At 36.0% G+C, this 243,793-nt stretch overlaps 13 protein-coding genes across 22 annotated transcripts; 7 read left to right on the top strand and 6 right to left on the bottom strand.

Moving 5' to 3' along the window:
* Nucleotides 1-11,009: 11,009 nt before the first annotated feature.
* Nucleotides 11,010-14,966, top strand: LOC105220945 (odorant receptor 63a-like). Its single transcript, XM_011197518.3, has 10 exons — nucleotides 11,010-11,270; nucleotides 11,360-11,456; nucleotides 11,534-11,672; nucleotides 11,731-11,922; nucleotides 13,837-13,941; nucleotides 14,012-14,177; nucleotides 14,235-14,340; nucleotides 14,441-14,542; nucleotides 14,618-14,773; nucleotides 14,842-14,966. Exons 1-10 carry the CDS (start codon nucleotides 11,143-11,145, stop codon nucleotides 14,896-14,898), a joined length of 1,248 nt encoding a protein of 415 aa, XP_011195820.2. The 5' UTR covers nucleotides 11,010-11,142; the 3' UTR covers nucleotides 14,899-14,966.
* A 2,022-nt stretch (nucleotides 14,967-16,988) lies between these two features.
* Nucleotides 16,989-20,046, top strand: LOC105220946 (odorant receptor 63a). Its single transcript, XM_029046047.2, has 10 exons — nucleotides 16,989-17,116; nucleotides 17,179-17,275; nucleotides 17,348-17,486; nucleotides 17,543-17,734; nucleotides 18,747-18,851; nucleotides 19,106-19,271; nucleotides 19,343-19,448; nucleotides 19,511-19,612; nucleotides 19,677-19,832; nucleotides 19,913-20,046. Exons 1-10 carry the CDS (start codon nucleotides 16,989-16,991, stop codon nucleotides 19,967-19,969), a joined length of 1,248 nt encoding a protein of 415 aa, XP_028901880.2. The 3' UTR covers nucleotides 19,970-20,046.
* Nucleotides 20,047-22,308: 2,262 nt separating this feature from the next.
* On the bottom strand, nucleotides 22,309-24,474 carry LOC105220909 (uncharacterized). The gene is made up of 6 exons (XM_011197474.3): nucleotides 24,297-24,474; nucleotides 23,457-24,238; nucleotides 23,155-23,393; nucleotides 22,884-23,098; nucleotides 22,561-22,823; nucleotides 22,309-22,498 (listed from the first exon to the last, which is right to left on the bottom strand). The coding sequence occupies exons 1-6, from the start codon at nucleotides 24,380-24,382 to the stop codon at nucleotides 22,443-22,445; spliced, it is 1,641 nt and encodes a 546-aa protein (XP_011195776.2). The 5' UTR covers nucleotides 24,383-24,474; the 3' UTR covers nucleotides 22,309-22,442.
* Nucleotides 24,475-30,812: 6,338 nt separating this feature from the next.
* LOC105220910 (mediator of RNA polymerase II transcription subunit 13) lies at nucleotides 30,813-62,784 on the bottom strand. Of its 10 annotated transcripts, none has more exons than XM_054230284.1 (14): nucleotides 62,500-62,784; nucleotides 57,630-59,382; nucleotides 54,805-55,114; nucleotides 43,190-43,283; nucleotides 43,050-43,133; nucleotides 42,281-42,747; nucleotides 41,310-42,198; nucleotides 39,880-40,542; nucleotides 38,272-38,455; nucleotides 37,509-38,173; nucleotides 32,536-37,234; nucleotides 32,337-32,463; nucleotides 32,153-32,268; nucleotides 30,813-32,088 (listed from the first exon to the last, which is right to left on the bottom strand). In XM_054230284.1, the coding sequence occupies exons 2-14, from the start codon at nucleotides 57,696-57,698 to the stop codon at nucleotides 31,705-31,707; spliced, it is 8,751 nt and encodes a 2,916-aa protein (XP_054086259.1). In that variant the 5' UTR covers nucleotides 57,699-59,382; nucleotides 62,500-62,784; the 3' UTR covers nucleotides 30,813-31,704. The 10 variants fall into 10 exon arrangements, with proteins under 10 accessions (XP_054086259.1, XP_054086262.1, XP_054086261.1 ...); XM_054230287.1 differs by having other exon boundaries at nucleotides 62,509-62,784; XM_054230286.1 differs by having other exon boundaries at nucleotides 62,539-62,784.
* A 54-nt stretch (nucleotides 62,785-62,838) lies between these two features.
* LOC105220912 (39S ribosomal protein L50, mitochondrial) lies at nucleotides 62,839-63,974 on the top strand. Its single transcript, XM_054230292.1, has 5 exons — nucleotides 62,839-62,980; nucleotides 63,081-63,166; nucleotides 63,226-63,332; nucleotides 63,390-63,592; nucleotides 63,657-63,974. Exons 2-5 carry the CDS (start codon nucleotides 63,125-63,127, stop codon nucleotides 63,890-63,892), a joined length of 588 nt encoding a protein of 195 aa, XP_054086267.1. The 5' UTR covers nucleotides 62,839-62,980; nucleotides 63,081-63,124; the 3' UTR covers nucleotides 63,893-63,974.
* Nucleotides 63,916-65,292, bottom strand: LOC105220911 (uncharacterized). Its single transcript, XM_011197479.3, has 2 exons — nucleotides 64,773-65,292; nucleotides 63,916-64,709 (listed from the first exon to the last, which is right to left on the bottom strand). Exons 1-2 carry the CDS (start codon nucleotides 65,213-65,215, stop codon nucleotides 63,977-63,979), a joined length of 1,176 nt encoding a protein of 391 aa, XP_011195781.1. The 5' UTR covers nucleotides 65,216-65,292; the 3' UTR covers nucleotides 63,916-63,976.
* Nucleotides 65,281-66,757, top strand: LOC105220913 (uncharacterized). The gene is made up of 2 exons (XM_011197482.3): nucleotides 65,281-65,905; nucleotides 65,988-66,757. The coding sequence occupies exons 1-2, from the start codon at nucleotides 65,577-65,579 to the stop codon at nucleotides 66,688-66,690; spliced, it is 1,032 nt and encodes a 343-aa protein (XP_011195784.1). The 5' UTR covers nucleotides 65,281-65,576; the 3' UTR covers nucleotides 66,691-66,757.
* Nucleotides 66,758-68,066: 1,309 nt separating this feature from the next.
* LOC105220914 (cell division cycle protein 27 homolog) lies at nucleotides 68,067-71,910 on the bottom strand. Its single transcript, XM_011197483.3, has 5 exons — nucleotides 71,365-71,910; nucleotides 71,186-71,298; nucleotides 71,043-71,118; nucleotides 69,779-70,981; nucleotides 68,067-69,710 (listed from the first exon to the last, which is right to left on the bottom strand). Exons 2-5 carry the CDS (start codon nucleotides 71,207-71,209, stop codon nucleotides 68,224-68,226), a joined length of 2,790 nt encoding a protein of 929 aa, XP_011195785.2. The 5' UTR covers nucleotides 71,210-71,298; nucleotides 71,365-71,910; the 3' UTR covers nucleotides 68,067-68,223.
* Nucleotides 71,911-72,298: 388 nt separating this feature from the next.
* LOC105220920 (protein hobbit) lies at nucleotides 72,299-81,234 on the top strand. The gene is made up of 17 exons (XM_011197488.3): nucleotides 72,299-72,469; nucleotides 72,541-72,667; nucleotides 72,729-72,962; nucleotides 73,088-73,249; nucleotides 73,314-73,451; nucleotides 73,514-73,801; nucleotides 73,871-74,014; nucleotides 74,089-74,350; nucleotides 74,413-75,599; nucleotides 75,694-75,837; nucleotides 75,899-76,344; nucleotides 76,504-76,984; nucleotides 77,046-78,081; nucleotides 78,157-78,599; nucleotides 79,073-79,789; nucleotides 79,859-80,779; nucleotides 80,851-81,234. Exons 1-17 carry the CDS (start codon nucleotides 72,417-72,419, stop codon nucleotides 80,905-80,907), a joined length of 6,840 nt encoding a protein of 2,279 aa, XP_011195790.1. The 5' UTR covers nucleotides 72,299-72,416; the 3' UTR covers nucleotides 80,908-81,234.
* Nucleotides 80,828-122,832, bottom strand: LOC105220918 (trafficking protein particle complex subunit 11). The gene is made up of 15 exons (XM_011197487.3): nucleotides 122,336-122,832; nucleotides 122,029-122,272; nucleotides 121,810-121,969; nucleotides 121,565-121,748; nucleotides 121,256-121,486; nucleotides 121,013-121,152; nucleotides 120,785-120,957; nucleotides 120,596-120,729; nucleotides 120,325-120,532; nucleotides 120,066-120,256; nucleotides 119,571-119,993; nucleotides 119,356-119,510; nucleotides 85,589-86,991; nucleotides 85,323-85,517; nucleotides 80,828-81,743 (listed from the first exon to the last, which is right to left on the bottom strand). Exons 1-15 carry the CDS (start codon nucleotides 122,476-122,478, stop codon nucleotides 81,717-81,719), a joined length of 4,011 nt encoding a protein of 1,336 aa, XP_011195789.2. The 5' UTR covers nucleotides 122,479-122,832; the 3' UTR covers nucleotides 80,828-81,716.
* Nucleotides 90,166-92,511, bottom strand: LOC128921300 (trypsin-like). The gene has a single exon (XM_054228407.1). The coding sequence runs from the start codon at nucleotides 91,050-91,052 to the stop codon at nucleotides 90,219-90,221; it is 834 nt and encodes a 277-aa protein (XP_054084382.1). The 5' UTR covers nucleotides 91,053-92,511; the 3' UTR covers nucleotides 90,166-90,218.
* On the top strand, nucleotides 93,523-94,439 carry LOC105220917 (seminase). The gene has a single exon (XM_011197486.3). The coding sequence runs from the start codon at nucleotides 93,541-93,543 to the stop codon at nucleotides 94,324-94,326; it is 786 nt and encodes a 261-aa protein (XP_011195788.2). The 5' UTR covers nucleotides 93,523-93,540; the 3' UTR covers nucleotides 94,327-94,439.
* On the top strand, nucleotides 118,156-118,989 carry LOC114805329 (seminase). Its single transcript, XM_029046073.2, has one exon. The coding sequence runs from the start codon at nucleotides 118,173-118,175 to the stop codon at nucleotides 118,941-118,943; it is 771 nt and encodes a 256-aa protein (XP_028901906.2). The 5' UTR covers nucleotides 118,156-118,172; the 3' UTR covers nucleotides 118,944-118,989.
* Nucleotides 122,833-243,793: the final 120,961 nt, after the last annotated feature.

Genomic DNA, 243,793 nt, shown 5'->3' with positions numbered 1-243,793 from the left:
ACGCCAGAAGCGATCTCTGCTTTAGGTAATTTTCTGTACCCAAAATAATTAATCAGATTAGATTAGATTACAGATTGAGGATTACACGGCGACCTAAGGTCTATTGTGTCCTCTTCAATTATCACAGCATACCATCTAAACCCGTCACGTTAAAAAACCTTAACCTTAACAGTGTTTCAGGCCTTGGGGGACGCGATACTATCTGCTTGGGGATACAGAGGCCCAATAACGTTTCACGCAATCGCCAGGCAGTCAAAGAGTAAGTGCTCAGGTGTCTCCGCTACTAGATCACAGAATTGGCAATGATCCGACGAGTAGATTTCCAGTTTGTGCAGGTGGCATCTTAGTCTGCAGTGGCCAGTATAGAGTGCTACTAGTTGTCTCAGTTTGTATCTAGGTTTGAATCTTTTCATGTTGTATCCTCCGAGGAACAGTTTGAAGTGGCGAAGACCATTCCTCTTCTTGTAGACGGCTTCTTAGAACATGCCGACCAACTGCAATGAAGGGCTCCGGCCCTACCGGTATAATAGCCGCGGCCTTTTTTGCCAGTTCATCCGCAAGTTTATTACCTTGTATACCGTCATGTCCTGGTACCCAGATCAAGTTTGTACTGTTGCTGTGATTCTGTTTAGTTTACCAATTCAGTACATAACCAGCCCCGAATCTACTTCAAAGTATGATATTGCCTAGGAAGTCGCTTGACTATCACTGATGATGGCTATGCGTTCACTGTGGTAGTTCCTGTCTAATATGACCATTATGCACATTTACAAAGATCTCAGCTTGGAAAATGTTGGGGAATTGTCCCATGGATACAGACAACTTGAGGCGTGGTCCCGTTAACTCGGTGCCTATGCCATCTGCAGCAAAATACCTAATAAATTAGGCTTATATTTTGAATAGACTGAGAAGACTTCGAAAAGATTTCTCTTATTCCTCGCAGTTAAAACTGATTGCTTTGAATCACACGAATATCAGTCTGCAGTTATATTCTAACTTTTTTCAAACCTGTAGCGTTTTTGAAAAAATTGAGGTTATGTCACTGATGTTTATGAGTATATGCTTTTCAGTATTTTCAAGAAACGTCTGGCATTTTCGTTCGTTATATATGTATGACTTAGACCTATGTATGTTATGTATTATATATGAATGGAAGTATAATTTTTTGAGAAACCAAATAGAGCATTTTATTACGGCAGACCAAAATTTTTTCAAATAAAAACAGAAAGGACCCGAAAAAAATTTTAACTATATTTGTTGTTGAAAATATAAGGATTCGTTTGCTTACTAATGTAATGCATAGCAAAATAATTTATAAGTTAACATAAGCTTAAATTACTCCTGAATTTAGAAGAAAATTTAAATTGAAAAATTACGAAAAATTTTGAATTGGAAGAAGTCAGTTTAAAAAAAATATATGTATATGTATACATAAATATGTAAAATAAAACATAAAAAACATACACGAAAGCAATATAAAATACATATGGATTAGAGAAATAGTGAAAGTTCAATTGAAAGTGTTGAGAAAAGCATGAGCACAAAAATTAAAGCTACTTATTTTACATTAAAATTTATTTTGTAAATAAACACCTACATACAAACTGATATTAAATTAAATATGCTGAACATTTTTAAAATCAAAATTTAACATTTACAAACAGTTAACTATTTTGATTTAATTATTTTTTATTGTAAGTGGCATTGCATTGAAAAACGTCATGTAGTCTGATTATGTTTAAACAAAAAAAAAGAAGCTTACGAATTTGTGTATTAACCTTAATGCCGCACATGATATTACTTAGTTATAAATATTATATATGTATTTGTATATTACATACACACACGCACACACACATACACAATTATATGTAAAATTTTTTGTAGCTTGTAAAGGCGACGTTATTATAGTTAGTTAAGAATGTAGAGAAATTGTTGAATGGCTTTTATCTGTGATTCATTATTTACAAATATTACCGTTATACACAACACAATGAGATGAGTACACTAAAAAAACAAGCGAATGTAGCACCATAAGTAATTGGAAGAATGCGAGAACACATTTATACAAATTGGATATTATTTATTTATTTATTATGGATAATAAATATTTTTCTTTAAAAGTATAATTTTTTATGAGAAATTGATGAGCTGCTTTTGTTGAGTTCTATAATTGATACATGTAACAGAAGCATTGTGAAACCTGATAATAAAAATATTACCACAAACAAAAATTTAGTTATTTATTTATTTTTACTTATAAATAAACCAGAAATTAATAAAATATAGTGTTCTTATTTTTTATTTATTAAATTTAAATATTAATATTTTCTATGTAAAAACTAAAGAACTCAAAAGTACTTAATTCGAAGATTAAATTAATTTTAAAAATAAAAGTAAACTCTATTTAAAAATGCTTACTTTAAATAACGTAAAGATTTGTTTTGTTTTACATTTCAATTATTTATTTTAATATTTTATTTTATTTTATTTTACTTTATTTTACTTTATTTTATTTTATTTTATTTTATTTTATTTTATGTTATTTTATTTTATTTTATTTTAATTTTATTTTAGTTTTATTTTATTTTATTTTATTTTATTTCATTTCATTTTATTTTATTTTATTTTATTTTATTTTATTTTATTTTATTTTATTTTATTTTATTTTATTTTATTTTATTTTATTTTATTTTATTTTATTTTATTTTATTTTATTTTATTTTATTTTATTTTATTTTAGTTTTATTTTATTTTATTTTATTTTATTTGAAAACAGCCACAGCGCAGTTTTATTTTATTTTATTTTATTTTATTTTATTTTATTTTATTTTATTTTATTTTATTTTAGTTTTATTTTATTTTATTTTATTTTATTTGAAAACAGCCACAGCGCAGTTTTATTTTATTTTATTTTATTTTATTTTATTTTATTTTATTTTATTTTATTTTATTTTATTTTATTTTATTTTATTTTATTTTATTTTATTTTATTTTATTTTATTTCATTTTATTTCATTTTATTTTATTTTATTTTATTTTATTTTTTATTTTATTTTATTTTTTATTTTATTTTATTTTATTTTATTTTTGTTTATTTTTTATTTTATTTTATTTTATTTTATTTTATTTATTTGATTTGATTTGACTTGATTTGATTTTATTTTATTTTATTTTATTTTATTTTATTTTATTTTATTTTATTTTATTTTAATTTTATTTTAGTTTTATTTTATTTTATTTTATTTTATTTCATTTCATTTTATTTTATTTTATTTTATTTTATTTTATTTTATTTTATTTTATTTTATTTTATTTTATTTTATTTTATTTTATTTTATTTTATTTTATTTTATTTTATTTTATTTTATTTTATTTTATTTTATTTTATTTTATTTTATTTTAGTTTTATTTTATTTTATTTTATTTTATTTGAAAACAGCCACAGCGCAGTTTTATTTTATTTTATTTTATTTTATTTTATTTTATTTTATTTTATTTTATTTTATTTTAGTTTTATTTTATTTTATTTTATTTTATTTGAAAACAGCCACAGCGCAGTTTTATTTTGTTTTATTTTATTTTATTTTATTTTATTTTATTTTATTTTATTTTATTTTATTTTATTTTATTTTATTTTATTTTATTTTATTTTATTTTATTTTATTTTATTTTATTTTATTTTATTTTATTTTATTTTATTTTATTTTATTTTATTTTATTTTTTATTTTATTTTATTTTATTTTATTTTATTTTATTTTATTTTATTTTATTTTATTTTATTTTATTTTATTTATTTTATTTTATTTTATTCAATTTTTTTATTTTATTTTATTTTATTTTATTTTATTTTATTTTATTTTATTTTATTTTATTTTATTTTATTTTATTTTATTTTATTTTATTTTATTTTATTTTCTTTTATTTTAAAACAGCCACAGCGCAGTTTTATTTTATTTTATTTTTTATTTTATTTTATTTTATTTTATTTTATTTTATTTTATTTTATTTTATTTTATTTTATTTTATTTTATTTTATTTTATTTTATTTTATTTTATTTTATTTTATTTTATTTTATTTTATTTTATTTTATTTTATTTTATTTTATTTTATTTTATTTTATTTTATTTTATTTTATTTTATTTTATTTTATTTTATTTTATTTTATTTTATTTTATTTTATTTTATTTTATTTTATTTTATTTTATTTTATTTTATTTTATTTTATTTTATTTTATTTTATTTTATTTTATTTTTATTTTATTTTATTATATTTTATTTTATTTCGCTTTGTTTTTTTCTTGTTTTCTGCATAACAAACCTATACAGTACCTTGAAAATGTGACAAATATGCAAAAAGCTTACATACCTACATACATAATATACAAAAGTATATTGCTGTACATACATAAATAGAATAAATGCTAGCACCTCTCATATTTACACCGCCGCTTTCATAAAAAGCTACACTTAGATAAATCAGCATAAGCAAATAAAAAAAATATATAAATCAATAAAAAATCTAAAAAAAAAATATTTATTGAGGAAAATATTTACCAAAATTTGTAAGCTTATTTACATAAAGAATATATATAAATATACATGCATAGGCAAATTTACAAAAAAGTACGTATGGATTCTAAAAACACTACAACAATTGCAGCCACAGCGCAGTTTTTTGCTTTCGAACTATTGCAACTAGTCAGCAACTAAGCAAAGGGGATAAAAGCAAAAAAAAAAAACAGAAACAAAAACAAAAAGCACAACAAATCAACACAGATAGCTGGACAGACAGACAGACATACAAACAAGCAGACAGACAAAATTGAATACAAATTAAACGCATTTATTACTAAAATATTGTCCAATAAATCGAAAAAACAAAAGAAAAATAAAAGTAACAAAAAAAACTTTGACTTTGGGAAAAAGCGAAAAAGTGGAGACATAAGTTGAAACACTAGAAATTTATATAAAGTTGTTAAAGTTTTTAAGATTAATTAAATATAAAACACACTCACACACACACACACAGACACACTCTAAATGATATATAAATATATAATACTTAAGCTCTTGTGTAATAAATTTATTAACTGCAATAAACCTGCATTAACATTAAAGACGAAACTACGGAAGATATTAAATAAAGAAAAGAGAAAATTAAAACTAAAAATAAAATTATTGTGTGTACAGTAAAAAAAGCCATTGAAAGCATGCGTTATTTAGCCTCTTAGAAACATATCAATGAAATGAACGAATAAAATTTATAAAATATGTTATTTAAATAATTGTGTGTCAAGTAAAGAAAAATACTGAATCAAACGCTACTCTAACACGCCAGCAATACATATATAAATACAAACATACATTAATATGTACATAAATACTTACTTAAACAGAACGCTGTGCGTCCTTTTTGGAGTAGATCCATCATTCTTCATTTCTTGTAGGGCTACATTTAATAAACTTTCGCATTCATTAATAAAATGACAATTTTAAATTATTTACACATATATAAATTTCAACTTTAATTAATTTTAATTTTAATTTTAATTTTTAATGCTAATTTTAATTTTGATTTTAATTTTAATTTTAATTTTAATTTTAATTTTAATTTTCATTTTAATTTTAATTTTTAATGTTAATTTTAATTTTCATTTTCATTTTCATTTTAATTTTCATTTTCATTTTCATTTTAATTTTCATTTTTAATGTTAATTTTAATTTTAATTTTAATTTTAATTTTAATTTTAATTTTCATTTTCATTTTCATTTTCATTTTCATTTTCATTTTCATTTTAATTTTAATTTTTAATGTTAATTTTAATTTTAATTTTAATTTTAATTTTAATTTTAATTTTAATTTTAATTTTAATTTTAATTTTAATTTTAATTTTAATTTTAATTTTAATTTTAATTTTAATTTTAATTTTAATTTTAATTTTAATTTTAATTTTAATTTTAATTTTAATTTTAATTTTAATTTTAGTTTTAGTTTTAGTTTTAATTTTAATTTTAATTTTAATTTTAATTTTAATTTTAATTTTAATTTTAATTTTAATTTTAATTTTAACTTTAATTTTAACTTTAATTTTAATTTTAATTTTAATATCAATTTAGGATTTAATAGGATTTAATTTAATATTAATTTTAATTTTAATTTTAATTTTAATTTTAATTTTAATTTTAATTTTAATTTTAATTTTAATTTTAATTTTAATTTTAATTTTATTTTATTTTATTTCGATCCCGAAATGTACTTTTTAATAGTGATCCGTAAAAATAGTCTTTATTGACTTCATGGGTAATATATAAGGAAAATAATTATTAAAATTAATCACTAACCGCCCTTTTAAAAATCCTACGAAATATAATATTACCAAATTTTCGGTACTGTCATTTCGGGATCCCGAAATTTAGCCTTTGTTCAATGAGCTTCATTGAGCACGATTCCTTTGTTGAGATCAATGACCTTTGGCGAAGTCAATGACTTAATAAATTAGAATATTTCTACAAATTTTTTAAATAATTAGAAAAACATTCCAGACACCATAAAATCGCAATCTACATACATACATACAATATTCACACGCACACACTTGTACAAATGAAGTAATAAGCCAATCGTTAATATTTTTCGAAATCTCAAAAAATTCTCAGTATTCAGTCACTTTGAACATAAATACATACAAATTTATCAATGCAAAATATTTTGCTCAGGTTCACACAAATTCAAATTCGACTACATATATAATAATACCAACTTACGTACATCCACAAATACACATACACACACACCCGCACACATTCGAGTACTAGCGATTAGGATATTTGTATATGTACTTTTAGAATATAGTCAAATTAACGCTTATTATGTTTCATTCAAGCTGATAAAGTTAAAGCAAAGTCGTTCGTTCAACTGTAATTGCATTAAATTCGTGGTATAGTAAAAAATACAAAAATACAAAAACAAAAAAACAAAAAACAACAACATTAAAACATTCAATTGTACGTATGTAGTTTGTATATTATATTGTCCTTATAAGCCATGTGCGAACCGTTAGCGTTTAAGTAACAAATGATCTGTTATTAAATAATCAATTAATATGAAATTGATAAAGTGAAATGTGAACAAATTATCAAATAAGCAAAAAGCAAAAAAAAAAAACAAATTAATTAAAATAAACCAAAAAATTAAAAGAAAACGAAAATGAATTGAAGAAAATAAAAAAAAAATATGAATCGAAATACTTTGTTGTTTTACTTTAACCTTAGAACCGTGACATGGCTATACAACTTAATCTCGTGACTTGGGCACTCAGTGCCCAGTAATGTATTTTGTTTGAAAATTTAGACATTAAGAGACTAAAGCCATGGGGATTCCCAATTAATGGAATCAAAATCTACGCTAAGTAATGGAAAAATACATTTTTAAAACCATGTGTATTTTAATAAAATCGTCGTTATAATAACGAACGCCATTTTATATAGTATCCAAGGTAATTTTTGACCGACTTCATTATACTACATATCCCTCACATACGGTATAAAGCCATGCGGAAGCTTGACAACCCTTATATTAAGAAAATGGAAGTTAGCGGAAGTATTAACCTAATTTTATGCATTTTTTTGGTACCAGTTCGCATTACTGGGCTATACCAGTGTGACATTTTCAAAAAATAGATTTTTTATTTTTTGCTTATCAAGGTCGTACCTTGACTAGTTTTTGAATGGCAATATTCTAAAGAGCGACCGCTCACAGGTATAAGCTGCTATAGTCGAAACTTTAAACGCGTTTTTCTCGAAACGACATTTCTCCAAATTGCTGACATCATAACTCATCGAGAAATTGACCGATCGACTTCAAATTTAAACTGAGTATTCTTGAATATATTTACTATGCAATGATCTACGATTTTTTAATTGGTTGATAATGGTCAATTTGGCATTTAAAAAACGATAATTTTTTACCTAAAAACGATTTTTTATCGAACTAAATTTGTTAATTTTTAGGTATAGGAAATACCTTCAAAGTTGAACCTCTTTGAATTTTTTTACTTGAGCTACTCGTTCGGCAGTTGGGGAACTTTTTTTTGTCATCTCCGAAGACAGCACATAACTCTGTTATTTTTAGATATTTTTGTAAAAAGAAATATTTAAAAATAGCTGGAAATATACTATATTATGTCCAAAAAACTTCGAAACATTCGTTCGAGTACTTTCATTAAAAAAAAATCACTTAGTTTTTCATGGGTCACACTAGTATAGCCCCTTAAGGGAAGAAGATGGATTTCATTAAGATGTTTCTGAAATATTGTTAAAACAATAAAATATTTAAAAACAAGCTAGTCCCGAAATTTCGCGATTGTAATTTTAGGATCACGAAGTGTGCTTTTCGACAGTGATCCAACAAAGTGTATATAAATATAAACAAAAATGTTTATTGACATTATCTTTAGTATTTAAATCAAATAATTATTGGAGATCGAATATAATAGGTTTTTGTTCTTAACACTGTTAAAACTATGAAATATGAACAAAAACGTTTTTACCGGAATTTCGGAATTATGTTTTCGTGATCCTGAATTATGCTTTTCGACAGTATACCGTAAAAATTCGTTTATTAAAGAAACATTAAAAAAGTGTAAATCCCGAAAATCACGATGAACAGCTATTTCTATACTGTCGCAAAATGTTGCAAAGAGAGTAATATAGTTTTGAGTTAGATATATGGGAAAAAGCACCAAAAGCTCCGTCAGGATCGGGAAGGACCTCTCCGAGCCGTTCGATACCAGACGAGGTTTCAGACAAGGTGACTCACTCTCGTGTGATTTCTTTAACCTGATGCTGGAGAAAATAATACGAGCCGCAGAGCTAAACAGAGAAGGTACAATCTTCTATAAGAGTGTACAGGTACCTGTCGTACGCCGATGATATCGATATCATTGGAAACAACACCCGCGCCGTTAGCGAGGACAAGACGAAATATCTCCTGTCGTCAAACAAACAGTCAGCGCATTCGCGTCTTGGCTCCCACGTCACTGTTGACAGTCATAACTTTGAAGTTGTAGATAATTTCGTCTACCTGGGAACCAGCATTAACAGCAATAACAATGTCAGCCTGGAAATCCAACGCAGAATCACTCTTGCCAACAGGTGCTACTATGGACTAAGTAGGCAATTGAAAAGTAAAGTCCTCTCTCGACGAACAAAAACCAAACTCTACAAGTCTCTCATCATTCCCGTCCTACTTTACGGTGCAGAAGCGTGGACGATGTCAACATCCGATGAGACGGCACTAGGAGTTTTCGAGAGAAAGGTTTTGCGGTCCCTTAAGAATTGGCAACGGCGAATACCGCAGACGATGGAACGATGAGCTGTATGTGTTATTCGACTACATAGATATAGTCCAGCGAATAAAAAAACAGCGGCTACGCTGGCTAGGTCATGTTGTTCGAATGGATGAAAGTGCTCCAGCTCTGAAAGTATTCGATGCAGTACCCGCTGGTGGAAGCCGAGGAAGAGGGAGACCTCCACTCCGATGGAAGGACCAGGTGGAGAGGGACCTGGCTTCGCTTGGAATAACCAATTGGCGCCAAACTGCCAGAAGGAGAGATACGTGGCGCGCTGTTTTGGACTCGGCTATAACCGCGTAAGCGGTGTCTACGCCAGTCAAGAAGAAGAAGATATGGGAAATTATACATACCAAAGAGATCAGTGTGACGAGCAGAGTTCAAATCCGTATATATGATCTGATAAAACTTGGTGTTCCTAAGCACCATAAGAAAATTACTTTCGTAGATGGGCAAAAACGAACAGAAATCTTAAATTTCAAGGTGAAGATGGTACAGAAGGGCTGCACTCAAATTTCTAGACAAAGGGCGTGTCCGCCATACCATATCTAAGAAACTGCTCGACCAATTTATACGAAATACGATTCGTAACATTTTCGTGTCAATACTACCTGTAGCCCCAGTATAGTCAAACTTCCAGTGGACTTTATACGATATATATCGGTTCATATGAATGTGAGATATTTTAGCAAAATTAAGTGAACATATAATCTTGGATATGCTGTAGATGGGTGGTGAAATTATGTAAAAAGGTCTAGGAGTTACCATAACCTCGTTATTCTAGTGGACTTTGTGTCGAATATATGGGTCGAATTATGTGTTATTATAATAACAATAAATAAATTACTTGCGAGAGTATAAAATGTTGGGTTATACACAAACTTAGCTCTTTCTTACGTGCTTTTAATCTGGTATTGTCTCACTTGCGAATCATCTATAGTTAATATTTGTGCAGCAGACATTACCTCTCATTATTTGAATATAATATCATATCATTAGCAACATTTGTACGATTCGCACATTCTCCAATTATTATTATTATCACATATATAATTTCATGTGCCACTTAATGCCAAATACTAAAAGCATGTAATAGAACAGAATCAATAAAAGATGAATCAGTTGGCATATCAAAGGAAAATAATAATGAAGTATCTTTGGACAACTTAGTTCGAAAGTAACCAAAACCTAAATAAATATTAGGTACTAGGTAGATTACTCTTTATATACGAATTAGGGAAAAAATATGAACCGAAGTCAACCATTTCTAGCATATCGACTGATTTAAGAGATTTAAAGTATAGAAATGATTAGTTGGAGATATTGGAGCTAGAGAAGAATATATAACAGTTTCATTACTTTTAGAAGAGAGTTGGCAAAGACAAAGAGTATTCTGCCCAAAAGGTACGAATCCTGTCCATATTCCAATATGGGAATTAATCCACTTATTGCAAGAATATTTAAAAAATTACTTTTATATTAAATAACACCGTTGGTCCCATATTTTACCACCCTACTAACTCTCATAAATTATAATTAATGTGACATGTACTGTTGTAACAAATTATAATAATCGAGTAGAAAACGTATAATCAAGTCAAAAGCGCTGAAACCGTATAAAAGAGGCAAGCCTACCTAAGAAAGAGTCCAAAAGTGTATACGAAAGACGTGACTACGCTTAGTCGATTTGAAAAGTTTTAAATTACGGTAAATTTGTATACCAAAATTTTTTTGAAAATTATAAGTTCTTTGAATAAAAGTTTGTGTTAATAAAATAGAATAGAAAGATGATTTTGGAGAAGCAAGAAGAAATATTTGAGCACAACTACAACCGCATCAAAGTGCTCTTTAGAGCCGCGTACTCAATTGGAGTAAACTTGATGGCGCCCAGTAAAATTAAGGATGCATTAAAAATGTAAGTACCGTTAAAGAAATGCAAAACAATTAACTCAAGCACACACTGAGTATTACTAAGATTTCGCTCTCTCTTTATTTGGTCAACAGTGTTCATGTTGGGTTGATAATGCTCGCCTTTTTATCTGTGTATACACAGTATTGTTATCTGATGCGAAATATCAACAGCATACCACTTATAGCCGAGGTTAGACGCATTGATTTCTAGTTTAGTATATTTTTTACATTCTATATATATATTTTTTGTTAAATTACAATTCGCAGTCGATTTACACCGCTTTGCAAGTGCTAAGTGGCACTTCTAAATTGATATATTTCTTCTTCACACATCGTACATTCTACCGCCTGCTGGACCAGACTTTGACACATGACATAATATACCAAATGGAAATATTCCAACATGGTTAGTTAATGGTACAGTTGAGCTTAAACAAATGTTACTGTATTCTTTATCAAAATAGATTTTCCTATAAACCAAATGTTGAAGCGAGAGATCGATGTCATAATGAATAGAGTTTGGCGTACTACTCGTTTTCTGGTTTTATTATTTTTCTATGCTTGTTTTACTGTTTTTGCCAATTATCTTGTTGCCGCCATCCTCATCAATCTCTATCATCAGCTGAAGGAAACACCCGATTATCAATTTATACTCCGTAAGTACTACATATTTCGTTCCAAATTACTCTTGAATTTAACTATTAGTGAAAGCGAGTATAACTTAAAAGAAAATAGTACAGAGTAGTAAATCGGAGTTCTCGCGCAACATTCAGTAAGATTTCGCAACACATTTCCGAAAAATACAGTCATCATTTATTGAAATATAGTTGTAACACTAATCGTTGAAAATTGTACACGAAATATTATTTGTATACTCTCGCAACAAAGTTGCTAAGAGAGTATAATAGTTTAGTTCACATAACAGTTGTTTGTAACACCTAAAACTAATCGAGTTAGATATGGAGTTATATATACCAAAGTGATGAGGGTGATGAGTAGATTTGAAATCCGGATGACTATCTGTCCGTCTGTGCAAGCGATAACTTGAATATATTGACAAAACTTATTACGCGTGTTTCTTGGTACCATAAGAAGTTTGGGCGAAATCGCACCACTGCCACGCCCAGAAAATGGCAAAAACCGAATCTTGACACCGTGATGACATGTGTGAAAAATGGATGAAATCGGTTCACAACGCCGACTACTTCCCATATAACTCAATTTTGAGTTCTATCTCAATCCTTCACATAATAATATGTACATAAGGAACCAATGAAGATCAAATACTGTATATGATCTGTGGAATCACTTGTCATTTTCGAAATCGGACTATAAATTTTCAATACCACGGATATCGAATATGAAGAACTCAGTGCCTTACGGTAATTTTTCACCGAAATTATCGGTAAATCTCTCAGATAACTTAATTTAATTCAGTGAAAATCTTTTTCTTCTAATAGTGTGTTTCTGTACCAGAAATGGTTAAAATCGGGTCATAACTTCCCTTAGCTCTCATATAGCTAATTATAGGATTTTCAAAAATACGATGGGCTTAGTAGCTTATAAATCGATTAATATGTGAAATATCTTAACCAAATTAAGTGAGCATATAATTCAGGATATAATGTGAATATTATTGGTGAAAATGAGTGAAATCGGTTCAAGAATTACCTCAGGCCTCATATACTATATATGTGACCTGGTCTACGGAAAGGGGGCTTAGGTGTCAAAAAATCAGTTTTCACTTTTTAGTTCATTTGGATGGAAGATGAGAGTTGTTTCCCAGAAAACTAGTTTTCGCACGTTAACTCCCTTTTCGTAGACCATTTCACATATGGCGATTTTCGTTATTCTATTAAACTTTAATAAAACTAATAGCAATAAATTGCGAGAGTATAAAATGTTCGGTTGCATACGAACTTAGTCTTTCCTTACTTATTATTTTTAACTTCCCATTATATTATGGGAGAATGAGGACAAGACGAAATATATCCTGTCATCAAGCAAGAAGTCGGCGCATTCGTGTCTTGGCTTCCACGTCACTGTTGACAGTCATAACTTCGAAGTCGTAAATAATTTCGTATACCTGGGAACCAGTATCAACAACACCAACAATGTCAGCCACGAAATCCAGCGCAGAATCACTCTTGCCAACAGGTACTACTTCGGCGAACATTGGCAACGGCGAATACCGCAGACGATGGAGCGATGAGCTGTGCGAGTTATACGACGACATTGACATAGTTCAGCGAATAAAAAGACAGCGGCTACGCTGGCTAGGTCATGTTATCCGAATGGACGAAAACACTCCAGCTCTGAAAGTGTTCGATGCAGTACCCGCCGAGGAATCCGAGGAAGGGGAAGGCCTCCACTCCGTTGGAGGGACCAGATGGACAGCGACCTGGTTACACTTAGGATCTCCAACTGGCGCCGACCTGCGAAGGAAAGAGAGGAGTGGCGCGCTATCATCGATTCGGCTATAACAGGCTAAACGGTTCAACGCCAATCACAAACATACATACATTATATTACTTGACATATCAATATATTTTTTCTCTACATCATTTTAGCTTTGCCTGCACTCTATACATTTTGGGAAAGCAAAGGCATGACATTCCCCTATTATCATATGCAAATGTTTATTACTACCGCCGCGATGCATGTTTCTGCGATGAGTGAGTATAAATAAATTGTATGATCCCATTTAGAATCAGAGAGTAGTAAATCAAAATTATTGAACCACAGCTGGGGCAAGTTTCGATGGTACCTTCGTGGTGCTATGTCAGCATGCTGCCGGATTGATGGAGGTTCACAATTTGTTGGTGCAACACGCCACTTCACCAGATATACCGCCTGAGAGGCGTGTTGAATATCTACGATATGTCATAAAGACATATCAGCGAGTAAATAAGTAATACGATTTTATACACATTTGATTTAAAGAGTTATATTAATTTCCATCGTTCAGTTTTATGCTGGAGATTCAAACAATTTACAGACACATCAGCCTGGCGCAGTTCTTGCTTAGCTTGATTTCTTTTGGATTTATGTTATTCGAGGCTAATTATGGCATAGTAAGTGAAATATTTACTTTGACTATAACATATATAGCAAAATTTAATTATACAATTCCTGTTGCATACATATTTATTTTGGAATCGCCCGAAACTTTAGAGACCCAACGTAAATAACTTAATTCGTATGATAATGTACATTATGGCGACAGGCACTCAAATCACCATATACTGTTACCACGGTCAGGCACTAACTAATGTGGTAAATAATTATTACCAAAAATAATTTAAATTATATTTTGGAAGAGAAAAATAATTTTTTTATTAACTTAAAAAGAATGAAGAAATTCCAGTAGTTTACTACAACTGTAACTGGTATGACGAGAACAAAACCTTCAAACACCTCATACGGATGATGATAATGCGCACAAATAAAGATTTCTATTTGGAAGTATCATGGTTTACGCTCATGAACTTCGCCACCTTGATTAGTGTAAGTCTGCCTTTTACAAATAATAATAAATTAGCATTTATTTAAGTAACTAACCTATATATTTACAGTTATTTCGTGCGAGTGGTTCCTACTATTTGATATTGAAGAATTTCCAAGAGGATTAATTTTGTCGTTTTGAATTCGATTATCACTTATAATTAATATTAATTTACACATATTTAAATAAAAGTAGAGTGCACTGGAAAAAAAGGTTTTTAGTATTATTATTATTCATCTGTAACGCTTTACAGTATAAAATCATGGAAAGTCGAATATTCAGAATAAACTCCACTTGATTGTGCTGTAATATGAATTCTAAATAAGCAGATACATTGTTTTTCGAAACTGGTACGATTGGTCAGTGAAGCTAAATAATTATTGGACGATCCCTCAATTTTTTTTTATCAATTACTATGCGTTCATTCTACTTTAATTATATGAGAATTTATTCATATTCAGCCTGGTCTCTGCTGCGATTCGTCGCAACTGTAGCTTGAGCCTTCTACACGATGTCATCGACCCACTTTCGCTTGTCACGCCGCACGCTCTTTTTATCTTGCGGGCTAGTGTTGAAAGCTGCCGTTGCAGCAGTGCTTTTATATAACGTGTTCTTGTGGAATTTAGATCTGCTTTCATGCATTTCCTATTGGCAATCACCGTCCATGATCTGTCTATAGCCACTCTTTCCACGAAGATAGGGATCTTTTCAAGGTATCTGAGTATTTCCGCGCTGGTTCATCCACTTTGAGTCTGCATATCTGGAATCTGTTTGACCTGAGGGGTGGTGTTTTGTTTACAGCCGTAATTTTTAGTTGCAATGTAGCTAAAAGTAGATGGTGATCGCTGTCAATATCTGCCCCCATTTGACGCTCACATCCAACAGACAGTGTCGCCATTTTTTTTTTTCATAAAAGACTTCTTTGACGGAGATGTCCGTAACGTCAGTGGGGGCGTTGCATTGTACGCAGATTATATTACGGGCGCGAGAACGAAAGCTGGCCGAGGTTATTCTGTCGTTATGCGGCTTCCATTCTATAAGAGTTTTGTGAGCAAAGTTCGACAGCAAAATACCTACATCAGTGCTTCAAGGTTGATTGCTTGGTTTGCCTGAATATAGATATGCATTCCCGCGGTCTTTACGCGGTCCAAACTCTGGCCATCTGGTTTCAGATAGGCCAAAGAACAATGATGTTGTATGCTTGGTTTTCCCTAATGACCTGATGTAGTCGTGTTCTAAGAGCGTACGTACATATGTTCCAGTCTTATCCGTGTTTTCATTGGAAATTTCGTCATCATTTTATGGGTATGATTTATATTGTTTCTTCTTGTGTTTTCTATAATGATTTGATATCATGATGGATGGGCCATCGCACCCGATTCTGGTGCTGGGTCTGCCAGCGAGCCTCCAGGCCAGCATGTGAGCAACAGAATTTCCTCTGTGCGAGTTGAAGGATATACCGCCTGTGTGCTCGGACGTCAGAGCCTCATTCGCGGTAACAAGGATCACCAAATCTTTACGGACAGGGGGTGAGGTTGTCATTTGGAAAGGAGAGGTTTCAGAATATAATTCACTTCACTCGCCCATTAGATCCCCAGGCACCAAATAATGTTATATAATTATTACCGATATCAATGCTCTAAAAGTATTCCATTAGAATAAGTAATTTATAATATGTATATGTATAGTCTGAAAATAAATTTTGACCGATTCTATGAAATGTGGTATTCAATGGTAGTGTGATAAATAATAATATTATAATTATTACCACTTACTGATTGTACGACCCTTATGTAAGAATATTTTCTATTTATTATTTAAATTTATTTTATATTGCAATCCACCTCAACCTCAAAGTGATCCAATCAATTTAAACTGAGTACATTACAAAATATCAAGGCAGGCAATTCTTTCACTAGTGTATGAAGTGCTTTCAGCTTGCGTCTGAGCAATTAAAAATTAAATGTCTTCACGCCCGTAAAGGGTTGGTATAGCACACGCACTAAGAGCCCATAAGATGACATATCAAATTCAATTGGTCAAAATCCATTGGGTGTGGACATTAATGAAATTTTAAATACTTATGCGACGCCCATTTGTTAAAGCAATAATTATACTATTTAAAGCAGGGACATGCTTGCTACTGGGCAAGCTTAGTATTTAAGTTGGATTAGATAGCAATTAAGTAGTCATTAAGTACTCAGTTGCATAAACAAAATGGTGTTCGAAGATGTGGAGGAGATCTATAAACGTAATTACAACTCCATTAAAGTGCTTTTTCAAGTATCCTTTGGTTTGGGTGTAAACTTGACTGCGCCGAGTAAAATTAAAGATGCCTTAAAGCTGTAAGTGTAATTGAAGAAAATTTTTGAAAAAATTTTATTAAAAATTATAATTTTTTTTATAGTTTCAATGTGATTCTGGTAGTGGCCAGCCTACTATCCATGTACGCACATTGGTGTTATCTCATACGACATTTTGAGAATATACCACTTTTAGCTGAGGTTTGTGGCATTATAAAAAAAAAAATAAAAATCATATTTATTAAATTATATTTCTTTTGAACAACTTCGCAGACCGTTTGCACCGCTTTACAAACTCTGATTTCCGCTTTCAAAATGATATATTTCCTCTTCAGACAACATAATTTCTATCGTCTACTGGATCAGGCTTTAAAACATGTGATAATACGCGAAATAGAAATATTTAAACATGGTTAGTAACTGGTAGTACTTAATTTATAATTTAGAGCTAAGTTCCCTTTACTACAGATTTTCCAATAAACCAACAGTTGAAGCGTGAGATCGATGAGATAATGAATGGTGTTTGGCAAAACGCGCGTCGCCAGATATTATTTTACTTTTGTTGTTGTGTGGGCATTGTTTGCAATTACTTTTTTGGCGCATTCCTGGTTAATCTCTATCATCAGCTGAAGAAAACACCCGATTATAAGTATGTATTACGTAAGTATTCCACATTAAGAAGCACCGCTTAAATACTTCTCGATACATAACCTTAAAAAGTTTACTCCGACTTTTATTTCCACAGCAGTGTAATACCATTTCAGAATGCTTTCTTAGGCTAACAGAGGTCGAACATGCTGACTTTGTCACTCATGAAATTACTCCAAATGTCAAGAATAAATCGCCTTTAAGGGGTTTGGTCGGTTTCAGAGGTTAAAAACAAGGGTATTTTTGCATTTTTTTAATATAAACAATTATATATTTCGTTTAAACAGTTCAGCGGGTCAAAGAAACATATTTAAACAGTGATTTGTAAAATTTTTATTTCAAATTTCCGAAAACTCAGCCATTGGCCCCTCATCTCCCTTGACATGTCCAAAAAAAGGTATTGCGTTGGACATCATAACTCATGATTGGTTCTTCTAAAAACATTAAACCAAAAATATTTCGATAATACATGGATAAATCTAGTTAATGAATGAAGAAAAAAAGAAAATATTGAAATTTGAATTTTTGACAGAATTGAAACCAAAAAAATAACTTTTTTTCATATTGGCATATTTTCTAATCAAAATAAAATACAATCCTTTATTCATTAACTAGATAATGTTATTCCAAAGATGTGTGAAAAATTTGAACAAAATCGCTTCATAACTTTTTAAGTTATCGTGTCCACCGACTTGGACACTGACGTGGCCTGATGGGCGGAACTACCAAAGGGTATATATCTTAGAATATTGCTCGGATTGCTCGGATATTGCACTATTCAATAACAAAAAAATATTTTCAATTTTGAAACCCACCTAACCCCTTAAGACATCGTTTCGTTTTGAAAATCTTAGTGTGGAAATAAAGCTCAGTATTCCACAAATATTTGTGATCATACAGCCTATTGCTTAGTCCAGACAGACAGTTGATGTCATGGTTCTGAAAAATCTACGACCTTACTTCCATAAACTCGTCTTATTATTTATTTTTACACAATTTATATTTAATACCTGCTTAATTTCAGCTTTTCCGGAACTGTATCCATTTTGGGAAGATAAAGGCATGACCTTCCCCTATTATCCAATACAAATGTTTATGAGTAGCAGTGCTGTCTACATAGCCGGCATGTGTGAGTATAACTTAATTTAAAATATATATAGACAATGTATAATATAGAGTTGAACTTCTATAATTCGAACTACTATAACTCGAAGTTCTCCATAACCCGAACTCTTGAATTGGCAATAGAAGTCAAATTTTATACAAATTACATTCCACAACTGGAAGTCTCTCTAAGTCGAAGTTTTTTTTATTTTTTATGGTGATTCGAGTTAGGGAAGTTCAACTGTATATGATTAAAAATTTAATCCCAAACACCCACAGGTGCTGTGAGTTTCGATGGTGTCTTTATAGTTCTATGCCAACATGCAGTGGGATTGGTGAGAGTCCACAATTTGTTGGTGCTGCGTTCCACCTCACCACTGATACCCATAGAGAGACGTGTTGAGTATCTGCGTTATACGATCATCACATATCAGCGAATATATACGTAATACCGTTATATATTCATTATAAAAAATATTTAAAAATAAAAAATTATAATTAATTCTCGGCACACAGGTATGTCCAGCAAATCCAAACAAGTTTCAAACACATCAGCCTGTCACAATTCGTACTCAGCTTGATTGTATTCGGTTTTGTGCTATTCGAAATGAGTTTCGGTTTAGTAAGTAATTGTGTGGACATTTTTGAAAACAATTTTTAATACTTTTCTCGAAAACTTTTTAGGAGTCCAGCATTATCATCTTCATTCGTATGATCATGTACATTTCAGCAGGCGGTACTCAAATTATTATCTACTGTTATAATGGACAGGCGCTAACTAGTGTGGTAATTAATGATTAATGAAAATATTTTTATTTCAAAAATATATATATTTTTTTTATTCAAAAAGAGCGAAGAAATTCCAATGGCTTTCTACAATTGTAATTGGTATGAGGAATGCGAGAAATTCAAACAACTTCTACGTATGATGATTATGCGGACGCACCGTTATTTTTACTTGGAGGTATCCTGGTTTACTCTAATGAATTTGGCCACCTTGATTGCAGTGAGCTAATAATACATTTCCAAATAATATATAATATATCGGTTATTCACTAACCGAAACTATTTTGTTTATTTTTTCAGTTATTCCGTATGAGTGGTTCCTACTTTTTGTTATTGCGTAACCTTCAGGAAAGTTAATCATTTAAAATAAATTATAAATGCGTTGTTAAATCAAAATAATTTCAAATAAACGCTAAAAAGAGCAATCACACCTGAGATAAATGTCTATCTGTTCGTCCGTGTAAGCCTCAAATCATGCTACAAAACCTGAACTAGAATCAAATACTAAACCGACTTGAACCATATGTTGTACTCTATGTTCCACCTCAAGGTCCTACTATAACTTTTCAAGGTCCGCAAATACCGAATTGAGATCCCTATAGGAGGATTTATATAGAAAATATCATCCAGTAGTAGATAAAATATAGTAAATAAACGCTAAAAAGAGCCATCACACCTGAGACAAATTGAATTCCGAATATCTATCTACCCACCCTTGTAAGCCTCAAATCATGTTACAAAACCTGAACTAGAATCGAATACTCAACTGTTTTTAATCAAATGCTTTACAAAATGTTCCCCCTCAAGGTGTACTATAATTTTTCAAGGTAAGCAGCTTTCGAACGTGGGACCTCAGTGCCTATAGCAGGATTTATATAGAAAATGTCATAAATTAGTACGGTTTTTGATAAAATTATGTGCGCATATTATCTAGAAAAATAAATTGAGAATATCGGCACAGTACTTCTTCTTGCTTAAGGGGTTACATGGGTTTCGCGAGTTCAAAAAATCGATTTTTGTTTTGTTTTTGCTTATATTTTCAAGTCGATCCGAATAATAGTTTCAGAGATACAGCCTTTGGAAGGTGTGCGCTCCAAGTCAGGTGTTTGTTACTCAAAACTTTAAACGAGTTGTTCTTGGAACCGTCTTTTCAAAGTCGGTTGTTAAATGTTCTCGTAAACTACTCAACCGATCTTGATGAAATTTTGCACAGGTGTTCGAGATACAGTTTACTCGTGCTTGAACGAAGGATTTTTTTCAATCACAACTATTTAAAAAAAAAATGTCAATGACCGAAATTTTCATTTTTTCGGAAAAATGTCTGCCAAAATTCCGATTTTTACTTATTTTGTCGTATCCTACTGATTTCCAAACTTCAGATTGAGTTTATACTATATTTACGCATGCGATTCTGTTATTTTTTCGATTCCAAACTGATTTTACGTTAAATGTGAATCAAATCGGTCCTGACCTGGGTCTAGCTGGATGGATATATAGTTGGATATGGATATACAGTTGAACTTCAATAACTCGAAGTTCTCCATTACTCGAGCTCTGGAATTGACTATAGAAGTTAAATTTCGTACAAATAACATTCCATAACTCTAAGTCTCTTTAACTCGATTTTTTGTGGATTATCGGGATTCGAGTTAGGGAAGTTTATTTGTATATATCTTTTTTTTATAAAAACTATATTCTAGTAAAAAAAAATTAGATTATTTATTTATAAAATTTATAAAGTAAAAAAATATTAATTTTATATATAATATATATTTTTTCAAATTAAAAATAGTAAATAAGTTCCAGGAAAAAATCCGGATTAATAATTTAATTTTAATTTATTTATTTACAATTCGATTAAATAAACAATTTTCTCCAACTTATTTGAATTTAAAAGAAAAACAAAATTAAAAAAAAAAACATATTGAATATAAAAATTAAATGATATGAAAAAAAATTTTACCAAAAAAGATTGCGGTCTGACCATATTGACCAGGCTGGTAGTGGCATTTCACTCCGGTACGCTATCCCACTACTGCCTACCACGGGAACTCTTGGCTGCTGGTTTTCACCCCTGGCCCGGTTCATCCCTCCTTAGCCAACCTGAATGTCGAGGACTCCTCCTTGACACCCATATTGATGGCAAGCTTAGTGCGGACGTTCCGTCAACATGAACTGGTCCACCACACAGGACTCCCGGCCTCAGGCCATCCCACAATCCGACCTCACAGAAGCGTGATTACAGAAGATGCCAACCTCCCAGTCGAAAACCACTGCATGAATTTACCTACTTGTGCGTACAATTCATTTCATGCTTGTGTACGTTGTGCTGCCTTGTCTGCTGGCAAACCAGTTTTGCTTTCTTCCGATGTCTATTTTTAGAGCGACAGCTGCGCTTGTTTGTGTGTATGTGAGCGAAAATGCGCATGTCAGAGATTTTGTAGTTAATTTTTTTTTTTAATATTTATTTCTAATATTTAATTTTAATTTTGAAGTATTTAAAATTTTATATTTTTTTGAATAAAAAAAAGAAAAAAAAAATGATTCAAAAAAAAATTAATCTGTCCGGAGTAGGTTTCGAACCTGCGCATACTCATGCTTTAACAACAACAACCAAAATTATTTTTGGAGTCTCACAAGTAAATTGGCTTCAAGAAAGCTTTAAAACATTTTTTTAAATTTATTTTTATTTTATTTAAAGTTAATTCCTTTTTTTCATACAAAACAATGTACTAAATCAACTTCAGGTGAAAAAGTGTCCACAGCATTTGACTAAATATAAATACAAATTATGTTATATTGATTGGTCCACATAACAACTAAAAAAATATTACTCCCATGGCAAACGCCCCAAAGGACAGATAGACCAATTATATAATTCGTCATCTGCAAAATATTTAAAAAAAAAATCTGTTCTTGATATTACAAAAACAATATAAAATACCTACTATGCTCCATTGTCCAAATGCCAAACTGGTCTTTATCGTTTACAACTGGTGCGGTGACTTCACAGTCCATTTTCTCCTGAACGCCGCACTGTTTTTCAAGCGCTGCCAATAATTCACTTGCTGTGTGTATGGTATCGTCTGCATCTGTCGGTTTGGCAGCATCTTTTTTTAAACCAACACGCTTGCCGAAATAAGCGTCTATAAGTAGCGAGATGCCTCTAATTTCTGAAGTAGTTAAGGCAGGTTCCACGAGCGGTAGAATGCTATATAAATAAATTCATTATTTTGTGTGTTAAGCAGCGTCTGATTTTGAATTAATATACCTCTTAATGATTGGTGCATTATATTGATTTATCTGCTGCAGTTTTTCATCCACAAAACTTCGTTCCACCACCCACACCCAAGGACGACGCATAGAGTCGCCAAAAATTGGTGTACACTTAATATCGACACCAGCATAAATTAAATGTCTTCGCATTTTCTTTGAAATATTCTCCAGGTTCAATGAGGTGAAATCAAAATCTTTGGTGTTGGGATTCTGAAAATAGTAAACAAATTGATTTTTGGGCAAATCTAATAAGTAATATCTCTTACCTCTTCCAATTCTGCTTTATACATTTGTTTACATTTTCTAAAAGCCACAAATCCAGCAGCTATACGTACTGCCCAAAAACTGGCACCATTTCGGCGTTGTTCCAATGCGTTTGTATTCTCTGCCAACGCTATGAAACTATAAAATACATCCTCTATGAAGCCATGTACTGCCAACATGCGGAAGAAACTGTGCGTTGCAGCAATTAGAAATTCAAGTGGTTCGCCAGCGCTATGAGACTCTTGATTTAGAAAATAAATTACAATTAATACCAATAAAGTTGTAATAAAAAATTTATATTTACCTCCAACAGTGAAAAAATATTTCATCTTGTATAAAGCTTCAATAAAAATTTCAGACATATCTTTAATGCCGATTTCACGTTTCACCAGTGAAATCAATTCTTTTACAATTAATTCCAGTGTGTCTTTTAAAGCAGTCAAATTATGTTCAGCATAATATGTTCGCAATTGCGCCAAACGCTTGCCACTAATGTGTCGCTTTCCACTTTTCATATTATGCCCACCTTTGCAATAGCATTCCAGTGCTGCATCGTAAATTACAAATAATTTTGTAATATTCTCTTCGAAAAGCGTTTTATCCTTGTGGCGTATTTTACTCGCTTGCACATCACACATTGACTCCAATTGTGGTGCCCAATAGTAATTTCGCAACCAATTTAAGCAGTAGCTTACCGAAGTACGCAGTATGTCAATGGGTGGTAGTACCTGCCCGTGCGCACAGATGTGTCGCAAATCCACTACAAACGAAGGCAGTCCCAGCATACGTGCGGTGTCATACATTGTACGCATATTATGTATTTGCATTGTCGATGACATAAAATTAAAGAAACGTGTAAATGCGCTGGCATACAATGTTTGCAAGACACTTTCAGCAACTGCCTGTGGCGCCTCGGCTTTATCTAAATGCTGCACTTCCAGAAGCGCTTTAGTTGCGAGCACACCCGCTGGACATTGTGTGCTACGTCGCAAACTCCATACATTAATTTGACTGAGTGCCTGTTTTTGTTGATCGACATTGGTGTTTTCATCAAATAAATATTCGTAGACGTTGCGAAATTCTTTACTGCAAGGAAATGTATTGCTGATTATTAGTAAATTTTATATTAGAAATATTAGCTTACACTTCTTTCCATGGACCAACTACGGTACGCCTTTTGGCCACGGGCACTTGTTCCATCGTTTCACCCAGCTGCCCACTGTTGTTCATTTTAAATTGCTTAAAACACTACAAAATATCCTACTAGCAGCAGCTGACACCGAGAAATGTTTCAAATGTCAATTTTTAAATTGTAAACAATTACTACACGTGCATATTTGATCATTCACAGTAGTGCGCCATGTTGATTGGTATTGCACACGATTATATCTATCGATAACCACGATAGCTGATTTTAGCTAATACTTGATGTGTAAATAAAGAAAAGTCTTTAAAAAAAATTTGAATTAATTATTAATAATAATTAATTAATCACCGTTTAGGCAGCTCTTAGTGTCCTACAAAGCACAAAGTGAGACACTGGCCATAAATTTGGATGTTGTTTTTTTTAATCTGCGCCGATAGCAACCACAGGAATAGGCTTGATCCTCTTATCAGACCAGGAAGAACCTCCAGTTCTCACTATGTAGTCCAATTTGGACCCTCAAATCATTTATCTCCGATTATTCGATTTATCCACTTAAAGATTAATTTTTACATCAATGTAGACGTGTTCCAAAACCTTATTTGAACACTACAATGTTGCGTTTCCACCTATTTGTCTACATAGTTGGCCAAAGATTGATAAAGGATCGGCAATATCACTCAATTTAGCAGTTGCCTACAACGATGGACACTAACTAAAACTTGAATCGTTGCCAAAATGCTGCAGAAGTATAAAAACAATAGTGAACTTAGCTAACTTTATAATTTTTTCCCTTAATGTTTAACACTAAACTTTTTGCAATTTTTTCCACAAAATTGTGCAACAATCAATGAAAAATTACTACATCACCTGTAAAACAATTTAAATTGCCGTAACATAAATAGAAAAAACAACAATCATACATATTTTATATTGAAAAATTGTATTTGCTTTCAAAAATGCCTAACTTAAACGCTAACTTATCATATAGTTATAATCATAATGTATATTCATTTAAACTGCACTTAATTGTAATTAAACTATAACTTATATTTAATATTATGGTATGTTTTGTTAATACAACACCACAAAGCATATCATTGCTTTTATGTATGTATGTATGTAAGTATGTGTATATAATTGTGTTTATTCATTTAGTTCATACCAATTTTTCGCTAAATATTATTATATGCTTGTATATATGTATGAATGTATGTATATATATAAATAATGCAATTGCTCTTCGATGCATTTGCCGGGTTAACGAGATTTCTTGCATATGCCTACTCGATCTATGTATGTACGTACGTATGTATGTCTGTATGTAATTCTATGCATTTGTTATTCATGACATGCACTTACATCTGTATTTTATAGAAAGCGGCAATTATGTGAAATAATTCAGTTTTTACACAGGGACTTTAAAAATAATTTGGCCTACTAGTTTTACTTGTAAATATTTGTAATATTTATATATGTATATGAAGATGTGTATAAGTATGATCGTAGTTATATATTTTTTTTTGTTCTGAGTTGCACATAACTGTGAATATTTGTATTACATACATTTTGTGTCGTTGCATGTGCATTGAATAAACTTAACTTTTAAGATTCAATAATTACAAATTAGCATATTTACAAAACATTTCAACTGAAAATAGTACATAGCTACATAATTGCTATTTAACAGTATCATGTATGTATGTAGATATACACATATAAACCTTTCGCTATCTCAAACAAACACATCTGTACATATATAGCACTATATTTACAATTCCTCAAACAAACGTATGTACAAAAGTGTTTTAAAACAGTGATATTTGTTAATACAAATGTTTAAAATGTATTTATGTACATGTATGTAAAGTATTATTAAATTTCTTTACAGCTGAATAAAAATTTAACAAAATTTCTGCACATTAAATAATAAAATATTTTAGTACATAGTAGTGTGTTAAAAATGTATTTATTTAATTTTTTGTTAATTTGTATATTCATATGTATGTAACCATAGTTATGTTCTATGCATGCTATGTCGTCACACTGCATCGTAAAAAAGCAATTTCTGCTACATGCACTCTTTTATGTATGTATGTATGTATATACTTAAATTTAACTTATCAATAATTTGTATATACATATGTATATATGTACATTTGTATTTACAGTTAGAGTCCCTATGCAAATTTTACTACTATTAGAAAGTCCTGCAATTTAACCTAACCTAATATAATATGTACATATGTATATATATATATATAAATATGCATTATAAAACGCATCGTTTTCCATCATACATACATACATTTATATATTGAACTTTGGAAGCAAAATTTAATCATGAAGCCTTGGTCCAACAAATATCATCACAATTAACCTTATATAAATCGTTTGCATATGCCATCGTGAAATTGAAACCATTTGTTAAACACATATAAAATTCCAAACCAGTCATAAAATGAAAAAAATATCATTGAGATTTTGACGCTACAAGCTACAGAAACTACTATGGATTTCGAAAAGCGCGACATTTAAAAATATTTTTTTTTCAAAAGTCTTTCAAATATTTAATTTCAATATAAATTTATTCGTATTCACCAAGAAATCTTCGAAAGTCAAAAAAGTGGTTTTTATTGAAAAATATTTTAAGAATTAAAAATATTGTTTTAAATTAAATATAAGGAAAATAATAAATTTAAACAAAATATTAAATAAAATTTTCAAATTTAAAAGAATAAAATTACGGCTGAACTTCTATAACTCGAACGTCTATAACTCGAAGTTCTCCTTAACTCTAACTCTTGAATTGACAATAGATTAAAATTTCATACAAATTACCTTCCGCAACTTGAACGTCTCTCTAACTTGACGTTTCGTTTGTGTATTATGGTGATTCGAGTTAGGGAAGTTCAACTGTATTTTTATTTAAAAGCAAATAAATAATTTTGTAATTTCAAATCATATATTTTGTATTAAACACAATTTTACTGAAAAACAGCTGTATTTTCTTTTGATTGTTATTAATATTTTATTTAAATAAAATTATTATCAACAAAATATTATGTATGCGAGAAATTAAAAAAAAATAAAAAAATTAATCTAACCTCAAATAACCACAACAAACACAATGCTAATTTCCTTAAAAAAAAAAAACAATTAAAATTTATTTAAAACACAAATTCAACTTCGAATTTTGTTTCTGTTTAAATTTAATAAAGAATTTAATTTAAATTATATTAAATTTCTTGCTGCAGGAAACGAAGTCTATAAGTTTAATACTTTCATAACATATTCTCGTGTTTTTGTTTTAATTTTGCTAAATCTCATACATAAACGTATCAATACACTCCACTAACTAACATTATTTATTCATTTTTTTTTATTAAAAATGAAACCAATAAAAATCATGCACAAATTTATGTGTGTTTAAAATATATATGCTGTATTTTTTGTTTTATAAATTTGTCCATGTTTAAAATACAAGTAATTCACATACAAAACAAAACGTTTACAATCCATAGCTATTTTCATAATCTTTTTTATAACAAACTTAAGTAATTGTATAATTTAAAATAAGAAACTAAACTAAATTAAATTAACTAAAAGAGTTGTTTTTTGGACCCGAATTTATGATATGCAAATAATATTACAAAACATATGCGCATTTTAAGTTGTAAGTTTAGTAGCTAAATACAAAATATAAAAATTCTTATGCAGAAATATAGTATGTGTATGTATGTATGTATATAAAGTTAAGCAATACGTCTTTAAATGATACTTGTTTATATGTATGTATGTATATGCATGCATGTTGCATAAGCTGTTTGTTATTTTAATAATAATTGTTGTAAAATAATATTGACTTATGTGTAAATTAATTAACCGATTTATTGCCGTAGACTGCAAACAAACGGTTGCGTGCATTTGCAATTCTATTGTAAATTTTAAATAATTTCATTACATATTTAGTATATTTTAATTGTAGTTGTTGTTGTATATAGTACTAACAGCATTAGTTGAATTGCTTGCTAGTTTTCATGATTTAGAATAGATTTTATGTTTTTCTGCGTTAGCTTATTGGCTGACATTTACAAAATATATAAATATATAATATTACGATATATTGCTGGACCGTTACAACAACAATAATGCTAGTAATTGTTTATAAACTTTATTTATTTAAACTACACTTTGTACATTTTCATAATTCACACCACACAGTTTTACATATACTCTAATGTAAAAAAAAAAAGATCGAAGAGTTGCATTTTTTAAATGAAATACAGCAAAGCTGCGAAATAGCCTTAAGAATTACAAGTACTTTTGCTTGTTGTTTGTTCGTTTACAAATACCACATGCATATTTACAAATATCAGAAGAGGGAAAGTGTGGTGAATCAAGTGTGAGCAGTTGGATGTGGCAGGATTGAAGAGAAGTGTTTTTTTATTTTGGTAAAAGTGGAATATAAGAAAGAATAAAATAAAGAAAGAAAATAAAAATTAATAAGAAAAATAATAAATAAAAAATAATAAGAAAATTAATAAAAAGTGGAAAATAAGAAAGAATAAAATGAAAAATAAAAATTAATAAAAAAATTAATAAAAAAATGAATAAAAAAAAATAAATAAAAGAAAATAAAAAAAGAAATAAAAATTAATAAGAAAATTAAAATAATTATTAATAAAAGAAATAAAAAATTAATAAAAAACATTACAAAAAAAAATAAAAAAATGATTAATAAAAAAATAAAAACTAATAAAAAATTAAAAAAAAATAATTAATAATAAAAAATAATTATTAATAAAAAAAATTAAAAGTTTATAAAAAAATTAAAAAAAAAATTACTAAAAAAAAATAAAAATTTATAAAAAATTAATAAAACATTAAAAATTAATAAAAAATTAAAATTATTATTAATAAAAAAATAGTATAAAAAAATTATTAATAAAAAAATAAAAATTATTAATAAAAAAATTAAAAAATGTATTAATAAAAAAAATATATTAATAAAAAAAATTGAATAAAAATAATTAAAATAAAAATTAACAAAAAATATATATAAACAAAAATATAAAAAATAATATTAAAAAAAATGTATAAAATTTAACGCTGTGCAATAACAATTGCTGAAAAATATTCAACCACTTTTTGTTTTTTTTGCTCAATCAAAAATATGAATAAAAATTCTTTATGTAGATCATTGCGTGCATTTAAAGAAGTTTTGTGCATAAGCATAATACATAATGTTGTCTTATAGCAATAATTTATATATATACAAATAACTGAATAAATAAGTGTGTTAACCAATTGTTATTGTAATATTTTAGTTTGAAATTTTATTTGTGTGGTTTTTTTGCTTTTTTACAAATTAATTGTTTATTAGTTTTGCATTTTTTTTACTATAACTCATACTCTACTTATTTATATAATTTACACACACACACACATTCACACATAATTAGTTTAAACTTTTCCACTAAAATTATATATAAACTATGCTACCAATGTTTTTTAACATACATAAACGCTCATACGTACATATGTATGTATATATAAAGATGCTTGATAACTGAACCGGCAATAACTACACGTGGTACGACAGTGTGAAATTTACTTAGTAAATATTAAATTGCTATTCTCTTTATGCACGCCTATGTATATATGTGTATGTATAGAAATATATTTCTATGCATATTTTTTATTATAGTTACAACTTGCCATACATTAATTAAATATGCTTAAATTTTATATAATTTCTTGTAATACTAATTATCAACTACATACATACATTGTATATTAAATTTCATGTTTTTGTTTTTAGTTCAGCATTTAAATTTACATACATATTGCTGTGCATTCTCATTATGTGAGGCTTGCAAACTTCATTTATGTATAAAATTATAATTTCATTATATCTACACTTAAATGAAATCGACTTATAAAATATTCCTCGCTACTAATTCTATATATATATATATATTTATGTTTATTTATATGTATGTGTGTGTTTCTTATAAGTTGTTAATTCGATTTTAAACATTGCGTGTAACTATATGTGTTAGCTTTGTTGACTTAAAAATTATGCAATTGTTACGCCTTGTTGCGAGACGCTCAAATGGTGGCCACGCGCGGCCAGCCGCCTCTCAACTTTAATAAAATGCTTCTATGAATTTGCGCATAATCGGTTTTTGTTTTGTTCATTAATCATTCTATATAATTTTAGTGGTTGGTTGGTTGGTTTCTTCGTTTAAGTCTACCTGCTGTTCAACTTACAATGCTATATTTATGTATATTTATTTACAAAAGTGTTAAAATTATAATTATAGTTAATATAAATACCAATAATGCTTAGTCATCTCATTATTGAAAACGGTTGTGTCATTGCTTTTACATTTTATTACTTTGTTTCATATTAATATTAACATTATTACTTTTTGTTTAATCTAAAATTTTGTGTGAAATATAAGGCAATTCATGTTTTTGTTTTTTTTTGCATTAAAACAGTAAAATTAGTAGTTGAATGGAAACGTTTTTATTCGCATGAAAAGACATTCCTCAAAATGTTTTTGTGTAGCCTTGCACTGGACATTGACACATTAAAAATTATCAATAAAATTTTTGCACTTTTAAGTGTCATCACTAGCTGTCAGAAAATTGAATATTTGCATAAACATAAGCAAAATTATTGCAAAGACAAGTTAGGTTATTTACTTCAAATTTGGACAAATTCTCAAACAAGAACTAGAAGAGAAAGCAACTTTCTTCAAAAGTATACACTACATGCGTTCAAATTTGTGTGCTTTTTAAATTGCTTGGCATAACTTGTTAAGCATTAAACTTGCTTGGACAATTGTAAAGCAAATAGGCGTCTGAAAGTTTGGCAAACGGAAGCGCACAAATGCTTGCAACGTTTCGAATATACGACGGATCAGTAACGAAAATCTTTTATTTGCATATTCAATGCACATTTGCTACATATGATTTGCTTTTATTCATTTTTGTGTTACATGTGTGTGTGCATATGGAAGTGTATGTAATGAAATTATTTGATTTTGGTTCTTAACCTCAACTTTCTATCACAAAAGCATAAACTATCAAACATTATAATAAATACGAAATACACAAAACTAGACACGAAAAACACACAATTGCAACGACAAATTTCTTTCCACTGCGTTATTTTTTGCTTTAATTTAAACTATTTTAAAATAACTAAAATTGCAACAATCATTGAATACGCATTATCGACATCCCGCACATTTATCGTATAAAAATACTGCACAGTATACACATTCGCTACATATATTATCTAGTTAAGTGCATATTTGACAATACACAATTGACGACACTTTTTTCACTTTATATACAAACTGGTTTTGGTTTTTGTTTTTCAAGTTTACAGCTTTTACATAATCGCTGCTGACAGATAGTACAGATCCATAAGCATTTGCACATTAATTGGCAAACACGAGAGACGATCGTGTGTGTTCGAGTCCAATGCCAACCATGACAGCGCATTGTAACCTTCCAACACGAAACGCAATACATCGGCAGTGAGTGAAGAGTCCAGCGGATGATCTATGGCTGACGAATGCGCATTTGTCGAGTTGAGTATATCATCAGCGGTCTGTATGTTTGGCACGTGCAGGTGTAATGCCGTTTTCAAAAACACCGGACAGACATCTTCCAAATGTGGGCAGGCTGCCCAAAACCAGGAAGGCATACGTCCAGTTGGCGCGGTAGAAACCATATAGCCCACGGCAAGCGGTTGCTGATTAATGGAGCCCACCTTGAAAGACATTAATAAACAATTAGTTTATACAAAAACAAATAAAAAACTATGGTGAAATTACCTCTTCAACATCTTGTTGCTGTGCCGAGTTGAAGTTATTGCCACCGGCGCTCGGCCAGCTGCGATTATCTTCCATGCGATCGGGACTGCAGTGATTTGACAGGCGACCAGGTTGAGCTAAAAAATAGTTAATTTATAAGTTTACTTCCCTTAATATATTAAAACAAAATAATAAAAATACTTACGATCCCAATCGAGCAGATCACCCATAAGCTCGGCATCAGTGAAACCGCCGTTCTCGTCATCATCATCAAATATGATATCGTTTTCTAAATCCACTTGTGGCTCATTTTGAAATTGACGTGTAAATGACTGTAAAGATACATGAAAACATATTTTATTTAAGACGAATTCTTAATGTATAGACGATAGACGCTGGCTTACCAAACAAACGGCACTTGTTGGGAACACTAGTATGTGTGTGCATGTTACATCTTGTGGTGTGGATAATGGGTTTTGCATGGAGATTTGCGAAAACCGCTCATCCGGCGTGAATTGATCGGGCATAACGCGCAGTTTCGAGTCAGGCTCCAGTGTTACCAAGCAGGCGCTCAGTATGGCAGGTGGATACATGAATGAACATTGCTTGCAGATATCCTTGAGTTGCTTGGAAGCCTTCTGTAGATTTTGTTTACTCAACAAAGAACTCCAAGACTTCAATTCACTGTGACCGATGCGTCCAATACGGCCTATCACCAACCGCCAATGATGTGCCGTCTGTGAGATCAAACCCATTATGAAGTCCATCAGTTTCTTGAGTCCAACACGTCGCGCCGGCGCCTTACGTCTGCGCGCACGGTTCGGTACATCAATATTGATAATGATCTTTTCGAACATCTCACCACGATCATCGGTCACGGTGGCCAGCAACCAACTCTGATCTTCACTCAAACAATAGTTGCAATACATAACGGAATACTTTTGCTCGTTCAGTGCGCGCATGCTGGACGATTGGCGGGAGAAGTCTGTCTTGTCGTTCTTCTCATGCATCGGCGCCAACACATACGGTGGTGTGTACATTTTATATGGTTGTCGATTCTTGTCGTCTTTGCTCTTGAGGAATGCTTCCATATTGGCTGCTGTGCCGAAGCCAGTCAGACTCTTCACGGCCTGCGTGTGCACCATATGACGACGACACTGCGAGAATATGTTCAATGCCAAGCAACGGATTTCGTCCGAGAAACGTTTTCGTGTACGCGATCGTCCCAATTCAACTATCGATTCCAACGATATGATTTGTATATTGATATTAGCACGTACCGAATCTGGTATGGACTTTAAGAGTTCGGCGTAGCAGCGCAGCAACGCTATACACGCTAAACGCTCCAGTTCGGGTGAGTCGGAACCGAATGTGAAGGGTTCAACTACGTACAACACGATTGCCGGTGGATTGATTTCTTCCATTGCTTCGCCCATACCTAAAGGATCGCTAAGCACTATTGGTGGTTTTGTATCAGATTTGATGTCTGGCTTCATGTCAACCGAGTCGGCAGAAGACTGCTGTTGTTGCTGCTGCTGTTGTTGTTGCTGTTGATGCTGCAGCTGCTGATGCTGGAGTTGCTGCTGCTGTTGATCCATGCTCTCCATCTTGGGCGGCGAGTTGTGCGTTTTGTCTTGTTCAACACCGCTCATCGAACTATGCATGGAACTCATGCTACCCATTGGACTGGTAGTGCCACGTTCGCGTCCGGCTCCCGGTTGGCAACTGCTATTTTCAGGTGGATTTAGTAAAGTCTTGTCGCCGGGCACACGATTTAGGTACGGCGCTATTTGATTATGAAACGCGCTCGCATAGAGACGTATTTTTTCGGCTAAAGCGGTATTATCTAAGGTGCGCAACCAATCGTCTAATGGCGTGTTATTTGGTGTTTTATCAGTGGGTGAGCGTGGACCCACCGTCAATAAACCATCCCAACCGCGTATGGGTGTATGACGACCCAACTTACACATTTCATATGTAGAACTCAATTCTCTGAAATATGTTCTCGTATTCTGCACCACAAATTCGGTTTCCGGACATACAACCAGATAAACAATGTCGCGCGCATACGCATAAGGCTCCAGCAGCAGTTTGTCCCAATAGTGTATGGCTAGTGGTGCCACTGAAACCCAATCCTTGTCATGTCCAACAATCACCGATGGTATAGGTTGTGGTTCGCATTGACCCGATGCACGTCCAGCCAAACGGTGGAACTGTCGCCAGGTCAATGGTCCGCTTACGGTGTAAGTAGCATCTTTGCTGCCCGCCGCACTACGCGATTTTGAATGGAATGCATTTTGCAACATTGGCTGTATGAAGTTCATGGTGCGCACAATCTCTTTGTTGCTGCGTGAGAAGCCCACAGGAATGTACGGCCATTTGTGTACTGTTAATCTGCTGCCGAAGAGTTGATGATGCCGTTTGGTGGCGCCAGGTCGGTTGGGATCGAAAGGTGAGAGTTGATTTTGGCTAGAAAACTCATTAACATCCATACGATTGCTTTCGAAAGCCAATCTCGCTTGCTCGAGCGCCAAGCACATCACATCATTCGCATCGACGAACTCTAGTACATTGGAGATCGCGGCCACCGATTGCGGTTGTCGGCTTTGTCGTGCTAAACGATGTCGGTGACGCTGTAAAGCTCGGTGCACAGAACTGCTAGACGTTTGAATAATCGAACATTGTTCAAGCAATAAATCGAAGATGATGTGTGCGTTTTGCAGTGACTGCGCATCGGGTTGCGCGTGATTAGCCTTATCTGCTTGTGCAGGTACCAATGCGTTGGCGCCCTTGATGGGTATGGAGGGCACCAATTTCGCAGCAGATGGTGTGAGCGCGGCTGCTAAATTTGCTATCAGCGAAGGTAATGACTGTTTCTTGTATCGGGCGGGATCTTCGGCAACACCCGTTATCTCCAATTCATCCTCGTAGAAGAGACCAGCTCGAAATGCAAGTCGTCTATTGACAACAGCGCTAAAACCACAGGTACAATCTACCGGATCGTCGTCTACGTACCCTGTAATGTGTTGATTGCTGGCAGGAGTATTGGAGGAGGAAGATGAACCTGATCCCGTATGTCCGGATGTACCTGGCAACGATGCTGGTGAATCCAAAGCACTACCACCAAAGGCACTTAACAAGCGCATATTTCCTCCGGCAGTTGCAGCACCACCAGCACTACCGCTATTTCCGCCGATACCGGCCACACCGGTGCTCCCGCTTGCAGTTGTAGAAGGCGGCAATGGATTAAAGCTGCCACCGGGCAGAGGCACATAAACACCCGAGTCGGCGCCACGTATGTTACCCACTTTCTGCGAATCCGCATTACACACACAAACAGTGCTGCTATCGAAATTGTGATCTCGAAACACGTTCAACGCCGTGTCGTACAGCAGAATATTCACGATCAGAGAGCTGACTTCGGGTAACTCACGCGCCACCACGGCACCAGTCGTTACACCAGTGGATGGCAGATTGCCAGCGGCGCTCAGCGGTCTAGGTAGATGTGTTGAAGGCATTCCCACGCTTTGTGGCGTTGGCGGATGCTCCTGTGAATGATACTGTTTATTCAAATACGAGGATGTTGAGGTGGCCGGACTGGCCACAGCCATTTCGTAAGGTGGCGGTGGATGCCGTTGCGGTTGCATCATCGGGAATGGAACAACCGAGGCGGGTGATGGCGATATCGGTGACATGCCAGCGCGTTGCATCATCTGCTGCATGCTCGTACTGCCGGGCGTATTTGTGAGTGCTGCCTGCGGACAGTTTAGCTGGTTCAGCAGTAGATTATTGCCGCCGCCGGCGCCACCACCACCACTGCTCAAGGGCGTGGGCACCGTATTGGAGTGCATTGGCGATGGTATGGGGCCCAAAGGTGTGCGTGGTTGTTGCAGCGGTGTACGCGGCGCTGCTGAGAGTAGTTCGTGAAGTTGCTGATGTTGTTGTTGCAGTTGCTGTTGCTGTTGTAATTGCTGTTGCTGCTGCTGTTGTGCGGCGGCAGCTTGAGCAGCGACCACAGCGCGTGACTTCTGTGTCGTCCAAGATGGTTTGTAAGTGCAATTCGCTGGCAACGCCAGTGGCGGAAGTGTTTGACTAGGTAGATTTGTTAGAGGCGCGTACTTTGATGAACCCACAAACTTGGCACGCTTCGGCGGACGATAAACATAAGACCAATCTTCGATTGGTTCCTCAACTGGGCTACCCAGTTCGGCAAAGTATTCTTGTTTGATTTTAATCATACCACCCATACCCGTCTCCAAGCTGCCCGACATTGTAGTTGAAGCAGTAATTACACTGAGATCCGTCATTTGTATGTCCATTTGACACGGACTGGAATTGGGATGGTGCTGTTCGTGTGATGGTGGTGTAGGAAACATCTTGGTCAGATCCTCCGCCTGTATCATACCGGGACCGCCGCTACCGCCACCATTACTGCTACCATTATTACCAATCGCATTAGTGGCATTCGGTGTATTTGAACAATTTTGCAATGCAGCAATCGCGACCGCACTGGCGTTGACGGCAGCAGCAACTGCGGTGCTACGCTTGAGATCATCAATTGTAGTCGTTGCAGTAGAGCCATTGGATGGGTTGTTCGAGTCGGGCGGTGTATGTATTTGCACGCTGCCGCAGCCATCGTTCGACGTCTCGAACAGCTGCTCCAGATCGTTCATGGTTGGGTTTAAGCCTTCAGCGGTGTAGAGATTACCACTCGCACTGCTCTTGCCATCCTTACAAGGTGAAGCTGTACCCTGTAGTGCATCTGTGGTTTGTATGTCCAGACCACGGAAGTAGCCGCCTGCGTTACCATTGCCATCACTACCCACATTTTCCTCCTTAATATTCGTGATATTGCCACAATGAGCGGCTATGCCCACCAAGCCGCCACTGCTACTTCCACCCACCGATGCTGCATTCATAGCAGCGCCAGAAAGCGAACTCAGGGAAGCATCTATAGAGAGCAGCTGCGAACCATATACTGAGCCCGGTGACGGCATAAGCGGTTTGGAGTGGGTATGACCTTCATAGAGATTTTTGGTACACATACTTCGATAAGGTTTGGTCACTTCGTTTTGCTTGAAACGTTTCATTGGATGATTCGCCCTGTAATAGGTAAATGGAAAGTTAATTGAAATTCAAGAATAACAAAAAAATAAAAAGTGATTGGAAATTGTAGTTTTTGTGTGCGTTTATCATTTATGCAATTCATATTCTCACAACTCGCTTGAATATAAAATTTGTTGGCGCAAATTCATAAGCACTGTGTTTTCTTCTTAGAGTCTAAAGATGGAAATATACATAAACTGAACTGCAATTTCCCCTATGTACTCTGTAATGTACGTGTAAAAGCAGTTAAAGCAGTTCGAAAAATACTCACCAAGCATTTTGAAACGTAAAATCATACAATACATTATATTTGGAGCAGTCGTCATTGGCGAAACTATCGATGTCCTTCACTTTGATTTCTGGCATCTTAAAGGACTTCCAATAATCGTTGATGGCATCTGCTGCCGACATGCCAGATGCCATCGAAACCACTGGCAGGCCATTTCGACTAACGCCACCCGCCAGGGGCGTTGGCGCATAACCGGGTTCAGTTTTGATTTGATCAGCACTTAGTGTTGACAAAGACGGTTGATGCACCTCAAATTTCTTAATGGTTATACTGCCACATTGAGGCGTAGTAGATCCGGTGTTACCCGATAATTGTGCTTGCGAACCTTGCTGTTGCTGTTGCTGCTGCTGACCGCCTATAGTCGGTGTGCAACGTCCCACACTGGGTGGTTGTGGCACGCTACCCGGCCCATTTGGTCCCACACCAGACACACCACCACCACCACCACCATTACCCGCCTCAACCGAGGGTGGCGGCTCAACGCTTGGCGTAGGCCGCACATAGGGCGATGTGGTGATGCTTTTATTATCATGCTGATCGGTGGGTGTAGGCGCCGGTGTATTCTTATCCAATAGATGATCGATCGGTGTTGGTGGTTGTTGCAAATTCGGTACGGATGGTGGTGCGCGTGGACTCATTGTTGATAACTGTACAATAAGAATATATAATTAATATATATTTGTGGGAAATTTAGAATGTAATGGAAAGGTTTGAAAAAGAACTAGTATAAACCTCAAGCACTCACTTGATCGGCCGGTGGTACGGATGTCGGCTGTGATAGCGTTGAATTCGGATGTGGCGATTGTGCGGGTGTGCCAGGTGAACCCACCGATGGCACAGGCAACAAGTCGCCCACAGAGTTGCGCGAATAGGTTGAAGCGCCGCCATGCGGGGTATCATGTGGTGTCATCGATGCGGGATTCAAAGTTCTGCAAACACAAATTGTATAAAGTCAAAAATAATTCAAAATCAATAGTTAATTATTGCAGGTAGCAAAATGTATGCTATTTATGTACATATGTATGTTGGTATGCTGTTATGCATTCAAACACCTTCCTAAATTCATTTTAAAGAGTTTCGTTGTACGATTATTATATATAATATATATATAGTATATGTAAATGTTCAACTACAGCAATAAATTTTCAAATATTCGATTTTTACTTATATAATACATTTATTAAAGTAGCATTTTGTTACCAAATTCTAACCATTTTATTATGTGCATTATGACTGTGTTGAATTCGAATCAAATTAATGTTCATTACTTAATGCACCACACCAAATGTTCTACAAAATATGTGTGTAATCCAAGAATGATAGAATTAGAGTTAATGATAATTTCGTTTCATTACTTTACTGAGTGAGTGTAGTTGAGAGAAAAATTTATTTTTTTGAAATGTCATGAAATGTCAAAGGTTTTTGTTTAAAAAAAATATAATTTATATATACACATCCGTGAAAAATATTTCAATTATATTTTATATGTAATAATATTCAATATGAAAAATTTCCATTAATGATTCATGAAAATAGTTTTCCATAACCATCACCCAACTGTTAGACTAGTAACCACTTTTTAATAAATTTTTCGAGTATTTAAATCTATTATATGTATAGGTAAATATAAAAATAAAATATAAGACGAAATCTAAAGTTAAGGTACGCCAAAACCGGTTTCAAAAAATGTGATCCATTTTTTTTAAGAATTTTGATTTAAAACTTATGTATATTCCTATTCTGTTTATTCCAATAACTTTAAATTTACAAAATACTCACTATATTTACATTTTTACAATCGTATAACCTCACAATATACTACTATAGGGTATAAACAACTTCAAAATCGTCTAAAACTATATTTGATATTAAACAGATACTAATTAATAAAAAAAATATATTTGTGACTCATCAACACCATAATACAGTTTACAGTTATTAAAAATTATATATTTATATTAAATATATTATATATGTACGACTGTCAAATTAGTTTTGTTATATTTTAGGATTAATGAACATGTTTCAACTTCACCACATTAGAATCATTTTTCATTTTTTTCGAATGTTTAAGTAAGTAGCATACTAATGAGTTGAATATGTGGAACCATATAGCAGGCAAGTAATTGTGTGTGGGAGTTTGCAGTTCATTTCCAACCAACCAACCGACCAACAAAAAAACACGGTTAATAATGATATGGTTCAGGATAAAGAGCAAGTGTATACATGTTTGGAAGAGTATAATAACAGCGAGTAAGAGCGTGAGGCGTAAAGAGAAAGTGAGACAGTGTTTGTGTGGGTGTGTGTGTGTGTGTGTGAGCGAGAGAAAGACAGTGAGAGCGACAACACAAACCTTTGCTTTGGTATGGTGTCTGAAGTTTGATAATGCATAGTAGTGATGCCATTGGAAGCAGCAGCTGCGGCAGCGTCTACTGTATCCACTGCACCGTCAACGACGTCAAAGCAAACGCCACCACTGCCACCGCCAACGCTTTCGCTACGACACCTCAATATCGAATTGCTCATATTCGCATACAAATGGTTACGGCCGCCACTAGTGTTGTTATCGGAGTTAAAGTCATATTGTTGACGCCGATGGAATGGTATACACATTGTTGTTGTTGTTGTTGTACGAGATGTGGTACTTTTTACATTGCTGTGGTATACAGACGAAGATGATGATGATGTTGCTGTTGTTGCCGTTGTTGGCGGCGAAAATAATGTTGTACGATATTGTTGTGATTGTTGTTGTTGTTGTTGCTGTTGGTGGCTATTGCTGGTGGTGCTGTTGGTGCTGCCGCTGCCGCATACCACCGAGCCGGTATGCATTTTACCACCCAATGCCATCATCATGCTGTTGCTCAGACGCACTGACGAAGCCGGCCCGGAAACACTATATATAGGGGATGTCATTGACAAAGAAGTAGTAGTAGAAGCTGCAGTCTTTTTGCTGCTAGAAGTAGTATGTGTGAGAAACGACAGTGTCGACGATGACGACGACGACGACGATGAAAGTCTGAAAATTGTTGGCCAATTTGTTTCTTTACACTAAATACATATATGTATGCTTTACTGTGCTCTCCTAACGGATTTCGTATTTATGTACGTTTCTTTTTTTTATTTCTATTATACTATATAGATTTATGTGTTGTTGTTTTTGTTAAGACAGCTACTGAATTAATTAAATGTGGCAATCAAAATGCCACCATAGTTTTATAGGAAAGCAGAATTCACATGACATTTCAATAACTAAACATTTCAAAATTTGAGGTTATCATAAATTATACTAATTAAAAGCAAATTAATATTGTTTGGGAAAGAGTAGTGTTTAAAATACAGAAGGTTTCATGCAGTACACACACATAGAAGATAAGCTAGACTTTGCAAACGAGATAAATACGAAACAGAAATACTTGCAATAAAAAAAAATCTAGAAAACTTGTTTACTATTTCATGAACTCTATGCATTGTACCAGAAATTACGTTAAACATTTTTTAAAGTAAAATATTGTAAAAAAAATATCAACTCGAACGTAATGAATTAAATTTTATAGACACTTCAACGTTTCACCTACTTTTAACTCTGAGTGCTTCATATTGCATACAACTAGTGAATTTTCTTGCCCTTCAATATAATTTTGCGTCACACTTATTTCTTCTACCGACTCAATACATACATACATATATAGTGACGAGTTTCTTGATCGAACTCACATATATTGAAAACGTTTAAACTCACAAATAAATAACTAAAATATTTTAATATCAGTAATTCAAACTTACTTTGTGCATGTACAGGGTGCTTTCTCCATTGGATCGACAAATCCCCAAAATTGCAGTTGCTGCATGCGCAGTTTGGCCTCCATTCCATTTGCATCACTAGGATTTGTGTTGGCATTTTGCGTGCTCATGGCACTACAAACGCCACTACCGACGCCACCACCGCCGCCGCCATTGTTATCGCTGTTGCCATTATTACCACCACTGGTGGAGCTGGTGGAATTACAGTCCTCGCCACCTACTGTACCACTACCGGTCGCAGTTGTGGCCGAAACTCCGCCGGTGGTTGTAGAGAGGGATGAACAAGTTATTTGCGCGCTGGTGGCGCCACTGCTCGTTGCTGTAGCAGCAACACTAGCCGCATATGTCACATGCAATGTATTTGTTATGCAATCCTGCCATACGCGCTCTGGCATCTCGGTAGCTGCCTGTGGTGAGGCATGAGTATTAGTTGTGTTGCCAGTAAAACTACTCGCCGTGGTGTCGTAGTAGGGTTGCGCTCTTGCTGTGAGTTCATGCAAATGTTGTTCAACCATTGCAATACTGCTATTGCTGCTGCTGCTGCTGCTGCTAATACCATTTGTGCCCCCACTGCTGCTGGCTTGGCTACTCGACGTGGCAACTGTCGTTACAGTCGTTACAGTGTGCAACTGCTGCTGCTGTTGTTGTTGTTGTTGTTGCAAAGTAGCGGGTTGATGCGACGGTGTCGGTTTGCGACTATTGCCCGTATATTCATTTGTATTCGCAGATGAAATAGCCGCCAATGCGGCAGCCTCCGCAGAAGATGTTGTGCCCAATGAGCCCTTCTGCAATGCAGCCGCTTCCATTTCCTCCATGTCATCCAAATCAGTGACTAGTACATAAATTGAGGGATGATACATTTTATGTCCGCCTAGACCACAAAGAAAACGATGAAAATTTTGAAAATTAATACTGAATTTTGGAGCAAACTAAAAAAATGTTTACACGCTTACCCGACACAACTTCAACCACCGGTGGCACATCGGAGTTTTCCTTATTGCACAAAGGGAAAAATGATGCCCAATCCTCTAAGATCTTCTCGGCCATTGGATCTGTAGCTTTAAAGCTATTACCTGTGAGTGTGGCTGCCATACCAAATGGCGCTAATATTACACGTCGCGGCTTGGGTGTGGAGGAGGCGTTCGTATTTGAGTTGTTGACACCTCCTTCTCCCGTTGCGCCGCCACTATTCGGATTGTGTGGACTCGCCACATCTTCTGGCAAATTCGTAGCAGCATTGCCATGTTCATGAGATTGAGACAGTGTTTGCGAATTGCTAGCGGCGGCAAAAGCGGCAGCCGCTTCCGTTAAATGCTCCTTGGATAAGGGACGCACCGCAGGGTGCTCACGCAAATCAATCGATGCGCATACCGTATCGCCGTGCACAAAGAACGTAAACGAGAATGAAAGGTGTTGAGAACTAGAAATTAAAAACAAATTTGTTAATTTATATGTAAACTGATTGAATTTAGTTATTCATTTATTAAACTATTAAATTATATGATAAATAATATAATTTAATATAGTATTTGTAACAAGTTGAACGATGATTAGTGTTGTAACTCAAAACAAAACCACAGAGAACTTGTTATAAATTTCCTCTAGGATTTCCAATGTAACTTAATGCCTTACAACTATACAGCACAGCAAGTTTTCATATTATTGGTTATCCACACAACCACTTTTTGTTATATACACACACTGAACTCTAGCGTAGCTTACCTTCGGCCAAAGAGTCGATCATTGGAGGTACACGGCTGCACAAACCATTTTCCAAAACGCACAATATCTTTGGTCAGCACGAACCTAAGGAAATAGTTTATATTAATATTTAATTGTTATTGCTTTATTATAATAAATACCGCTCCATTAAATTGTGCAAAGCTTTGAATAATAGCGACCGGCACTCGTATGTAAGACCCCGCTCCCATGTGCCATTCCAAAGTGCTTGGTTTGCTGGAATAAAAAAAAAATGTATATTAAAATCAATTTTATAAATCAATAATTGATAAGAAAATGTTTTCAAATTCTAAAATTTGCAAAATCATTGGACGATAGTTAAAAATTTGCAATTTAAGTCAGAAAAAATGCGAAAATGCGTTATAATTTTAACGCCAACGGCAGACTACCGAAGCTAGCTGTAATTTAAGTATATAAACGATTATTAGAAAATGCATTCCGTCTAAAGCAAATATGAAATGCAGCTAACGTTTCAAAATAGGGGATTCCACTGCATAACACAACAGGCAAAGAAATCTTGAATGTTCTAAATGCTCCCTATTGAATACATGTGTTTTCCAGTACAACTATAAAAATAATATCTACCTATATTCGTGTAGATATGTATGCATTTAAAAAGAAAAGCAGTTAAATTATTTCAATGTTCAACTATGAGGCTATTTAGCACGAAAAATGTAAGTAAACAACTGTCAAAAGTTTGCACATAAACTGACGCACATACACACATACATACATATCTAAATATATAAGACATAATATACAAATAAGAAATTAAAAATTGCAAAAATGTGCATCCGAAAACAAAAAAAAAATCGCACAGCAACATGTAAAACAATTTATAAAAGAGACTTAGTGGGTATGAATGTGGGTTGCACTGTGTTTATATACATTTTACAGTCTCTCTCTCTCTCTCTGCTCTTCGAGCATGCTCACTGCGAAGCAATTTTACTTTTTAAACACAATAATATTAAACGATAAGGCATTTTTTAGTGTGGAATTGCCGAGCAACTGCATTTTGTCAATGCCACTAGATAAAACAAAAACACACTTTCTGTGAAAAAATAATAAAAAAAAAAACAAAAAGTAATTTCCTCATTGTAAAATGACGACATAAAACCTTTTTTTTTTTGTTTGACAGTGGAAAATTAACACTTGAGCACGCGTGTTCTAAAGAAAGATAATTCCGTATGGAAAAGTGTACATCAATGTAAGTAAACTAAACTAGAATTGTATATAAACATGTTGATTTAAGACTACTGTCTCAAGCACATAACTCTTACAATGTATTTAACTAATCTCAATACAAACAAATAGATATGCCTATGAGCGCTATAAATTACAATTATAAGAACATCAAAGTTTAATGCGATTGTTGACAGAAAGATACTCGCAACTTTTACAAAAGCACGGCTATAAAAGCTAGTTTGAAAAATATATATATGGATGAGTATTGAGTAGCATTAAACGGTGAACACCGGGAGAGGCGGGGTGAAAATTTTTGCATATAAATATGTGCGTACTAGATATAACAAAGAGAAGTAGCACATCAAAGAAGAGAAAGTTGCGTATGGGTGTTTAAAATATTGTTTAAAAAATAGTTGAAAGCAAAATTTGCGTTATGGTATATTTAGTAAAAAGTGAAAATTGTTAGAACTTATTCTTTAAATTTTCTTCAGATTTTTTTATTTTATTTATAAAAAATGTATAAGCGTTTAATTTAATTTTTAAGGTATTTTTTATTAATTATATTTAAAGATTAATATAATTTATTTATTTAGTAATAAAATCTATTTATATTTAAATAAAAACTATATCAAGGATATTACCAGACCATAGATAGATATAAAATCTCTTCCGATTACAAAGGCCTCACAATGACTGGAAGAACATTGTCAATTCAATGTTATCCAAAGATTACAAAAAGCACGATCGGATAATAAAATTGTTAGAATTGGTTACAGTTCTACTAAGTCGGCATCTAAGGTCAGAGATTAGCCGGAGTATACGCAAACTTTTCAACCGTTCCGCATATAATCAGAAATGCAAAACATCATAGGCGTCGTCACGCAAAGAAAAACGACTCAATGATTAGCGTTCAGTTATTTTTCACTCGACTCAATGATTAGCGTTCAGTTATTTTTACTGATGAAAACCCTTATAATTGAAGTGACCCGATGGTTTTTAATACTATTTTCATGATTTACGCAAAGAAAAGTGTGTTTAAGCCGCCACCTCAAGTAGGTAATGGTGCGGAATGCCGTCACGTTTTATAGAACAATTTATTTTATTTTTATTGATCAGGAAACTAACGGTAAGCGCATCAAAACAATATGGGAGTCCGTTTTTCTATTATTAAAAGATCTCTGCTGATCTATCTCAAGGATTTTTAAATAAGCTAATGCTCCGATTCATAACGGTCGACTAGTTCGAGTTAAAATCTTAACGTAATTGAAAACGTTTGGAGCTGGTCTTCATGAAAAATGTATGTATACAGAGACTCCCTCTATCATTCAAGGACGGAGCGGATATATGAAGTTTTTGCAAACTCACTAAAAACTAAAGTTTTAAATAAGCTTTCCAAAATAATTTACTTTAAGTGCGTCTACTCTAGTGACCAAGAAAATATGGCCTTATTTTATATTGCTCTAAGAAAATGTTCAAAAAACACGATTTTGTAAATTTTTTTAAACTTTTGAATATTATTCGTGAAATGTCATTGAATAACCATGGCTTTTGCATATCAACTTTTATATAAATGAATCCACAATAAAAATTCTAAGCTGAATAATTTTATAAGTACCGGTGTGTCTAACTTATTGACGAGGAGCGTATTTTCTTCGGACATTTTAGAAGTTTGGATTATTTATGTAAAGGAAACGAGGCCCATATATCAGCATATTGAAAAAATTAAAAAAATAAAATAATAAATGGAGTAAAAATGCTCACATAGAAAAGTAAGCGCAAAATCAATGGATATTGTTCTTTATATCTCCAGCAGTATCTCTCTTATTAAAATTCAAGTAAAAAAAAATTATTATTTTTTTCAAACATTCCGTTACACACAAAAACGCAAAAGGTCACTTTTTCAAATGCAAATATTCTTTTACCGGCGCCAAAAAGTTTCTAAACAAATGCTGTCACAAAGCCTATCAAGCTAATTAAAGCCACTTGTAAAGGGTATACATATAGTACGAAACAAAAAGAGGCCAGTAAGTAAAGTAAAAAAATTCCAGCTGCGAATTTCGACTGAAATAAGTACAACGCATACATTATTAGGGAGAAGTGTGGGGTCATCATCATCATCATATTATGTATAGGAAAAATACATTGAATTTGCCATTATTTTCCGCTCTCGCGCAGTGTTGTGAATTTTACAATAACAATAATAATCAAAATAATAATAACATGCGACAGCGGTAGTAATAACAGCACGTTTTAAAAATAAACCTGTGAATAAACACAAGAAGAGATGTCAAAATACAAAACGAGAAATAAAATTAATGAATGAACGAATAAGAATAAGCTAATAAATAAACCAACCAATCTCAAATGGCAACAAGCAACAGCAGCAGCAGCAGGAGCAACGAATAAAGAATTCATACACAAAAGCGAGATGAGAAGGAAACGAAACGATGAGGCTGTGAGTAATCATAAATAATGCTGCAATGCCACCCTGACCGCTAGTGAGAGAGAGAGAGAGAGAGTAGCGAATGACAGACAAGCCAACAAAAAGAGCGGGTGTAGCGAGAGTTCAACTACGTAAGAAAAAGATGGCAATAATTCATTTTTACCTATAAGTATGCATAGAAGAATCGAGTGTAAGCAGTCGAGTAATATATATACATATATGTATAAGAAGAGCAATATATTTATATCTCACCTTCGTGCGAAGTAAGAGGTGAAGCAAATTGTAATAAAAGGTTGGTCGCAAAGAGCTGTTGATAAGGTAGCTCTATAGTGGCGCACTTTGGTGATGTTTACAAACGACAACAAATAAAGGAAAATGAAAGAAACAATAAGTAATGACGACAGCGGGATAATACAACACACACACACACAAACAATAGCAACAACTTAATTTTTGCGTGCATTAGATACATGCTCTTGCGTTCATGACTATATGCGGCAATATTTGTATTTCATACGAAGAAGTATGAGATATTATTCTATGGAAATTTGCTGTATTTGGTAATTATAAGGATTATTTTAGAGTATTTCACATAACCATCAAATATTTTTTGGTCGGTCACACACCACAGTTTTTTTTTAATTTTTTATTATTTTTATTTTTTTTATTATTTTTATTTTTTTTATTATTTTTATTATTTTTATTATTTTTTATTATTTTTTATTTTTATTTTTTTTATTATTTTTATTTTTTTTATTTTTTTTATTATTTTTATTTTTTTTTTTTATTTTTATTTTTTTTATTATTTTTATTTTTTTTATTATTTTTTTTTTTTTATTATTTTTATTTTTTTTATTATTTTTATTTTGTTTTAATTATTTTTTAAAATTATGAGGTCAACAACTTTGCTTCCGCCGTTTTCCAATAGATATGTCTAGGGTCAAGCACTGGTCTATTAAATCGATTTTTTTTATATCGATCTTGGACATTTATGTCCACATTAGGCTCATCGAATGCTTTCGGATACGTACGGTGAGGCTGTCCTAAGTGAAAAAGAGCCTTAAATTTACAAAATAAAAACGGCGGAAGCAAAGTTGTAGACCTAATTATTATTATTTTTTATTTTTTTATTATTTTTTTTTATTTTATTTTTTTAATTTTTTTATTATTTTTTTCTTAATTTTCTTTTTTATTCCTTTAATTTTTTTCATTATTTTTTAATTATTTTTTATTTTTTAATTTTTTTTTTTATTATTTTATTATTTTTTTAATTTTTTATTATTATTTCTTTAATTTTTTTATTATTATTTTATTATTAATTTTATTATTATTATTTTTTATTTTTTTTATTATTTTTTAATTTTTAAATTTTTTTTAATATTTCTTTAATTTTTTAAATTTTATATGTAATTTTGTTTATTTGTTTGTAAGCCTTCTGATATGATAGCGTATGCCATGGAAGACAATGTGTGACAAATAATCAGCATAGTTGAAAAATTGAAGCCGCAACATATTTGAAATATCGCTGATACAAAACTATACAAATTTAAAAATAAGCAAAACTATATAACAATCCACGAACGATTATCCAAAGCTTAAGCAAATACTATTGCACTGCCGTCGTGTAACCCCTGTATGCCACAGCACAGCCGTACCCACAATACGATTACGAAAATGAAATAATAAAATATTAAGTTCGTATGCACCGTTTTGCAAACAACCAACATAACTGGCTAACCGTACCAGCATTACAACGATAAGTCGATTGAAGCGTGATGAGATGCACCAACCGCACACCGTCGTCGACCAAATCCCCCTAACAACAACAACAACCAAGTTCACAAATACAACACATGCAACAACAACAATAGCAACATACACACACTCAGCCATTAAACAATAGGTTTGCGAACACATAATATAAACATATCTACATGCTGTATATACGTACAAACAACTGAATCTATCTATGTACATACATACATATGTAGGAAGGAAGTTACACAACAACAAAGCGCTGTTTATATTATTCAGCACGTGTACATTTTTATGCTGCTACAAGACGGCTGTTGTCGAGACTCATGTGAGGTAAAAATGTATGTATGTAAAAGCCAAACGTGCATTTGTATGTATATTTGCAGCGGGATATGTTACACACCCCAACTTGGTGAATTTGTAGCTCTCTTCTGCACGGTGGTCCAAAAATGCACAGCCACAATTGTTAACATTTCTACATACATTCATGAAAAACAAAGCACCAACAACCGATAACGCCGGCGTCATTAAGCATTGCGCTCTTTCTAGTTCCTCCCTTGAGAGTGTAGCAAAACACATAGTTGGTAGTGCTGCAGGCAGCATTACGCTCACGTTGCGTCTTACTACAAATCTGTTTTAGGGGTAAATTTTGACAAGTAATTGGTATATTGCAGTTGCAATGGAAATTTGTGAGTTCACACGCTTAAAAAAGTTTAATCCAACACGAAAAGGGGACTAATGCACTCAAACATTTAATGTATGGCGTATATAGTACTTCCAATTAGTGCAAATTACTAAATAAATGAGAAATTACACAAACAACGCCTACACACATACACGGCCATACGGTATGCGATACGTAAAAATTACTCACCAAAAGGTGAGTGCGCAACAACAAAAACGGCGAATACAAGTTTCGTATGGCATAACATTTGCCATTAACATATGAATAACAGTTATAACAGACAACAAATCTTAGCGGTAAATGCCTAATAAAGCACCGAAAAACATTTTCTTTTTGTTATATTATATGCCTAAGTAGGTGCGTGTGCATGTGCGCGTATCTAACAGATAAATTTTTGTGTTATTTTGCCTTAAATTTTTGCGCAAATATTCAATGTTTACGATTAGCAAAGAGCATGCTACAATATAACAGCCCCTCAGTAAACAGAAATGCTGTTGATTTCTTCTTCTCTTTCATATTTTAGCATAGCATAAATTTAGCTTTTGTCTCTGCTTCGGCGGCTTCGGCTACTGTCTTCATTTGCTGTTATTCACAATTGCTTCTTCATTGTCAGCAGGCGCACATCACAGGCCGACTGACTGACTGTTCGGTCTGCCTTACCTAAGCAGGTCTCGCCGGTCTGTGCCGTTTCAATTGTGTGTGTGTGCGTGTTGGCAGTACATAAATATATACATATCTACATATAGAGTCGGTCCATTCCGTCGTTAAGCAGTGCAATAACCCGTAAAATGAGACCAAAGCACGACACTGAAATAAGAAACTCGCACAAAAATATATATATAGATATACATATGTATGTAGTGCTGTATTACTACGGATGCGGGTAAATCAACGAAGTAAAATGCTACCAAACAGGCGTGCTTGCGAGTAGACACCGTTAATGAGAGCAAAGCAAAAACAGCAAATTTTGTTTTATCTTCAAGCAGAAATCCATAGTTGTGTTTGTGTTTTCAGCTCTTTGTTGTTGTTTTTTAAGCGTGCGCATACTGTGTGAGTGTGTGCGTGTATGTTCTTATGTATAAGTACTGCCAATGAGGGTCATTATAATCGCAAGTTAACACTGGCGAACGCTAACCTGAAAACATGCATGTAGTACATATATTTGCATGTGTGTGTGTGTACCAATATCACATACTAAATGTGTCACAACTAAACATTTTCTCGTAAACAAATTCTTAAGTACTTATTAAAAAAAATGGCATATTTCGGCTACTATTAGTGCTTAACAATGGCACTGACGACACAAAAACTAAATAAGGCTATATCACATTTTAATCTTCGAAGCGCTTATTTCACTCTTAACTTCGATACATATTTAGTATCTGCACATATGTATGTATGTATGTTAATATCACAAGGATGAATTCTTTGTATAATGGAATATAAAATAAAGTGGAATGACCGGCGTGGGAAAACGAATTGATCCGAGAATGTTTAAATTTTGCGGCATTATTATTTTCTGACATTTTTCCAAATAAAATTAGCACAATTTTCAATTACTAATAAATAAAAATAAAAAAATATTTCATTTATATTTTATATTTTTTTTTATTTTTTTTTTATTATTTATTTTTTAATTTTTTTTTATAATTTTTATTTTTTATTTTTTTTTTAATTTTTTAATTTTTTTATATTTTTAGGTTTTTTTTAATTTTTTATTTTTTTTTATTTTTTAAATTACATATAAACTTCAAAAAGATTTTAATAAAAAAAAAATAAAAATTATGTCAGTTATTTATGCCTAAATTTATAAATTTATTTATTAATACAATAATTAAATCCAAATATTTGCAATAATTATTAAAAATTATAGTTTGTTTACAAATTGAGAAAACAAATGTCAACAAATTCGCCGGGATTCGTTTATGTTCGATTTTCGCTTTATTAAATATTCAAAACAATCTATAGTCAAGAATGATAGAAATAGAAATTCCTTTACATTTTTTGGGAGTACTTGACATAAAAAATACATTATCGTCAATCATGTCTTAAGCGTACATAATTTGTAGACTTTATGATCTTCAGTCAGGCCGATTTGTAAACAAATATGCGAAGTTGTGAACAAATAGTTCGAAATAATTTACGTAAATTAATTGTTATTTAGTAATAACTTTTGGAATAAATATACTAACGGCAAAAGTTGGGGTTTTTAGCTTACTATTACGATATTGTGGAATTTATGTAACTGAAATTTCATTTAATGACAGATACAGTATACTCTCGAAAAGTAAATCGATTGGTATTTTGGGTAATTTACATTTTCGAATAATTTACTTTTCCAAATATATACATAAATTATCTGTTTTTATAGTATTAAATGCATTTTTAAACTTAAAAAATTCATTCATTTATTTGCTTCAATAAAACATATGGGTTTACATGAAAAACATATTTACATTTACATACATACATATGTATTTACTATGAAGAGAAAAAATCTTGAATATTCTTATGTTTTTTTTTTCTTTTGCAATATATTTTCTGACCATTTTTGTACGACAATTCAAAAAATCTGACACCTGATTTGCATCGTTTTCATTTTTAAACCAGTGGATCAAGTAGGAGAGTTTATTTACTAAAAAGACGCGATAAACAAGAGAGTAAGTGTTTTTGCAACATCGTAAAAAACGCTGCTTGCTTCGTTTCGAATTGTTTATAACACTCTCTGAAAAGTAAATTAAAAAATTTACTTTAATTTAAATTAAAAAATTTACTTTTTCGAGGTGCATGTGTAATCTTAAAGGTGATTAACTTTTCCGCGATTATTTACTTTCTGAGAATTTACTTTTCGAGAGTATACTGTATAAAGGACATTAAAATATTCGAAACGTCAATTCGAAATTGAAGTAGGCATACGGAGACACTTTATATTAAAATACAGTTCTACTTCCCAGTCAGTTCAACTCGAATAATCATAATCGACAAAAAACTTTCGAGTTAGAGAGAGAATTTAAGTTATGGAAGGTAATTTGAATAAAATTTGACTTCTATTGCCACTTCCAGAGTTCGATTTATGGAGAAATTCGAGTTATGGAAGTACAACTGTATCTTCAAATTCATAGCAGTCTCGTTCCAGTAAATTAATATATCTAAACTTCATTAAGTTATCTATTATACATTAGATCTCTTGGTATTCGACTAATCGACCAACCAAATTAACCGGAGAGGGCATTATTATTCAAATAATAATAATATTCAGTTTCCAGTATCCGGATAGTCGTAAGTTGTCGACTACTCGATTTCCGTCATTTCCGTCTATCCGGTTAACCATTCGTTGTCGACTATTCGAATAGTATTAATCGGTTAATATTCATACGAACGGTTACCAACCGGATATTTGAACAATCGGTTTTCAGGTTATTCGAAGAGCCCTAATCTTCAAATGATTTATTTTCAAACAATTAAACAGCAGAAATTCGCAAAAATTAAAGAAAATTGCCTTGGGTATCTTGGATATGCCTTCTAAATAATTCTATACTTAAGTTTTAATAGGCGAACCTAACCTATAAATGTTCAAAATACTAAATGTAATGTCAAAAGCACTTATTTTTCGAACTGTATACCATTTTATCAGCCATTTAAAGAAATGTCAGTTATTTATGCCTACAAGTGTTTGCATGGAGAATAATAGTTAACAAGTTGTTAAGTATGAGACAAAAGTGCGCGCACCTACATATGTACATATAAGTATGTAAATACACATGCAGTATGTGTGTATGTGCATTAAGGCTTTCCCATGACGTACCCTCTCGACTCTCGAACAAACAGGTTTTACTATATCTACAACTTATTATTGTTTTGCGCATACCAAGCATAGAGAAGAATGAGATTGCGGCAGTCGAGAAAAAAATAAATGTGTATAAAGAGAGCGTAACAAATATTGACTCAACACTCAGTGAAGAGTCAAAGAGCTAGCTAGCGCTCTGCTAGCAGCTAACGAAACGAACGTAAACAATACACATAACTGCGTGATGAGAAAATTCGAAAAATTATAAAACTCGTACTATGTAGATATGTATGTGCATAAGTATGAATGTAAGAAAGTGGGTAGCGGCGAGGTGTTTACTACTACATTAGCATTTACACGACAGCTGTTTTACGCCAGCGACTGTGGGGTATACGGACATTGTATATACGTAGTATGTATATGAATATAAAAATCAGATTGTGACGTCTATCACACAACTGGTATTAAAACCAACTTGATGCGCCGTTGCCAATTTTCTTGCGAGCGGGCGGCAGATGAATGGGCACACTCACCGACACTGCTTCTAACCGGCAGATGTGAGACGGATGAGTTGCGTTAAATTGGATGAGACCATTGTTGTTGGTGTAGCCGCAAGGCCGTTCAGCGTTTTTTTTTATCGCAGAGAATGTGTATTGGCGAAAGCCCGAAACTAATCTTAACTTTTGCTCTCCAAAACTACCGCTATTTTATATGCAAACTTACTTACATACATATACAGAAAACTAAACAATTTTAAAAATAAATAATTAATATTTCAGTACTTGTAACAAAAGAAATACGCATGTCCGTAAGTAAATATCAGCATGAAAACAAATAAATACGAATATCATGAGAGAAGTTCACAGGAAGTTGCAAACAAAGCATTTCGAAATTCCATCAAATTGTCTGTAGACAAAAAAAAAAAAAAATCAAGTCACCAGCCACGCGCAATCACGTCGCATCTAACCTGTATAGTATCAGCGCATTTATTCACACACACACACACAGACAAACGCATATACAGCTGCAAATGCACTATGTGCATAGGCTTATGAACCTCCGCAATCATCACCTGCTCTGTGCTTTATCCGCTTTTTAACTCACTTTCTTCCCATGCACATCATCAACTCTCGGCCATTCAACTTTTTCCTTTTTCTCACGATTGCATTTTTAAATCATTTTTATTTGTTTATCGCCTTTGTTATATATGCATATATATTTTGCATACAGAATATTTAGCGTAAAAATACAAAAAAAAAGAGAAAGTGTTGCGCGGCATTGTTAAAAAAAAAACACAATAACGGGTTGAAAAAAGAAAAAAAAAATAATTATTGAACAAAAATATGCATATATTATGAGTTGAATTAACTTCTTTGTAGTATTAAACAATTCTTAGTAATTTAAAAACTTAGTAACTGCTTATAACAATGAATAAAATTCGATTTTTGACTATTCAAACATTCAATTTTGAACAACGCGTCCTTCTATGGACTTAATACGTTAATAAAAACTTGAATAAACTTGATTTACTGCCACTAATACTCTAATACAGCCAGATTTATAGACATCACACATTATCATTTAATAACAACGAAGCAGATTTGAAGGAATTACACACTAATACTCTAATACAGCCAGATTTATAGACATCACACATTATCATTTAATAACAACGAAGCAGATTTGAAGGAATTACAATCATTTTGTGAAACCCATCAAAAGAAAAACGATTAGTCTCTTAGAAATCGTCCAATTTTTGCATAGGTTAGGTAAGGTCGTCCAATTTTTGCATAGGTTAGGTAAGGTCGTCCAATTTTTGCATAGATATTTAAATCAAAATCAAATCAAATCAAAAATATTTATTAAATGGGTTTTCACTTACCGGCTACTTTCAATAATTCCGCATCGACCAATTCACTAAGGTCTGGCTCTTCGCCATACCAAAATATCCATAATTCTTTGGCGGCGGCTAACGAAAGTGGTGGATGTACTTTCGATGTACTAATCTCAAAAATCGGATTTAAATCCGAATTATCCTGTTTGGTGGACGGTATGCGACGCCACACGCAGAGAATGTCAGCTTGCATACATCGTGAATAGGAGCGCAGGATGGGATCATCTAATGGATCACTTGACGCATTTACTCGTTCGCTGTTTACGAACTTACGCCATTTAATTCCGCATAAATCAGTCTGAAAAGATAAAAATATTATTAGAAAAATTTAAAATATTGAAATAAATTTAAATATTATCAAAAGTTTAAAGAAAGTTATTGAAAGTCGCTACCCAGATTGGAAATTCAATGCTGTTTCCAAATGATAAGGAACAATTCTTTAAATTTCATCTAAAGAGAAAAATAAAATTATGTTGTTATTGTAATAACGATTATTCAGCCCTGCCAGAACGGATCATCTAACTGGAGGCCCAGGAAACAAACAGTTTCGATGTGGTCGTACCAAAGGGAAAGGAATGTTAGATGAGTTGGGTTCGTTGGGCATGTAAAGAGGTGCTCACTGTAGGTTAAATAGGAGTTAAACCTGCTAAAATATCCGGAACGAAGTAGCGCAAGGGTAAAACTCCCACTGCAGCCGGTTCTACGTTACCGGAGTTGACCCGAATTTTATTCGGTCAAGGGCTGCCCTTTAGTCAGAGTCTATTCTTGTCATTCAGATATTAAGAATCGGTTGTTGGTTCATGGCGAACATAAGTACTTGCTACTGCATCTAATTAAATTCATACCGATTAGTTCTTAATTAAACCATAATGAATGATAAAGGAAAACTAAGTTTGCGGATTTTTTTTTTAGTTGTTTGTTATAGAAAGCCTAACGATAAAAATAACAAAAATTCAAAATACATATTTAGTAATTTAGGTGGTTGCTTTGAGTGTCTATACCGATTCTACGACAGTCGGATCTCCACAACCCCTGTTGTTTCGGATTTTTATACGACCAAAAGTACTCAGAAGCCGGCAAAATAAATTCAAAAATATTTTAATGTTTTCTTCCGCTACTAACAACAACAACAAGTTGTTTATGAAATATAAGAATGAAGGAATTGAGCAAATTGCAGTATAGATGAAAATACACAATTCACTCAATTCGTAGTGCATAGCGAGTGTAAATAAAATAAATAAAATTACAAGCAACTAAAATAAAAACAAATATTACTTGCATAAACATATGTATGTATGTAAAATAAAATACATATATACATGCACACCTTGAAAAGAATTGAGAATGAGTATGCATTGAAAACGAAAACATGGCCAAAGCGGCGAAAAAATGTGGAACATGCGAACAGTCTTCAGCCGTAAGCATTATCTTTTGGTGGGGCAAGCGCCAAAAAAAAAATTTGCAATTCTCAATGTTCATTGTGGTAAACAGCACAGCACAGCACAGCAGCAGCAGCGGCAAACATTTATACGGTTTAAATGTAAGCACCTACTCGCCGAAGTCAACAAAACACCAGCACCAATTAGGTATGAAACTGTGTTGTCATTTTTTATTTGCTTTGACTTTGGAAATGAGTACGAACACACACACACACACACACACACATACACGTACATACATGCATACATGTGTAAACTAAATAAATAAAAAAAGGAATAACGAATGAGCTAAATATACGGGAGAGCAATATAGCCGCATCGGAACAAGTGAAGAAAATGATGCGCTACAACACACTGGCGGGCATATATAATATGTATAATGTAAGTATAAAGTATGTACAAGTGTACACAAAAATAAATTGAACCGACAGCCACAACAAATGCTACAACGAAATCGAAAATTCCAAATGTATTAAATATTTGTTGGTCATAAATAGAGGCAGAAAATATTTCGAATGAAAATAGTATAATCCTTACTATTTGAAATATGAATCGCAAATTTTTTGCCTCTACTGATTTAATGGACTTTCGAAATATGTATATCAAAAACAAATTGATTATTTACTTTTGGTGCTAAGCGGAAATTTCCTTGCAAATTCGAAATTATTGTAGTTTAAGTTATGTCTTAACCCCGACTTTATAAAAAGCTGTAAGCAACAGTTGTTTAGACCGATAATACATTAATAGATGTGTCAGAGATCTACAGCCGATTACTATCTGCAGAAAACTACTGTGAATTATATTAATTTCTATGAAAAGCACGTACATTGTATAGGAGCAACAAGCCCCTCAGGGAAACTGTAAAATTCAAAAAGTCAGGTGATACTAAGAAACTGAAGCAACACTTGTTTCTTAAGCAAAAAATATGCACTTATACACACATTTTGTAAATATATATTTAAAGTTTGTTTTGAAATACAGTTAAACTACCAAAAACTCGAACTTCTAGTACTCAAAATACTCTATAATGCGAACTCTTGAATTGGCAAAAGAAGTCAAATTACATACAAATTACCTACTCTCTAATTCGAAGGTTTTTTTGTCGATTATGGGTATTCGAGTTAGGAAAATTTCAACTGTATATAACTAGTATGCGTCTAAAATTCACGCATTTACTAACAAAACACATCACTCCCCCACTTATTGCCGGGAATTTGGAAGTGAAAAACAAAGTATTGCCTAAGTACACAAATATATTTATGACTGAAAACTAAAGTAACTTCTGTTGAAACATTAACTTTGTTGCTGTGTCGCTAAGCGTGTACATAAATAAAAATGTAGGTGTATTGTTCTTTATCAATACGATTCACTCACCAGGGCAAAGAAGTTTGTATGGCAATCCTCCAAACTAGCGCCGTTGGTCTGATGATTTTGATGCGTCATAGTTCATGTATTTTTTTTACACAACAGCTCCTCATTTTCTCAATTATCGTTGATAATAAGCTATTTGCGTCTCAGCAAAAATTTCAATTAAATGAGAACTACTACTACACTGCACCACGCAAGACAAAAGCTGACAAAAGCTTCGTTGCTTCTGTATTTTAGTATAACTAAACGATATATTTTATTTTTTTTTTTCACTTTATTTTCACTATAATGCCTACGTCATTACCGTGTCGTTTGCTCAGTTACTGTTACATTCATATGTATATAATACACTGGCTGCTATCGTTATATTGGCGTTTATAACTTTTTGGTTATGCTTTGATCAACTGCCGTGAATCGCATACTATGCGAAAGCGAATTGATAAATAAACCCCCACATGCAAACACATCTACACACACACGCGCAAACGTTATAACGATCTGACGCACAGGTAGGTAATAGGAAGTGCCCTTGTTGCACTACTGTTACTGTTTTCTTTTTATTTTTTCCACAACTTATCTTCGTCTCGCATACACTTATTATTTCGACTTTTTTTTTAATTTAACTTTGTCGCTAAGTAATAAAAACGAATATTTAGATACTTTTTTTACTACTTGTTTATTATTTATTTTTATTTTATTTTTTTATTTTTTATTCTATTTGCTTTCGCACTTTAAGCACTTTCTTTGGTTTTTCATGCACTTGGCTTACGATATTTGTTACAATTTCGTTTTTACTTTGTATTCATTCCGCTTTACATTTTTAACACTATACTGGATTAGGATTCCGATTCGAATTAACATTCGGTTTCAGGTAAATCAATTTCGAAATTACCAACCAACCACAATTTTACTAATACCAGTGCAATTTTTAGTACATTAACAACACTGTCGACGTTTACGATCGACTAGTCGCTACTGCGACTACGATTTCTCACTAACAAACACACGCAAACAAACACAGTTCAGCGACAATGAAATTTGTGCTCTGCTCTTTTGCAATTTTTGCACGAGTTTTGCCACTGATGACGATGACGACGACTCGTGCAACAACACCACCGCCACCGATAAACAGCACAACTGAACGGGATACTAACTAAATGTGCGAACGAGTAAGCGCGGCCAACAAACGAGCAGACGAGTGGCGGCGGCACTATGTGAGAACCGGTGACGTTACGATAGATAGAAAGAACAGCGGCGCGCGCGAGTATGAACACTTTTACACTTTTATTATTTTTTTTTATGTTTTGATATATATTTTTTCTCTGTTTTCTTCACTGTTCACTGTTGATGATGAAGGGTAGTAGCAGCAGCAACCAACACTGCTACTACTGTTTCCGACACAACAGTCACCGACTAATACCGATGCCCCTCAGATTTTTGTTGCTTTGTTGCGACGCAACATAATGAGAAGAGAGCGAATTGCGATGAAAGTCGATGGTCGTTGGCTGAATGACTGGTTGCTTTGCTTGTGGTTCACCGTTTGTGTTGCTGGTTTTTCGTTAATCGTTGATGTTGATGTAGACAAAATATAAAAAATAATAGGTAGGTAATGTATGTAGTTTATTAAATTTTCCACTGCATGCTCAGATATTTTGTGTAGACATTTTTCTTCAATTATTATTCTTATGGATGCGTATGATTTATACTTTGTATGAGTTTAATAAAATTTGGAATTTTTTATGTTTTGTTTATATGCAACCTGGTGAATAAAAATTATTAAGGAATATTGAATTAACATTTATTGAAATTTTTTTATGCTTTCACTAATATTGTTACTTTGATTGCAATTTGTTTCACTGTTAATGCATCTAATGAACAGATGTGCAATTTTCCTCTTTACATACTTACATACACACATACATTCATACATATATGCGTGCGTATGTTAATATGAAATCTTTTTTTACTTTTGAGTTATTGTAAGAGTAGTGTATACTTTCAATACAACAAACAATTTATATATTAAAATAACACCTTGAAACTATACAGTCAACTTATTACTCATGTTGATAATTTTGTTGATTTTTTTTTACAAATTTTTATATTTATTTTTCACGTATTATACCGATTTGCAAAATTATTTATTTTAAAATCTCTTCCTCACTTGAAATATTATTGACCACAGCGATAGCGAACAAGAAAAAATGTTAACCAACGAATAAACGACATACAAGTGCTGCAAGTCGTCTATACACAATGGAAATTTTGCCTTTTTTACTTTTGCTTCTATTTCTACTTCGGAATGGAAATGAACCGAATCGGAGATGAAAAGAGACAACAACAACAACTAGCAGGGTTGCATTTCTTTTCAGTATTTTCGATTTTACAAGTCAAAAGTAGTCAAAACTAGCGAATAAACTGTTTTCTTATATTTTTCTACAAAAACAAAAATCACAAATTGTTAATTGTGCATATAATACACGCCAATATGATAATTATGAATTGCAACATTTAAAAGGTATAGTAGAGAAAGAGCGCATGTAAGAGATTACTGAAATTAACATTGTTTTTTTTTTTTTCTATATATGGTTCGAAAGAAAAAGAGTATCTGAAGAGCGTGTGACGCGGCGTTTGTTGTTCTCTTTACAACTACAGTATTTTTAAAAGCCGACACATAGCGGTTGACCTCAGATACTTTGTCGAGTCAGAGCCCACATTCCAATAACCCACCGAATGTTAGTAGACGTTATCTCATAGACCCTCTTAAATCAAACATTGGCCCTATAATCTTACTTTTCATCTTAGCTATGCGAAGCACTATTTAAACTAGAAATTAAATTATGTACGAACTTATATAAAATGTAGTAATAGAAATACGCAAGTTTGTAACTGAATATTTTACGTTATATATGTATACGTATATATTTATACAAGTACACAAACAAACTATGGCTAATTTATGACTCAAATTATTTAGACAGATAACAGGTTAAAATGATCACCGCATTGTAAAAAAAAAATATATTTTTTTTTATTTATACAAATATCTAATATAATTTTTCATATTCAAAACAATATTTGAAAAAATATTCAGTGATATCAGGAGAGCAAAATTGAAATTTAATTTCATTAACTTTACCAAAAATTTATAGCCGTTATGACTTATGTATATTGTGATATGGCATTATTGAAATTAATTCTTTTGGAAATTGTGGATTAGAAATGCATTATCTCAAAACTCTTTGATTCTCATAATGAGAATTCGAATTATTACGGAAAATTACTTCTAAAGTATTAAGTACTTGACCATATCTATTGGCTTCTTTTAACGTATTTTCAAAATATGGAAACGGCATCCTATTGTTACTAAAATACCCGCGTTGGGGCGGTGGATTAGCCAATATTAACTCTATTCGAATTTGCTTCGATGAGAGGCGACCAGAGAAACAATTGCAGCTGCGAGTGCAACAAAAGACAACAGCAACAAAAAATATTGAGGCAACTTAGTTTCTCTTCGGCTCTTTTTGATTTTTAATACTCCCAAGCGTCTGCTCTATCTTGCATCCTTGCTGGTATTTTTCGCATTTTACACTCTTTTTAATTTAATCAAATACTTGTTTTTATTACTGTTGTTTTTCCATTCGTTTACTTCGACTATTTTGAATGCATATAAATTGTTGTTGCATCGGTTTTTTTCTTCTGTAATACTGAATAACTTTTGTATTACTTTTAAAAGAAATCTTCTAAATAAATCTTTTATGTACATATGTATTTACACACAACGTTAAGATGTTAAAATAAAAATGCTACAGGCGCTTAATATAAGCAATCCGTTGGTCAAACTTTACAAAACACTTCTTAAGTCAAAATAATATTTTAAGCATAATGGTATAAACTAATTCAACACAAACTTTTAAAAAATTAAAGCATTCATAGTGGCTGGCTTTCAGCAATTTCTATGCAAATCAATTGGTATTTACTTTTTTGTACACTTTCTCACAATTCACTTATTTCTCCCGCTTACTTCTTCCGTTCTTCCCTTTTCAAATTCTCCTATTAGCACACATAAAGAGTAATCCACACTTCACGCATCTACTTATACACACAATCTCTTTCATATATGAGGAGTATGCACACATGCATATGGTACACTTTTGCTCCACTTTCCATTCGCACTCTTTATGCTTTTTTTTTATTAAAGACCAATCGATATTTTCAAGTCTTTTGAAGATTTATCCGTTCGTTACATTTTATGTCTCGCAATACACTAATTATTTATTTAAACCTCTCTTACACTTTGTTTTGAACGTGATGATTTATAAACCGATTTTTTTAAACAAAATTTCCATTAAATATACGAATACCGAACACTACCAACCAAAATCAAATCGAATTGCTGACGGTAACGACGACATGACATTTGCGACTGTGGAATCGAAAATGGCGATTATAAGAGAAAAAGCCAATTCTTGGTAAAAACAGTCAGGGATGTATTTTGTTTTACTTAAATGTCTGCATTTGAATTAGTTCTAGGTTAAAGTACTCGACTCAAATAAATTCATAATGAATGTTAAACATTTCATAACTATTAGTAACACTTCTTAATGATTTATTTTAATAAAATGTTTTTTGTTGCCTCTATTTCACAATATGATGATTAATCTCATTTTAAACATGTAGTTTTCATAGAGATACTTTACAAAAATTCAAAAAATCTCTCAAAATCATTAGTTTTTTAGTAAAGACATTTTCTTTTCAATTTATAATAATATCATTAAATTACTTTGAATTAACATTAAAAAATCAGTTAAATTGTTTTGACGCCAAGAAAACACGACACTGCGTCGAGGGGGTGGGATAATTGATTTCCTCTCACTTTTCTCACATATTAGCCATCGTATTCACTTTAACATACGTTGTTACAAGCACCGATTATATGGTGGTCTCGCCAAACGTAGTTGCTGCAAAATCTTTCACTGGTGCAAAATTAATTTTACAAACGAAATGTTTAGTTTTAATATTTGCACAAATATTATTTTATCACAATTAGTCCACGTTTAGAATTACAATTACTATTAATCTATATCGAACTGAAACCATTCCAAATCTTCTACACTGTGCTTTCTTCTATTTTGTGAAGCCGTTCAATCGGCGTTTCGCTGTCAAGTTCAACAGTTTTGGAACTAGAGATGATAATCTTGGCAAAAATATATGCCTAATTTATCGGAGCGATAAAATGATTAATAAAAGGTTTCGATTATTTTTGAAAGTTCCCGTAGAAATTTGTGCCAAAAAAATCACAAAAATCTGGATATATATAATTTTATTATTTCATTTGCTGAAATAGAAGATAAAAGGTATATTAAACAAATTCTTATATTTATAAATATATATTTTTTGTCTAGTTGGTTGTTTCGACTTGCTAATAATGCTACTGTGATCTAATTTTTATTAAAGAAGCAGAATTAATCACATCTGCTACGGCATAGGGAAACATCAAGATGAGTTTATATAAAGGTGTGCAATTTTCAATAATTAAAAATGTAAGTTTTCAATTAAATATTCCAAGATTGTAATCAAATAATAAATAAATATCTAACAGAAAACATGGCACATAACATCCGCTTATTCCACGGCGGCAACTAAAAAATCACATGCACAAGCGCAACGAAATGTCACCGATGTGGGAAAGTCTTTGGCCTGCAAAGGGTACTCATAATATAGTATAATATCTATAAAAAATATTAATGTAATAATTTTGCTCAGGTTTTTGCGGTCACAGAAGCCTTATAATCCACCACAAAATGTCGCTGACACCGTACGTTCAATATGTAACAATCTAAAAATATCCTTCGCAAACGATTACAAGTTGGAGAATTTGGAGGAAAAATTTAAAGTTTTAAATGCCTGCTTTCAAGACTTTCAACATAGTGTGCCGAATTCACAGGTCCATGAATTGCAAAGCATAGGTAAAACTAAAAATTTCGATTTACTCAAATTCTTATTTACATAAAAGATAAATATTATTTACAGGTGATATAGTCAAATTTTACGAGACCTCTGTGAACACCACAGTACCTTATGATGCACTTAGGAATGCCAAACTTCCTGAAAATTTGCATATACAATATGATTATGTACGCTTTAATCCAGACACCGATACAAAGTTTAATGGTCAGACTGCATTCCCAAAGAGTTCTACACTTGTCACGGGTTTAAAGTATCGCGGCAAATATGAAGGATATAATGCAAAGCGTTCCTGGCCTTAAGACCGTTATTTTAATCAAGCAAATTTGTTATTGTACATTTGTTTGTTTGTTTATTAATAAAACTTAAATTTACATTATTATATATTAAAATTTCATGTAGTTTTCTACAGTTCCAACCAGACTTGAATCCATTAACGATTCGAGAGCCTTCTGTACGCGGACATCTTTTAACAGTTCCATAGCTCTGTAATCGGATCTTACTGCTTCTAACGTGGGATATAGTAAATTATAATGTGTTTCTGCTACCGATGGTTTATTCATAATATCAAGTATCCTCTTCTGTAATTCGATTTCAGGATCGGGTACTTTAGTTGCTATATCTGCTGCATCTCCAAGTTCTATTTTCACTTGATGTTCACGACGTTCTTGAAGATATTTTATTATTCGATCGTATTGAAGCACAGTAAGCGACATATTATCAGAAAGTAAATTTAAAAGCGTTTGAATGGCACTTGGGTGGCGTTCGTCTTGCATAGGATTACACATGTTTACCACTGGTAAGGCTTTTGGTAGAGTTAAAGGAAATGCTGTTTTTTTCATAACATCATTAGCCATTTTTTGGCGAAAGTCTTTTGATATCAACATTATTGCATCATCTACGGGCATATTTCGGTGTTCTGCTGGCTGGCCATACAATATGTTCACTGTGATGCTATTATGTTCTTCATGCTGTGGAGTTATCAATATAGCATATAGACAGCCACGAGACGAGATATTTATTAGAACTTTGCCGAGTGGCACATCTTCATTCGGAAACAGCACATCCACTCTTAAATTAATTTCTTTGAGCCGCTGTTCTATATACTCGGCATACTTTCTATAATTGTAAAAAAAAATACTTTTTATTGCCAATGAACTAAAAGTTTATCACTCAACTTACGTATTTCGTCGATCAATTACAATAATTTCACAATCATTGTAATCTGGATTCATATTTTGTGCACTGTTTACAGCAATCGATTCTGGGCCACCAAAGTAGCCGGTATTTATATTTGATGCAGTTGCTACGTTATCAGTCGCTTGCCGCTTAGTAGCTTGCTTGGATGCAGCGTTCCTCACAGTAATTATATTGCCTTTAAATATCGATTTGGATAGTGATGAAGCGACTTTATTCGCTATTTCCTCAGTTTCGAATTGTACGAAACCGAAATTTTTTTGCACCAGTGATCCTAGTACTTTGCCATAAGGATGGCATATACTTTCCAATTCTTCACGAGTGCACGTTGGTAGATTACCAACAAATATTCGATTTTTTGCTAAATTAGGATCACGTATTATTTGTAAATTTGCATTCGAATTTTGTTTATTATCGTTCTCCGCCATTTCTTTGAACAACTATAATAAAACTTATTTCAGTTCGAGCAAAAATAACAATGTCAATTAGGTATAAACGATATTTATTTGTAATATAAATTTATCGGATGAGGAATATATCGATTAGTGTATTTCGATATCAGTAATTCACAATAGCAAAGAAAATTAGCAAATATCTTTCAAATCGATTGTGTATATATTTCGGTGCCGAAAAATATCAATGAACTGTTACAGTTGGAAAATGTTTTTAACATTTTATAAATGTCATTCAAAAGTTGTGCAATGTGCATACTTTACGTCGTAAAAATACTCACATTTGCAGTTCAAGTACACTAATATTAAAATTAAGGATAAATATTACTTACTTTAAATGCGGCGCTCACAACGACTTATGAAATATAGAGATGTTAGGAATAAAGCTGAACGTTTGGACAAAAGTAGCAATTCAATTACTGACGATCGGAATGCTAAACAACATATTCAAAATTTTGAGCGAAAAACGGATAACGGAAGTAACTCTAATGAATTTAGCTTGCCTCAGTTGTCTAACAGTATAAGTGACGGTCAAAGCATAGATGTTAAGAAAGATACATGGAACAAAAGTTCAAAAACTAACGCTAAGGTACAAGAAGTAAATACAAATAATAGTAACACAACAGAAGAAAACAAAGCTACAATGCGGTCTCAGAATAATAAACGGTAAGGGAATAAATAAATGGCACATCTTTTAGTTCTACAATACACTACGAATTCATACAATAAAATTTCAATTTAAATTTAGATGTACAGCAGCGCCATCTTCATCAACTACAAGAAGAGGCAGAAAAAGAGGAACTAGTCGGTCTAAAATCAACCGACAAAACAAAAAAATGCGCACCGCAGCTATTTCAAATGAGTTTGAAGTTAAAGCACCTTTCATATCAATTGACAATTACTTTAATCCCATAAGAAATCCATTGATGCAAGTTGCAAATGCCCAGACAAGGCTGAATAATGATTTTTATTGCCACAACACTAATATGCCAACAAATTATCTTCAAACAACCAAAGACTCGCTATTACCGCCAATGTATCCAAATCATTTTGTTAATCAAAACTACAACAACAGTTTTATTAACCAACAACAATTGCAGTCTTTTGCAGCGTTGGACGCAAACATTCAACCAGCAATGCACTTTCCCACGCCAGACTTAACACAATCACTTGATTTTGATTCATCCACTTCCACGATTTCTCTGTCAGATTCTCTGAGAGAACTGTTTGGATGTGATGATATACGCGATGTTTTGAAATTGGATAAAGTTATATTCCGTATGAGTCGTTTACATTTACAAACATTGGCATTTGTGTTAAATATAGAATTTGATTATTTGCATAGTTTGATTGAGAAGATAATGAAGTTGGATACAGAGACTTTACAGAAAGTCATTTTTGCTTTTCAACCAGAAGCAAATCAACAAAATGATACAGTTACAAATGAATGATTAAATAAATGAAACAACAGTAATTTGTAATGCTTATATAAATAAATAAAAAATGTATCATTATGAAGAGAGTTACGCGCACTATTTATGCATGTGCAGTGTTCTATCTTAAGATTCAGTTTTATAAGACAGTGTTGGACTTTATGTGTAAATAGTTCTTCCTTAATTATGTTTATTGGATGTTTAAGCAAGGAAAGCTGAAATATTCTCCAAATTATTTTGTGAAATTCTCACGAAGGCGAAAAAATGGTGACGAGACCTGAAAGCCGTGGAAATGTGCTTGATAGCTATTATACGTGGTTCTCCACAAACTCTTTGTGGTTACTTAACTTCGATTAAAGCATCTACATACAAATATGTACCGTATATTACACCTTTGGTTACGTTAGAACTGTTAATATTTTTGTTTTTGTGTTTGAAATGTTAATGAGCTATCATGATTGTATTTACAATTCTTCAGTTTAGTTTGAAATTGTTGAGAAAAACTAATACTACGAATATATAAAGAGTTATTTTCCACATTACATCAGTAGGTATTTATTGATTTGCATATATGCCATTAATTATTTCATGAAATTTATTTTGCTAACCGCCCCACTTCGATTCCACCTTATTTATTATAATATTTATTTCATTTCAAACATTTCCAGTCCCCATATATCGGCGTTTCACACAATTAAATTAACTTAATAACGTTAAAAAGAGGTTATTTAACCAAATTGTTATTAGCAATTATGTACTAAATGTAATGACCCCATCAGTGGCGATGATTTGGTTATCGTATTTCATAATTATTAGCTGCAAAACATAAATATTTGTTTTAAATATGTAAATTGTAAACTAGAAATATTTACAAATTCTTTTCAAGAATTGACCAAGTTTAGTAAACTAATATTGCATATTATTAAGTATGCTGTTAGAGATACGAAATAAAATTATTAATTTTTTTTTTTAATTTTAATTTGCATTAACGTGCCTAGGAATACATATTCGGATAATATTACCTACGCCTTCATTTCGATATTAGACTTGACTATAACTCATTGTTTGGATTTATGTTTGTTAAAAATAATGAGTTATTTAGTGAATCAGACCCCAGCCAATTGTAGTATGTGGTTATTAAAAAAAGCGTTGAATATACAACTTAACTGGAAATTCGGCCAATTCATGATGAATGTATGTATGTATGTATATATATAAACAATTAAATTCACAATTATGTATGTATGTATTTCTTGCTCGGCTTGACTTTAAACTAGCTTACTTTCGATTAGCAAATTTTAAATTTAGTTGCATATTTGTATATGTATTATGCCAGGGGACAATTTTCAATTAAATTTTTTGTTTTATTTTTCGTCTTTTTTCACGTTGGTTTGTTTGATCGGTCAGTGGTTTAACCGAAGAAGCACTCACTTAATATTACACACACACAAAAAGCATTAACAAATCAATTGGTTACACCTTTGTTTTGAATACGCTTCAAGCACGTAAGTGCAGTGGAGAAGAAGATATAAATCACTCAAATGTAGCAATTCAATAAGCATCACTGTCATAATTTATGTCTTGTTGTGCCTGCGTTGAGTCATCCGAACGATCTGATGTCGGTTCTGGATCCTGATCTGCATCTACGCTCTGATCATTTCTGGCGGGACTGAACATCGGTACAACGGCAGAATCGAAAGCATCTCTTAATTGGTTATTTGCACCCTTCGGATCCAGATCGGTGGCCCAGCTGAAGTGCATAAGTGCTGAATCCACATTACCTAGCGTTTTATGTATTTTTCCAATTAAATAGAATACTACCGACTCCTTTGGCACCACCTCCTTCAATTCCTCGAGTTCACGCAATGCCTCTTGATGCTTTCCCAATGAGAAGTAAATCGAGCCACGATGGAAACGTGCTAATGGATTTTTGGGATCCAACATTGCGGCCGTGTTGAGTGTTTGCAGCGCTTGCTCCTTTTTCTGCATAAAATATTGCATGGCACCAATGTGCACTAGAATGACCGAATTTTGCGGATTGATCTTTAATGCCTTGATGTAATACAATTCAGCCAACTCGTATTTTTCCTGTTTCGAATAGATAGTGCCCATGCCGAACCACGCGTTGTAGTGACGCGGATCGCGTGCAACAGCGGCATGGAAATAGTCGGCGGCCTTATCTAATTCTTCGGTTAACACGAGTTCATGGCCAAGTAGCGTGTAACTGTAAACAAAATCGGGATCCACCTGCACGGCCCGCTTGAAGAACTTAATTGCCGTCTCGTGCTCTTTATGCAATGAGAAGCAGTTCCCAGCTACACACCAAGTGATCGGTGATGTCTTATCTTGATTTATTAGATCCTGTGCTAGTGCCGATAAATCGACTTCCTTCTGCAAATGCCAAAGTGACGATGAGTATATCTCCATATATTCCAAACGATGTGGTTCAGTTTCGTGTATGTCTTTAAATACAGAAATCGCAGATTCATATGCGCGCAGTTCGTAGTGAGCCAAACCAATGAGTGACTGTACCCAACTCGAGCACAAGTGATGCTTTGGTATTTTCGTTTCAAAATGTTTAATCGCTGCTTTACACTGATAAACTGTGAGGAGTTTAAAACCTTCACCCAAATCTTTTAGCAATGTCATCAAACCATCGGCCGATTGTTTCTTCAGCGTGAGCACATGGTGTGCCATCGTTTGTGCATTATTCAAACTGTTATTCAGTAAGACTTTGGTGTCTTCGATGGAACGATTGTGACCAGTGGCTGATGTTATTGTCTCAACCTTTTCTTTGTCCTTACGTGCGTTCTTCTCATTCAGTTTGTCCGCATTAATGTTAATACTTTTATCTTCGATCAGTTCGTTATTTAAAGAAATCTTGGGCATGCGCGTCTTGGTTTTCCGCGGTGGAGAGCGTGGCAGTGCAAACTTGTTGCTAGTAATATTCGGAGATTTGTTGTTTTCTTTTACGGAATAGGCACTGTTACTAAACAAGCGAGAACTGCGTCTTACGGCTGCGTTGGGTATAAGTGAACCTGGAAATAAAATGCGGAGAACGCACTTCAGTATGCTAAGCATGTTTTCCATATAAATGTGAACGTACCTGACGAAACACCGCCTTGATTATTGGGTGTGCGTGGCGTAACATTACCGGTTTGTGTGAAAACGGCAGGTTTATTTGTGGTTGTGCCACCTTCTTTCCGATTTATAAGACTACTAACATGACTTTTCATTTTCTTGCCAATTATTTTGGGCTCCTGATTTGCCTCCATCAATGTCTGTGGTGAAGGTGTATTCAACACGCTTATATTCGTTTGTGCATGACCAGTACCGATAAAAGAGGAATCACCAGCGCATGGGCTATGCATTGGCAAAATACCGAAGCTAGGTGTTGTTGGTGAGATTGCTGAGAGGTATTTGAATTGGCGGCGAAACGGAGTACCGGCTCCAACGTCGAAATTTTGTATGGGATTCAAACTAGTATGCTCATTGGTGTTGCCGGTGGTATAACCGACTGGTGTATCCTCCAGCATCATCATGCCAGAGTTTTGTAAACTACTGCCAACCGATACATTTGCTGTGTTGACACCGCGTAACATGGACATGGAGTTGTTTAAATTGTTGCTATTATTATTTGGGGTTATTAGACTCTGGAGCGTTATGATGTTTGGCTGTGCTTGTGATTGCCATTGTTGCTCAACTGGTGTGCAAAGTATGTAATTTGAACTATTATTGGTATTATTTATTAGGACATCCGAAGTGGGATTATTTATGCCAATGTTGCTTAAATACTGACTACTGCTTTCATTTAGCATTACATTTTGTCCTCCGTTACCACACAAGACCATTGAATTCGAATTTGCGCTGCCTTGGCATGTATTGAAGATGTCCGTGTTGGAAATTTGAAACGTGGTAGCAGGGTCAACATATTCGCCCATGTGACAAAGATCGGCGAATGTTTGCCACATAAATGGATTGAGTTTTAGTGCCCGGCGTAGTGCTTCTGCAGCCATTTTACTTCTTTCGGTTTTCACACATATCTGTGCGATCAGCTGCAGTACAAAACATGCAATTTCGCCAAATTCTTTCGCAATATCTTCCAGATTTTTGATGTCACCAAAACCTCCGTTGACCAGCACACACTCGGACTCAGCATACTTCTTTAGTTGGTAAGCGCATTTCGCTTGCAAGAATCGACAATACGGTGAACGTCGTGCTTTCTCTTTTAGCAACCAGTAAGCTTGGTGTATCAGATTTGATCTGTAGTAGCTAGTGGCTAGCAGAAAAATCGTTTCATCTGTCTCGACTAAAAAAATTATAAACATAAAAAACCATGGTAATATAGTTAATTTTTCTCTATCGCTTACCTTCACAGCAGAGACGTTCCGACAGGAAAACTGCATCTTTGCAATCGTAAAAATTGAGGCAATGCCAAATGGCGGCCTTTTGAGCAAACAAATAAGAAATATTTTATTTACCTTTAATTGAAAGTTAAAAAAAATTGTGTTACCTGTACGGGCTCCTGTATAATCATGCTGTTATCTGTTACTTGTCAGTAAATATAACCTTTCGCATCTACTCTTCTACAGTCAGTTTACACGTATTACTACAGTAGACCAGCACCTAAAATACAATAACATTTAACTTACAAAAATGTGTACCTTGCATAATTATTTCATTATAATATACCTTTACGCTCGCAAGATTTTAGAAAATTTTATACTTGAAAAGTTTTAACATGGAGTTTTGTGAGTTTAGTATTTTGATCCTGTTTTCGACAAAACGTCACACATGATACGAAAAATATTATTTCTCACCACACAAAACTTGTTTTAATGTAAAATTATAACATTAATTTGTACATTTTGCCTTATTTTAAAATATTATGAAAAAAGGGTAGCGCTTTTGCAATATCTGTCTTTTGACAATTGGGCAAGAAATTTTGTTATTTTTTCCAACTTGACTTCGGGACGCCTATGGCTGACAGACAGTCTTTGGTGCTTATGCATTGGCCATCCACATTTTCAGTATTCCTGTATTATTGAACTTCGATATTTTTAAACCTCAGTAGACAACAAAATGTTTCACTTAATATGCGTTTTAACACTTTTCCAATTTTTACAACAAAATTATTGGTTTCTAATTGTATAAAGAAATATTGTAAAACCCTTCGTTTTTTCGTCAACGCACAGGCCCAATCACATAACTTAGAGATGCCACATTATTTAAACAGCACGAAGCAATTATTAAGACAAGGTTTTAAACCGAGACCAATTGGAGAAAGTGAATATATAAAAAAGTAAAAGTTTTATAAATAAATAGACTAGTAGAATTAATTTATAATATATTTTATATGGATATAAAATTTTGTTGTTATACACATACATTTATTTTTATAAGTAATAAAAATCTAGAAAATACGAAGTAAAACTTTGAATTATTTTTTTTGAATGAACCATATAAACACATAATTAAATTTACACATCATTTTTTAACAATTACACAAATGTTGCTAAGTTAATAAATTAACCACAATATACAAATAAACTTTGTAAATAGTAAATCTAAACACCCTGTATTGAAATGTTTTGCCTTGACATATACTAACACAAACAGCTGTTTTATTTATAAGGTGGGGAAACGTCAACAAATTTATTTTTCAGACGTTTCTCAAAATTCACGTTAATATCCATGGATAATTAGAAAAAGTGTATAGAAAATGTGATAAATAATTCAACAAAATGCTGCTTAAGTTATTAATATTGGTTTTGTTAGTATTTTTACTAGCATATTGGTAAGTATATAGCTGAAAGCAAATGCTTTTTTCCGCTGCCATAAATTTATCAATATTCATTCACTATTCAGCATTCTACCAAAGGGGATCAGTTGGTATCTGGTTAAAAAGTTTAAGGTAAAAGTACGAATTGGTAGTATTAGCTTACGTTATCTTGCGTTGCGAAATGTAGACGTCAGTAAAAGTGGATTTATTGTGGTAAGCATGTGAATGAAGTAATAACTTTTTGGCGATAATTGTTAACTAAATTAATTTACAGCAAATCGAAGAAATTTGTCTTCGTAGCAGCTTTTTTAACACAGAGGTAACAAAGCTACTATCGATCTACATACGCGATATACGCATAAACAAAGATATACAGAGCAATGATGTTACAGCTGAATCACTTCGTCAATCTGAGCGTCTACATAGTAAAGCGCGTCAGGAGGAGGAAAAAGATGTGCCAGATTTCCGGCGTGCTAAAGTACCACCAAGTATACTGACGTTCGCACAGGTAAAAATGTGTAGTGAATTGATGTTTTTATAGTGCCAATGACCGGTAGAGTCTTTTGACACATTTAAACATTTACAAAATTGTTTATAATAAGTTATGTTTTTAAATCTTCACTATATTTACAGTTTATGGCAATGCACATAAACAATATTTCCGTTGTGCTTATGAATAACAATTTCGATCCGGGTTGGTTCATTCATGCAACAGCTAGGGAATTACATCTAGATGGCAGTATTGTGCATAATGATAAAACTTTATTAGTCAACGCGGCGCTTAATGATGCGCAGGTAAGATTTGCATATTGTATTGTTTTTCGCGTATATGCATGTTTTTTTTTATTTTATGTTTCAGGCGAAAATGTTGAGACACTGTCCATCACGTCGACAGTCCTTGGAAAATCTAAATAAAGTACAACCTTGCTTGGGTGAGATCAGCTTCGACATTGCCTTAGATACTACTTTGTTTGCACAGGGACCTCTATCTGTGGATGTAAGTAAACTGATACACGGAACAATATTTTCTTACTATAAAAATTAACTGTTATTTTTTAGAAACTCTCTTTGGCTATGAATAATGCTCGTTCCACCATACACGGTAGTTTATACGACTTCCTAAGTGAGGCGAAGCAACGTACAAAGCCACAGCAAAATTTAGAGAGCAGAGTGCTAAGCACGGCTAATTCACTTTCGCAGCGTCGAAAGAGTTTTAGCAATGAGTCATATGAGAAGATCTCACCCATTATACCCAAGAATTTTAATTTTGTGATTAAAGCAGCCACCTTTTCAGCGGTGAAAGAGAATTCCCAAAATGATTTTAGCGCAAAAATACAGTTGTTCAGTGTAAGTTTAGAAATTATTATTATTTATATTATATGTATGTATGTATGTATATGTAACATATTTACTTAGATTACTGGGGAATTAAAATCGAAGTCGTTGAATGAGAATGCGCAACTTCCAACATTGGTAACCAATGTGCTACTGGAACACTTGGATATTGATACCAAATATGAAAAGTTACTATTTATTGAGCAGTTTACTATCGATTCCCTGGTGGGTATAACTACATTAACAAACAAATAAGCATGTTTTTTAAATAATAATTTGCCTTTCCGATTTCTTCTCAGTTGGAAAACGATGTTCTAAATTTATATGTCAAGCTTAAAACATTCCAAATTATTTATAATCATTGTGAAATATACGATTGGGTGCATAATAACTTTTTATCGCGCCAGCGTATAAGTCAACAGCCGTTACAGTTAAATGTGAAACAACGCATGTTGCCGGAACATTTGGGTGCGGACACAATACTGGATCCGTTGCTTTTAACGTCCAAACCGGCGAATAACGGCATACTTGAGAGTATATTGAAGCGTATAGTGGTGAAAGGTATGCATTTTTGAAATACAGTCTCTAGTGTTTATATTAATTTTAAAATTATCTCACTTTAGGTTGTGCAGAGTTCTGGAATGTATCAGTGCTCATGAAGTTGGACGATGAAAACGCTGCCATGAGCGTTAGTCACACACGCTTTATACTCGAACAAATTGAAGAGAAGCGCAGCTCTTTGTATGGCAATCGTCTTTTGAATATGCTCTTGAATCAGCGTCATTGGAGCACCGAATTAATGATTGAATCCTTGTGGTGGTCATTGGGAAATTCAATAAATGATACCAACAATTTGAAGAAATCACATTCTCCCGGCTCACCATTCTTTCTGGGACTCAGCTTGGTCAAATTGAATTCATATGCAAGTGTCACCAAACTAGAGGTATCCATACACACGCTACGCACGGAATATAGCATGAGTTTGGCTGAATTTATAGTGAAGTCGGTCAATTGTATAAAACAATACGGTGGCCTGAGTTCCACTGAAAGTGGCGTTGGGAAGCGTTTGTCGCCACGTGCGCCAAGTGCCGGCACAAATTCAATAACTGGTGGTTTACTAATAGCAGCACGCATTAAGGACGTCACAGCATATTTCATCAATCATCATCAAGCTTGTTTGCTGCTAAGCTTCTCGGATATCATACTATCGCGTAAGCAACAGGTATCCAGCTTCAAATTTGAGGACTTTCAAATGGCCATAATGCGTGCAATGAATGCATCATCGCTATGTCTCAACGATTTCAATGACATATTCGCCAATTGTAAGACAATACGCATTGAACATGAAAAGCATGAGAATAAAGTGTCGGTCTACATTCCAAGCAACACAGAGGTCATGTGGAATGCCAATTTGCATATGCACATATTGACCTTGGCGCGTGACATGAGCGATTTGCGCACCGAACTGGCGTTGCCACAACACGCGGTGGAGGTGAAACCAGCGCACGCGAAGAAAAAGTGGATCATCGAACTATCCGCTGAATTGAGCACGGTACTTGAGATTAAACTCTCCGAACGCCATACAATGCAGTGGTTTGTGGAGAACTTGTTCTTCAGTCACAAGGAAGCGAATTTCATTTCAGCGGAAAACCTGTTTATTAAAATCGATGATCAGCATATATTTACGCTGAAGGAGATAGATGTGCAGTCACTACCGCGCTTGGATATGCTCACACAGGAGCGTGTAAATTGCGAGGGCTTTGTGCTGCCCACAAACAAAGTGTGGGTAACAACAATTGGCGCATTTAAGGTGAGTTGGTGGTGAAAATATGATGTGGTGAATATATGGTGTGGTGAATATATACTGTGGTGAATAGTTAAATTTGATTTTTCTTAATTTGCAGGCCATCTTTCCTTATGATCACGATTTTTACGATGCCGTGCAAAATGAGTTCGTGTCACACTTTAAATGGCTGAAATTGGTACATAACTACAAGAAGAAACCCTTTACCGCCAGCTCACCGCTGCCAAGCGATATGGTCATACAAGTAAATATCTGTTTTTTATTTATTATTTTAGGGTTTCTTAAATCAAAATTTTATTTTTAAGATCAAAGAGTTTTTGCTCGAAATCAGCGACGATCCATTTGAGGTGAAATTACGTGATAATTACGTGCTGCTTGTGGATGAGTACCTAGAGGGTCTGAAACGCAAAGCTATATTCGATAAGAAGATTGCCGAGCGTTGTCTTGTGCCGGCGAGCACAATCGAAAGTCTCTACGCGAGTTTGGTGCAGAAGAATTCTGAAATCTACATACAACGCTCGAAGAAGATACGCGAGAGTGGACCTGTGCGCACGCGCTTGCTAGCGTGGATTATGACAGATGTGGAAATAATGGCCATGGCCGATCCATCAATACATGGCACTGAGAATGTGACGCGCATAATGCGCGATATTGACTGTGAGAGCCCATGGCCGGAGGAAGGCTTGGAATTCACCACACTTTGGTGTCGCAGCGTAAATATCAGCTGCACCGAGTGGAAATTTATGCTGCGGTGAGCAAAAAAAAAAAAAAAAATACTGAAATACAATTTAACTAACATAACTCGAAGTTATCCATAGCTCAAACTCTTGAATTGACAATAGAAGTCAAATTTCATACAAATTACAATTCATAACTCGAAGTCTCTCTAACTAGACGTGTTTTCTTGCAGCGATTTCCCACAACCCATGTTCTATGTGAAGTCAATGCGCCTATTTGGTAATTTATGCGGCGCTGAGCAAGCGGCGTCCAAGCGCGCTAAGCGTGATGTTTACATAGAAGTTGGTGAGCCCTTCGGCACCGATGTCATACAACGCAGCATGCCGTCGTTGAAGTTTTATCACGACTTCGATTGTGAACTGGAGTTCTGCAGCTATGCTTTTGGTCCCTGCTGGGAGCCGGTGATGGCGCAGTGTAACCTCAGTTTTGAGAAAATTTCCGCACCGTCCAAAGATCCCAGTCCGCCCTTGCCTTTCTGGGATAAAATGCGTTTGCTGTTTCACGGTCGTCTAACCATGATCGTGAAGCAATTCACGGTGTTGTTGCATGCCTCATTGGATCCCTACAATACAACCGAGGAAATGGAGTTGACTTGGAACAATGCGGGCATTGTGTGGACAAATGCGAAAATCATGTTCAAAGGTGAACTAAATGTGAGTATTGAATGTTTTTAAGCAAAAAATATAATTTAATAAATTTAATATTATTACATAGATAACGGTACGCACGGCATCACGTTATGACGATTGTCGGCTGCTGCACTTTCCGAACTTGAAACTGACATTTAAACTAAATTGGGTTTGTTTGGCCAATCCAAATGATCATCACGCTGTTATGCCTTGTGCGCCCGACAAATTACCCGAGTACTCGAGCAATCAAGTACACGACTCATTCCGCGCCTTCCGTTCGCTTAATCTAAACATATGGATTTCATTCGAAACGAAGCCGAAGCATGGCGAAGAGGTGGAAATCGACATTCCCAGTCTGGTTTTATACGGCAGCACATTGCGTTGGTTCGAGAGCCTCAAACTGATACTGTCCGGTGTTACGCGCCCCACACGTCGAGGTCCGGTATTCAATAATGTGCGTCCACGCAAGAAGCAACTAAGTCGCCACTATAAAAAAGCCAATCTACAAATGAGCCTCCATCACTTTCAAGTGCTCTATTGGATGTCGCATGCGCTGCAAAAGGGTTTCCAATTGAACGGCGGTCGTGTGTCCTTTAGTTCGGAATATTGCTTGTCGCTATGCCCCATTGATGATGGCCTCATACATAGACCACGCGCTGAATGGTCGACCGTCTATATGAATTGTGAATTGAATGACGCTGAAATATGGTTGAGAAGCATACTCACCGAGAAGCTCGGCAGCAGTGCGGAAAATTTGCCCAGCGTTGGTGATGCCTTCAAAATCGTGCGTTTCTACTTTCTGAGTGTGGCTAAAGTGTCGTACGGACGTGAAGCGCTCATACAAACCGCCGGCAGCAGTCAAGAGGAGGAGTCGAAAACGAAAAATACCACACCCACACATAAATTGGTCGTTTACGATCTGAAAGGCGCGTGGACGAAAAACAATCGTGATGTGGCGTTTGCGCTCTTCGATTCGTTCATGAAGTCACAAAAGCTTAAGAATAACTTATCCACAGAGGCTGTGAAGAGCTATCGCAAGGAGACCACTTCTAATGTCATCAAGAATAAGCGTAGCGATAGCACAATTACACTCACGAATAACCCCACAGAAGTGTTGCCGAGTAAGTCATTTCATTATGCTACAAACCATAAAAAAATATATTTCAATATTGTTTTTTTCTTCTTAACTTTAACAGCAACGAATGCCAACAGCGCCATTAAGAAGGTACAACCGGCCAGTCATGCCACGGCCATGCTGCAACAACTCATCGCCGAGGCCGATCACAAATTCAACGTTTACAGCGATGATCAGAGCACGCAGTCGCGCGAATTGCAGCTGCAGGGCTTGCAGGCGTGCTCGGCGCAGGATGTGATACACGAGAATTGGTCCATATCGTTGGTGAATTCACAAGTCCTACTTAAGGGTTGTGAGACATCGGGTTATGTTATTATTAGTGCTGCGAAAGCGGAGATACTACAACGTGTACACCGTCCAGTATGGCGTGACAGATCGCTGGTGTCCAAGACCACGTGGAAGGGTCTGCTCGAATGCATGCAGTATTATGCTACAGTGAGCGCCGGTGAGGATGACTCGCTCATTGAAAAGGAGATCATGTGGTTGACGGTGGATAACATACAGGTGAGAATGGTTTAAATTTAGTAAGACGGACAGACGCCGTTCTCGAAGAAGACTAGAACTTACCGATGCAGATAGGTCTGGGTTGCCTAAATAACAGCCCTTGGTCGGATCCGAAAATCCGAGTCAATTCCGGTGTATCGCAGAATCGGCTGTTGTGTGGACAGTCGGTTCTACGAAAGCAGAACGTACCCCGATTTGTATCCGATCAAGGACTGTCAAATCGGCAGCATTCCTCAAAATTATCTGGGAAATGTTTTATGCCGCTACAACAACAACAAAAGACACCGAAATATTGTTGTTGTTGTAGCGAAAGAAAAGAATGCACAAATAATTTAAGAAAATGCTGTCGGGTTTTTATTACACGATCGTATCAAAATCGGTGTCCGTTCGGGTTCGCGTAAACCCGACTATCGCGGTAACGAAATCTGTATCCCACATCACCTGGATTATTAACACATTTTATCTCTTCTCAGGATAAAGATGACACTGTGATCAATGATTTGCCCGACATTCCGCATCTAGTTGGTAGTGGTCGTAGTGTGGGTGGTGTTGTTTCGGAGACTGTGGGTGCCTTATCGATTGAGAATCCGGGTGAAACACAGCCTGTACAACTGCAACGCATTGTATCGCGTTGTAAATGTGAATTCTTCTACGTCAGCTATGGCGATACGATAGATCCAAATTCCATAACCGAAGTACCGCCACCACCGTCCGAAGAAACGCTATCACCGTGGGAGAAACAAGACGATCCCGTCGATGCGTTCACACTAATGCATCACGATCTCGATGTCTGCACGAATTCACTGCAATATGCCATGATTCTGGATATCGTGAATAATCTGCTACTCTACGTTGAACCGCAACGCAAACAGGCGCTCGAGAAATTGGCGCGCATGCGTTTTCAACTGCAGCTGCACTCCACTGAGGATCAAAAGCGGCCAATACAACAGAAACAGACGATGATACGCAGTTTGCTGATGAAAATCCGTTCGCTGGAGAAGGATATACATCTGATTGGCAAGGATCGTGCCGAAGAGGGCGACACGCTGGAGTTGAGAGACGCATTCGAAAGTGTGCAATTGCAGATACGCGAAAGTAAGGAGGAATTGAATACGCTCAGCGAGGAGTTGGACATGATGTTGTTGTGTTACAAGGAGACACAGCTGTCGCAGCTAAGCAAAATATCGAATGTGAGTGCGGTCATGTTGCTACTTAATTAAATTGTAAATATAATCTTAAATTTCTTGCCCTCTCAATAGGTGCGCGCCGACAAATCGCTCACCATCGTGCGTGCCAATGAAATCTGCTTTAAGCGTGCGCAATGGCGTCTCACCGAAACCGACGGTCAAATCGGCATATCCGATCTGGTACTTAGTGGCTTTTTGTATACGAAAAAATCGAAAAGTGACGACTCTGTGGAACACTTACTTGAGTTGGGCAATATACGCATGAGCAACTTGATACCGCGTGAGATCTATCGCGAAGTCCTAATGCCCACTGAAATCCAAAAGGACATGCCAATCGATACGCATAAACGTGTGTTGCGCATTTTCTGTCGTGAGAAACCGCCAGTGGGTGGTATCTCGGTGAAAGAGCATTTCGAAATCAATGTGGCGCCCATTACGATTGCCATAACGAAGAAATTCTACAGCACAATGTTGAAATTCTGTTTCCCCGATCGTGATGCTTCCGAAACGGAGACTGTCGATGATATTGAGGAGAATTCTTCGAGTTCCTCCTCATCGTCGGCCGTGCAAACGAAGTCCGCAAAGAAACCATCGAAAACTAAAAAGAGTTCGAAAGATTCGGAATTCTATGTGAAAATCGAAAAGGATGATGTGGAGAAGATGAAAGAGCGCGCTGAGAAGAATAAACTCTTTATCTATATAAAAATTCCCGAAGTGCCTGTGCGTGTCAGTTACAAGGGTAATAAGGAGAAAAATCTTGAAGACATCACAGATTTCTCGCTCGTCATACCAACACTGGAGTACCACAATGTCACCTGGACGTGGCTCGACTTGCTATTGGCTATGAAATTGGTAAGTCGACGCGTGATATTATCGCAAGCAATCAAGCAGAAATTGCAAATACATCGACGACAACCGGGCACATCGACGGGCGAACGTTCGTCGCCGCAGGAGGAAGACAAGGCGAAAATGCTGTTTGGTAATCGCTTATTGGTGCGTGGAGAGCGGAGTGTTGTTGAAGTCACTGAGATTTTATACTAAATATTTTAATTTTTTTTTTGCAGAATGAGAATCGCAGCCAAAGAAGAGGAGTTTTCAAATTCACCTCGAGCAACAAGTGATACGCAGTGATAACTATTGAGATTTAAGTGCTGAAATTTATACACTTGCATACATACTTACACATTGACAAATACATACTAGCAATCAGTGCAGCAAAAAAACAACTACAACAACACTTCTATTTATTGTAATTTTAATCAAGTGAATTTAGTTTTGTTTAACACAGTTACAATTACAATTACAATTACAATTTAAATTAATTAGTTAATACACAACATTGTAATGCCTAGTACGAACGAGATTGTATCATAACTTTTAAAAAACTACTATAATAATTAATTAATGTATTTTAATTAGCACACTTTATGCAATATGTATTACCTACCCACACGAAAAATCAAAAAAAAAAAGTGAAAAAAATATTTAAAAAAAAAATTACGAAATAATCAGTGTATAACAAAATACAATGCTATGCAGTTATGTAAATTATATACTGTTACACTAGATGTCTATTAAATGTGTTATCTCAGCAGTTGCAGACGCGTACATACATAAGTTTTGTGTAGTTCCTTACTTAAACATGTTTAAGCGATATTACAGTAAAATTGCTTTAGAATTACTAAATTTCAATAATTTCTATATTTTATTTAATTTTTTTTTACAAAGTTCTCAAAACAGTTATCCTCCATTTGTGTTTGAATATCAAAACCATTATACATACATACATATATATTTCTCTGTATTTGTTGTTATACATACATACATATCTTAACTGCATATTTTCGACATTCTCAAAACTATTTAACCTAAATATTATTGAACAGTAGCATTCTTGACGCCGCGCACTAATTACACTGCAAATCCATATTTATTTCAACTGTTGCTTCAGCGGTGGCTGCAATGTAGAAGAAGAAAATCAATTTGTAAATGCAAAAGTGATGAAAAAAACTTTTAGTAAAAATAAAATGCACTTGCAAATGTTTTATGTGGAGAATTGTTTGCTGAAATTTATTTCAATGGTGTAAGGAAAGTTTTAGAATATGTATCTGTAAAGGTAAAAAGATAAGGCCACTCCATACTCGCCTATAGAAACTCTGCACGATTGAGAAAATTTAATATCAAAACTGATTCGAGTTTTACCCGGCCTAGAGAATTAGACAAAAATACAACTCCGTTTCATTAATACATTTTATTAATCCATATCGACTTATTCTGGTTTAGGATTTTGAAAAAATCGAGTTTTTTTTGCATATTTTGAAAGTTTAGATTTTCAAAAATATGACCTTGGAAGGATTTTCCAAAATTCGACTTATTTTCGGAGATACAGCCGATTTTGTGACGTGGCGAGCGGTCTCCAAAACTTTAAACGCGTTTTTCTCGAAACTACTTCTTTTTGAGGTGGTTGACATGATATCTCAAGTTCTATTGGACCGATTCCTTTGAAATGTGGCATATATCTTCTTTATACAATGCTCTATCGTGTCTGCCTTGAATTTCCAAGTGATTTGAAGTATTTTTAAAAAATTCGAAAAGGTCGAAAAAATCGGGTCAAAAATTTTTTTTTTCAAGTCGACGCCATTTTGTTATTATTATTATATTTTTTTTGAAAATGGTCAACCCGATAACGACATCCTTACTAATGAAGAATCTTCTTGTTTTTTGTGTTTTAGATCTCTGCAATGTCTCTACGTTTTTTTGAAGCCCCCACTCCACCGGCCAGTTTCTCGACGAATTTTCTGTTTTTTTCTTGCATTTTTTTATATTACACTGTGATAGTAAAAAAAAGACAAGACCAAATTCGACGGTTTCCCCCTATTTCGGGTCCTACGAATCGAACTGCATCATTACTTTTTTGAGTTACAATCATGGTTTCATACAAAATTTTTTTTTTGAAGTTTTTCATCAAAGTGGCCCATTGTAAGAGAAAGGCACTTTTTTCTTCGGTCTCTAACTTTTTTAATGTTGACTTTTTTGGTAAACTTTCTTTGGCAAAGCTTCTCAGAATAAGTCCGTCTTTAAGTTCTTAGATGACTGTAAACCCCAAAATCAATGTTTTTTGTGTCCTTATAGCCAATATGTAAAAAAAACTGAAATTTAATCCATTTTTTTAATGTTTTTGCACTCACGTTTCGTCAATATTTTAATTTACCCTTTGATACTTATACATTAAGTGACACCCCATCACATTATAAACCATTGCTTAGGAATGCACCGGTCTGAAGATTGGAAAAAATATGTATATGACATGGTAGACGCTTTTGAAGAAATAGGTGTGAATATGTCCTTAAAAATTTATTTCTTTCACCATCACAAGGACCATTTTGAGCAGCAAGTTCCGACTGAATCCGATGAGCATGCAGAAAGATTTCATCAAGTCGCCGCCCCCTTGAGCATTGGTACAGCGGAAAAAAGCTTGACTCGTTGCTTGCTGATTTGTGTTGGACATTGATAGATGTCTTATTAAATTTAATTTAAATATTGTGTACAAATTTATGATACTTATTGATAACAGTTATAAGATACAAAAAGAATAAAATAGCATACAAACATAGTTAGTGTAGCTTTTTTAAAAAATACAAATTTTGTTAAGTTTTTTTTTTCTAATGGTTAGTTTTCTCAGAACGTTGTCTTTGCTTAAGTTTCTTACTATTACAAGATGTCACTTAATGTATAAGTATCAAAGGGTAAATTAAAATATTGACGAAACGTGAGTGCAAAAACATTAAAAAAATGGATTAAATTTCAGTTTTTTTTACATATTGGCTATAAGGACACAAAAAACATTGATTTTGGGGTTTACAGTCATCTAAGAACTTAAAGACGGACTTATTCTGAGAAGCTTTGCCAAAGAAAGTTTACCAAAAAAGTCAACATTAAAAAAGTTAGAGACCGAAGAAAAAAGTGCCTTTCTCTTACAATGGGCCACTTTGATGAAAAACTTCAAACAAAAAATTTTGTATGAAACCATGATTGTAACTCAAAAAAGTAATGATGCAGTTCGATTCGTAGGACCCGAAATAGGGGAAAACCGTCGAATTTGGTCTTGTCTTTTTTTTTTTTTGGAAAAAAACTATCACAGTGTTATTAAAATGTCAATAAAAAACATATAAAAAAATTGGATTCTTAAAATGTTTTCCATTTTTTATCTTAGTGTAAAAAATGCCTAAAATCCATGCGTCTAGACCAGAACACCCCCTTAAGACCCACTAGATCAGCTAACTTTAGACCCAGCTTCGTGACTCTCGTTATCTATTCTTTAAAACCTTCTCTAAGAATAACGACTAAGGAAGTGTTTCTCAATAAGCTTTAACGACGCAAGCTTTCGCTGTTGTAGCAAGAGGCGGCTTAGGGCTTGGCTTCATGGCTCTCGTTATCTATTATTTCCAAGAATAACACCAAAGAAATTCATACTAGATCAGCATTAAGGAAGCAAGATGTGGTTGTGGTATCGTTAATTCAGACTTCGTTTAGTCCCATTTGGACGATTTTGGTACTTTGAGATACCAGATGGAGTGCGGTCACGTAGTCTATGAGAAGTAGTCATCCTTTAGCATGCCTGCGCTTGACACGAATTTCAAAATGAGATGTGATTTCACTAACGATATCTCTTCCAGATTATCGTAGTGTGAAGCCCCCAAGTGCTGAAGCCGTTGCCTTGATACTGCAGGACAAGCACATAAAAGATATTTCATTGTTTCTCTGATACCTTGCTCCTGACATTTCCTGAATTCTTTCCTATCTGTCAGCCTAGCGTCAGTAAGAACTTCCTGTATTTCTGATAAAGTTCCTGTATAGATTATAATATAGGCAGGGAATAGCTTTACCTACGTTGATCACGTTTTCAGATTACAGTTTTACGCCTCTTTTGGCGTTTACTACCACGTTACCCTAGGTGGCCATGTGGCCTGACACCCAGTAGAATTGGAGTCGCTTATTTCTAGCGACATCCTCTACTGCCGCTGCCATTAAGCTTTTGACCGATACGCAGAAAGAGGATACTGCCTTGATTGCATACTTTGTTACTCATGATCCTTTGCTCACACTAAAAATCAACATTTATTCCGTAATTAATTTATCAAATACGAATCTAAATAACATAGGACAGCCCGTGACCAGATAAAATCCAGGCAATTTTCGGTAGTGTAGAGCCTGCTATCGGATGAATTGTCTAGACTCGGGCCTGACGGACGCACTTTTAGAATACTTGTTTATTTGAATCTTTAATCCAAGCTCTATGTAACTAATTATACATTCTAAGCCGTTGGATCCATTCCAATCACAAACGTAGGCATGTAGGCCTAGGTAAACACTGACAACACTGGTTCCATAACATTGCTTTCGAGGGATGTATTTATAAAAAAAAAAAAAACTTTTTTCTATTTTTGTTCCATTTCTTGATGTAAGGAACGTAAATAGAATTGCCTCATTCCTGCGCATATAGTTACTTTATGAATTTATTTCTCTCTTTACTCACCAAGACAAAAACCTTCTTCGGTATTGAGCGCTGCACCAGTTCACTCAGCACATTATTATGCGTGTCGTCTTTATTGGGATCGGCCTTCATGTTATATTCTATGGTTAACTCGGGCAGATTCACCCAGCCAACGCATAGCGGGTAGAGGTTGTAGACCAGTTCTTTCTCACTATAGGCATAAATGGAGATATCAAGCTGAAATAAAAAAAAAAACAAAAGAAATTGAAATTCTATAGCTGGTATATTTTGAGTAGTTGTGCACTCACTTGCTTGTGACCGGAGCAAATGAAATTATCCGCTATGCTAATGCTCAGTGTGGCTACCAAATGCAACACATTCGAGGTGGGATTACGTAAGACAACCTTATAGGTCATGGGCATTTTTACGAACATTTTCTCCTCAATGGTGCAGTAAATATTCAAAGGCGGCTCCTCGATCTCCAGACCTTGTATCAGAAATTTCGATTCGTTTTCCTCTTTGTGACCGCTGCGGCGCCAACGTATGCAATAGACACCGAAATTCGGTTGCTGCTGTATTGCTGTTGTTGTTGTGGCTTGCGTTTCAGGTTCGGCCGTTACGATGCGTTTGAAGAAACCGCGACAGTGTCCAGTGACTTGAATCGCTTCTATTGCTTTATTGAAGACAACACGCGTATTTAAAGCACGCCCCGCCGCTGCTGCCAACGTCGTCGTCGAACCATCAACACCGTCTGTTGCCTCCAGCGCAGTGGAGTTGAGTTTCTCATCGAACGAAGAACCAGAAGCTGTCATCGAATTGTTCGCCATCGCCAACAGCGAGTTCGTAGAACCGGCACTGTTATTTATTATTGTCATGTTGTTCGGTATTTTGCCCATGAGGTGCTTGTTCATGTGCGCACTAGCGACTACATCGGTCGCATCACCCACCACCCCCGCATCGCGTTGCATATTCTTTATGGCATGCAGTTTGCGCGCGTGTCTAGAACGGCTGAAGAGCTCCGATTGTGTATCGCCACTTTTGGTGCGTTCGAAATCTTTCGAAGTGGCCCAATCGCTGGTCGCGGCGTTCGTACGCAGTATGATTACGTCTTCGAGCTTATCGCGATTGCGATAGGTTTGTGTGAACTTTTTCCTCTTAAAACTATACGTGGATTGCACCAAATTGTGATCACAAATGAAGTACGTCTCGAGTATGTCAATATCGACCGGCGAACGCACTTCGATGTTGGCGCGCAGTAGGAAATTCTCGCCGCGATAGACCTTCGTGAGCGGTCGCTTGCTGAGCGTGTAGAAACGTGCCGAGAACCGAAAGTCGAGATCACATTTTATATTGATGGTGTCTTCGCGCGTTTTGCGTAGTCGACTCTCGTCGAGGAACTCAATTTGGACTGGTGTTGAAACCGTAAGCGGCTGCACATCAACGGGAGGAATGAAGTTGCGTACATTTTCAGGCGAATTCTCCACGCTGTTGGGGGTGCCACTGTCAATCTGTGTCAATGTAGTCGCTGCCTTTGGACGCTGCATGTCAATGACGTAGGAAGTCTTTTGCTGTAGCGCAATTGGTGTCTCCACCAAACTGAATACATAATAAAGCACGGAGTTCGAACCTTGCATGGTCAATTCGCCAGTGTCGATTTGTATGTGCGAATGCAACTTCTGGCGACCGGGCGATAAATCTGTGGTAAGAAATACTGAAAGAGGAGAGAGGTAAAAGGGATTATTGAAGAGTAGGAAAGATATTTTAGTTTAAAACTAGTGGCGAAGAATTAATAAATAAGAATTTAAGACATATGGAATATTTTCAGATACCAATTCTTCATTTCTTACTGGACGGAATTTTAAATCGACTGTGGTTGTAGTATTCATTCATATCACACAATATTGGGATCGAACCAATGTGTACAGTAAAATCTCATAATGTTAAAGTCAACGATAGGGTCGGAAACAATTATATTTAGGCCATATATGCAAGCTAGGGACCAGTAGCCATTATTCATGAATCATAGGAAATGATAAACGAGCGTATATCTGCATTGAAGTTTTTCTTATAAGATTCAAAAACTCTTCGAAGTCGGCATAAAACTGGAAAGTCCTTTCTTTCGGCAAAACATAAAGCAGAGATGATGAGAGACCAGTCAAATAACTATATGTGCATTTCTGCTTTTGTTTATATTTCTTATTCACTGTTATTTTTTGGATTTCGGTAAATGTGGAATAAAAGGTTGATATGTTACCGTTACTATGCAACGAAAATTGTTTCAAACTTTTCTCGTTCGTTGTACAGTTACATTAAGAATGTGATTGTGAATTGGGTATTGCATAGTAAATATTTATATATGCAAAATCAGTTTAGCGGATCTTTCTTACTGATAGTGTCGCAGCAAAAAATTTCTTTGCTAAAATTTGTTTACAAATTTATTGTAGGTGCATTAAATTAATGAATTATTAAAAATTTGATTACATTTATTTAACTTTAAGCCTAAAATGTCTCGTGGTACTAGTTTATCAGCCGAGGAACAAGTAATAATCATAGGAATGCATAAAAGCGGTTCCAAAATGGCTGTAGACCAAAGCGACATCGAAACTGTATCTCAAAATTTCTTAAAAACCCCACTAATTATGGTATAGTGCGACGCAGCGGACGAAAAACAACATTGATGAGCGGTGCGAAAGGATGATTCGACGGCTAGTAGTTGCGGACTTGATAAGCAGCGATCAAATATGGACCTAGTTAAGACAGTTTCTGATACACACCTCCATGGCACCTAAACCAACGCTAAAGTAAGACACAATAAAGCACATTTGAGGTTTGCAAATAAATACCAATTCTGTGCCGATGAGTGATAGAATACAGTCTTTAGTGACGAAAAAAATTAAATTTGGTCGGCCCAGGTAATTGCAAGAAATATTGGAGAGATTCGCACCAGGAACGACGGTCCTACTACAAGCAATGTTTTGGAAGCGGTACCCTTATTTCATGGGCTGCATTTTGCTGCTGTGGAAAGCTATCTACATGTTTTATATTCACTCAAATGAATGCTAACATCAATGTAGATCTTTTGGACAGCGAGTTAATAAAATTTGCTGGCAATATTTATGGTATATAACTGGACATATCGAAAGGATAACGCTTCAATACACACGAAGAACATCTTTAACGACCGGAAAATACCGGTATTACAATGTGCAGCATTGAGTTCGAACCCAAAACCCTATTGAGGATCTCTGGGGGAACCTCTCTGCTCCTGTTTTCCACAACGGAAAGCAGTTTGAGACAGTACGTCACCTTAAATTAGCCATAAAGCAAGAATTTGCCAATATTTACATAACTGAATCACTCTTGCCAACAGGTGCTACTATGGACTGAGTGGGCAATTGAACAGTAGAGTCCTCTCTCGACGAACAAAAATCAAACTCTACAAGTCGCTCATTATTCTCGTCCTACTTTACGGTGCAGAAGCGTGGACGATGTCAACATCCGATGAGACGGCACTAGGAGTTTTCGAGAGAAAGGTTTTGCGTAAGATTTATGGTCCTCTGAACATTGGCAACGGCGAATACCGTAGACGATGGAACGATGAGCTGTACGAATTATACGACGACATTGACATAGTTCAGCGAATAAAAAGACAGCGGCTACGCTGGCTAGGTCATGTTGTACGAATGGATGAAAACACTCCAGCTCTGAAAGTGTTCAATGCAGTACCCGCTGGAGGAAGCCGCGGAAGAGGACGACCTCCACTCCAGTGGAAAGACCAAGTGCAAAGTGACCTGGCTTCACTTGGTGTTTCCAGTTGGTGCCAAAAAGCAGAAAAGGGGGAACGACTGGCGCGCTATGGTGGATTCGGCTATAATCGCTATATATATATAATATATATATATATATATATATATATATATATATTAAAAATAACAAACCTGTATACTCAGAAATAGTTTGCAATTTTGTAATATTTATTTTTTTGGCGAATGAGGTACATTCATTCAGAACAAAAAATCATTAGGATTGAAAAAAATATATTCAAATACCTTCGACAATCTATGAAGATTGACACCACGTTACCTCTGTTTTCCTCTGCCCGATACATCAAATATTCATCAAATTTCAATGAACTTTCTTTAAAAGTGGTCGGCTCTTACTTTTATTAAAAAATATTTATTTGTTCATTAATATTTACGTAAGGCAGAAAAAAGTAGAAAAGTATTCTTCCACTTATCAATCTTGCAACAGCTGCATTGAGACTAATATAATTTAGCATTGAGACGATCTAAGTCGACGGTATTAGTAAAACAGGTTAATGCCCGCCCGTCTTTGTCGCATTGCAGAAATGTTTACTTGGGTTTTTAATGAAAGTGAAAATTTGAAAAGGTTTATTCAAGTGCAAGGTCTAAGCTGGTTCTGACTTTTCTTCATCAAATAACAAAGGAATATATACGTAATGATTGTAGATTTGGATATAGATAACCTGGTAAGTGTCGGTACTCAAATACAACGAAAGACTTTCTTATCAGAGATCTGGATACTCGAAAGAGACGCGTATTAAATAAGGATAAAGCACTGATTCGTTGATATGTCGGTCTTTCGACTTAAGTAATTGCATCAGGTTTCTAGAAGCTTCTGCTTAGGGGGCATTTAGGATGAATAACATATTTCTATTGAACTATATTATTATAATTTGCATACATCGAGCATAATATTCATAGAAAAGCTTTATCAATAAACCATGACTTATTCCAAAAGGTATAAAAAACATGCATTTTCAAAATTATTAAATTTCAAAAAATGGAAAAACTTTCCGAAAATATTTTGAAATTTTAGTTTTCCTAAAATTTTATATTCAAATTTATTTATTTTTTCAATCATTTATTTTTAAATCCAACCATCACCAAAATTTCCTTAACAATAAACAACGAATTCCTACTGACAATGCTGTGCCACAATCTGATTAATCCACGGTTGTACAGCTCTTATGCTCGTATAGACACCTGGGAAGTTCGTACGACCACAGCCAATACCCCACGAAACGATGCCATACTGTCGACCACGAAACATTAATGGACCACCCGAATCGCCAGAGCAGGAATCCTTTATACCTGGCGCGGAAGCGCAAAACATTGTTCGACTTAGATATCCTTCATCATCCTGCCGATACACGCGATTGCATTCGGCACGTCTGATGACGCGCACCACCGCGGCGCGCAAAGCCACCGCACTCGCACCATCCTCACGCCGTCTACCCCAACCGTAGACACGTAAACGCTGTCCCGGTCTCACATTATCACTGCCGAGCGTCACCAACTGTACGCGACTACCACTCAACGGTCTGTCCAAACGCATAATTGCCACATCGTAATTCTTAGTTGCCTTGCTGTACTGTCTGGGTATAAATATGGACTCTACATTGGCGACTTGACCTGGACTCGAGAGTATTGTCGTACCAGCTTGTACGTCGAAACGAAATGCAGGCGTGCCGATGACACAATGCGCGGCAGTTAGTACACAATTCGGACGCAATAAGGTGCCGCCGCAGACAAATTCATTATCCAGCCGTAGATTCACCATAAACGGTGCGCCGAGAATCGAAACGAAATCACCGCCGATGATCTTCTTGGTTATCGTGTCGTTCGTTAATGGCAGCACATCAACAGCGATCGTTCCATTTGTGGCGGCAATGTGTGGAATATAATTGCACTGTATTAGGAGGATCAGCGGAAGTAGAATACCGAGTTCACAACACTTGAGTTTAGTCATTGGACCGACAACTTTCACCGTCTGCTTTGGTTTTCAGAAGTCTTTCAATGTTAAACCCCGTCTAGCTTTCCACTCAAGCTTTTATACCTTTCAAGCGATCGCGTCCGTGATCTTGAATTATTCTTGTAGCGCACTGTTTAACTGTTTAACTATTTTTATTGTTTTTGGTTACATTGAGAGCGCTTATTTACCCAATTCACTTCCACTTCGGCGCTACAAACAACTGGCATTAGGCCTTGTAAAACCCCGACAAATATTTGTATTGGAACTTGAATGATGTTGACTGACCTTAGCAGCAAATAATTACTTAATTGTCAGGCATTATAAAAAACAGAATTCTTGTATATTTATTACATCAGTTGAGCAGCAGTTGTGGCTGAGCGAAGCGCTAATTTAAGTGCCACAAAATGAATTTCTCACCACTGACACTCTTGTTATTACTCATTCAAAGGACACTGGCGTATCCGACAACGAGCGAAACACAGCGTGATCGCCGTATTATCGGCGGTGAACCGGCGCAAATTCGTGAAGTGCCATATCTGGTGAATATACGTTTGAATCGCTTTTTTCATTGTGGGGGCTCGCTGGTGACGTCACGTTGTGTTTTAACGGCTGCACATTGCATTGGCGAGAATTCACCACATGATTTTGTGGTGCGTGGTGGCAATACTTTGTTGTCGAATTTGGAAAATTGGCGTACCGTCGAGCGAGTTTTCGTATCGCCCGACTATAATAATCGCACATTCGAGCATGATGTGGCCATTATGCGACTTAACAGTAAACTACAAGGTGTCAACATTAAACCGATAGCAATTGGTGACTTTAGGCTCACAGAAGGTGACTACGTTACCGTTTCCGGTTGGGGTCTAACACGTGAACATGCTATCCTGCCACCGGATCACATGCATACAGTGCGGCTTCGTATCCAAGAGCAGGCGAAATGTAAAGCATTCTATGTTGATTATCGAAATGTCACCGAAACGATGTTCTGTGCAGCGGTACCGGGTCAGCGCGATGCATGCTTGGCCGATTCTGGTGGACCTGCAGTGTTCAAGGGTCGTCTGGTCGGTGTTGTGTCGTGGGGTAAACGGCGTGAGTGTGGACGCGCCGAATCGCCGGGTGTTTATGTGAGATTACGTAAGATCAGGAAGTGGATAATGAATATATTGTATAAGCACTGTTAGTCGTCTATCAAGATTTGTCAATTAGATAATGCATTTAATTTAAGTTCGATTAGTTTGGATAGGTGGGCATAAAGGTATTATTATACTAACTTAATATAAGTAATAAGTTTATATGAATAAAACGAGACTGAAATCATAAAACTTGGCGGATCTTTTAATTGTACAATATTCCACGAAGAAGCTTCGAAAATGTATTTGAAGTATTTGAGATTGTGATTCTAGCATACAGTTAAAGAAGCCTTCTTATATACGCTAGAGAGTGACGAAACGAACGAGCAAATCGTTGGCTGAGCAGAAGATAACACTCTTTCAGTCACCGTTCCGAAAGCGTATTTTTATTTATTTATTTGAAAAATGCTAAATCTCCACGTACGATACAAGATGATTTTGTAGTTAATCTGAGTTAGGGGAAATCTTTGAAACAAATTTTGTTCTAGATATATCTTAAAAATCTCTCTCAGATAATTATACAGTAAATGGAATAAGATAAATTGTTTTGTCAGCACTGGAGCGGATCTGTCACAAATAAAATATTTTTGGAAATAAAAATTTCCGAATTGAGATTAATTTGGTTACTACGTCAGTTCTGCCAATCTTCATATAAGAATAAAAACACTCAAAAGCATATTTTTCCGTTACATGAAGGAATTTCCCTCGACTAAAAATTAATTGACAAACCACAAAATATTCCATAGTTCAAATGACGTATTTGTTAATTAATGTTTAATTGCTTGTTAGTTTCATAACTTTCTCCAATTTTTTATGAAACTAAAACTAATTGCTCACGAGACAAACGTGATCTGGAATAATGATCAATTCCTGCTCACATATGTAATACTAGAGGAGGTAATATCAACAAACTTTGTAATCCCGAAGTTTAAGTTTAAGGATTGGAAGAGCTAAGAATGAGTAGAACGAAGGAAATAAATGTGAAGGTTTTAAGAATTCAGTGAATATATATATGATCACGTTAAACTTGGGGTTCAGTGAATTATATACGTTCATTGTAAACTTGATGAGAATTGCAGGTTTTCGCGAACGATTTATATGAGTATAAGGTGTGAAATTTTAAAATACTTGTGTATACTTTATATTGACATATTTTTCGGGATTTTCAGTACTTAGTAACAATAAGTGACGAGATTGATGTCACTGGCAAATACTTAAAATATTTATGAGACAATTAAACACAGATATAATATACAAAGTGTAAAACTTGTCGAAATAAATCTTAAAAACTTTCTTGCGTTTTGCGAAACTCCATTTAGGCTTGACTTCAATAAATACACAAAAAGCCGTAGCGAATGTACTTAGTTTCAAAGCACAACGCTATGGGTTTCCAACTACAGCTACTACTCCAACTAATGTTATATCTCTCATTGGACCAGCTGCTTTGCGCTGAAATCGATGAAAGAATTGTGGGTGGCACTTCGGTAACAGAGAAGAAATATGACTATTTTGTGCGTCTACGATATCAAGGTGTATTCTTGTGCGGTGGCTCTTTGGTGCGGAACAATGCTGTTGTCACGGCGGCACACTGTGTTAACGACGTTAGGGTAAAGGACTTGCGCATACACGCCGACACCATTAACTTGAAAGATAAAGGAATTGTGAGAAGAGTTAAAACGGTGGTGATTCCCAGTTTATACAATGAACGTACCACAAACTATGATGTGGCAGTGTTAATACTCGCCGCGACCGTACCAAATGCTAACTTCACAGCAATTCAATTGCATAAGACACCAGTGGCTGTGGGTACAAAGTGTCTGGTTATCGGACATGGTATGACAAATGATAAGGAACAAGATTCGACGCAGTTACAAGAGGTCTGGGTGCCGGTGTTGAGTCGCGCCGTTTGTCAACTCATGTACTTAAGAGTTACGCGCATTACCAGGTATATGATGTGTGCAGCGGATGCGGGAAAGGATTCCTGTTCTGGGGATTCCGGTGGACCAATGGTATGTAACGGCAAGCTAGCTGGAATTGTCTCTTTTGGCGTGGAGTGTGCCGATCCTCGCTATCCTGGAGTTTACACGGACATCAGCAGTGTTTATAGTTTTATTGAAAGCACGCTTGAGAAGTATAAGTGAATGGTTTAGTATTTTGTGAAGTGTCATTATTTGCAGTTTTCGGGTGAAGAACTAATAACGGGATATTTCATGTACGGAAAAGAGATATATTATAATAAAATCTAGAAAAACTTGGTTCTAATGGATTTCTATATTTCCTGCATCTATAATATTTATAGCGTGTTTTCTAGAGGCATAGATTTTTTTTGCAGGAAAATTGTGAAAGTTCTATTCGTAAAACCGGGACGTTTCTTCAAGAGTACATTTGATCAAACTATCTGTTTTTGCTTTGACTAAAAAAATTAACTGCTTGATTTAATAGCAAAAAATGCAAAAGTTGGTTTAAACGAGTTCTGGTTCTACTTTCAGCACTTTAATTTTGAATTCAAAAAGCTCCAAAGACACAATAGTCAAAATATTAAAAGCAAAAAAATACTCATAGAAGTGTGATATGTTTGTAAAATATTGACTTACTAATCGATCCACAAACTCTACAAAAGCTTACGAGATACTACGTATTATTCAAGCTACCTTTGTTCTCTGAAATAATTTGCTGTGTTTACAAATGATTTAATGAGTTTTTTAATTACGTTGCTCAATCTAATGCAAAAATCGTACATACAGGTATATATTCATAACAAATGTACAAATATAGTACGTAGCTATATATGCATATATTTTTTAATTTAGCAAATAATGCTATATTATAATGTATATAGTCTAATATTGTACTTTCGCCGATTAATATTCAATTTTATTGTCTAAGCATAGAGGGGGATCTAGTTAGGTTTGTAGAGTATGTTTGCAGTTTAATGATTTATTATTTAATATTTCATAGTTTACGAGTAGACCTCACTGGTCTGATGACAGATTTATAGCCTTTTCACACAGCTAAATTAATTGATCAATTCAAATTTTGATTGAGAAACCAGTTTTTGCCTTTCACACTGGCGGCTACTCGATAACCGATCAGCTGTTGTACATTTTGGTTTATGCTTTTTATAAGAAGTAGGTAAGTTTCATCAGCTCTACCGTTGTGTGTAACTGTAACTCGAAAACCGCTCAGTAGATTTTAATGAAATTTAAACAGCTTCTGGAATATATATATAATAAACTCAGGCCTGATAGAATGATTTTTTAAGACCAATTAACTGTTGATTTTTTCCCGAAAATCTAGAAAAAAATTCCTGACGCCGCCATTTTGTTAATTTTTGAAAAAAAAGCTTCGATCAGACCCAGGTTATCTATTTATAAAACTATTTTGTTTTTTATCCGATTGATTTTAGATGAATCTCCAAGGACTAATGATGGTCACCACAAGGACCTTTTTTTGAAACTGGAATTGATCAATTAGCTCTTGTGTGAAAAGGCTATTAGCAATTGATGTTAAGTATAATTTGACAAGCTTACATTGGAGCCAAATAACAACAAATTTCAACAAGGTCATCGGCAGAGGAAAACGATATTCGGTTCAAAATTAGTTCATTCTAATCGTCAAAATCGACTATTTTTATGAACGATTGGACCAAACTCCTTTTTTCCGATTTTCGAAGATTGGAATCAAAATGGAAATATTTAGATTCGATTTTCGAAAAAAGACTTAAAAAAAAAAACTATTATTAATTACAAGATTTTGTTAACACATTGGCTGCCAAGCGGTTTTGACGAAAACCTTCACCGGTTACCAAGCACATTTCTTTTTTTATAAAATGGTGTAAATCGGGAATATACTTAATTTTGCACCTTTCCCGAAACTGGACCAATTTATACACGTTTGAATTAAGAGGAAAGTGTAGATTATAATCAATTCTTAGATTTTTTAGTAACTACATCCTATTATTAGTAATAATGATTTTCAATAAGACTTCGAAGGCAAATATTTCGATTTTGAAGGCTAACTTCGAAAATCGGCGAATACACTTTTCTTACTCACGACTTAATCTCTCGGAAAAAAATAGTTTGGGACAATACCCAGCTGACTGTTGTACATACTCACTTTTTGAGTTTTATTCAAAATAAAAAAAAACCTATGCCGCTAAAAACACCCGTTATAATAATATAATTACTCTAACTGGTTGGCAGCTAGTGTAAATTTTTTCTTCTCGTATTATAACTATAAATATTGAATTTCAGCGAAATGAGATGTCAGTTTTACAAATATTCGATTGTAACGCCATCTAGCGGTTTCGATTGTCAACTGGAACCATTACTGACAATTGTGTTTGTGACTGTCCTATATTTTTGTCATTCTTCGTTGAGTTTATCACACTTTGAACTCTCAAATACATTCCCGTTTTCAATGCAACCAAAAAATATGGGACCATAAAGCCTATTTTTGCAAATTAATCGATACCAGCGCCATCTAGCGACAACATTTTTTTACATACATATGCTTTCGGGAGAATAACAGTAGTTGGAAATACCGGTGGTTGGTTAGCGAAGAGAGTTAATTTCGCTTTCACAACTGAGATCACATATTTTAGAACATACGAACTAAAATAGTTCACAAACAGCTCGTGGTTTTAACATCTGATATAAATATATATGCATTTCTGATAACCGATAAGCCAATATTATGTCAAAATTATTCAATATAAGTCTTTACAAATTTGTCACGAAATGAAGAGACACGAATTGGAGAATCGAGCGAGAACCCAGCGATGACCGCACAATTCCGAAAGGCCGCCACATATTCTATATATGTATGTATGCATAAAAACACTATGCGCACCTGTGAACGCACTCAGTTGGACAGTGAGCGGCATGCTATGTGTCAATTCAAACGACAATTAGTTTTGCAATTAGTACTATATTTTGCATTCGGCCATATTTATACGCAACAAATATCCGAGCGTATTGTGGGCGGCAGTGCGGTGACCCAAAAGAAATATCGCTATTATGTGCGTCTGCACTATCAAGGAGAGTTCAAGTGCGGCGGTTCGTTGGTGCGAAACAATGCCGTACTCACGGCGGCGCACTGTGTCAAGGGCAGCAATGTGAAGGCGTTGCGCGTACACGCCGATACCATAAGTTTAGCCGATGCTGGCGTAGTGAGAACGATTAAGAATGCGCTGATTTCAAAAACATACAATGCGGCAACGCTGAATTACGACGTCGCTGTGTTAATACTCGCCTCCGCCATACCGAGCACCAGTTTCACAGCGATACCATTGGATAAGAGCGCCGTCGCTGTCGGTACGAGTTGTCTGGTTATTGGTCATGGCTATACCAAAGAAGATGGCGTCGTCTCACGACAATTGCAAGAGGTGCATGTACCACTCGTAAGTCGTGCAGTTTGTCAACGCAAATATCGTGGTACGGGCTCCATTACGCAGTATATGATGTGCGCTTCGGAGCCGGGTAAAAAGGATTCGTGTTCGGGTGATTCTGGCGGTCCGATGATCTGCAATGGCAAACAAGCTGGCATAGTTTCGTGGGGTATGGGTTGTGGGCGTGTCAAATATCCGGGCGTGTACACAGATATTAGCAAGGTGTATAGTTTTATCGATAAAGCGCTTAAAAAGTATCCGTAAGCAGGAAGTGTGGCGATATTGTATGTAATTGTAATTAGTTTTGTTACGTTTGCGTGACATAATACTATTAAGATTAATCATATTGTAATTATTTAAATGTAGTTATTTATTAAAAAAAATCTAGTTTTATAAACATATATATATGGATGAATGTACATGGTTTGGCATGCAGGAAATAAAACAACGAAAACGAAATTTAGGTTCAGTCTTGATTTCAAACAAGTAATCGGCTAAATTCTACTGAGTAAAAAGGAATTTTGAATAAGCTTGTCTTAGTTTCCGCCGTTTTTTTGTAAATTTAAGGCTTTTTTTCACTTAGGACAGCCTCACCGTACGTATCCGAAAGCATTCGATGAGACTCAGCCGCACTTTTCTTGGAATTTTCCGCAAATGCCGAGAATTCGACTCAAAAAGTGACATTTTCAGTGGAGAATAAGTTTGGGATGCAAACAGATCTCTACAAAATTTTGTTTGGTTAATGTTGACACAAATGTCCAAGAACGATATAAAACGATTTAATCGACCAGTGCTTGATCCTAGAGACATTCCCGCAAATGTCGAAAATTCGGCTCAAAAAGTAACATATATTTTGTTGGGTCGATTTAATCGATCAGTGCTTGACCCTAGAGACATCTATTGGAAAACGGCGGAAGCAACGTTGTAGACCTAAGAGAAAAACTTAGCCACTTTAATTTGTTCAATCCGTGACACACCTTCTTCGTATGTGCTTTGGAACACATCCTTACATCGCTGAAACACACTTTTTAGGCAATTTTCTAAAAGTAATTGCATTCTTCAGTAATAAAGATTTGAAAGGATTTTAAATCCGAGTAGGGCTGTTGTGGTTCTATTAGCAGCATAGACGTATCACTAAGGGTCGTCAATCAGGTCATTGACCGTGATGAAATGTAGCTTAGGTTTTTGTTAGCGTTATTATATTCTATTGTAAGAATTTGGTTTTGTTTAACAGCCAAAAACAACTGTGTAGACAATGCAATAAAATGTGTTCCCAGTACGAAACATACATATGATTCATATTCATTTTAAATTTCACACCAATTTCTATTAAACCTCTAAGAACGTTCGGCAAACAATTTGGCATCAATAATATTGCAAACCGTTTTTTCCTTTTCTACAATTACAATATTATTGAAACAAATGTCATTCTTTAAACAACAATTCGCTTTGTTCGACTCCTATATAAATTATTGCAACTTGAAATTGGCATCAGTCAGTACGTGAAGCCGCCGAGATCAGCATAGGAATAATGCATTCACACACGTTCATTGGATTTGTACTCATATATGTTATTTGGCAGAATGGACTTATGGTGTATGGACAAAATAGGATTATTGGTGGACGGGTAGTCAGAAGTAAAAGATGGCCAGGCTACTGTAGATTACACTATGGAAAAAAGTTCACATGTGGAGCAAGTTTAATACGACCAAGATTCTTAATTACGGCGGCGCATTGTGTGGCTAGGGCGAGTCCGAAACGTTTCTACGTACATTGCAATACGAAATCTAGGAGACGGCGTGGTACTGTTCGAAGAGTGTGTAAAGCGTACATGTCCAGTGAATTTCGGGATAACACATTGAATTATGATATCGCAGTAGTGAAACTCTTCCACGACATGCCACAGTACGGAACTTACGCAATACCTATATGTCCGTATAATTTAAACATAGGAGCTTTGCTCACTGTTTATGGACATGGCGCAACCAAGACGAATGCCGATGGCCCAACACTGTTACATGAAGTTACTGTACCAAAAATCAGTTGTGGAAATTACAATGGACGTTCAACTATAACCCACACTATGTTTTGTGCTGGCAAATTGGGAACGAAGGATGCCTGTTTTGGCGACTCGGGTGGTCCAATCGTTTACCGAAATCAGCTAGTCGGAATTGTTTCCTGGGGATTTGGTTGTGCTACCAACACGTTTCCAGGTGTATACACCAATTGTACAGTTCTAAATCGACCATTTGTTCATAAAATATTTAGAAAATTTGGCTGAAAGTACAGTACTATCACAGGAAATGCAGGAAATAAAACAGAAAAAAACTTATTTATGTTCAATCTAAGACTGAGTAATAAAAAAAATTAACAAAATTGTGTCGAAAAGAAACTTAGCCCAATTAACATTTCCTTGCAGGTCTGAAACTCACATTTGAGAAACTTTCTAAAAGTTATTCGATTGGATTCAGATATAAAGATTAAACAAATTTCTGTATTACTGAACATTTATAACACCCAAATCGTCCCATATATTCGGCATAAAGTCCAATAGAATAACGAAAATCATTATATACCATATAGTATATAGGATGTAGTAGTTCCTGGATCGATTTCAACCATTTTACGCACCGAGCTCCATTTGGATATAATGGTTGTACGTTTACTTAATTTAAAAATTCTTCAGAATATCTGTAAATCTAAATGTCGGTAATCTACATTTTTGGTAAAAAAAAAAATAGTAACAAGCACCCTGGTCCTCATGTTCGGTATCTGAGGCCTTGAAAACATAATTTTAGACACTATAAATGCAGTATTTTGGCAAAGTACTGATCCGAGATCAACACTAGTGCTTAATTTAAAGATTGTAGAGTGAACGAATCAGTTGGACTTCAGAATTGTGGTATTAGAAAAATAGGCGTGATTGTGAACCGTTTTCGCCGATTTTTCATTTGACATCAAGTTATCAGCCAACACCAGGATATCAAGAAAATATCAAATTTCATTGAAATCGTTTTTGCATTTAGGTTTTCGGTTAACGCCATATTGTGGCCGTAGCAGTGGTCCAATTACGCGTATATGTAATACCTTCTTATTATACCATATTCATCAAGATATGTATCTCAATCGCTTGCACGGACGAACAGACAGACATACGGATTTCCACTCTTATTCGTCATCCTGATCACTTTGGTATATATAACCCTATATCTAACTCAACTAGTTTAAGACTTACAAACAATCGTCATGTGAACAAAGCTATAATACTCTCGTAGCAACTTTGTTGCAAGAGTATAAAAAGATTTTAAATCCGACTAGGATTGTTGTTGCGGTTATTTTAGCAGCATAGACGTGTCACTAAGGGTTGTCAATCAGTTCAATAACAGTGCAAAATGGTTCTTAGACTTTACTTACTTATATACAATTCTTTTGTTAGAATTTGGTTTTCTTCAACAGATAAAAACAGCTGTGTAGACAAGGCAATACATTTGCATTCTAATATCAAACATTTATTTTAACTTTCACACCAATTTACCATAGATATATGAAACATATAAGCACTTTGGGCAAACAATTTGGCATTCTGCAAACCTTAATTCCATTTTTTTCAAAATTTTATTTAAACAAATGTCATTCCTTAAACATAAATGTGCTCTATTCAAGACCTATATAAATTATTGCAACTTGAAGTTGACATTAGTCAGTACGTGAAGCCGCCGAGATAAGCATAGGAATAATGCATTCACTCACGTTCATTGGATTTGTACTCATTTATGTTATCTGGCAGAATGGACTTATGGTGGATGGACAAAAAAGGATTATTGGTGGACGGGCGGTCAGGAGTAATAGATGGCCAGGTTATTGTAGATTACATCATGGAAAAAGGTTTATATGTGGAGCAAGTTTGATAACATCAAGTTTCGCCCTTACGGCGGGGCATTGTGTTTTTGGGAATCCGCCGACAAGTTTCTACGTACATTGCAATACAAAATCCAGGAGACGGCGTGGTACTGTTAGACGAGCGTCTCAAATATTTATATCCACTGAATATCGAGATAATACATTAAATTATGATTGCGCAGTAATAAAACTCGCCAACGTCATGCCACAGTACGGAACTTTCGCAATACCTATATATCCGTATTATTTAAATATGGGAGCTTTACTCACTGTTTATGGACATGGTGCAACCAAGACAAATACAAATGGTCCGACACTGTTACACGAAGTTACTGTACCAAGTATCAGCTGTGGAAATTACAAAGGGCGTTCAGCTATAACCAACACTATGTTTTGTGCTGGCGTATTGGGAAAGAAGGATGCCTGCTTTGGAGATTCGGGTGGTCCAATCGTTTACCAAAATAATCTCGTCGGAATTGTTTCTTGGGGACTTGGATGCGCAAGCGACACACATCCAGGTGTATACACCAATTGTACAGCTTTAAATATACCATTTATTCAAAATATATTAAGACAATTCGGATAGATATGTACATGTATCTAGTTATATCCGACTAATTTTGTATGGCGCCGTAGTAGTTGTAAAGTTATATGTTTAATAAAACATGTTAGAATTGAATTTTGTAGTTTGATTATCGGATATTTTTATACTCTCGCAACAAAGTTGCTAGCAACAAATTTGCTAGAGAATATTATAGTTTTGTTCACAAAACGGTTGTTTGTAACACCTAAAACTAAACGAGTTAGATATAGGGTTATATATACCAAAGTGATCAGGGTGAAGAGTGGAGTTCAAATCGGATGTCTGTCCGTCCGTCCGTCCGTCTGTGCAAGCTGTAACTTGAGTAAAAATTAAGATATCTTAATAAAACTTGGCAAACTTATTTCTTGGCACCATAGGAAAGTTGCTTTCGAAAATGAGCAAAATCGGACCACTGCCACGCCCACAAACTGGCGAAAACCGAAAATATATAAAGTGCCATAACTAAAGCTATGGAAATAAAATATGAAGGGGCAGATTTTGATGTAATTTTTTTTGGGGAGGTGGGCGTGGCCCCGCCCCCTACTCAGTTTTTTGTACATATCTCGGAAACCAATAGAACTATATAAACCAAACTTTCTGCAGTCGTTTTTTTAGCCACTTCTTAATTCAGTCCAAAAATGAAAGAAATCGGATAATAACCACGACTACCTCCCATACAAAGGTTAGGTTGAAAACTACTAGAAGTGGGTTAACTCACTAACGAAAAACGTCAGAAACACTAAATTTCACGTAAGAAATGGCAGATGGAAGCTGCACTCAGATTTTTTTACAAAATGGAAAATGGGCGTGGCGTCGCCCACTTATGGGTCAAAAACCATATCTCAGGAACTACTCGACCGATTTCAATGAAACTAGGTTTGTGATAGTTTCCTTACATCCCAATGATATATTGTGAAAATAGGCCAAATCGCTTCACAACCACGCCTACTTCCTATATCCAGAACTTTGAAGACAATCTGAATCGTTTACTTTACAATATATAAAGTAACCACTAGTGAAGATATCGGTGCTGAACTTTGAACAAATACTACCTTTATAGTGTGGCAGCTCCATTCTAAAAATCGCCGAAATCGGGCCATAGGTTTTTAAGATCCCATATATCGAACACGAGGACCTCGGTGCTTCTAACCTAATATTAGCGTTTCCAACTTTCAATGGACTTTATGTAACATATATACCGAATATGTGGATCAAATTGTGTATTATATAATATAAATAAATTTAAATAAATAAATTGCAAGAGTATAAAATGTTCGGTTACACCCGAACTTAAGCCTACCTTACTTAACTGTTTATATCATATAAAAGCTCTAGACTAAGATATAAACCGATGTGCCTATGTGGGAATGTGTATGTATGTACATATATGGTATATTCGCAATAGGAGATATGTGGGTAAGATCTAGACCGAATCCATCCATTTATAAGGCGAACTAATTTTACTAAATATTATTTAAATATATTTTGTATTCACTGAGATATACAATATAAAGTGCACCGGAGAGATATCATAAGAAATTGGTATATGGGATCTACACGAAGGTATGTATGTACATATAATTTTTTATACCAAAAATGCTAACTTGCCTATTGCATACAGAACTGTTTATTTATTTAAACGTTTTCTAATATTTTTATACCCTGTGTTCAAAAATGAACAGGAGTCACTTTTGTCGCCCGGGAGAATGTTCAAAAATGAACATGTGCGTATATATTTAGTTTTTTATTACTCTACATATTAAGAATATTAAATAAGAAAAATGTAATAACACATACAGTTCACTGAGCATAAATATGTATGTTCAAATATATTTAACGAGCATACATACATACATACATATAATACATACATTTATATATACAACGTACATATATTTATATGAGGCACGCATGCATCTATATGCAACATGCATGCACTCAACAAACACATTTATATGTATGCACAAGATAACCTATTGGTTATAAAAATACATTTGGGCAATTGCTTGTTTGCATTTGAAATAACCCCTTATCGTGCAACATATAAAATATACATATAGACATACACACATACATATATAATTAGTTCTTAAGATAATTCTAAAATTTGTATATAAGTAAGTAAAAAACCAAAATAAAATCAGAATGAAATAGTTCTCACTCAAGCTTGGTGTTTCAAATATTTTCCCCGACCCGCGGTAAGAGGTATTTGAAATCAGCTTGTTTTAAACACCCTGAGTACTTTTACACCCAGAAGGAAGCGTCGGAGGCCCTATAAAGTATATATATAAATGATCAGTATGTTGAACTGAGTCGATTTAGCCATGTCCGTCTGTCTGTCTGTCTGTATATATACGAACTAGTCCTTCAGTTTTTAAGATATCGTTTTGAAATTTTGCAGATGTTATTTTCTCTTCAAGAAGCTGCTCATTTGTCGGAACTGCCGATATCGGACCACTATATCATATAGCTGCCATACAAAATGAACGATCGGAATCAAGGGTTTGTATGGAAAACTTCCGCATTTTACTACATATATTCACGAAATTTGGTGTGAGTTATTGTTCATAGAAATAATTTAATCTCCGAAAAAATTGTTCAGTTCGGTTCATGTTTTCTTGTTTTCATTTTTTTTTTGCTTACTTTTTCTTACGTCTCTAGATTTGCTTAAACACATAGTTACTAAAAGAAATGCACCTGTGAAGGGTATATTAGCTTCCGTACAGCCGAAGTTAACGTTTTTTCTTGTTTGGAATAAATTATGCAATCCAGTCGCGATGTATAAGTACAAATTTACTCAAAACTTTTTCAGCTGAAAAAATAAAATTTATAAACGTGCATTATGTATGCAGTATATCTGCACTTATTCACTCTGAAAATAATCCGTTTTTAATAAAAAAAATATATATTTTGGCTTATTTGTTGCAGTTTTCTTTTCTTTCTTTCTGCAGTTCGAGTGCAATGGATCATTAGTTTGTAGAAGAGTTTGCGAAAATGAAACTTAAGGTCCAGACGCAATGCTGGCTGGCTTTACTTGCTTTGCTGTGAGAACTGTCAAATCTGAATAGAACTATACTAGAGCATATGAAAAGAGATCAAAAGGAGCTTTGCTTCAAGCGCTTGAAGTTACGAATAGATCTATGCTCTATTTGCCAGCGCTTTGGCGCTTTTGACAATTGATATTGTAACTAGGGTTACCAGTTTTGATGTGCAAATAATTAAGTGTGTGGCAACATTGATTGTGTCATTATTTTGAAAGCGTTCAAAGCGCTCATTTGTTCATACAAGCATTCAAAGTACGCAAAGTCAACGAAAGCAAGTAAAGCCAGCCAGCATTGGGTGGTACTTCTCAACTTGTAGCGTAGATTCCCGCAACGCATTGTGTTGCCACAGTTGTCGAATGATTGAATGTGAACGTAACCTAAACCAATTAATGCTAAATGTGACAGCAGTTAATGTACTAAATGAACCGTCAATCGAACGAAACAATTTATAAAGGGGAGTTGAGTTTTCTTTTAAATTTGTAGAAATTGCTTTAGTATTATAAACGAAAACTTATTTTACGTTCAGACAAGCAAACTGACAATTTTACCGTATACTTTTTCTTGTATTCGAAACTATAACAGAGTAGCAAAAAAAATTTGAATATGCTCTTGTCAAGTATCCCCGATCATAGTAGCTAATAGATTGACTGCGAATTTATGAGATCATTGCTTGAATTAGAAAAGAACCAGAAAAAAACTCAAGGAGTACATTTTTTCATTTTTGAGTATACATACATACTATACCCTTTTCAGACTAATCGCGATATATTATTGCTTATATTTCCACACAGTCTTTAAATGCAATAGCAGGTGTAGAATTTGCTGAACAGTGAATAAACTGTATTATAGACTTGCAAACCACCCAAAAATTTTTCAAGAACATAGTACTAGCGCGCTACTTTCAAAGAGCAGAATCTTACAGAGAGGCAGGATAGCAATATAATAGCCTTTTCACACAGGAGCTAATTGATCAATTAACCGGCCTCTGCTTAATTAAAGCGATTAAAATTTTTATCGACTTGAAAATGAAATGCGACTCTGCGCAAAGATCGTATTTGTAATTACTTATAAGTTCTTTGATTGCGAGTTGTTGTTGCCCTATACGTTGTTCAGCTGATAAAGCTTACCAACTTCTTATGAAAAGCATAAACAACAAGTAAGGAAGGGCTATGTTTGGGTATCACCGAACATTTGATACTCTCGCAATTTATTTATTTAAATTTATTAATATAACAAACGATTTGACCCACATATTCGGCATATATATGGTATAAAGTGCATTGAAAGTTTGAAAACCCAAATATTAAGTATTTGGGAGATAGATGAAGTTATGACCCGATTTCACTAATTGTTGGCACGGAGACATATTATTAGAAGAAATATTCCCACAAAATTTCTTCAAAATATCTGAGAGACTTAACCATAGTTTCGGTAACCAAAACTTTGTATGGGAGGAGGGTGTAGATATAATTCGATTTCCTCCATTTTTGGACTGTATAAGGTAGTACCTAAAAGAACGGACTCTAGAAAGTTTCCTTGATATAGCTTTAGTAGTTTGCGAGATATGTACAAAAAACTTAGAATGGGACGGGGCCACGCCCACTTGCCTACAAAAATTACATCCACATATGCCCCTTCATAGTGCGATCCTTCATTACTTCAGTAGCTTAATTTATGGCTGAGTTATAGCTTTTTATATGTTTTCGGTTATTGCCCTTTTGTGGGCGAATGGTTCGATAACGCCCGTCTTCAAACTTAACCTTCTTATGGTGTCAAGAAATACGTCTTCCAAGTTTCATCAAGATATCTCAATTTTTACTCAAGTTACAGCTTGCACGGACGAACGGACAGACAGACATCCGGAATTGAACTTTACTCATCAACCTGATCATTTTGATATATATAACCCTATATCTAACTCGTTTAGTTTTAGGACTTACAACCAACCGTTATGTGAACAAAACTATAATACTCTCGTAGCAACTTTGTTGCGAGAGTATAAAAATTTTATAGAATGAAATGTCATTCTTTAAACATCAATTCGCTCTACTCAAGACCTATATATATTATTGCAACTTGAAGTTGGCATCAGTCAGTACGTGAAGCCGCCGAGATCAGCATAGGAATAATGCATTTACTCACGATCATTGGATTTGTACTCATATATGTTATCTGGCAGAATGGACTTATGGTGGATGGACATAAAAGGATTTTTGGTGGACGGGTGGTTAGGAGTAAAAGATGGCCAGGCTACTGTAGATTACATGAACAAAAGGAGTTCATATGTGGAGCAAGTTTGATAGCACCAAGATTCCTGATTACAGCGGCTCATTGTGTTTTTGGGTCTAAGACAACTTTCTACGTACATTGCAATACAAAATCGAGGAGACGGCCCGGTACTGTTCGAAGAGTGTCTGATACATACATTTCCACTGAATATCGGGATGAAACATACAATTATGATATCGCAGTAATAAAACTCGACCGCGATATGCCACAGTGCGGAACTTTCGCAATACCTATATATCCGTATTATTTAAATATGGGAGCTTTGCTCACTGTTTATGGACATGGCGAAACCAAGACGAATGCCGATGGTCCGACACTGTTACACGAAGTTCCTGTACCAAAAACCAGCTGTGGAAATTACAAAGGACGTTCAGCTATAACCAACACTATGTTTTGTGCTGGCAAATTGGGAGCGAAGGATGCCTGCTTTGGAGACTCCGGTGGTCCAATCGTTTACCAAAATCAGCTCGTCGGAATTGTTTCCTGGGGATTTGAATGCACAAGCAACACTTTTCCTGGTGTATACACCAATTGTACAGTTTTAAATATACCATTTATTCAAAATATGTTAAGACAATTCGGTTAGTAACATATATCTAGAATGCATATGTATGTATATCCGACTAATTTTGTATGGCGCCGTAGTAGATGTAAAGTTATATGATAAATAAATCATTTTAGAGCAATTTTGTGGTTTGATTATCGGATATATTTATATACGGTATGTAATTAAGCGGAAGTGCGTATATCACTTTATATATGACTAGCAGATCGCTCCGGCTTTGAACGGGTTTAAGCAAAATTTTCAAAATATACAAATCTTTCTTCTTTATAATAGTAGAAGATATATAATATATGGTCTAGATATAGAGCGATGTGCTGATTAGGTCTGGTCAACAACTGGCCAGATATTCAAGTCATGCGCCAAATCTTTCAAAAGACCCGTGAAAAGAGGATCGACACACACCACCTTTTTGTCGATTTTAAAGCTGCTTTCGACAGCACGAAAAGGAGTTGCTTTTACGCAGCGATGTCGCAAATTAATACGGCTGTGTAAGTTGACGTTGAGCAACACCAAAAGCTCCGTCATGATTGGGAAGGACCTCTCCGAGCCGTTCCATACCAAACGAGATTTCGGACAAGGTGACTCACTATCGTGCGACTTCTTTAACTTGATGTTGGAATTAATAATACGAGCTGCAGAGCTAAATAGAGAATGTACAATCTTCTATAAGAGTGTACAGCTGCTGGCGTACGCCGATGATATTGATATCATCGGAAGCAACAACCGCGCCGTTTGTTCTGCTTTTTCCCGCATGGATAAGGAGGCGAAGCGAATGGGTCTGGAGGTGAATGAGGACAAGACGAAATATCTCCTGTCATCAAGCAAACAGTCGGCGCATTCGCGTCTTGGCTCCCACGTCACTGTTGACAGTCATAACTTCGAAGTTGTAGATAATTTCGTATACCTGTGAACCAGTATCAACAACACCAACAATGTCAGCCACGAAATCCAGCGCAGAATCACTGTTGCCAACAAGTGCTACTTTGGACTGAGTAGGCAATTGAAAAGTAAAGTCCTCTCTCGACGAACCAAAATCAAACTCCACAAGTCGCTTATCATTCCCGTTCTGCTTTATGGTGCAGAAGCTTGAACGATGTCAACATCAGATAAGACGACACTAGGAGTTTTCGAGAGGAAAATTTTGCGCAAGATTTATGGTCCTCAGAACATTGGCAACGGCGAATACCGCAGATGATGGAATGATGAACCCATTATTGAACGGGCAAAATTGATTTTAATTATTTCATTTATGCCGATTATATGGGCCAAATTGTGTGTTGTCTTAATAAAATGAAATAAATAAATTGCGAAAGCATAAAATGTTCGGTTACGCCCGAACTCAGCACTTCCTTACTTATTTTATATGTCCCACAGATTAGTATAAACGACTTCAAAATACTGGATAGCCACAGCTGTTGATTTGACGTCACTAATATTATGTGAAAACTTATGTTAATCATCTATTCTAGGAAAACTCATCAACTCATCGAGCGGAACAATTTATAAAGAGGAAATCACTTAGATTTGTAGAAATAGAAAAGCGTTGGCATGTTAATGTAATGTAAGTACATACATACATATCTATATGGTATTATAAACAAACCTATGCCTTTATGTATGACGACATAAATTAAAGTCGATAAATAAAAATTATATAATTTGTTTTAATTGCTAACTATTACTAACATAAAAATCACGGAAGAAAATTATATACACATCAATTTCAAAAGAACTTGCTCTTAACGTGAAATTTTGCTTATTATTTGACAGCAGCCAACGACCGATTTCAAATTACTGCTCCGATTTGAAAAATGCATTTCGAGCTGCACAGTCGTTTTCCGCATTTCAAAGGATTTATTCTGCTATTTTTGCAAATAATTTCAAAGAGTGCAGCACACAAATTCTCTACACTTCTGGATGGTAAAAAAGTGGGTGGCCAGCCGACCACAATCGGTGAACTGCCATATTTGCTGAACTTGCGGCGTAGCGGACAATTCATTTGCGGCAGTTCGTTAATAACACAACGTTGTGTACTTACAGCGGCACATTGTGTGAAAAATGTGCCTGCATCGGATTTAACGGTACGCGCAGGCGCTAGCCGACTATCCGAGCCAGGTGTGATGCGTCAGGTGGAACAGCATTCTGTATCGCCATTCTACTCGACCACAACATTAGATATGGATGTGGCCATTTTGAAATTGAGCGAACCGCTGAGTGGACCAAACATTTCCACAATTGCTTTGTGCAACCAGCAGCCTGCCAGTGATCAGTTTGTGAAAATAAGTGGTTGGGGTATAACCAATGAATATAACAATCAACCGCCGGATCAAGTGCGTACGACATTTGTGCAAGTCGTTGCTAAAAGTGATTGCATGGCGGCATATTTGGGCAAGGCTTTGTTAACCAGTACGATGTTCTGTGCCACTGCACCAGGTGAGCGAGACTCATGCTCGGGAGATTCTGGTGGACCGGTGGTATATGATGGGCGAGTATGTGGTATTGTTTCGTGGGGTTTCGGTTGTGAGTGCAAAGAGTATCCCGGTGTCGATACTAATGTGGCTAGTCGACATGTGAATGCTTTTGTGAAACAATTGCTTGTGCAACACTGCCTCAAACAGGCATCGAAACGAAGAATATTTGAGCGACACTGTAAGAAGGTGATCAAAAGTGTGAGCAGCTCAGCAAAAAGATGCGCTTAAAAGTATGCATAGTGTCAATAACGGTTTCAACGAGTATCAAATGTACTCAAATACATCTCCATAAAAAAGTATACATACTTTATATAGAAAAGCTGTATATACTTATAAACTCAGTAAAAAATATAAATGAGTTACTCGAAATTGTAAATACTTCTCTTAAAGAAACACTGCTAAAAGCTGAGTATGTTGGTCTATCAAAGTCTCCAGATGTATGAGCTCTACTTAGCAGAAGAGCTGATTAAAAACAAAAACGTTTGTTTTTCGGTAAGATTTGAGTTTTATTCCTTGACACCCTGAGGAGGTTGCTTTCGAAGATTGGCCAAATCCGTCCACTGCCACGCCCACAAAAAGGCTAAAAACGAAAACACATAAAGTGTCATAACTAAGCCATAAAGTAAAATTTGGAATAAAGGATCGCATTAGGGAGGGGCACATTTGGATGCAATTTTTTTGTAAGTGGGCGTGGCCCCTCCCACAAATAGGTTTTTTGTATATATCTCGCAAACCAATAAAGCTATATAAACCAAACTTTTTGCAGTCGTTTTTTTATATATATATATATTTGGCGTAGGAACCGCTTTAAGCGATTATAGCCGAATCCACCAGAGCGCGCCACTCATTCCTCCTTTTTGCTTTTTGGCGCCAACTGGAAACACCAAGTGAAGCCAGGTCACTTTGCACTTGGTCTTTCCACCGGAGTGGAGGTCGTCCTCTTCCGCGGCTTCCTCCAGCGGGTACTGCCAGCGTAGCCGCTGTCTTTTTATTCGCTGAACTATGTCAATGTCGTACAGCTCATCGTTCCATCGTCTGCGGTATTCGCCGTTGCCAATGTTTAGAGGACCATAAATCTTACGCAAAACCTTTCTCTCGAAAACCCCAAGAGTCGTCTCATCGGATGTTGTCATCGTCCACGCTTCAGCGCCATACATCAGGACGGGAATAATGAGCGACTTATAGAGTTTGATTTTGGTTCGTCGAGAGAGGACTTTACTTTTCAATTGCCTACTCAGTCCAAAGTAGCACCTGTTGGCAAGAGTGATTCTGCGTTGGATTTCAAGGCTGACATTGTTGGTGTTGTTAATGCTGGTTCCCAGATAAACGAAATTATCTACAACTTCAAAGTTATGACTGTCAACAGTGACGTGGGAGCCAAGACGCGAGTGCGCTGACTGTTTCTTTGATGACAGGAGATATTTCGTCTTGTCCTCATTCACCACCAGACCCATACGCTTCGCTTCTTTATCTAGTCTGGAAAACGCAGAACAAACGGCGCGGTTGTTGCTACCGATGATATCAATATCATCGGCATACGCCAGGAGCTGTACACTCTTGTAGAAGATTGTACCCTCTCTATTTAGTTCTGCAGCTCGTATTATTTTTTCCAGCAATAGATTGAAGAAGTCGCACGATAGTGAGTCACCCTGTCTGAAGCCTCGTTTGGTATCGAACGGCTCGGAGAGGTCCTTCCCGATCCTGACGGAGCTTTTGGTGTTGCTCAACGTCAGCTTACATAGCCGTATTAGTTTTGCAGGGATACCAAATTCAGACATCGCGGCATAAAGGCAGCTCCTTTTCGTGCTATCGAAGGCAGCTTTAAAATCGATAAAAAGATGGTGAGTATCGATTCTTCTCTCTCGGGTCTCGTTTTTTTTACAGTCCAAAAATGAAAGAAATCGGATAACACTTATGGGTCAAAAACCATATCTCAACTACTTGACATCGAATATCGAATATGAAGAGCTCAGTGTCTTATGGTAACTTTTCACCGAAAATATCTGTAAATCTCTCAGATATCTCAATTTAATTCAGAGGAAATCTGTTTCTTCTAATAGTGTGTTTCTGTACCAGAAATGGTTAAAACCGGGTCATAACTTCCCTGAGCTCTCATATAGCTAATTATAGGATTTTCAAAAATACGATGGGATTAGTAGCTTATAAATCGGTTAATATGTGAAATATCTTAGCAAAATTAAGTGAGCATATAACCTTAGATATAATATATGTTGGTGATGAAAATGTGTAAAATCGGTTCTGGAATTACCTCAGCCTTTAAAAATCATATATGATGATTTTCTTTTCTCTATTGGACTTTATGCCGAATATATGGGTCAAATTGTGTGTTATCCTAATGAAAATATAGCAATATATTGAAAGAGTATAAAATGTGTGGTTGCACCCGAACTTAGCATTTCCTTACTTGTTTCTTCTATTTTTGAATGTTAAATCATATTACTCTTTTTGTGCTCTTTCTGCAGACAAAGAAGATCACTCCCTATGCTCTTATTTCAGAGGTCAAAAAGAGCTCAAAAGAAAGTTTTCACGCACTTCCAAGCAGTGATAATCGGAACTGATCGTACAAAGGGTGGTAAAAGCTAATAATATTAAGCATTATGCGTTAATTATATAAAGATTTTAACATTTAACATTTGGCATCTCGGACCTTAAATAGTGGTTTGTAGCTGCTTCTCGTACACTCATATAATGGTGGGTGGTCAATAAATATTATTCAAGGCATTAAAGAGCAGCTCAAATATATTAAAATAATATAATAGATTATGTTTCAGTATGCCAAAAAAAAAACAATTTCCGAAAAATGTATCTTTAAGGAAGACAAATGGCACGAACGAAGAATACTAAGAGCTGTGTATCAAATTTTTTTAAAAACAAATATGGTGAAAAAATCAAACCGTCAGTTTAGTCTTCCGACTTGAACTTCATGGGCACTGCTATTTTTGTGAACACAGCTGTACATATGTATGTACAAACGTGATCGTGATGTAAACCTAACACTAAGCAATTAATTCTTGTAGATCGCCATTTTTATAGACAATTTATATTGAGCACTATATTTGGATTAGGCAAATAAGCAGATACTGTTTTAAATGCCTGCCATCTGTTTCCACCACAGACGGGTCTGCGTAACCGGAAAGCGGATATCTATGCGACCAAGGACTGTCAACTCGTCAGCATTCTTCACAAATTAGTTGGATAATGTTTTCTACCAATTATCTAATTATAGTATTTTTAAATAATTGTCACGTAAATATTTAATTTTTTTTTACTTCCATTCAATATTCAAATATTGAATTCGTACTTTGATGGCTGATACAATTTCAGTTTTTAGTAAATAATATTTGTACAGTTGCTTCTGCTCCGAAATACAAATATATAGAACTAATAAAAATAAAACCTTCCAGTACGCAACTAATTCCGCACTTTACGCATTTAAAGAACCTTTCTGACGCTAGTACACCTCAGTCTACGGAAATCGTTACGATGGCGCACACACATTTCTTTAAATTGCTAATTTCTGTACTTATCCACCTGTGGCTATGCCACGGAACAACACTGGCGGCGAATGCTGAAGATAGACTTATTAATGGCGAAACAACGACCATTGCACGAGCACCATTTATGGTGCAACTCCGTTTCAATGGCGTTTTCACGTGCGGCGGTACCTTGATATCACCAAACCACGTACTGACTGCCGCACATTGCGTCAAAGGGAAGGCACGCAATGCCTTTACCATTCATGCAGGCATTACTAAGTTATCAGAGTCGGGTATAACTCGCACCGTAGCAGCGGCATTTATACCACGAGTCTTCACGAATAAAAATTTTAGAATGGATGTTGCTGTATTGAAGTTATCACAACCAATCAATGACGTGAACGTACAACCGATTGGTTTGTGCAAACATCAATTGACACCTGGACTTCGGATGCAAGTGTTTGGCTGGGGTACGACTTCCGAAAGTGGTAAGCGCGCATCGAATGTTTTGCGAGCAATAACTGTGCCAGTTATTGGAAAAACGAGATGTAGACAACAATATAGCAATGTTCAACGTATAACAAGGTCGATGTTTTGTGCTGCCATTACTGGGCGTACAGATACGTGCTTTGGGGATTCTGGTGGACCGGCAATACATGATGGACGTGTATGTGGCATTGTCTCATTTGCTTTTGGCTGTGGACGACCGAACTTTCCCACTGTCTACACGAGTGTACCAATGGTACGAAAATTTATAAGACAGGCAATGTTAAAATAATGTCAATATCTAGATTTGTCCATATTTACCGAATTAAAATGTACCCTTTATATATTATTATTGAATTTTTCGAATGCTAAATGTGACAGCAGTTAATGCACTACATAAACCGTCAATCGAATGAGGCAATTTATAAAGAGTAAGCCACTTAAATTTGTAGAAATAGAAAAGCGTTGGTACTATAATATAGTATATATGATATTATAAATAAACATGCACAATACACTCGTTAAACTCAGTAAATAAATTAATATAATTTGTTTTGATTGCTAAACATGTGTTTATAACAAAGGATCGAACCACATCTATTCATAAAAATCACGGAAGAAAATTATATGCACATCAATTTCAATAGAACTTACTTTTAGCGTGAAATTTGCTTATACTTGACAGCAACCAACGACCGTTTTCAAAATACTGCTCCGATTTGAAAAATGCATTTCGAGCTGCACAGTCGTTTTCCGCATTTCAAAGGATTTATTCTGCTATTTTTGCAAATAATTTCAAATAGTGCAGCACACAAATTCTCTACACTTCTGGATGGTAAAATAGTGGGTGGCCAGCCGACCACAATCGGTGAAGTGCCATATTTGCTGAACTTGCGGCGTAGCGGACAATTCATTTGCGGCAGTTCGTTAATAACACAACGTTGTGTACTTACAGCGGCGCACTGTGTGAAAAACGTGCCTGCATCGGATTTAACGGTACACGCAGGCGCTAGCCGACTATCCGAGCCGGGTGTGATGCGTCAGGTGGAACAGCATTTTGTATCGCCATTCTACTCGACCACAACACTAGATATGGATGTGGCCATTTTGAAATTGAGCGAACCGTTGAGTGGACCAAACATTTCCACAATTGCTTTGTGCAACCAGCAACCTGCCAGTGATCAGTTTGTGAAAATAAGTGGTTGGGGTATAACCAATGAATATAACAATCAACCGCCGGATCAAGTGCGTACGACATTTGTGCAAGTCGTTGCTAAAAGCGATTGCATGGCGGCATATTTGGGCAAGGCTTTGTTAACCAGTACGATGTTCTGTGCCACTGTACCAGGTGAACGAGACTCATGCTCGGGAGATTCTGGTGGACCGGTGGTATATGATGGGCGAGTATGTGGTATTGTTTCGTGGGGTTTCGGTTGTGCACGCAAAGAGTATCCTGGTGTCTATACTAATGTGGCTAGTCGACGTGTGAATGCTTTTGTGAAACAATTGCTAATGCAACACTGCCAATAAATAAGTGGAAATTTTGAAAATTGATGGATACATACATATATGAATTTATGTAATTACGTGTTTTACCGAATAAAATTGTGTTGCAGTATTTTTAAAACATTTGTGTTTTTCTCTGGATGGCTTGTAAAGGTTTTCGCGTACCAAAACGTCAGATAACTATGACATTACTAAAAATGAAGATTATACGTTTTTAGCAAATAATTGCTCAAATTTAAATTTGTTTTGTTATTTGAGATCTAGGTTATACCAATATCAGTCAAGTTTTACAACAAATACCAATGTAGCAAAATTTTTGCTACTTACATGCAGATGGCGCTGCTGCTATTATATTTCATGCCTTTGGAAAGCTTGCTGTCGGCTGCTGTTCACATATTTATATTCAATTTTTTCAATCAAACACGCTCGGAGTAAATTATGTTTAACTAATAAGTAATATTAATTAGCTTATTTGCAATATTTAACACTTTTAGAATAGAACTTTTTATTATTCATATATGTTCACAAGTAATCGCGTGCAAACTGCGGCTGCTTATACGGCTCTAAGTGTAGATTCTATGTGTATCTATTTATATCTATCTATAAAAAACCGATCACCGATATATTTAAGTAATCTGCAAACGAAAAATTAACACAAAATTGTAAATTGCATAAAATACTAAATTTCACAACACAATTTATTAAATAATTAGACTTTTCAACAAATTTTCACACACTGCTCGGTAGCATAATCGGAACTGTTCGTAATGGCGGCGGAAGTTTGACATAAGAAAGGGTTACCCTTGTTGTATTTTTCATAAAGTGTAATAATAATAAGCTTATGCATTATTAGTAAAAGATTTTAACTATTTTATACATTTGGCAGCACAGTTTACAAAGTTATTTATTTTATCACAATACATAACTCATTTTTAATATTATTACTATCAATATTAAATTATGAAATAAATTTTTAATTGCATTAAAATTTATTGCAAAGGAAATGCAACTCTAAATACAGTTAACTATGGCTGTCTTGCAGTTGTTGCTGTCAGTTTCCGTTGGCGCGATTGAAAACGTTTTGTCGCGTTTGCAGTAGTTTGTAGAAAATTGTTAATATCTTTTCAATCTCTCTAAAAGTGCGGTATATTTTTAAACATATCAATAGTAATGAGTTAATTCTTTCAAAAGCAAATATAAACTATAGCCGGGCGTTATTTGTGTACGTGTGTGTGCGTGCTAAAGATTTAGCAATATTGCGCATTCAAATTGTGTGCAAAAGAAAATTGGTGTCTAGTGAATCCAATATAAGAAAACTTTAATAAACATTGGTGTGTTATGTAATTTAGCGTTTGGGACAACAAATTTGCTAATAGATAGAGGTGAGTGGTCTTTAATTCATTTAAAACAAATTACAATTAGAAATCGCAATTGCAAGTGCCCTGCTGAATGCTATACGAGTACATATACATATATATGCATATGCATAAGACAAACACAACCGGCTTCCGCAGGCTCATCGACAAGCAATGTTAAATATGTTAAAGTTTCTCAAACATATCCTCATACTCAAAGGCTTTGAAATGCATAACAGATTTTCAAAACTGTTAAATATATACATATGTATGTATGTACATTATGTGTTATTCGTTCTCACAGCAGCCGATTTGATGTAACCGCAACGGAGCCGGATATTTAACCGGCCAAGAACTGCCAACACGACAAAAAATTGTGTGGGGCATGTTTTCGGTTGTTACAACAACAGTAGTGCAAATGAGTGACAGAATTGATTACATAATTAAAATGTAGTTTTTGTTTTTAACAATTACATTAAGAGAAAAAAGTACAAATATTGAAAGTTTAAACCAAAGAAAAAAAAAAGCAGAAAATTTATTATTAAAAAAATAAAGAAAACAAGAAATGTGTTCGTGTATATAATATATAAAAAAGTGTATTATGTAAAGCAAAAAATAATGTAATTAGCGTAATTTTTATAAATAGGCTCGCAAATATTTAATTAAATTTTTCTACATTTCAATTCCAAATTAAAAACCGTACTTTGATGGCGCAAAACTTTTACTTCGCCAATGTTTCAGTTTTTCGTACACATTATTTGAACAGTTGCTTAAGCTGCGAAAAAAAACTATATGAAAATAATAAAAAAATAAAACCTTCCAGTACGCAATTTATGCCGCACTTTACGCATTTAAAGAACCTTTCAGACGCTAGTACACCTCAGTCTACGCAAATCGTTATTATGGCGCACACACATTTCTTTAAGTTGCTAATTTCTGTACTTATCCACCTGTGGCTATGCCACGGAACAACATTGGCGGCAGATGCTAAAGATAGGCTTATTAATGGCGAAACAACGACCATTGCACGAGCACCATTTATGGTGCAACTCCGTTTCAATGGCCGTTTTACGTGCGGTGGTACCTTGATATCACCAAACCACGTACTGACTGCCGCACACTGTGTTAAAGGGAAGGCACGCAATGGATTTACCATTCATGCAGGCGTTACCAGGTTAGAACAGCCGGGTATAAGACGCACCGTAACAGCGGCATTTATACCACGCGCCTTCACAACAGAAAATAAAATGATGGATGTGGCTGTTTTGAAATTATCACAACCAATCAATGACCCGAACGTACGACCGATTGGCTTGTGCAATCGTCGATTGACACCTGGACTGCCATTGCAAGTGTTTGGCTGGGGTACGACTTCCGAAAGTAGCAATCGCTCATCGAATGTTTTGCGTCGAATAACCGTGCCAGTTATTAGAAAAATGCGATGTAGCCAACAATATCGGAATATACAACAGTTGGCAAGGTCTACGTTTTGTGCTGGCATTCCTGGCAGTAAAGACTCGTGCTCAGGCGATTCTGGTGGACCGGCAATACATGATGGACGCGTGTGTGGTATTGTCTCATTTGGTTTTGGCTGTGGACGTCCAAACTTTCCCGGTGTCTACACCAGTGTACCCATGGTACGGAAATTCATAAGACAGGCAATGTTAAAATAAAGTCAATTCTTTTGTTTATATTTACCGCAATAAATATTTACACGAATTTATAGTTGAAAGGTATTAACAAGCTGGTGTTAGCATGTTTCATTTATTATTTGCTATGTCTGCTTTGTCGAAGAGTTACAGATGTAGTTTTGTTTGCGCAACCATTTAGTTCATGGTCGTACAAGATCAAGTACAAAATGTGTGTTCTATTTAATGAGTTAAAAGGCATTAAACTAAAATAGTGTTACGCAATCATATAAGTGTGTCAATTTAGCCATAATTTTGCGTAAAATTTTTGACAATTAGCTGACACTGATACTGTGACAAATTGTCAATTGACTATATTTATGAAACAATTCGACTCGAATTTGGAATAAGAAACATTTGCAATGAAAACTTTTTATGAAACTATTACTAAACTTACCTTGATTCCGCAAACTACTCGGCACGCTAATGTTGAGACTGACATTTTGCAGGAAAACATTATATGGGTTATTTATTGTCGTCGCTATGGGATAGTATTCGTTCACTAGCATTTGCGTTTCTTTACCAAGATTGCAATGCGTATTCAAATGGAATCTATAGTGATTGAACGCGTATTAAATGAAAATATTTAAAATTACTTGTGTTTAAACTTACGTGGGTGTGATATAACACAATGGATTAATTTCAATATTATCATCCAGATCTCGGCTACGACTGTAATGACGAAATGGATGGCGTGCTAAAAATGCTGACTTGGTTAATTGCACAGTCAATTTTTCCGAACCCATTTGTGCTTCAATGCGTGCAACACGTAATTGCGTGTTCTCCAAAAATTGATACGCCTCTGTATAGAAATGCAATTGATAGTAGAGATGCGGTTCTAATTTCAAATTCGGATCAAAGTGTTGTAATGCAATTTCCGCTTGTTGTTGTTGTACGCCATTATTGTGAGCTACATGCATTTCGGACAAATTTTGGAATGATTTACATTTACTGGCGGGTAATCTGTAGAAGTGTGTGCCATCTGTCAGTATGATGGCGCAATGACGTATTTTAATCGGTACATCTGTGAGCAGCCTATTGAAGTAAAATGTTGTAAATTTCTTATGAAAAAATGTTATTTTTCGGAAATATATTGTTACAACTTACTTAATAATTAGTTGCACGTTGATGGTATCATCGTTTTTCAACTCCAAATGCTCGAAAGTCACATACATTTCTATAAGCTTAGTGAGCTTATCCATATCTATTGTAATGGGTGACTTTGCCGCTGTGAAAGCATTATCCCAGCGTTCGATAATTTCAGGTGCACTTTGCCCTTGAGAGATGGGCGCAGCGCCCTACATATAAATTAAAAAATTTTGTTGAAAATGTGCTCATTTAATTTTTAAAGCGTTTGAAAACGTACTTGAAACACTTTCCACAAATTTTCCAATACAATTATGCGCTCTTTTTGCTCGCAATTAACGCGCAGCGACAATGCCTCAATGCTGCAGGCTATAAAGTCGGTTATGGAAGCGGTTAAGAAGGCGCAACGCAAAGTCTTCATTAAAACATCCGAGAATATGGAGGACCACTGTTCGCGTCGATAATCTGTCAGCATGACTGAGTAAAGGCTGTAAATAATTTTTTGAAATCATATCATCGGCATTCAATTAAGTGATATTTGTGGTACTCACGTTAATGCATTGGCATGATCGCCACTTTTATAATACTCTTCGGCCATCTCGATCGCGAGTTTATTACGAAATCGTGGACATTTGTAAATTTTAAATTGTGCACGTGATAGGCTAAGCAAATTTATTATAGCGTTCTGAAATAATACAGTTTTATTAGTTTTTTTTCATATTTAAGCTGGTAGCGCTCACCGAGTGATTGAAAGTTTTTTCGTGCTCACGTATAAGCAAGTTTGTTTGCTGCTCTGAGATGGGATCACCAGTTTTGACCGCACGTATGCCAAAGAATTCAGTGTATAATGCCAATAAGTTATTATTTTGTACACCGGTTGGTGTATTAGGATCAGTGGGACTTAGTAACATGGCTAAAAGGAAATTAATGAAATTATGTAAAAGATATAATTATAAGCGCTAATTCACCGCTACTTTCAAGAAATGCTTCCTTGCGCTTCTTGGTATATTCAGCCGCTTTATTGTAGTAAATGCCAGGATTTTGAGTTTGTAATGCAGGTAAACCATTTTTTATCGCCTCACAAAAGAGTTCGCCGAACACACTATGTCTAAGATGTGAAAAATAAAAAAATAATATTTTTGCAAATACAAATTCAAGCAAAAATTCTTGATTTTTTATTTTTATATATTTTTTTTTTAATTTCGACTTACTGCGTACTCAACCAGGCGTAGTGTTCGAATATCAAATCCTTAAAGCCTACACGATTTCTATATTTCTCTATATGACTTATAAAATGGTTGATTGCATCACGCGGCACCTTCAATTTGAACATTAACCGACATAGTTTGTAATTCAGGAAACCGGCTATAGTTTTCATTTCAAGGCAATTAGTGTCGGTTATGCGTATCTCATCGAGTGTTGCATAAGCCTGAGTATAATGCCTAGAATACATTTGCAATTAGTTAGAGTTATAACTTATATATGAATAGTAATTATATAATAAAAAAAAAATCACTTACTTCAATGCGGTACTAAAATCCTGTCTGATTTCCGCAATAAAACCTAATTTGAACTGATGACGTATCTTAAGTGTTGTATGCGCAACAGTTAAATGATCACGATGGCCACGTACACGCTTAGACATGAGCGCATAATAGGATTGAGCCATATCAAGGAACGCAGATTCCAAGCGCAGTGTATAGCCTGTACATAAAAAAGATTTATTATTTATTTTAAAGTATAAATTTGTTTTTCATTTACGCACCCATTAAATGCTCCGTATGCGGCAGGATGAACAGCATTTTGGTATTGATACCGCAAGCTGTGGTTAAGCTGGCGGCACGTTCAGATGCTAATAAATCTTCACCCGGCGGTAGCGGTGATGACTTTTGCAACAACACTAGACATAAGCGTGTATTTCGCTCCTAGAATAGTTAATCCAGTTAGTACAAGCTATACACTTGAATAAATGTGAGTTACAAACCTGCAGCGCACTCTTCAGGCTTTGTATTGTAGACGCACATTGCACCTGCTTCTCAGACCATTGTGGATCGTTCCATTCCATATCCTGGAACAGCACGACTACCGCAGGCAGCACATGCAAATGCTTGAGCATCCAATTTCTTTTTAGTATACCTTTGGGTTGATACCAATCGTAGGAAGCGCGTTTCGGCTTAGCCACAGGGAATTCATAACCCGGTGGCAACAGCTTGAACTGCACGGCAGCTCTGCAAGCATGAAAAAACTTAAAGAGTTACATTTGTAGATATTTAATAAAATAATTTATTTACCTATCGGCCTTTCTATTGGTGCTAAAAGCATCCCAGATAGCTTTGTGCACAACATTGTGCGTTGTGTCCAGCCCACAGAAACCAATTAGTGGTTGTGGTGCAACCAATAGCTCAGATGGTAGCACAGTAACATCGACTGACATGTTTATTGATAACTAAACCGAAGCTTTGATACTATCCAAATTGTAGCAGCTTTAGTGGCACACTGTTATTGAAAGTACGCAGGAAAACACAGTAAGATTTTTATTGGAAAAACTAGAGGAGTGTAGTCTATATTGTTTGTCATCCAGTATGATTATAACAGCATTGCGCAGCAAGTTATCGTGTTTACTTTGCACATATATATTTAATTTTGTAAAAACCTTGTTTGTTCACATACAACCTTCAACACTTCTATATTGAAATTAATCGAAAATTGAGTTGCACTCCCACAAAACAACTATAATAGAAAAAATTTGCTTAGAAATTGTGACGGAAACAATTTGATTTGACATCTCATCTGACGTGAACAATATAAACAGCTGATGCGCTGTGTTGCCACACCGGTGGTAGTTAAGTTTTGCGAAATTATTGCGGCATTTCGGTGAAACTGAATTTTGGGATTACTTATGCGCATGTCCAAATTACGCACAAGATAAACATAGCTATTTCGCCTAAAATTATTTGAAATTAATGTATTAAACCAAAATCTTAAAATTATTGTTATCAAAGGTTAGATTATATACGAGACAATTTATTATTTATTTTATTTTATTCTATTTATTTTTTATTTAATTTATTTTTATATGTTATGCTCTAGATTTTTAAATGTCTTAACCGTACTCTTTCATTTCATTAAACGTATAAAATCGCTATTTAAAGTGTGCAAACCAGAGCCGGAACTTTTGAAAGCATTATGAGAAAGCTTAAAGCTTTTGTGTGAGCTTTATCATATACCAGTTAAGTCACGTCTAATTTAATATAAATCGTTTTCAAGGTAAGGATTTCATGTGTTAATTTTTAAATATTTATAGTTTGTGTATTTATCATTTCGAATTTGAATTACATTATGGAGTAAAAAAGTTCTTTTTTGCAAATTAGCCAATTAGAGTGAGTTTTTATTTAAAATCTTGTTTTTTTTTATCTAAAGTTATCGAATTTCCAGTAGTTTGCGTTTTAAATCGATGGGTTATTATTGGGACTTCAACGCTTACGGAACATGCATGTTGAGCAACGCAAGGTAAAAGAAGTAGTAATCAGTAGGTTTGGTTGCTGTTGCAGTGCGAGAAAAAATTACCCAAATAATTTTGAGAAATACTGTCTTTGGCCGGGTTCGTTACGACTAGTTATACGACTTTTGTGGCATCTGTATAATGGACAATTCCTATTGTTCTAAAATTTATATATATAAATATAGTCAAGTAAAGAAATTTAAAAAAATAATACTATATTAAGAGGTGTTATGTCTTTTTCATTTGATCCTCCGTTTGATATCATATTATCTCTGAACTGTTCAAACGTGGATATTAGGTTAGCAGAATTTAAAAATATCGTTCATCTTCTTTTCTCCTTTATATAGTGAAACCTCTCTTGGACGTGTCCGTCAAGCAAATTTTGTCCGCCCAAGAGAGGGTCACTTCTTCTGTTCGCTCACAGGAGGTGTCCGTTAGGTGAGGTTTCTCTGTAATTGTTTGCTTCCGAAACTTTGTGTTCTCCAAATAGATGCTTTAAAATTCTAGTTTGCTCCTCTACAAAACTAAAGAACATTTTAATGATTGCCGTTCTGGCAAAATTTTATTTCTTTTAACGAATATCTTTTGTCAGGCAATGAAAGGAACACCATGATTTGTTTAAGGGGCTATACCAGTGTGACACTTTTAAAAAATCAATTTTATTTGCTAATTCGATAGTTTATACTTTCAAAAATATCGGCAAGGTTGTATCTTTAATAGTTTTTGAAATGAGCCTTATAAAGAGCGACCGTTCGCAGCTATAAACCTCCATAGTTGAAACTTTTGACGCTTTTTTCTCGAAACAACATTTTTCAAAATTTCTGACATCATGACTCAAAGAGAAATTGACCGATCGACTTCAAATTTAAACTGGGTATTCTTGTATATATTTACTATTCAATGACCTACGATTGAAAATTGTCAATTTGGCATTAAAAAAACTACATTTTTTTTCAGAACTACGCCATTTTATTAATTTTTAATATTTTTCAAAAATCGTACGTTATTGTATAGGGAACTTATTATTTTGGCACATCCGAAGACAGCACATAACTCCGTTGTTTTTCAATATTTTTGCAAACAAAATCTTAAAATATAGCTGAAAATATACTTTATTATGTCCAAAAAATTTCGAAGCAATCGATTGAGTACTTTGTTTCAAAAAAATTCGCGAAAATCGCCTATTTTTTCATGCGCTTCATTAAATTTTAGGATTATTGGAAAATAATATATTCAATGGATTCGGAAACTATCGTACATATCAGTATGGATAAATAACACTAACTAGCAATAATATTGACGAATGATGACTGCTACTTGTAAGTCGTATGAAGTTTAAGATTCCTTTTTACACTCAAAGCTATTTCTTTTGATTTTTGGGCTATAAATTAGCCTAGCCTAGCCTTAAGTATAGTCTAGCGAAGACAAACCACATGATCCAGATGGCCTTTTCCTAATAGTTCTAATGAAACGAAAAGATCCGCTTTCTATCACAAACTTGGGCAACCATTGATAGCACAGTCACACAAAAAAAAGAATGTCATGACATGGTGCTCTTATTATGTGTGTGTTATTATTGGATCAGCAGGGTTTTGAGAAAATCCCAGAAAATCAATATGGCGGACAGCGATTTTTAAAATTCATCGGATTCGCTGGAAACTCGTTATTCGGGGGGTTTTGGGTGGCTGATTGCGAAACCGGTGTCGGTTTTTAAATTTGTTTTGTGTGTCTGTGTATTAGTTAAGAATCGGATACTTGAGATCACGGGCTATATTTATGTCATGTATCGTCCTGCTGGAACCATTTACACTAGAATGTTATAAATATCCGTTGGAAAACAAAAGTTTTGGCACAGTTTGTGTTGATTCATATGGTTATCCGTAGTTCCAAAAATGACAAGTGGTTTGACAACTATCCCTCAAAGATATTCCACATCTCTAAAAAGCACCCGATATCTATTGTGTTTGCCAGTCAATGCAATATAGTGAAATGGCTAGGGAGATTAATTGTCATAGAACTGGTATGGAATGCAGAACTGTAAAACTAGAACTGCCTACATACCATTCTTTATTAAAGTCCATGTAATTAATTAAGAAATATAGTTCGAATTAGATGGCCTTCGAAGATGGTCTTAATTATGATAATGCCGTTAAATATTATCAAAAAAAAAACTATCGAAATTTCAGATTTCGCTTTTTGCTTTACTAATTTTTGCAACAAACGCCATTTTCAAACTCCTACAGCACGTATACCCCTAAAACATAACTGCATGAGGTCTATGAGTAGTGTGATTGGACCACTCTACATACAAATTAGCGTATAGAACACACCCTCATATGAAGTACCCACAAAGTTTTCCCCTAACAACTTAGCAATGACACCCTCTACTCACGACATGGAAAAAAATTACTAAAAAAACGCGTACAGAAAAAAATGGCGGTTACAGCCTGATTTCATATAAATCTATACATACATACTTAGGTACAAACAGCTCGCAGTAATATAAAAAATGCCACAACCCCTCAGCTTGTCCAGGCAGAGCGACAATGAGACCCCTGATTTTGTTTGCAAGCACATTGTTGTTGCACTAACTACTGTGCCACCCCAACTACACAGCACGACCATTGGTACAACTACGACTATGTCCGACTACACAACTAGAACCGCAAGCTATACATGTCGCTGCACTCCCTCACTACCGCCAATCAACCCTGGCCGGGGACTGGCGTTGAGTGTGGCGGCGAACTGAGCCGTCGCTGTCGCTGTCGCAGTTGTTGCTGCTGTTACTGCTGTAGTTGCGCACGTCGATATGTATTTGCTGACTGCTGAATGTCTAAACAAATGAGACGGATCGTGAAAAAAAGAGAAAAACTGTGGAAAAAAATCAGCGCGTACAGAAATAAAAAATCAACCCCTGAGCCTGCAATACAAGTTTTTTCCACCCGCCGTCATACGCCACTGCCACTCGCTTCGAGCTCAGTCACTAGCTCGCTCATACTCATACACAGCGGCTGGTCTTAATTACCAATACTACAGCAAAAGCGGAGAACTAACATCCCCCACTGTGCCCAAGCATTTTTTCCAATTTTTTTCAAATATCACCTTTGTTGTTGTTGGCAAACGAATAAAAATAAAAAGGAGACCAAGTAGAAAAAATGAAGCAGAAAATATTGCAGTTTTGTTGGTTGAAAAAGGAAAGCAAAACACGCTGCAGCAGCAGCTGTTTAGAGCAGAACAGATGCTATTATGCGCCCACTGTACACCGCTGCTGCGTTCCTACTCCAGCCCTCCCTTGGCGCTGCGTCGCTGCTACACATTTTTACATTTCTACCGCTGGCCGTTTTCATTAACAAGACGACTAACTGGCAAACACAAAACTTGGCAAAAGTTTCTTTCCGACATTTTAAATATTGTTGATGGGCTAAAAATGTAGCAACAACAATAACAAGTAACCAGACTTTGCTGCAAAACTTAATTAGTTTTTTTTCTTGTTTTCGAGGCAGCGCTCTCAGTGCTTGACTCCATGCAGCACCTCGAGAATCAATTGAAATAAAATAAAGTTCTTTGGCGATCATTTGAGTGCTACCAAATCGCCATTACCATTATCAGCGCGGTTGGCTGGTGGTCCGTTGTCCGTCAATTGTACCGTTGGCCACGTCCAATGAATCCATTAGGCGCATATTGTAGCGTGCAAACAAACAATTGCTGAAATGTTGAAAAGTTGAAAGTTTGAATAACTTGAGGTTACCAAGCCGTACGCTACCAACCGACCAACACACAGTGCGCCAAACGGCTTTAATGGCAGTTTGGTTGCCTAAGAGCGGGCTTGTGGCGGCACACCATTCATGCATTGTACAGCACACGGTTTTTGTATTTCCCGCAATTTGAGGTAATTACAAAGCCGTGCCGAGTACCGCATTCAATGCCAGTCCGGTTTCCGGTTTTCACCTTTTCACCAGACGTCTTCCGCTTGACATTACAACGGAGCGCAGCCACCCCAAACCGCTACAAAGTCAAACACCCAGCGTTGGCGCTTGTCGGCAACCATTCAGCAACGGGGCATACGAGCGTATACGCCCTTGGACTTGGACGCGTCACTCATTTGCATAGGTAGACGCATACATTTAGCTGTACCGTTGCATTCCCGACAGCGGTTGCACCGCTACAAACGTTGGCTCAACGATTGCCTTACGCTTCGTTGCAATTAACTCGAGCGGGTTTGCATGCATGATGCATTCACGGTGGCAGCGGCAGTGCAACTCCAACAAACGGGCGCTCTCTCGAGCTTTCTGTAATTCCACATACTAAATGCGTTGTTCGAGACGTCATTGTCTTAAGTGCATGTGTAGTGGCGGTGTAAGCCACTGACTCTTTTGCGCCTCCTGCTTTTTGACGGACTGTGGCCGCCTGTGCCTGAAATTGGGTTGTAGAGTTTGATAGGTAGCTAGTCGTGCGCGAACCGGCACAAATAGTAAAAAAGAACGAAAGAAATCAAGCCCAAATAGGTGTATGTAAATTGGAAAGAAAATTGTAAAGAATAAATGACTGTAAAGCACTTGGATAGTATTTTGCAAACCACACACAGTTGCTCAGCAAGCTACGCGCTGAACTTTGACTGCATGTCGGTCTGGCCGGTTTTCAACTTTCTTTCTGTCTTTCATTGAATACAACAGTCTAAAATGTAGCGCCACAAAGACTGACTGCGCGCTTTGTTATAATCTTCCAATATGGCTACTCTTTTCCCCATCAGTATGTTTTTTCGTTTCTATCCTTTGCGCTCATCACCGTAACCTTTGACTCTTTAATTATTTCCTCATTCCTTGTCTAACTGTTGTAGAGTACGTTTCAGAAACATAAAATTTTATTTATTCAAGTAAATTAAAATATCAAGTAAATGGTCCTCTAAATTCCGGAGAACGTTCTATAGATTACACAACATTTCCTAAAAAATATATGGAAAGTATCTATTGAAATTCTCAAGAAGTTAAGGGACCAATATGCTTAATTTTTTTCAATAACTTGTTGACATTTTGAAGATTAAATACTCACATACATCAATTTCCAAGAGCTTTTCTTGAGGCGAATTTTTTCAGCAGCAAAATTATTCGTCATATACAGGAACAGGTAGAAATGTCGTTGTATCTGATCCGGACTCTAAGATGGATGCATAATATGCTCCCAACAGAGCTCACGAAACTTCAGGCAAGTCACTATCGCTATGTTTGGATTAGTGTTGTCTGGAAGGAACACACTTCTTTTCCAATTGGCCAAAGCTGACAGTTTCCCTGCTAAGAATTTGGTGGGACTATATACAGGTCATACTGTATATTCAGGAAGCACCTATACAATCTGGTCATAGTCTCAGCAGAAACGCGTCGCTTCTGTGACTTGGAGGCTGAAACTCCCCTACATCTGCTATTCGAATGTGTGGCTCTTCAAAGAAGAAGAAGTGAAGTGTTCGGACTTTGCAACCCAATTAAGAAACGCATCAACTCCCTCACTCCCAGCACAATTATTGAATTTATAAGAGTGTTGGGGCAGATGGGGTTGATGTAGACACAGGGAGGGCACAATAGACCAAAGGTCGCAGTACATTCCTCTAAAATTTAGAATACATAGATCTATTTCATGCGATTGCTTCCTCAGGCGGTCCAATTTTTGACTATACAGGTAGATGATCCTCTGCCAATTTCATTAAACGTATAGCAAAATTTTCCAAAATTCGTAAATGATGGCTTGACTACCACCGGCTCATCGCGATTCGATCATAATCTAGAAATTATTATAGATTCTTATTTCTAAACTGAAATCTACCCTAAAAGTTGATTCGATTTTTAAACTCTATCTGGAATATCAGTTCAAATAGGTTCTAACTAACATTCATGTTCATATTGAGTGAAAGCTCATAAGGTGAAAGCTGTTATTCGAAGTGAAATGAAAGAAAAACTTTCATGAATGCATACTGATCCGACATTTAGTGCGAGTGAGAAAAAAACACACTTTTGCCGTGAAAGACTGAAAAACTTTAAGAATTCTTTATAATGAGCTTTGTGTAAAAGCTCTCCTAAAGAAACGATGTTCAAAAGTGACTTTTTAACTAGGGAATTCTTCTAAAACCAGTTTTCACAATGAGCTAACCCTTTTCTACCATATATAACTAACCCTTCTCTGCATAATATATTTCAGAATACTAAGTACTCATAAATATTCGTATAAGGTCAATAACAGCGCTTAGTTATATCTAATCGCTTCCTTGTTTATTTGCTGCAGGTGCAGTTTAAGTTTATTGCTTGAAATAAATGTCTGATACAACAATAATGGCTCGTGTTCAACACCGCTACAAAATCATTAGACAGCAGAATCAATAAATCAATTTCAAACACACTTGCCGCAACAAACGCTTAGGCAATTGAGCTTAGTTTGCATTTTTATTGTGCCAGCTTTCTTGAAGGTACGATAGCAGCACGAGTATTTGCACGCGATTGCACCTGCAAGATCGCGATAATGTTGACATATTTTCAAATGCGATCGCAAGCGCCTTAAGGGCTTTAAAGTCAGCCAACATATTTAAGTATTTAATTTGACTCACCTGCGTAGGACGCCAACGCATGAGAACACATGTTTTGTTGCTTAACGTAGAGAAGAACACAGCTGCGGCGACATTAGAGCAATTTATGGACATTTAGAAAGGAGCCGCTAAAAGATTTATGGATATTTTGTTAAAATGTGTAGGTTATATATGTATACGCTATAGTAGTGAAATTTGTTTTATATGGTACAAATAAATTTGTTTGCTTAAGTTGTTGAATTTTTTGTTGGCAACCGCTCGCTTGGGATATTCCACGAGAAGACACTAGAATACAAATACCAACAGTTTATGCAGCTGTTTTATTAAAATACAATAAAAGAACTCAGTTAGGCTTAGATTTTTAGAAAGCTATAATACTATATTCATACTGAACACCATGGGGACGTCCTATCCCATGACTTACGGTATTAATTTAGCCAATAAATTCTTAAATGAAAACCTTTTGCTTTCACTTTGTTTTCAATCGGGGTTCTGAACTTGATGAACAAATTAGTCGGTATGATTAGGTTCAAGGGTACGAAAAAAATATACAGTATTATTAAAATTAATCAGTTAATATTAATGCTAGAATATACGAGGGCTGCTATATATATTCTTGGCCTAATAATGAAAATAGGAATATTTATCAACGAAAAGGGTTTTATTGTTTTTCAAAATATTCTCCATCAAGATTTATACACTTTTGCATGCGCTCAAACCAATTTTCGAAGCACTTTTTTTGAGCGATTGTCAAATTGTGCGGGATCTAACGAGAACAAAACCTTTTTTACGGACAGGTGTTCATGCAATATCGAATGTATGCTGGTGGGAGAAATGCATAGGCATGCCTGTATCTGAAGGTATATTACATGACGGTCTTGCATTATTAGTTCACGTATGGCATCGATGTTTTCTGGCACAACGGCTGTTTTTGGACGACCTTCACGGAATTCGTCTTTGAGCGAGCGTCGGCCACGATTGAATTCGTTGTACCAGTTTTTCACAGTGCTATAGGATGGTTATCATAGCCATACAAAGATTTTAGTTCATCGATGTACTCTTGTCGCGATATTCCACGTCGAAAGTTGTGAAAAATGATCGCACGAAAATGTTCACGAGTTAATTCCATTTTTTGGACGAGATGAATTTTTTAATTCCCTGTAAATAAAACAATTCACGATTAAATGACAAAACGTTCTGAATGATGTTATGCTAAAAAATGTCAAACTTTCCAATGGAAATGTCAGATTACACCTGGCAACACTTAGTGTTGCCTAGGCCAGAAATATATATAGCAGCCCTCATAGATAAACATTGATATTTCGATTTTTGATTTAATTTTTTTACTGTCTCAGTTTTCCCATTCTTATCTATTTCTGTCTAAATTTCATAAATTTCCCCATTGGGGTTAAATTTCAAAAACATTTATGATTTCAGAGTAGTTTGCAGAATCAGTATCAGAACTACATAAAACCACATATACGTATGTTATGAGAGGAAGACATTTTTATCTTGATGTATGATTTGAATTTTTTATTTCTTAATATGAAAGGAATGGTTGGATATCATTCAGGATTGACCATTCCATATTACTCTAATTCCATCCAAATTGTTTAGCAAAGCAATAATTTTGAATGTTTCAAATAGGTCACCCGCATTAAATACGAGAAAATGCGCTTTAACAATAGATAACACTTTTGGAGCTCACATATCGAAACAATCTAAGTGTATTTATGACAACATTCAATTAAAACAAAGTACTTTATTAATTTCGTAGACTATTCCGTTTCATTTAAAATTTAAATACCTGGAACTGAGACTCCTTGACTTGTTGTCGAATACAAAATTTTTTCAGTTTCAGAATATTTTTTATTTCCTTCTTTTTTGATGCCGAATTTCTCACTTTGTCGAAAACGTCGTAATATCAGCTTGTTCTATATAAATATAAATATAAACACTTATCTCTTTCGGAGATTTTAGATTTTTACACACCAATTCGTAAATAAATCTCTTCTGTGTAAATATCACTTTATCTCTTATATAAATATGAAATTCCTTTCCTTATTTCCTTATTTATTCGATTATTAGTAGGAACTTATCTCCAATGAATTTCTTAAGAATATCTGAGTTGAAATGTTATAGTCCGATTTCGGTGGTTTTGAGAAGGGTTGTGGATCACACTAGAAACGATATATATTTGCATTGCTTAATTCCGATATCTTCACTGGTGCTTCATTTATAGATTGCTAAGTGAACGAATCAGATGGGCTTCAAAATTGGGGTACTAGGAAAGAAGGTGAACCGATTTCTCTCATTTTCAAACAATGCCACTGGGATGCCAAGAAAATGTTTTCGTTGAGTAGTTTCTGAGATATGGTTTTTGATCCATTAGTAGTTGGAGCCACGCCCATTTTACATTTTGTATAGAAATTTCTACCATCTTTACCATGAAATTTAAGGTTTCTGGTGGTTTTCCTTACTGAATTGAAGCATTATTAGTAGTTTTCAATATAACCTTTGTATGGGAAGTAGGCGAGGTTATAATCCGTTTGACACAATTTTTAGACTGTATAAGGAAATGACTCTACGGAATTTGATTGATATACATAGCTTTAGTAGTTTACGAGATATGTGCAAAAAACTTAGTTGGGGTCGGGGCTACGCCCACTTTCCCAAAAAAAATTGCATTCATCTCTCGCATCTCTCCTTTTGACAGTTTGGCGCCAATTGGTAATACCAAATGAAGATAGGTCCTTCTCTTCCTCGGCTCCCACCAGCGGGTACGGCATCGAAAACTTTCAGAGCTGGGTCACTTTCGTTCATTCGAACAACATGACCTAGCCAACGTAGGCGCTGTCTTTATATTCGCTGGACTATGTCTATGACGTCGAATAACACATACAGGCTCATCATTCCATCGTCTGCGGTTTTCACCATTGCCATTGTTTAAGAGACCATAAATCTTCCGCAAAACCTTTCTCTCGAAAACTCCTAGTGCCGTCTCATCGGATGTTGACACCGTCCACGCTTCTGCACCATAGAGTAAGACGGGAATGCTGAGGGACTTGTAGAGTTTGGTTTTTGTTCGTCGAGAGAGGACTTTACTTTTCAATTGCCTACTCAGTCCATAGTAGCACCTTTTGGCAAGAGTGATTCTGTGTTGGATTTCAAGACAGACATTATTATCGGTGTTGATGCCGGTGCCTAGGTATACGAAATTATCTACAACTTCAAAGTTATGACTGTCAACAGTGACGTGGGAGCCAAGTCGCGAATGCGCTGACTGTTTGTTTGATGACAGGAGATATTTCGGCTTAATTATAGCACTTTATATGTCTTTGGTTTACGCCATTTTTATCAAGATATCTCAATTTTTACTCATGTTACAGCTTGCACGTACGGGGACAGACAAACATCCAGATTTGTACTCCACTCGTCACCCTGATCCCTTTGGTATATATGTATAACTCTATATCTAACTTGATTAGTTGCGGGTGAGAAGTAATATAAAATTCGAATAACTAACTCTAATTAAATATCCTTCTTCATTTCAATACAGTAGCTAGAAAATTTATTTATATTTTATTATGACAACTTGAGGTTATTACGTGTATATGAACTTGAGCTGTCTTTCTCCGTCAACTTCGTGTGACTGCTTAATATATAATTGATTAACATGTAAAGCTTATATAATTAACCACATGAGTGACCACTTCTAAAAACCGGTTTTTTGAGAAAGGTTACCTTTAAGTTTGAAAGTGTACAATGAGAACAGTTGCTACAGCAACAACAAACAATATATGTAAATGTTATAAATACAATAAAAACAATAACAAGACAACTTGAACTCATTCACTTTAAATTAAATTTAATTTAAAGCAAAATTGTCTATGGTCAGGGATTAAGCGACAATTTAATTTGCTTGACCATCCCTTGCACACTTTGAACAACACTTCCAAAAGGGTCAACGTACTAAGAATATAAAGTAATTAACATGCGAAAAGGTCGAATTCTAATTGCATACATAATTAGACGTCGGGTGAAAGGTCATGGTCATGGTCGCCGGCAGCTTTCACCATTATTGCTGGAGAAAGGACGCACTGCGGGTACCAGGGGGTGGGGGGACGCACTGTTGAGCTTTAGCTAATAAGTCGCAGCAGCCTTGTATATCACCAACGAAATCTGGGTCAAAGCCAACACGGACGTTTGAACTGGCTTGACAACGGCCGAAAAGGGTTAAAATCTTAAGCGGATTGCTTTCGCGTCCACGTTTTGGCGTCGGAATCGCCAAACCTGTTGTGAACTGTCGACTCGCAATTAAAAGCGCAAAGTTTTGAATTTTGCTGTAAGGAAATTGAATTTAAAAATTTTGTTGTTGCTGGCCGCCGCTGCTTTTAAGTGACGAACGCGCGTTGATAATTAATTAACAGAAACTGTGTGGCAACAACAAAAGGCGCTAATGAGAGTTGTCCTTGACAACTATGTAAGGTCCATATGCATGTAGTTTAAAGTGAAAGGCGCGAGTTTAAAAATTTTGAAAATTATTTCTCACTTTATACTTGCCTACATATACATACATATATTCATATATGTTTGTCTGATGGTATTTTGTCCTCATTTGCCTCTTCCATGTACGGGACAGCGTGTGTGCAACAATAGCCTAATTTTGTTCATTCTCTGCACCAGCGTCAACGGGTTGAATGTCCGCGCGAGGGGACACAGAGCTCACAGCTCAACTAGCCGCCGTTCGTTCGCTCGTTCGCTTCATGTGTCAGCGTTGCTGTGAGATTTGAATTTAAATCAGTTTTGACAGCTTTAACCCTTAACCCTTTTTTTTTTACACACGTACGGCGGATGCTTTTGACTGCACATTGAAGGGTTGGCGAGGCTAGTCCGTTCGTTGACTATCCTTTGCTGCCCGTTGCCCCTTTTAAGCTATTTCTTCCACCTTTTTTTTGGTTTTCGACAAGCGACCAGCCAAAAGGATGCACTGTTGTACATATCCTGTTGTGCGGGAATTTACAGCGTTGCATCTGTTGCCACATACATACATACAAACATACAAATGTAGAACTGTCCGATGTTGCAATGCTTGTTGGTTTTGTTGTTGCTTGTATCGCTGATGCTGCTGCTGCTGCCAGTCTTCCTGCATAGAAATTCTACCATTTACATTTTTGTTGTTGTTTTAATGCTGCCCTGTGGTCTGTAATTGCTTATTTAAGTGCGTCGAAGTTCGTCCTTTTTTCGGAGAGCAAATAAAAAAGGAGCTCAACACCAAAAAAAAAAACAAATTAAATAGAAGAAATTGATGGACATAAATGCGCAAAAAATGAGCTGATTGTAGTTAAAAGCGCCGACAGTTGAGTCCACATACATACATACATACATACAGCAGCTAGCGCAAAACAATGGAATTCCGTGTGTAATTATTCCACAGCAAATTGTTGGCAATGCAGGGCACGGTGCGACGTGCCAACAGGAAAGGGTTAAAATAATCTGGACTACAGCAACCCCATCTGTTGTTGCTGTTGCGTGTATTTTTTGTTGTTATTGTATACTATGTGCTATCTGATGCTGGCCATGACATCCCGGTATACGGGACAGATGTGCTTATTGACCGACGCACGGATGAACGGCATATAAAATCAAACAAAAATTGAAAAATCTCAAACAAAGTAATAAAAAAACGAAAAACGGAAAAAAGAAGAGCGCAAACATGCTTAGAGGCTTATTAAAATAAAGGTAGCTATGAATATATATACATACATATATGAAAGTGTGTATGTGCGCATTGTAAAGGTACTTATCGACCGCCGATTTGCATGGCTTCGTTATTAAATAGCTTTATTACAACTCCTGCTGAAACAGGAGCGTAACTTTAACTCTTCTTGTTTTGTATGTAATGCTTTCCGCAACGTACTGTTCTTATTTGGTGCAGCTGTCATGTTGGACAGTGGATTTTAAGTGAAAATTCTGCTCTATCAGCTGGGTATTGCAAGGACTATGATGAGTTAGACGAATTAAAATTACGATAAATCGGTTGCTATGGTTAAATTCAGGGCTTCAGGGCTTCAGAGCTTTAGCGATTTCTTTTTCAATATATGGAAGATGGTCGATGGTTTTAAAATGCTCTGAAAACGTTTTATACAACTTCTTGTCTTATTAGACATATATTTTTGAAAATTTATGGGGCCTTATGACCTTGCGACTTCATTACTAAAACTACTTAATTGGCTATTTGAATCTACTGAGTTATTTGCCTTAGTATGGTTTGGCTTGCCGTATTGGTAGGAGTCCTGACTGTACACTGTCCGATGGGCCATATGCCGTAAGGCTAAATATGAGGTTTAATGCCAAAGTTGCATGGACGAAGCTGAGATTGAGACATCAAGACACTTTCTCTTTCATTGTCCAACTTTCGCTAGACTGTGGCTGGAACATCTTGATCGGATAAACTTCGGAGAACCAGTTGAACTGTATCGAATACAAATGAGGGTCTTGGGCATCCAGTTTGCGGAGTTTGCGGCACCACAAAGGTCTAGTGACTGTCTTAACTAGAGTGACGAATTTTAGTACATTCATTACATCAAGTCTTCGAATACATCTTTGCTAATTTGTCTATCAAATTATTTTCACATCTTTCATATTGTTTGACTTATACTTGAAGTTAAGAAACTTAATTCGAAATTTATAGTTCTAGATAGATTGAAGTCGTGATTATATTCATATTTTACTGATTTTATAGGTTTTCGGTTTTCGGGTGCCAAGGAATATATGTACCAAGTTTCGTCAAGATATCTTCATTTTTACTCAAGTTATCGCTTGCACAGACAGATGGACGGACAAACATCCGGATTTCAACTTTACTCGACATCTTGATCATTTTGATATATATAACCCTATATCTAACTCGTTTAGTTTTAGGACTTACAACCAACCGTTATGTGAACAAAACTATTATACTCTCTTTAGGAACTTTTTTGCGAGAGTATAAAAAGATTGCTGAAGTACGAGCTTCATATTTTACTTATTTTCAATCTATGCTTAGATAGTCGTAAGGGCTTTATGTATCCAGTTTTGTTCAACTTGCTCAAACATCGATTATATTTTTTTATAAATTGCTTGCTTAACATGTCGAGAATACGGTAGTAAAGTGATTCACCTTGTTCTCAAAACTGTGTTTTTTAAACTATCCTCTCTCGTATCTCAAAAACTGCTTTACTGAATGACTTATATTATTCTATTTAATTAATTCCAAAAATTTAGATTTTTTTATAGCAAAAGACTAAAAAAAAAACGCAAAATTCGCAATTTTTTCAAATGGCTACCAAAAGTCCAATATTTGATATATTCACTTGATCGTAAAGCTCTTCATGCATTTAATCTTACAAATTAAAACGCCGCAAACTTTTTTCGTTTCCGATAAGCCAATAAACAGGAATCGTGGAGGAATTGCGAGCTCATTTTTTCGAGTCGGTGGTGTTCAGAACACTGTAACTCATGGTCTACATAATATTTTTAGTTTAAAATATATATTTATACTGTCGAATTATATGTTAATAAAAGGCAATCAACTTTAACCTCTATCTATTTACTGGGCGTAGAATAAAATACTAAAAAAATCACTAAAAAACAGGCCGTCACATGGGATGACCCCTTAAGCGACTTGTGAGATAAGAAATCTTCATCTCATTGAACGTCGCTCTATAGAGACACACAGTGGTAGCATATGTGGTTGTTCCTATATATTATTATATGATAATCGAATTTGCGTAAATTTTCCTCATCAAATTCCTTTCGATTAGGCCAATATTTGCCATATCATTAAGGTTCTTTAGTTGAGTATGATTACGTCCTTACAAGCCGTGCTTAATATCTTATAATGAATAGTTACTAAATACAGCTGTTACAATTGGCAATTTTTATAAAATTTTTTCAGACTATTTTCCAATAGTAAAAGTTCTAATATGTCAATGAATTATAGAAAAAATGTAGGGGACAATTATAATTATGAATTGAACTATTATAGTACCATAAATCTGTGATTATTGAGTTAATGCGATCGTAAAAACTTCATGGAAAAGCATTTATTCAAAAGTAATTTGTTAAAGTAGTTAGATGACAATGTAATCACCTCCTACAAGTAATTCTTGGTTTGCTCGCTGTTGCTTAAAAGTGCATTTCAAAAACCGCAAAGCAGTCGAGTAACGTGTCGCTTGTTTGTCCGCCCATTACAATGGTTGTCAGATGAATATTATGATTATTACTGGTTACAGCGGTAAGAGCACCCACGTTTCTCACACTGTTGACATTTTGTGTTACACAAGTATAACACTTATAGCAACCTATTATATTTATATATTTATGTTTTTGTAAACATCTGTGATTCGTAATAAGTGTTTACACGATTACTTCTTCATAAATAGAGCTATAAAAACAGAAACTATTTTGGTATAGTTTTAAAAGGAGTCAAGAACTTTCCAAAGAAGCGAAGCCTAGATTTATTGGGAGTTTTCTCAAGACATATGTATGTAGTGCATCTAGATTTTTCATTTCAACTATGTTCTGTTTTGGGTGCTTCCAAGAGTGCTTTTGTAGATGTTTAATTCGACATAAAGCTTGCAGAGTTCCACTTTACGAATTATACACGGTTGATAACTCGAGAAAGGCCACAAATCTTATGTCAAATCACTCTAGAAAATGCAAGAGATGCTGTCTCATGTTAGAGCTTATTGATTAGCACTATAAACAAGTTTAATATACATTATGGTATTATGTTCCATGAAGCTTTGAGTTGAAATAATTTTTAGGGTTCCAACATTGATTTAGCCGTTTTAAAATGATTAAAATTTCTAATTAACAAAGCCGCTCCAAAAACATTTTTAGCCATCATTTTAAGTTTTATTATGGAGAGAATTTCGATGTAATGTTTCAATTATTTTAAAAAGCGAACTAAATCCTAAATATGTGCTATTTAGTCTAAATTTTTCGGACTAGTTGATATAAACTGCTTAATCGAAAATTTCCTAAGTTGATAAACAGATTCTTGCTACTAGAACATCACCGATAATTATCTGGATTATAATCCAGTTCAACGAAAATAATTAAGCTAATTACTCTAGATTCCTTGAAATCTGTTTGTTTTAGTATTTCCAAAGGAACAGGTTGATTTTTGAAACAATTTATATGCATAATGAAACGATTTGAAGCCCTAGTAATTGATATATCAATTTTTTGTTCAACCAAGTCGAAGTAATGAAATAATTTTATTTGGCAGCCTAGGGTCTCTAAGACTTTTCCCAGATCTCAAGCATTCATTCTGATAAATGGAAATAAAATTTAGAAGTCGATTTTACTTACTTTGTTGTTATCAGTATCAGCCATATCAATTAAATGCTCAATGCTGATCTTCATTTGCTGATCACTTGCTACATCGCGCAGCCTGTTTTATTTGGTTCACCTGAAGCTGGAGGGATTTTTCTCCGCCGTCGCTGTATTTTCGAGACGGCATGTTATGTGTTATTAATTCACTTTTATTACACAAAAATTTTCTTTTAACAGCGACTTTGGCGGAGGTGACGAAAAGCGGTCTCAACGGTTTGAAGGTAGTAATCATAGTAATGAATTCGAATTGTGTATTCCACCAGCGACTCGCTGATTGATATATGTTTATATATATTCTAGACATTGTACTTATATAGTTTATACCTAGGAGTTCGCTCTCATAAATTCATCGCCGCTGTGATTTAATGGCACTGCATGCCTAACAACAATTAAGCGCTAAACTTTTGCAACGGTGCAATTGGTCACACGCCCGGGCGTAGGCGCACTAACTGTTCGTTCGTTGCTTATGTCAATGTGTTAAATGAGAATTGTAAATCAAATTTGAATTTGCGCTTTATTAATTGTACAATGAATGCATAAATTCCAGTTATGCGAAAAGGCGTAAGCAAGTGAAGTGAAGTAAAATAAAAAAAAATCGAAAACTTCTATATATTTCTCTGTGTGTGTGAGTGCATTTCTGCTGCATTGCCATTGTCACTTTGTCATGTGACAAGTTAATGACTGACATGTCAAATGTTTAGCTGCAGCTGGTCTGCGATTCAGTTGTTTATCGGGAAACCTGATATGGACTATGTGACTGCTCACCTGCAAGCTTCTTATAAAGTTGGTGATAAATATACATATACATATACATATGTGTATATAAGTATGCACGTGTGCTTATAAAGAATTTTTCATTCTCATATTTATGAGCGTTTTTATGCTTGTAGGCGTGTTGCACTGTGTGCTGCGGCTTCAATTGCTTGGTATTGAAGGCGTGACCACATTTATATCATCAACGCATGTGAAGCTGCCAAATAATCTGTTTGCGAAAATTAAAATTCATAAAATGAATTTGCTACGATAGTGGGTGGTTCTAAAGTCGATTAGAGATTTTTTTAAATTTTTTGAATAAACATTTTTTTTTAATTTTTAATTCGAAAATATTTAGTAACAAGTAAGGAAGGGCTAAGTTCGGTTGTGACCGAACATTTTATACTCTCGCAATTTATTTGTTTAATTTTATTAATATTATATAATACACAATTTGACCCACATATTCGTTATATAATGGAATAAAGTCCATTGAAAGTTGGAAACCCTAATATTAGGTTAAATGCACCGAGGTCCTCATGTACGATATATAGGGGCCTTGAAAACCTATGGTCCGATTTCGGCGATTTTTAGAATGGGGCTGCCACACAATAAACGTAGTATTTGTGCAAAGTTCTGCACCGATATCTTCACTAGTACTAACTTTGTATATTGTAAAGTAAACTATTCAGACCAACTTCAGAGTTCTCTTATATGGGAAGTAGGCGTGGTTGTGAACCGATTTGGACTATTTTCACAACATATCATTGGGAAGGTAGGAAGATTTTATGAACGGAATTTCATTGAAATTTGTCGAGTAGTTTCGGAGATATGGTTTTTGACCCATAAGTGGGCGGAACCACGCCCATTTCAAATTTTGTATACTATTTTGAGTGCACCTCTTCTGCACCTTCTTTATAATAAAATTTAAGATTTCTGTTGGTTTTCCTTACTGAATTAAAGCATTTTTAGCAGTTTTGAACATAAACTTTGTATGGGAGGTGGGCGTGGTTATAATCCGATTTCCTCCATATGTGAACTATATAAGGTAGAGCCTAAAAGAAACGACTCTTGAAAGTTTCTCGTAGCAACTTTGTTGCGAGAGTATAAAATATAATAAAAGAACTATACAAATTAATATGACTTCGGGTGATGAAATTGTACCTTTTAATTTTGACCTTAAGACTAGTAATTTGAGAAACCCGACGTCTGTAAAGCTCTTAAACTATTCTATAGTGGGATCTAGGAAGATCTAAGAAAATTTTATTAAAAAACAACGGTAAAATTATTTTAATTCTAATACCTTTTGTACCACCCTTTGCAAGCCCAAATCGTGTTGGCTAAAATACTGGCCACCTACCAGTTTCATTCCTTGAAAGTTGTTGTTCTTAATCAATGTCACCAATAAACTTATTTACTTCTACAAACACAGTTACTTCGGTGCCTCCAAGTGGTCACTTGTGGGATTATAAACTTATATTTATCACATTAGTGATCGTATATTATGTAGTCAAATTTACGACTGGGGAAGTACAATGAAGAGGAGTTAACTTCTGTATTTAATGACTTTAAACCGCATGGAAAGACACACCTAACCTCAATGCATATAAATGTAAATGCTTCTTAATAGGTTATAAATAATAAAAAATTGGTTAGAGAAACTGGTGTTGAGTCAATTTACAGCTATATATTTATGTATATCTGTGTATACATGCTTCTCTTGGATAGCTATTTTGTAACAATAACAACAAAATGTTGTAAATACTGCTAAGGAATCTGGGGAATTGTTGCAAAAGTGTAACTGTTCGGAAGTCGCCATATTCGTGGATATAGGGTTTTGGGGAAGGATGGACCTAATTAATTGAAATGATTTTTTATTCGATTCCATTAATTCAATTCTATATAGGAATACACTCGGTAAGGTACTATACAGGTTTCGATATTCTTCTTTCGTATTATAAAAACCTTTGCTGTTGTAACGATTATTATAACGGAAGCATAAGTGTAGTTGTTACCGAGGTCATCTAATGGAAGGTCCAGAAAACGAGCGGCTGCGACGAGGTTGGACAACGGTGTTAGTTGAGTTAGGTTCATTGGGCATGTAAAGAGATGGTTGGTTTGATGCGAGGATTCATTGCATGCGTGACAAGTGTTTGGCATGTCGGGATCTAGTCTGAGTATGTAGGAGTTCAATCTGCTACAATATCCAGTACGAAGTTGCGCTAGGATCACTCTAGGGGTTTCGTGAGGCAACTCGAGCTCGCAGTGGATGGTTGTTTGGCTCTAAGAACGTCATTCAGTGGAAGCGAGTCGAGTAAGGTGTAAATGTCCATTGTGAATGACATTGAAAGCGTATCCAAAGTCTAGTCTACGATTTTTTTGATATAGGTAAGATCAACCTCTTGAGGCACCTTCGGAGGCGGTTCTGCTTCAAGCAGATGACTGCAGGGATGGTCTCGATGGAAGCATCCCAGCTGAAACTACTTGGAAAGTAATTCGTTGCGATCCTTAACTGTGATCATAGTGGTCTCTTTATGTAAATGGTCTTCAGGTACCATCAGAAGGCATCCAGTTATTACATCCGGAGAGCAGAGTTCTGACACGTCTGTATCCTCCTTTGCTGCGTCCTGCTACATCCAGGCGAACATACCGGTGCGGCGTAGTTGACCGACTGGTCGGTTGCCTACTCTTTTCCGCAAGTGCTACCGTATCCACAACTTGCAACTTGAGGATCTTGTGGCGGTTCTGTATTTTGGACATAACTGCGGTCGAGTGCGGAGTGAAGGAGTTATACTGTCAAAAGAAGCACTCGAAATTTTGGAGTTATTTACCGTTGGAATAGCAATTTCGTCGACATTAGGTTTAGTCTGAACTGCTTCATTCAGTTGGTAAATACGGTCGCCGTAGATTTAGCAACGATTCCCACAACAGCAGGTTCTACATTACCGGAATCGACCCGGATTTTATCAGACCAAGAGCTAGTATTTGGATGATCTATGTTGCCCTGATTGGATCGATAAGATTTAATTTAAATTTTTTAAATCCTGTATAAACTAGGAACCATATACTCTCTATTTAGAGCTAGCTGAAATTGCCTAATTTCTCTAAGTTTAGTGGTTTCCGTCATCTCCTGACGAATTCTCAATCCTTTTTAAATAATCTCATATTGTTTCGGGTAATGACTAGATAGGAGATCTCCACACATCTTTCTACTACTGTTATCTTCATCCTACACAATCTCTCGCCATTAGATCAGAGTATTGTGTTGGTGTTTTCGAACAATGCGAGGGAAATTTAATAACAGTGCAGTGCACTGCATGAAGGTGCCATTTTGAGTTCACCTTCAGCAAATTAACTGCAATGGCAATATTTCAATGAAATCTCAAAAGAATTCTCTACTTTTATGTTTCACTAATTTTCAGTGAACTTTGTTTTTTTTTTCTATTTTTCTACTTTCATTTCTTTTTTAATTTGTCCAATTTACCAAAGCATATTTTTCACTTCCAACGAGAATAAGCTTGGGCGCGAGGCCGGTATTCATTGCAAACTGCTTTGTTTCTACAGCTCCAAGCTTAGTTTGTCAACAGGAAGACCAAAGGAAATGAAAAAAAACATCTTCTAATGAAAATTTGCGGCGGTAAAGAAGCGCCGCAGAGTTGTAGAAAAGCCAAAGGAAGAAGAAATACCGTAAGGACGCAATGATTTCAGTTTGGCAAAGTGAAAAAATGTGGACGAAAAAAAGAGCGAGAATGCAACTTAAGCAAATGCAAAAGAGGAAAGGCAACCAACTGCACGAATTGTAATTGAAAAGATTTCCCTCTGAGAAATTGCGCGAGTCTCCGGCATTTCTTTTTTTCTGTTGCTCAAAGCGGTAGCGTTTATTGGTAGCCGTGAAGCTATCTACGCTTCTCAGCTGCAGTTGGAAAGAAGCAGCAGCTCATAGTGGGTGGTTCTTCGATTCATAAGATGGCATGCAGTATGGCTGCCGCATGGAGACGGTGAAAATTAATAAGGAAACCCTTGGGATATGTGCGCTACGTGCGCGCGAGCAAAGAAAATCTTGAATGCATTGCTAGATTTCTTTTTGCGCGCCCGAATTGAAGACCTGTGACATCAAAGTCGCATTCATAATTAGATTACAGTTAGGAGATGCCAGTAAGTGTCCTCCGAGAGTCTCAGCTTGCATTTACTTTGGGAATTTCTAATCAGCGCATAAAAAAATCGACACTCTCATTCAAGGTTTACCCCACGACCCTACGCTTATTAAGCGCGCGAATTTCGCTATTTATCACCTCTCACTTGAAGTTGGCTGCCGTTGCTCCGGCTGTGCGGCAAATAAATAACCGCAATAATTGCGAAATAAGTAAGTATTATGGAAAATTCGCGTAAATTGAGGAAATGCAATTTTCTAGATTTCGTTTCTGCCCCAATCCCTCGCTCTTCCTCACTCTCTCTTTCTCTCGTTACGACCAGATAGTCTCGGTCGTGTTAATTTAGCATTTGGCGTACATGGGTGTGAAGGTGAGTGCAGCGCGCTGTTAGCTTGTAGGCATATTTATGTGACGGTTTGTCGTTGCAAAAAGAAAAAAAAAAGAACATGGAGTCATTGGTTGACTTGCTCGTGGTCGCATTGCATTCGCTAAAGCGGCAAAAATACCAAACCGCAATTATGACGGTCCGTTGGGGCGTTTGCTATTTTTATTTTTTATTTGAACTTCCGGTTCGTTGGCTGTCCTATGACGCATTTAATTTCACTGCCTACTAAAATTTGTTGGATATGCCGTATATGCCGTAAGGGCTAGTGGGATAAAAATAATTATTCGACTCGGTAGAATTCGTTATTGAAATTAAAGCTTTTTGATGATTTATTTTTATTTAGCTTTCTTTTTTTTAAGAGATGCTTTAAAAGTTAGATTTAAATGCTTAAAATGACGTATGGTTGTCGAAAGTTCTGGATTTTTTACTGTTTTCTTGATAATTGATTGCAAGCTAAATTAGATTATGTCAAAAAAGAAATCTTTTTTTTAATAACATAAATGGAGATTTGACCTAAAGCTCTGTATCCAAAATGCTTCCACGTCAACTTCACAACTATTTTTCCATACCTAGCATCGAGACCTCTACAATATAGCCGTTCTTAAATTATTAGCGCTGGTAATTGTTGTATATAAAAGCGGCGCTTCAGCACCAATGATGCAGTGACCCGAATTAATTGTGATTATATTCGTCATCCACTAATCCTTGTCCTTCGTTATATTGATACATTTAAGCTCAAATGTTTTCTGTGCTTCAGTCCCATCTGTCCGAAAAATCTACACAGTGATCTCTACTAGAATAGGATATATCGCTTGCTTTTGCTCGAAATTTCTTTCCTAGTGTTCTGCGACAAATTTTATCTTGTGTTATATAGGATTTTTCAAAAGGGACGCCATATTTTTTTACACTCTTTTGACATTTCTCTTCAGTAAGGTTTGCCATTTCATGTCATGGAAAGAGTCGAAATTATTAAAATTAACTACCGAAATTCGGAGCCAGTCGCCTCAACTTTAAGAGCGCTACGTCCTACGTAGCGATTAAGCTCATTTTTGGCTGAATTGCTTCGTCAATAAGCAAAATATGTGTTATTGATCAGGCAGTAATCCACACGTACTCTCTGAGCCACCATTGCATCCCAAACAATTACGGTTTGGTGCGGTTTATGGGCCGGCGGCATCATTGGGCCGTACTTCTTTCGTGATATTCAAGACTGGCACGTTACTATGGAAATCGCTACCGTTCAATGATAACCGAATATTTTTGGACCAAATTGGATGATATGGACTTGGACAATATGTGGTTCCACAAGCCACACAGCGAATGTCACAATCGATTTATTGGAAACCAAGTTTGATGAATGTGTTAACTCACGAAATGGCCCAGTCGATTTGCCGCCTCGGTCGTACGATTTGACGTCGTTAGACTATTTCCTATGGGGCTACGTCAAGTCTATGGTCTATACCAATAAGCCAGTCACGATGATGAACTTCGTACGAATATTGAACGTGAAATTGCAGCAGTATCGGCAGTTTTATGCTTTAAAACCGTCGAAAGTCGTTCAGAATCTGGAGCGTACCCGTGGTGGCCATGCCAAAGAAATCGAGTTCCATACATAATGAGATCGAATGTACTTTCACAGGAATAAAGAATTTCATTCATTCCAAACCTTTTTTGTTTTATTTATTTCTTTATTAGCACCTCTTTAGTATAGCGATGCCAAGCGTTTCTAATCTAACTTCGTCATAAATGAATAATAGGGAGGGAATTTTCGTTGACAGTTGTTTAGTTCAAAAATTTCGAGAACCTATACAATATGTGAATCTTCAAGATTGCTAATTTATTCGAACGGTGAAGCAAAAATTGTCTGCAATATATTTTTATGCGGTTCTAAACTTTATAAATATCTTAATCAATGTGGTACAATTAAGAAGACTTGATGTTTTCCAAGACAAGCTCGAAATGTTCGAGTTCAAAGTTGACCACATTATATTTGATTAATTTCGAGACTTTTTTCTTCCATTTTATAATCGCGTAAGTAAGCAGGTAGGTAGGTAAAGTGGATGGACTTAGCCCTTTAGGAGGCCCATTATGACTCCACCTCATTTTGATAAAATTGTTCAATTCAACAAGTTTTATATAAGAAACTTCGGAGAGATAGTCATGAAAATCGATAGTTGTCTTTCTTTTCCTGTGCAAAACCTAGGATCCTCATAGAAGATGTTCTACGGTCTCCTCCTCTTCTACTTTTTGGCATCTTCTGCAATAGTAAAAGTCTAATCACGAGTGTCTCTCCTTCTTACGTCTATTTTGTTTCGATAAAATCCGACATATTAATGTCAATTCTCGCGGATTAAAACCACGCATCTGAAATGTATTAAATTACAGTAAAAGCTCTTTATTCGCGGGGTATATGTTCCATAAATATGCCGTGAATACAGAAACCGTGTATACGGGATGGTAATTTATATGGGATTATAGGGGATATGTTCCTAGGTGACAAAAAAAAAAAAACAAATTGTTATATAAAAAATTGATTTAATTGAAGTTTTTGAACATTTTAACTAATTATCTTAAGGCTTTGGCAATGGTTTGAAAAATTTTGTAATTTTTAATTATCAGTTTCAAAAGCTTATCAGTTTTCAAAAGCTCCTTCAATTCAGACTGATAATCGCAGAGCTCATTTGCCATTCTTAAACCTTCACTAAGATTTTTCAAATTGAATGTCACGTTTCAAGTGCTTGTTGAAGCCTCTTCTTCAATAGGTTGTTATGTTCAGTTCCATGTGAGCCACTTCTATATGGAAATATTATCAAAAGTCCAAAAATATTGCGAAAATCGTGGAATATTTAAAATTTTCTTGTAATAAGATCTATTTTACTTTTTTATTAGTCCATTCGACAAGAATATTGGGTTGGATACCTATTGGAATAATTTTATTATTATTTATGTGCTTATTAGATCCGCGAATAAAAAAATTTTTAGTCGCGAATATAGAAATTGGGTCTAATTTTTTTAATCCGCGAATAAAGGAAGCGTGAGGCGTTCGAAGGGTTTAAAATCTAGAAATATATCTAGCAGAGCTAAAAGTACCAAATTATTATTATTATTATATCAAGGTTTTTATATTTTTAAGGTTATAGAGATAATGAAAAATCACATTTGGTACTAATTAATTATTGCTCATGAAATTACCGAAACCATGGAAAAGGAGCTAGCAGTCATTAGACTATCACAAGCCTACAAAATTGTGACCAGTCTATTTATTCATGACAATTAATTTGATTAATTTCAGTAAAAAATTAGGCTATTAATCTCTTACAGAAATGACGAAAATGATTAATTATCTTAGAACCCACAATTTATCGCCACATTTTGTACATTAAATAAGTAATCAAAATCATTTTCACATTCTCAAATGCTCATTTTTCAGCAGAGCTATCTGTAGCTTATAGATACATGGTTTCATAATGGGATCACCCCTCCGGTGAGCAAAAAAAAATTTTACTGCACCGTATCGTTTTTTTTCGCAAACATGACGAACTATTGACACACTCCCTGACTGTTTGCTCTTTTTTATGACGAAGTTAACAAGTCAATTAAATGCACACAACTCAGAGCCATGCTGAAGCGGGGTTCATGATAAGTAACCTCAAAATTGGCAGACGCTTGCACCAAAAACTGACAAATTCAAGTGTTGAGCAAAATTTACAAGTGCTGCTGGCAAAAAACAAAAATGACTTAAGCCTATTAACTTTTTTTTTGCTTTTATTATTTAACAATTGCGTTTTTTTTCAACTTCAACTGCGATGAAGATGAGCTGTCTATGCGATGTGTTGCATGCTGTCAAAGGTCGACTTTTTCACTGTATGAATGCAACTCACCCCTCAGCACAATGTGTGAACCCTCATTTTTTCAAACATTAAATCCGTACCGAACAACGTGTCACGATCCCTTCCGTGTATTTTCGGCTTTGTTGCAACTCCCCTCTCTATGGCTGAGTGTTGTGATCGATCAATTGCGGTCGATCACTTTCTCGTTTTTCCATTGATCGATGATGGAAAACTGTTTATTGGCTTTCATGGTCGCATTGTGATTGGTTTAATGGGGCGTTAAGCATTTATTGTGGAAATTCGATTGTTGTATGTTTATTGTTCAATTGGTTTTTGGCACACTGTAGAGTATAATGTTTGCCAATTAAATGTTTATTGATGACTATGGCTTTCTTCTTCTTTTGTTAAGATATCGATTATGAGCTTTAACTGTTTTTAACAATGGAAAATTAATTGATTCTATATCGTGCTAATGATTCCGGAATAAGTTAGATATACATAAATTCAGAGGTTGCTGTTGTACCACCAAATATTCAATATTGATATTTAGTCATATGATTATCAGTTGTCTTTCATTTCCAAATTTATAATGATTTTACTAGGAATAAGAAAATTGTAGAATAAGTCCAGTAATTAGATCGTCATGATTATTTATAAAACATGTTGTGATATTTACTTTTCTGTGAAGAAAAATCCAACTCAAATCGTTTCGTTTTCATAGACGGTAAGCAAGATGACGTAACACACCATACCTCGAACTAGTATTTTATACAAAGTTTTTTCTAGGAAGTGTTTCAAAAATGTTGAGAGCATGTTTCTTATCAAAAATATTTAATTTCCAAGCTCAAGAACTGCAGCCGATATATTGTTAGTAATAAAATCTATTCGACCTGGATTGTGCAGAATTTTCAGAAAAATTAAAATATCTAAGTGTGTTATTTTCGTTTCGGTTCAATACTCTTTGCTCGAGCTATGTCTTAAAAATTAGGGTGATGAGAAGTTGGATTTTCTTTTCCAGAAGTCCACAGAACCGAATTTTCGACGGTTTTCACGCATAAATCGAGGCTGCCAATTGACTGAGCCATTTCATGAGATAACACGTTCGCCAAACTTGGTTTTCAATTTATCGATTGTGAAATTCACTGTGTGGCTTGTGGCGCCGTCCTGTTGGAACCATATATTGTCTAAATCCATATCATCCAATTCGGGCCAAAAATATTTGGTTATCATTGAGCGGTAGCGATTCCCATTCACAGTAACGTGCCGGTCTTGATCATCACGGAAGAAGTACAGCCCAATGACGCCGCCGACCCATGGAGTGACTCATGGAGTACGTGTGGATTGCTGCCTGACCAATAACGCATATTTTGCTTATTGACGAAGCTATTCAAATTAGCCTCATCGCAGAAGATGATTTTTCGATGAAAATCCGGATCGTTTTCGAGTTGTTGCTCAGCCCAATTCACGAACATATGACGATTCTGGTGGTCAAGCGGCTTCAGTGTCAGTTATATCTTGTAAAGATGTAGGCCAAGATCTTTTCGCGAAATTCGCCTCAACGATGTAACAGATATACGCAATGTTTGAGAACAACGTGTGAGAACGTTTTGTACTGTGCGCGTATGACGACCATAAAATGGGCGTAGCTCACTTAAAGTTTAGACCACTGTCTCCGAATTTCGGGAACCAATTTTAATAATTTCGACTTGTTGTTGGATCGTATATCTTTCCATGATGATATACCAAACCTTACTGAAGAGAAATGTTAAAAGATTGGGAAAAATATGGGATCGTTTGATGTCCCTATTGAAAACCCCTTTGTTTGTATTCTCAAGAAAGCATACTTATCACGGACATTATCTCTGAATTATATTTCGAAACATTCTGCAAAGATTTTGGGTTTTAGAAAAATTTGTTTACATCAGAGAAACGGCACTAATATTAGAAGTAATTTAACAAGTGTTACAAATAGTTATGGTTTTCAGGAAACGAAACTTTTCATGGATGTTTCTCAACTCTATAAGCTTTTCAAGCCATCTTTTAAGAGGGTGCCAGTCAGGTTTTCAAGTTGGTTCGATTTCTGCAACCGAAATTACACGAAATTACACCGAAATTACACGACATTGTAGTTCTCCAATGTAATAATAAATGATTTAAATAAATTGCCCTTACTCTCCCAAAAATATTTATTCGGGAAACTTTTTTATGAAATTATAACATCATCAAGATACTGCTTGTTTCAGTGAACTCAGTAATTTTTTATTGTGACTATTTTGATATGAACAACATATTTCGGCAACAACAGTTAAAATTTTTATATATATTTTTTTAAATAATGAATTTTTTGCTGCTGTTACATTATGCTGTCAAGAACTATAACAATTCAAGATTTATGCACACTTGCCTCAATACAGCGCATAGACTGTGCACTAAAAGGCGACACAAATCGACATTTTTTTTTACTATTCTTCAGTTTTTTCAGGGTCTACATTATCTGCCGTTAAAACGCACATCTGTATTTTCATTAAAATTTATAGAGCGTAATACTTTTTTGTCGACACCTATTTTTTTGTTTTTTTTTTTTGTGAAGCAGATACACGCTGTTACTTTTAACGAGTGCACACTCGCCGGAAACATTGCTACATATTGTTCGCAGCCTTCTGAGGATTCGGATTTATATACCCATTTTGTATTTTTTTCATTGGTTAGACAATAGCGGAATATGCCAGCATGGCACCAACAAATGAAAATTGAAAATACGAAAAAAAAATTTTGGTGTGGCAAAAAACTTTTGAAAAATTTCATTAAAATTAACCCGGAAATTATGAGCGTGTCAAATAAAAGCAAGAAAAAAAGAGCGCGATAATGCAAAAAAAAAAAAATCAAAATCAAAATTAAAATAACAACCTAACAAGCCGTCAGCACATCGCAACACTACTGACACTAACTCGTTTATTTTTTTTTTTTACTGTACACTGAACTAGAAATACTTGTATTTTAACAATTAAATTATTTTTTGCCCAAAAAGTGTTTTTTTTTTCATCTAGCTTGTTGTTGTTGACGTTGTTACTTGACGACGACAGTGACTCTCGCTTGGGTACACGCACTAATCTAGGGAGTCACTGCCACCACCATCAACTAACATCACAATCATACTCATCATCATCACCATAAGCATAAGCAGTAGCATCAGCACCACCACCGGTGAGGGGTGGCGACCGTTTTTATATGCCCATTAATGTAGCCCACCCCTCGAGCCGCTATGTACTGCGAGTTCTTCTAAAAAAACAACAATAGTCACAAAATTCGTTTAAAGCTGTGAAAATGTTATTTTTTTCCACCCATAATAATATTTTTTTTTATTTTTTTGGGTGAAAAAAGTAGATTTTTTGCTTACAAATTTTCGAAATGCATGATTTGAATGTTAGATAAAGTCAAATGGATTTATGTTACAATTTTAATTTTTTGTTTACGCTTGTATATACATATAATTCATAGATGTATATATATGTCATAAGTATTTTCAAAAAAAAACAAGATCAGCGATGTAGAAATGTCAAGATTTTGACAAGCAGCGCATCGAATGAGATTAGAATATATAATAAAAATTTGAGTAAGAGTTGTTCCCGAATTTAAGACCTAACATTTTAATTTCATGAAAAATTTTGAAGAATAAAATGGCGGCGGAATCTCTATTAGTTAGAGAGCTTGAGTCTTGAGAACGTATTATACCATTGTGGAGTCTATGCTGCAGTTAAGACCGATAATCAATTGTGGATAGTCTCTTAGGCAATGTTAGTATGTCATCGCTATCTGCAGGTTCTCCAGTTAGATTGTGTCCTCATTCCTGTTTCTGAAGAAATCAATACTTAGTGAGCCAGACCAACAACAAATTGTAGTTTATTCTTGACTAGATAGATATAGATAAGACCAGGTTACAAGGAAATTAATTTTCACCTGAGAGTCAAAGTACTGATCTCTATTTTAGTCACGTTTACAATTAATCGAGATGCATTTGATTCAGATGAACCTAATCCTCTCTGAAACTACTGTGTAGATGGTGATTTATTGATTTCATTCTACTCATTTCTTTTGCTTTAAAAAGGGTACATCAGATAAAAACACTTCGATCAAGTAATTGTGGATTCAGACTATCACATATAAGGTTGTCAAATATCTCTGCTTTTTGGTCTTTATGTAATGCTTTATAAAAAGTGTTACAGTGATCGGATTTAGTTCGCCGTTATACGCGCCGTTTCGTTGGATAATCTATTTCCATCTATACGTCAACTTCATAATACCCCCTCGCAGAAGCCCCTCTCCTTATTTGCGAAGAACTCGGACAGGCAATTTTCACAAACCTCTTTTGAGTTCAACTTTACACCAGCAAGGGCGTTCGCCATGGACAGGAATAGGTGGTAATCACTTGGCGCTATGTCCAGGATATATGGTGGATGCGATAAAACCTCCCATCCGAACTCCCGTGGCTTCTGACGAGTCATCAACCAAGTGTGTATTCTGGCGTTGTCCTGGTGGAACACTACACCCTTTCTGTTGGACAATCCTGGACGCTACTGGTCGATAGCCTGCTTCAAGCGGTCCAGTTGTTCGCAGTAGATATTAGAATTAACCGTCTGGTCATATGGGTGCAGCTCATAGTGGATGATTCCCTTTCAATCCCACAAAACATACAGCAAAACCTTCCTGGCCGTCAATCCCGGCTTGGCCACTGTTGGTATTGCCGTAAATGATGAATTGTCGAAACCATCGAAGTGATAGAATACCAAAAACACCATTAATCTCACGGAACGTTTCTCTAGCGGATTTGCCTTTACCGAAGGAAAACTTTCGGCGTTAGTCAACTTGTCGTTTTGTAGGTTATGTCAAGACCTTTCAAAGATGTATAGTATTGTCAGATACGAGCTCTGTAGCGCTGAGTACAAAGCCGCGAATTCAAAAGACTAGAAGGCGGATATTTGACAACCTAATATTTATATATCGGAATCCCAGGACACGTTCAATTTACCGTTAAGTGAGTTCCGCCATTGATTATACTGATTATTTTCAAGCAAATGTGATAATTTATAATAATTCCTTCATAGCATTAGTCTTTGTTGTCAGTCAAAGTGATGTGAATAACAATCACGACAGGGACAATATTCGTAAACCCCTCGGCATGTAGTCTAACGCATTTCTGTCAAGCAGACCATCTTTAAAAATCCTCACGTTGAATATATTAAATTCACTAAGTATTTACTTTGATATCCATTTTACCTTGTCAACTAGCAGATCCATATAATTTTGCCATACCTCATTGCCTCCAGTGTTTGTTTGTGTCTCATCTCATTGCTATGGCTCAAATATTTACTCATAATTAAAATGCACTTTGTCCACACTTCTGAAAGCAAAACAGCGAATAAGCTCGCAACAATTCCCAACAAGATGCTCATTGAGACAACCTCAAACCTTACACGGTGACATGCCGCCGGGGGCGTTGGATACAATGTACACCGCGACAAATTTGATGTCAGGTGAACCTTTTTGGATTAACCTGAGTTTACTATTTGGAATCGATAAGAAAGGAAATAAGTATGACCTATCTTTATACTCTTTGGACTTTCCATTACCGAGCCTAGTTGATACCGAATCTATCAACAAATTCCAATTTTATTTGAAGTAAGATTTCATTCCTTTTAATATTTTCTGACGGGAACCTGACTCAAATATATATTTACAGAACTATTTTAGGACTTAATAGGGGAAGAAATGCTTATGTTTAGTTCAGAGGCGGAGCTTCGGAGCTCATAGCTTTAAAAAGACATTGGGAGGACTAAGAGAATGTCAACACTAAGAGAGAGTGAATACAATCAATAGAAAGAAAAGTTAATGAGAGACTTCTCAAAAGTCCCCAGAATAATAAAAAAGAGTCTTTCCTTTCTCAAAGTGCAGTTTAATTAATCTTTATACATATTTATACGGTAATACTAAGTTAGGTGGCCGGCCTTCACATTATACAGTGTTAATATTATGGGGCGTACACCGTGTTCCCATCAACACCATAGATGAATAGGTAAAGGAGAAATCGGGAAAGTTCGTTGGAGAAAAATAATTACATTGGCGATTGCATTAGCTGTTTGGCGTGGAGCTTTAGCGTAAATTAAACAAACTAATGCCGACAAGAAAAATGGAAATCAAAAGCGAAGAAGCAGCGAGCCCAACGGTGGCTACAGCAGACAGTGGATAGTTGCTGACAAACCAAATAGAATGACAGTCTTTGGCTGCTGATTGTCAAGGAAATAAGCCTAACAAGCCGACGCAGGGCCTCTGGAGAACTGCTATGTAGTTGCCGGTATGAGTATGAAATGCTTTCTGGGAAGTGAGCGCTTCGTATATGCGCTCATAAAAAACAGTAAGCGCGTCGCGGCCAACCCACTGTGAGCGCATTTGTTGATTTGTCTGTCCAACTGAAACATAATTAAAATTGCGTTGAATAAAATTGCATGAAATGAATTATACATTTAACGAACTGAAATGGATATACTTGTAAATATAAGTAAAGGGTGGTCCATTTTTTGGACTTCATTTGTAAGCGCATGTGACTTCTCTTTTTGAACAGAAATATTGACGGAACACTGATATTACGTTTCTAAGGAACGGGATGATGTGAAGCAATTTGTTATACTTGTAGTTCCCGATATGAATCGTACCCAAAGATCTCTTATTAATTGCTAATAAGGTCTAAATTCGATATCAATTCTCAATTTTATAATAACAAGGAAATAATTCTTATCTTGGTGACATAACTTTCGTACCAGGGAATTATTAACGCTCCATAAGATCATCTAGAAACTTAGCCTTAAAGAGTAATCGCTTTTGCAGTTGGATTAAAACGGTTTTTAATGACGAAATCTTTAGATATGAACTTGGACAAACTAGGGAAGTTTATTTCGGCCAATAGTTAGAAGCGGGTATTGATAGGACATCTTGTGGAAGAAACTTGAAGATATGGACTTCTGATAAAAGTTATACGGTTCGGGTTTGGTGTTATCACTTGGGATCTATTTTGAGTAGTGCTGAGGAAGACTGTTATACGAACGGTTCACACCCTCAAAGAATGAGGCTCTGAAGTGGTCGCTTTTTGTGGCTCTATAAGTCCTTTAGATCACCGGTTGGAGGCATTAAAGCGATTTATTGTTGACGATAATTGCAATTAAGGATTTGGACAAACTTGGAAATGTCATTTCGGTCATTGGTTAGAGGCGGTCATTGATAGGATGACTTGTGGACCTTGGATGAAGGCAATTTTGTTTTGTTTTTAACAGAGGTCGCAATCGATATTTTGCACCAAAAGTAGGTTATTGGCGTTAACAATCGTCTCAACATGCGGTGCTATGACTTGTATTTTTTTTTGCGGAACCGAGGAGGACCGATCTTATACGAACGATACACTAACGAATACTACTTTCGAAGCGAAGAAAGTCCTTCATAAGATACTGTTACAATAATTTCGAAAATCAGGGTTGCTGGTTGCGAAGTCTACTTAGTAAGTCGAATTATTGAAATAATAAACGTGAGAAAAGCATATTCTTTCCGTTAGTAAATTTATATGAGTTCTCATAATCATCTTTTGTACCACCCAATACTTCAACCAACAACTACAAATAGCCGAGTTTAGCTTGTCCTTGCCACAGTGGCAAATGTATTTTACAAAGGAGACTGGGGAATTTGTCGACGAAGTGGGAGAACTAGCGGTAAATACCAGCGGGACATCTTCAATGGGAAATAAAAAATTTAATGCAACGTTGCTAACACAGGCCAAGCCGACGACGTGGACTGGGCAATAGGCGCTCCCAGTTAAACACAACAGACCTGAGTTTGCCAAGAGGAAACAAGGATGGGGGCGTGAGGTCAAGGATATCTTCTTACTTCTACACATGTAGTTTGTTGAAGTTTATTTTAGTGACAGGCGGCAAATTCTTGTGCACAGCCAACTTCGCATGCGAGCCGAACGCACCTCGCCGCTATATAATGACATGCGACACATTACATTATAAATGCAAGCGATACTCACAGCGCTTATATATTCATATATGTATGTATGTTGAATATGGATAAAAAGTGTATTGCATTGTAAATAGGCTGGCATTAATGTTTCATATGCAATAAATATGCGAGCGGCACAGAGGAAGAACATAAATATGTACCGATATTTATTATTAGAAGGAGCGCAACGGTGGCGTAGTGGGAGACTCATTTCATATGCACTTACATGCATACTTGCGTTTTGTTAGCAAGGTGGCAACATTTCAAGGAGCATACAACACCAACACACCCACAAGTAGTACACCACTTGTCTATTTGCATTGATATGCCCAGATATGCTTCTATGAATATATATGAATATAGTATACCTACAACTGTATAGGCTCATATGCGCGTGTTTTGTTCATTGGGTGTGTTCAAGTGGCACATTATTGCTGCTGTAGCCGCTACACTTGCCTATCTATCATAAGATGTGCCACAATGCCATAGCGCGCTTGTTACCTCATTGCATTCGCTTTGGCCTTACAAAGCCACACATTGCTGGCTGATACTTGAAGCGAAAGCTCGCACTCAAACTCTTCGCAGAATTCCTTCACACCGGCCCCGACCTTTCAGTCAAAGTGTGTTTGTGTTCGTGTGTGCATTGTGTCAGTGCATTTGTGCAGCGACTTGAAAAAAAAGAATTACGGAAAAATGTGAATGGTTTATAATGAACCTCGCGCTCTCTGTAGAATCTATTTATGCGCATATAGATTTAATATACATATATCTATGAGTTAATATAGTCTTGGTATTCTATGGAGGAACCCAGCAAACAATAAAGGTTCGAAAGTTTTTGGAGGGTATAAAATATAGTAGCAGTGAGAGAGTCACTCCATGGTTCGTTTTTCAGAGAAAGTGCGTTCATGATATCTTAACTGTTTAAATTTGACGTTACTGGCGTAATTTTTTGAAAGTATGCTCTTTTGGGTTTGGAAAATACCGCTATATGTGAGATTGGCAAGATTATTATGATGCTTGCTTCATGAATATTTAAAGAAAATTAAAAAAATTAAGCGTTCGTTTTAAAGAAACCCACTAAAAACAAGTAAGGAAGGCCTAAGTTCGGATGGAACCGAAAATTTTATATACTCGCAATTTATTGATGTTATTAAGATAACACACAATTTGATCTATATATTCGGCCTAATGTCCACTAGAATAACGAAAATCATTATATATAGTATATGAGGGCTGTCCTCCGCATTTTTGAAAAACCTTTTGATACTGATATCATCGGAAGCAACAACCGCGCCGTTTGTTCTGCTTTTTCCCGCATGGATAAGAAGGCGAAGCGAATGGGTCTGGAGGTGAATGAGGACAAGACGAAATATCTACTGGCATCAAGCAAACAGTCGCCGCACTCGCGTCTTGGCTCCCACGTCACTGTTGACAGTCATAACTTCGAAGTTGTAGATAATTTCGTATACCTGGGAACCAGTATCAACAACACCAACAATGTCAGTCTCGAAATCCAGCGCAGAATAACTCTTGCCAACAGGTGCTACTTTGGACTGAGTAGGCAATTGAACAGTAAAGTCCTCTCTCGACGAACCAAAATCAAACTCTACAAGTCGCTTATCATTCCCGTCCTGCTTTATGGTGCAGAAGCTTGGACGATGTCAACATCAGATGAGACGGCACTAGGAGTTTTCGAGAGGAAAATTTTGCGCAAGATTTACGGACCTCAGGACATTGGCAACGGCGAATATCGCAGACGATGGAACGATGAGCTGTACGAGTTATACGACCACTCCGTTGGTGGAAAGCGACCTGGTTACACTTGGAATCTCCAACTGGCGCCGAACAGCGAAGGAAAGAGAGGAGTGGCGCGCTCTCATCGATTCGGCTATAACCGGCTAAACGGTTCAACGCCAATCACATACATACATACTTCGTTTTTATGTGGTGGGTCCCAAACCCTACGCACAACCGCATAAGCGGGTTCGCCTTCTCACTTTAGCTCGCCTTCAAACGGATGTTTGTTAGCTACCCAGAGGATACTTGGTCTAAAACCGGAAGTCGTGAGCTGCTTGAATCATGTGGAGAAGAATCGTTTCTGGCCACTCCCAAGTGAATGGCAATCAGAAACTTTCCTCACTTACGTGAACTTCTACACATGATCCCATCCTCCTCTACGCTGGCTAGGTCATGTTGTCCGAATGGACGAAAACACTCCAGCTCTGAAAGTGTACGATGCAGTACACGCCGGAGGCAGCCGAGGAAGGAGAAGGCCTCCGCTCCGTTGGAGGGATCAGGTGTAGAGCGACCTGGCTACACTTGGAATCTCCAACTGGCGCCGAACAGCGAAGGAAAGAGAGGAGTGGCGCGCTCTCATCGAGAGACTATCTATATTTTCGGTGAAAAATTACCCTGAGGCACTGAGTTCTTCATATTCGATATCCGGGGCATTGAAAACTTATAGTCCGATTTCGACAATTTTTCCACAAGTGATGCCACACCTCAAATACGGTATTTGTGTAAAGTTTTAGTCCGCTATCTTCATCGGTTCCTTATGTATATATTATAAAGTGAACGATCCAGATGGATTCCATCCGTGTTATCAGGGTGTCAAGAAAGTATTATGTACCGAATTTCATTGCAATCGGTCTAGTAGTTTCTGAGATATGGTTTTTGATGCATAAGTTGGCGACGCCACGCCCATTTCCGATTTTTTTTTGATCTGAGTGTAGCTTACATACACAAATAAGAAGAGAATTTCGAAGAAATATCTAGTAAGCCAGTTAGAGTTGGTTTTGATTTTGACCGCAACCTGTCATTTTGGCTCAATGGGAAATTGTGCCGTTGTGTCAGCACACCCGTGTAGCTTCATTTGTGCGGCGGCGCATTGTCAAGTGCATGCGGCATACTTGGCGCATTTTTATGCATTCCAGCTAGCCAGCGATTTCTTTAAGCTGCCACCTGCACCCACTCGCTCACTTGCTTGCTGGCTTTAACTACCGTTATGCACATTGGCATTGGATTTACATAGTTATGTTCCCCCGCCAATCTACTAAATGTGTGTGTGTATGTGTGTGCGTGAGCGTCACAAAGAAGCCTATATAGTAGTAGTTGTGGTGGAGAAGCGGTTGCATTCACCTTATCTATTGAGCCGCCGAGTGTGGGCAAGTTGCAACAAAGCAACGACTTTGTGAAGCGCTGACTTTGCGGCGTTAAAATTGCATAGGCGCTTTAGCTTTAGCTTTTAATGGGATGTTGTCTGCTGAAGCACTCAGTCACTATAATTACTTTTTGCAACATTATTACTTCAGTCAATGATGATCTATTTAACCGTTACCAAGCGGTCGGTGGGTGGGCGGTAGTCTGCATGTTGTAGGTGGGTTGGTTGGATTGGTCGCTCGTTTTGTTCGTTGTCTTTGCTTTGCTGATGTGGAAAATATGTTGAACGCATTGATGCCATTAAATTATGGTGACTCAATGAATTTGAAATTTACATGTGTTCTTTATGCATACGATTCATTACGCTTTTGTTAAGCTCACATGCATACTTAGTGAGAATATTCTACTCGCGTGTGTCTGTGAGAATGTAAAGCTCTTGTAAGTTTATGTAAAGGCTTAGAAAAGAACTTATGAATATAGAATGTTATGGATACTCATTATGTGTATATGTATGATTATGAATTTTTTTATGTCTCTATAAAATGTGAAGATATGAGTCTGATCTCTAAATCTATTTGAACTTCTGATCTTGTATTGAATCTATCCCCACAAAACTATTATAATATTCGATGAGTATAGATTATTGAGCACAGTTACTTCATTTCCTCATCATTATACTCTCGCAACAAAAGTTGCTAAAGAGAGTATTATAGTTTTGTACGTCTGTACGTGCAAGCGATAACTTGAGTAAAAATTGAGGGGCAAAATCGGTCCACTGCCACGCCCACAAAATGGCGGAAACCGTAAACCTATACAGTGTCATAACTAAGCCATAAATAAAGTTATGAAAATGAAATTCGGAACATAGGAAAATTTCACCTAAAAAATGGCAGAAGGAAGCTGCACTGAGATTTTTTTACAAAATGGAAAATAGGCGTGGCGTCGCCAACTTATGGATCAAGAACCATATTTCAAAAACTACTCGACCGATTTCAATGAAATGCGGTACATAATACTTTCTTGACACCCTGATAACACGGATGGAAAATGGGAGAAATCGGATCTCAACCACGCCTACTTCCCATATAACTTAATTTTGAATTCTGATGCCTTCACAAAATAATACATACATTAGGAACAAATGAAGATAGCGGAATAAAACTTTACACAAATACTGTATTTGAGCTGTGACATCACTTGTGGAAAAATTGTCAAAATCGGACCATGACTTTTCAAGGCCCCTGATATCGAACATGAAGAACTCAGGGTAATTTTTCACCGAAAATATACTCAGGTAATTCCCTCAGATATTTTAATGTAATTCATTCCCTTTGAATTTTTTTCTTATAACAGTTTCTCTCTGTACCTGAAATGGTAAAAATTGCGTCATAACTTCCCCTAGATCCCATATACCTAATTATAAGTAATATTATATTAAGTGAGCGTATAGTCTTCGATACATTGTATCTTGGTGGTGAAAACGAGTGAAATCGGTTTAGGAATTACCTCAGTCCCCATATACTATTTATGATGATTTTCGTTATTCTATTGAACTTTATACTGAATATATGGGTCGAATTGTGTTATCTTTATAAAATTAGATCAATAAATTGCGAGAGTATAAAATGTTCGGTTACACCAGAACATAGCCCTTCCTTACTTGTTTTTTTTTTTTAGTTTTGTAGAGATTACCGTCTTAAAATTATTATTTTTTTGTTTTTATCATAAATTGCTTCTTTAACATGTCTAGAATACAGTAGTAAAGTGATTTTTAAAAATTCGAAGGTACTGTTTGAACGCGTTTTTCTCTAAACTGTTTTTTTTTTCTCAAACTTTCCTCCTTCGTATCTCAAAAACGGCAAATTTCGCAACTTTTTTTTTCAAATGTCTACCAAAAGTCCAATTTTTGGTATATTCATTTGGTCCATTCCATGCATTTAGGCTTGTAGATTAAACGCCGCAAATTTTGTTTGTTTTCGATAAGCCAATCAGAAGGAATAGTGAGGGAAGTGTGAGTCCATTTTTTGAGGCAGGGGTGTACTAGACGCTGTAACTCATGTTCTACTTAAAATTTCGAAATGATAAATAACTTAAAGCTCTATCTATTTCTGGTCGTAAAAATAAAGTTCGAAAAAAATCCCTAAAAAACAGACCGTCATGACCCCTTAAGTCAATACTCTTTACCCACTATATCAACGCGATGCTTCATCTGTCCGAAAAATACGTATTTTTGAGAAGTATGCAAAGTAGGTTTCCGTGATGGTGATATATTCGACACTCGACTCAAATTTCCATCCGATGAGTGACTTTTTCAAATTTGGAAACAATAAGAAGTCTCAAGGTTCTAAATGTGGAAAATGCAATGTATGGGGCAACAGCTTGTAGCCGAATTCTATGGTAGAATTGACCGTGACGTCAGGGGAGCTGAGTGCCAAGAGGTTGTTATGGTAAAATAGCACTTTTTTCATTTTTCAATGGGGATAAAGCACATCTTGTGAATACCTGAAAACGGTGGCCATCACCTTTCCGATACTAGTTCATCCATGCAGAAATTCCTTGGGATTGTACTCATAAAGCGTCAAACATTGCTTTGAATAAGCAGTTGTGACATTAACAGCTTTCTCATGTTCGATATTTAGTGCAGGTCGTGAGTTTTTGAGATACTCCAGTCTTGGTTATGTCACGCACCTTCAATCGGCGTTGGTCTTTTACCGAGTTATCTTCCATGGTAACAGTTCTTGGGAGGCGTGGGAGTTGCTTATCAAATCAGACGTGCGAACACGTCAAATAAATCTTTGATGGTCATCATTGAGGAGTAACCCTATATAAGCTTCAAGTGCTCTATGGCTTAACTGTGAGAAGGTAAAGTAAAAAGTAAACGAAAGTAAAAATCGAATAACCGACCGATTTTGATTTTTCTAAAATAAAACTACGAGTTCGATTCGACTAGAAGTTGAAATAGTAATGGTCTAGGAGAATGTACTACAGGTTTGTAGGTTTCCCATACTATTAGCGGCGCCAACGGACTGTCCTCGAACTTCAGATTTTACTTCAATTTCCTTTCGTCGGATTCTGATCTTATTTTCGATATTTTTTACTTAATATTCCTGCAAATTAAAAATCCTACAAGCTTTGGATAAGGGACAGCTTTCTTGAGGTTTTCCGAATTTTTTACATTTCCTTCGCTCAGATGAGTAAACCGGTCATTGTTTCAAACAACTAACTACAGATATTATGACAAACTTGTTCATCGCTGAAATACGCTCATATGACAGGTATTATTGAGGCCTGTTCAAAATTTTGACTTTTTCTCTCAAACAATATTCTCAAAATCTCGGAATAAATATTTGTATCTATACGAATCCATTTCAGATGGTTCATAAACTGTTTCTAATCTCACTACGCAGCATATAAATCATTAAATGAAATTTCCACCATTTTTTTCTGCTTTCTTTGCTGGTAATAACTGGAGTTCCTTTTTAGTATTTTATATAACAACTATTTAAGAATTACCATTTATAATACTGTACACATTTTGTTGTTGCCATTCAACATGCTCTTAATTGGTTAAGTGTAACCGGTTACAACTAATTTCCAATGCAGAAACTTATTGAATCCTGCTGTTCAATTAAGCAACACAGAAGCTGCAACACTATGCAAGTGAGATTTGTGAAAAGACCCCTTTAAAGAAACAATTAAAGATTTTTCAATTTTCAAAGTGGGAATAAAAGAAAAGCAACGCATTTAACGTGGAACCTGTTCGCCTTACGGGCAGCCAGCCAAGCAGCCGGCGGCCCATTCATACCGCTAACCCAAATAAATATTTTAATTTGCATAAAAACGAATCTTTGTGTGCCAGAACTAATTGAAAAGGTTGCTTTCTTTGTATGCCATCGATGCTTAGATTTTCACTCCATAGGCACTTTACCAGCGAAGCTGAAGTGTGACACATTGTAGGGAAAGGATATTGTTTGTGCTTTGTAGTTGTGATCAGCGCTTGTGCTGGCATCGTGGGAAAGAAATTTTTAATATTTTTTTATTTTCAATATCAACGCGCACTTTTCCAACTTCTTGAAAATCTTTGAATAATTAAATATTTTAAAGAAATATATGTCATTTCATTCGAGTGCCCGTGCCAAGGACAAACGTATGTAAAGCAGGCAGAAATCATCAGGAGACATTTGTGTGTCTTATTGTTGTTTCATTTTTGTTGTACACAATGCCAGCTGAAGGGTGATTGTTCACACACAATTCTCAGTACAATATTCAACTATTTCAACTAGACCAACGATCGTCTTACTATCCTGCAAGAGGATAGCGGAGAAATCTCAACTATTTGAACGGACACACGTATGCACACACATCCTTGTATAGAGTGTAGTGACATCATTTGCATATGGATGCTGCGATCGTCTTTTCACGTTCGAAACTAACCAAAGGGGAGTGCAAGCACTAAAGTACCCAGTACTATTACAACAACAACAATTAGTCAACATTTCCTAGCATCTGGCAGCGCAGCATTTAACCCTTCCGCTCACCTATTTTGCATATTAAGTAGCATTTGGTGTTTTTCAACTCATTTCTTGTTGGTAAATGTAGAATTGAAATTGAAAAAAAATCGAAAAAATATACCTGAAATTTTAATAGAAAAAATAATAACGTTATTATTTCGGGGTTTATCTGGATTTTAAATGAGTTTTAATGTTCAGCATGTGTGCGTATGTTTGTTGGGTTGAGAGATGCAGGCCGGTGACAGGAAACGGGACAGCTTCACATTCCCATGTGACGAAATGCACTTGTGAAAAAAAAAACATTTCATTAAATTAAAAAAAAAATATATATGTACCCATATACATACACATACATATACTTATACATATAAACATATATACATATATGTATTTCTGAAATGGGTAAAAATGAATGGAAACCGGTTTGTATGCATCTGTTTGGATTTTGATGGAATGTGACAGTTGATCTCTTTTCTAACGGCAAAAATAAAATAAATATAATAATTACAAAAATGCTCTAGTTCTTTCTCAAATACAAACTCATCAAAATATAACCCGACTTTTAAAACCCTTTACTATTCAGCGTTTTCAAAGAAGAGAACTTTGAGAGTCAATTATAATTTGAGATTTTTATAAATTGCATTACAGTTATATAGCCATAAAAGTGTTACAGTGATCGGATTTATTTTAAATATGCGCCGTTTCGTTTGATAATCTGTTTCCATCTAGACGGCAACTTCATAATAACCCCCTCGTAGAAGCCCCCTCCTCATTTGCGAAGAATTCGGCCATCCACTTTTCACAAGCCTCTTTTGAGTTCAACTTTACACCAACAAGGGCGTTCGCCATGGACAGGAACAGGTGGTAATCACTTGGCGGTATGTCCGGGGCGATAAAACCTTCCATCTGAGCTCCCGTAGCTTCCGACGAGTCATCAACGAAGTGTGTGGTCTGGCGTTGTCCTGGTGGAACACTACACACTTCCTGTTGTCCAATTCTGGACGCTTCTGGGCGATCGCCTGCTTCAAGCGGTCCAGTTGTTCGCAGCAGATGGTAGAATGAAGCGTATGGCCATATGGGACCAGGTCATAGTGGATGATGTCCTTTCAATCCCACCAAACACACAGCAAAACTTTTCCGGCCGTCAATCCCGGCTTGGCCACTGTTTGGGACGATTCACTGGCCTTCGACCAATTAACTACCCTCTCCTGGGCGGTGTCACGAGATGCCACATGCCAGTCTAACTCGATGTTTTCCATGATTTGAACGGTATTCGTCGTCACAGGTCTTTCGCCGGCTGGTTTATCCATGGTGTCATTAGGGAAGGGGTATTCGCCAACCTAATATTTTATGTTTAAGAAACAGTGAAAAATCACATGGAACCGGGTAAGCATGCTGTATGCGATTTAATAATTTGAGCCTATAATGGATGTAATTTAAATTTGATACCCATACGACAGTTTTCTAGCCCACAAGTCGTATGATGACATAACCATTATAGCTTAGTAGAATCTATAGTAGATAACCCAATAGATCCATATATGATTTAATTTCTAACTCAGTATATTGCGATTAGTTCTCAAAGATATGAAAAATATGTGTATGTATCGGGTGAACCAAGTAGAGGTACTTTTTCCAATAGCCTTTTTTTGACATATCTCGCATCATCGCCCATTTTGAGATCTAGCATTTATATTCGACCGAATAGACCACGTCCAGTAGTGAAGAAAATATAGCAGCCGTATTTGAGAGAGGACACGAAGACTGTGGATAGACGATTCGGCGCCGTCCGCAGCAACTCGTACTGACTGGTGGAACCACTAGGCTCATTTTACGTCGAGATCTTAAATTGAAAGCGTACAAAATACAGCTTGAGCAAGAACTAAAGCCGCTCCACCTTCCCAAGCGACATCGTTTCGCTCTATAGGCTCTTGAAAAGTTCCAAGAAGATCTGACGTTTTCAAGCCAAATTCTGTTCAACAATGCGGCTCATTCCTGGCTGAATAAGTATGTAAGCAAGCAAAATTGCCGCATTTGGGACGAAGAGCAACCTGAAGAGATTCAAGAGCTGCTATTTCATGCAGAAAAAAAACAACGGTATGATGTGGTTTGTGTGCCGGTGGAATCATCGGTCCATATTTCTTCAAAAATGATGCCAGTGAGAACGTAACCGTCAATGGCGACCGTTATCGCACCATCGACTATTTTATGCCTGTGATCTCGATAACATTTGGTTTCAACAAGACGGCGCCAATGCCCACACATCGCATCAATCAATGGATTTATTGAGAGAACAAGACCGGCCAAGTTATGGGCCGGTCGATTTGCCTGGCACACCAAGTTCGTGTGATATCACACCGTTAGACTCTTTCCTGTGGGGATTGGAGCAAAACATTATGCGTGCATTATGCCAATTACCAGTCGAAATGCCCGAACGAGTCATCGAAAATTAGAGTTAACGGATGAACCATGTGAGACGTAGACGAATGTTCTTTCGAATGATAATAAACATTTCCCATTAAATCATATTTTTTTGTGTATTTTCCTTAAAAAAAAGGGAACCTCAAAATAGATCACCCTTTATATACATATGACGATCTTCGGCTTGTCTTAATATTCCGAGATTCACCTGATGTACGATAAAGTAGAAGTCCATTGGACGTGTTTTATGAGATTGGCGATTTTCGTTTACTAAAAGCTCACACTTCGTTGCTTCTTCGTGAAGCTGCCATATTCGCCAGACAAGGCTCCAGGTGGCTTTTTCCAATTTCCAAAAATAAAGAGAACTTTAAAGGGCCGTCGGTTTACAAGCATACGAGAAATCGCTGGAAGAGCCAAACGCTATACCAAAAATTGAGTTTGAAAGTGTTTCATCGATGGAAGAAGCTCTGGCAAAATTGCATAATATCGAATGGGGACTTTTCAAAACACCACAACATTGATGTAGACGAATGAATAAATACAGTTGAACATCCCTAACTCGAATCACCATAATCCACAAAAAAACTTCGAGTTAGAGAGACCTGAGTTACGGAAGGTAATTTGCATGAAATTTGACTTTTATTCAAGAGTTCGAGTTATGGAAGTTAAACTGTATTTTTTCAAAAAACGAGAAATACCATTATATCTGGAATACATTTCTTATATCATACAGCTTTGTTAGATTTCCGATTTTATATCTAATTTACTATGGCCGTGGACCGATATTTTGACGATTTATTTTCTATAAAAATAGGTTTTGATATTTTTCGAAACACATATTTGTATTAAAAATCGAGGTTGGACCCACTTTGTGGGACTTTTTTCCCAAGTGTAGTTTATTTTTTTTTTAATTATTCCATTATTTCAAAAAAATCAAAATTGCGGATAAATAAATTTTCCACCAAACTACTCATTATTATATTTTACAATTTTTTTTCTATAAAACTTTGAAAATCTGCTTTGAAAGTTTTATTGTTCGAAGTTAGTGTAATTAGTGCTTACACTTGTCGGCTTCAAATGAGTAACTACTACATACATATGTACCATACATACATACAAACACACGCAATTGTTCACGCATTAATCAGCTTGCTTTTTAAAGCTTGCCTGTTTGACCGAAGGCATTCCATGGTGTTATCGCAAAAGTTGCTTCATTAAAAGAAGCCTATTGAAATTTTCTGCAGCAAAAGTGGCCATCGAGCCCATGGAGCACAAGTAAGCATACACTTGTTTTCACATTTCAGACACTCATTCAACCATACTTCTCGCTGTAGGTGCGTTTGTACGAGTGTGTGTGTTTGAAAGTGGAAAACAATAGTGAGATGGAACATTGAATAAATACAAATGAAATAATAAAAAGCCGTTAATTAAAAGTTTTAAAATAAATCATACAAATAAATATATATTTATTCAATGATGTCGGTTGCGTAACAACTACCTTTATATATATATATATATACTTATTTCTACCATTCTATGGAGGCCTATAGACGAGCATCAGCTCACAGGTGTAAGTACTTCCGTTTGGTGTGTGGGTGTGTTGAATGTGAAAGTTTTGCTTGTAATTTCAATTATACCCCGTATTAAATTTCAGAAAGCAGGGTTTTTAGTAATATTAAATAAAATTATATTTTATCCGTTATTTTAACAATATTCCACACCAAATGATGAGATTGTACTTATCAGTTTTTTTTTTCTTTATTGTCTGTCAAATATAGTCCACCACAGCTTGGTAGACATTTCTCTGTACATATCCAAAATATTAATAATTTTCTAGTGCTCCGATTCCCTGTGGATATTCATGGATGATCGGATGTGGTTCTTATTTAAATGAAATAATAAGGAACTTCGTATTAAATAGTAGTTTTCAATAAGAGCGCTTCAATAAGATCGGTACAAAAGTATAAAACAAAAACGGTTCGAAATGTCAATGAAATTCTTTAGTCCTGTGAAAGTACATTCGATGCCATTATATATGGGACTCGATTTCTTTCGACGGTTTTCAAGCATAAATAGGCAGATACTGCTTCAATTTCACGTCCAATATGCGTACGAAATTCATCAATCGTCGCTGGCTCGTTGGCATAGACCATAGACTTGACTGCGTGGCTTGTGGCGCCGTCCTGTTGAAACCATATCATCCAATTCGGGACAAAACTTTCGGTTATCATTAAGTGGTAGCGATTCCCATTCACAGTAACGTGCCGGTCTTGATCAACAAGGAAGAAGTACGGCCCCATGTTGCCGCCGACCCATAAATCGTTACAAAACGTAATTTTTTCAGCGACTCGGGGAGTACATATGGCTTGCTGCCTTACCAATAAAGCATATTTTGCTTGTAGACAAACCAATTCTGTGAGAAATAAGCCTTATCGCTGAAGATGATTTTTCGATAAAAATCCGGATCATTTTCAAGTTGCGGCTCAGCCCAATTCACGAACATACGACGATTCTGGTGATCAAACGGGTTCAGTTCTTGCGTCAATTGGATCTTGTAAGGACGTAGGCCAAGATCTTTTCGCAAAATTCGTCACAACGACGTCACGGAGATGCCCAACGCTTGAGAACGACGTGTGAAAGACACGGCACTTCTTTGTCTCACTGGCACGGGAACATTTTGTACTGTGTCTGTGGATTCCAATTTTTCTATTATACTAGACGCTCAACTGTTGATCTGACAGAACGATTATGACGACCATAAATTGGACGTAGCGTTCTTAAAAATGAGGCCACTGACTCAGAATTTCGGTGGTAAATTTTCATAATTTCGACTCGTTGTTGGATCGTACTTCCATGATGAAATGGCAAACCTTACTGAAGAGAAATGCCGAAAAGAGAGCGGAAAAACTATAGCACTTGCTGTCTCTATCAGTCTACTTTTGTAGAGTCCCCTTTGAGAAACCTTTTAAATCTATCGAAACTATAGAAATGATCCATACTTGGTATCTGACGACATTCAAGAACCTCATGATTGATGCGCCGGCATGATCAGACTCTTTCATTGCTATCTTTAACCGAGGCAACTATTGTTGAATAGAATCAGAGTTTTCCGAGGATATTGTACTCTGTGGTTTCTTTAATCTTTCGTGGTTATGCAGTCCTAGAGTTCCTTTCAATGTCCTCTCTCAATGCTCTCGCTTTAAAGATGTTGGTCGAGTTTGATAGCCAGACAGAAAGTATGCTTGCAAGAAACCATCTATACCCAAGGGAACTTAGAATACATTTATTTAAACTGTTATATAAATAAAGAACCCAAAAGGGGTTACAATAATATGTAACCTAAGCTATTTAACTGAATCATTCACCTTTTCACGTTAGATTGTACCAATAATTTCTTTTCAAACAAGATATTGAAACAAAATCGCTTATTTTTGGTTACTGTCTTCGGAAACGGTGATATTTTGATTGTAAGTCCTTGATTTGATGGCTATATACCGTTTATAGTAGTACGATTGGACTTTTATTTCAAATCGGATCTCAGTTCTGGGGATTTCTTTCCAGCGTTCATTCGCTTGAGGTCTGAGAACAGAAAAAGTGGCTGGTAGTTAGTTCCGGAAAATACGAGATGTGTGGGACTCACGCATGTATACACGTCTCTTTTGATGTTACGGCTTAAATTTAAAGTATGAGGTTCATAGAACGAATAATATCCGTAAATTGGTCTTCAGCTAGCTTCAAATAGAAATCATGTTCCTTAAGAGGGATCTCGATGTATTCATATTATATCAGTTTGATTAACTTTTTTACCAGTTGTATGTTCGAATCACCGTTCTCAAAGGTTTAGTCTAAGCAAAGAAAGAGTCAACTAAATTCTACATATACTTATTTTATTAGTTTCCATATAAATATCTAGTATAAACAGCTCTTAATTACATACCGTTACACGCATTTTAAATAGCCATAAAGCCAAGTCTCTAATATAATACATTATCATAAACAAGCACGTTGACTGTTTGTATGCGATTGTTGGCAAGTGTCCACTTGAAAATCATGCCGAAACAAGCAACATCGTTAACGATAATTCGCATAAAACATTTTGTTACTTATTTATCTTAATTAAAATAAATTTACATTTTTCTAATTTTTTAGCGTATTTGAGCAGTGGCTTGAGAGCTTTAGAGTCGCTCAAATACGCTGGCAATTGGTTTAAGAACCCTCGACCCCCCGCACGCCAACAACAAGCAACGAACTTGTGCGTCCGCCATTATGCACGCTTACCGTTAGCTACGCTGTTGTTGCTGGCGAATCTTAAACACGCCTAAGCGCAAGGACATCTACGGGCGAAAGCTACGCTGGTGTGAGGGCGCCACTACGTAGCGGACATTGCCATTTAGACCATGGCAGGGCACGGCTGTTCCAACGCCAAAACCATTTCCAACGAAGACCAGCCTTCGTCAGCGCCAGCGGCGAGAGAAGACTAAGAAGATGTAGAGGAGGAGAAAAGGAAAGGAAGGCAAAGAAACAGAAATTTTTGCAGCAAAAAGTATAGAAAGAATATTGCATGAACACACATACAGACGTCGCTGTTGTCCATTAGGTTGGAGCGCAAAAGTACGCCCCTTCTTCGTTGTAAGAGATCTCATTAGTAATGCGGGCCGGAGAAGAGCGCTTATAAGGAAGTTTCTTTTCTTGTTTTTTTGTGTCGCCTTATAAGTGGAATTGTATAAAAGTCACGGGGGAAAGACTATACGGCAAGGAGCTAGAGGCCACACACACACAGCAAGCACATAGCAAGTCACAAAAATATATTGTATAACTGTATTTGTATGCAAAACAAAAAAAAAAAAAAAAAACAAAAAATAGTTGAAAATAAAAATGAAATAGTTGTATGGGCAGCGCGGCAAGGCGTACGTGAAGGGCATAGAGAACATAAAATTAAAAGCTGATGAGAGTAAATGAAGGAAAATGAAAAGGAAAATGATTTGTGAAATAAAAGAAAATAAAAGAAACGGGCATAAGAAGAGCGCTTAATACTCAACCATTCAAAGCATTGGGGTGGTGCATTGCGTTGATGTGAAATGAAAAGTAATAAAAACAAGTCGAGAGAAATATAAAGAAGATATTCAAATGAAAGACACTGGGGTCAAAGACATTGCGAGAAAATGTGGCCAGGTTTCGATATTCCAACGGTGTGTGAATTATACAAAAAGAAAAAGTCGGGGAAATACTGAATGAAGGAATTAATGACTTATGTAACATTTCTTGATTCCAATTTCTAGTTATTTCCGAACCCGGGAAATCACAAGTGATTTCTCAAGTAGTTCACCTTACACTGGTGGAAACCAAGACATGAAATAACCTTGGTGAATTTTGAAATTCTTCTATTGTTCGGAGACGATTGTTTAGGATACAAAATATAGTTTCCTCAATAATTACACTTTGATGTCTAAAATGACCCATAGTTTGACAAAATAGCTCAGAATATGGTAAAATGCGCCCTCATTAAATTTTCTGGGTTTCTTAATGAATTCCTGATGATTTCAATGTTGTACATATGCGGATTACGATTGGATTATTCTTGGCAATCAATTCTACAATAGCTCTTAGTTCCATCTCTTATTTCTGTATATATGGACCGAGCTAAATTAGTTGGTATTTTCAGTCAAGCTCTTAAAGGATGAATCATTTCGAAGTTCCCTACATAAAAAAATCACAGAAAATTCAAATTTAATGGGGAAAGCTTATTACCATTCGAAAGAATATTCTTTGGCATTTATTTTTTTTTAATTATTAATTCTTTCAAATGTTGGCCGCGGCTATGTCTCAGATGGTCCATTCGTTGAGTCTAATTTTCGATCACTTCTTCGAGCATTTCGACTGTCGAATGACACGCGTAATGTGTTGCTCCAAGGCCTGAATCGAAGCGGGATTGACTTTAGACTTTACATATCCCCACAAAACGTTAAATTATCTGTTCACCACAGAATTCTCTCAATAAATCTATTGATTGATACGATATGTGAGAAGTTGCGTCATCTTGTTGAAAACAAATGTCCCCGTGATCAAATCAATCGGATCGTCAAATAGTCGGTTATCATGGCGCGATAGCGGTCGGCATTGATGGTTACGTTCTCACCGGCATTATTTTTGAAGAATATATATGGACCTCAGCTACGGCTGCTATATTTTTAAAAAGGCTATTGATCACCCTTGGATTGATTGATCACTACTTGGATCACCCGATATAAGTATTACCCAACACGACGCTCTTCTGGGACATTAAATTATCATAGTTCCATTGACAACTCCTGTCTCCTGCATGTCTGGTTTTGAAATTGAGATTTTTTGGACTTTGGATTATATTGTCTATTCCACATCCTTGCAGTTTTGAGTTACGGAGAGTTCAGTAATGGTTGGTGAAAAGTTGGATTGTCGCTCCAGACTTGGTCTTGAAACCTAGGCTAAGTCCAAAGACTTCCAACTGAAATTACTTCGGATTCGGTATATAACTATATGAGTAGCTAGAAAAAGACTTTTTATTAAGATCTTCTATTGAAACGATTACGAAATCTCACTGAGTGTATAAATACAGAAATGTTCAGCTCTTCGAGTCAATCAGCTGAGATTTTGGTCTTTGGTGGGAGGGTGACGTACTTTATAAATGAAATTTGAAGGTGTGATGGGCCTGAAAGATCTAGACGACCAATCAAGTGCAACTTGGTATTCAACATCCTTTGTCTTCATGGCTTTTTAAATACTAAGGATCGAAGCGATTCTAAAACCGATAGATGGACGGTCATGAACGAGTCGCATAATAAACCCACTCATTTTAACGGTATATTCTTGAGTAGTCACCTTTATTGAAGAGAATTTTACCAAGTAATTTCTTGCAGTGTGTCTTTAAAAACCAATACAAGACTATAAATAAATATAAACAAGCACAAGTCACGGCTTGTCAAGGAACAGAAAAAAATCTGTGAAAATAAATTTCATCGCAAACAAGACTAAAATTATAAAAATTGCCCTGTGCAACAAACTCAAAAAACTGACGTGCCCAGTCAAGTCAGCCAACCAAGCATAGGCGAGCATTGAGCTGAGCCGCGTGAGGCTGACGAAGGACGAAGGTAATGGCGTTGGTGGGCGGCTGGCGGCAGGACATGCTGCTGCTTGCTGGTCGCGGCAAAAGACGGACAAAGCCTCGGCATTGCGGCTATGGTGCGGTCGGTTGGCTGCATTAATAGCCCCCCACACTGTCCGCACACACACCCACACACGCATACAGTGTCGGATATTCCGAAACGGGACAGCAGCGGCAGGCGTGTGGAGTGACTGGAGTAGAGGTGACCTAGGCTGCATTAACATCAGTTCGGAGCCGGAGACGGAGCGTTGGCAACACGAGCACAAGGGTGCGTTTTCAAATCACAACGGGACTTTTACATTATATGCTGAGCTCTGCATATATATGTATGTGATATACTTAGCTCTGGTGCATAAGTACTATGCGGCAGCCAGCAACGCTAGCTGGTGAGTCGGTTGCTTGGTATTGGTGCTAATGTGGTGGCTGTAGAACGTGGCTCGGTACGCCAGCGCCGTCAATGGACCAAAATAATGCGCAACGCGAGGAGGGTGGGGTGCGTTTTAGTGCCATGGCGTTAGTGAAAGCGGTGGCGCGTGTTTCGTGCGCTTGTTTTGTGGGTTGCAGTTTGAAATGCGAATAAGTTTTTAAGTGGTCGCTCGTGCACTAGATCTATGCGGTGCGGTGCGATGAACGGCTGGGAGGGCGGCGCGCGCTGTTGCTGCGACTCTGCTACAGAGCTGTCCGCCCGCTTGTACTATTCCAACGCGGGACGGTTGATCGGTCTCAAACTGCAGCTCTATGGCTCATTCGTCAGCCCTCACTGGCGGCAGCACGACGCAGCGAGTGGTGGTGCGCCGTTGATTGGGTGGGTAGTTGAGTTGAGTTGGGTTGAGTGTGCAAGCGGTGGTGTGGGGTGGGTGTGCTCGAGCTCGGTTGCTGGATTTTTATGCTGTATTCCAAACTCTTGTTACTAGCTGCCATTATGATTTTTAAAAGCCATTTCAGCGCGCATTTTTTGCTTTCCTCTTGTTTTTATTTTCCCATTTTTGTCGTTGTGATTTTTTTTCCATTTTTTATTTGCATCTCATTGAAAACTGTGAATTTTTATAATAAGCACTTTTTGTGTACTGCTGCCACTGCTGTAGCTGCTGCTGCAGATTATTGTCGATGATTGTGATTGCGTTTTATGTACTTTTCCTAGTTGATGCCTCTCCTTCTCCTTCTCCCTCTCCCTGTTCTGCTCGTTTGCCATTTTGAATTGCTTTGTTATAATGGCTGAATTCTGGCCGCGCAAATGTATGTAGGCGGAATTTGTTGCTGTAATGAGAAGAAAACCATATTAAAATTAAATGTAAAAAAATGTCAATCTAAAATCGCTTTAAGCGCTCAACTAGTCTTTTGATTTGTAATTAACCATATAATGTGATATTTTTCATGCTTCAGATATTAATTATTTTTTAATAATAATATATATTAGTAAAAATGAATAATATGGAAATAGTAATGATAATGTATAACATACAAAACTAATAATTAAAATATTGTGATCGGTATGGTCCAGATAGGGTTTAGATATTAGTTTTATTATTTTTAAAATCGTATTTTGTTTTTTGCTTTTGTGAAAAAATTGGTCATATTTATATTAAATCTAGTTTTTCTTTGTTAGAACACGGTATTTGCTTATGCGACCTTGGACGAATCTATAATAGTGCATAAATCTTCTTTCGTTTCGAAAATCTGAGGTGACAATCGATAAAATCTTTCCCTAGAGTTGACTTAAACTTACTTTCTTCAAAAGTTTATTTACGGTCGGTTATATATAAACGGAACGGATCTGGATTTATCCCAGACTGAGGCCTAGTAATGCAGGGTTTATTCTCAAAAATTAGTATTTAATGGTTGACAGAAGAATAAAATCGCTTTATTGTGTTTCCCGTCAGTCTTAAGTCGGACCCTGTAGTTAGGGACGGAAGAATCTTTCTCTTTCATAATTATTATTTTGGCTCTCGTGAATATTTTAGAAAAGATCTTTGTCGTGGAAAAATAAGTTCTGTCGCTATTTCGCCTCCACTTCGCAATATCTCTACTTCCTTATTTACGATCCCTTCGGTCAGTGTCCATTATTGCTTTATAATAGTCTAATTAAAGCTAGACCGGCGAAATTTGTTATTTAAATTTAATAACTTATTATTTTAATTTAGATTATTCGTTATTAAACTAATTTTAGATAGTACAAGAATAAATAGAGCATATAATGTATTAAAAGTATTTGTTTCCGTTTCAATCTCATTCAAACCTAATTCCATTCCAACGACAATCGGATCCCGGCACTCTCACGGAGTTCAGCAAGAGAGAGTTCTCGCTTTGATATTTGAAGCCCAAGATAAATCTCCTACTCTTGTGACCTACACTCTCTAACCACAGATGTAGAAAGGTTTCCGCCTCCATGTCACAGGAACGGCAGTTGTCCGATGAGACTATGTCCAAGGTGTTTCTTGAGCTTACTGTGGCCTTTATAAAGTCCCACTTATAAAGTTTTTACACAATTTACTCCTTGGGAGGTTTGTTATATTTCTAAACCTTTTGTTGTTGTATACCCCAGTAGTCTTCTTGCCTAACCGTTTGTCCGCTGCCAGTGCCTTTTTCTTTCCGACCTCTCCTCCATCTCCTCCCTTTGTATGCATTTTGATTTACTGCAGCGATTTCAGGTTGAGCGTATTTGTCCTTATCTCATTGCTTTTTTGTTTTCAAAAAAGAGTCCTTCCTTATCTTGGGTATGAAAGTTACTCTCGCGATCGTCCAAGAGAATGGGATGTATACCATTGCAAAGCTTTCTCACATCAGCTTTACTAGACAGTGTACTAGAGGGATTCCCCTCCATGCTGTAGTAGAGTTGGGAAGATCCCACCATCAAGCTGTGAATATCGGCCTTGCGACTAGGCCATGGTCTAGTCGCAGTGGTGAGGATTACATAGACTAATATCTATCTGACATGGGTTTTTATCATTCCAAGTACTGTTGACTTGACAGAAAACCTCGAAATTATTTAGGGTATGTTTTGTGCCGCTACAAAAACAACAACAACAACAAAAAATAAATAAATATCTTCTGTGTATTTCGTTTCATTTTTGAGAGTTTTATTTAAACGAAAATTTTTTAACATCTTTTGAAAATTTATTTGTGACCGAAAGTATACTTTTTTCAAGGTATGGAATTCTTTATTAGACTTCTTTTTTTAATATAAGTATATACTTACTGAAATTCAATATCCGTTCATATATCACTTGGGCATAAAATACGCATTCACGCTAATAAGCTAGTTACTTTACGACTTTACGACAGCTTACTTACCATTTTATTAAAAACCAAAAATCATATATCTTCTCCTATAATAGGAGCATATTATATTTACGAGCACCTTTGCTCCGTTACATTCGCATTTGCGCTACATTAATAACCTGTTACTTAAGCCCAACCAGGCAGAGCTATTCACTAGCTTTCTCCCAACTGCGCGCCAGCTTCGCCACTTCGCTGACTTTCGCGCCATTCTTTTGCGCATTCATAGTTAACATTCAACTTGTGGCCTGCTGCTGGCCATTTTCATCTCGGGAATGCTTTCTTATAATAAATGAAGGAAAAATAATTTCTCTTGTTATCCTGCCGCTGGCACAAATTGAGCAGAAAATGCCTAATAATGCCTGACGGCCTGGCGGCATGAAGCCGTTGTCTTACCGAATTCGTTGTGTGCGCTGACATGAACAGCGGTGGAAATGGCGACGGTGGTGGGGCTGTTACTGCTGACACTAAATGTCCCGACTGTGGCGAATTCGCTTCAGAATAGGTAATTTTCGTTTCAATTTAACATTTTTTGCTCATTTACGTTTTTAATTTGAAAATTGAACTTTTTCTATGGATTTCATTTTATTTTTTTTGTGCATTTTGCGCTTTTTTGTTTTTGATCAACTTTTCATACTCATTTCCCATTTGCCGGCGTTCGCGACGTCCTCGCCGTCACTTTTCGCTGACATCCGGTCGTGCCAGTGGCATTAAACTTTCGCTATTGTTGGCATTTCTAATGGTTCGGTTCGTTGTTAGTTCGATTCGGTTGGCTGGTCAGGCCATCGTACGACTGTTGTTGGCCGTTATGCCAGCGACGATGTGGGGGTGCGGGAAGTGAGTTGGGGGCCTTTGCCACACCTGCCAAGTGGACAGGTGGCCAGGCATGTTGGCATGTGGCACTGTAGATATGAACAAAAGAATTCAATTTGAAGTAGAATATATTCAGATTTTACGTTTTCAATTACCACACTTGGATTTTCTTGAAGATCCAAGTCCGTGTACTTATGTGCATACGAAATTTTCATTTTCGTTGGTAGCCAGCGGTGGGAGTGTTGTGAGGGCGGCAGCTGAGCAGAGTAATCTAATGAATAGCGCACTAAGTAGTGCAACTAATTTTCACAATTTCACATTTAATGAGCTCATTAGCGCGCATTATTCGAAGCGTTGAGTGAAGATTTTCATAAAAATATTAAATGTTCATATTGAATGCGATTGGAGTTCTTTGTACTTCTCTAATTAGTTACTGTCGTTAATGCATTAAAAATGTTTCTTGGAATTCAAAAAATCTTAAAAAATAAATTAGTTAATCCGAAGTCGCCCGATAGTGAGTCACCCTATCTGAAGAATCATTTGGTATCGAACGGCTCGGAGAGATCATTCCTGATCCTGACGGAGCTTTTGGCTTTTTGGATTTTGCAAGGATAGCAAATTCAGACATCGCGGCATAGCTCCTTTTCGTGCTATCGAAGGCAGCTTTAAAAACGATGAAAAGGTGGTGCGTATCGATTCTGCTCTCTCGGATCTTTACCAAGAAGTGGGTGAATATCTGATCCATGTTGGATTTTCCAGGTCTAAAGCCACACTGATAAGGTCCAATCAGTTCGTTGATGATAAGCTTTAGTCTTTCACACAATACGCTCACAGGACCTTATATGCGATATAGAGAAAACTTATATCACGGTAATTGGCGTAGATTACGCAGTCTCCGTTTTTATGGATTGGGCAGAGCACACTGAGATTTCAATCGTCGGGCATGCTTTCGTCAGAACATATTCTACAAAGAAGCTGATTCATCAACATTATCAGTTCTTCGCTGCCGTATTTGAAAAGCTCGGCCGGGAACTCATCGGCCCCCGCCGCTTTGTTGTTCTTCAAGCGGGTAATTGGTATTCGTATTCCATCATGGTCAAGTAATGAAACATCTATTCTATCATCATTGATTGGAGCGGATTCGTACTCTCCTGGTATTGCACTTTCACTGTCATTCAGCAGGTGCGACAAATATGCCTGCCATAAACCCAGTATGCCCTGTAAAGACGTTACCAAATTACCTCCTCGGTACCTACATGATAAAGCTCCGATCTTGTAACCTTCAACCAGCTGAGCAGAGGCACCTTCTTAAATAAGGGTCCGCACATTCCAGATGCATGCCCTCAAATCGTGATCCTTAAAATGTTTGCAGGGGTCGTCATCAAAAGTGGAGTCCCTCGTCCGAGGCTCTGTTTGGTCTTTCTTGGAGGGGGGGTGTGGGGTAGGATTGATTTTATGTGGTAGGTCCCAAACCCTACGTACAACCGCAAAAGCGCGCTTCCGGTTCTCTCTTTTAGAAGTCAGTAACTTTCCTCACTCAAAAAAAATTATATCGAGAAATGCTGGACACCTATATAACATCTGTCATAGAAACTTGACAAAAAAGGTTTATACACCATTATATCCATATTGCGGACTTTTAAGTAACTATATTCTAAAATTAATATTTTTTTAAATAATCTTTTCCAACTTCGAATATTTCAAATATTTCGTTTTGGAGGCTAACTGCGAAAATTGGAGAATACATTTTTTTTTACTCATGACTCGATCCGGAAAAAATTAGTTTGGTCCAATACCCAGACGAGAGTTTTACAGTGTAATTAGTAGAAATAAAATTCTAGCTGCGTCATTATATTGAAGATTTCGATAAATTTCGGAAAATTTTTTTAAATTATTACCAATCTGTAATTCTTTATTAAAAATAATTACCGAAGTATTTAGCATTATATTGCTAACACACAGACCTTCAAAATGATACCTTCACATATCATATATTGTAATATATAGGTGCAGTCATGATTTTCCAAAAAATCAATTTTTTATCGTCAAGTGTATTATCTTAAAAATATTCTCCGAAAATTTTAAGTTGATCCAATAATTACTTTTAGTGTTATTCGACAAATAACAAAGAGCCGCTCGGGTACTCCAAAACGGTTGGGTGAAACTGTAAATGTGTTTTTCTCAAAACTATGTTATTTGAACTGGCTCAGTAGATTTTAATTAAATGTATGCAGCTTTTAGAATACATAATAATTCTGGGCCTGATCGAAGTTTTTTATTTTTTCAAAATTTTTAAGTCCAAATAACTGTTGATTTTTTCCCGTAAATCTAAAATAAATAAAAAAAAAAATAAACAAAAAAGCTTCGATCAGGCCCAGGATTATCTATTTATGAAACTAAATTTTCTTAACCGATTGATAACACTCCAAGGACTTATGATTTTCACCGCAAGGACATTTTTTTTGAACTGAATGAACACAAACAGCTATAAGTTTGGAAATTATAATTTGGTTTTCCAAATTTTCAAGACTTCAAGTCAAAACATTGTACGATATTGCTTTTGTAAAATAACATGATTTAATAGCAAAAAAAATCGTGTCTTTGACTACCCCTAACCCCTTAATCCACAGCTCCGACAGTGACCTGATATTATAAATTAGCGCTAAATAAAAAAAATTGATTACTGTCAAAAGAACTGTCGAAATAATTAATTAAGCTATAAAAATCAGTGGAAGCAAAAACTATTCTAGCAATTCTATCAGCATTTTTTTACTGGCGGCTATTACATATTCTCACTTTCTGCAATAATATGGCTCTCATTCCCAATGTAGAATACATATGTATGAACACACATAAGTTGGTATAAAAATGTAAATTTGTTTATATGCATGTATGTATGTATGCACATGTGCCAAGCTTCGTGCTTACGTATTTATGCAAATATTGCCATTGCAATGCAGTGCAATAATTTCCAACGATATTTAATTTTTCTATTTGCCTCAAACAAATTGTTGTATGACAATTGCATTTAGAAGGCCATTATAAGCAAAGGTAATTAGTTTGACTTGCAAAGCAACAACACGACGCGATATTGTGGGCAGCACAGCGGTGCAAATGTACATGTGAATATATTTACATACATATGTATGAGCGCACGAACGAATAAGCCGCAAAACAAGCCCACTATCTATTAATCTAAGTTTTACTTGAATGTACATATGTAAGTACATACCAACGCACCTCCATCTAACCAACAAACTATTAAATTTTTTTTTGCGATCAACTAAACTCATCCCATTGCAGCCAATAAAAAAGTGTCAGCAGGACTAGAAAAAAAAAACAAAAATTTATCTCGCTTCCCCACTCACTGTAACGGAGAAATTCTGTATCAAATGATTTGCTGCAAACTGCATAAAATCATTGTCTCCTGCTTAGTGTGCAGCTTTGAGTGACTTTCGGCTGCTTAACAGCTCCTCCTCTTTGAGGAGAAATGGCAGGGGTTGCAGCTGCGATGTTTTCACGGTTTGAGTTGGGAACATTTATAATGAATAATAGTTGAGTGAGAACGATTTTAATGAGTGAGCTGTGTTAGAATTAGTTTGGCCATTCAACGCTAGATGCCGCTAAGACGTCATTTTATGAGCTATCGCTCTGCTATAAAATAGATAAAAATCGTAAAATGTGTAGAATTCAGTGAACGTATGTGAAAACACGAGTGAATACGATATTTGAGAAGGACATGAATTTTATATTTAAAGATTTCAATTTTACGCTCTTGAGCTATAAATTTTTAACGAAAGATGGCGACTTAAAAAATAAATATTTTTTTGATTATTTTAAAAACTCCGAATTTCGGAAAGTCAAGATATAGTTCCGAAACACTCTGTTGCATATTAAAAATTTTTCATGACTGATATAGTAAGGGAAAATCTCTGCGAATAACGATAATATCAAAGCTAGGAGTTTTTTTTAAGTTTTGAAGATTTCTGACGAGTTTTCTAAATAAAATGAAAAGCATTCAGGAGGAATTCTTTAATTTTATTTTAAAATTTTACTTTTAATAAATGATATATAGGTTAGGATATTCAAAAATGAAACTTGGGATACGAGTTACTTTAAAACTTCCGAAATTTCTAAGACTAAGGACCAGGATTTCATATATTTATACATACCAAGAACTCAATACCAGTTTTTTAAGCAATTTCTTCAATGTTTTATGATGCTTTAACAATAATAACAGCAAAAACAACGCTGATTCGTAGAAAATTTGTAGATTGAGACTAAGTTTTACAGGAATGCGGAACTTTCCGTCTAAATTATATTGAATATTTAAAGCTAAAGCTTCCAGGCAGTGACTGTGACGAGTTCTGTAATGAAGGCCATGAATCTAAAAGAAAAATTTTGGATGAAGAAATTCAAGTACTATTTCCAACTGCGCGGAAAGATGACTGTTTAATATGAATCATGAAAAATGGATGGATTCCTTTCAGAGGTCTTTATATGTTTTTGCCCTAAGCATCAATGATACCAACTGAAGTATAAGTATGAATAAGTACCCTAAAGAAGGGATTTAAATGGATAAAAAGGTTTAAAAAGAAAGTCTTGACAATTGTAGCTTAATCTAGGAGAAGAAACAGAAGCTGAGAGATGCTATCGGTTAAACTACTGAAGTTTAAGTATTAAGACATTATATTTGTTGGTTCTAGATAGAGTTCTGTTCGAAAATAAGGAAAATATCTCCCTTCCGCCATTTTGTCTTTTGAATTTCCGGGCTATGTATAAAGCGCTACAGAGCTCATTTCTTGATATAACCTACAAAACGACGTTATGTATGTTTAGTTTGGATATTGCGTTCAACAGTTATAGACGTGTAAACATGGAGTTTACTAACGCCGAAATTCGCGCTTTTTTAAGTTTTCCTTCGGTAAAAGCAAATCCGCTAGAGAAACGTTTCGTGAGATTAATAGTGTTTTGGAGGATGGTACTCTATCACTGCGGAGGAATGGTTTCGACGATACAGAGCGGGTGAAAACGACACCATGGATAAGCCAGCCGGCGGAAGACCTGTGACGACGAATACCGATCAAATCATGGAAAACATTGAGTTAGATGGGAGTTAGTCCAAACCATTTAGGTGCCGCATCATTTGACGCAAAAAAACACTTTGGACCGAATCAACGCCAGCGATATACTGCTGAAACGGAATCGTCCCAAACAGTGGCCAAGCCGAGAAGGAAGGTTTTTTTGTGTGTTTGGTGGGATTGGAAGGGAATCATCCACTATTAGCTGCTCCCATATGGCCAGACGCTTAATTCTACTATCTACTGCGAACAACTGGACCGCTTGAATCAGGCGATAGACCAGAGGCGTCCAGAATTAGCCAACAGGAAGGGTGTAATGTTCCACCAGGACAACGCCAGAATACACAATTCGTTGATGACTCGTCAGCAGCTATGGGAACTCGGATGAGAGGTTTTATCGCATCCACCATTTAGTCCGGACATAGTGATTACCACCTGTTCGTGTCCATGGCGAACGCCTTTGGTGGTGTAAAGTTGAACTCAAAAGAGGTTTGTCCGAGTTCTTCGCAAATAAGGAACATTAAGAAGTTGCGTCTAGATGGAAACAGATTATCGAACGAAACGACGCAATCCGATCAATGTAACACTTTTTATAAAGCATTGAATAAAGAGCAAAAAAGCGGAATGGAGATATTTGACAACCAATATAAGCTATTCTGAGACATTTTAAAACTTCTTAGAGATAGTATTTAACGGTTAATATTCAGACTTCTTCAGATTGAGAACCTTGATCAAATATAGCATTGATTTAAAGACATATTTTGCACTTTTATTTATGAATTTTCTAAATTATATATATTCTTTTTATAAGGATAAGACTAACTACAAGTGCCTTTGTTGATCCTCTGAAGAGTCAATAAAATAAAAGCCAATAATCCGCGCAGCTGCTGAACATATTATATACTTGCATGTAAATTAGCGCATGCAGTAATCTAGTGCTCAGCTAACTGGAATGAGGCATTGACCGACGGCACACAGAGATCAAGGATGCCAAGGACAACAGGACAGCGAGTAAGACAAACTAGATATAGTAGAACTTGCAATGCTTGTCAGGCAGAATAGTGAACTTTGAGCAGCGATAAGCATGAGTAGAGGACTACGGATGTGTCTTATGCAAAAATATATAGACAATAGTAAAATGTGTGAGACTTTCTGGTTTTACAGAGTAGTTACAAGGGGTTGTTGTGTTGTACATACGAAGATACATATGTAACCAAGCATAGATGTATACGCATAGATCCATTCTAAATGTCCAACATAAGCTCAAAGGCAGCATAGAAGATCATCTTGTAGAACATGCTCACATCTGTTTACTAACTGTGAATAACTGAATAGAAGACAAAGCAAGCTGCAGGATACTCGAAAAGCCTTAAATGAATGTATACAAAGTGCATGTAGCGCTTAATAACAATTGCGAAAAGGTTGCGAACGTGTCTATGAAATGTGTTGCAGGACAATAAATAAATGCCAGCTAAACTTGGGGGCACGCAGTTAAGCAGTTTTGCTATTTGAAAGCAGCGGAGGCAAACAAATGCTGGGAAAGTGGATGCGGCACATTTGTGGCACCTGTTGTTGCAACAGAGTAGATGTTGGGGAGCACTAACTACGCTAACTACTTCTAGCGTGGGGAGATGGATATGCATGTTTGAGTGTTTGTATGTGTTCATGTAGGCAATTTGTAAAAGTTGCTGGGCCTCTGGTTCAGTTGCTGTGCTTGTTTCTCTGCTTCATCCTCTTTCCCAGCATTTAGTACACATTTTTTATTTTTATTTTTCATTTTAATGGCACACATGTTCGTCTGCAAATGAAAAGGAAATTATGTATTACTCTATTGCAAATTTTTTATTGTTGCCACATGATGATATGCACAGCATGGAAGGCATATTTAAGTGTGTGCACTGCACTGTAAAGGGTTGCATATGAGGGCCTGGGTGTGTGAGCGCGTGTAATTTACATTTTTGCAAGTCTATTATGTGAGAGAAATGACTTTGGCAGTGAGAGAGAGTGGAAGAAGAAGAACACACTCATATTAGTTGTTGTTGTTGTTATTGTTATTGTGCGACGCAATATAATAAATGTTTGCAACCACTTAAGCTGAAAGAGTCGCTGAATGAAAAAATGTGGCGTGAGGCAACTTAGACGCTGTCAAGTGCAAAATGACACAAACACACACACACACACTCATAGAGAGAGTAAGGACACTTGCAGGGCACACACATGTGTATGGGTGTTTGTGTATAATCAATTTCACATTTGGCATCACGTGTGCGCCAAAGTGGAACTACCACCACCACCAGCAACAAAAACAACAACAACAGCAAATGCATGCATGTGTGTTCATATATGCAGTCTATTGTTGGCCATTCCCAGCAGGCGCCGTGGATCCGCGTGCCCTTCTCATTGCAACATCGGTGAGGTAATGGTGTGGTGTGGTGTGCGGTGGCGTGGCATGGTATGCCAATGGTGGCATGATAATTGCGATGGTGCAATGCTTGAATGGCAATGGCAGCAATGGCAGCACGGCATAATGGGCACATCCTTTTGTGTTTGTCGATTCTTGTAAGGACATGTGCAATCTATGTTTTATACTCATTTTTATTTTACAAAGTATTTTTCTTTCATTGCTATATTTATCGTGCGCATACGTGTTCCTTTGACTTCTTCTCTTCTTTTTTTCGCATTTTTTGCACTCATATTCAGTTGTGCAAACAGGGGTGCTTTGGCCAAGAATGTGGCAGGCTGGCTTTCGAAAGTCGACAATGGTCGGTGAGTGGCAGCAACCCCAAAAATGCGCCTTCGAGTCATATTTGTTCAGGAGAATGTGTTCACATGTGTGTGTGTGCTGGCGCGCATAAGTGTTTCCAAGACAAGAAAATTGCAAAATTTTCATATTTTTTATAGCTGCAAGAGCAAAACGTGCAGGCACTTGTGGCCACCCTTGTGAGAATGGCAAACATTTTGCATGTGAATGTACTCATATGGGATTCTTTACAGATGAGTGTATTTGATATGGAAAAAATATAAAATAAAATAAAATAAAATAAAATAAAATAAAATAAAATAAAATAAAATAAAATAAAATAAAATAAAATAAAATAAAATAAAATAAAATAAAATAAAATAAAATAAAATAAAATAAAATAAAATAAAATAAAATAAAATAAAATAAAATAAAATAAAATAAAATAAAATAAAATAAAATAAAATAAAATAAAATAAAATAAAATAAAATAAAATAAAATAAAATAAAATAAAATAAAATAAAATAAAATAAAATAAAATAAAATAAAATAAAATAAAATAAAATAAAATAAAATAAAATAAAATAAAATAAAATAAAATAAAATAAAATAAAATAAAATAAAATAAAATAAAATAAAATAAAATAAAATAAAATAAAATAAAATAAAATAAAATAAAATAAAATAAAATAAAATAAAATAAAATAAAATAAAATAAAATAAAATAAAATAAAATAAAATAAAATAAAATAAAATAAAATAAAATAAAATAAAATAAAATAAAATAAAATAAAATAAAATAAAATAAAATAAAATAAAATAAAATAAAATAAAATAAAATAAAATAAAATAAAATAAAATAAAATAAAATAAAATAAAATAAAATAAAATAAAATAAAATAAAATAAAATAAAATAAAACTATAAAATTTGTATTGGTTCGAAGATATCGAATAAAACTATAAAAAATACCCCTGAACAGGGTATATTAAGTTTGTCACGAAGTTTGTATCACCCAGAAGGAAGCGTCGGAGGCCCTATAATGATCAGTATGTTGAACTGTGTCGATTTAGCCATGTCCGTCCGTCTGTCTGTCTGTCCGTCTGTCCGTCTGTCTGTCTGTCTGTCTGTATATATACGAACTAGTCCTTCAGTTTTTAAGATACCGTTTTGAAATTTTGCTGTTTTGCTTTGTTTTGTTTGTTATTTTCTCTTCAAGAAGCTGCTCATTTGTCGGAACTGCCGATATCGGCCCACTATATCATATAGCTGACATACAAACTGAACGATTGGAATCAAATAGAAAACTTCCGCAGTTTACTACATATCTTCACGAAATTTGGTGTGAGTTATTGCTCATAGAAATAATTTAATCTCCGAAAAAATTGTTCAGATCGGTTCATTATAGCATATAGCTGCCATACAAACTGAACGATCGGAATCAATGGCTTGTATGGAAAATTTTCGCATTTGATGTGGTATCTTCACGAAATTTGACATGGATTACTGCTTAAGGTAATAATATAATCTCCGAAGAAATTGTTCAGATCTGTTAACTATATAACCCTAATGTTTCTAGCAAACAACCCGGCTAAAAAGAATTAGTGAAATGTTTTCTTTTTTTTACTTACTTTTTCTTACGTCTTTAGATATGCTTAAACACATAGTTACTAAAAGAAATGCTCCTGTGAAGGGTATATTAGCTTCGGTACAGCCGAAGTTAACGTTTTTTCTTGTTTTAGAGTGAAAAAAATCTGGAGTAAATAACTTCTTGTTCAGTTTTTTATGAAGACACATCCGAAATCGAACTGTATAGAATATAAGTATGGAGTTCTTAAACTCAGCAACAGCCTTCCAGGATCACTAAATTGCATTTATGTACATCCTAACCCAGCATCCTGAGCTCAGTTTTTCCTACATATCCTCTACAAGCAACCACTTGCACTCATTCTCTCATACCATCTCTGGCCGTCGGCGAACGACAGCCGGGAAACCATATTCAGCATTTCGCTCATTTATATTGCAAATGATGATATGCAAACAGTAAAACGAAATTCTGATTTACAACAACAACGCTCAGAGACTCATTCGCATAAAAATGCATTCACACATAGGACACTTATAACATCGGCATCATTTGCCATTCATTGCAAACACAAGCATTGCAGCAAACACCCGCAGCAATATCAACTGAAACGACGATAACGATGACAATGATATTGCATGCGAACGAGTACGAGTATGAGTACGAGTACGAGCATTATCCTTGCCCAGCAACTTGAATAGGCTATTTGGAGGCGCATGCTTTGCATACTGCTGTGCTTGCTGTGGCAATATTCTATTGTTGAACATTATTTATATACATATGTATGTATATGTACCGTTATATTACATATGTACGTGGCTTGTTGTCAAGCACTCCATTTCGTTCGTTTACTTTTTTATTTGCTACGCGGCATAAAATGGGCCTTTGTCTTGGGCTGCTGCTGCTTTTAAGGGGCGTCTGCATTGAAAGGAAAAGCTAAAGGATGCACTCACATGCTCAACCTGTTAAATATCTAATATACAGGATATATGTATGCACAACTAATGCAAAAATTGTGAACATTTTTCGTCCTCCGTCCTCTTTTTTTTGGTGCATTAAAAATTCAAACCTTCAAGTTAAGGAAAGGTGTAGTGTAAAGTTAAGGTGCTCTTATCGAAATCAGTGGAACTGAGGGTTCTAGTGTATACAAATCTTATATTCGAAGTTTTTAAATTCTTAATGGACTATATTATAGACTACTAGGAGTAGTAAAAATTCAAACAATTTGGAGAAAGCAGTTTTGATGACAATCCAACTATTATAACATCACCAAGTTCGAAATATGTTCGTATATACTTACCTATGTATGTATGTATATATATTCTGATCTGTCGGAAATTAGCTTTAAATGACATTCAATAATATCAATACCTCAAAACTGAAACCTTTTTGGCCTAAATAGAGGTTTAGGTAGAACCATAGGGACAGAGCTCGTCCATCCAGAGGCGAAGAGTGAGAGGGAGCAGAGAGCATGCTACTTGTATTATATCCGAATAATACCGAATTTGTATACAGTTTGGTCTTGTCTGAAACCCGTAGAAATAGACTTAGGGCAAGAAATGATATCTTGGACTGTGTAGTGAAACAAGAAGTGAAACTCTCTCTCTTGGAGAACAAGAATAACAATTTATAAGTCTCTTATCCAAGGATGGATGGATTTATGGATATTTAGCGTTAACATGAGGTGATCCGAGATTTTAAGCTATAAAAAGGGGTTGTAGATGGAAGACCAAATGGAGAAGCATTTGGCTTGGTCTATAATTTCGAGTTGAAAGGAAAGAAATATCCAGAAATTGTGGACGAGGAAAGACTTTTTGGTGGTTATAAATTCTATGTAATATACATATTATATTGTACTAAAGACATTTTGGCATAACTTTATCTCTCTAAAAGTAATTTGCCTCAAACACTTCTAAAAGATTCCTTCTACCCGTCCCTTCATAAAAAAATATCCTTTACCCTCTGTTGAAATTCGTTTGGAAAACATTATGGGAAATAGTCCGAGATTTTGTCTATCGAGAGATGAGCGCACTCGGCGACTTATGTATGAAAAATCTCATATTTTATTCCCTTCCGGATTCATCCCATAATCATTTCTTATGATTTCGACTTCAAATTTGTTATTATCCTAGGTTTTATGATATATATATAATAGGAATATAGGTAAGTTTCACAAAGTCATAAGAAAAGAGAACTAGGTTAGGTTACATTAGATTTGTAGGCAGATCTTTGCAAATACAGAAGATCTCACTTAGACAGTTTTGAGTGCCGTTCCTTGTGATATCAATAAACTCCTGAAGGATCAAAGACCCTTAAGATTCAGCAGAACACTTGTAATCTGTTACGAATACTTTAGTCGGCTAATGTAGATTCTAGTCAATTCGCTAGGATCGCCGAAGGTGGCCTTCCAAGGTGTTTCAACCTCAGTCTGGCAAAAGCTGGACAGTGGAGAAGGAAATGCTAAGCTGATTCCACCTTACAAACAAAAAGGGACCTAAGTTGACCTAAAGTGTTTGAAAGCCTCTGGGTTTGGCAGTTTGGAATTCTGTTTAGAAGCGTTTAGAGTAGACAATTTGGTAGACACATTTTTATGAACTTGTTGATATTAATTTAAACCGATATATGTTTACATAACATATGCGACCCTCTAACCAAAATCGCAAATGTAAATACATACACACACACATATCTTCATTTGTACCTCAGTCTCTCGAGACCGCTCAAATCCATGCAATGCCGTGTCGTGTTGTTGTCAAAGTCGAAACACATCAACCGCTGCCAACGATCAACGTTGTCTGACCAAAGAAGGCGCACACTTGATGGGCAGCAACAACACTCACGCAACCAAAAATGTTATTGCATTCATTTTATTGAGGTTTTTTTTGCTGCCATGTCTGCCACACTGTGGCAATAATTGTCCAGCTGGTCGTCAGCATATTGATACATTGGACGACCGACGACCCACCGACGCTCATTGTTCTGTGACACGATTGAAGCAACACGTGGATGCACACACACAGCGAGTGCGTCCAACTGTCCATCATCGTCGGTGTATCGATTTGTTTCTGTCGTCGCTGTCCGTTGACCGTAGGCGTCTGTGCTGACAGACACCACAATGCATCAATGAATGCATGTGGAGAGCCTCAGGCACCAGACGGCAGTTCATGTGGCAGTGAAGCTGTGCCGTTGCGTCTGTGGCTTTTGCAGTTTTTTCTCGGTTTTTTTTGTTGCTTCGTCAGATTTGTGCAGTAATAACGGAATTTTTATTGCACTTTGCCAAAAATGGTTGTTGACATTTCGCTTGCTCCTATCAAAGGCGCATACAAAATACGAGCGCGTGTATTACAAAGAGACAAAAGCCAGCAATAAAAATTGTGGCAACAAAGATGACGCAATAATGAAAAAAAGGATAAAACAATGTTGTTGTGAGTATTAAAAGCGCGAAGAATTCTTTAAAGCTTTACATTTGTGTATAATGAAATAAATTATAGGCATGCTTGGACTCTTGTTATATTAGGTTGGCTTCCGCTTTTTTGCTCTTTATTCAATGCTTTATAAAAAGTGTTACAGTGATCGGATTTTGTTAAAATATGCGCCGTTCCGTTCGATAATCTGTTTCCATTTAGACGGCAATTTCATAATACCACCCTCGTATAAGCCCCCCTCCTTATTTGCGAAGAACTCGGACAGCGACTTTTCACAAGCCTCTTTTGAGTTCAACTTTACAACACCAAGGGCGTTCGCCATGGACAGGAACAGGTGTCAATCACTTGGCGCTATGTCCGGGCTATGTGATGGATGCGATAAAACCTCCCATCCGAGCTCCTGTAGCTTCTGACGAGTCATCAACGAAGTGTGTGGTCTGGCGTTGTCCTGGTGGAACACTACACCCTTCCTGTTGCCCAATTCTGGACGCTTCTGGTCGATCGCCTGCTTCAAGCGGTCCAGTTACTAGCAGTACATGGTAGAATTGAGCGTCTGACCATACGGGAGCACAACATAGTGGTTGATTGCATGAATCCCACCAAACACACAGCAAAACCTTCCTGGCCGTCAATCTCGGCTTGGCCGCTGTTTGGAACGAGTCACCGGCCTTCGACCACGACCGTTTTCGCTTGATGTCGTCGTATGTGATCCATTTTTCGTCGCTAGTCACCATCCGCTTCAAAAATGGGTCGAGTTCGTTCCGTTTCAGCAGCATATCGCAGACGTTGATTTGGTCCAGAAGGTTTTTTTTGCGTCAAATCATGCGGCACCCAAACAGATCCAGTGCCAGAATGTAGGCGTACAGTTAATAATTCATTCCCAATCTGTTGAGATTGCGATTAGAGCACCATTACGTTCGAGCTTATCTACTCTGTACTACTTCCTACTTCGTCTACTTCTACTTGAAACGTACTGCAATGGTTCGGTAACCTAAATCAAGCATTGACCCTGAGCTCCTCATGGAAGACTTCTCACCAACCATCTCTTTGCACTTCATCCTTTAAAAAGTTAATTGCGCCTATACTCAATCGGCTTCTGGTAGATATGTGAACAGATACAGAACCACAAGGAGTAGTTTGTATTTAGGTGCAGTGATGTATGTCCGAGCCGAGCATTTCATAATGTCATACTTTTGCACAATTCATATATCCAGTCCGTGAGCCTCTAATAGCCACCTTCGCAGTAAACAGGAGGGGTTATATCAATGGAGGCTATATGTAGGATGGCGTTGAGAATATTTTTCGAATGATTTTATAAAAATTTCGAATTTTTTGTATAATAAAAGGCTCGCAGTAACTGTTCCAGTCGTTTTAGCTGAACTCAATCATCCGATTGTAAAGAGCATATATTCTGTACCCTAGATAGGAATTGATATCCAACGCAGAATCACTCTTGCCAACAGGTGCTACTGTGGACTGAGTAGGCAATTGAAAACTAAAGTCCTCTCTCGACGAACAAAAACCAAACTCTACAAATCCCTCTTCATTCTCGTCCTGCTTTATGGTACAGAAACGTGGACGATGACGACATCCGATAAGACGGCACTAGAAGTTTTCGAGAGAAAGGTTTTGCGGAAGATTTATGGTCCCTTAAACATTGTCAACGGCGAATACTGCAGACGATGGAACGATGAGCTGTATGTGTTATTCGACACATAGACATAGTTCAGCGAATAAAGAGACAGCGGCTACGCTGGCTAGGTCATGTTGTTCGATTGGACGAAAGTGCTCCACCTCTGAAAGTATTCGATGCAGTACCCGCTGGTGGAAACCGAGGAAGAGGGAGACCTCCACTCCGTTGGACCTGGCTTTACTTAGTATAATCAATTGGCGCCAAACTGCCAAGGCGAGGGAGAAATGCCGCACTGTTGTAGACTCGGATATAACCGCGTAAGCGGTGTCTACGCCATTCAAGAAGAAGAAGATGGGAATTGGGTGGAAGTTGAGTGCAATGGTTATTCCTTTTTTTGAAGAAGTTTATGTTGTGCTCTGAAGCCTACAAATGCTATTCAGAAGATACCTGATATTCCATCAACCCATCCGGGGCTAATGAGATATCAGTATTTGCGGTTAATTAACTCTCGGAATGAAAATTTCGAGAGGAAAGCGATCTGTTTAACTTAAATATAGGACTATAATCTCACATAATATAATCAAAACTGTAGAATCGAAGAACCGGGTGACCAAAAAAAAAATGTAGTAATAATGTAAAATATATACTTACGTTTACCCTTTCACTCGACTCTTATTATAGTTTACCGTTAGTCCTTATTACTACCATTACCACAGAGAATTGGTATCCATTTTAAACTGCACAGCAACAAATTAAACTGAGACTAAACCACATTTCCGTAGCTCTTCTACAAATATTCATACTAGATACCGACATGGGGTTTTTTTTTAATTTCTATGCATAAAAATTCCTTAGACAATATTCATTGGAAAATGCAAAATATTTTCAGTATAATTTTGCTAGCTTAGCTGCACACCGCAATTCATAAATGCAGCGCTGCAGTTTATTGTAAGTAAAAGAGTGAAAGAGAGAGAGTGAGAGATAGAGATAGCGATGGAGCACACTATTTTAATTACAGTAGCGATGCGCGCTCAAGTGGAGAGTGCAAGGCGGTACGGTGGGCGGAGCGGAACGCGCTGGCGCTTGCTGTTTGCTTGTCGGACGATGGAAAAAAAACTGCAATTATACGCCGTCGACGACTGTCAGAGATACGAATTTCAGAGATATTTCATTGTAGTTGCCACTTATTATTTTATTTTTTTTCTTTAATTCAACTATTGTTGTTGCTTTAGTGACTGTGTAGTATTTACTTTTTAATTTTTTTTTTATTTTTTTTCTGTGTGTTTTTCTTTGCAGATATGTATCTAGCGTAATGATGAAAGAATTGCAACGCAAATATTTTGCAATTAAGTAGCAAAAACAACAATAACGTTGCAGTAACCAATGGAATGGAGGCACGCAGGCGAAAAAATAAATATTGCCGCAGGTAAGAATTTATGTGCTTAAGTTTGTATATGTATTAGTATAGTGCCTTGGTGCTAAGGTAGTAGCAGTAGTTGAATGTAAAAATATTTAAGACTCTCGAGCGCTTAATACAATGTTACCAGTAATGAGTGGAAAAAAAATTATTATTTTTTGTACAAAAACTACTCATTTTCTCTCATTTCTTAATGTAAGCAGCTTGAATTATTGTTTATATGTACATATGTGTATATATATATATATATGTATGCATTTATGAGCACCTCCGAACCACAGTGGCTTGGAAAAAATGTGGTAAAAGTGAAAAAATTGCACTTCAGTAGAAATTGTTCAAGCATGACCCCCTATGCCACCCTGTGCAGTGTAATCTCAGGGGAGTTACGCGCTGTAACCGCCAACAGTCACAACAACAATAAAAATAATAATAACAACTACACAGTATATGGTTAGGAATAATTTCGCGAATCTTATGTCTTCATATGATTGTAGCAGTGTTGGTTGCTGCCAACAGTTGTTGTTGTAATGCAATTTTTGTTGTTGCCGCTATATTTGTGGCAGTCATTTGCTTGCTGTTTCTGTTTTTGGCTTATTTTTTTCATAGGCGAAACAGCATTTCAATTTAATAGCACGCATATGAAAACAAAAATGGTTGAAGAAACCAGCAAAAAGAATGGTGTAGAAAAACGATAGAAGCGCAGGCAAAACAGAAAAACAAAAAAACAATTATACTACTTCGTACTTAGAGTGCAGTTGCACGCAACAATGGTGTGCACTTAGCACAAGCACAAGCACCCACAAACCGGCAACGGTGGCAACGAAATTGCAGCGCTTCCGAAAATGGGTGGGAACGGAGAGGGAAGAAAAGAAATTTGAAAATTACAAAAAAAAACAACAAAAATATGTTTGCTACAAAATGAAGTCTGCATTACAACAATAATAAATATATATGTATATTTCTTGTTGTTAGCCGAGAAGGCACCTGCAGAACTGATGACGATGGCGGTGGCGCCACTTAACGCGTTGACAAACATCAAATTAAGCGAGTGCCAGGGCGGTCGGTAGTTACCGTTGAGCGCCTATGATGGTGGCATAATTATGCTGACAAGATTTGCGGTTTTGCTTTTTTTCGTATTTTTTTATTGTTTTTGTGTTTTTGCTTCCATTCAATTGAGTTGTCATTAATAATGTGCGGAATTATGTAGTCGGCGTTGTCAAGCGTGTGGCAACATCGTTGAGTCTGAGTTGCAGCGCATTGTCATTCATTATTTTTATTAGAAGTGCAGCAGCTTGCAATCGTAGTTGATATGGTTGATTGGTGATCTCTTTGTTGGTGCAGTTTGGATTCATTAGTAAATTTGGGTTGAAATGTTGACTCTCAGACTTTTGATGGAATTTGGATGGATTGTGAGTGGATGAGATCAAGCTGCCGTATGAACTCAATTATTAATTAAAACTGTAGTGGATATATACATATGTCATACGAAGTTATTTGAAAATTTTCAAGTAACGGTTAAAAGCTATCCAAAGCCTGGGTTTCTTCTATAAATAAATATTGCTATGATCTTTAGTCACCAGATTCCTACTAGTTTATGGAGATTGTTGTTGTTGTAACGATTACATAAGCCTTGATTGAAGCTCACGCTCAGTTGTTATCGAAGTCATCTAAGGGAAGGCACAGGAAATGAGCTGTTTCGTCGGAATCGAACCATTGAGAGAGGTGTGTTAGATGAGTCGGTTTCGTTGGACATGCAAAGAGATATTTAGTTTCAATGTGGGGACTCATTGCACTTAGCCTAGGTCCACAGTTATTTGCCGTCGTATTCTGGACACTTTATCAGTGTTGATTTCCATTATCTTTCTAACTTGTACTTCGTACTGACGTATTTCGGAATCCACATAGACATAGTCTTTCAATGGGAATATCCTTGAACAGATTGTTCTTAGGAACTGGCCATTATTCTGTTTTTTAGAGATTAGCGTAAGAAAGAAAGTGTACACCTATTGCGCTTGTAAATAAGTCTCTCAGATCTCTATTGCCTTTCTTTTATGCAATTTCTCAATGTTGAACCTTATGTTTACTGTTATTTGGATCTCTTCAATTTCTTTCCACCAAAACCACTGATGAACGTCATTTTACAAACTGGCTTCGAGTTTCTGGGAATCGAATCGGTACATATTCGGAAGTTTCGTTCTTCATTTCATTTCCCAACTACGATTTCTAGGTTCTGATATGCAGAGCGCTTATAAATTTGATTCAAAATACTCAAAGTCTGAAACTTTCAACTGATCGTTCTTTTCGTCTACGAATTCTTTGAAGATTTCAATTATAGTGCTTCAAATCTCAGTTTTCTTTTCGTTTCACCAGAGATATCGGATTTATTTGGTGCTCAATAAGATTTGATATTTAAGGTATTAAAAGCTCTTAATATGAGGTTTTCAGTCAGATTTCTGTATCCATCAGCTAACTAGGAAGCAAAATCTCAAAGAAGAATTTTTTTATGAGCTGAGTTCTATAGTTTGAAATACTTTTTAATATCGGGAAGGTGGTTCCAAGACAAAAGCTCCCATCCACACTTCAATACTCAAAAAAAGATTGAGCATCCAGCAGTGGCTCCACTAAATCTCCGACAGCCGCTGTATTTGGACGTTCAATTTGCAATATCATACTCATAATTTCTCCATCTTACCCTCTTCTAATTTATGCCCTAATATCATAGCTGGCATGCTATAAACAATGATCCGTTGGCACAACCAACTCATTTCAATTTAATTAACGATTTACTCTGCCCAAATGGGCCTTCCAAAGCAGTAACAAATTTCATAAATCTAAATGAACCGAGACCAGAGGCATTTAAGTCATGGTAGCCAAACAGAAGGCAAGTTTGTGAGAATTTGCTGACCAATAGTATGATAGCATGTGAGTAAAATTTGAGAGTCCCCCTCCCTCGAGCCGAGGCCTACTGCAGCTGACATATTTCATATACCAACGCCTGATGGCAGCGGAACTCCAAGGCAGGCAATCAATAAAGTTGGCGGCCAAGAAGAAAAAAGTTCTGATGCAGCACAAGTGTTCGAAGACAAATTAACAAAGGGCTGGACCAAAGCATAACATTATAAATTCTCCGGCTACAATGACCAACAATTCGGCCAGCAATCAGTAATCAACACGGCCAGAGGCGGCGCTCATAAAGCCCCATGAGTGTGTGTTCGAGTGCAGTTAATAAAATTAGGGGTAGTAAATAAACGTAATTAATCATTTGGCACTTACCATGCCTGCCCGCCCGATGAGCTGCTGCTCCACACTTGGGCACCTCCCAGCTTTTGGCTCCGGCTCTGGCATCGCGAGTTCTGTTGTCGTGCCGTTTATCGCTTGTCGGTTCGTGAAATTTGGCATTTATGTTGGGAAAATATTTGGCAAATAAAATGATAAATTCACCAGCGTCGCGCAAGTCTCAGCGCCGATTTGGCGAAATCCAGCGTGAAGGCAGCGTCTGACAGGAGGGCGGTAAGTAAATGCCAACAATTTGTTTCAATCACAAACATATACGCGTCGCGACTGCTTCGTGCTTTAGTGTTGCTCTTCGGTTCTTTGTTTTTTGTTATCATTTATGGCGTTTCGCATATTTTGAAGACTTTCAAATTGCATGAGACTCATTGGAGGTTTTTTGTGGGATTTTTTTTTGACACAGTCTGCTTTGACTTCATTAATTTTTTGTTTAACTACAAATTGTTTATGCAAACGAGTTTCCTTTTTATTTTGCCAGAAATAAGTAGTTAGTTAAAATTTTTCAGTTCATCATTTTCGCTTCACCAAGAGATTTGCATTGCTATGGTACTGTTCTTGACGTTTTAGACGTCAAATTCAGATTTTTTGTTATATTTTTGCTTGGAATGGTAAATTTATTATTAGTTATGAAGGCGTTTCAAAAGATTTTTCGCCTTAGCTACTTCATAAAAACAGTTGAAAAACTTCTGCGGTAGTATATGGAGTCACGCAGAGAGCGTTTTTTAAATTATATTTGTTACGACCCCAGATTATACTGATTTCGGGCCTCTGAACTTGAGTATAATTTATTTTATTTTCTTCAATCTATACTCCTATGTTCGTAAACACATTGCTTGGTAGTGAGGAGTACATAATTAGTTGCCTTATTCCACCAGTCTTGTCTACTAATGTCCCAAGTTCACTTTCCTATGGGCTTGCAGGACTAAACCTATTCTGTAGCATACATTACCTCTTCTTCGTCAATTCCCACAACAGTCGGTTCCATGAATTGACCCGGATATTACCCGGCCAGGGACTGTTATTTCGTCTATATAACCCTGTTTGCAAAGGTAAGTGCGTGATAGTTCTTTTCCAGTCTTTCTAAGGGAATTCGATATTTTTTATATCAAAGTTTCAATATTAGATTTTCAATATTCGATATCTTCGTCGGAACATATTGATCTCAATTTCATTAGTTTCGAACGTAACTGCGAGAGCTTCGCCCATCCCACTAGAGAGGCATCTTATTCAGATGGTGCATGATAGTTCTTTTCCAGCCGGTTCTAAAGGGATCTTCGATATTTTTATTATCAAAATTCCAATATTTGATATCTTCTTCAGTACATAGTGATCTCGATTTCACTAGTTTCGAACGTAACGCCCATCCCTACATGGGTGACATCTTATTAAGAACCTTGTTTTTAGTTCAAACCTGGAAGAATATGGTTTTCAGTTGATCATTTCATTAGGAACGTCTTACCTTTATTGCTTTTTCCCATCTTATTCTATCTGGTTGTTAAATTTAATTGCCAGTTTTGAAGTTTGTACATACCAGTTTTTATTTTTTTATGGTTTCGACATATATTGGATTATCTCCATATACCAAGACAGCACGAGAGTATTTTTTTTATAAACTCAGGGTATTCTTGAGAGTCTCTTCCGGATCGTTCACCCTCTTCATCATGGGAAGTAATTTGTCAAACTAAAATATAAGCATTAAACGGATTTCCCTTGGCAGATGATTTGACAGCTATCCCTTTAAGAAATTATATATCCATAAAGATGAAGCAAATACAAAGTTTGCCCCAGGGTTCGCTCTAAGTTCACTTCTATTGCAGTACTATATGTCTTAAAAAAGCTTTGCTTACGCGATTATAGTCGAATCTATTAGAGCGTGTCATGCATTCATTCTTCTTGCTATTTGGTGCCAATTGGAAATACCAAGAGAAACCAGATCGCTTTCCATTTGGTCTTTCCAATGGAGTGGAGGTCGCGGCTTCCCCCAGCGGGTACTGCATCGTAGACTTTCAAAGCTTGGGTGTTTTCTAACACCATGACCTATTCGCTGAACTATGTCTATGTGGTCGTATAATTCATACAGCTCATTGTTCCATCGTCTGCGGTATTCGCCGTTGTCAATGTTCAAAGGGCCTAAAAACATTCGCAAAACTTTTCACTCGAAAACTCCTAGTGTCGTCTCATCGGATGTTGACATCGTCCACGCTTCTGCACCATACATCAGGACGGGAATAATGAGCGACTTGTAGAGTTTGGTTTTAGTTCGCCGAGAGGGGACTTTTCTTTTCACCTTCTTCTACTTGACTGGCGCAGAAACCGCTTACGCGGTTATAGCCGAGTCCACAACAGCGCGCCACGCATCTCTCTTTTTGGCAGTTTGGCGCCAATTGGTAATACCAAGTGAAGATGGGTCCTTCTCCACCTGGTCCTTCCATCGGAGTGGAGGTCTCCCTCTTCCTCGGCTTCCACCAGCGGGTACTGCATCGAAAACTTTCTGAGCTGGGGCGCTTTCGTCCATTCGAACAACATGACTCAGCCAGCGTAGCCGCTGTCTTTTTATTCGCTGGACTATGTCTATGTCGTCGAACAACACATACAGCTCATAATTCCATCTTCTGCGGTATTCGCCGTTGCCAATGTTTAAGGGACCATAAATCTTCCGCAAAACCTTTCTCTCGAAAACTCCTAGTGCCGTCTCATCGGATGTTGACACCGTCCACGCTTCTGTACCATACATCAGGACGGTAGTAATGAGCGACTTGTAGAGTTTGGACAGGACAGGGCTTTACTTTTCACCTTATATAACCTCAAAATAGTACTTAAACTGAAAAAGTAGTGTTAAACAGTACTTTTAATATCATTTAATGTACCAAGTTCCACTTGCTATTAAGTAAATTATAGAAAATATCTAAATATCTAAATCGTTCTTCGTTTATGTCCATAAAACTATTACCACATTATATGAATACCCATTACACCAACTGACTTTTATACCGTTTGTTTCCTTCCCAATATCATTATATTAACATATGAATAACAGTTATTCATACAGTAACAATGTCTAATTGAAATGGTAATGAGATACCACACTACAAACATTGACTCAGACAGACAATGCGGTGGTAAATGTGACATTGCAAACAAACGCTGACAATAATAACGGAACAACAACAAACAGTAATAATATATACACCCATCGATATCAGTTGTCAATGCAAAATTTGCACTTATCCCATCGATTATCGACGAGCCCATTCATGAGTAGAAAAGCGCAACAACAAAAGATCCACAAGAGTCACAAATGCAAATAAAGGACACTTATCCTGCCAAATACTGGAGGCGAAATGCGAAAATTTTGCCACAATAAACAATTGCAACAAAACGTTGAGGTTAGGGATGAATAGGGAGGGTATGCGAATGCGAGGTTGACAAATATAATTAACCTACACACTTGACTCCTAACCAAGGTACTCAATGCTGTAATCCCATAAAATTAACAAACGATCGATCGCACAACTGTCGAGCGCACACACGAGCAGCAGCAGCAGGTAACGAATGCAATATTGCAATTATCGGCTGATGATACCCAATCGATTCATCGATACGAGCACAACGATCGAAAGTGAAGCGCAAAAAAAAGTGGGAAGGGGGACTAGGTATGAGGCATATTGTTGAGGCGTAACGAATTGATTTGACACAATAGCGCAACAACAGGGTGCACCTATACAAATGAACACGTATGTATGTATGTCAAAAGTCATAGAACTCCGCTCAGTGGTGGCAGCTATACACCTTTATGGAATACTTGTGTGAGTCTTGCTGTAGGGCGCCGAACGGAAGTAACCCAAAGTCGGTGTGTCGAGTTTTGGATTTGCATAATTTAGCTATAATTTCCAAAAAAGATTCACACGTATGTGTATGTTTGTGTGTGTAGTCGTTCCGTTTGTGAGAACGCATGTTGCAAGTATGCAAATTGAGCAACCCATTCTTGGTTGCATTCCTTTGCATGGAAGCTGCAGCCGTTGTGATTCTTTACCGTGTGTGTTGCTGCTGATTTTGAAGTTGACTATTAAAATGATCATGCTTACAGCATTTGGTTAGGTAATCCAAACCTTTTGGGACGTCTGTATGCGCCGGTAGCGTGTGAAATATGGAAATTTCTTGAAAATATTTGATGAGAGTAAATAGTGGCAGCTGCAATTCGCAGGAAGATGCATACAATCTTAGTTGAAATTATAATTTTAAACGCTAACAAGTCTTGTTGACGCGTCTTCTCAAGAATGGGAACGAGTATCTCACATCACATATCCGAACTCACCATATTTCAAGTAAAGCCTTTGAAGGTATGAATAAAAATTTTTCATTCCGGGGGGTTTTAATTTCAATCGAAAAGTAGAGTTCATTGGCAGATGTTCGAAATCTTAATTTTTTGGATACTTCTCGGAAATCCCAAGCCCGATTTTATAAGGCAATTAATCGGATATGGGTAGAATGGTTTGTAAGGTGATATCTGGAATACATAATTTCGGTTCTTCATTATTGGTCTCTATATGAAACCCTATAAAGATTCGATTTGGAGTATGCCATTCGTTGGGAAATATTTCCAAAATATAGGGAATGTATAATGTGAAGCTTAAGGACTTAAAAATAAATTCGCTAAGAGGAACGTCTTTGAATGTGGAATCTGTTTCAAAGTCCGAATCCGCTGAAGGAAAAATGAAAAAAAGAACAATATAGTTCGGTGGATGCTATATATAATGAGATTTAATAAAATCACACATCCGTTTTTGATGAATTAAGCCAAGTTACCACGAAACGGCTACTAGATAGGGAGGATAATATGAAAGACGTCCACAATCTCGCATCGGCAGACCGCTGGTTAAAGATGTCAGAGTCTACAGGGGCAATAGGTTACTGTTGTACTTCTCAAAAGACCGTGTGGGTCATATCCGGAAAGACATATTGAAAGTGAGTTGTCAGTGCAACTCTCATCTTGGACAACAAGTGCTCCTAGCAGGACACTTCATATCAGTGACGAAAATACCGTATCCATTGGTACAAATCAAAGATGGTGGAACAGTCGAAACATTGAACTTCCCACGGAGAACTTGCTCTGAACAAATTGAAGACTGTCGACCGAAATGATGATGGACATAGTTTTCTGAGAAAAAAGATGTGAAATCTATATCGACGGCCTGGGCAAGTGCATAACGGCCTCAGGATCCGAAATGAAATATTGAGACAGAGTTGTCAGTGACGACAAGACATATATCCATTGGGACAATTCAAAGATCGTGGAACATTCGAAACAGTGAACTTCACTCGGCAAACTTCCTCTGAACAAGGTGAATACTATCGACCGAAAAGGTGATGGAATCAGTTTTCTGAGACAAAAGATGTGAAATCTATATCCACAACCTGAGCAAGTGCAAAACGGCCACAGCATTCTACTATGAAATATTATTGTGAACGAATGAAGAACAGCCACACAAGAGAGTGAGATCATTAGAATTTAACTCAACGTTCTAGCTCTTAAAGGAAGAGGAAGACCTTCAATATGTTGGACAGATTAATTCTCTTCATCATTAACATTGGTGACGATTTTCGAAATAAAGGAATTACTAAGGGGGTCTCTAGACTCGATCAAAACTATTTTTTGTTTCGATTTTAGAGTCAATCAACAAGAAGAATAGTAGGTATCATTAGTTAAAGCTATATATAAAACAACCGGTATGGATTCAAAAAATGAGGCATCGAGACTTTAAATATTTGATACTGTGTTCCCTACATTTATAACCTCAATATCTTTGCTTTCAATCGAAGTATATAAATGATTTATAATTCTTACATAAAAAAACAATATTTTCAAAAACTGAGTAAAATATTGGTAATAATTGAACTAAAAACTAATTTCAAGTAAAAATCAAAAATTTTACAGATTTTCTTCTCTCTCAATAAATAAAACAGTATCATTACTCTTAGAGTATATAAAACAATAAAATACCGTTAGAGTGACGTAAGCCGGATAAAAAACTGAAATTGGCGAAAACCGAAGGCAAAGTCAACACAAGACGGCTTACAACATAAAAGTAGACGAAACTTTTAACCTTTAAACGCAGCACTTGCCTGCCTGAACTTACAATTTCCACAAACAAATACACGCTTTCTCTCTCTCTTGTCAGGATGCGCTGTTTGCAGCTTAAAACTTTACACTGACACTCATTCCTGAACCTACCGAGCAATAAAAAGAGTACCACAGCAGTTTCTATTGCTTTCCTACTATACAAAATTGTAACGGTGTATAACTGTGAGTATATGAATATTCCTGCAACAAATGCGAAAAACTGCCACTGCCGTCTTGTATCCGTTTCCGGCCCGATTTTACAACTCCAAAGTCTACACTTGTGACTTTCTACTACTTCCATGGACTTAGGTTTAGGTTAGGTCATGGCGCGGGGCGCGACTGCACGCGAAATAAAGTTGTTTATAGTTTCACCGCTTTGTTTAGCGTTTTATTTGTGCATTTTTTTACAAATGGCTTTTGCGTTTCTAAACTACTTTTTATCGCCGCTATCGCGTAAGAAAATGCAAAGTTTTCCCTTCAACTTATAATGCGGATAAGTTGGCGACGCGATACCTTTTCATGCGCTGCGGCGCAGCGATGGTCTACAAGGAAGTTATTATGCGCCGTTGATTTCTTGAACTTGATTATATTTTGATTTCTGCAAAAAAGAGAAAATAAAAATATTATAAACATTTCTAAGTACGATTTAATGGTGTGATAAACATATTTTTTGCTTAGGCGAAATAAATGAAATTTAATCGAAACTATGCGGTTTATAGAATGGTTATTTAGATTATGGAAGAAGGGTTGCGTTAAAGTTCGTTGGATTAGTCAAACTGTAAAGCTTTGCTAAGCTTTTATTGAGCTTTTTAGTAGTTTGGCCAAGCTTTTCATTCTCCGAGTTCTACTTGACTGCTTTCTTGTTTAAAACATTAAAAATATGTTAATTATGAATAAAGCTTAACTGATATCAGTTTTCGGAGATTTTTTGTCACAAAGTCGTTGAAATAATCCAATTTTGAGATTGGAGACTTTATTTTTACGACAGTAAATTATGATATTTAGGAATTCCTTTGTAAGTTCAGAACTGAAACTATGATGATGAGTAGATAACGACAGCGTTCTATAAAGACTGAAAGTCATAATTGAACTACTCAGTTCATTATTTCCCTCATAATCTAAGGATCTTAACCACGGATATGTTTAATATTATTTTTGGTATCTAATTTATTTAAAAAGAGTGGGGCGGCAGAGGCTTTAAGCTTCTCAATTGAGCTTATCATAAGTGAACATTTGAAGAAAAAATACATACATTCATCTGCGAGGCTCTCTGTCACACAAGTCCAAATCTTTGAAAATAAATTATTCGATTTCTTGCATCATATAGCAACTCACCGATATGTCTCAACCACATATATATTCTTATAGTTCGTTTGTTAGATAGGACCTTCACTTTTTTTAGGTCTCACCTACCATTATAGGCAGATTGTATGTAAGTCCTAGCGTGACCTAGTCAACGTAGTCGCAGTCTTTTTATTGTTTGGACTATGTCAATGCCTCCGTGTAACTATGTTCAAAATTTCATAAATCTTCCGTAGAATCTTACTCTCGAAAACTCCAAGAGCCGTCTCATCAGATATTGATATCGTTTACGCTTCTGAACCATAAAGTAGTATAATCCTTCATTATTATTTGTAGAGTTTGGTGTTAGTACTTCGAGAGAAGACTTTACTTTTCAATTGCCTACTCAGTTCAATGCAGCGCCGTTTGGTAAGAGTTATAAATATCAGAATGAGGTAATGAATAGCAGGTCGAAAATCTCGAACGAAATCGACGAAAATCTCCAAATGTAAAACTTCTGATGGGGTCTTTTAGGAAAAACGGTATAAGTTATAGACTGTAAGCATGAAGATGAAACTAATTTTTTTATCGATAAATATTTTTTGTATCGAACTTTATCTATATAAATTAAGCTGGAGATTGTTGTAAAGCCGGGGCTATTGCATCACTGCCTTATTACCCTCTGAGGGTTCCTCTGGAAACATTGTTACGGTCAACGTTGTTCGTCGAAACAAATTTTCATTGCAAAAACTTGAAGAACTTTGCTAAGAATTTAGTCTGAATGATCTTTGATCAACGAGGTGTATCTGATGACTCGGATTTATGGACTAACATCGTTCGACTAGTTTGAGCGATTTCATAAAGACAGGTTTTTAGATCCTACTTTTCAAAAGATCAAGCTTGAAAGCTCGAGCATTTTCGTAAGTTTAAGTTATATACGCTCCACAGTATAATATGAAACGGGGTTAATGTGTATCCGTAATATTAAATTTGAAATAGCTAACAAATTTCATTTGATATTAAATTATCTAACTAAAGATACCCTAAACTTTAACAAAAGGCTAGAATTGTCAGCAAACACTTTCACTTTAGCAACAAACATTGCAACAACACCTCTTAATGTCGCCTTAACCTAATTCCAGTAGTTAATACTGACACCGTTAGTTACATCAAAGAAGTGAAATTTTAAAACTCTCAGCAACTCAGCACAGACCTCTATAACTGGCACAATTATAAGCATTCTTAGCAAAGTTCACAAAGCAGCTTCATTTACACCTAAAACTCCTCAGCAAACCCCTCCACCTCACACACCCGGAGGAATTTGCAGTGAACTTTGATTATAAGCAGCATGAAGCGGCAATGACACTAGTTAAAGGACGTCTATATGTAATTTCGTCTGTATATATATGTGTGTGTGTGTTTGTAGGAGCTATGCAATTTAGTTAGTTCTAGGGCAAGGACATTTTCTCGACGTTGTCTCAAGGCGCATAGTTGAAGCTGAAGTAAAGCGGCAAAATGAATGAGTAAAATGCAAAATTTTCGTCTGCCATTGAAATTTCAAACGCCACCGAGAGTGGGCTGGGGTGTGGGTGAGGGGTTTGCTGGCCGGCCAACACTGATGACACACATTAACAAGCCACGTAATAGTCGCAACAGCAGCAATGGCAGTAGGTCGTCAGGCTGTTGAAAGTTAAAAGTTGAAAGTGCAGCAAAAAGTTAATTAAAACTCTCCAACACTCACACACATACATATCTACATTTATATAAACGCACAAGTGTACGTACACTGTCGCTCGTTTTGTCGTTTGTCAGCTGTAGTCGTGTCAGCTTTTCTGTTGTTGTATATATGTATGTATAACTCTATATAAGCAAGTTGCAAGTAAATTAAATGTGCTGTAGGATGCTGGCTCTGTCTGCTTGTATTCGGTGCGATTTGGCGTTGTGCTGTTTCGGCTGTGCGCCTGTTAGACCGAACAGGCGTTGGTTCTCACGAAATTGAGAAAATGCTTTGCCGTGTGTCCTCTTGAGAGCCGACGACAACAACAACAGCTGGTGGTAAATGCGTATTTTTTATAAATTTTTGGAGAGCACTACAGTGTATTTGCATATAAATACATATAGATTGTGTACATAGGCGTATAACTTGGTACAGCACTAATTTGTGCTCGCGGAATTGACACAATTTTCAATTGGATTTTTTTAATAATGATAATAGAGAAAATATGTTTTTTTTTATATTTGAAATTTAGAATGAAATATTCTAAAATTAAAAATTTAATGTTAAGCTTTCAAAAAATTTTTGACTAATAATGTAATCGGGTGGCAACTCCATTTATTATATATCTATTTTCGTAGTTTTTCAAAATACTTGCTTAAAAAATAAATAAAAATAAATAAAAAAAATTTTTACTAATAATGGAATCGGGTGGCAACACCATGTATTCAATATTTTCGAAATGTTTCAAAATATTTGCTTAAAAAGTAAATAAAAATTATTTGATTATAAATATTTAATTTTTTTCATGAATGTCTATTTTCAAATCTTATAAGGGTGGCAACTACTTTCCATCTTAAATAAAATAAAAATACAGCTGGTAAAAAACAAAAGTTGATTAACCATACTGATTTTGAAGTTTTCTACTAATTATTTAAGAATATTTTATTTAAATTGTGGTAGTTTTTTCTTATTATATTCAGGTGGCAACGCGATTAAATCTTAACTCTACCGAAATACTTTTTCAAATAACACTAACTTCACGCCAATATTATAATTAATTTTTAAAATAACACCTAAGCAAAAATTGAGTAAAGGTGGCAACTCCATTCCATTCTTTTACTAAGATCAAATGATTTGGCAAAATTTAAAACCATATTAAATTGCAAATTTTTAATTAACTGTTAATTAACCATATGCAGCAATATTTTATTTAGCATCAGTTAGCTTTTCCTTATTATAATTAGGTGGCAACGCTGTTATAGCGTAATTTTAGAAAAAAATTCTTAAGTAACTCCAATTTCGTATAAATATTATACCAGTTTAAACTTAATGATATTATATCCATAATATGAGTTCAGAAATTTAGTTTTTACTAAAATGAAGTAATTTGATAAAATTTGAAACTGTGTATGTATGTATGTGATTGGCGTTGCAACCGTTTAGCCGGTTATAGCCAAATCGACGATAGTGCGCCACCTCTCTCTCTCTCCTTCGCAGTTCGGCGCCAGTTGGAGATCCCAAGTGTGACAAGGTCGCTCTCCACCTGGTCACTCCAACGGAGTGGAGGCCTTCCCCTTCCTCGGCTTCCTCCGGCGGTTACTGCATCGAACACTTTCAGGGCTGGAGTGTTTTCGTCCATTCAGACAACATGACCTAGCCAGCGTAGCCGTTGTCTTTTTATTCGCTGAACTATGTCAATGTCGTCGTATAACTCGTACAGCTCATCGTTCCATCGTCTGCGGTATTCGCCGTTGCCAATGTTTAAGGGACCATAAATCTTGCGCAAAATTTTCCTCTCGAAAACTCCTAGTGTCGTCTCATCTGATGTTGACATCGTCCAAGCTTCTGCACCGTAAAGCAGGACGGGAATGATAAGCGACTTGTAGAGCTTGATTTCAATTGCCTACTCAGTCCAAAGTAGCACCTGTTGGCAAGAGTTATTCTGCGCTGGATTTCGAGGCTGACATTGTTCGTGTTGTTGATGCTGGTTCCCAGGTATAGGAAATTATCTACAACTTCGAAGTTATGACTGTCAACAGTGACGTGAGAACCAATACGCGAATGCGCCGACTGTTTACTTGATGACAGGAGATATTTCGTCTTGTCCTCATTCACCTCCAGACCCATTCGCTTCGCCTCCTTATCCATGCGGGAAAAAGCAGAACAAACGGCGCGGTTGTTGCTTCCGATGATATCAATATCATAGGGGTACGCCAGGAGCTGTACACTCTTGTAGAAGATTGTACCTTCTCTAGAGGATGGGATCATGTGTAGAAGTTCACGCAAGTGAGGAAAGTTTTTGATTGTCATTCACTTGGGAGTGGCTAGAAACGATGCTTCTCCACATGGTTCAAGCAGCTCACGACTTCCGGTTTTAGACCAAGTATCCTCTGGGTAGCCAACAGACATTCGTTTGAAGGCGAGCTAAAGTGAGAAGGCGAAGCCCGCTTATGCGGTTGTGCGTAGGGTTTGGGACCCACCACATAAAAACGAAGTACCAATGAAAAATCTACGAAAGCCTCGGATGAGACACCCACCCTTTTGATTTGTAACTGTGTAGCAACACTAAATTCCATTTTTTGAACATTACATATTTTTTAAAGAAATTTATAATTTAAATCAAATGGCAACATTATAAAATAATTTTTTTTATGGCAATGTTTTGGTAAAAAAATGACTTGCATTAATTTTTTTCAACATTAAAAATATTTTTTATTTAAAATTATTTAAGTTGTTATATATACATATGTGGCAACCTTAATTTTTATTTTTCTCAAAAAACTCTCTTAAAGCTTAAATACTTAAAAATAATTCCAACCCATAGTATATAAAAATTCATATAATTTTGTTTGACTAGGAACGGCTACTTTTTTGAGCGTCACAACCAGATATACCAGAAGTACTTACATACATACATACATACATACTTACATTGGTAATTTGGGTCAATGTCAAAATGCAAATAAGCTTCATTCCTTCCGACTCTACGCTCATTATCAACACTAAAGCTCGTGCACTTGAACCGCCATTCATTAAACTCTCACTCACCCACTCCCCCCTCCACTTTCCACTCTCACTCATTTGTCAGTTTGTCTGTCGCATTTCATGTTAATGAGGGAATTCCAAAATATACCATACACTATGTCCATGGACAGAGCATTGCACTGATTTTTTCCAACTTAACTACGTTGACTACTAAAGCAGCAACAACAACAACAACAACTATATACTGGGATCATTGTCCACCCCTGAAGGTTAATAAACTTTCACGACTAGACCCGTTTATTGTTGTTATTATTGCAGTTAGAGTTGTTGCTTTGTTGGTCAATTCATAAAGCATTTGCCGCCGCTTATAGTATAGAAAGCAGCGCCAAAGACATAACCTCAAAGTCTGTGGCGTATTTGAGCTCTCTTCCACGGAAGAGCGTTTGTGTGTGAGTGTAGTTGTGCTGGCAGACGGTGAAAATTACACCGAGGCTAATTAGGTTTTCTCTGCGCGTACAGTTTTATGGGCAGCAACAAAGTCCAGCCTCTGCTGCATATTACGGATTGGTGTCCTTCGCTGGAGCGCCGCGTTTGTCCCTTGTTTTTGTGAATTAGTTAGCTTTGTTGGTGCGGAGAGCGGGTGTTGGATGGGCGTGTACAGGAAATTAAATTGAGTTTTATAATGAGTTTCGTTTGTTTTTATTACTCATTGTTGGTAGCTTTTTTTGTAGTTTGTATGTATTTCCTCGAATTTTCTCGGTCAAGGCCAAGGCCAATGTCATGGTCGACTTTCGTGTTAATCGCAAATCTTAAATGAGTGGATGAGTATGGGAATTTTAAATTTTATATAGTGTAGAGTAAACTTTAAGTATATTTATTTTCATAATACTGTGGAGATATTTTTGAGATTATGTATAAGACTCTCTTTAGTAAACTTGACTCTCTGAGGCGAATGATCTCAAGTTTTGCAATCAGATGTGTTTTTCTGTTGAATTTCTTTAAATAAAGTAAAAAAAAATAACTTCCTAATTTATTGCTTATTAAATAAGTAGCCTGGTTGAAGATCATGACAGTTGGGGTCAATATTATCTGGTTTCTTGGGTTCTTTTCACTATGTTTGACCGAATTATTGAATATGGTTTTTGACTTTTGCTAATTTTACTATTTGTTAGTCAATTTATATAGTTAAAATAATCCTTGTTTAGGGCGCCTAAACTCCCAGACCATAGGCACATCTAGCTATCTTCATTTCCAAAGTTATTCTCCAGCCTAATTTTTGTAAGGGTGACCAGTTCTTTGGGGATCTTTATCACAGATTTTTTTTTAAAGAAGGGGCTGCCAGAACATTTGTTTCAATATTAATAAAGTTTAAAGCTAGAATAATATAGAATGATAAATATAGGAATGCACTGCGACCTTTTGTGGCCTCTAAATGTCTTCAACGACTCCATTAGCCCCAGCACTCTGATGAATTCCAGAATGGTGCTGGGAGTAAGGGAGACAAAGCGCCCCTCTGTTGGAATGGTATGTCCCAAAATTCTTCTCTTGCTCCTGTGAAGAGCTACACATTCTAATAGTAGGTGTGGGGAGTTTCAGCCACCATGCCACAGAAGCGGCAGGTTTTCCCAACAAGTCCAGATTGTGTAAGTGTTTCCTGAGCTTACAGTGGCCCGTGTATAGTCCCACCAGTACCCTTTTGCTTCTTGGGAGATTTATTAGACACTTGAATCTTTTGGTGTTATAACCTCCGAATAGGCATTTTGATTGGCCTAATCCCGTTGTGTGCCGCGAGTGCTCCTCTCTGTTCCTCTTCTCTTCCATCCGGAACAATCTCCCGGATAGTATGCGGAGCCACTGCCAAAAAAGGTTTTGGACCTAACAGTTTTGTTGCAGCTTCTGTATGAGCTTATTCGTCCGCAAGCTCGTTCCCTGCTATTCCTTTATGGCCCGGCGGCCAGATACCCAGAAGTTAGGGGTAGTCCGAATTTTCAAAAATTTTTAAAAATATTCTCTGAAAATTTGAAGTTGATCCAATAATTACTTTTCGAGTTATTCGACAAATATCAAAGAGCACTCGGGCACTCCAAAGCACTAGTGTAAAACTTTAAATGCGTTTTTCTCAAAACTATATTTTTTGAACTGGGAAACCGCTCTGTAATTTTAATGAAATTTATACAGTTTTTAGATACATAATAGTCGAAGCTTGTTTTTTTTTTAAATTTTGATTTTTTACGACCAATTAACTATTGATATTTGCACGAAAATCTAGAAACAAATTTCCTGAGGCCGCCATTTTGTTAATTTTTGAAAAAGAGCTTCGATCATTTATAAAACTAATTTTTCTTATCCTATTGATTTTAGATGGACTTATATGTGTCACCGGAAGGATTTTTTTCGTCAGCCCAAAGGTAAGGTTGAATTTTTTTCTAAAATTTTTTTTTTCGAATTTTTATTCGAAGATGGCCTCTATGTCATAAAATCAAGGCTCTCCTCATAAAGCAAATACTAAATTTGCAAATCCCAAACATTTAACTCAAAGCTTAACTCTACTGCTTTAATATTTTTTTTATTTTAAATCAAAGTACACTCTATTCCCTACACCACACTCCACAACATTGAAAATTTCCGCCAATTTTAAAATACTCTTTAAGTTGTTGCTGAGTTGTGCAATTCAATTACTTAAAAATCGATTTAGTACCGAATAAAAGTAAACTATTTATTTTAGTGCTGCGGCGGCAATATACTCGTACTTAGTTGAATCAACCAACCAACAAACCAAAGCAGCAGTGGGCATAGCCATACTCGTAGTATTCCATGGTATTTTGCATAAATGTTGCATATTTTGTTGTTTCCTCACCATAAACATTGTACTGTAATCATGCAACAACAACAACAACTGCAATAACAACTGTAATGTTGCAGCTATAATAGTGCGACTGCCGCCAATATTGGAACACACACACACACTCCCACTCACATTGACTTTAATGCCAATTTCTTCGCTACAATATGGCAACATGGAATATGGTTTCCTGTTTGCCAAGCCATAGTGCTCTGTACATAGGCGAACCCTGCCGTGTGGCATGGCATGGGTAGCGTCTACTCGGTGTGCCATGGAAATCAGTCGTCTATAAATTATATCCGTTCCAAATTGAAATGCGCGTTAAAATGCAGTTAACTTGTTTCTTTCTGCCACTTTTTCACTTTAGACACTTTGCTGTGGATGGAGAATTTCAAGGTGAAGGGAGTGCGGTGTGCGCGGTAACGATGGGTTATACTCATATACATTGATTGTGTGGCAGCATTTGGTGGGGAGCTGCATTGTGGCGCTGTCGGGTTGCGATAAAACGGAAGGAAAGCACATTAAAGGAAGAAACTTGCAGTGTCTGCGAAGAAAATGAATATACTTAGTTGATTTGTGAAACAAAATTTCATACAGGGTGGTGTTTAATAGTTATATATGGCTTAAGGAGGTTGAAATTATCTTTATTTTCCATAAATTGCATCAATTTGTAGTGTAAACTTCAAATTAAGAAGGACACTTTCTCGAAGAATATTCTATGGATTATCTGGCATCCCCCCATGAATCGTTTGCATCAATTTTTCGGAAATTCATAGAAAAAAGTTTTCTAAGCGTTAAAATAATCGTTAAAACATTTTTCAAAACATTTCCCCATGTTTCTGCAAAATTAAATTAAATTATTTTCAAGATAAGATCTCTGAACAGTGATTTGGACTATACGATCATTGTTAGATGAAGGGTCCTTTGTTCGAAAATACCAAGTAACATTTTATCTCAGAGTGAGATAATGAAGTTTTCACTGTTCTCTGCTCTAAAATATCAAGTAATATTTCCTCGCTAAGTTTTAAGCCTCGTCTTCGGGGATTGTTTTCAGCCTTTATTTGTAAAACTGCTTAGATTCATTTTGTAGAAAATATACATATAAATAATGGTGGATTTGTTCGAGATTATTTTGTTGTAAGTTCTCTTATTCAAGTGCCTTCCCTATAACTAATAAATACTTTATCGCAATTATTTGATGGTCACAGAACAACCCATACCATTTATACCAAACTATACCGTCTCTATACAATCTCCTTCAATTCCGACAATACATCTCTGCGTCGAAGTCCCTTTGTCTGGGAGAGTAAAGCGCAAGCATCTTTAGGTGAATGTTTCACTAGCAAAATCATTAAGTCATAACTTCGAAGTCGTAGATAATTTTGTATAACTGGGAACCAGTATCAACAACACCAACAATGTCAGCCTCGAAATCCAGCGCAGAATAACTCTTGCCAACAGGTGCTACTTTGGACTGAGTAGGCAATTGAACAGTAAAGTCCTCTCTCGACGAACCAAAATCAAACTCTACAAGTCGCTTATCATTCCCGTCCTGCTTTATGGTGCAGAAGCTTGGAGGATGTCAACATCAGATGAGACGACACTAGGAGTTTTCGAGAGGAAAATTTTGCGCAAGATTTACGGACGTCAGAATATTGGCAACGGCGAATATCGCAGACGATGGAACGATGAGCTGTACGAGTTATACGACGACATTGACATAGTTCAACGAATAAAAAGACAGCGGCTACGCTGGCTAGGTCATGTTGTCCGAATGGACGAAAACACTCCAGCTCTGAAAGTGTTCGATGCAGTACCCGCCGGAGGAAGCCGAGGAAGGGGAAGGCCTCCACTCCGTTGGAGGGACCAGGTGGAGAGCGACCTGGTTACACTTGGAATCTCCAACTGGCGCCGAACAGCGAAGGAAAGAGAGGAGTGGCGCACTCTCATCGATTCGGCTATAACCGGCTAAACGGTTGAACGCCAATCACATACATACAAAATCATTAATATTTTCTAATCACCTGTTTCAAGGTCCGAAATAAGAAACTCTTAAACAAGCATCTTTCAGATGGTTAAATTGTTGACAGTACAGGTCCGTAGAGGAGTAGCTTATAGTAGATGATTCCCCACATATCTCTATAAGCATATATCCAACCTTTTTTGACTCAATTTAAGCTTCTCGTTTCGATCACGACCTTTTCGCTTTCGCTTGACGTTTTAATGAGAGATTCGATTTTCATCAACTGGATCGCTTCAGAAATGGATCGTTGTGTTGCGATTTGCAGTTCAGTTCTTTTTGTATTAACATGTGTGGCACCCATACATCGAGCTTCCTTTTGCATCAGCCAGCCTTATTGAAATTATTCCAAATAGATTTTTAATTTTCAATGGTTACTTCTTGGGTCTAAATTTTCGAGAAGAAGATACGAATAGCGCGCTTTTATTGATTCGTCTACACACATACTTCTTGGGCAATCGAAACAGTGCTTACATAATTGTCGGACTCGCCGATTTATATTTGTTTCGTCGATATTCGCGAATTGGCCTTCCAGAGAGTGGTTCGGCAAAATGCCGAAATGGAATCTGTCCGAAAAGTTTTTCTAGTAGAAAATTAAAAATAAAATTTTTCTAGTATTAAAAATTTCTCTTGTCATATAACGTAACCTGATCGCATTAATACGACGCGAGATTAAAATTAATCAATACATATATTGGAAAAATAATGGATTTCCTGTTACTAGATCTTCTAGTTCTAGATATGGATGATTCTTTCAATCGGATTAAGCTCCCTGTATATACATATATGTAAGTACATAAATAATCTATTTATATTTTCCTAACTGTCTTGTCAACTGATTTTGAAATTCTTTAGCCATACTTCTTGCAAAAATTTTCTCGCGCATGGGATATGAGACCCCCACCTCTATAAGCAGGAGTTAAGCTAAGTTGCGAGTAACTTCAGCAGGTGCTACATAAGGGTGAACGACAACAGATGCATACATATGACTGTAATAAGTAACGGTACGCATGTGTATACAAATATAAAGCTTCATTGGCATGTGTGTGTTGGAAAAACTTTATATGGCGCTTTCCTTTTTGGGGTGGTTAACTTTTTATGCGTCAAGAAAGAAAGTCTCCATGCAAGTAAATACATATATACATGTATGTAAAGTACATATGAAATGTAAGTTATATGTGTAACGGTACATGCGTTCTACGACTCAACTCTGCGCTAGAGTTTTAGAGTCCACCGTGATTACCTCTTTTGGCTTTGTAGCCAGCAAGCAAGGATCAGCCATACATATCTACTCGTATGTAAGAGACTAGATGTATTTATATGTATATATATATGTATGTATATATTTGTATGTGTGTATGTGTCTTCGCAAGAATGTGTAAAAAGTTTTACAATGCGCGTATTTTGTAGCGAACATTTCGATTTTATTATTGCGCACACAAATGGTTTTAACGAGGTTGTCGTCATCGAGGATGCGGCCAATGGTCGAGTGCTGGTAAGAGAAGGCAACGAAATGTATATATGTATGTCGAATAGATATATGCTGCTATATGTAAATACATATGTAAGTATGTGTAGATGCTTGTGTGTGTGAGTTTAAAGCAATGAACGAGTTCGGAATATCGAGCGATGAGCAGTGAACCTCAAATAGCCGCCAGCAGACAATGGTGCCACAACGGTGGATGACTGTCAATACGCTAATGGATACATATACAGTAAATCTGTAAATATGTATAAAGATGTGTGTGTGCGTATTGTTGGCGCAGCGGCAACCCACAGCAGGTGGCAGTCAGACGACGCTCGGTGGCAGTACGCAGTAAAACTCGCAAGGAACAGCAAGTATGTGGGGCTTTTTTCACAAACACACACACATACAGAGACACACAGAGTGATTTACAATAAAAATTTATATATGTATGTGTGTATGTATGTCCTGCACTGACTTTGTTGTGCCATACTCGTATAAAAAAAATCTGTAATATAACTACTCTTCGCTGTCACTTTTTGTTGGGTGGCTCTGATATGAGCGAATGAGGGTCGACCATTATAATCATTCATGCGTTGCTGGGCATTAGAAAGGTTAAGTCGCCTGAAATAGCAGCGCTGGGCAAATGCTCATAGCGTTTTAGCGCTATGGTGTTTTGGCGCGTGAGTTTGCAGCGTATTTTCCAATTGACGCGTTATGTCGGCGCGCACATTATTGATCGCCTCTCCACTGACTGACTGACTAAACTAAACTGCTTGCTGCATTGGCTGGTTGGGACGCTTTGGTTGCGTGACCGCTTGGCTGCTTGACTGCTTGTGCGTGAAGTGAAAGCTAAAATTGTCACATCAATGAAGTGGTGGAGTAGTTGGAAGTTGAGGAAACTTAAAGCTCGCTTAAATTGCAAGGATTGAAGGGGAATTTAAGTAAAATTCAGTAAATTTTCTTATTATTTATTTTCTTTTTGTTTTCTCTATTACTAAAATTTTCTTAAAAAGTTAAATTCCACAACTTTAAAATTTATTTCACTGTAAAGTCGGGGCTTATGAAGGTATATGAGACTATTTGATTAATTTTAAACTCATATAGGGTAGATAACGTTTACCTTGAAAGTGGAATTTTCTGCTGTTGATATGAGAAATTATAAGCTATAGTGGTTGGTACTTGTTGCGGTATTTTCTAAGCTTAGAAACAACTCGCTAGGTGGTGTTGATGAAGAGCTAATAATAAATATCATATTTTTCGACCGATATTGTAGAATTTGCTTAAAAACTATCAACTAAATGATATTGGCTTTCTATGAATTCACTTTCGTCATCTCCTATCTATCGGAACTGGACTCTATTTTTGAGCATATTGGACAATATGTATAAAATAAATATAAACTTATTCGTATGACAGGTTATTAGCTTCAATGAACTATTTTATATCAGCAATATTTTTAAGAGAAAGCGTTGGAAAGATTGGTGAATATTTTAGGTTTAAGGTGTTATTAGGTAGTCAGAGACATGAAAAAATTAGAATTTTCAGTAATTTTTTTGCTATTAAATAATGTAATTTTACAATGTTTTCACAATGTTTTGACTTGCAGTCACGAAAATTTGAAGAAAAAAATTATAATTTCCAAACTTATAGCTGTTTGTGTTGACCCAGTTCCAAAAAAGTTCTTTGCGGTGGCAATCAAGGACTTAGGAGATTTGTCTAAAATCAATCGGATAAGAAACATTAGTTTTATAAATAGATAATCCTGGGACTGATGGAAGAGTTTTTGGTTTTCGGGAAAAAATCAACAGTTAATTTGTCTTACAAAATCGAAATTTTTGAAAAAAAAACAAAAAACTTCGACCCGGCCTAGGATTATTATGTATTCTAAAAGCTGCATAAATTTCATTAAAATCTACTCAGCGGTTTTCGAGTTACAGTTATCACCAGTTCAAAAAACAAATTTAAAGTTTCTCCCGAGCGTTCTTTGTTATTTGTCGAATAACTCGAAAAGTAATTATCGGATCAACTTAAAATTTTCAGTGAATATTTTTAAGATATTACACTTAACGAAAATGCAAAACAAGAAAATCTGATTTTTTGAAAACTACTGACTACCTCTAACCCCTTAAACCAAGATACAGCTAGTTAGACAGCGCTGGTGTAGAAATATATGAAAATTCCGTGCATATGGACCAATATTTCTTGGTATGGTCAAATATGAAAACGCATTTTCTTTCACTTTCATTGAATATTTACTGTATATGGTCCAGATTTTTCATAATACATATTATATAATATTTAGAAAATAAATTAAATGCTTTTAATAAAAAAAAGCTTTAAGATTAGAAATTAAAATTAAAATTAATATTAACTATAAACTAATAAAATGTATACAAATAATTACTTTATACAAATTTTAGAATATATACATACATATATATATAATATATTACGCTGTCATTGTAAAGTGATCGGATTTAGTTCAAATATGCGCCGTTTCGTTCGATAATCTGTCTCCATCAAGACGGCAACTTTATAATACCCCCCTCTTAGAAGCTCCATCTAGACGGCAACTTTATAATACCCCTCTCTTAGCCACTTTTCACAAGTCTCTTTAGAGTTCAACTTAATACCACCAAGAGAGTTCGCTATGGACAGGAACATGTGGTAATCACTTGGCGGTATGTCCGGGCTATAGCATAGGCTATGTCAAGACCTTTCAAAGATGTACATATAGTATTGTCAGATACGACCTCTACGCTTTATACATAGCCGCGAAATTCAAAAGACAAAAAGACGGATATTTGACAACCTAATATTTATAAATCAAGGATTTTTTTATTATTCGAATATTGATGCTATATGACTTTTACAACTTTATTTTGGCTTTATTGCGAAAGATACAAAAAACTTACTTGATAACCTCCAAAATATTCCACAATATCACCAACACCCTCTAAATCCAGAAATTCAAGTGAATGTAACAAAACTCTAAACTCGAATACACCGCAAAATTATATGGTTTCTGGGCATAAACATGCTCATGTGTACAGGAAAATTTCTATTTGGTTGCAAGATTAAAATATATTTGCGTAGCCATATCCACACACTGGCAACAAAACGATGTACGAGTATGTATGTATAGCTACATCTATATGTGTAACTTATACACAAAGACGCAAGAATATTGAGAAAGTTTGCCAAGATATACACTTTTTGCTTTCTACTTGGGTATTTTGCAATAGCGGTTTGAGCTTGTGGTCGTCAGCACGCAGGACCTACACATACACACTCTCATACAGACATGTAAAATTACAATATATTCCGTGCTGTACTCATTTGTGTACAGAGAAATTGAAAAGAATGTGAAGTAAACAAGCATTAGCAGAGGGCAACGGTAAATGTGGTGATGCAAAAAAAAAAACACAAACAAAATAAGTTGAATGTACGAGTATGTATATATGCGTATGAATACTGAAATCGCCAGCAGAGAATAACGAAGATTTGCCGGTATTAAAGGGCAGCATTTGCTTTCACCAACAAATAAACCTGTACGAAGAAAAGCGAAGAAAATGTGTATAACTTTCAGTTGCTTCTTTTTCCATATCTTTTGCATGTATGAAGAACCGCATGGAGCGTGCGCTTCATTTCTTATGCCCAACAAACAAGTTGATGGTACTCATACGCCATGGCGGCGGTGGCAACGATGGCGTTGCTGGCTGTGTATAAAGTTAGAGACACTTGTGCTGGCATATAAGTAAGAGTGATGTACGATTCAGTAGACTGTCTGGTTGGAGGCCAACAACACCCATGACTGGCCGGTAGCTTGCTTGTGTAAAGCCTGCTCGCTAATATGAGCTGACTCATAAGATGGCTGCGTGGCATTAAGTCACGGCTCTAATATGTGAATTTACTTTAAATGTGTTTATTTGTAAACACTTTGTTGCTATATATACATACATATACACTGTATTGTCATATTGATTTTATTCTCTTCTCTCTTTTATACTATCCATGTGTGTGAGTGAGTACTTTGTTGCTTGACAAACCCACCCATATGTGCAATTCATATCATAATCTCCCGTGTTCTTAGCGTAGCTCTCTTTTTGCTTTTGGTGTCGAGTAGTGGTGAATTTTAATATCGCATTTTGAGGAGAGAAAATATTATATTTTTGGCTCAAGTTCTCTCGCTTTTTCTTGCTGACTTTTGTACATTTAAGTGCGAGTGGCGAGGGAATTTTAACACAACATGTGTGTGACTTAATATTGTCTAGATGGTGTTTATTACATTAATATTTTAAAAATATATATATTATTGGTGGGATTATGAAGAAGAGATAAATAAAACTAAAATATCGAATTTTTTATTATTAAAATGTTTATGTAAATCAAATTTCGTTTGGATATCTGTAAAGAGATAAACGGGGATAACTATTTAATATCAATTCGAATTTATCATTATATTATATCTATCTAATCAATCAATTTATATTTCTTATTAAATAATAATTATTTCTTATAATAAATAAAATATATTTCTTAAAAAGAAATGTCGCCTCACCACAGGTGAGTCGAAAGTTTTTCATCATTTCCATCTCATGCCCCATATTTCGCAAATTTTTCAAATTTTTTATTCGAAACCGCAATGATAAGTGTCCTGCGACAATTCTTACCATTGATCCATTTCGAGGTTCCCTACTGTTTTAAAGAAAAAAAAAAACACAGAAAATTCAAATTTAATTCTATGGCATTCACTTTAAAGATTAGCTGTTTCAAATGTTGAGTCCAATTTTTGATGACTCGTTCGAACATTTCGACTGGTAACTGGCGAATGACACGAGTGATGTTTTGCTCCAAGACCTCTATCGAAGCGGGATTGTCCGCATAGACTTTATAAAGGGTGATTTTTTAAGAGCTTGATAACTTTTTAAAAAAAAAAACGCATAAAATTTGCAAAATCTCATCGGTTCTTTATTTGAAACGTTAGATTGGTTCATGACATTTACTTTTTGAAGATAATTTCATTTAAATGTTGACCGCGGCTGCGTCTTAGGTGGTCCATTCGGAAAGTCCAATTTTGGGCAACTTTTTCGAGCATTTCGGCCGGAATAGCCCGAATTTCTTCGGAAATGTTGTCTTCCAAAGCTGGAATAGTTGCTGGCTTATTTCTGTAGACTTTAGACTTGACGTAGCCCCACAAAAAATAGTCTAAAGGCGTTAAATCGCATGATCTTGGTGGCCAACTTACGGGTCCATTTCTTGAGATGAATTGTTCTCCGAAGTTTTCCCTCAAAATGGCCATAGAATCGCGAGCTGTGTGGCATGTAGCGCCATCTTGTTGAAACCACATGTCAACCAAGTTCAGTTCTTCCATTTTTGGCAACAAAAAGTTTGTTAGCATCGAACGATAGCGATCGCCATTCACCGTAACGTTGCGTCCAACAGCATCTTTGAAAAAATACGGTCCAATGATTCCACCAGCGTACAAACCACACCAAACAGTGCATTTTTCGGGATGCATGGGCAGTTCTTGAACGGCTTCTGGTTGCTCTTCACCCCAAATGCGGCAATTTTGCTTATTTACGTAGCCATTCAACCAGAAATGAGCCTCATCGCTGAACAAAATTTGTCGATTTGTCGATTTTTCGATTTGTCGAACCGAACACTGATTTTGGTAATAAAATTCAATGATTTGCAAGCGTTGCTCGTTAGTAAGTCTATTCATGATGAAATGTCAAAGCATACTGAGCATCTTTCTCTTTGACACCATGTCTGAAATCCCACGTGATCTGTCAAATACTAATGCATGAAAATCCTAACCTCAAAAAAATCACCCGTTACTTTACATATCCCCACAGGAAAAAGTATAACGGTGTGATATCACACGATATTGGTGGTCAATTGACAGTCCCAAAACGTGAAATTATCTGCTCACCGAAATGTTCTCTCAATAAATCCATTGATTGACGAGATGTGTGGGAAATGGCACCGTCTTGTTGAAACCAAATGTCGTCGAGATTTCAACTTCACTTTCAGGCATCAAATAGTCGATTATCATGTCGCGATGAAGATCGCCGTTGAATGTTACGTTCTCACCGACATCATTTTTGAAGAAATATAGTCCGATGATTCCACCGGCCCACAAACAGGGATGACAGCTCTTCAATCTCTTCAGGAATGCCCGAATGCGCCAATTTTTCTTGTTTACATGCTCATTGAGCCAGAAATTGGCCTCATCGCTGAACAGAATTTGGCTCGAAAACTTGGAACTTTTCAAGAGCTCATAGACCGAAGCGATGTCGCTTGGGAATGTCGAGTGGCTTCAGTTCTTTCTAAAGCTTTTGTACGCTTTCAATTTAAGATCTCGACGTAAATTGCCATACGTCGGTCCGAGTTGCTGCTAACGGCGAATCGACTCTTCACGGTCTTCGTGTACACTCTCTGCTACGGCTGCTATATTTTCTTCACTGCTTGCTGGACGTGGTCTATATCGATCGAATATTATCCAATAATGAATGCTGGGTCTCAAGATGGGTGATGGTGTTGCGAATAGTACGCTCAGTAGACCGATTATGTCGATCATAACTTGAGCGAAGTGCGCGAAACACATTCTTTACAGAAAATGCATTTTTGTAATAAAGTTGAGGAATTTGTCAACGTTGTTCAGGCGTAGGTCTTTTCATGATGAAATGCCAAACAATACTGAAACAAAAAATAACACAACTTTACACGACTCACGCGTGATCTGTCAAAAAAGGCTATTAAAAAAGTACTTCTACTTGGTTCACCCAATATAAGGTCCATTTATGTATCCATTGTACATTAAGCTCCGATTCTCTGATGGTCTCATTGTGTTTGGAATTACGAATAAGAAGTCTCTTCCTTTCATCTCCACTATATCGTCTAAGTCATCGAATTAGATCGAGTATTATATCGTAAGATGTTTGAAGTGATTCTCGACACCATTGCAATACTCTGTGAGTACCAACTCTACCAAGACGTAATTAGTCTCGCTAAAATATTTCATATCTCGTTCATGTTACCCTTTTTTGTTTTTAATAAATGAAGGATCCATGGATACGCAGACTTGCCCCAAATATATTATTAGTAACTTCGTCTTGTGAATCTTTAGTAACTTCTAATGAATGCAAGACAACCAAAGAACTATTAAGATATTCGAAAACATACTGCTTTTCAAAAGACTTTCTGATATAAGCGTGATTTGTGGCATGTAAACAGAACATAAATAAAAAAGCTTTCAAATGCACAGTCAAAGCAAAACAATAAAATGCAATGATATCTTAAATGATATGCAACTTGACAAAAACAACAACAAAAACACATTCATACTCCCCGCACTGCTGGCGACTTTCAAATAAACACGCTAAACAAAATTTATTGGTTGTAAGTTACATTGTATAATTGCTTGCAACATTGCCGCATTTATAATTAATTTAACTTTTATGATAATCATGCAACACATGTAGCGCTGCAGCGTTTTTTTTTTCTAGCTAGTTAAGTTGTTAAGCATGTTAAGTGGACATCTACTACATACATATGTATGTATATGTGTGTTGTGTTTGTTGGTCTCTGAGACATTTTCGTCAAAACATTTAATGGCTGTCCGACTGGCTGCAACACAATTGAATTCACCTCCGTATAAGTAGATGTTAATGTGATTGTAAATGGGTGCATTTTATAATTTATGTGCTTGTTGCACGCTCAGCTATGCAATTCTCCAAAGGGTACAACAAACCTACACACACACACTCATGCACACAAGCATATCCTCAGGCGCGCTAGTTTAATCATTAAGCCCTCCCTCAAAGCTCATATAAGTGTGTGTATCGAGTGTAGCGTCTGTTGTCTGTAATTAGCTTCCGACAAGCCGCCACAAATTTTTACAATCGACAAGAAGTGTCACAGAGTAAACATAACATGCAGTCTTTGTTGTTGTTGCCACATACTCGCATATTCATACATATAAAATTAAGTATTTACCAATCACTCCATATACAATGGAGTTACAGCAATTTTTCTTGCTTATATAGAGCGCTTTGGCATAGCTCGCGTGCAATAGCTCGCTCGCGGAGCGCAGTCTTCGAAGCTTTTGTGCGTGTCTACAACATCACACCATTCGTGTTCAGCACTCATTTGTTTTTGTCCGCGCGGTAATTGCGATTCCCTATGCACTTAGCGTGGCCAAATAAGTAGTTCACGTTTATTTTATTTACTTAGCTGTACACAACATAGCGCTAGAGCTTGAGTAGTGTTTTGATGAAGGTGCTCTTGGCACAAAAGCTCCTTTTTTCTTAGCCTCCATCCTTTTGCGACTTACTCAAAATATGTTTTCCACATACCAAAGGGACGGACACTTTACCCGAAATGGACTCAAATTACCTCGATATATTTTCTTTAAATGTATAGGAATGGCGTTTGTTCAGTCTTCTTCTTGAACATTCGACTCCAGTTTTTGTGCTATTTCCCGGTTCTTAGTTTAGACGTCAGAACGTTCAGAACATCCCAATCAAGATCCTGGAGCTTCTGGCGAGTCATATATAACACGATTCCTCTCCTATTGGCCAAGGTTGACCGTACTCTCAGGTTCGAATCAAGAGCTTGGTCAAAGGGTAGCAGCTCATATTAGATGAAAACTTTCTAATCCCACAAAACACATTGTAAAATCTTCGTGACCATTAGTCTTGTTGTGGCTACCGTTGGCCTCAGCTCTCCGTATTTCGACAACGAGCTTTTTCGATTAATTTGTGTTTTAACTGACCCGCTTTTCAACACCAGTACCCTTCGTCTTCATAAAATATATATTCACACGCTACCCCTGAAATTAGCTTTGGCGTATTTCGTTGTTAATCTGAGTGCTCCCAGGAGTTCGATATTTTCAGCTTTGCGTTTAACCAAGTTTTTCCGTGATCTCAAAACAACAACAAACCCCTAGGTGATCCCAACATGTTAAATAAACGTCTTTCTACGCGTCCCTCAGTCTTGGTGTGACTACCTTTGGCTTCAGCTCACCGCATTTCGATCTGACTGTTGTATTATGCAATAATCAATATTTTCCCAAGAAAGTGCCAATATTGTCAAAAAACATAATTTTATGTCCCCCCAACATTATAAAAAAATCTGATCTCAGTGACTCTTAAAATGTAATTAAGTCTGATTGCAAGAGACTCCCAAAATCTTAGTCCCCCCTACTACAAATAACGTCCAAATTATAAACCAAACTGCCGCACGTCACAAATTATGAACAAAACTGCTCCATTTAAAAATTTAAACAAAAATAAATTCAAAATGTAAGCACATCTGGCCCCACCTGAACTCCTAAAACGTAAATAAGCCTGAAGACACATTACCCTCAAAATATAAGCAATCCTATTCCATATAGCCACCAAATTATAGCCCAAACTGCCCTTCGTTACCCTCAAAATGTGTACAAACTCCGAAGTGAAACCCAAAACATCAACAAATATATTTCCAGGTCACCCCAACTTTGAAAGCTCCTCCTGCTTCATGTGGTCCTTAAAAATGTTAACAAGATTGACCTGTCGTGACTCTCCAAAAAGTAAACAAGCCTGATCCCAGATTCCATCTAAAAATATAAACAAACCAGAACCTCAAATTGTACCCCTGTTGAAGTTCATTGTCCTCGACCAAAGGTCATTGACATCAGCAAAAAAGTAAACAACCCCCGACCAAAAGTCATTCACCCTGACCAAAATGTAAACAAACCCCTACCAAAGGTCATTGACCTCAGCCAAAATGTAAACAAACGCCGACCGAAGGTCATTGACCTCGGCCAAAATGTAAACAAACCCCAAAGGTCAAAGGTCATTGGCCTCTCCAAAGGTTTGTTTTCATTTTGAGGGGTCACGTGATGTCAGGTTTGTTTACATTTGGAGAGGTCACGTGATGTCAAGTTTGTTTACATTTTGAGGGGTCACGTGATGTCAGGTTTGTTTACATTTTTAGGGATCACGTGATATCAGGCTTATTTACATTTTGAGGGGTCACGTGATGTCAGATTTGTTTACATTTGGAGGGGTCACGTGATACCAGGTTTGTTTACATTTGGAGATGTCACGTGATGTCAGGTTTGTTTACATTTTAAAGGGTCAACTGGTGTTTGATGGTTTACATTTGGGGGGGTAATGGTTGTTTTTACGGGGTCTCTTGGTGAAAGTTTGCTTACATTTCTAGGGGTCGCGTGGCAGGGGTTTGTTTAAATTTGTAGGGTTAAGTAGAGGCGAGCGCTGGCCAAGCTTGCTTACATTTTGTGGGGTTAAGTGAAGTCTAATATTGTCTTGGTTATTAAGTACGTCAGGGAAACTATGCATTTGGGGAAATCGGTTCACAGACATTATATTTTCATTAAGTGATATAGAGAGTGGTTGTGGCTGCAATTTATGAAATTAACATCTAAAGGTGCTTACAATCCTTTGATCCCTGGAAATTGCTTTTTGAACATTCTTAAGTTGTGTATTCAAGTTTATTAATTCTTAATCTTAGGCTTTATTCACATAAATATGATAGTAAATGTAACACATTTGAAGCAGGTGCAAAACCAGGCAAACACGCTATAAATGTATGGCAATAAAATGCATCAAATAAGAGTCCTTGAAATGGTATTGCAATGCAAAAAGGATACTTTCAATTCCAACACAGCAGTAATGATGCGCTCCAAGCAAGCCAGAAAAATACGCATGTCCTTTGCGTTTTGAAGTATACATTAAGTCACGTCTTGTTTTTCCTTCTTTTGTTTTTTGGAACAAATATCCTTGTAATCCGCGTTACAAGCTCGCGGACATTGATATCGTAATGTGTTCCAAACCTTTTGAACATGTCAAAAAGGCGAATTGTAACGTGAGCCGACTATCAGCAGCACGATTGCACCTGTCCTTCGTGACTGACAACAACGCGTCGTGCACTGTCGTGTGCGGTGCGTTTGTTCCTTTCACTTTGCCAACGGCTGACAGCTTGCTTAGCGTGCGAAATGTGCGAAATTTTCCAATTTTAATAAAGTTATGTCAGTCAACGCCATCAGCAGTGCCATTACTGTTGTCTCAGTATGACGACCGCCACCACCGCCACCACCATTATTGTGACCATCAGCGCTGACATCAATGTGATCATCAGCGGCCACACCAGTGACGTACACAATTTGCGAAAGGACATTTGCGAAAACGCCTACAGTCATACATTTGGCATGCCGCCAACGTGGGTAGTTTGGACCTATAAATAAAGAAGCTTCACTTAAGGACACTCGAAAAACAACAACTTGCAAAAACATAACAGTTTCTTTAAGGTGCGACATGTCAAAATGGCAACTGCCATTCGTTGGCAGCCGATTGTCGCACGCACCTGAAGGATTACAATAAAATTGCGCAAAAAATGAGGTAACAAAATGTTGAGTTAATTGTTAATTAAAACACGCCGTTGTCGTAGTTTGACTATGTGTTCGGCCGCAGGTCGATCCATGTCTCACTGTAGGCGGCCGCAACTCACGTTTCGGCAGTTAAGTGTATTTTTAATGGACGAATGCAAGCAAGTTTGCAATTAAATAGCTGACTAAGTGTCGAGGCTTCATAAACACGAGCGCAATACGAGTTTGTGTCTGCTGCGCTGCGGTTTTCGCATCTTGCGGTTCCCGGCTGACAGGTCATCTGATCTTCGCCTACTCGAGATAGCTGCGGGGACCTACAAGTAGGTATTGTTTATTATCAGCTGTAGGAGCAGCTGCCTTTTGAAGACATAAGTACAAAAAGTGACGCTGGACAATAAAGAATACTGATGACAACTGTAAAGGCTTAGTTACTTTTATTTTGGAAGAAACATGGACTGCGCTTGATAAATTTGATCCGTTTACTGAGAAATTATAGCATATTTTTAACTGACAATATAAATTTAGAGTTCTAAATATCTTCAGGAAATCTTAAACTCGAGTTTATTTTGTAATATGAAGCAGGGAGAGTATAGGTACAGTTAAAGCTTTGGAGTTAACTAAAACTAAAGCTTAGTTCAGACAGAATCCGTATTCTATTCAGAGTATAATAGTTTGTTCACCCAAGGGTGGTTAGATTAGGTTGGCCAAATGGGTACATCTTTACAATTGCATCACTTAGTAGTTTCAGCTGTTATTGGCGGAACCCAAATACTCATAACGAATCGAAAGACCCTCACGGTTCGAGCGCTTGGTACGTAGTTCCAAAGTCGATATATTTCAATTGCAATAACGATCAGCGGATAATATTAATCGAGATACATAGATACATACATAACAAGTAAGGAAGGGCTAAGTTCGGGTGTAACCGAACATTTTATACTCTCGCAATTTATTTATTTAACTTTATTTATATTTTATAATACACAATTTGACCCACATATTCGTCATATATATTGTATAAAGTCCATTGAAAGTTGGAAACCATAATATTAGGTTAGAAGCACCTCATGTTCGATTAATGGGGCCTTGAAAACCTATGGTCCGATTTCGCCGATTTTTAGAATGGGGCTGCCACACTATTAACATAGCATTTGTGCAAAGTTCTGCATCGATATCTTCACTAGTACTTACTTTATATATTGTAAAGTAAACGATTCAGCTTGTCTTCAAAGTTCTGGTATATAGGAAGTAGGCATGGTTGGGAAGCGATTTGACCTATTTTCACAACATATCATTGGGATGTAAGGAAACTATTACAGACCAAGTTTCATTGAAATCGGTCGAGTAGTTCTTGAGATATGGTTTTTGACCCATAAGTGGGCGACGCCACGCCCATTTTCCATTTTGTAAAAAAATCTGAGTGCAGCTTCCATCTGCCATATCTTATGTGAAATTTAGTGTTTCTGACGTTTTCCGTTAGTGAGTTAACCCACTTTTAGTAATTTTCAACCTAACTTTTGTATGGGAGGTGGGCGTGGTTATGATCCGATTTCTTTCATTTTTGGACTGTATTAGGAAGAGGATAAAAAAACGACTGCAGAAAGTTTGGTTTATATAACTCTATTAGTTTGCGAGATATGTACAAAAAACTTAGTAGGGGGCGGGGCCACGCCCACTTCCCCACTTATTTCCATAGCTTTATTTATGGCTTAGTTATGGCACTTTATGTGTTTTCGGTTTTCACTATTTTGTGGGCGTGGCAGTGGTCCGATTTTGCTCATTCCTATGGTGCCAAGAAATAAGTGTGCCAAGTTTCATCAAGATATCTTAATTTTTACTCAAGTTACAGCTTGCACAGACGGACGGACGGACGGACGGACGGACGGACGGACAGACAGACATTCGGATTTGAACTACACTCTTCACCCTGATCACTTTGGTATATATAACCCTATATCTAACTCGTTAAGTTTTGGGTGTTACAAACAACCGTTATGTGAACAAAACTATAATACTCTCTTTAGCAACATTTGTTGCGAGAGTATAAAAATGATTAGGATTACGAGACAAGTTGAATTCCAGATGTTTGAGTGCCCGGTTGTCCAAAAAGTTCAAGTATTGTATTGGGTACATTTGGGTTAAGGGAAGGTCTACACGGATTCAATCTATTTTTAGAAAAAAAATGTTACGTGATAATAAAATTAATTGATATATTATTTAGTGTATGGACGCGAAGTATTTCATTGGCCTATTTCCCGCATTCCCTAATTTGACACCCCTGATTTAGTCTTTTAATAATTCTTTATTTAGTGGATCTGTTAACATCAGTACTCAAATTTTAAAGATATTTAAAACTAGATAAGCTCAAGAGGAATTGGCAAAGCTGTTTTGGTAGAACGTTAGTAGAGTGGTAGATCTCTTATTTTTAAGCGGGTTTGATTAGCGTAATGTACCAAATCATCGATAAATTGGTTTGAATGATCACGTGATAGATATGTATTTATTTCTGTTGGCCTCTATTTCTTTCTTTGCAATAGAAATTTCAAGTTCTATATGGAGATTTTCATTACGATTGTACTAAGCCGACCCCATGAGCGCATTTTTTATTTGGTATTTTTTGTATTATATCAATATTGCTTCCGTACCACATAGTTGAATACCACATCCAAATCGGCTCTACTCAAAATCGACGCATGACTCAAGAGTCTTGAGACCTGTAGCTTAACCTCGCGTCACCTCCAGCTTTACATTTTGTAAGGTTAAGTGAAGTCAAGGTTTGTATATATTTCCAAGGGAAGCCTAGACACATCAGTAAAGTTAACAGACTGGGGGATCAAGGAAGTTAAAGGCAGAATTTAGGGGAGGTCGAGTTACACATTACGTTAGGCCAAGTTAAAGGAGGAAACAGGGTCTATATACTAAATATAATAATTTTTCGTTCTTCTGAGCTTGTTAGACGAATATATCTGCTACATTGCTGCAATGAGAAGCTAACTGGATGGGCAACAATTTACATTTCGAGTATGTTTACTTTAAGGGGTTATGTGGATTTCAGAGACATAAAACAAGGGTATTTAAAATTTGTTTAATATACATAATAATAATATTTTATTACATACATATACCATCATATATTCCATTTAAACAATTCAGCATATAAAAGATACATAAAACAGTATTTTGTGAAATTTTTATTTACAAATTTTGAAAGTTCAGACCTTTGTCCCTCATCTCCCAAGACGTGACCATAACTTATTATTGGTTCATCTAAAAACAATAAACCAAAAATATTTTGATAGTACATGGATAAATCTAGTTAATGAGCGAAGGAAAAAGGAAAATATTTTGAAATTTGAACTTTTGACCGAATTTTAACGACAAAACTCACTTTTTGGGTAAAAACTTTTAGAGAAAAAATTGAGTTTTGAGATAAAATTGAGTGTTTAAAATTGTACATTCAAACTCACGTGGACTGATGGGCGGAACTTCCAAAGAGTATATCTCTTAGAATTTTACTCGGATTGATTTGATAGGTCTGGATAATATTTTAAAAATATTTTTTTTTCAAATTTTGAAATTTTGAAACCCACTTAACCCGTTATAAAGAACGAATTTTGAAAGATTTTTTTTATATCTTAAAAGTAATCTAAGTTTTTATATTTTTTGTAAAGTTGCTGTAAAGCCTTGATGAGTAGTCTAAGAGTTCTAACTCGTTCTCTCGTTCATACATTTACATTTTCGACTAATTCACTTATGCCGGTTCCTTATTCCATTCTTCACTGACTAAATTTGGACGACAAGCTGATAGTAAAAAATAAATTTATCTATTTTATGTTTCTCCAGACCCACCATCGTCACATGGTCAGTTCGGAGTGATGTAAGTGTTCAATAACGAGAGCAGAATACTTCCATGTTTTACTTAACTGGGATGTACATCTCTCTATACCATATATACATATGTTTTTACTACCAAGTCACATGTGCAAATGCAACCCACTCATCCTCATTAGTTGCTGGCATTTCACAGCCGTTTTGTATGCTTTCCACCAACTATTGACCAACGCAGACATGGCGACGACCGCCACTGCCAGCCATCCATCAATTGCAGCCGGGTGTCCAGTACACGTCGGTATGTATGTATGTATGTTTGTCGGTTTGTATGTGTGCGTGGTGCAGTGGCGCGCTTAGCCGATTAGCAACACAATAGGCACTGGGAAGTTAACTCTCGGCCGCTGATATTAATTGGACGACATAATTGCAGTGTGTTGTTGCTCATAATTGCGGGTTTCGCGTAATTGGCCTGGAAACACGTTTCTACCTTTTCCAACATTTTCGCACAACTTAACTTTGGCCACATTCCGGTGGCTACACACCGCACCGACTGTCCATCATAAACCATCGTAACCATGCATTATTTTAACCGTTTTATTTTTTGCTTGTCGCCTGCTGTACTTTAACTGTATTTGGTTGAATGCGTTGAATGAGGATACAACGGAAGTGCATTTAACACATATGCATATAAGTACCACTTGGTGGTGTTGTTGTTCGCTGCGTGCGTGTGTTTGTTTGTAAATTGGCAACAACAATAAATTAAGCAAAGCGACATTTTGCGAATTCACAATTATGGCCCTGCCAAGCCGTCTCACTTGTTCGCTAAAAATAATTTAAACATTTCTGCTCACAGGCTTGTGTGTTTGTGTTTCTGTTTAATGTGTGCTTTAAATGGAGGCTGAAGTGCTTTCCTGGAAGCATCAAGGAAAACTTATTGCTTTTAAATGATGCCATAACAGCGTTGGGCGCATACGTGTGGCCACACCGATGACCGCACGGTAGGGTTTGTTTCGCATTGTTTTGCTGCCGCTTCTGGAAATAATTTCCATTAAATTTACACATTCGCCGGCAGCTAAATAGCTTCCGCTAACTAAATTAAATAATTTTTGTAAGCCTGAGTGCTTTGCTGGCCATCGTAGCTCTCTTTTTGCCTTCGGATGATTTGTTTGTTTACCTTCTGTTGGCGATTCTAATTTACATATGCGTAATTATTTAATATTTTTTTGAAAATTATTTAATATTTATTTGTTTTCAATAAAAAATTTCGAATAAATAACAATTTTCGTGAATTGAGTGTGTTGAAAAGTGATTGATTTAAAAGTTTGTGCGCTGAAAAGAGAAGTAATCAATAATTTTTAATGATTTTATTAAGTTATTATTTATAATATATAGTAATTATACAGTAATAGATCATGCAAAATTTTGATTTTTTTAATATTATGCTTCAGGTTCCTTATCAATGAATAAATTGGAAATTTTTTATTGAAATATTGATAAAAAAGTTGTTTTTTTCTGAAATTTTCGAAGTTTGTAGTCATTTGTTTTAGTTGGACAACTGAATAGAAAAACATATTTAATTTTATGAACAAAATAAATAAATAAATACACTTTTTTTTTGTTCAAAGAATATTTATAATAGTTCACTCCACGCCAATAGTATATTTAACCATTCGTCATTCATCTTCGTGGCGACTTGTTTTGATAGATCTTCAGAACCTCTTTACGCAAGGTAAACGTTACTTTACACCCGGTCTTGAGACATCTTTTTCTTAAAAATTTTCCAAATCCCTATTATACAGATCGTCTCTAAGATGTTTTAGGTAGAGTTCTGTCATAATTTCACAATGGAATTAGAATTATTATAGAACAATTTTAATATAAAATTATTAAAAACAAGACAAGCATTTGGCAGAGCAGATATTGAGAGATACTACAAATTGAGGCGATTTGGACCTAGAGGGTTATTCAACAAGAGCGCTAAAAACGGTTTGGGATACCAATGAAATTCTGTATTCACGTGGAAGTATTTTCGATGCCATTATATATGGAACTCGATTTCTTTTGCATGGAAACCATGGCCTTGCAGAAGTCCAGATGCTGAACCCAATTTTCGATAGTTTTCAAGCATAAATCGGCCGATACTGCTGCAATTTCACGTTCGATATTCGTACGAAGTTCATCAATCGTCACTGGCATGTTGGCATAGACCATAGACTTGACGTAGCCCCACTGGAAATAGTCTAACGTAGCAAATTGCACGACCGAGGTGGACAATTGACTGGGTCATTTCGTGAGATACTACGTTCACCAAACTTGATTTTCAATAAATCGATTGTGACATTCACAGTGTGGCTTGTGACGCCGTCCTGTTGAAATTTTCGAATATACGACGTTTCTGGTGGTCAAGCAGCTTCAGTTCTTGTGTCAATTTGATCTTGTAAGGCTGTAGGCCAAGATCTTTTCGCAAACGCTTGAGAACGATGTGTGAGAGACTGATTTTGGTCTTCCTCAGTTGATGCGCTAGCGGCAGCAATATTCTCCACAATACGGACATTTCTTTGTCTCACTGGCACTGGAACATTTTGGTATTGTGCCTGTGGATTCAAATGTTTCCACTACACGCTCAATTGTTGGTCTGACAGGACGATTATGACGACCATAAATTGGGCACTGACTCCGAATTACTGTAGTAAATTGTAATAATTTCGACTCGTTGTCGGATCGTATATCTTTCTTTGATGAACTTACTGAAATATGGCGTCATTTGCTGCGCTTTTAGATATACTTTTGTAGCGTCCTATTGAAAAATCCTTTATATATTATATTTATTTATATATTATTGTCGACGACTCTGGGAACCATGATCTTTTACGATGCGTCTTTTTAGGAGGTTCCTGCTTGTGAATTCCCTGAAGAGTGGTACATTTTGACTCTTATTATTATACTATAACCGTCTTGTAAAACACAGCAATGGAGCATTTAGAGCATTGTTCCATGCAAACTATTTTGTATCCTCGGTAAATACGTAATTCTATCTCGATTTCGAGAAAGAATACATTTAATTATTCACAAAGATGCATCAATATTCTCATATCGGGGGTATGTCTATCTGAATCACATTTCATTATTGATTGAAATAACATTATTTGCCACGAAAACAGATAAAAATATGTTAATATTTTCAAATCTTTTTAAAGCATTGTTTGTAAGTTAAACCGTTTTCAAGACGTAAAAATCATTCCGGAAAATTTTTAGTGAAAAATTTCGAGTTCTCCATGATATTTTCGACTGACTGAATGCAATTTTCCAAAAATAATTCGAAAATCTTGGACTAGAAACATTCCGTTAGATGGCTGTTTTGGAATACTTTTCATTATTAACTTTAGAAAAATATTATAAATTCGAAAATACATTCTAACCAATTTTTGTGCCACTCAACATGAGTAATAACTCATTTAAATTCAAACACATTTAAGAAGCCCTGCCTTACACTAAACTGTTATTTTTTCGAGATGAAATGGCAGGTCTTGAATATCTTCATTTTGCCTATTTACATACCCATAGTTCCAAAAATGTGCTTGATCGCTGAATAGAATTTGGCTCGAAAACGTCGGATCTTCTTGGAACTTTTCAATGCTGGGTCTCAAGATGGGTGATGGTGTTGCGAATAGTACGGCTCAGTAGGAGAAATATGCTTTTACATTCCCGTATATAGTACGTTCTGTATATCGTTCCTCCATCTGAATTACATTTCATTCTTTACCGCAGCAAGATTAGCTAATCGATGGATTCTTTGCCTGAGGCTAGCAGAGTCTTACTATATATAATTTTGAAACCCCGTGAGATTTAAAAATATATTTCAAGCTTTGTTTGTGAGTTCAATCGTTTTCAAGTCGAAAAAATTCTTTAGCAATATTCTTTTGGGTGATTTGGAGTGAAATGATGTGAAATTTTCGAAAATGAAAAATATGACTTCGTGTGGTTTTTTTCGAAAAATTTTCGGTACTGACCTTTAAAAAGTTTTTAAAATTTTTATAAATTCCAAGAAATGAATTTCAACTAATTTCTTACCCTACATCATTAGTAACTACTAATTTAAATGCAAAACCATTTAAGAGGCCCTGCCATACATTAATTCTTTACACCATTGCGGCTAATTTAAATTTTGCGCCTTAAGTGTTGCACGTACTTACATTCACGCTCTCTACTCATATTATTAGATTATAGTAAAGTGTATATATATATAGCAGATACCTGTAATTAAATTGCGCTGAGCATGTTTATTTATTGCTTTTAATTGCTATCCTGCGATGGGACGAAACACGTGGAAAATGTAAAAATACTGCTGCACGCACACAAGTGCCAACTGATTCAATATTTTTTCAAACAAAACAAATTCACGCCCCAACGTAATTACTTTATTTATTTTACTCCAACAAGACGCAGCCAGCGCTTGATATGTACGTAACGCGGTAGCCAGCAGCTGGGGATGAGCGCAACGGCGGCTGGTGTCTGGACGCCCGGTTTAGTGGCTGTGGTGGCGCTGCTGCTGCGACAGTAATAACAGGTCGGACAGCACTGCTGGGTAAACAGGTCTTTGTTATTTTTAGTGTTTCATAAAATGTTTTCAAATGTTTTAAGTTCTCATCTTCATGGCGTGCGTGTGTTCTCTCCTCCTCCTCGGGCTCGCTATAATTCCTTGCTGATGGTAATTTTTTGTATCTTACATGCATTTACTTACATTTATGGGTATATATGTATATCCCCAGTCGTTTGCATTTGAGTTGCACAGCAGTGGCTCATCATCAACAGTCGTCGTGGCGTCCAGCGACGATGGCGGTGGCATTGCGTCAAAATACCGCACAATTGCCGTTGTGCGCCGTTGTGCGCCGTGGAATGTTGTGTGTTTGTGACAATAGCGCTTGACGATTGCTTCACGGGTGTCGTGCATCTCGTTTATTGTACTCGTAAAGATTACTTACTTGTGTCTCGTAGATAGATTTGCCAAGACGCACGCTATCTCCTTGGGGGGAGTTTATCAGCGTCACGGGTTGCCAACATGCAATTGTCACTGTCGCCAGTCATTGTAGCAGTTGTCATTGCCACATGGCCCGGGCTAACATTTGCAATAAGTGGCATTTGAGTGAGTCCACCGCGTAGACACCCACCATTAACAACCAATTTGCTGCTAAAAACAGAACTTTACAAATGAATTAACGAGTGGTTGGTGTGAAGAAGCCTGAATGCGTAGAAGTTTTAGACTTAAAGCATTTATTGAGATTAAATTTATATTAGTTGATCGTCATGCTTCATTTTGATATTTTACAAAATCTGATTAACTAAAAAATCTGGGAAACTCATTCTAAGTTTAAAAAGACAGCTTCCGTCCAAAAAAGTCTCATATCTAATTTTCACGAAGTCCAGAAGATCGTCCTCAGATGTTTGTTGCTTGGCAGAAGATTTATCAATGTTCTTCTCAGTGCCTTCAACAATCAGAATTTATAAAAGTAAGGGATGCATTGGTAAAAGAAGAAGGGACCAACTGTGGTTAACAAAAGTCTGCCAGAATCGCTTTAGACTAAGTTCACTCCTAAGAGTCCATATTCAGAATATCTCGCGCTTGTAATGTTTAACGGGTGTAAGAGTGCTCTTCTGGCGTTAGTTTTAGGTTATCTTTCGAAATCTTAAAGCTTGTTTTTGATAGGACGATCTTTTATTTTGATGTAACTGGAGCTGGAGAGCCGTCATTCATTCATCCCGCCCAGAGTCTGAGACGGTTTTGACTATCTGTACAAGTTTTTTTCTACTTTGTTAAGAATCTAGTATTTTATCTTTCGATTTCCATTGACTTTCTCCTCAAACCATTTCGTGCTAAAGTTTTTTATTTGATTATACCAGTATACCGTATTTATACCAGTTATTTGTTCGTTTCGCCGTTCTGCATGGTATTTCCGAATATCCAATTTCTGACACCTAGATCGTTTTTGAAAAATTCTATATTGTTTTTTTAACTCCATATTATTTTTTTTAGTTCCAAACTAATACAATTTGTTCAAAACTGTAGTGGGAATCAACTGACAGCTCATAGCACACTGATGAATTTGGAAACTATAAATTTAGCTCGGGGATGCTCCAAGAGATGATTTCTCATTGCCTAATATGTAAGAAATTAGTAGGTGCAGTTTAGACGATAGAAATTCTTTTCAGACAAAAATCAGGTAATTATATATTCTTAAATTACCAACAAGAAAAACCAAATTATACTGAAGGCATGAGGTTCATATCGACTACAACCTCAGAGGCGACAAAATAACTGAAAAACTGCAATAAACTGAAAAAGAAAGCATAATTTCATAGAAAAAAACATTAAAGCGTTAAATTAACAAAATATGGTAATAACTAGTCTGTATGACAGCGTTGCATTTCGGCAAATGCGACTCGTATACACAATGAATTTGGATATTTTCTGGCCATCCTGCCACATAAACAACCATAACGAATAACAGAATATGGCATAATACATTTATTAACACAAACATACTTAGAGACCAAATGTGAATTTGCACGCGGCTCAACTCAGGCGAGCGGGGGTAAAAGAAAAGTATTACCGGACATACATAGCTAGCTAGCGGTTCGCGGTATGACGGCGCACCGAGTGCGACATGGACGGTTGCCGCTGTCATTGTCTTTGGCCACGGTAATCATGTAAATGTATTATACTCGTTTAAACAGGAATCTACCGAAAATATTGCCACCGAGGTAGTAAACAGTGGAAAACGACAATTTATGCAGTGGAGCGCGTGTGGTAATGGCTTTGCGAAGGTGGTTTTGGGGGGCGGCAAATGGCGTTCAATTACGCTGCTGTGCACTTTATCCGAGCGGAAAAGAATTATTACTTGGAATACCGAATTTGATATTAGTAAAGCTTTTTGCGGCCCTCTCGAAACGGTATAAATGCAAAGCCACATGAAATGTGTTGACAAAAACATGAAAAAAATATGGCTGCTTTTATTTTTTCTATTTTTTTTTTATTAGAGAAATATGTTTAAGAAAAATTTTGAAAATAAATCTTTGTGGCAACAGCACCAGCGGTATATGACTACATACATATGTATTGTGGAACGTCTTTGTATTATTTCAGGTTGGTTCTCCTATTGTATAATAACTGCTGAAGATACCAAGAAAATATATCATAGACAGATGATTTTGAGGTAACTTAGCATGTGCCATTACCACTACTTCTCTAATTTATCCAGATCTATCTTATACTCCTACATATGCATTTATGAACCCTTCTCCTTCCCCCTTAAGCTACATCATACGAGTTGACAAATTTTCTTAGAAGATATTTTATATATCCCCCGAGGCTTGAGAAAGCATTCCATGATTGGAACTCGATATAGATTTAAGCCTTCGAACCACGGAGCTTGTTTATATCTTTATTCAAAATAATCTAAAAATCATCAAAAAATAATAATTTATTGTAGAAATATTCTTAAAGCATTAACAAAAGGAGAAGACAACGGAATGAGTTGTCTAACTGTTTTTCTTTTCGATATCAGAAGATGATGCTGTAATACTTAATAAATTTCTTCTTGTAACTTTCGTCTGATTATTTTTTTGTTCGATGGAGTAGATCTAAAGAGGAAGCCCTCAGTTTTAAAACCTATGAAGGTCTCCCAGTAAACTCAACTCTCGATGGTACCAGAGATCTGACTATAGCAATTTTGAAGATATTACTGGTTTTGAAAAGCCATCAGTATGAATTGTCGGAATTGATGTTCGAGAAAAGATGGATGTGGATAGATGAAGAAAGAGTATGGAAAGTCTGTTTTTTAAACTCGTTTTTATGCGTATGACTACCTCCTAGGTTATCGCTTCTAAGGGTCTGAGAAAAGTTTGATTTTAGAACCAAATTCGCTTCGTACTGAATTTGAAAGCTCGAATGTGAGCGTCGGGTGTTCAACGCATACTCAAGACTCTTATTGTGATAGTTTTATATGGATTGCGAGCTTTTAAATCTTTAGCTACGAAGCTTCTATTTATCTTTTGAGCTTAAACCTCGATCTTTATGAGTTTTTAGTTGGATCATTAAATATTCAGACCTTTAACGAAAGCATACCCAATATGCTTTTTTAATGAAGCAGAAGTTCTTTAAACCACTACATTATAGAATGTACATAATGAAAGCTTTTTTGACGCTAAAAGCTTTTTGTGCTTTCGGAACATGAAGTTAAATGATTTTCAGAGTAGTAGTGAACGATTCAAGCGCTTTTATACATACATATACTTATAGACAAATTAAAATTTTGAAAAAATCCGAAATGTCACTATCTATGTTTCTCACACATCGTTATCCCAGATTTCCAATTTTTTCCTTTTTTTTCATTTCTTCCAACGATGTTTTTATCATGCAAAAAATATAATTCTCGTAATTTTTTTTAATATTCCCAAATTATTTTCTGTATTTTTTTGTATTTTGTTGCCTACAACAACATTTTCGTACGTGTAACTGCAGTAGAAGTTGCTTGCAGTCGCCGAGTTACCCACCCAGCTAGGCAGCGCTGGCTCATCATCAGCTCGCCACAGCTAAGCCTTGCCGTTAGTCCTGTTAGAAAATGGAAAAAAATTAATTTGCATATGCTCACACAATATTCAACGGATTTAGTACGCTTTTCCCGCCACTGCCAACGAGCCAACGCGGCTGCTCTGTACACTTCCTGCTTCAAGCTCACCTATACAACGAATACAAATGCATGTGTATGTGTGCTAGCAAAACTCAAAACAACAATTGTTAAACAAAATGTGATCTTCTGCGTCCATATTATTGTTGTTTTTGTGTTACGAATGTAGTACTGTACGCGACTGTGGCAAGTCCAAAAATCCAATGGCGACAAAATTGAACAAGTTGCTTTTGGGTGTGCTTGTATTTGGCGTAGTGTTCTCGTAAGGGTGAATATCCCTGCATATTGTTTCATAATTTCGTGTGATTTATGGCAATGAAAAAGGGGCAGAATGTTACTTGAATAATATATGGATGTTTATAGTAATTTTATGTTGCGGCTTTAAGTGAATTCTTCCAATATTTTTGCTGCGAAGCGGTTGCGTGCGTATTTCATAATGAAATAGTTGGTCTGGGATTAATATTTGTATCTGAATACTAACAAATTTATGATGAAAATGCCGTCGGAAAGCTTCTCATTCATATTATTCTACTCTAAGAAGTCTAATTCTATTAATTTTTTTTTGATTCCATGAAAGCTTTTATGTTTTTATGATTTAAGATATGACTTTCAGTTTTCAAAGTTTTCTGAATTTCCATGGAAATGTGAAAGTCTTCGTAGCGTATCAAATCGATGTATTTTCTTCTTACTTTTGATTCTAATATTAAATGGTTCATATTTGCTTTCTTAAGTAATACAAATGACTTAATATCAGAAGATCAAGATTAATTTCAATAATTTTCAATACCAAGAAGTTCTATTAAAAGGGCACGGAACTGGCTGAATCATTTGGTTTTGAAAAACTCGTTATGTCGGATTCATGACTAAAGAAAAAATTACGATTTATGTTTCTACCATATTTCCTTGAAAAATGGTCTTATCTACATCTTCCGAACTGGGTATAGAGATCATCAAGTGAGATTTCGATATAAACAATTAATCTTTGATAAAGTTGAGCAAATGAAAAAAAAAACTTTTTCCGACACAAAAATATGAGTAATCAGATGATAGTAGAAATGAAAGAGAAGGATACAAAAGACCAATTGAAAAAGTAATAGTAATTAAGTTATGACTGATACCATAAGTTGAAACGGTGAAAAATGTAATCTATATAGTTTCAGCCAGATCCTAATATGACTTATATGGTTTTGGATGGAATTTTTTGGGAACGATGTTCTTTTTACAACTTAAACCAACCGACGGCTTTTGACTCGTTTTTTTAGTTCAAAAGGAATTACAATTTATGACAATGCCTGGTTTTGGTAAAGAAAGCGTGATGCCTGCTAAAATAGAGGTAATTCGACCTCGGAACATTACACTCGATCAAATAAGATTTTTTATATGGGATTTAACTATAAAAGCGTAGATTTCAAAGGAATTTCTTTTCAAGAAGCCTCGACGCTCAATGGTAGCAGTATTAGTAAGTACATAGTAAGGTAGTTTCTTCTAAATCTTTACTTTTTTATTATTATTACATATCAAACCACTAAGAGTACTTTTGGTATGAAATGGTTTTCTCATAACATCCATTAGTATATACAGTGGAACTTCTCTAACTCGAATCACCATAATCCACAAAAAAACTTCGAGTTAGAGAGACTTCGAGTTATAGAATTTTCATTAACACATATAAATTTTCAAAAAGCTGTAAAATATGGATTTATACACTGTTTTATTTATTTACTTCGCATAAAGTTTTATTTAAATACATTAAAACATGTATTCTGTAGTTTTATTTGTTGCAGTTTGCTATTATTGGCTCTTGACGTCTATATCCCATGCCTTTGTTAGATGATTTATGCAATCCATATGTGTATTATTATATTTTTTGTTTGCCTCCGTACAATATAGAGGGACTCCTTTAAAATTCTGCCTCGATAGTAAAATTTTAAATTTTGTATTACGCCCTGACCAAAAAGTTCGATTTATGGAAGGAAATTTGTACGAAAGTTGCAATCTATTGCCTCTTCAAGAGTTCGAGTTTTGGAGATCTTCGAGTTATAGAAGTTCGAGTTATGGAAGTTCCACTGTTGTTTGTAGCCGGTTTAAAATTTTTGCACTATTTAGACATCCAAAATGACAGGTCTAGTCTTTCAGAACCAGAGCAATAATTCATAGTAGCAAAAATGTTTCTTTGATCTAAAGTGAAAGTTTGGTTGAGGTTTTCTACTTTTCTATCTTAAAACATTGATTTTCGGATTGCTATCGTGAGAAAGGTTGACAATTTAGTGTTACAAAATGAATTCTGATCCAATCTTACGCCGATTGATATACTTAAACTTCCATGCCAAGGTGAAAAAGATAGCAACTGTTTTCCAATATCTTTTAGCATTTCAACTAAACTCATTTTCGGTTCCTAAGATTATCTCCAATAGACTCGTATATGAAGGAGCTCATTTGTTGCAGAAAGAACAATGAGTAACGGACTCACCTAAGTTTCAAAAGTTATTTTTTTAAATTTTTTCAACACATACAATCATATATTTCATTTAAACAATTCAACGTATCAAAGATAATTATTTAAATAGTATTTTGTGAAATTTGTATTTAAAATTTCCGAAAACTCGGAGATGAGGTGCCATCTCAAATGACGTGTCCAAAAAAAGGTCTTGCGATGGACATCATAACTCATGATTGGTTCATCTAAAATCAATGAACCAAGAATATTTCGATAATACATGGATATATCTAGTTAATGAACGAAGGAAAAAAAATTTAGAAATTTGAATTTTTGACAGAGATGTATCCATAAGAAAGGAGACCCCACAATCTGCGCCAACTACCGTGGTATAAGTCTCCTCAATATCGCATATAAGGTTTTGTCGAGCGTATTGTGTGAAAGACTAAAGCCCACCGTCAACGAACTGATTGGACCTTATCAGTGTGGCTTTAGACCTGGAAAATCCACAATGGACCAGATATTCACCATGCGCCAAATCTTGGAAAAGACCCGAGAGAGAAGAATCGATACTCACCATCTTTTTATCGATTTTAAAGCTGCCTTCGATAGCACGAAAAGGAGCTGCCTTTATGCCGCGATGTCTGAATTTGGTATCCCTGCAAAACTAATACGGCTATGTAAGCTGACGTTGAGCAACACCAAAAGCTCCGTCAGGATCGGGAAGGACCTCTCCGAGCCGTTCGATACCAAACGAGGCTTCAGACAGGGTGACTCACTATCGTGCGACTTCTTCAATCCATTGCTGGAAAAAATAATACGAGCTGCAGAACTAAATAGAGAGGGTACAATCTTCTACAAGAGTGTACAGCTCCTGGCGTATGCCGATGATATTGATATCATCGGAAGCAACAACCGCGCCGTTTGTTCTGCGTTTTCCAGACTAGATAAAGAAGCGAAGCGTATGGGTCTGGTGGTGAATGAGGACAAGACGAAATATCTCCTGTCATCAAACAAACAGTCGGCGCACTCGCGTCTTGGCTCCCACGTCACTGTTGACAGTCATAACTTTGAAGTTGTAGATAATTTCGTTTATCTGGGAACCAGCATTAACAACACCAACAATGTCAGCCTTGAAATCCAACGCAGAATCACTCTTGCCAACAGGTGCTACTTTGGACTGAGTAGGCAATTGAAAAGTAAAGTCCTCTCTCGACGAACCAAAATCAAACTCTATAAGTCGCTCATTATTCCCGTCCTGATGTATGGCGCTGAAGCGTGGACGATGACAACATCCGATGAGACGACTCTTGGGGTTTTCGAGAGAAAGGTTTTGCGCAAGATTTTTGGTCCTCTAAACATTGGCAACGGCGAATACCGCAGGCGATGGAACGATGAGCTGTACGATTTATACGACGACATTGACATAGTTCAGCGAATAAAAAGACAGCGGCTACGCTGGCTAGGTCATGTTGTACGGATGGAAGAAAACACTCCAGCTCTGAAAGTATTCGATGCAGTACCCGCTGGAGGAAGCCGCGGAAGAGGACGACCTCCACTCCGGTGGAAAGACCAAGTGCAAAGTGACCTGGCTTCACTTGGTGTTTCCAATTGGCGCCAAAAAGCAAAAAGGAGGAATGAGTGGCGCGCTCTGGTGGATTCGGCTATAATCGCTTAAAGCGGTTCCTACGCCAAATATATATATATATATATTGGCTCGAAAAAAATACTTATTCTAAAAATATAAAATAATCCTTCATTCATTAACTAGATAATGTTATTCCAAAGATGTGTACAAAATCGCTTCACAACTTTTTGAGTTATCGTGTCCACCGACATGAAAAATTGAGTTTTGAGATAAA

Source organism: Zeugodacus cucurbitae, chromosome 4 (assembly GCF_028554725.1).
Source record: "Zeugodacus cucurbitae isolate PBARC_wt_2022May chromosome 4, idZeuCucr1.2, whole genome shotgun sequence".
Taxonomy (NCBI): domain Eukaryota; kingdom Metazoa; phylum Arthropoda; class Insecta; order Diptera; family Tephritidae; genus Zeugodacus; species Zeugodacus cucurbitae.
Note: the sequence above shows the minus strand (reverse complement) of the source record. Positions and strands in the feature narration are given on the sequence as shown.

Bases quoted from the DNA above. Each gene is read 5' to 3' on its own strand.
- LOC105220911 (XM_011197479.3), bottom strand. From the start codon at position 65,215: ATGGCGGAGAACGATAATAAACAAAATTCGAATGCAAATTTACAAATA. The intron at 64,710-64,772 runs GTAAGTTGAGTG...TTACAATTATAG, and splicing joins GTAATTGATCGACGAAATAC to AAAGTATGCCGAGTATATAG.
- LOC105220920 (XM_011197488.3), top strand. From the start codon at position 72,417: ATGCTGCTTAAGTTATTAATATTGGTTTTGTTAGTATTTTTACTAGCA. The intron at 73,250-73,313 runs GTAAGATTTGCA...TTTATGTTTCAG, and splicing joins CGGCGCTTAATGATGCGCAG to GCGAAAATGTTGAGACACTG. The intron at 79,790-79,858 runs GTGAGTGCGGTC...CCCTCTCAATAG, and splicing joins AGCTAAGCAAAATATCGAAT to GTGCGCGCCGACAAATCGCT.
- LOC128921300 (XM_054228407.1), bottom strand. From the start codon at position 91,052: ATGACTAAACTCAAGTGTTGTGAACTCGGTATTCTACTTCCGCTGATC.
- LOC105220909 (XM_011197474.3), bottom strand. From the start codon at position 24,382: ATGAACAACAGTGGGCAGCTGGGTGAAACGATGGAACAAGTGCCCGTG. The intron at 23,394-23,456 runs GTAAATATAAAT...TTCTAAATCAAG, and splicing joins ATATTTTTTCACTGTTGGAG to AGTCTCATAGCGCTGGCGAA. The intron at 22,499-22,560 runs GTAGGTATTTTA...AATATTTTGCAG, and splicing joins CATTTGGACAATGGAGCATA to ATGACGAATTATATAATTGG.
- LOC105220913 (XM_011197482.3), top strand. From the start codon at position 65,577: ATGCGGCGCTCACAACGACTTATGAAATATAGAGATGTTAGGAATAAA. The intron at 65,906-65,987 runs GTAAGGGAATAA...ATTTAAATTTAG, and splicing joins CGGTCTCAGAATAATAAACG to ATGTACAGCAGCGCCATCTT.
- LOC105220914 (XM_011197483.3), bottom strand. From the start codon at position 71,209: ATGATTATACAGGAGCCCGTACAG. The intron at 70,982-71,042 runs GTAAGCGATAGA...TAATTTTTTTAG, and splicing joins GGAACGTCTCTGCTGTGAAG to TCGAGACAGATGAAACGATT. The intron at 69,711-69,778 runs GTACGTTCACAT...TTTTATTTCCAG, and splicing joins TCAAGGCGGTGTTTCGTCAG to GTTCACTTATACCCAACGCA.
- LOC114805329 (XM_029046073.2), top strand. From the start codon at position 118,173: ATGGCGCACACACATTTCTTTAAGTTGCTAATTTCTGTACTTATCCAC.
- LOC105220946 (XM_029046047.2), top strand. From the start codon at position 16,989: ATGGTGTTCGAAGATGTGGAGGAGATCTATAAACGTAATTACAACTCC. The intron at 18,852-19,105 runs GTGAGTATAACT...AAACACCCACAG, and splicing joins TGTCTACATAGCCGGCATGT to GTGCTGTGAGTTTCGATGGT. The intron at 19,613-19,676 runs GTAATTAATGAT...TTATTCAAAAAG, and splicing joins GACAGGCGCTAACTAGTGTG to AGCGAAGAAATTCCAATGGC.
- LOC105220910 (XM_054230284.1), bottom strand. From the start codon at position 57,698: ATGACGCATCAAAATCATCAGACCAACGGCGCTAGTTTGGAGGATTGC. The intron at 37,235-37,508 runs GTGAGTATTTTT...TACCTATTACAG, and splicing joins TTTACGTTTCAAAATGCTTG to GGCGAATCATCCAATGAAAC. The intron at 32,269-32,336 runs GTAAGTATTTTT...ACTATTTTTTAG, and splicing joins TGATCTGCTCGATTGGGATC to CTCAACCTGGTCGCCTGTCA.
- LOC105220912 (XM_054230292.1), top strand. From the start codon at position 63,125: ATGAGTTTATATAAAGGTGTGCAATTTTCAATAATTAAAAAT. The intron at 63,333-63,389 runs GTACTCATAATA...AATTTTGCTCAG, and splicing joins AAGTCTTTGGCCTGCAAAGG to GTTTTTGCGGTCACAGAAGC. The intron at 63,593-63,656 runs GTAAAACTAAAA...TATTATTTACAG, and splicing joins CCATGAATTGCAAAGCATAG to GTGATATAGTCAAATTTTAC.
- LOC105220918 (XM_011197487.3), bottom strand. From the start codon at position 122,478: ATGTCAGTCGATGTTACTGTGCTACCATCTGAGCTATTGGTTGCACCA. The intron at 122,273-122,335 runs GTAAATAAATTA...TCATGCTTGCAG, and splicing joins ACCAATAGAAAGGCCGATAG to AGCTGCCGTGCAGTTCAAGC. The intron at 120,257-120,324 runs GTACGTTTTCAA...ATTTATATGTAG, and splicing joins ATTTGTGGAAAGTGTTTCAA to GGCGCTGCGCCCATCTCTCA.
- LOC105220917 (XM_011197486.3), top strand. From the start codon at position 93,541: ATGTACTTAGTTTCAAAGCACAACGCTATGGGTTTCCAACTACAGCTA.
- LOC105220945 (XM_011197518.3), top strand. From the start codon at position 11,143: ATGATTTTGGAGAAGCAAGAAGAAATATTTGAGCACAACTACAACCGC. The intron at 11,923-13,836 runs GTAAGTACTACA...ACATCATTTTAG, and splicing joins CGATTATCAATTTATACTCC to CTTTGCCTGCACTCTATACA. The intron at 14,341-14,440 runs GTAAGTGAAATA...CCGAAACTTTAG, and splicing joins TCGAGGCTAATTATGGCATA to AGACCCAACGTAAATAACTT.